At 42.2% G+C, this 288,358-nt stretch overlaps 1 non-coding gene across 1 annotated transcript; it reads left to right on the top strand.

Moving 5' to 3' along the window:
* Window positions 1-179,708: 179,708 nt before the first annotated feature.
* Window positions 179,709-179,814, top strand: LOC143839203 (U6 spliceosomal RNA). The gene has a single exon (XR_013231658.1). It is a non-coding gene; the product is annotated as a U6 spliceosomal RNA (small nuclear RNA).
* Window positions 179,815-288,358: the final 108,544 nt, after the last annotated feature.

Below are 288,358 nucleotides of genomic sequence, written 5' to 3' on the forward strand. Positions count from 1 at the left end.
GAAATCAACTATTCATTTACAAAGGAGAAAGATAACTGAATGAGAGACATAGTGTGATTCTCCATTTCAGATAATCTCTAGTCTGTAGCTAGTAGATAACCATACAACAATGAGATGAACAGTTAAAATTTATCATGTAGGCATCAAGTTGCATTTTAAATTCTAGGTAGAATAGTGAAAAGAGCGATAAAGCAAGAATGTCCCTCCCAGTCTGAACACATTGATCATGGCTGATGAATAATGAATGCATCAAAAACTTTTGCTTGCCCTCCATGTTTGTTTATGAAGATTAATAGGCCGAGTTGCTCAGTTGCTTTCACTGCAGGAGATTCCATACATCAGGGAGCTGGGATGCCTTATTAACATGCAAATATTTTGTTCACAGCTCTTCTCAACGATGCCGTGCTTGTACTACCAAGATGGAGAAGTGAATTTCTTATGGGCAGTGATAAGATTGTGAAAAACTCAGTGTTTGGATTATCAGACAATAGCACAAACTATTTATAAACTGTTGTAACGTACCTTAAAACAAATTAGTGAATCTGTGTAACCATTTTGAAAAATTGATTTTTTTAGAATGATGCTATAGTGCATTGTGTTGTTTAACCGTTAGTTTTATATGGAAGTGGTTTGAGAAGTTTTTGGTTGAGCAGTATTTTTTAAAGCACACTGAAGTCTGTGCTTACCACCCATATGTATCTTCTCACCTGTAGTAATGATGCATATTTGGAATCAGTTTTTTGGGGTTATATTTTCAAGGAGTGCAACAGAAATCACATTCCTACTTGTAACAAATTCTCAAGTGTTCTTGTTTCCTTATAGCCCTTCCTCCCAACTTTCAGTCAGATAGAAGAAACTCTCTTTCTCTAAGGGAACTGAAGTTGACATTTGAGACTAAACTGGGTGGAAATACATTTTCTAATAACAATGGCACAAAAAAAGGGAAGCTGGGGAAAATGAGGTTTTCTTTCTACTCACCACTGTTTTAAAAACAGACAAATAACTAAAGACACTTGAGCAGAGTCTGCATGACAAAGAAAGGACTCGTCACGGTTCTCTGGCTTCTCATTTCTGTATTTTGGGGAATGTGATAAAAATAAAGACTACTGACTTTTTGGTTCCTATTCCAGCAGCAGGGCAGTTTTTCTTACTATATGATTTAATTATACTGAGGATTTTAACAGGGATTGTTATTTTTATGTGAGGTTTTACTATGTAACCTGCCACAAGATGGCTTGCTGTGAAAGGCAGGAAATAAATCTAATTAATAATAATAATAATAATATAATAATAATAATAATAATAATAATAATAATAATAAAGTATATAATCAAAGCCCCCATGGACAATGATCCTCCAGGCCTTCCTTTCCTCCACCATTCCTCGGAGTCCATACAAGTTTGCACCTACTGCTTCAGTGACTCCATCCAGCCACCTCATTCTCTGTCGCCCCCTTCTTCTTTTGCCCTCAGTTGCTCCCAGCATTAGGCTCTTCTCCAGGGAGTCCTTCCTTCTCATGAGGTGGCAAAAGTATTTGAGTTTCATCTTCAGGATCTGGCCTTCTAAGGAGCAGTCAGGGCTGATCTCCTCTAGGACTGACCAGTTTGTTTGCCTTGCAGTCCAAGGGACTCGCAAGAGTCTTCTCCAGCACCAGAGTTCAATAGGAGATACCATTTTCTGTCTACTGAAAAGTCTGCTTCCCTCTCCGCCTGCATTTTGCCTTTCTCCGATACTCAAAAGGAAAGGCAATTTGTCTTCTCCTGCAATCAGTTGGTGGGGGTCTAAGTATACTCCTTTGTGTTTCTGCCCATTGACTTGAAGGAGGGCATTTAAGCTGGAATAAGACATGACATGAATATGTTGGGTATAAACATGGCCACAGCTTTATTACCTCCCCATGGGAGGGTTGGCACAGCATGGGATAGGGAGCCAGACCTAGCAGTGAGTGGACTGCACCAGCAGCCCACAGAGTCCAGAGGCGCCCTGGGGATCCTCACCATTACCAGCTAGAATAGCATATCCCCTTGCCTTCTGAAATCTGCCCTACCAGAAGCAACCTATGTGGGGGAGTCAACAGATGCCCATCTCATTTGGCTATCCCCTGGCTGCCCAGCAGGGTCAGCCATACTCATTTACATGCTGCCTCACAGGGAGGCCCAAACTCAAGGAGTCTGATCGCTCATGGGACTCCCTGCCAATAGGCTCCATCCCATGCAAACCCACAGCTGTGATGAATGATTGACTATGAAACAACCCCTTAAGACACAGAACAAGGCTGTATTCACATTAACATATGGTGGGTGGGAGGGAAGCTGCTCTCCACGGAGTCCTGGGCAAGAGGCCTGGGACCCACAGATGTGGCACTTTATATATGTGCCGTGGGTTCCGGCTTGCCTTGACACCATGCATGCTGCATACCAGCAGCATGCCCGGCCCACAGGCTGCTGGGACGGTCATGTGCGCCTCCAGCCAGCCCTCTGTGGGTGTCAGCAAGTGGCCACAGTAAGACTCAGCTGCTTTTTCTCATTGCTGGAATTGTTGATTTGTTTCATTTATTTGTTTAAATAATTTATTGGACATTTTTCCCTTGCAGCACTCAAGGTGGTTTACAATATAAATAAAACAACTATTATACAATACATAAAAGATAACAGTTTAAAATCTCAATTAGGATAGTCAGTAAATAATTAAAAAAAACCAAATTAGTCAAATGTAGTAAATATAAATATAATCCAATAAAAAGATTGTCTTCAGCTGCCTCAGTGATGATCTGACAGAAGGGCACCATGCATACCTCCCTGAAGACATTCCATAATAGTGCGGCTGCCACTGAAAAGCCCTCTCTTGTATGTCCGCCATTTGAGCTTCTTTGATTGGTGGGGCTGACAGAAGAGTCTCTGCCTGCAATCTTAATTGCCAGGCAGGAATGTTCCCAGGCAGTCCTCTATGCAATATTCATCTTCAGTTTTCTTGTATACAATCTATGCAAGAAAACTGTAACAGAAAATGGCAGAAAAATAAATATTTGGTTTGTATAATGAAGAATCAAGTCTGAACCAAGGCTTTTCAAGTTAAAGCTCTATGATCACAAAATCTGAGAGTTCCCCTAAATCGGATTGTGAAGCAGCTCATCATAAACCCTTGTTCTAACTGTATGACTACCTCTAGTCTCTGGGCGTTTTCCCCACACAGGTAAATGCCAAATGGCTGAAGTAGTTCTTGCAGAAAGCATCATTTTATGTAGAATTACTGCCTCCTCCAAGTCAGTGATCCAGTAATGTGATTTGGTGGCACCATGTGCACACAAATGCCAATCAGGCCTAATATCATCCATCACAAAGGCTAAATGGATGTGAGGCACTCAGTTGCTGAGTTGCTCTGTCACCTTGTTGTCCTTTTTCCCCACTCTGCTACCCCCTGGGAAATAACTCAAAAACAACTGGAGCAGATGGGAAGTGAAAGCTGAGTGCCATTGTATACATCATAGCACTGTTAGAAAAATGGCCTGGCCAGGCCTAGTCAGCTCAGAACTAAAAGCTGGAGGATCTGTCATTCAGATTAGTTCTAATCAGCTGTATTCATGTATAAGTTTCCTAATAGATACATTCATAGCGGGATACACCATTTTGTGTTCTTCACTATATACATGGAACAGGTATATTTCATGTTGGGGTATTTGTACTTGATTAAAACAATTTGCATAATTAACTGCCTGTATGGTTTTCATGTTGGGGTATTTGTACTTGATTAAAACAATTTGCATAATTAACTGCCTGTATGGTTTTCTTACAGCATGGCAGCAGCCATGCTGAGATCCTGTGGCATCCTGTGTATGCATAGAGGAAGCCACCCTCTGGTGGGCATGGCCCACCCTGGAGCTGTGTGTGCACACACACAACTCTGGGGTGGGTGGGTTCTGCTATGCCTCATGGCAGCAACAGCAATAGGGGAGGCTTGGGGATTCCACTGCATGATGGAGGGAGAGTGGAATGCTGCTTTACCACCATCATAGGGAGTTCATGCCCTGTTCAGCTCTGTAGCAATGCAAAGCTGAATGGGGTGTTTTGTGTTCCTACAGGGACAACGTAGATGGGGCGGGGAGCTGGGCCAAGGCCAGGCTCTTCACATGTGCATGAGCCTGGCCCAGCCAGGCCTCTGATGGCTGCTGCAGCAAGAAAGGGATTGTGGAAAAATCCATTCTCCCTTGCCGTGGGCCATCAGAGGCCCTAAAGCGAGCCAGGCTGAGAGGGGGCCCAGATGGGGCCGGCTTCTAGCATAAGAGGGATTAGCCCTGCTATCGTGCGGGCACCAGCCCACCCTTCCCTGCCTGTGCATAATCAGTCTATGTCTTCCCAAACTGTCAGGAAAATCTTTCTAATGTTAAGCCAAAAGCCCTTTTAATTTCAATCCATTTGTTCTGGAGCAACAGAAAACAAATCTCCACACTTTATATGCACAGACAAGAAAAAATGTGACTCAATAAATCCTATATGTTTCCAAAGAATTCATTTCAACTATAGCATATATTTATCTATACTATATATATCAGTAGTATATATGTTTAAATGAATGTCATTATGAAGCTGAAGCAAGAAGAAAAGTATCTTGTATTCAATACCTCTTTTCTGTTACTCAGGAGACTTTGAGCTCTGCCTGAATTTATTTTGATCATTTACAATTATCATTTACAATTATCATACAACTGAGGAAGTCCAACAAAACTAGCTATACCTGGGATACTAGTTTTGCTTTTTTTGGTGGTTACAATTAAACATACCGAACACAAAATACTTTTCTTCTTGCTTGGCTTTATGTAGACCTCCAGTTGAAATACGAGACAATATTACTCACATGATTTATTGAGCTACACATTTTTTTTCCTTGACCATGTTTGTCTGAAGTAGCGCAACAAAAATTGAGTCCAATAGCACCTTTAAGACCAACAAAGATTTATTGAAAGCATGAGCTTTCCTGTGTAGGCACACTTCCTCAGACAAAATAGAACAAGGATCATGAGAATACAGATATATATAAAAGGTAAATTAGTGGCAAATTAGTAAACTGTCATAGTATCCAAATTATGCCAAATTATGCCATATGATAACTCTTTGTTAAAACAGCTAATTAGTCCTTTTGCGTTCAGTTCACAAAAACATTGGAGAAATAAAACTGCCCATGTTAGTACTTTCCCACTTGTAAAGAGAAATAATTAAAAGAGACTAGTTGCTTGCCCCATCCTTCCTCTCCTAAGCATGGACACCCTGCAAGTGACAAGCTATGCTGGCAAGTTATCTTGTCCTGAGACCAGAGAGTTAGATTTAAAATTACATTACATATTACTAACATCACATTACAGTCACATTGTCCCAAATAAAATAAAATAAAAGGAAAAGGGGATTATAAGGAATATGGATATAAGAGTCGAGTGAGATTAAAAAACCCTGTGTCCTTATTGAGTCCAGGTTATGCCATTGTTTTGAGTGTTGTAATAACTTGCATTTCTTCAATCTCCCTTTCTAGTTTGTTCTTGAAGTTCCTTCGCAATAAAACAACTACTTTGAGGTTCCTTATTGAATGTCCTGGAAGGCTGAAGTTTTCCCCTAAAGGTTTATCAATACTGTGATTTTTAGTATCAGACATGTCCATTAATTCTTTGGCAGCAGGTTTGACCTGTTTGCCCCTTGTAGAGAACAAAGGGGCAGTGTTAGCATTTAATGGCATATATAATGTTAGAAGATGAGCAAGTGAATAAGCCTTTGATGGTGTAGGTGATGTTGTTAGGTCCAGTGATTGTATTATTGGAATGTATGCGACAGCAAAGTTGGCATCTGGGTTTGTTGCAAGTTCTAGTATCAATGCAAACAAAAAGATGCAATAGCCAAGGGTAAATTAATGTACAGCCTGCTAAAAGTATTATTTAAAAAGATGATTTATGTGCAGTTCACTATGCCATTTCAAATTGTTTTACAAGCATGGCTCCCAATTGGCCCCTTGGTCCATCCCAGAGTCGGCGGGGAGGGGGGCAGCCGGGCCAAGCTTCAGCATTTTTAATCACAGATGTGGCAGGCCTGCTCCAAACCCCGCACTGAAGCCGGAGGCACGGGGGGGCTCTGAGCCCCGCACTGAAGCTCAGGGGGCAGGCAGGGCCAGCTTTGGCATGGGGCTTGGAGCAGGCCCGCCGCATCCCAGATGTGGCGGACCTGCTCTGAGCCTTGGGTGCTCGGGGGGAGGGGCGGGCAGGAGAGGCTGGGAGGGGCTTCCCGCACCCACCCAATGCCTGCTAGCACCTGCTGTATTTCGGGTACAGTGGGCTTAACTTCTAGTATTGAATAATTCATTACTTTCTTGTAGCCTTTTCCTCTTGCTTCTCCTGTTGTGTTCCTTGGTGCTACACAGAATCTTCATCATTAATAACATTAAAAAGCTGGAAGGAATAAGATTTTGCTTTAGACTAATGCTATGCCCAAATTCACCAGCTCCTCATAGATTCAATTTTAGGTCTGTCAGAAGACCACTCCTTTGCCATACTGTCCATGCATGTGCTTTTATTAATGTATCTTGGCTCTGACTACCTGGTGATGAACATGGGAAATTCAGTTTCCATCTGCATTACAATGGACAATGTTGACTTGCAGGTGGCAATTCCCCTAGAAACGACACGAGCCCTTTTCCTTGGCAACAAAATTGGCCGCAGCCATTTATTGAACTCAAATCCCCTCCCTATGGAGGGTTTTCCCGGTGCCAGTAAGGGAGCCTGATCCCTCATCAGCCGTCCGTCTGCATGATGTGAACCATGGCGCTCAGGCTCCACAGCTCGCTCCCAGCCGGGAGGATGGGACGCCTTCTGCCGCCGAAACTCCTGGGAAGCGGCTGTAGAGGGACCAATGAGGCATCCGCCTCCATTGAAGTCCCCAGGCAGGGTGACCGCGCCCAGTTAATGGCTGGTCCACTTAATGAGACCCCCTACCTCGGGGAGTCCCGTGCACAAATGGGCTCCCCGCCTACAGGCTTCCTACCAGGCATAACCTGCCGGGCAAAGCACGACTGCGACGAGAAAAATTAAACTGCAATGAGGGCAGGATTGGGAGGGAAGCTGTTCGGGTGGCTGCCGAGCAGGGAAGAGGCAGGACCTCTCGTGTCTGGCCTATTTATGGCTGGCAGCCCCGCCCTTCCCCTCCAAGTTGCGGGTGCGGCCTTATGATGCTGCCAGGCTCGTGTTGCTCTGGATGCCCACGCAGCGTCAATGGCGGCCGTGTTGAAATCGCGGCCGCTATATGTTTTTGTGTTCGTCCAGAGTTCTTCAGGAAAAAGTAGACAAAGTATTGCAGAACAAGATGAAGGAGATTTTGGTGTGCAAATGACAATTTCAACAGCACTACTTTCTAGTACAGGAATGATATCTTTTTCTTTCTACCACCATTGTTTCCTACAGTAACAATAATTGTTTATAATTGCGAACAGGAAATTCAAGTGTGCATGGGTACATACTACATAAATAAATGACTTCACTCATTAGCTGACACCTTATACACTTTCTCTACTTAATTATTGTCAGGAAATATTTCATGCCAGGAGATGAATCAAAGCTGAAAAGATGGATATCATTTTAAATGCAATTCTGGTTGTCTCTATGGTGCTTTTTCAAAATAAATTGGGGAAGAAAATGAAACATCTACTTGTTCTTATTCATCTGGTTAAAATGTTTTTCATTCTTTAGCTTGACAGGATTAGATGTGACATTAAGTAGTTTGCACTCTAGGAAACATCAGAGTCAATGAAGTTGCCCGAGCAATCAATGACCTTTAAACTGCATCCTTAAAAGTGATAGGTAAGGAGTTTGAAATTTCAGCCTTGTTTATAGGTCCCTGACAACATTATGTTCTAATGGCCTAGATGATTCCCTAATGATGTGATCCAATTTCTGTTGAAAACAAGGATTAAAGCTCCCTTTAATCCCAAAGGTGGTACAAAGGCTCTTACTGAAAAGATTTAGCTAAGGAGTATGTCTGTTAAAGTCAATGTCCAGAATTAGTTGAATGTTGACAGTTACATACAATTGCTGATAATTCCAGGTGAATTTTTTGAATATGCAAAAACTTTTATATATATATTACTCCACTATTCAAGCATGTATCCATGACTGCCGTTACATTCAAATGATTTGCGACCTGGACTAGTTTTACCATATTTTAAACATTCACTACATTACATACTTGCTTCTGTTAATTACACGATAGCATATGGTATGATACACTTACATTGCATCATAGTTCTCCTAAACTATATGTGTGGTTCATTTTTGTTTGTCTTGTAGTATGAATGGATTGTGCAAGTCTCCTTCTCTTTAATATCCAAACTGAGTTTGTACGAGCCTCTAAACCCTGCTTTTTGGTTTATCCATGAACCACTACAAACTACTGTAAAAGTTCATGGAAGTTTATGACAGTAGGGCTGTCACAAACTTGGGTTCATGAACCATGAACAGGGCAAAATTCATGAAAAATTTGTTTTGTGGTTCAGTTCATGCCCATCCCTACTCTCTGTGCCATAACAATGTAGGCATGTATTTCATTTGGCTTTTCTATGCTTTTCAAGTGGGCATCTCTATGCATTTTAAGTTACTGAAATGGTATCATTTTAGAATCTAGAAATATTGTATTGAAATATGCAGCTTAAATCTTATCTTTTGAAATGTGCGTTTTAGAATAGTATATTAGATTAATCAGAAAAACTGTATATGAATTTGCTTGTCTAGTATGTTTTTAATTTATTATTTAAATTTATAGACTGTTCCATCAAACCAGTCATCTTGGGGTGGTTTACATCTGTTAATGGAAAATTATTAAAATACATCTGTTAATGGAAAATTATTAAAATACAGTTAAAATCAACAATTCCTTATTGGTAAATATAATAAAACCTATGAGCCAGGTCCAATTAGTTGGGCCAGTCAGTTGGAGTAGAGCTGGATGTACAATTATTGTATTTCTGATTTAGAAGACAAGTGAACAGGAATGAGAAGCAGGGGGAGCCCATCAGTGTTCATTTATATAATTGTCCGAACTGACCTTAACCATAAGCTTGGCAGAAACGCTGCATCTTGCATGCCCTATGGAAGTGTATCAGTTCTGTCAGGGCCCTGATGTTCTCTGGGAGTTCATTCCACCAGGAAGGGACCAAGGCAGATAAAGCCCTGGCCCTGGTTGAAGCTACTTGGACTTCTTTGGGGCTGGGGACTGCCAGTCAGTTTGTAGTAGTGAGCAAAACACCATCCAGGGGACATATTCAGAAACTTTAAATGTTATTTTGTCCATTTGGGAAAGCTTAAACTCACCAACACCACTTGCAGACATAAGAATGGTTTTCCGCATGCACATGATCAATAATATGATAAGCAAAAAAAAGAAAAGAAAAGAAAAGAAAAGAAAAGAAAAGAAAAGAAAAGAAAAGAAAAGAAAGAAAAAAAAATGAAAATATCCTGTTAGCAATATCTGTCAATTTTTATGAATTCTATAGAAGACATGGTATAATCAGAATCTTTCCAGTTCTGACATATCCAGAAACTACCTGGTCAGTTTTGAGTGTGCCTCTGCATCTCACCATGATGAAATTATGTCACTTTATGAACAACAGGACATTCGGTGATTAGGGCTCTCCTGGTTTTCTCCTTCCCTGTTTTTCTGACTGAAAAAGAAGCTTGGAGCCCCCTTTTTGTTACATTATGCTAACTAAATAGACATGTGCATTTGATTTTGTAAATCCTGCCTCCCAACATCTGTAAAAACCACCCTTACCAGTATTTCTCCAGTGTTTTCTATATCAATATAATCAAGGTGAGGTAAAAACCCAGGAAACATTAGGAAATACTGAATATTTCCAGCTCCATTATACCCTATGGGGCCATTAAAGTCAATGACAAATTTACTTTGAGTCTATTCAGTGGTCTTGTGGGAGTGGTATTTGAGGTAAAGAGACCAAATTTGCAGCATCGCCACTAGAGCCTTTTATCAAAATGACCCCAATTGTCAAAAAAAGAGATTGGATTAGGGGATCCAATTCTACTGGTACCAAAAGAAGGTGTCCCCATCCTCCATCATTTCCAGTAGCTAGGCATCATTGCAAGTGCAACAGAATGCCCCAGAGAACCTTTACAGTAAAAGTGAATGGGGTAGCATTTTTGCAAAGCCAGCCTAGCAGCATGACAATGCAATGCTTCTGAGCAGAACCAGTGACAAACCCAACATGACCGATTTCACATCTGAGAATCTCTGAAGTAGAAACTGAGGGGGAGGAGGCATTTCCTCAGGGACAGCAGAACCACTACAGTCTATGTGCTAGTGTTCAGCAGCAGAACCAGTGCTGCATTGTGGCAAATGCTAGCTCAACATATCTGTTGGTTTAAATTATTCCAGGCTTTCTTCTCCCTGTATTTGAACATAACAGTTGGGTGGTGAGGAGCTCCTAGCCCATCAGTTGTTTTTCATGAAGAGCAGAGCTATTCTGCTCTTCACAAAGGATCGTGTACCACTACAAATTATACATAATTAATTTCAGAGAAATTAATTATGGTCTGTTAGTTCAGCAGCTGGTTTGTGCTTTTTAGTTCATTGATAGTGGGCTCACTGCTGATGAATATATTTTCTGGCAAGTCAGTAAGTGGTGGTTCTGGTGGTGGTCCCTGGGGTGCATCATGGTTGTATAGCTGGTTAAAGAATTCTTCCCATCACTGCAGGTGTTTGGTAGTAGATCTCACAAAAGTACTGCCTTCTTTCTTATCATCATTTGTCAACATACTTTTACCACTTAGTCATTTGAAGGTCTGACATAGGGTTCTGTATTCATGCGTGGATGCAGCTTGTTTGAGGGTCTGACATAGGGTTCTGTATTCATGCCTGGATGCAGCTTCTTGCAAGTCTGCTTCAGTATTGTTCTAGTATGCTTCTCGCTTCTCTTTCATCTTCTGTCTAACCTCTTTGTTCAGTCTTTGGTAGTGCTCAAAGTCCACATGTTTCATATTTTTACATTTTTCTACGAAGTTTACACATTCATCTGAAATCTATTGTTGTGTTTGACATTTTATGGGTGGCAAGTTCTAGGATAGTTTCTGTGAGCTCCTTTTCATCTATATCAACATTACCTGATGGTTCAAGAAGTACAAATGTATTTGATAATTGTTGTCTGAGTGCAGGCTCTCTCAGGCATGCCCAATTCATTTTGGCTGGTGTATGTGTCTTGCTGCACTTTGTACCTTGGCTCATACAAGGTAGTGATCAGATCCACAGTCAGGCCCTCTCATGGCCCTGACACCTTTGAATGATGAACAGAACCTGGAATTGACCAGGATATAGTCCAGTATTGCTGAGTCCTTGGTGTAAACTGTACGGAGCTTTTATTCCAATCCCAGGTTGATTCAGTCCTTGCCATCTTCACAGAATGCAATTTCCATTTTGATTTTTGGGCAATTTAAATTTTCCTTCTGCAACAAACAGGATTGATCCAGAGTGACCCTACCTTTATTGTGCGATATCTTAGAGTGCTCTTAACCCTCAATATTTTAAGAATTGGATTGAGAAAGCAGGCTGTTTTGAATCTGGGCTCTGCTCCATGGAAGAGAACTCCTGATTGGTCAAAGTTGCTCATGTAACAAGCTTGCCTTAAAGGAGAAGCCCCTCATTTCTCTCAATTTCTGTCAGTCTTGGATTTTTTTCTTCCTCCTCTGCCTTCTTTGATCCTCTCCCCCCCTCCTGGAAAAGAAAGAAAAGGCTGTGCTTGGCTCCCCCCCCCTTCTGAGCTTCCCTAACCACGTGCAAAACACTTTTCTCTTTCAGGCCCATTATGCATGGCCGCCGAAACGGCGATTTCAGGTCACATGGAAAACGCGGAGGGGGAAGACGCGACGCATACCGGTTATACACGGGGCGGGGCGCGACGGCGGCAAAACCCAGAGTAACCGATTATGCACGCGCCGATCCGGGCGCCGCGTCTGGTTGCGCCCCGCTCACCCGGAAGCTGCGCTTTCTTCCGCGTTTCACTGACGCGGCTTTTTCGGCGGCATGCACCGAAGCTGCAGCCGGTTGCAGCCGGCTCCGTGCGTTATCTGTGATTTTAGTCGCCGCCATTCCACCCCGAATGTGCGCTAAAACCCCCGTGCATAATGGGTCTCAATGGTAAAGGGGGGGGGAGGAAGACCCGAGTTCAAATTGATCTAAATTCAACAGGATTGACAATGGAATAAACAAAGTAAGTTTGACTAATTGATTTCTTCATGTTAGTTGGTGTTTTGCAGGTTGTTGAAAGTGGCTGTTTCCAATGATAAAATTATTTGATGCAGAAAAAGACATGAGGTGCAGTCCATTGTCATTTATCTTCCCATGGCCAAATTTGCCCATTATTTCCTCCCAACCGGACCTGTCAATACCAATATTGGCATTGAAATATCCAGCCAGAACAGTCATATCTGTCTGTGGGATTGGATCTCGTGCATCTTAGAGCTGGACATAAAAGTTGTCCTTAGCTGCACCTATGCTGGTTTCAGTAGGGGCATAGGTGAACAGGAAGTGGGTCTTGACTGTACCGTTGATGGTGAGGACTGCCAGGTGATCTGATATTGGTTGGAATGCAATTACGCTCCTAGTAGCCTGTCCACCATGAAGTCAACTCCAGCTTCTCACTTTTCTCCCCTGGAGTAAAATATCATAATTGTTTCATCAATCATCAGTGTTTTGATGGTCAGCATTCCAGATTCAGTGAGGCACAGTTCAGACAATGTGGCAATTGAAATTTTGCATTTTGACAATTCCATGTTATGAATTTTCTTTTGTCCAAAATGATGTACAGTTCGTACATTCCAGGCAGCGATGCAAATTTCTAATTTTGGTGCATAAGTTTAATTTTCTGGCCAGTAGTCCACTTCTTACCAGCAACCTGGTTCCCTAATACTGGTCTTCCACAAATGCGGTAGCATTATCAATTCCATTTATTTGAATTTCCATGTGGTTTCTTGCCTAGTCTCCCTGGTTTCCCAGTTCTGGTCACCTTGGCAGAGTGACCACCGTCCTCTCTCAAAGCCGGGCATGGGACCATCCTTGATGGAGTTTCTGAAGATTGCAGCCATAGATTACTCTAAAACCCCATAATTCTCCTGTAAACCTTTGTAAACTCAATAAAAAGACCACATTCACAGTGAAAGAATAACAGAAGTAATATTTCCAAATATTGTAATTTTAACTCACATGAATCATCCTGTTGATTTCCCCCTATATTGATAGATTCCTATTTATTTTGATTTTCAGCACTTGCAGAAGTAAATTGACTACTATGAAAAAGGCATTACCTGTGTGTAAATGTAAACTACTGTAAATTGCTTCCTATCTCTGCAGCCAGTTATTTACTGCCAAACTCTATTGTACAGCAATCTTTTCTAATGTGTTATTCAATAATGTGAGAAGCAGGACTGGAAAATATAACCATATAGTATTCCACGTTCATATATTGGTATGCCCATTACTACATCTGCCTTCTGCACCTGAGCTGTTTCGTGGAGAAGGAAGAAAATGTGTGCATTTAGGCTATCTACCCATTTACTTACATGGAGGGAATTCCAAATGTCTCTTTCCTGTAGGAGCTATAATAGTAAAAAATACAGGACATCTCAGTACACAGTCCTGAATGTCTCTGAGATAGCAGCAGCATATCAATCAGTCCCTTCACCCTTTGGCATAATTTTTGTTTTGTATTTAATACAACTTCTAACAAAACAGGTGTATAATTCATATTATTTGCAACTGTCACACTAGGTGGAGGCTTTGACAAGAGACAATGATTGTGGTCCTAGAAGTAGGGGAGGCAGTGAAGGTAACTGGGGGGAACAAAGCCAAGAAGCAAGGATTATTGCAGTGAAAAGGGCCACAGTTTTATTTAAAACAATTGGAGCACAGGAATGACATGGGACATTGGGTGACCTAGCTGTTGACTAATGGCACCCAGCCTTCCCAATCCAGGTTGTTGGGGAACAACATAACATGGCAAATCTTGGGATCCTGCATCCAAGTACAGATATTGGGGTGCTGTGCGATCCTGCCCTGGTAGGAAACAATTGCATCTCTTAAAAACAAAAAGGAAATTAAAGGGCGGGGGGGGGGGGACTGCAGAAGGCCACAACTGCTAGCACAGGTCACGGTCACCAGAATTGCTCTCACTATGACCACCAACATGCCATTGAAGGGAAGGCCATCACCAGAACCACCATGGGTTGCCACAACTGAAGATCACTGCTGAAGCTGCCAAGGATAGCTGAAGAAACTGCTGAGATTCCCCACTGAAGATTCATAATCCTAGCCACTGCAGAAGATTGCAGCTAAATTCTTGAAGCACACTACTGTCTCTTCTTCCCTGATGATCCTTGAATCCATCCTCTCTCAAAGGAAGTTGGAGCTGACTAGAAGCAGGCTGACTATAAAGAGGAAAGCAAAGTCTCTGCTATCCAGTTCTACCCTGTAGGGAAGGTTTTATTGGGGTTATGTGTTTTTATTGTTTTATGATGTAAATCGCCGCAAGCCCTTTTTTGGGAGCCGCAGTCTATAAATTGATAACTGAATGAATGAATTGATGAATGAATGAATGAATGAATGAATGAATGAATGAATGAATGAATGAATGAATGAATAAATGAATGAATGAATGGGTCCTCCCCATCCAATGCCTAATTAGCTAGCCTGGGTTGCCACTAGAGCTCGTTCACCCTTATGCTCCAAAAGCTGCCCCCAGTAAGCCCAGGACAATCTCTTGCTACTTGCAACAGGCCTTGTCTTTTGTAACTAAATTGAGATACATGATTACAAATTAATAGATCCTCTTTCCCCTTGCCCAAATGGGCTATTATGAAGAACAACCTTGTCCTATGAAGAAAAGAAAGTATTACCAACAGCACCCCCTCCTTTGGTTCATTACAAAATGGTGCACATATTCCTGTTCACATACATTCCAGCATTTCAGGAGCAGTATGCTCCATGACTAAAAGCTGGTAACATAGAAAAGTGAGATAACTTTCCAATACAGAACTAAGCATTCTTAAGTCCCTTGAAGTTCATCAATGGGTTTGAACATGTTCAACCATGTTTTGGACATCCGACTTCTGGACAATTTTAATATATAATGTTATTTTAATGCATCTTTGGAGCACTCAATCTTTATTAAAGACTCAAAGTTCCACTGGCAAGGCTAAATACAATTTGACACATTTGTTAACAGCTGCTACATGATAGTGGGCATGTATATTAGCATCGCTCAGCCAAACAGTTAATGAATGAGAAAATTATCTCCCTTTTATCTGATATTGCTGCAATGGAAAGGAGATTGATTGAGAAGAATAAATATTCCTGCAAAATTTGATGTGTCTTTACTTGAATAGAAATGTGATGGAAAAGAGTGAGAAATGAAGATTTTGCTGTTGTTCTGAGAATTTGATTGTATCACAAAGGAAAAACTCATAGCATCATATTTCAATATGCCTGCTCTGCATGCTTATACTATGCAGCCAGTCATTCTAATATAAAAAGTTGCCACACCTGGGAGCAAATAAGCAATAACTACTTGATCAATCTCACTAGGTAACAGCTGCAAGAAATCAAAACTGTTGTCTGATATGCCATATTTAAATTAAAGCCTCCTGGTTGCAAGCGCTTCTGCAATCAATGAACCATTGGCTCATTTCATCAAGTATCATATGCTATTTTTGTTTGAGCCATATCTACATTTTTACAAGCTCAATTTACTTCAGATGGTCAATTACATGGTTGACAAGGTATATCTTAAAACTTGGTTCAGCCTCTGTAGGCTAGTTATTCCATCTTCAAGCTCTCAGACTACTTTTTAAAAGCTATTCTGTTTCAACATATGGATTTATATGACCAATGCTAGCTGTGTTTGATCACTAAAACAGTTGAAAATGCCTCAATCAATGTGTTGATCTGTGTGAAAAACCAGATGCAGAGTTTTGAAGGACAGATAGCTCATGGGTTCAAAGTGACTAATAACAACTGTCAAGAAAGCAGAATTCTAGAGATGTGATGGTCCATTAATTAGGTCATGGGAATGTGCAATGGAATAGTTTGTTACCACATAAGAACACAAGATCTGGATCAGATTGAAAGACCAATTAGTCCACCAACATCCTGTATCCATCATTGACTAGCCAGATGCTTCTAAGAAGCCTGTCAGCAGAGCATGAAGCCAGTTCTCATCCTTTCTATGTTAAGAATATGGTTTTCATGATAATGCATTGTGTGGTAAGATCTTGTGTTAAAGCAGATTTCTCCACCAGTGACATGAAGGATCCATAGCCCTTAAGTTTTCAGTCTCAACCCATATGAATTTGATTGACCTTTCCTCAAGCTTTTGCTCTTATCTAATGTGATAATTGTTGCTACAGATGGGCACAAACTGGCTCACAAAGTAAAGTTTGTTGCGAAATTTGGCCAGTTTGTGGTTTGTGAAGTTCATGGCAGGTCAGCATGCATGAACTTTCCATAAATATTCAAGCTATTCTTGGAAGTTCATACAGGTAGATGAATGCTACATTTCCAGACAGACTGTATGCTCTCAATCAAAACATTTGCCAAACCTCACAGCAATGGGAGCAGGGAATTCTCCAGCCATGAAAATTTCAAACTAGTCATATCAGCTTCAAAAGGTTCCCTTCTCCTTTGCCATGGTCCCTATGTTATTTTCCCATGTTCTTGCATAGATCTTGTAAAATCCCCCCCCCCAGGTTTACTGTGACTCTGTGCAATGAGAGCAGTCCTTGTAATGAAAATGTGGAGTGAACTTTGAATTGATTGTTCAGGACCCAGATAAACTGCTCTAGGACTAGAATAACAGGTCCCAGAGTGGAAAGATAGTTCCCAGGAATAGAAGTATTCTTCTGGGATTGGAATGAGAGCCCCCAAGTGTAATGATGGCCCCTGGGATTTCTCCACCGGTGACATGAAGAATCCATAGCCATAGCATAAATGGAATGGTAATCCTGAGGGATGACAGCCCCTAGGAATAGCAGAGGTGTTCTAGGGCTAGAGTGACAACTCCTGGGAGCAGCATGGAGCTTCATCACCCAACACCTACTTTATGAAACAACATCTACTTCATTACACAGCACCTACCTCATGATCGCTACAATGCGGGGTCCCTGATTTTAAGTGGTTGAGTAGGTTGGTCAGGTAGGGCTGGGGAGCCCTGTCCACCAAGCTGTCCACCAAGCTGCCATGGAATTAATTGTAGAACCCTGTTGGTATGTCTGCCTTTCTGTAGCAAAGCCTGCCAGCCTAATTCATTTTATGTTAGTGGTTGTCCCCTATCCACAGTGGCTAGATAAAGTAGCAGGCAAATTAAGATCAATTGGTCTTGACCCTGTTCAACTATTAGAACACAGTTTAAGAAAAGCAAAAAGCTTGATCCATCAACTACTTTTTGACATAGAGGTCCAGAAGGAGACTTCTTTATTACCTGGTTTTGGTTAAAATCTTAGACAAATATTGCCACAGCCCCTTATCTGGTGAACATTAATAATCCCAATAATAGATGGGCCTTTTCCAGAGCAAGGATGGACACATTTCCATCATCAGTACTATCTGGGAGGTTTCAACAACAACCTCTGCACTTCAAACTCTGTTTATGTAATAATACTGTGGAGACAACATTATATAAGCATGAAAGGGACAAACTAATAATCCCCGCTCTGTCTCACTTTAAGCCCTTTGAAAGTTATTTGGAACATGCTGAGAATCATCTTGTGACATTTCTACTAGGAGACAGGATTAATTCAGTCTCAAGTGATGTAGCAAAATATTGCTTTTTAATCTCTAGGAAAAGGAAAGTTTTAGCTTAGCCAATATTACTTGCTTGCTGTACTAATTTATGTCATCCAAGATTGCTTTTTATTTGATGATCAATTGTGTGTATATATACAAATATTTTTGCTGGTCATTGATCGCATTAATAAACTGAAACACAAAATGCCTTTTTGTAGTAACTCGCATCACTAATCACATTAATATTGATGTGGAGTAACTTTGGGGAGCTCTTGTCAGAAGTCTCTTGTCATGTCTGCCTTTTTGTCTTTCCATCACCAACCACTGTCAATGGAAAACTCTGGTTTCCACTAGTTTGTTGGGGCTGGGTGTCCACCAAGCTCTCATGGGGAACTTTAGGGAGCTCCTATTGAACCTCTGGGTATGTTTGATTACCTTTGGAGATGGGGGGCTGTGAGTATTGGTGGAATGTGAGCCTTGGTCATAGGGTTCTGTCCAGGTGAAGCTTCCTTGTGAGTTTGGTGTCACTGTCTTGTTCCTGAGCCATTCCACAAACTCCTGAAATTCCAGCTGTCTTTTCCATAAAGAGCACTGGGGAGACCATTTTTTTTGGGGGGGGGGGTCTGCAACCACAGAAATGTAATCCACCCTCAACTTGGAGAGATTGTAGAGGAGCAGGTGTCAGGGTGAGGTTCCTTGTACATTTGTTCAGGGGGTCCTTTCTTTAAACCTTTGAACCTATGTCTGACATTTCCCTCATAAACACTTTCCTGGCTTGACTTTAATGCTGCATTTGCAGTGCCACAGTTGCACTGTTTCTGCTGGGCACATTCAGTTTCTATGGAGATATTCTCTAGTTTGACCATAGTCCTTTGAAAACAATGAAGGTAGGAACATCCTCTTTGGGGGCAGTAACTTGGACCCTATAAATCCAATCCTCATCAAATTTGGAGGGCAGATAAAAGAGAGACAATCGGAGATGCTTTGTGAGTTCAGTGTCTTTAGCATGCCAGGAGGTGATCTATCATGTCACAAACTTCATAAACCAAATCAGTACGCTTGGCCCGTAGAAATTCATGATGTTCCATAGTTCACAAACCAGGTACATTACAAAATGCACATCTCTAAGTGACACACTACATTGTAATTTTTTTAATGTTTAATCAAAATGCACAAAAAAACTTTTCCTTAACGAAGGGTGAAAATCCTCATTGAATGAGAAAAATTTCCACAATAATACTTTCTACTGCAACTATAAAAACAGAATGTGTCCATTTGTTCACAGTGTCTTGCATCTGAACAAACTATCATTGTTAAGAAAAATTCTCTTCATTCCACTTTACCCGTTTTCTCCCTGAAACCCACCAATCCAGTTATTTACCTTTTAAAAGCAATTTGTAGGCTGTTTCTAATCAAGTCAATTTAATAAAAGACATTCAAAAATGGTAGGTCAATTTAATAAAAGGGCGCCTCAGGGTGTAGTGCTCTTCCCCATGCTCTGGTCGTTCCCGGCCCCAGGGAAGCACGCCTGGCCTCGACCAGGGCCAGGGCCTTTTCGGTCCTGGCCCCTACCTGGTGGAATGAGCTTCCGGGAGAGCTGCGGGCCCTGCAAGATCTTCCATCATTCCGCAGGGCCTGCAAGACGAAGCTCTTCCGCCAGGTTTACGGTTGAGGCCAAGGCTAACATCTATGCCCCCCCCGGGGACCCGGGACCTGGGATTGAGATTGGGGATTAGTACCATCAGTATCCCCTCTCCACCTGCTTGTAGTAGGAGGGGGAGGTTGATTAGCCTATCTTGCCAGGTTAGCTTGCTAACCAATAATGTTATATTGTAATTGTTGTTGAGGGATTTTAATGGATTTTATTGGGGTTTTTTAAATGTTGTAACCCGCCACGAGCCGTAAGGGAGTGGCGGGCAATAAATCGAAAGATAATAATAATAATAATAATAATAATAATAATAATAATAATAATAATAATAATAATAAAAACATCTTTATGCACCCTCTGGCCCAGCTGGTATGGAGTTTTGGGCTGGGTTGTCATCAGCACGCTGATGATTCCCAGCTCTGTCTCCTCATGGACGGCCACCTGGACTCCATCCCAGATCCATTTGCCAGATGTTTGGAAGCAGCGGCTGAATGGCTCAAGCAGAGTCACCTGAAACTCAACCCTTCCAAGATTGAGGTCCTGGGACTGGGAAGAAAGGGAACAGATCAGGATGCACGTCTCCTCACCCTATTGGGGACGCAATTTAAGATTGCGCCCAGGCTACGAATTTAGGAGTGACCATTGATGCCTCATTAACTCTAGAGGCACAGGTCAAAAGAGTACCCATCCAGGCTTTTTTCCATCTTTGCCGGGGCGAGTTTGCTGCTGTATCTCAAGGGTTTTTATATATGTAACTTGTTTTAATGTCTGTTTTAATGGCATTTATTCAGATGATTGTGACCAGCCGTGAGCCTTTAGGAAATGGCAGGCATTAAATAAGATAGATAGATGGATGGATGGATGGATGGATGGATGGATGGATGGATGGATGGATGGATGGATGGATGGATGGATGGATGGATGGATGGATGGATGGATGGATGGATAGATAGATAGATAGATAGATAGATAGATAGATAGATAGATAGATAGATAGATAGATAGATAGATAGATAGATAGATAGATAGATAGATAGATAGATAGATAGATAGATAGATAGATAGATAGATAGATAGATAGATAGATAGATAGATAGATAGATAGATAGATAAAGAGAACTCTTTTAAAAGAGAAAAAAGAATGAGGAATAATATCTTAAAAAGTGTATTCCAGAAATGAAAATGCCAGTAATAATGTTTGTAAGAAACAGTGCTTCATACTAGGGCCATAACGCTAAGTAGGTTCAGCTTTCACCTAGAACTTTTATCTGATGTAAATTTCTCCCTGCACCAGCCATTTATTCCACAGAATAAAACATACAACATATGTGTACCTGTATGTTCCCCTTTAAGCAAAACTGAGGTCTATATGTTAATGAAATCACTGATTAAGCACCATGCTTACAATCCAGTTTATTACCATATAATTCTATAGTTCTTGGAAAAGAGAATGCCAAGGAGATAAAAAATGACACTTTTATTGAAGTTTCAAAAGTAACAGCATCTTCCAAATAGCTACAGCTCACAGCAATACAAAAAGCTGAAACTGAAAATGCAGCATGGAATATAAGCAGCCTAATTAAGGGCTGAGATCCAACATCATTACCTATGGTAAGCCAAAGAGGCCAATACACTATATATACCCTTTCACTGAGTACTTCATCCTCCTACTATAGCTATTTCATTTTTTTAAATGTGAAAGATCCAAGCACATATGCCCCATCATCACATCCAATTGTACTCTTACAATTCTCTTTTATATATATCAAAGTGAATATACAGAGACAGTGCTCAAGAAACAGCGAAACATTTGTATGATATGAGAAACAGGCACATTTCATTTAGATCTATATAAAAAATGTGACCGCATAAATCACAAGAGAGTCATTACCAAATAAGTATTAGGGTGAGCAATTTCAGGGTTGGAGAAATGCCTTGTACCTTCCATGGAATTTAGACAGCACTGTCAAATTCTAGTGGGACTAAGGGAAATGACTTATGGAGCTCTGGAAAAGATTGCTATTGGGATGGGTGAATTCATTTTATCTCATTTTGAACCCAGTTGAACATCTTGTGTGTGAAATGTCAGCTCAAGCCTGAGTTATTAGAGTTTTGTTCCTCTACGGAAAAGCTTTGATAAAAAGAGCCAGGAAATAAATAAATAAAACCTAATGGAAGTGAAGTGGGGGGAAAATGAAACAAAGTTTGAAACGAAATATATCGCAGAGAAATATATGGGTGGAGAAAAGAAAATCAACAGAGGAAAGAAAGGACTGCATCTTAACTGTCAAGGAAATAGACAGTTCTTTACATGTTTATGCAACTAAACAAGTGATAATTAGTGGCTGGGACTAATTGTGGCTGCCATCGACACTGCGGAGGGTGGACAATGAAGGCAGCGGCAAGAGGGAGATGCACGGTCATGCGGTGGCTAGCCTGCCCAACCTCTCCACGCCTAAGCAGCCCAAACAGCTTTCCTCCCTCCCATTGTTTATTCAGTTAGGTTCTTGTCAACATCTGTTATAGTGTCAGTCATGTTTTAATTTTGTCACAGCTGTGGCTTAGGCATGGTAAGGAGCCTGTTGGCAGGGAGTCCAGTTTGTGTACTGGACTCCCTGGGAGTTTGGGGTCTCCTTAAAGAGACTGGCTGATATACGGGTGTGACCTACTCAGCTGGGAGGTCAGGGGCTTGCAGCCAGGTGACTGGGGGAACCAAAATGAGGTGGATGCCCATTGACCCACCTTACGGTCACTTCCAATAGAGGGATTTCATGATACAAAGGGCCCATTCTCTCAGCTGGGAATGAAGCAGGCTCCCAGGCATCAAGGGACCTTGGATTTAAGCAGCCAGATGGCTTTGTGCTGGGCCAACCCTCCGGGGGAGGTTGTAATAAAGGCTGCATCCATGTTAATGCTAAGGGAGGTATCACCTATTCATTGGTAAAATGCTAGCCTGCTAGTCAATTGCTATGATGTATGCTTAAACACCACTAACATGGATGAAATTTAAGAAACTTAAGGAGGGCAAGTGATGGAGTAGTAAATTTTGGCAATGACATTTGCATGTGACTGCAGAAAATACACTTAGAACCTTATCTATGTGGTGTTGCTTTACAATAGTAGGTTACTGGATCAGGCACTAACGCACAGTGCTGCCGCATGAGGCTTTGGTGCTTAGAAATACAGGTATGCATAATAGTTATGCTGATTATTATGGCTACAATAATTTCTGGTAGCTGGTGATGATCATAAGTGGTCTGATTTGACCATTATTCTGATCTTTCCAAATGGCGATTCTGTACATGGCTTTTCTGCCAATCATTGTACCATCTCAATGCAATGGAAGAGCTTTCTGATCCTACAACAGTACAGGTCCTGTTTGTATGAGGTATTAATTTCATTGGGGATATGCTTGCTAGGTTTATGCTATTGGTGCAAATTTGGCTCAGCCATCCTCACCATGGTTCCTCAAATTTTCTCATTCTATTCAGAATAGGAAGGAGAAAAAATCCAAAATAATATGGGCCAAAACAGCTTTGTAACAGTCAGGTCCTGTTGTTTATCACATGCTTTCTGATATCTGGGATGCAGTTCAGCAGTTAGAGTTGAATGCTTATGCAAGCGCTTCAACTTTCATTGCTGTTTCCCTCTCCTTCCATGCTCAGGAAAGTAAATCTTTTCTATTATGAAATAAAAATCAAATCAATGTTAACTTGTTCCTGGTTCTGTAAGTTTTTTTATTCATCTTAACTTTAATGAACATTATGTATACTGCAATGCTAGCCACGTGTACTGTACAATGAACTAGAAAATATTCAGCAACTTATTTTTTGTCCTTTCTGGAATCAATTACTAGTAAGTAAAGAAAACTGTTAATAATTTTCCAAAATATTGAAACAATATGGTTACCACAGACTTAAATCCAGCTACATAACAATAAGGGCAGAAGCCAATTAAGAAGGTGTGTTACACAGGATGAGAGAAATGATGTTTCCCCAGAATCTACAATAAAAAACATAGATACAAAAATGATTTACAGTTAACAGAATTTTTCAGAAAAAAATTTAGACTGTCCACTTTTCATGACAGAGTAAAAACATTCATACCCAAACCATGTTTTCCAAATCTCCTGCATTTTCTATATCATGCTACCTCTAAGGTAGCGATCCCCAACCTGTGGGCTTCGGACCACATGTGGTCTTTTGACTAATTGGAGGTGGACGCCTTCTCCCCCCCCCCGACCCTTTACTTCATTCCCCCCCCCCCGGCCCTTTACAACACACTTCGGGTGTCATTGTCTCCCATCACTCCCAGATGGGACTATCTCGTTGCAGAGAAACAAGCTCAGGGTTCCCATTGATTTGTCATTGTCATGTGTTAAAATAGTGAATATTTTCATGAGTGAAAATAAAATGTTCCTTATGTTCATTGTTGTGGCGTGTCTGTATCTTATTTTGAAGTGATGTTTAAACATTACCATAGCAATCAGAGAACGTTAGGGCAGTGGTTGAGAGTAGAGGAGTAAACTACCCCCCCCACCGGGCCTCAGTAAAAGGCATTGAGTGGTCCCCAGTGAGTGGTCCCCGGCGTTGAGTGGTCCCCGGTGATAAAAAGGTTGGGGACCACTGCTCTAAGGAACATGTGAGGTAGACTAAGCAGCTAGAGAGTGACTGGTCCAAGGTCATCCAATGTGTTTTACAACAAAGCTGGATATGAAACTAGAACTTTCCAATCTTAATCTGCACTCTAATTACCAGAACAAATTGGCTGTGGAATGTAGTAACCCACTGTTTGGGATATAGACCATTTCTGCATGGAGGGATAAAACATGAATTACTTCCTGCTTGCAAATGTGGGATGGGGAGACCCCCACCACATTTTCCTTCTGCCCTGTCGTGGCTTTTTACTTCCCGACAAGGCTGCAAGGGAAAGCAAAATGAACTTCTCCCTCTGTTCCCTGGTTTGTTGATCACAGCAAGCCACCAATCACAGGACAGCAGTTCTCCTGTGGACTGAAACTTTCTCTTCCCGTGAGCCCCAAATTATTTTTTTAAAGGCACTTCTGTGTAGCTTTGTGTTAATGCCACAATACAGATGCATTTTTAATAAAAATCAACCCTGCCACATTGCTATGGAGAAACTCCAGAACAATACAGCATCCCCCCCCCCCATTTTTGAGATACATGTTCTTTTGCATATTATTTATTTCTGTCTGGGTGGAATTCTGAGATGCTGAACTTGGTCCCTGGAGTCAAAAAGACATTTTCTGTTAATGGTTGGCTTAAAAAGAAAGTGATCAGACTCCTGTATGATTGGAAGAAGGCTGCCTAATCACGTACCTCCCCTCCCTCTTTCCCAGCTTATTTCCCACCTCCAGAAAACAGAACTGGGGCTGTGATGAGAAGGCTGGACATGGTCCCTGGAGCCCAAAAAAGACATTTTGTATTAATGTTTGGCTTAAAAACAAAGTGCTCAGAGCCCTGTATGATCAGGAAAAGGCTGCCCAATTACCCTCCCTCCCTCTTTCCAGGCTCATTTTCCACCTCCAGAAAACAGAAAAGAGGCTGTGTTTTGCCTGCCTGATCCCAAAAAGACCGTGGACACTTTGATTTTGTTTTACCTTTGACAATGTAGGTTTGCAGTCATGCTACAATGTGGACTGTACCATTTTTTTAAAAAAAAATTACTTTGAACAGGAATTGTAGAAAGGAGGGTGGATGTGAGGGCAGGTTAATGCTGCATAGACTTTTGTGCCTTTCCCCCTCCATACAGGCTTGCCTCTGGTTGCTCACTGTTTGCTCACCAATGGTACATGTGATTTAGGGTTGTAAGTCCAGTTTTGGCGATTCCCCTAATTACAATTTAAAAATAGCCAAATCTTTACCCAGCTCCTTGACAGCCTCAGGATGCAGGTGACGTCATGTGGAGGGGGCTTTAAAAGTCACCAACATTTGAAGGCTGTTCAGGGGCAGATTCCTCATACAGAAATGGTCTTAATCTTTGGACCTTCCTGTTGAATGGACCATTGGTATATATAACTCTTTTTCCTTAGGAAGCCCTGTTGATGGCAACCCAGAGTGACAACAAGGACAATTACAGTGGCTGTCTTGTCTGATAGTTAATGTTTTCATTTAAATGTTGTTCTCGGACCACAGAAATAGAAGTTCAGACCTCTACTTAGTCATGAAGTTCATCTGGGGCTGGTCACTATCTTTAGTTTAATATGCCTTGCAGAATTGTTTGAAGATAAAAATGGGAAGCAGGATGAGGTATGTTGCTATGCTGTATAAAGGGTGTTCACCTTGCAGACGGGGTGTATATTTTGAATTCTTTTCAATTAAGAAATATTGTCTCATATGATACTTTAAAGGTAAAGGTAAAGGTAAAGGTATCCCCTGTGCAAGCACCGAGTCATGTCTGACCCTTGGGGTGACGCCCTCCAGCATTTTCATGGCAGACTCAATATGGGGTGGTTTGCCAGTGCCTTCCCCAGTCATTACTGTTTACCCCCCCCCCCAGCAAGCTGGGTACTCATTTTACCGACCTCGGAAGGATGGAAGGCTGAGTCAACCTTGAGCCGGCTGCTGGGATCGAACTCCCAGCCTCATGGGCAGAGCTTTCAGACTACATGACTGCTGCCTTACCACTCTGCGCCACAAGAGGCTCTTATGATACTTTAGAAAAGAAATTTAAAACGGAATGATAAACAAAATACTATTTTATATCTTTATTCCCCCCCCCCCCCAAAAAAAATGTACCAGAACTTAGGCCATTTGCTTTTATGTATGTAGAAAACTTAATCTTAATAGCCTGGTGTTATTAGATAATGTAGTTACAGAGTTTTTGCATTCAGAGTGAGCTGGCATAGCCCTTGTTAATGACATCATGAATGGGCCTTGGTGGATTTGCAACCCAAGTCATAAAATTTTTACTGGAATCCTTTATTATTGAGGGTTTTTTCCCCTCCTTTTTTTTTTTTTTTAGTGAGACAAGCTTTCAAGTAGTAGCGATACTTTTTATTTTAACTTCTTCTTTTCAGGGATCTCTGGCAACACACAAGTGAACTACGATGGCTACTTCCGATGATATAGTACTCCAGTACAACTGTGACTGCCAATGTACAGTGCTTCAGCTGGTGAAAAGGATATCTTCCCTTGAGACATCAAGAATCCCTTTTAAATTGTGACTTTATGTCTGTTTGCCTCATATATCAAACCTGGTATATGTTAGTTCTAAGAAAGCCCCCCTTCCCAAAATAAATATCTTTTTTTTCACTGGAAAGGGGTGATTTGGTTTGATTGTAGCAGAAAGACATATGGATGCTTAAATATGGCTTGTTATCAGAAACACTTTCTATGGTGATACAGATACAAATGGGGTGGGGAGATGCATACAGTTATATACACGTTGCACCCCAGCACAGGATTAAGTGTTCTATTAATTTGAATGTCACTTAAGTATACTTATCTGTTCAATCATCTGTAACAATAGCACCTCTATATATTTTGGAAAAGGCACTAGAGGCAGTCTGCTGCCTGGGACAGTAACCAGAAGAAGAAGAAGAGTTGGTTCTTATATGCCGCTTTTCTCTGCCCAAAGGACTCTCTAAGTGGCTTACAGTTTGCTTGTTTGTTTATGTATGTATGTATGTATGTATGTATGTATGTATGTATGTATGTATGTATGTATGCATTTATTTATTTGTTTGTTTGTTTGTTTGTTTGTTTGTATTTATATACTGCCCTCCCCGAAGGCTTAGGGTGATTTACATGAAAAAAACAAAATGGCGTAAGTAACATCATTCTGGTAATGGTATGGTGGTAACAACAATAATAACATTAACATAATAACAATAACAACAATAACATTAAAGGAAGGTGAAACTGCAAGAGCCTTAGCTCAACTTGTACTGAGACCCAGGGGTTCGGTGGATTTGTTCACAGTCATGGTAGGAGGGGAAGGCTTGGGGGTCAATTGGGAGCAATTGATAGGTTGATAGGGGGTCAATTGGGAGCAATTGATAGGTTGACCTCAACCAAATGCCTGGTGGAGGAGCTCCCTTTTGCAGGCCCTGCTTTAGTTCTGTCAGGACCCTGATCTCCTCTGGGAGCTCGTTCCACCTGGTGGGGGCCAGAATGGAAAAGGCTCTGGCCCTGGTTGAGGTCAAGTGGGATTCCTTGGGGCCATGGACCACCAGGAGGTTGGAGGAGGTAGAGCGCAAGGCTCTTTGAGGGGTATAGGCGGAGAGGCGATCCCTCAGGTATACTGGGCCCAGACCGCATATGGCCTTTCCTCTCCCCACAACAGACACCCTGTGAGGTGCATGAGGCTGAGATAGCCCTGATATCAATGCTCGGTCAGAACAGCGTTATCAGCACCGTGGCCAGCCCTAGGTCACCCAGCTGGCTGTATGTGGGGGAGTGCAGAATCAAACCCGGTATACCAGATTAGAAGTCCGCACTCCTAACCACTACACCAAACTGGCTCTCAGGACATTTCTGGTGCCCAGACACTGTTTCCAGAGCAGCGGACCAATCTGGGTATGGGCCTATCCAGCCCCTGGAGCACCTGCCCCAAAACCCAGCCACAAGTTACATGCACTGCCTTGCTGCTACCACACTCTCTGCCACCCGCCGAGCTCTGCCCGTGCTGCTGCTTCACTCACCTGGCAGTGGAAGCAATGGCTGCACAGTGCCACTGGTGGCCACAAGGAGGCAGTGACGCTCGCTTCAAAGACCAGGTGGCAGCAATAGTGATGAGGAGGAGCCGATGTCTGCAAGGACCCGCTGCCAGCGCACAACAGAATGAGGTGCCAGTGCTGGCAAAGACAAGCTGCCACCGCCAGCAAGGGCAACATAGTGGATGACATGAGGGGGAGGAGGCACCAGCCTGGGCTGGTGCTGCCACCCATTAGGACCCACCAGTGGTGGCCCCAAGCAGGAAGTGGCCCCAAGCAGTCACTGCCCCCGGGGATCCTCTGCCCTCCACTGCTCTGAGCTGACAGAAGCCAGGCCCCTTCTGGCGGACCTGCACTGCCACCGCCGGCTGCAAGCTGAAAACAACAAGTTCATAACAGCAGCACAGGAACATCCCAGGACCGCGCTTCTGAGGAGCGCCAGTCCAACCCTGCCATGCACTCCCAAAGCCACCTTTGGGATGAAGGTGAGGAGGGATGCAGGAGGCTGCTCACCTCTTCACCTTACCGCTGCTGGCTCCCTCCACCTCTTCACCAAACTGAGATGTAAGGTGAAATGGGCCAGAGCCTGACTTTCCATGGGTTTAGTTCTTGGCCCCCTCCTTGGCTTCATTTTCAGAATTGGATGTTAATACAGGATTAACCATCTCTTACAGAGCTTTGTACCATGGAACATGCTGGACAACCTTGATTCCATCACACTCTCTTAACCTAACCAACCTCATAGCATTATCGTAAGGATGAAATGGAGGGCAAGAAATTATGTATGCCCCTTTGGGTCACTACTGAGTACAATGGTGGGATGTAAGTGAAAACAAATAATGCCAATGTTTACAAAGTCCTTATGATGATGATGTTATCCGTTCAGTCGTGTCCGACTCTCGGTGATTCTATAGGAAAGTTTTTGCCATATGTCTCTGTCTTTGACTGCTTCTTTTAGTTGGTTCATGGTCATCCCTGTGTCGGCTTTGGCTGTGTTGAGCCAGCGGATACTTTGGCGACCATGTTTCCTTTTGCCGCTGACCATGCCATGCATTAATGATTTTTCTAATGAGTTTGATCGCATGATGTGTCCAAAGTAAGTGAGCTTTAGCCATAATATCTTGCCTTCTAATGACATAGTTGGTTTGCTCCTCTCTAAAACTATCTTGTTGAGAACTTTGGCTGTCCATGGTATTTGCAAAATTCATCTCCAACACCATAATTCAAAAGCTTCTATTCTCCTCCTGTCTTCCTTCTTCAGGGTCCAGCTTTCACATCCATAGGTTGTTATGGGGAAGACAATGGCATTGAGTAGCCAGCACAGTGTATTAAGGCTGATATCCTTACTCTTCTATATTCGGTTCATGCTTAACATTGCGTTCTGGCCCAGTGTTATTTGCCATTTGATTTCATGGCTGCATTCACCACTTTAAGTGATCATAGACCAAGAAAGATGAAATCATCAATACATTCAATGTTCTCATTGTCAATTGTGACTCTGGTGCTACTGCCAGTAATTGTCCTTATGAATGCTGCCCAAAACACACACACACACCTCTGGCGATCAGAAATCTATATACTGGCTTCAAAATGTACACAATATTCTTAAATGAGTAAGATTTCTACCAAAATTATGATAATAATCTCCAGGATAGATATTTCAGAATGTGGTAGTGGCCATAGTAGGAATTGCAGAGTGGGAAAAAGTATTCTAATTCCATTTTGAATATAGTAAAAGCCATGGCATGTATTCTGGGAAGAGAGATGGATAAATCAAGCCTAGGGAATGGATGAATATGTTCTGCTTCATTTTTTTGGGTTCCATATGTTATCAGTGAGAATGGTTTCAATCTGCCGATTTTAGTTGCTGGTACTGATGATTCATTTGTTTCTCATTGTATACTTTTATACAATTTATATATATAATAATGCACCTGGTATTTATACATACAATGTAACCCATTTAAAGATGTAATATATGTACAATGTGTCATGCTAATCATTTGTTGCAGAAATCACATTTGCAGAAAAATGGGTGCAAGGAAACAAGGAATGGCATGAAAATGAAGCCTTGCATTTTTATTTGCACAAGGTGAAAGCAAAAACAAAAGATGGGTATTTTGAAAGAGACCAGAAAAAGGAAGGGGAATAATATGCAGAATTTATAGCAACCATAGTGAAGAAGGCTTACAGTTTGCTTGTTTGTTTATGTATGTATGTATGTATGTATGTATGTATGTATGTATGTATGTATGTATGTATGTATGTATGTATGCATTTATTTATTTGTTTGTTTGTTTGTTTGTTTGTTTGTATTTATATACTGCCCTCCCCGAAGGCTTAGGGTGATTTACATGAAAAAAACAAAATGGCGTAAGTAACATCATTCTGGTAATGGTATGGTGGTAACAACAATAATAACATTAACATAATAACAATAACAACAATAACATTAAAGGAAGGTGAAACTGCAAGAGCCTTAGCTCAACTTGTACTGAGACCCAGGGGTTCGGTGGATTTGTTCACAGTCATGGTAGGAGGGGAAGGCTTGGGGGTCAATTGGGAGCAATTGATAGGTTGATAGGGGGTCAATTGGGAGCAATTGATAGGTTGACCTCAACCAAATGCCTGGTGGAGGAGCTCCCTTTTGCAGGCCCTGCTTTAGTTCTGTCAGGACCCTGATCTCCTCTGGGAGCTCGTTCCACCTGGTGGGGGCCAGAATGGAAAAGGCTCTGGCCCTGGTTGAGGTCAAGTGGGATTCCTTGGGGCCATGGACCACCAGGAGGTTGGAGGAGGTAGAGCGCAAGGCTCTTTGAGGGGTATAGGCGGAGAGGCGATCCCTCAGGTATACTGGGCCCAGACCGCATATGGCCTTTCCTCTCCCCACAACAGACACCCTGTGAGGTGCATGAGGCTGAGATAGCCCTGATATCAATGCTCGGTCAGAACAGCGTTATCAGCACCGTGGCCAGCCCTAGGTCACCCAGCTGGCTGTATGTGGGGGAGTGCAGAATCAAACCCGGCATACCAGATTAGAAGTCCGCACTCCTAACCACTACACCAAACTGGCTCTCAGGACATTTCTGGTGCCCAGACACTGTTTCCAGAGCAGCGGACCAATCTGGGTATGGGCCTATCCAGCCCCTGGAGCACCTGCCCCAAAACCCAGCCACAAGTTACATGCACTGCCTTGCTGCTACCACACTCTCTGCCACCCGCCGAGCTCTGCCCGTGCTGCTGCTTCACTCACCTGGCAGTGGAAGCAATGGCTGCACAGTGCCACTGGTGGCCACAAGGAGGCAGTGACGCTCGCTTCAAAGACCAGGTGGCAGCAATAGTGATGAGGAGGAGCCGATGTCTGCAAGGACCCGCTGCCAGCGCACAACAGAATGAGGTGCCAGTGCTGGCAAAGACAAGCTGCCACCGCCAGCAAGGGCAACATAGTGGATGACATGAGGGGGAGGAGGCACCAGCCTGGGCTGGTGCTGCCACCCATTAGGACCCACCAGTGGTGGCCCCAAGCAGGAAGTGGCCCCAAGCAGTCACTGCCCCCGGGGATCCTCTGCCCTCCACTGCTCTGAGCTGACAGAAGCCAGGCCCCTTCTGGCGGACCTGCACTGCCACCGCCGGCTGCAAGCTGAAAACAACAAGTTCATAACAGCAGCACAGGAACATCCCAGGACCGCGCTTCTGAGGAGCGCCAGTCCAACCCTGCCATGCACTCCCAAAGCCACCTTTGGGATGAAGGTGAGGAGGGATGCAGGAGGCTGCTCACCTCTTCACCTTACCGCTGCTGGCTCCCTCCACCTCTTCACCAAACTGAGATGTAAGGTGAAATGGGCCAGAGCCTGACTTTCCATGGGTTTAGTTCTTGGCCCCCTCCTTGGCTTCATTTTCAGAATTGGATGTTAATACAGGATTAACCATCTCTTACAGAGCTTTGTACCATGGAACATGCTGGACAACCTTGATTCCATCACACTCTCTTAACCTAACCAACCTCATAGCATTATCGTAAGGATGAAATGGAGGGCAAGAAATTATGTATGCCCCTTTGGGTCACTACTGAGTACAATGGTGGGATGTAAGTGAAAACAAATAATGCCAATGTTTACAAAGTCCTTATGATGATGATGTTATCCGTTCAGTCGTGTCCGACTCTCGGTGATTCTATAGGAAAGTTTTTGCCATATGTCTCTGTCTTTGACTGCTTCTTTTAGTTGGTTCATGGTCATCCCTGTGTCGGCTTTGGCTGTGTTGAGCCAGCGGATACTTTGGCGACCATGTTTCCTTTTGCCGCTGACCATGCCATGCATTAATGATTTTTCTAATGAGTTTGATCGCATGATGTGTCCAAAGTAAGTGAGCTTTAGCCATAATATCTTGCCTTCTAATGACATAGTTGGTTTGCTCCTCTCTAAAACTATCTTGTTGAGAACTTTGGCTGTCCATGGTATTTGCAAAATTCATCTCCAACACCATAATTCAAAAGCTTCTATTCTCCTCCTGTCTTCCTTCTTCAGGGTCCAGCTTTCACATCCATAGGTTGTTATGGGGAAGACAATGGCATTGAGTAGCCAGCACAGTGTATTAAGGCTGATATCCTTACTCTTCTATATTCGGTTCATGCTTAACATTGCGTTCTGGCCCAGTGTTATTTGCCATTTGATTTCATGGCTGCATTCACCACTTTAAGTGATCATAGACCAAGAAAGATGAAATCATCAATACATTCAATGTTCTCATTGTCAATTGTGACTCTGGTGCTACTGCCAGTAATTGTCCTTATGAATGCTGCCCAAAACACACACACACACCTCTGGCGATCAGAAATCTATATACTGGCTTCAAAATGTACACAATATTCTTAAATGAGTAAGATTTCTACCAAAATTATGATAATAATCTCCAGGATAGATATTTCAGAATGTGGTAGTGGCCATAGTAGGAATTGCAGAGTGGGAAAAAGTATTCTAATTCCATTTTGAATATAGTAAAAGCCATGGCATGTATTCTGGGAAGAGAGATGGATAAATCAAGCCTAGGGAATGGATGAATATGTTCTGCTTCATTTTTTTGGGTTCCATATGTTATCAGTGAGAATGGTTTCAATCTGCCGATTTTAGTTGCTGGTACTGATGATTCATTTGTTTCTCATTGTATACTTTTATACAATTTATATATATAATAATGCACCTGGTATTTATACATACAATGTAACCCATTTAAAGATGTAATATATGTACAATGTGTCATGCTAATCATTTGTTGCAGAAATCACATTTGCAGAAAAATGGGTGCAAGGAAACAAGGAATGGCATGAAAATGAAGCCTTGCATTTTTATTTGCACAAGGTGAAAGCAAAAACAAAAGATGGGTATTTTGAAAGAGACCAGAAAAAGGAAGGGGAATAATATGCAGAATTTATAGCAACCATAGTGAAGAAGAGTCCCTAATTAGGATTGAAGATACTTCCTAACATGTAGTACAATCTTTTAGACTTAATCAGCATCAGTGTGGATTACAAAGGCAGTCTCACCACTAGCCACTGGCTGCAACACTGCAACTATGGGAGGCAGGGCCAGAAGGGGATGATATGGGCTGGCCAGCCACAGGAAGGGCCAGCTAGGGACCACCTGTCTTGCCATGCTGGGGTGGGGACAGAAGGGCCTAGCCAGGCCCTCTATTTAAAGGGACTGCCAGCTTACTTGGCCTTTCTTCCTGGTGGCTGGTGGTACTGCTCCACACCCACCCTCCCCATTAGTTGCCCCTTTAGATGGACAGACCCACCCACATGAAGGGGTTGTTGGTGTTCCTTTACTTGCTTGTGTGTTGCTGTTCTGTTATAGCTGGCGGTTTGGGCATGGGGGGAGCACTTTTGGGGGCAGTCTGAGTCTGTGCACAAGACTTGCCCAGCACAGGACCTCCTTAAGAGGATGTGTGTGACCTGCCCCACTGGGGTGGCCTGGTGGGCTCACACTTCAGGTGGCAGAGGGTTGCCATTTATAGGCTCATGCACACTGGCACCCACCATCTGCCCACTTTCAGGGTTGTTCTCAACTACCTGGAGCACATTGCACTACTTGTTGTACCCCAGCTGAAAGGGTGGGGCATTGGGAGTAAGATTCCTATTGGTCTGATGCCTGCCAGATGACAGCTCGCCCAATGCTCCACCCTGTTCCTGCTTATAATAAAGCTGTAGCCTTGTTTACGCCATTGACCATGTCCAAGTACTCTTTTCAACCTGCACATGCCCCCTGCTGTGCAATTGTGCTGGGTTTAACTGGTCTGAGGACACCCAATTAAAGCATTTTTACTTCCTTAAATAAGATTCCTCTGGAACAAAGTGGGGCTGGATCAAAATTCTAATTACAATTGTATTACAACAAGATTTTTTAAAAGTATTTCTCTTTTACTAATTATAGAAAATGCTCTCTTGTTAGAAATCTCTCTCTTTTTTGCAATCAAGTCAGAGCTGACTTAGAGTGACTCTGCAGGATTTTGAAGGCAGGAGATATTCAGTGGTTTGCCATTGCCTCATATCCCTCAATGGTCTCCCTTCCAAATACTGACGAGGACTGATCCTGCTTAGTAGCCAAGATCTTATGAGATCAGGATAGCTTGGATAGTCTCTTACCCCTGGTAGCAAAATTTCTATTTTCTAATGTTATTGTCATGACCAACAAGTTATTATTGTTATGTTATTACTGTTATCACCTGTTACCATATGTTATCTGTATCTTTTCCTGTTTCCTGTAAACCGCCCTGAGCCCTCGGAGAGGGCGGTATGTAAATAAAAAAACAAAAAAATAAAAATAAATAAATAAATAAAAATAAATAAATAAATACATACATACATACATACATAAATGTTTTAAAATTTGAATTGAATATAGTAAATTCACGTGGTACCTCCTTGCAAATCTGTAGCTCCTCCACTTCTTCAGCTAATCAAAAGAGTCACAGTAGAGGTTTCTACACTGATTCAGTGGTATGAATGTGCTAGGGAGCTATTCAATAATTGTTTATAACTGTTAATTAGTTAGAATTTACAGAGAACTTTACATGCTTAGCAAACATGAAGCATTTGTTTTTATTAGACTGGAATTGGAACATGGCTATGGAAAGGAAAAGATGTGGTTGAGTAATACAATGACTTAACTTGGACATGTCTGCTTGGCTAAATTCCTGCCCCTGAGAATAGAACTGGATTTTTTGGCAGATACTTATGCCAGGGTAGCCAATAGAAAACTTCCCTCCAGATGTTTAAAGGTTCCTATGGTAATAAGCAACTTTTACATTTAAAAAGAATTTTAATAGCCTTAGTAAATCCTATGCCCTTAACTTTCTTCCCAATAAATTTTATGCAGTCACCCAGGTGGAGGTTGAATAACTACTGAAATGCAGGGAATCCTTCCACTTACTACCATTTGTTGATTTTTAATATGATTTTGTGGTAACAATATCTTTTCAAATAATTATACAGGGCAAAATATTTTCTTCTTTGCTTTGTTGAAGGATACATTGTGTGGACTTTTTCAAAAATATTTATTGATGAGCATCAGTTTTGCACAGACAAACAGGCATCCATAACACATGCATTAGCTGACCAAATGCATGGATTGCCAAACAAGAAGAGGAAGAAGAAGAAGAAGAAGAAGAAGAAGAAGAAGAAGAAGAAGAAGAAGAAGAAGAAGAAGAAGAAGAAGAAGAAGAGTTGGTTCTTATATGCCGCTTTTCTCTACCCAATGGAGTCTCAAAGCAGATTTCAATCACCTTCCCTTTTCTCTCCCCACAACAGACACCCTGTGGGGTGGGTGAGGTTGAGAGATCCCTGATATCACTGTTCGGTCAGAACAGTTTTATCAGTGCTGTGGCGAGCCCAAGGTCACCCAGCTGGATGCATGTTGGGGAGTGCAGAATTGAACCTGTACTCCTAACCACTATACCAAACAAGATAATTTCTTTTCTATAGGCTAGCTCTGATACTGGTAGAAAATGATATGCAGGCTTCAGTGATATGTAGGTTGATGATCTCAGAACACAGACAATACCAACACTGAATGCTTGCCAGACACTCTCCAAAGCTACAGAAGAGATAGAGTTGATTATTATATGCTGCTTCTCTCTACCTGAAGGAGTCTCAAAGTGGCTTACAATCACCTTCCCTTTCCTCTCCCTACAACAGACACCCTGTGAGGCAGGGAAGGCTGAAAGAATCCTGATATTAATGCTCTGCCAGAACAGCTTTATCAATGCTGTAGCGAGCCCATGGTCACCCAGCTGACTGCATGTGCAGGAGGAGTGGGGAATCAAACCCGGCTCATCAGATGAGAAGTCCACACTCCTAACCACTACACCAAGCTGACTCTGCAGGAGCCGAAGAAGTCCAAGTGACTCAGCCAAAAGGCACAACACCTTCACCAAGATACACAAGATTTCAATGACTGGTTAACTGACAAAGAGAACAGTAACAAAGGTAAATGTTCATAATTCAGGTGTGCTTTGGGAACTGAGAATGGCTGCACTAGTGTAATGCAATGACTAAGAGCAAGACAATGAGAATTGTAGATCTTTGCCAGTGTGCAAAAACTAAGTTATGTCGGTATGTGCATATTGCACCATGTAGAAAGGGTCGAAGGGGTTTAAACTTTCACACATATACATCAGTTTTGCCTACTGAAACTTTCTTAGTACTGCAAAGCAAAGTCCACTTTAAAATTCTAATAACAGCACAGGGAGCTTGCTTTGATTGGCATATCTAGGGGCCATTCCGCACAAGGACCAATGTTGCCAATTTTTCACAGAATGCAGAAACGCTATATTAAATAGTGGAATTTCGTCATTCCGCATACATTTTTTTAGTGGAATATAGAAGTCCCAGTAGTGTTTCATTCATTCCCCACAGGTTTCCGGTCTCGCTGGAATCGCAACAAAGTAAGCAATTTTTTCTGCGCTTCTTCCCGCCCCTGGCCGTCAATCAAACGGAACAGCCAATGGGCTGTTGTGTTCATGCTCCTGAAAAGCCCTTTTCCCTTTAAGAACTGTTTTTTTTAAACCAAACAAACCCGTTGCAACAAATCTGTGTTCAATTGTTACATCGGAAAGACCTTTTTGCTGGCATAGGATCTGGTGATTAATCGTTTACACACTCCTCAAGTAGAAAAAAAAATCCCCCCCACGGGCGCGATTTGTGGCTGAAATTACAGGCAGTGCTGAACAGGGGGCTATGTTGTGCTTGGGAACTTTAAAGACACTTGCAGTAGGGAGCTTTGTTTTACTATGTTGATCACTTCTGTGGAGGGACTTTAGGCGGAGAAGCTTCGCTCATTCGTTGCTTTCACCGTTCTAGGGGGGGGGAAATGGCAAGAGTGACAACAAGCGCACTGACTGGGAAAGATCCCCTTGCAAACTGTCAGCTGCTGGCATCCTGAAAAGCAAGGGGGGGAGGTTTCTGGACTTGCTGCAGGGCGATTGACACTCCAATAGTTGGGGGGGCTGCGAAGGGGGTGGGGCACCCATCTTCTTCCTAGGGACTGCTGTCTTCAGGGACCCACCACCGCCGCCGCCGCCACCACCACCCAGCCCCGCTCTAGGGCTCCTTCTTGCCTGTCACCTCATCTGGCGAGCAGTGCTGCTCCACATGAGCTCAGCCAGAGCTGTTCTGACCACGGGTCTTTCTGCTGCTGAGGCATAAGCGCTGACTCTCGGGTGCTTGCTTCTCCGGAGGTTCGCTTCACTTCTGTGGAGGGACTTTAGCTGGAGAAGCCTCTGAGAATCCTTGCTCGTTCGTTGCTTTCCCCAGTCTAAGGGGAAAAAATGGCGATCGCTTCTCTGGAAGTTCGGGGGCAAGAGCGGGGGAGGGACTTTCTTTCTACCACTACGTTGAGAACTCACATGTCTTTCACTGATGTGTTGCAGCTTGTGCTCAGAAGTGTAGCGATTTTTTCAGGGGGAATCCACTTTTCCCGATTTCTAGAAAAGAGCTACAACAAAGCGATTTTTGTGGGAGTGTTGCAGGAGTGTTGCACATTGTGTGCGACGACATGAGGAACCTTGAATTTGTAGCGTTTACCAAAGGTAAGACTTCTGCTATATTTAAGTCATGCGGAGTGGACCTAAGAATGGGTTGAAGGACTAACTCTCTTGTTTCATCCTTTTAAAAATTTTACTGTTTTTACCAGTAACTTGTATTATAATTGTTATAAACTGCCCTAAGTCTGACTGGAGAAAATGGCCTATAAATTAAAATTATTTATAATTTATTTAGTTATTTATTGGATTTATAGGCTGTCCCTTTCTCCTGAAACAATGACAATGACAATGTGCACATGTGTAATACTGCCCTGTAGTATATAATATTATTTGAATGCATGAAATGTAACCTCACTAGCAGGCTTGAGCAGCTTGGTAATGACCAAACAGCCCCTTGAAATATCAGCTACCAGCTTGTGACTGATAACACAGAACATGAGCTAGACTGGTGTGTGTGTTTGTGTGTTGAATATCTCTTCAAAAACCAAGTTTTAGAAGCCTGGAATCTATCCAGCATCACCTCTGTTTTTTCTGAACTACGTCTCATTATATTCTCAGTCATTTTATCAAAGCAACTGGGTACTGGCCAGGATGGAGACAGTCTGTTCTGAGGGTTCCCTCAGTGAAAGATATAGTTAGGTATTACCAGAATATTAATGACATTCAACCCAGCAGTGGTTAGATTGTTGGACAAGGATCTGAAAGATCAAATCCCCACTCTGTCAAGGAAAGTCACAGGGTGACCTTAAGCCAGTCACACACTCTCAGCCTAACTTGCCTCATGGAATGGTTGTAAAATGGAGGATAGGAGAACAATGTAATCAGCTTTGAGTCTCCACAGAAGAGAAAGATGTGCTATAAGTGAAGTAAATATATTAATAAACCCCCAGAGTTACAAATAATTTCATTTGGAGGTTGGGCATATATATAAAAATTTGCTGAACAGAGGGCAGAACCCACAGGACTCCATAGGATTTTTATTTTATTTATTTATTTTCAGTTATAGGAAGATTACAAGTATGATAGAACTGTTCAGTCAAGAAGTAACCCAATTACAAAATATGATATATTTATCTGAATGTCAAAGCATTTGAATCTAACAGCAAAAAATACCCACTAAAACAACACATAATGCAGTAGATCTGAGATCAAAATCTGGAAGAAGAAATAAACACATTATCCTGAATAAAGATGCCTTTCTGAGCTGATCCATTATACCACAACTCTGCACCCTTTATAAGAATATACTGAATATATTTCAAGCTGTTGACTGAGGGTCTCCCATGGTTACTTTCTTAATTTAATATGTCAAAAAGGATTGAAACCATTGGAGTTCTGTTCCCTCTTCACCCCAGCTCTTGTTTCTAGACATTTCAGCAAACCTGAGTGGTCAACAGTGTCAAAAGCCATATATATGCTAAGCAGAACAAAATGAGATGCGTTGCCCTTGTTCATCTGCAAACATAGGTCTCCCATGAGTGTCAGTCTACCAGGGCACTGTCAGTCATGAAGTCTGGCTAAAGACAGATTGAAAGACATAGAGGGCAGATTCTGTCTGTAGAAAAATCCTTCTGTTTAACTATCCTAAAAGGAGGATAGAAAATACAGAACAATTCTGTTTATTTGCACCTAGAATCACCACTGTCACTCTCAAGTTTGTTAATGATTAGTGGCATAATTATCCTTATTCCTGTTAGCCCCCATTACTTGACCTGTAAGCCAAAATTCTTGATGGCAAATCTTTGCAACTACTGCGTAGGTATTCTCCTTTCTAGAGAAAACCCCAGGAGGCAAGCAGTGTGAAAGATACAGATAGCAGTTTCACAGTAAAGTCAAAGATTCTTCAATAGCCAGTGAACATTTAGTACTCTATTTAGAAAATGTAAGAACATTTATTTTCATGTCTTGTTCATTCTTTCTTACTAAATAATAACTTCTCTCTTTAAAATAACCTGGTGGTATTACTTAGCTGAAATTTATTCTTCACATTCAAGCTTTTAATGACTGTGAAGAATTCTTCAAGGATCTCATTACCATGAATATCATATTTAGTTCCTTCGGTTGGTGCATTGATGAACGTTGCTGAATATCCCTACTGTGTGCGAAATTCTCAACTTACTCCAGTTCCACACATTGTAATTCTGGAGCTGGCCGATGGAAAGATTTGACTAAATACCCTCTAAATATTAGTTTTCAGATTTGGCTACTAATTTTTATCATAGTATTACACAGTGGACATTCAGAAAGTATATTTCCATGTCTGGAACCAAGTTAATATGATTATTAACATCTGTAAAGGCTTTGGTGAGTGCCATATTTTATATAATTTTATTATGAGAATGAGCTTGTTTTCCAAACAGCACACTGGCCCAAGTCATGTCTTTGGGATTTTTGTGCAGCTGTTAAGGTGCGAGTAATGAAAACCTGCTTCCCCCACTGCCAGGGAGGCACAGATGCTCTGGAGTCTGCACAGGTACTTGGGGAACAGAAATAGCATTAGAACAGTTGAAAATCATATTGGCAGACAAGAAAGACGTTTTACTTCCCTGGGAAGAATTGCTGAAAGAGCAAATGCAAGCAGTTTATGAAACAAAGACACAGCAAATAGATTATATTTTTTCTACTGATTTCCTCTTTAAAATCTGCATTCTGTACCTAGTTTATACTCATGGGCTCTTGAAAGTCTAACAAAGTAATCTAGACAAGCTACAGAAAATCTTAACAAATAGACATATTTCTGGTATAATTATTGAGCAGCATATTGTACATAATTCTTGATAAATTTTGTTTAAGGACAATAGATTCAAATAGAATTTCTTAATGTGTTCTTTTCTTTTGCGTGGCTGTATTTTTGTCAAAGATTTGTTGAATGAACGAGGTCCTCAAACACATTAGATTCTATTGGTACTTCAATTGTTTCATTACCCAGCAACATCATATTTGTACATTGTACATGATCCTTTAAGATCAAGAAACATAACTGGGTGGGGAGTGCTCAGTGGAAGACCACATGCCTTTTACATAAAAAACCTAGAATGATTACAGCCAACTTTAATTTTCACAAAATCTCAGGTAGCAGTCCTGGGAAAGACCTCGACATGATATCCTGGACCAGGGGTAGTCAACCTGTGGTCCTCCAGATGTTCATGGACTACAATTCCCATGAGCCCCTGCCAGCAAATGCTGGCAGGGGCTCATGGGAATTGTAGTCCATGAACATCTGGAGGACCACAGGTTGACTACCCCTGTCCTGGACAACTGCAACTAACCAATATCAAAGCTATACACTTATATCATATAATCATATCACAGTATGAGTTAATTTATGTATCATGTAAGTCATGGATTCAGAGACTACGAATTCATCCTTTCTGATAAGGTCTATGTATGTGGTGGTATGAAGCAAGTAATACTTATTTCATTCATTCATTCATTCATTCATTCATTCACCGCCCTCCCCAGAGGCTCAGGGTGGTTTAGATAAAACGTATAAACATGGCAAGACACAGCCCAAAGAAGCCAGTGGTGAATGTTTGCCAACCAGCCCTGTGTCCCTGCCTGGCTGCCTACTTGCTGTTTTGATGGGGAGAGCCAAGAGGTGTGGGGGGGTGAAGAGGCCAGAACCAGCTCTCTGTCATGGTGCATGAGAGTGGGAGCCAACTTCCTGCCTTTCTCATGGCATAGGAGGGGGCTTGGGAACCCTAGCCTAGGGTCCCTCAAATCCTTAACAGGCTCTGATACACACAATGTTATTGCTTAGTTCTGGTGTACATACATATCATTCTACTTTCCGTCCTGAGTATAAAGTTCTTGAAAATTTTCAATTCAGCATGAATCTAATGTTAATCTAATGTTATCTCTTTCTAAAAGATAACATGAAAATACCCAACTATACAAATTGTAATCCTAAGGACTGCTCAGAATCCAACATAGTTAGTTGGTCTTACTCCCAGGAAAGAGTACCTAAAAATGGATTGTACTGCTAGAAATGTATGCTTTCAGTTCCCTGTCTAAAATAAACATAATATTCTGTAAGGCTTTATGAGTGTAGACATAGAAATACTTCCTGTTCTGGATATCTGATTGGCTGGAACAGACAGAAGACAAGTATTCAAAGTGAATGTCCTTCATAATGTTATATTAGGGAGGACCTTGTTATTTCCTTCCTGGTGTTTAAATAGATGGTAAGACAAGGCATTACTGTATCTGACAGCTTTTTGAATGCCCTGTTTTTAATCCCACTCAGAGCACATTTGCTCATTGCCTTCAGGTTTGTTCAAGCTTTTAAAATTTAATATATTTAAACAAAAAATTGATACAGGTTAATGCCTCCTAATTAACTTCGTTTAATCAGCTTATTGATTTTAATTGAAAGGTAATTTTTAATAAAGAAAAATAAATATAGTGATGCTATTAGTTAAGAACATAACAAGACAGAGAATAAGAGGTAAGAAAGAAAGAAAAATATCTTTAATGTATTCATACAATTAATAAAGCCAGATGGGAATATCTTGCTCAGATTATTGCAGCCATTCAGAGAACTAAACTGCAATCAGATATAGTTAAGTAACAGTTGTACCTGGTCCCAAATGGGGTGAAGGCCACTCGGCCTGGGGTTCCTCTTACATAACAGGTCAAGACAGGGGAAGAGATGTAAACTTTCCCAAGCCTCCATCCCTGTTGTCCCACTTACTTATATAGAAACTAAGGCAGAAATACAGAAATGGCCACTGACAGTGCAGTAGATCTTTTCTTAAAGTTACATGTATATTCATTCTATAATTAATCCTATGAAGTTTTTTTTTAAGATTCCAGATTTTTATGCAAATTTAGGATTTTCTTCAAGTTTTTAGAGAATCCATCCCATCTGCCCAAGCTCTGTTTTTGTACATCTAGGTGTAAACTGCACGGAGCTTTTATTCCAACCCCAGGTCGATTCAGTCCCTGCCCTCTACACAGAATGCGATTTCCGTTTGGATTTGGGGCGATTTAAAATTTCCTTCTGCAGCAAGAAGGATTGATCCGGAGTGACCCTACCTTTATTGTGCGATATCTTAGAGTGCTTTTAACCTTCAATATTTTTTCAAATCCGGATTGGGAAAGAAAGCTCCGTCATAGAGAACCTCTGATAGGCCACACCTGGTCATGCAAAAAGCTTGCCTTAAAGGAGAAGCCCATAATTTCTCTCAACTTCTGTCGGTCCTGGATTTTTTCTCCCTTCTCTGCCTTCTTCGATCCTCTCTGCCCCCCACCCAAGAAAAGAAAGAGGCTCCCTGCTTGGCTCCTCTCCCCCTTCAAAAAAAGAAAGAAAGAGGCTTGGCTCCCTCCCCTTCTGAACTACCCTAACCACATGCAGAAGACTTTCCTGTTTCAATGGGGGGGGGGGAGGGAAGAGGAAGATCCGAGTTCAAAGCTCAACAGGATTGATAATGGAATAAACAAAGTAAGTGCAGACTCTGCCCTAGTCTATGTCCTAGTTTAGAATTAGATATAACAAGCAGGGGTATCACAAAGACTTGCAGGGGGCATCTCTAGTTTGGTCAAGTCCGGATAAACCACTATACTAAGTATGCTAAATGACAGGGGTCTCAGCTGAATGGTGTCCCCTGTAATAATCAGAAAGCATCTTTGAAGAACAGCCCTTTGTGTTTGCCTCTTCTACTAATGAGTGTTCTCCTCTTCTACTAATGAATGTTCTCCTCTTCTACTAATGAGTGTTCTCCTCCAGGTACTCTCAGGGACTTATGTGAAAGAATATGAGAGGCTATTACAGAAATACACAGAAAGGAGAAGCAATTACAAATATAATACTCAAGACCCACTTTCTTTTACAGTCTTGCTGCTATAATCTACTTGAACTGGCAAACTCAAGCTTAGAATCTTCTGCCATTTAGGCCCAACATAAAACCCTGCTACAGGATAAAACAAAGCATACAACCCCAACAAAATTAAACTCTAGCCCCTTTGGCCGAACATATATGCCTTTTTTCCTTTTATCTCTGCAAGGGGCAGACCTAGAAGCATACTCTTTTTAAAGGAAAACTGAAAATTCAGAGAACTTGCTATATCTGCTCTAATCAGATATCATGTTGTACCACTGTTTCAATGGTATATAATAATATTTGAGTGCTAGTTTTTAAAAACCCAAAGCTTCCCTTGTGATAGGGGTAGAAATGGTTGGAAAAATGGTAATCATGTAGGCTGGATGATTCGTATTTTCCCAGCCATACAAGAGCCACCCAGACTTTAGTGCAATCTTTCCCAAAACCCAGTACCAAAGCAAATTTGAAAAAGATTGGAGAAAATCTGTGAAAACACAAACATACCACCGTGCTATAGGGAAGCAGGAAAAAAACTTGCTTCCAAAAAGCATTAAGTTCAGGACAAATAGCACATAAGGAGATCATCTACGATTGCAATGTGTCACATGCATACAAACACACAAATAGACCAAATGTGAGTTTTTTGAAGATGATTTTATTCTAGTTATTATCATTTGAGTTCATTTGAAAAATTAAAAACTAATTTATGAAAATTTTTGATCATGCCATAGTCAATTAGGGATGTAGCATATATGTGTGTTTTCTGTTCCCAAAGGGTTCAGTCAACATTATACACAGAACAAAAAAAACCCCCTGTTTATGAATATCATCACTTGGTTCCTGGGTGTAATGAAGCAACTGGGCGTATTAGTTAGTATACAGCTAAACCAACTGTGTAGTCAGTCAGATTGGCAGCAGCTTAGGCTTGTTGACAGGAGAACAATATTCAGTTAAGGAAAGACTCAATTCACCTATATAAAAATCTAAGCTTTTGTACAGAGATGACATGCAATCAAAACTAGGGTGCATTATGCATGGCAGGAAACCTCAAAAAAGTTTGCTCTAGAAGATGTTGCTTTTATTTCTACACATGGAAACATTTTTTCTGTGCAAAACCAATTGCAGTAGTTTTCATTATGCATGGAACCCCCCTTGATAGCATCGACTGAGTTTTTTCAGCACAGTATATAAAATTAGCTTTGCAATTATTTTTCTTTCATGACAGTGCTGGGAATGCCCTTTTTCATGCATACATGTTAGTGTATTTTTGGTGTCCACCCCTTTCCCACTGTGAGCCCTTTTCTGCTTGCAGTCCCTCATCCACCAATGGGAGCTCAAGGCACCTGCTGCAGATTCACTGTCTCCTCAATTTCAGCAATTACATGAACATGCGATTTGATATTAGGTTTCCCTGGCAACCAAGCCAACTGTATTGCCATGTAAATGAGGATTACTTTTGGCATGCATGGCATTTCCTGCTACAGCCTTCCATGAACACTCTTGACACTACAAAACCATAGATCCTCAGTAGAACTGTAGCACACAAGTAATTACATACAGCAGCAATCTGATCAGTGACCATGGTGGAGGGGACATTGACAGTTTATCAGGCTGGCAAAGCAGGGGGGTCTTCTCTGTACTGTCTTGCATGGGCTCAGTGGCTGTCTGAAATGCTGGATCTTTCTTTTCGTATATCATAAACAGAAAGGTGACATCCACCAAGATATATGACATGTTAGAGTGAATCTGCTGTATAGCAGTAACAACAACTTTACCTATCACTCACTAAAGCTGCAGCAAGCTGTCTTGGCAGCTTATAGGCATTTGCAGGAAGGCAACGCATTTCTTAAAGCAGATGGAAGATGTGGTAGATTTTCTTTTTTGTTTTCAAAACAAAGAAAAGATAGGAGAGACGTTATGAATTATAAACTGAATTCCTCCTGTAAAGATGACAGGAAAACATTCAGATGGGGTTTTGAGACTTCTTCATCTTTCTGACACTAATGTAATTCAGTTCAGCCTTGAAAGCTGCAAGCTTTGGCCTGGTGCCTACAGTACTGATGGGTTCCATTATGGTTATTTATGAATTCAAGGGGAGGAGGGGGGAAATCCCCATGAAAAGTTTCCATAAAATATGATCAGGATTACCTTTTGTTAATGTGGAAATATTCCTTACACCTCTTGCCTCTGTTATGGTTACCAATCAATGTAGAGAATTAGTATGAGAGGGTCCATGTGAGAACCTAGTTAGATAGTTGGATAAGGTTATGGGAAGCTCAGTCTCAGCTCCTCATGAAGTTCATTAGGCAACCTTGCAAAGTTGTTCTGAGGATAAAATAATATGCGGCCATGAGCTCTATGAAGGAAAGGCATGGTACAAATGTGCTGGTGGGTTATTTTTTTCCTTTTAAAACTGTGGCAAAAAATGGATGGAGAATATCCACTGCCTTCCAGCAAAAGATTATCTCTTAATTATTAGCCTTCATTCTATAATATCATGGCTACAGTGGCATATCTAATGCCTCATTTTCCTCCTCCAGAGTTTATGAAAATTCTGTGCCATCAGCTGCAAGTATGTCATGGATAACTTATGGTTGCAGAACTTTGCCTTCCTGCACACATTTCTATTCACTGGATGGACCATAGATAAGCATATAATTGCCATCTGTTGAATACTGCCCAATAGTGCCATCTGGAACCATACATAATGTAAAGGTAAAGATATCCCCTGTGCAAGCACCGGGTCATGTCTGACCCTTGGGGTGACGCCCTCTAGCATTTTCATGGCAGACTCAATATGGGGTGGTTTGCCAGTGCCTTCCCCAGTCATTACTGTTTACCCCCCCCCCCAGCAAGCTGGGTACTCATTTTACCGACCTCGGAAGGATGGAAGGCTGAGTCAACCTTGAGCCGGCTGCTGGAATTGAACTCCCAGCCTCATGGGCAAAGCTTTCAGACTGCATGTCTGCTGCCTTACCACTCTGCGCCACAAGAACCTAGCCTATGAATTTACGCTAATATAAATCCCCCTATTTTTACATGTAGAACACTGTCAAAAATACTTATACATTACATAGACATTCCTAACTATGTCACAACATCTTTCCCAACCCTAAACCTCCCACAAAACCTACAAACTCCCCATCCAGACCCATACGTACACATAAACTAACCCTAGCTTAAGAATTTACGCTAATATAAATCCCCCTGTTTTTACATCTGTATACCGTGTGCTCCGCGGTATAAATAAAACACTAAGGGGGGTGGGGGGGGGCTGAGTCCAGGATCAAAATCAGCCATTGGCCCCTTGGCCATGGACTGATGAGTCAGGAGGTGCATGGCCTGAGAATTTAGTCTGATATAAATCCCCCTATAATATTGTGGCTACAGTGGCCCATCTAATGCCTCATTTTCCTCCTCCAGAGATTTTAAATTTTCTGTACCATGAGCTCCAAGTATGTCATGGATAACTTCTGTTTGCAGAACCTTTGCCTCTCTACACACATTTCTATCCACTGGGCGGACCATAGATAAGCATATCATTGCCATCTGTTGAATAGTGCCCAGTGTGATCATTGATGTCAACAATGGATTTATAGTGACAGATGAAACAGATTGGGGTGAATCAGATTATATACATCTTTCATCATTACAAAGCCCTGTCTAGCTGACAATGAGCAGAACAATTCAACCAATGCTGTTTAGCTTGGATCTTCTTAATCATTAGGGTATGATGTTAAGACACTTGAGATATGGGGCTTTAAAATATCTTTCTGGCCCCACTTCAAAAAACTCCCTGGTGAAAAGTTTCTGGTTAGGTTGGTTTTGGATTTGATCCAAGCATCAGATGCTATGACTGAGCTTTCAGCACCTTTGACAATAATAATACGTAACAGACAGCTAGGAATTTATTTGGAGTACATCAAGAACTGAAATCGTGGTGAGTTGAAATGTGGATTTTGTTCATCTGAAAAGTACGTGTGGTTTCAAAAAGTGTCTGATGATGAAATGGACTAAATGTTGAACCAGCCTAGTTTCAAGCAGAACGGTTTCCATTTATTAAAATGCTAAACGTATCCATTATGTTTCATAGGGATGACAAAACTTGTAATTTATCACATAGTGATATAAGGACCTCTCAACTGTATGCAGTTATGACATTTTCTGTGCTACCTTGGAATAAGATGTGAGCATTTCATTTTATTCAGTTTCCCATGGAAGATAAATGGGACCTTAGCAAACACCTGTTTTGATCATGCCAAGGGGTTTGTTGTTGTTGTTGTTTTTCTGTTTGCTTGGTTGGAAACATGCTTAGCCGAATTAACTACTGTTGTTAGTCTGTTCAAAATGTGTCAAATTTAAGCTATGTCTAACATTTCATAAAGCTAAATATACTTTAAATTGGATGTCTCAGTTTTCACATGGGCACTGAAGAAAGCACTGCGAAGTTCTTTGAATAGATATATTTAGTTGGTATACCTGGATCAGAATGTTTTCTTTTAAGTTGTTTTTGTGACTCCTCCATGTAAGAGGAATTGATGGGCATGGTATCTTTATCTAGAAGTGTGATGTGATAAAACGCCCTACACCTCAGAATTCACATCATAGTGGCAATAATTAGATCTGCACTCTGCATAGGATCAGAGACTACTGGGAACTTTTTACAAGCTTACAGAAACACAAGGGAAAAGTGGAGTATGTCTAACATATGTCCTAACATCAGATCTATTTAGCACTATGGATATGCAAATGACTCTAGCTGGAAAAGAACAAATGATAGGGAAGTGACACCTAAACTACTGAATTTTGGAGGCAAAAGGGGAAGGAACAAATCTTTCTTTGGAGGAACAGTAAAAGAAAGATGTCCCGCAATGGATGGGCAGTACAAAGGTTAAACAACCTCTGATAATGAAGAAGAAGCTGTCTTATTTCTCTTAACTTACTTGACTCTCCTAGACATATTGCCACCTTACAGGGAGTATCTTATCCATAGGTTCTATGACAAAACTGTTTTGAGCAGTGATATCAGCACTCTCTCAGCCTCACCCACCCCACAGGGTGTCTGTTGTGGGGAGGGGAAAGGGAAGGCAACTGTAAACCACTTTGAGACTCCTTCGGGTAGAGAAAAGCGGCATATAAGAACCAATTCTTCTTCTTCTTCTTCTTCTTCTTCTTCTTCTTCTTCTTCTTCTTCTTCTTCTTCTTCTTCTTCTTGTATGTTACACTGAGAGTAAGGAGGAGAGGGACTTTGCCAGGCAGTGAACTGGGATGGTCGCAGAACTTCCAAACTCCTATGTGGGCAGATGCAAGGCTTGCAAGATTTTTTTCCCACACAAATACTTCCTAATCCTCCTAATTAACCCTATAATTAAACAATTAAGATCCCAAGTTGTAGGAACTGATCCTGAGAAGAAACCTGAGAGCTCTAATATAATTTAGGTATTGGTTTCTGAATGGAGTGCTCTAACAAAATAAGCAAATTCATATCAGAAGGATCCTTCTGTATTCCTCAGTCTTTTTACATAGATAGTGCAACAAAAAACCAATAAAACCAAAACCTAATCAATGTTTGTGATTCGGTTTTAGATATTTATGCATCTCACAAGAAAAGACAGAACAATGGTCTAATGTTGAGTGGTTAAAGCAAAGTCAGTTTGCTCTTCTGCAAATATCCCAAGAATCTAACTTCTAGAGAAGATATTTTGTTGGTTATCTATATATATAGAGAGAGAATTATTGTTACTTCACTTGATGTGCTGAACATTTGAAAGACTCCAGAATAAGCCCCACCCATCAGGAGACTTTTGAACATTTGGCATGCCAGCAAAAGTCCCTTGCCCCCATGCAGGGTGCAGAGAGAAGCCTCTCTGTGCCCCACATGGGTGGCGCCAAGGCCTTGGAGCTTTGCAGCACCTTTCCCAATGGGGAGAGACACTGCCCAACTCTTTAACACCCCCACCAGGTGCAGAGAGAAGCCTCTCTGCACCCTGCATGGTGGTGTCAGGGCCAGAGAGCTGGCCAGTGTCTTTCCCAATGGGGAGAGGTGCTGGCCACCTCCTTAAGTTCCCCACCACCACGGGCACAGAAAAAAGCTTCTTTGTCCCCACCCAAGCCCTTACCTAGTGCCCGGTACATTCTCAAATGCAAGGGGCTTTATTTCTAGTTTTGAATAAATAAAGGTTGATAATTGCCAGATTTCTAGAATCCCTTTTTAAAACAATCCCCAGGAACTACTGCCATAGTATTCTACTGAGACTGAAATATCTTTATACACAGTACTATGCAAGGAAATAGTACATGTGGAAATAACCACTCAGTATACAATATATGATGACTAGAAACAAGGTGAGACTCTATTATGTAACTGAAATGTAGACTAAAAACTAGTTTCCAGTGGACCCCCCCCCAAGAACTGTGTTTCAAGCGATAAGTCTTAATTAATACTACTTTCTAACACTTTTTTAAAAAGCATCAGACATACAGCTTCCAAATTACCACCTGAGGTGAGCGAGTCTGTTTGCAGGAGGTGAAGAAATGTAATTCACATTTGAAAGATCTCCCTTCCCTTTTTGGAGAAGAAAGTTTTTCTTTGCAACAATGTCAGAAGATAAATATTTCCCTGATAACACCCTGATAACAGATGGCACCCTGTTAACTGTGAGAAAATTCTGCTAGAGATGATATTGACTTAGCTATCACAGGGGAACAACTAAAGACATATGAATCTAGTTTAAAATAGACCAACACCTTTTTTGAAGATTTGAAGAATTCTTATTGATTTGCAGGAGGGCATTATGTGCTGGAATAAGATGCAAAACCAATGTTGGGATAAACAAGGCCACAGCCTTATTACCTCCCTATGGGAGGGTTGGCACAGCATGAGAGAGGGAGCCTGACCTAGCAGTTAGCAGATTGCACCAACAACCCACAGAGTCCAGAGACACCCTGGGAACCTGCACGATTCCCACTTGGAAGAACAGATCCCCTTGCCTACTGAAGTCCATCACTAAGGGAAGTGACCTTTGCAGGGGAGCCACCAGGTGCCAACCTGATTTGATGCCCCCAGGCCACCTGGCAAATGAGCCCCTGGCCTTCCAGCTGGGTAAGCCTTGTTCATATAGGCTCCACCTCATAGAGAGGCCTCAAACCCCAAGTAGTCTGATTGAACACTGGACTCCCTGCCACTGGCTCCATCCCATGCAAACCCACAGCTGTGACAATTATTGAACAAAACATCCACCTCAAAACCCTGAACAATGGTGTATACAACTACATAGGATGGGGGGGGGAGGGAAGCAGCTCCCATGGTGTCCTTGGTGAAGAGGGCACCAACGCACGTGGCCACTTAAATACTCGCCACAGGTCCCACCCTGCCCTTGACGCTATGTGTGCTGCATTCTGGCAGTGCACACACTACAGGGACTCTGGATAAGTCTCTGATGGGTTTTTATTATAAAGTTAGATAATATATATCAACATGTTCGAAATCAGAAAAAAAGATGCTGAAACGTTCTCAGTTGGCATTGGTATGTTAACACAGGCCCTTCTCAAGTTTGTGAGGATTTTGGAGCACAGTTCTGTAAGATCACTGGTGGCAACCTAAAAAATCTAAAGGAGCTAACGTAGTCCTAAATGGAGTTATGTTCCTCTAAGCCCAGAAAAATGTATGCATTGTGTGTCACCATTATTATTATTCCTTTTAATATATCACGTCACAGCAGTTCTGTCATAAAGGAGAGAATGGTCAATTGATTTACTCCTCTATTCAAGGCAACTTTACTGCTGATTATAAAATGCATCATACACTTCAAGCTTCCATCTTTCACAGATATATTTTCCTTAAGCGAGTGACAGCTTGAGGTATATCATAGTTGAAGTATTAGTTATCACTGTGAAAGGAGATCTCTGCCTATTTTATCCTGAGAATTCCTATTACCTTCAGCTTTACTTAGGAACTACTATACTCTTTTATCTAGATCTCAAGAGTTTTCAGTCAGAAATATTCAATACTGTGCTGTAGCCCTGTGCTAAATCCCATGTATACTTGGATAAGTTTATTTTATTTATTGATACATTCCCCTGGATATGTTTGCCAGATGTTTGGAAGCCATGGCTGGATGGTTGGAGCATAGTGACTTGAAACTCAGCCTCTCCAGGATGGAGGTCTAGTGGCTGGTCAGGAAGGAAGCAGGCCAGGAAGCATGCCTACCCACCTTGCCTGGGGTGCAGCTTAACATCACACCCTTGGCCATGAATTTGGGGGTGATCTTGGATGCCTACTTATCAATGGTGGTTCAGGTCACAGGAGTAGCCTGCATAAAATTATTCCACCTGCACCAGTTGAGGCTACTAGCACCGGACCTACGTACCTATCTATCTTTAAACCGCTCCGCGGGAGCGGTAGAAATAAAGCTGTAAGGGCCCTTGAGGTGGGCCCTGTCCAGGATGGGGAAGGGTAGCCATTGCCCCCTTCCCCCTGGATTGACAACCAGAGGGCCCAATCTCCAGGCACAAACCCTCTGGTTGTCAGTCTGCCACCAAGGGGCCAATCGGCCCCTTGGCCCTTTGCGCCTGCCGACCCACCCCCTCACATTGCCCGCCGCCATTACCCTGCAGGCAAGCAAGGTAGGCGGCGGTCAGGGTGGCCCTCCCAGCTTCAGCCAGGCAAAGGGACAGCCTGGCCACGGTGCAGCCGCAGCCAGGCTGTCCCTTTTTCGCGCTGGAAGCTCCGGACCCAGCTTCGAGCCTGCTGGGCCTGTCAGCCTTCTTGCGCTCCACTGCTGCCTTCTCCCCAACCCTCCACATGCCCATTTTTAAAAATGGGCTTTGTCTCTAGTCTATTTATTTTTTAATTTATATACCGCTACTCTCAAAGACTCATGGCGGTTTACAATAGGACCGTTTATGCACTGGAGGTTTCATGCTGGGTTGCAGGCTGGAGTTTTAGTCGTGGCAGGTGGCCCCACCTCTTCCTGCACCCACAGGGGAGAGCATTTGGCCCAGTGCACCTCATCTGCCCCCTATTTGTGTTCCTGCACGAGAGCTGGGGCAGTAAAGTGCCCAGTGCATAAACGGGCTAGAAGAAGAAAACAACCCAACCCATAAAATCCCCAATATATAAAAAGATGGCTATTCATCAGAGTTAACTCCCCATCTCCCCTCCCCTGTCCAGCTACAGTCAGGAGCTCTTTTCATTAGGAGCTACAGTCCTGATTTCACCAATTCTGACTAATTCTAGGGGATCCACAGGTGGTAACTCTGGGACCACAGCCCGGCATCAACCATATGCCTAGTGGAAGAGCTCTGTCTTGCAAGCCCTGTGGAAAGCTGATAACTCTGTCAGGGCCCTTAGCTCTTCCAAGAGCTTATTCCACCAGGCTGGTCAAGACCAGGTGAATGTACTACAGGCCCAGGACAACCAACAGGTTCATACCCACAGAGTGGAGTGCCCTGTGGGGGGCATAGGCAGACAAGCAGACCCACAGATACGCAGGGGCCAAGCCATGTATAGCCTTAAAGGTTAAAACCAGTACTTAAATTGATCCAGAAACAGACTATTAACCAGTGAAGATGACATAATACCGGCTGAATTACCTTATGCCCCCTGCAGTGCCCTTTGCTCTGCAGGTACTAATCTGCTGGAAGTCCCCGTCCCTAGGGAGGTTTGCCTGGCTGCAACCAGCACCAGATCCTTTTTGGTCTTGGCCCCAACCTGGTGGAATGAAATCCTGGGAGATCTAAGTGCCCTAACAGAGTGATCACAGTTCTGCAGGGCCTGCAAGACAGAGCTCTTCCACCAAATCTTGGGTTAAGACCAAAGCAGGTAAAGATCAAGGGCCCCTCCTCAAGAGATGCCAGAATATTGGGCATTCTTCTATACCCCAAGATGGGTTGTTGTCTGGGCTAATTCTGCATGAGGAAGGTTTGTTATCATTGCTAGCCATGCTAGGTTGTTTTCCTTGAGAGGGGGGGTATTGGGGTTTTTTGGAATATTTTGTTACCCACTATGAGCCATTTGCAGGAGTGGCAGGCTAGAAATTAAATGATGATGATGATGATGATGATGATGATGATATACCACCCTTCCCTGAGGGCTCAGGGTGGTTTACAACCATATGACATATATTTCATAAAAACATAAATATATCACTCAATTAAATTATTTCAATTGTTAAAATTATTAAAATCAACATCACAGTGATCTTAGAATTACAGAAACACTGAGTTGGAAGAGGGCATACAGGCCATATAGTCCAACCCCTTGCTCAATCTTCCTTGAAGCCAAGGAGCATGCCACACTTCCTTAAATGGAAAGGGAATAAAGTGCCAAGCCAGGCTGTTTGTATGACAGCAGATGTAACAAATGAGTGTAGGAAAGCCATCTTATCTGTGCTTACTCAGAAGTAAGTCCTATTGTGGTTTACATAACTATCAATTATAGGGAAAGCATTAGAATTGCATTTCCAGTTTCATCTGTAGATTAGTTTTAATGTAACTGAATGAACTGGATTACTGTAGCCTATTGTCAAATCCGCAAAAAAAGGAGAAAATATTCTGACCCGCAACAAAAAGCCTATCTCTCTCACAGTCTTTTCATTGGTTTTATTTCTGTTTCTACAAGACAGGCAGCATTTTCCTGATAAGGGTACAAAGAGAATAAAGAGTTTCTTATTTGAAAGGGGAGAAGAGGCTCTGGATTTTCTTGGTTGACTGCTATGTGTAGCTGCTAGAACTACATACAATTGTGAGTTATTCCAGTCCTGAAGAACATGAGGTGAGATTTTGCCTTCCTTTCTCCTGCTGCTGTCTGCCCTGCTGTGCCAAATTTCTCATTCCAGTCTGTACCCTCTAGCTTGTGTGCTACGCTTCAAACATCCCTCATCGGAGTAAATCTTCAAGGTCATAAACCTAGTGCTTGCCTGAGCAGATGCCTTATACAACTTGTGTTGGCAAATTCCCTAGTCTTGACAGTCTGGGTCCTCATGTTTCTGCTCTTCCGGCTAAGTGGCTACAGAACCAAATTCCCAAATATTGTTGTCAGTTTTGCTGTTTGGAAATATTTGCATTAACTCTCCCACACACTTTAATATCAAACATTGGCAATTTTCATTGCTTTAAAAAGGGGGATCCACCATTTATTTTATCTGTCCTAATTTTATCATTATGGCTGTCATAGGGGAATACTGTCATCCCACTGTTTTTGTCCAAATGGAATGGAAAATCATGAAAGCACGAAGAAGATAATGAAATAGAATAATGAAAATAAAACAAAAATCAAAGAAACAACAAAATGATAAGAAAAAAATAATAATCCAACAATCCTTTTTGGAATTAACAAAAATTAAACATACTAAACAAATTCTCATGCATACGTGTATAGAAAATAGGTAGGATAATATTGTCTAAATAAATTACGTATAGATTTTGAGTTTGGTGCTGAATGGGGTAGTCTTTGGGTTCACATTGCATGGATAAGTGAAAATTATTGGGAACATTACTAAAATATAGCTGCCAACATACTTCCTTAACATTATTTTGCTCCCTTATAAATTTGGGAAACAGCCTCCTGGGAGGAGACTGTCCAGGGCCCTGTCCATCCAGGTCCACCCTGATTGGCCCTCCCCCTCCAGCTCCCACCCTCCCTCCTTGCCTGCTAGAAGCATTGTGGCTGCGGCCTCCATTGTTGCCCACAAGGAGAGACGTAGCAACAAGGTTTTGCTGCCTACAGGTACGCCCCTGCTGGGAGAGAGCCGGGGGGGGGGAGTTTGCAGCCTCCCTACAGGCCACGAAGCCCTGTCGCCACCAGCGGGGTGGGGATTTCCACTCCCTTTAGCCCGCTTTGCGGACCAAAGTGAGCTACGGCCACCCTCTCGTGCCTGCCACCTCTTTCAATGCCCATTTAAAAAAATGGGCTTTGATACTAGTATTTTCCATATTTTTGCAATCTTTTCTAGCTTACATAATGAATTATAAAATTAAACACAGCTTTAATCAAGGAAACTTACCAGGGGTTTCCATAACTGCTGTAGAAACTCATGCCCATTTTACAGTTTGTGCTGGTACTCATGCAGCTGTTTTGGCCCTTGAAAACACTTAGACCGTTTATGCACTGGGAATGTCACTGCCCCAGCTTCCATGCAGAAACAGAAATCGGGGGTGGATGAGGTGCACCAGGCGAAATGCTCCCCCGTGTGGGTGCAGGAAGAGGTGGGGCAACCTGCCACAACTAAAACTCCAGCCTGCAGCCCAGCATGAAACCTCCAGTGCATAAATGGTCTTAAGACTGTATGAGTCTGTGTGTGGGAGAGCTCTGCACCACAAGCCCACAGTGGTTCAGGACTTCAGGGCAGTTAAAAATGGATGTAAAATAGTGATAATGAATTGGTGCTGGCAACAATTTTGTCTTCATTTTTAACTAGGCTCAACAAGAGGATGAGGGTCAATCTCTGTATCCATAGAGAGGAGCCTCCCCAGCTTCTCTTCCCATCTGTGTGAAGCAAAATAACCATCCTTCCACAGCATGCAAAGGAAAAGTAAGCATGCACATATTTTCTTGGTTTGCTAATTCCATGTTGGGAAATTCCTGGAGATTCCTGGAGATTTGGGGGATGAGGGAAGGTGGGGAGGAACATTAATCATATACCATAGAATATGGTAAGAGCCTCTTGTGGCGCAGAGTGGTAAGGCAGCGACATGCTGTCTGAATCTGTCTGCCCATGAGGTTGGGAGTTCAATCCCAGCAGCCGGCTCAAGGTTGACTCAGCCTTCCATCCTTCCGAGGTCGGTAAAATGAGTACCCAGCTTGCTGGGGGGTAAACGGTAATGACTGGGGAAGGCACTGGCAAACCACCCCGTATTGAGTCTGCCATGAAAACGCTAGAGGGCGTCACCCCAAGGGTCAGACATGACTCGGTGCTTGCACAGGGGATACCTTTACCTTATAGAATATGGTATATTCTATACCATAGAATATCCTCTGAAGTAGCCATTTTCTCCATGGAAGTGATCTCTATATTCTACTGGTTACTTGTAATCCTGCAAGACCATCAAAAGGAGAAAGCTCTGCCAATTATAAATATCCCTTTGCTGAGTATCTTTGTTCATCCATCCACTGTTGGTAAACATGGTATTAGCAGGCTACCATTGGGGCTACATGAGATTTGGTTTTTAGATCTTCTCATAATGGGAATCACTTTAATCTGGTTCAAGTTGTTCATGGGTTGTGATGTTATAAATAGAACTGGTCTTGTGACTGGTTAGGCCGGTAGTCCATAAAGGCTCTGGTGACCTTCAGTGTATGTTCTGGTGCACACCTGATTCTTTTCCAGAATATTGCTTCCCCAGTTCTGGCTTTTCTCCTTTTCATTTGAATCATTGCATTTTCTCAAGTGAGACACTTAAAACTGAATCTACTTTGGTTGTATTGACCATTTTATACCTGCACCCCCTAATGAAGTATAAGAAGCTAGTAAATTGGTTAAGCTGACTGACAAAACCATCACATTTGGATAAGCTAATTCAAAATTGCCACATTTCAAAATATATGTATGTGTAGTAAATATTAGAACACACTCATTGTAAGTGTAAGTAAAAGAAAGAAAAACTATTGCTATGGTGTAATGTAGCAAGAAGAGCCTCTTGTGGTGCAGAGTGGTAAGGTAGCAGACATGCATCTGAAAGCTCTGCCCATGAGGCTGGGAGTTCAATCCCAGCAGCCAGCTCAAGGTTGACTCAGCCTTCCATCCTTCCGAGGTTGGTAAAATGAATACCCAGCTTGCTGGGGGGTAAACGGTAATGACTGGGGAAGGCACTGGCAAACCACCCCGTATTGAGTCTGCCATGAAAACGCTAGAGGGCGTCACCCCAAGGATCAGACATGACCTAGTGCTTGCACAGGGGATACCTTTACCTTTACCTTTAATGTAGCAAGATAATTAAAAATCTACAATATGGTTGCTACATGATAGCTGCTCTGTGAACCAATCACTTCCATAAAACTTCTTAAGCAACTTCAGAAGAAGATTTCTCAAAAGTTGAAAGTGATCTGCTTGGATGTTCATTTTCTTCTGTGGTTCCCAAATTGCTGAATGTCAAAGGCATTTGAAGGATCTGCACAAATGGAACATATTTACATGTAAATAAATCATTTACATGTGTGTGAAATAGTTCTCTAATGAAGAAAATTCAAGGAACAACCACCACAGAAATGGGGAGGAATAGACAAGTACCCCTGAAGCACTGTAACATAAATAGAAAGCTTTATAGCTATTGATTGATAGCTGATCACACAGAGATGTTCTTCCTTTGTGTGGTATTTTTAAGTGGCCACTCATATGCCTTATTGTCATAGGTGTCAAACAATGTAACAGTGAACCTAGTACTGGTAAAATCACAATTTGAAGACCACTCAGAGTCCTCTATTCTATAACCACAGGATTCTAGAAGGGCTTTATCAAAATTATATGTGTGTATGGGTGGGGAGGGTTTATAGCAAAAAGTGACAAGGAAGACAGATTTTTTTCTAAGACTTTTCTAGTAGTGAAAAAACCCTATTTTCTGCAGAACTGTGACAACCACCCTTTCCTTGGCTAGAAAAGAAAAGGAATTAGTTGTAAAAGACGCAATCAGGAACAATACATATAACATCATCCTTCCTGTAAGAGAGCACTTCAACCTTCTAGGACTTTCAATGGGTGACCTCAAACTAGGTTTTTTTATTAGAAAAGAACTTCAAGAACAGTCTGGAAAAGGAAATTGCTGAGATATGAGAACACTCAAAACAATGGAATCCCTGGAACTCAACAAGGATATTGATTTCTTATCTAACTACATTTGCTAACCTTGTTCAGCCCTTAAATCTGCATTCCTAACATCTTCATTATGCAGTGTACTGATTTATTGCTCATCCTCTGCCTATACATGTAGACTGACAATTCATATTTCATTATTTCTGAGGAAGTGTGCATGCACCCAAAAAGCTTACACTGTGCATAAAGCTTTTTTGGACTTAAAGGTGTCACTGGACTCAAACTTTGTTCTGCTGCTTCCGACCAACATGGGTATTAACATGAATCTATAATCCTTCCTTTTTAATCCCATGTGGGAGAATTATCTTCTTTAGTATTATATTCTATAATGCATCTCTTATGGCCACTTTATTAAACATGTTCCTGTAGAGCTATGTGAGCTGTGAAAGGCTCAGTGAAAGACATGAAATGAATTCTGATATCATCTGTGCAATGTGTCTGTGGAACATTTTTACATTACTATTCAAGCAAAGATGTAAAAATGTATCATGATAAAATTATCAAACAAAAACTAGTAGAACTTTGTCTAGGGGCTATTATGCATGTACTGGTTTTCACTGCAGCCAGTTTGCAGACTCTTTTAAATCGTCCTTTAAAAAATGTTTTTAAAACATTCCTGTTTATTCATGTGCTCTGATATTGCATTAAGTTTTCTTGGCATCAATTATGCATTTGAAACAGGTAAAACTTCCTCCATTGTGATGCAATGTCACCTGACCACCACTCTGACAAATGCTGCCAGCAGGGCCTCTTGAGAATTGTAGTTCATGGACCTAGAGAGCCAGTTTGGTGTAGTGGTTAGGAGTTCCGACTTCTAATCTGGCATGCCAGGTTCGATTCTGCGCTCCCCCACATGCAACCAGCTGGGTGACCTTGGGCTCGCCACGGCACTGATAAAACTGTTCTGACCGAGCAGGAATATCAGGGCTCTCTCAGCCTCACCCACCCCACAGGGTGTCTGTTGTGGGGAGAGGAATAGGAAGGCGACTGTAAGCCGCTTTGAGCCTCCTTCGGGTAGGGAAAAGCGGCATATAAGAACCAACTCTTCTTCTTCTTCTTCTAGAGATTTCAACAAGAAATTTCCATTAGGACACACAGACTTTTTAATGCCCAAATTTCCACCTTTCTCCCCTCTGAGGTATGCTGTTCCGAAGAAGAAGAAGAAGAAGAAGAAGAAGAAGAAGAAGAAGAAGAAGAAGAAGAAGAAGAAGAGTTGGTTCTTATAAGCCACTTTTCTCTACCTGAAGGAGTCTCAAAGCGGCTTATATTCACCTTTCCTTTTCTCTCCCCACAACAGAAACCCTGTGAGGTAGGTAAGGCTAAGAGAGCCCTGATATTACTGTTCAGTCAGAACAGCTTTATCAGTGCTTTGGCAAGCCCAGAGTCACCCAGTTGCATGTAGGGGAGCATGGAATCAAACCCAGTTTACCAGATTAGAAGTCTGCATTCCTAACCACTACATCAAGCTGGTATAGAGAGCAGGCAGGATGGACCACAGCAGACCACAGGTTCATATGTCCCCATCATGACATCCCCTCCCCTTTGAAATTTTTTTAGTGACTGGCAAGCCCAAAATGGGAGCCTCCACCAATAATGTAAAGCAGCTCTTCTTCCTCATTTTCCAGCCAGATGGAATCAACATATCAGAGAGCTGCTGAGCCCACACAAAGTAGCACAGGAAAAACCCTTCCACTTTGCCAGCCTGATAAACTGTCAAAACCTCCCCCCCTCCCCACCAGGGTCACTGATCAGAGGCAAACTGCCACTGTACATAATTACTTGTGTGTGCTACTTTTCTACAGAGAAGCTAGTTTTGTAGTTAAGGGAAGGCTGTAGCAGGATATGCCATATGTACCAGAAGTAATCTCCATTTACATGACAATGCAGTTGTCTTGGTTGCCAGGAAGACACAGAACAAAGCTGCATGTTCACGTGATCGCTGATACTGAGGAGGTGGAGAATCAGCAGCAGGCACTTCGTGCTCCCATTGGTGGATTAGGGACTGTGAGGAGAAAAGGGGCTTACAGGGGAAGAGACCAAAAATAGACTAACATTTATGCATGAAAAAAGAGCAATTCCCAGCACTGTAGCAAAAGAAAAGTTGTTGCAAAGCTAGTTTTAGATACTACGCTGGAAAAAATGCAGTCAATGCTATTGGGAGGGGGTGGCATGCAGATTCAAAAATATTATAGCGGGTTTTACAAAGCAAAAAGAGTGCCATGTGCAGAAATAAAAACAACATCTTGTTGGGCACACTTTTTCTGAGGTTTCTTGTCATGCATAATACTTTTAAGCTGCTTAGAAAAATAGATAATGGAGCTATACTATATTTTTCAAGATTCTGACCTAGATATGGGGGTGGGGAAGTCACAAATTAAAGGTGTGAAATAAGATGCTGAACTAGTTGAACCACTGGTCTGATCCAGCAGATCACTGTGTGTGTGTGTGTGTGTTTAATTGTGTTGCAGTTATTATGCAACAATGTTATTATTAAATTATTATTAGTTATTATTAAGTTAAGCTCGGCCTTCCTTATGGTCCAACTTTCACAGCCATACATTGCAACTGGGAATACCATAGCCTTGACTAAACGCACTTGGCAGGGTGATGTCTCTGCTTTTTAGGATGCTGTCTAGATTTGCCATAGCTTTCCCCCCCAGGAGCAAGCGTCTTTTAATTTCTTTGCTGCAGTCCCCATCTGCAGTGATCTTGGAGCCCAGGAAAATAAAATCTGTCACTATCTCCATTTCTTCCCCATCTATTTGCCAGGAATTCAGAGGGCCAGATGCCATGATCTTTGTTTTCTTGATGTTGAGTTTCAAGCCAACTTTTGCACTCTCCTCCTTCACCCACATCAACAGGTTCTTTAATTCCTCTTCATTTTCTGCCATTAGAGTGGTATTATCTGATTCATCATTAAGATCATTAAGATCATTAATGATTCATCATTAAGATCCATGAATTCAGGCCAGTTAGCCATAATATTTAATCAAATATTTTACAAATACATAATTTTACAACAAGCACAACTGTATGGGTGTGTACCATGTAAAATTTTGTTATAATTCAAGATCTGGAATGTGGGGAGAAATGTTTGCCATGATTGGTGATTTTGGGATGGTTTCAGATGTCAAATTCATTTTTTTCCTGCTTCTAGATTTGTAGGACTATTATATTTTCAATGGGGAACGAATTTTAGAGTCTGGGCCACTGTTTGGAAAGATAATGACACCAGATGAGATTTTGGAAGCTAAGCAGAGCCGACCCTGGCTAGTATCTGGATGGGAGGCCTTGAAGGATTTGGGCATTAGTTTGTCCAAGAAACACTAAAGATCATGAGGCAGGAAATGGCAAACTATGCCTAAACATCCTTTACGTGGCTGCCAGAGAATCCTTGCTTGACTGCCAGAGGCCATGTGGAAAATAGTCACGTATTCTACCGCTGGTACGATAGATTATCAGCTTCTTGATTGCTATGTTTCACTTAAAAGTGCTAACAGTTTTACAAAAAACCTGTTTTGTCCTTCCTCACCACATCTCCAAATTTTTCTTGAAACACAGGAAATATTAGAGAAGAATACCTGACTCCACTCACATTTCCTGCTCTTCCATTGTGTGTATGTGTGTGTGTGTGTGTGGGGGGAGGTGTTCATAGGTTTATTTATTCATTTCTTTATATATTTATATATTATGCCACTCAGAGCAGCTCAGGCCATTGAACAACAGTTTGAATTTACATTGACAGTAAAAAGCAAAATTAAATGAATAATAAAACAATATCTACAAAACTTTAAAAACTGTAAATTAAAAACAGCTGTCAGCACCAGCAATTAATTATTTGCAAAGATGGCAAATGTGTTAACATAGATGTCAAACAGGAGGTAAGAGTCAACTGCAAATTCAACCTCTAATGTCTGCCTTAGGCAATACCAAGATTGCAATGTGCTTAGGAGACCTCTCTCCATCTTCCAGGCTGTTGTGCTATAATTGCCATGGAAAGGGCTCATGGGAACCCTTTGTTTTAAAATTCCTATACCAAATTACCATTTCTCTGCCTTTGACTTTAAAAGGTGCCTCTCTGGTTACTTCTAAATCCTCTTAGCCAGAGATAGCTCTATCCTGTGACTCATAACATGGTTTCTACAAAATAGTTTGCATTTGTTTTGCCCTCGAAAGACACCATACTTTCTCACCTGTTTTCACCAATGGAAATTATTTCATGTGTAACTCTCAGGCAACTTCCTTTTTGAATCACAGATTCAGTAAGTCTCAAATATTTCTATTTCTTTCTTTCTTTCCTTTTGAGCAGCAAGAGTCCAATATGGGATCATAACAGGCCTGTTCTTGGTGTAGCAGCATGGACTTCTAAACTGGTGAGCCAGGTTTGATTCCACGCTACTCCACATGCAGCCAGCTGAGTGACCTGGGATTGCCACAGCACTGATAGATCTGTTCTGACTGAGCAGTAATAACAGGGCTTTCTCAGTCTCGCCTACCTCACAGGGTATCCTTTGTGGAGAGAGTAAAGGAAAGGTGAATGTAATTTGCTTTGAGACTCCTTCGGGTAGAGAAAAGCAGCATATAAGAACCAACTCTTCATCATCATCATTCTTCACATTTTCTCTATATTTAAATTCAGCATGAAAGTCTTATAAGCTAAGTTAATAATCTTTCTGTGATTATTTTTTTCTTAATACAATGTTTTGGAACAGGCTTTTAAAGTATTGGGTTACTCTTGAGGCTTCAGTAAAAAGGACTCTTGATCATCATAAAATTCGAAAGGGCAGAAATATCTCTTAGTGCCATTGTTCCAAATTGTTTAATTAGGGTCAGTCCTTCACCTGATATAAATAAATGTCTTGAAATAAAAGTGTCAGAAGATAACACACACATCTTTGTATAATAGCATTCTGTAGTTCCACATCAGCAAATGTTATGACTAAATAGGGAAATTCCCTTATGTAGTCCTCATTCACAATACTCCATTCCCCTTCTAACTCCTAAGTAGATAATTCCCAGTTTAGAGACTGAAAATTACAAATGTGATGCCTTGTTAGATAGATCTCAAATTCTGTTAAATATGTCTGCATCGTGGTTCAAACTATTTAAAAATGATCAAGACATCCCAAGACATCCCAGCTCAGTGGCTAAAGATTGAAAGGCGGCCAGACATTCACCACACTCTGGTGTGTACAGGGGGCTGATGAATAAAAAGTCATATAGAAAAAGGTTATTATTAGAGCTATGCATCCTTTCCTTTTTCTATGGCCATGCATGAAATGGAGCAATGCATTGGCATGGCCTTTTCCACGTGCTAGCACCCTTAGAAATGGCACCCCAATAAACAGAAATCATTGCGATGAACAGGCAGCATTTATTTATTTATTTATTTATTTATTTATTCGTTCGTTCGTTCGTTCGTTCATTCGTTCATTCATTCATTCATTCATTCATTCATTCATTCATTCATTCATTCATTTATTTATTTATTTATACACCGCCCTCCCTGAAGGCAGATTGGATGTTGCATTTTGCCATTAGTGACTCCCTCCCACAAGCCCGAACAATTGCTACTGCATGGTCTAATGATGCATACTTCACTGAGCATAGCTCGGGAGCTATTGCATCAGCGATCAATGAGCCTTTGGGGTAAGATAGATGTTGAATCTGTTAGTATTGCCCTGGGAGTTTCTTCGGGACCACCTCGAGTGGTGACCCCCCCTTGTTGGGAACTTGAGTATTATTGTAAGGACCTGCCTTCCTCTTCACTGCGCACTCCTTACCCATCCTTTCTGCCAGTGCTGCCAATTTCAAATTGCTGGAAAATGTCACCACCCTTGGGCCAGTGAAGGGTTTATGGAAACCTTTTGTAAATCCAGCAGCCAAATAAGCTGCTGGCTTTCTATCTGGGTAGTGATCTACTAGCTGTGCCAAAATCCCCACTTGCAGCAGTGTTAACACTAATGATAACAACTCAATGGGGACTTCAGTTGGTCTTCTGGCTGTTGATGGTTCCCTACCACCTTCATTTTTTGAGGAGGGCTATCCCCCCTGAAAGGGCACCTGGCCACTCGATGGCTTGTCACATTCCTGCTTAGAATATGCTCCAATGCAGGTCTCATAGCAGTGTTCATATCAGCTCCTACAGGACCGTTTATGCACTGGAGGTTTCATGCTGGAGTGCAGGCTGGATTTTTAGTCATAGCAGGTTGCTCCACCTCTCCCTGTACCCACACAGGGGAGCATTTGGCCTGGTGCACCTCATCCACCCCCGATTTTTGCTCCTGTACGAGAGCTGGGGCAGTGAAGTTCCCAGTGCATAAACGGTCCAGCAGAGGCACTATCCCCTGTTGAATTCCCAGCATGCACTCTACCATTTCTATGGGCCCCCAGCTTTCTCCACTCTTGCTTGTTCTTTCGCACATAGGGCCCCACCTTCATGATCCAATCATTGTGGTCTTTTAAGTCCCACCACACTTGGCTATTTTTTGAGTGTTCCATGTAAGAGATTAACAGTGTAATCCTAAACAGACCAATTGAAGGCAAGAGAGTAAAGATGTAACTAAGTTTAGAAACATTCTCTAGGGCTGATAACTTCCTAGGTAGTACCTGGAGAACTGATTTCCAGATTGTAGAGATCAATTTCTATGGAGAAAATTTCTGTTTTGGAAGATGAATGCTGTGGCATTATACACTGATAAAGTTCCTCCACTGACCAAACCATGCCCTCTGCAGGCTCCACACTCAAATCTCCAAGAATTTCCCAACTGAGAGCTGGCAATCCTAAATTGGGAATTAGGATTGCCAGTGAAAATGTATTAGAACATCCACCCAATGAAAACATATTAGAACTCAATTAGTAACACTTACTATTGGATGATGCTTATTTATGCTGAAGACTGCAACTCCAGCTGAAAGTAACTGTTTCACCAAAGTTAAAATATCAGCAGAATACTAGTGATGTTGTGCTAAATAGAGTGTCAGTAGATGATTTTTTGTCAGTAGATGATTTTTTTCAAGCACTTAAATTTTTTCCATCCTACCTCTAAAAAAATAGTTCTTGAGGTGACTTACAACTAGGTCAACATGTGAATATCAATAAAAATCACAGAAATTTATAATTAAAGTAAGCATTGAAAATAAGAATATTGTCATGAACCCCAATTCATGCCATCTAAGTTTCGTTTCTCACCAGCCTGGTGGATCCAAGGCCATAAACCTGTAAATCTGTCTGTAGGCTCCAAGCCTCCCTTTCTTTTCCCTGCAGGAGTTTTCCGCTGTTGATGTATCAATCTCACTATAAATGTCCTTGTGGAGACAGCTCAGTCTCAACAACATGGTAACAACTTAGATTAGATTCCTGACCATCTGCCATCTTGTGAACCTACTCACCTTTGCTGCTCTTTCGCTCTCCCGCCAAAATACCTTTGTACCCCTCCCTTATGAACAGGGCTCTATATCTGGCCTGGGTTGCCCATTGTTCCTTGTTATTATCAAGATCTTTGCTTAGGAAGATCTTGGCTTGCTTTAGCTTTTAATAAAGCTCTCTTTGGATTTTCAACTGCCTGTTGGATCTTGGATGTGTCTTTATCACAGACTCTGCAGGCTTGGCTCAGCCTGGTTCCTGACAAATATAAAACAGCAAAATTTGCATTAGAAATGGTAAGACTAGAAATGCATCAGCTTTTCATTTTCAAGAGAAAGTGCTGTAAAACCAATTCCTTAGGTGTGAGAATAAAATGAAGGGGGGAAAAGGGTTCCATGAAAACCTACAAAGACAAGGAAAGAAAAATCACCAACAAAGTATTGGGGAATTTTGTTTCTTTAGCCTGGCTTTTAAACTTAGGAAATTCTCAGCTGGGAGAATAGTTGATGGGAAAGAATTTTATCATTGCAAAGCCCCAACTGAGAGGTCCCTGCTTTTGATTACAGCCCGTGTTGCTTCAGAAAAATAATGGAAGAAGAGCAGATCTGAATAATGGAGGAAGAGCAGAGCTGATGCCCTTTGAACTGGACCTGAAAGCAAAGAGTCAATCAATGCAAGTTGCCCTAAAATGAGAAACTATCACTTGAAGCACAAGTATCAGAAATCTCAGTGCTCTGTATTGTGCCAATTAAACTTTGGAACGATCTTCAAAACATTTTACAATAATCTAGTGTGATCGTGAGCAGGCTGCTGCCATGTTGCCAGTCAAAGGGGTTATGGAGCTGTATACAATGATGATCTGCAGAGCTGAATCCCAAATCACCCCCAAAAGGTTGATTCAAAATGGATGTTATGTTATTGTTATTGTTTTATGGAGATAGAATCTGCCAATTTCAAAATTTTCCATTTGGGTCTATTGTTAAAGACACAGGAGCATTACATTCGGAACTTTAATTAATGCCATGATCCTAAAACTATTTACAAACTGAAGTATAACTTTAGCTATGTGGCGGGCTGTTTAATGCAAAATATTAAACAGGCCATTCACAGCTCTCTATTTACTCCTTTATTCTTTTTCTTTCCTTGAATGTATACACATTTGGGTAGTGACAATATACAAAATTGCACTAAAGAAATAGCATATAAGTACATCATTTTGCCGCACTTTATGCAATTAAATAGAAAAGTACATCTGCAAAAACATTAAATCCATAGTTATTCCAGGCATACGCAACAACTCTGCTCTGAAAACTGTTTTAAATAGTACCATATCCCCCCAGGTATGATACTAATTGCACGCTGTTGTGGCTGGTGGGATGTTTCATTTTATTCAAAATAACAAATTCTGAAATGAAATCAGTAGTCAGTATATGCAAAATGTATTAGCAAATCATACTGTTGTAGAAATTGATCTTGGTGCGTGCTATTTTGCCAAATGGGATGAATGGGATGAAAACCATGTTTAAGTGTTTTTTGATAACTTTGTAACAAACATACTATTGTGCATGTATTTTCAGGGTGAGTGCCTCTTATATACTCTGCAGTTTCTTTGTAAAAAAAAAACATTGTGGACTGCTGTTTTTCTCTGGGGCATGTGAAAAATGAATTAACATGAAAAGATCAAAGTAAGGAGGCAAACTGACTAGAGGATATCCCCCTTCTTCTTTACATGTTATAACCCTTCCCCCCTACCTACAGTAACATATTATTTGTTTCCAACAATACATTGTTTTTAACATTGTTTTATTATCTTAATATTTTTATGTAGCAATACTTTTGTATTTTTTCACTACACATATCAATTAACTTTTATAATTGATTGCAGTTTCTATTGATGCATTATTTATATGGGTCAATCAACCAAATAAACATATTGTACTGTACTGACTAGAGGATAAACTTTTTGGCCACTGCAGAAGTGTTGTGGCACAACAATAATTTTTGATGAAATTATTAATCAAATTAATGAGTTAACTCTGAAATTTGCTGCCAGCTAAAGTGATTACAGCCATTATTTGAACCAGCTTTAAAGGTGTTACACAAATTTCATGGCTCACTCAATACATGATGTCTAAGGAGTACTTCCATGAACAAAGGAAGTATATATTTGAATTCCAGATGCTGTATTGATTAGAAGTTTCTGAAAGTATCTGCCCTACCTCTATTGGAAATGTACTAGCAGACTGCAGAAGGACAATTTAGCAGAGCAAGAAGAGGTTAATGAACTTACCAAGTAGCCACAAATGGGTTGAAGAATTTAGCTACTTGTTTGCTACTGGTAAACAAGGTATAAGAAAAACATGCAGATGTTTAAACACACCTACCTCTTGTTACTACTGTGCAAAAATGAGAACACAAACCAATAGGTTTACTTACTTATATAAAATACCTTTAATTATCATAGGAACACTTTTGCCTCCTCTGCAAGGGTTTTTTAAATAGCTGAATCCCCATTGAAATATCTAGTTCTTTTCTTACAGTGATTAGTGACATTGACTAATATATCATTTGGATTATCTTATACACATTTATAAATTTACTTTTTTTAGCAGGGAATAATGATAATTGAATTTAGAATTGTACCCTTGAAAATGGCTTCTTTTATGTGCACTGATCCATTTCCTTTAAATAGCAGCAAAATAATATAGCTTAAAGCTCTCCACATTGGCTTTAGCCGTCTCTACAGGTTTATTTCTAGTTCTGTGTGGAAAACAGAAAACTCTTTCATATGGGTCATTGCCTTTTCTAGAATATCACTTTTATCAACAGATGATTTATGTGTTTGCATTGGGGGTCATTCAAATATCTCTTTTCTTGAGAAGAAATACAAACAATTTGAACCCTGGAAATGTAAATGTCTTTGTTCAGGGTTTTTTTTTTTTGCTTCATTTAGGGTCTGGTCATGCTGAGCACTTTAGTAGCAGTTTCTTAATTCACACAGCATGAGGGGGGTTTAATATATTCAGGAAGATGGCATTTCAGCTCTTTAATATTCTGTTCATGACTATCTTGTGGTTCATTTCATAAAGTTGAGCCAACCTCACTTGAAAATATAGATTTGAGAATTGAGAAACCTGTTCAATTGATTTGCACATCTTCCTACCATAATTTAATTCCCCGCTTGACTATTATACTTTTAGAAAATAGCCTTTTCCTAGTCATTATATTTCAGGCACACAAGTGAACATATAGAATCACTATTACAATTGCAATGCTGGAAATCATTGGGCTATTCAAAGCCAATGGCCCCAATCTGGATGGAATTCACTCATTTGAAAGTATAAAACTTTCCAATTGTGTTAATTACAAGGTGGTTTCGCTTTCAAGTGGCTCACATCAAGTGACAATATTGTTTTATCAGAACAGGTCAAAATGTATCCGCACAACAATTTTGGTCTCCCATGTTACAAATCTCCCCAAGAGAAAATGGTATCTTAGAGGCCACCCATAATCTGCTGGTCTGTTTGGTCTGACAGGTTTGGGTTGGGCTGGGCCATCCAGGGCCGCACATATTAAAAAAAAAAAACTCAATCCCTGGATTTAATAGTAAAGCCATCTGATGGTTTCAAATGTTCTATAATATTTTAGTATTTCTTTTTGGTTTTTAGTGCTCTACTGCAATTCTTAATTTGACTTGCAATTGTTGTGTTATGATAAGATTTAAAAAGAAAAGTTTTGGGGGTGAATGTTTATGTTTTGCATTTAATGAGGCAATGTCTTCTGATCAGTGTTCAAATCTGGTATTGACTAAGCAGCTTGGAATATAGGTTTTTAAATATGTTATAAATAGCAAATGAAGAAAGCCACTGAAATCACATAGCAGATTAGTGTTAATGCATTCATCTGTTTTATATTTCTACTTTCTATATCAATATATTCAGGAAATGTTCTTCCTGCTTTTGATGTCTATCTGTTGCAATGCAGGACCCTTGAGTCCTCTGAATCTACAAGTAAACAGTAGTAGTCATAAAATGAAGTATAAATAACTTAACATTTATTGTTCTTAAGGCCAATGGTTTGTTTTGCCCATTGTGAGCTTGTAAGATCTGTTATTCTATTAAGCCTGGGATGCAATAGTGGATAAAGTAGAATTGAAAATAAATAGTATGTTTTCATGGGTAAATCTACAATGTTTATGGAATAGTTGAATTCTAAGCATTTTACGAGACACTGGAAACAGAAAATAATGGGGTGTTTATCCACAGTTAGCCAAACAAATAAGGTTTAGAAACATTTGCCATGTGTAGAGTAGATACTTGGTTACTTACAGCTTATGAGACTTTGGGGAAGCTTTGGATGTACACTGAATGCACTATAAAATGTGTTTTCAGTTGCATTTCTGAGAATTGACTTTGAAAAAGCTTTCTTTGGATGCAGAGTTTCTTGGAGAAAGAAGGGTCTGGATATGCCAGTTTAAACAAGCCATGTAATATTCTAAGCCGTTTCTAAGGTTTTTTGTTTTGTTTTGTTTTTTAAAGAGTTTGAGAGTGGAGTTTGACAAAAAAATAAATCTTTCTGTCAAGAACAACGGGAAACAGAGGAGAGAACCAGGTGGCTCGTAGTGAGAAGCAGGTGTCAAATTATCCATAGAGTTGAACTGTCTATGAATAATTCAGAAGAAACCTTCTTTGGCAGATGCCCAAACTTCCAACTATCTGCTTTCTCTGGATTGTGCATTTTCAATAGATAGCCCATACTGGCTGAAATATGTTCTTATGTATAAGAAGCCTTATTCTGTGCTCATGTTGAAATAGATTGGTCTGGAAGTTGATGAGTTCATCATGGCAAGCAAATCAGATACCAAGAGCTCAGATCAAGATCAGGGAGCTTAAAATGGAGTAGGGGTTGCTGCCTTATGTCCCATATTTCTTGACTACTTCCATCCAACAAAAGGGAAGAAAAAGAGTTGGTTCTTATATGCCGCTTTTCACTATCTGAAGCAGTCTCAAAGTGGCTTATGTTTGCCTTCCCTTTCCTATCTCTACAACAGACACTGTGTAGGGTAGGTGAGGCTGAGAGAGCCCTGATATTACTGCTCAGTCAGAACCGCTTTATCAGTACTGAGAGTAGAGGCTAAGAGTGCTCTCATAAGCAGAGGTGTGTGTAATGTGCCAACAAGTCACAGCAGCCTTTCATGACTCTCTAGTTAAGAGACTGACAAGGGCAGTTTGCCATTACTTTCCTCTTTATAGTGACTCCCACCCAAATACTAACCCACTTAGCACCTGATATCTGATGAGATTAGGCTAGTTTGAGCTATCAATGGCTAACTCTGTTTTAGATTGTACTGTAAATTTCTCAGTTGTGTTTGGACCCATCAACAGTTGAGAATTCCCTCTTTCTTGGGCAGCTACCATTCTGAGATTTTTAGAGGGAGGAGAATAGCAACCAGAGAGGTTATCATAATATCCAAACTCAGTTCCAATTGAGGTTTCCCTTCTACAGCTTCTGTTCTAGCCGCCATTACAACCAGAGGGAGGGAAGGTAACGGAGAAGTGTTCTGTTCTGCTTGAAACCAGCAAAGCTGACACTCTGCATCCTAAATAACATTTGTATCAAATCATTTGTATACTTCAGAGAGATCAATTTTTCATAGAAATGTTGGATAAGACTATAATAAACCAAACTTCTGTTTACTTTTTGGAAGCATCTCAAGGTACAAGTCTGGGCATAATATTTCTTGGTCATTGCCCTGATTTCCACTTCATATGTGTGTGTGTGTTTGTTAACCTGTGTTTATCTTCATAAATCAGGACCAAAAGCCAGGTAACAACCAGAGACATGGACTATATTAATATCATAGCTATATTAATATCACATTAGATAACCAGTATAAAAGTAGTATCAGAATCCAGAAAGTGCTGGATTCTGAGGACCACCTGTGTAAATGGCTCACTTCAGCTCTCTTGGGTATGCTTGACAGTGGCTTTCTTGTTAAGCTTTTCTCTGCTAGCAGGGGGCTGACACATGTGGGAATCATGCAGAGTTATGAAATCCTCAGAATTCTTCATGAAAGGATGAAGTATTAGAAAATGACATGGAAAGATATAAGTATCTCATGTAGTCACACTGATACTTGCCCAGTGCTTTTTTCATTAATGCTTGTCAACATGCTTTTCATATGTATTTAAATAAACCTTATTTAGGTATAATGTTTTGGAATTAACACTATTTAGCAAAGTATTTGTGACACAGCATATATGAAGCAATAATGAGTATGAAGGGCACCTAGAAATAAACCAATACTGAGCACTTCTACAGAACAAAGGAATTAAACAATTAACAGTCAGCACAACTGTCAATGTAGCGTTTCATCTAGACTGGCAAGAAAAACTGGCTATTTCTAGTTGATGCCTATATTTAGTTAATAATAACAACTTTATTTCTATAGCCCTCCATTCCTGTTAGACTCAGGTCCGGTAACAATGATGCATATTAAGTAATTAAATGTTTTAAATTAAAATATATTAAAGAAATTGCATTATTAAATTATATTTTTGAACCACCTTCTTAAAAACCATTTCTTTGGGGGGGGGGCTGATGTTCTTGTGGCTGGTGCATGGCTGTTTTGTGAGGAGAGAGCCCAGCATTTTCTTAGTGTTAATTTCACAACATCAGCCATAGACCTGGAGTAACAGCAGAAGTCCTGGGTCATGGTATCCCAGAAGACGTGTTCAGATGGTTTCCCACAACCCCATCCCAGAATCAGAAAATGAGAGCAATAATTCATTGTAGAATCCTGGTCAAAGCCCATTGCAGCCATAGGGCAGCTGGGCCTGATTACTTCCCAGACTATTTAAGCCAGGGGTAGTCACTGCGGCCCTCCATATGTCCATGGACTACAATTCCCATGAGAATCAGTTTGACTACCCCTGATTTAAGCCAAGACTTGAGAAAGCTACCTTGCTGTATCAACCAGTCCACTAGGTACAAGTCTAAGTGGCAGTTCCTTGTCATCAGTTCCAGCTCTTGGCTGCCAGCACCTCTCAGCACTCCTAAGCCTTGCTGTCTAGACCTGAGTGCTCTACTTCAGAGGAGACCCGACTAGCCTGGCCTTGCCTGCAGAGCACAGGATACATATTAAATGGGCAGCAATATAAGATTATGTTGTATATTTTGTGACAGCATAGGAGGTATATGATGGCAGCTTGTATAATATGGCAATTTTTGTGTTACTAGACCACAGTTTGGTCATATGCTATAATCTTGTGTGTGTGAGAGAGAAAGAGAGAAGTTTCATTGTTTTTTTCTATCCAAAGATTTCTTATGTCTTTTCCTGATACTGAGCCAAGTATAAACATATCCAGCATTAACATTTCAGTCCATTAGTTATTACATGCAGATAACTTTGCTGCCTGGAATCTTCATGTAATTGCTTAGAGAGGGAATCATCATCCACATATAGACAGGCTCCAGTGAAGCTGAAGGGAATTTCCAGGTGTTCTAGAGATCTCTATTTATATGAGAATGCTTGAATCTTTGGATGGGTCTATCAATAGATCACTTGTGCATACACTTATGCATAAGCAACACATGCAGAAGGAAGAATGAAATTGTATCTACAATCCCAATGGTATGTTCAGTTTAACATAAAAGTGATACATGTAGGCTTAATCTCAGCAACAGGAACATGGCTTTTTGAAGGTTCCTCATTAGGGTGACAAATATCATATGCATAAAACTTAGGTGTTTAGCTACACCTGTAGAGATAGATTCCTAATGCAGGCTGCATTGTCTTCCTTGGCGATGTCCAGTTGGGACAAACATATAAGACAAGTCTGAAGTTGAACCATGGCTGGACTGAGCCAGACCACTGAAGATTTCTGGAGCTTACAGGAGACAACAGAGAGGCCTGTCAAAGAGGCATGGCACTTCTGGTGATATGACAGGGAGGCTTGGTCAGCTGAAATCACTTTCATGTGCCTCAAAGCCTGAAAAAAAATTCAGGGGTGCCTCTATGGTCAAAAAGTTGAACAAGCAGTCCCAATATGATAAGGGGTGACTTTTTGATCAACACTCAGCACAAAGGCCTAGACTGTTGCTTGTCACTTGGCTGAGATCACTGCCTGCTGTCACCCAGGGCTAATTCCCACCTTCCTGATGGAATTGGGCCCAGTCCAGTGCAGTCCTAGGCAGGGCCCATCTCAGACCCTCAGTTGTTCTACAGTTCCCTATATTGCTGCTGGATGCAATGAGGTGTAAGTTGGCACTGGGCCATCTGGAAGAAGAAAATCTGGACTGCCCCCAGTCATGGCACTGCTCTCACCCGCATCCCACCCCCAGCAATTCCAGCATAATGAACACACACCCCCATTCACCGACTCAATCCATGCACAGCATGCCTCCATTTGCCAAATGAAAGTGCTCTGTGCAGCCTTGGGTTGGGGAGGAGGCTTGTGGTGCTGGGGCTCACCTGCACTGGGCCTCCAGGTTGGCAGAGGAGGCATGTGGTTCTGATGCTCACCTGCAAAGTGCCTTTGGGTTAGCAGCATTAAATATTGTTATGTGTGGCAGGACTCTGCTCAATAGATTGGCATACTGTCCACAACAACCAGTGGGATCCCTCAATAGTCTATGATTATGCCAAAGCCAGACACTGTTAAAGTCTGCTAAGACCCAGAAGGGCCAGAATTTATCTTCTCTCCTAGCTTGCTCTTAGCCACAAGTTCAGCATGATAGCTGCAGCTTGAGTCATGACTTGCCTTCCTCTCTTCCCTCCACCCACCCCATTGTATTGCTGATCAAGTGGCTGGCAGAGCCATGTTTGCATAGAGGCTTCTAGGGAATCCCTTTTTGTCTATCACCTCTTACTCTAAGCCCATCTGCCAGGGGAAATTGCTTTCCCCACCTCCATAGCTAGACCCATTGAGACATGATGGTTCTCTTTGTTCAGACCCATTAATATCCATCTCCTGTCCTAGAAAGGCCATTTCCCAATTTCTCACCTATGAAAAATTCCATAATGTACTCACCTGATTCTCATCACGTCCACAGCATGACCTCCTCTCCCAAAAACATATATAAACTCTGGCTTTTCCACACCAAACCTTGCTTCTGAATTGGATCCATTCAGAATACCCTATGCACTTGTCATGTTGCTCTCTGATCTCTACCTTCAGGACTGGTAAATATACAGATTGTGATCCCTTTTCCCCTTTATTTTCCTACCCGCTTGACTGTTAGTATGCCAGATGTACGTTTGTCTATTTCTTTTTATTATTTTCTTTCCAATAAAGCTTACTTGTTATTTTACTATAACTACATGTTGTCTGCCTTGAGTTCTACAGGGTACAGTCACCTCCTAAACACTGGCAAATAATCCTTAACACTATGCTACCAAATCTCTCGCAATTCCCCACTGCTCATAGACATGTGTCTTAGAAATTTATGATTACAGAAATAAACAAGCACTTGAATTTTGGAATTGATTTATTTGAGCTTTTATAGACATACAGACTGTGGGATTCCTTATTTCAATTTTAATTGTCAGAGGAATCGACAGTTCTGCTATATTGGACATGTGCATGCATTTCGGGTACCAGAACCCTTGGATTCAGTTTTTTTCCAGTTTGGGCTGGGGGTGGGGCCAATTCCATTATACTGGAATCACATTGTTACATGATTCCAGCCTTTAAAAAAGACTGAATTATTTCAGCTTTGGAAAGTGGGGTGGGAGGGGGGGTGCTTAATGTAACAAAATGCCACTGGAAGATGATTGGTAGTTTTTACCACATGACAATGATTGACATGTAAATGGGATGTTTTGACTTTCTGTCCCTTGGTTCTCCTATGCATATATAATTCCTGGGGGCAAACGGCGGAGGGTGTGGCAAGGGCTTCCTGTATGTTAGTGGGAAGTATCAGGGCAACTATCTCTGGGTCAAAAATCAGGGGGCAGCGAGGCATAATATCCTCAATGCGATAGATGTCATGGTGTATTCAATTTTGGGTAGAAGAAAGAAAAATGCAGGGAAGAAGCCCTACTGTGGAACATCTAGTTCAAACTCACCTAAATCAAAAGGAATCATGTCCACAGTTAAAACAGGATAAGTGTTAATTGCAGGAATATTTTTCAGTATTCTTGATCCACATTTGAGGATAAAGAATGCTTGTTATGTATTAGAAGTTTTAAGCCTATTGTATCATCACACTTTTTTCATTGTTGTTCACTTTCAAATATATACCCTTACTTGGGGGGTCTCCCAGGGAGCAATGCTTTCCCTGATGATGTCCAACAGCTATATATGTCCCCTTGCTCAATTAATCCAGAGTTTCTGGATGGGGTGCCATGAATGTGCCAATGACACACAGCTGTACCTGTTAATGAACAACCATCCATCTACACCCCCAAGGCCTGGGAGTGATGGTAGATTGGTTCAAGTGGAGTTGGCTGAAGTTGAATTCAGTTAAGTTGGCCGTGTAGCCATGCTCTAGAGGAGGCACTGCAACGGCCAGCTGTGGATGTTAAGAAGTGTGAACTATGTTCTCTTTAAGTTAATAGCAGTAAACATTGATTTAGTCTGACAAGGTCAATTTAATTTTAAATTCTGCTCCAAGATTTACTGTAAAGCAGGCAACAAAACCACTGACTCAGGACCAACTGTAGAAGCTTCTAAAAGTTCTTACCTTGTCCAGAATCAACCAACTTCTTTTTTTGATTATCTAATTTTTCTTCCTTACCACCACTTGGCAGAGAACTGTTGGTAATTGTGCTGATATTGAGAAAGACATACTTGGTATACAAGTATGATGACATAGAGTATCAGCATAGCAGTCAGTATACTGTAGTATATCTGTATTTTACAAGAAAACGCTCAAGGTGTGCCATTAGAGTTTATTATCATTCATAAACTTCCTCTGTATATAGTCACAACTGTTCAGATGTCTTTCCCTTTGACAATATTGAAGCCTGAAGAAATTATTGATGACGACTTCTGTCTGAACTCATTTTTACTAGGGAGAGTGTTGTAGCATTTTTTCAAGTGTTTGAAATAACAGGAAATATAAAAAACTGAACATCAAAGTGTACAGAGAGAAACTTTGTTCAGAGGTATTTTGTACTTTGTATGAACTTTTTAAAAATGTTGTGTTTTATGACTCAGTGCTCTAAATTTTATACGGTTTCATTAATATATGATATTTCTAGTGTAGAACTTTCTGTGCCCTGGTCTGAATTTAAACCAGGGCACTTTTTTATTCATTGTTTGAAAGTCAGATTTGAATATTGTCAGGGTTCGAGGGGTCCGCTCCTCTTCTTTGCTCTGCCACGGTGTCGGTAGACGGGAAGGCAGGTCGGAATAGCACTTGAGGCAGATAGTCGACGTCTCAGAATGGAGTCCACCGGGAAACCCGGGCTGAAACTCCTGGGCTCGTGATAGTTTCTTGCACTATCCCGAACCCCACCTCCTCACTGACGCCGACCTCTCCCATTAAGTAGCTTTCCTCCCTCGCATCCCCCGCCCACCAAACCCTTAAAGGAGAAGCTCCGGCGTCTTGCATCCATCGTTTCAATCTTGGGCGGCTCCTTGCCCGGCCAAGACCGCTCCTCACTCCTCTCCGGTCCTCCAAGTGTAAACACTGTTCCTCGTTGGGGATTCCCCCCGGCGAGGACTCCCCTAGACCCGGCTCTGCAGGGTTGGATAAAGGTCCAGGTGATATGCCTCTCATTGGTGGGTCCTCAGGTAGGAGCGGCAAAGTCGGAGAAACCCCGACAAATATCAATTTGTGGTCACTGAGTGTTCATTAGGATATACAATGCCTACACAAAAGATGTATCCATTGCTTTAAAACTGGAGATCAATCTGCCCCATCTGCTCTTCAAATAAAGTATGAATTGGCCAGCTGAATAGTGGCTGTCCAATGGGAAGGCACAGGGAAGGGGCTGTATATTCAAGTTTCATCATTTCCTGACCTTACTGTGCATAAGGAAAAATGGATGGGGACTGGCACCTTTCAGTACATTAAATTAGTAGGGACTGGCACCTTTCAGCATCATTAAAGAATGAAAGAGACCTGTCTTGGTAGTATTATGTGCAAAAAGGATCTACGGGTCTTAGACCATACACTGAACAAAAATCAGCCGTGATTCAGCTAAAAAGGCAAATGGGATTTTGGGCTGTATCAAAATGAGTATGGTACCCAGATCAAACGATGTGATGGTACAACTTTACTCTGCTCTGGTTAGACCTCACAGAGAGTACTGTGTTCACTTATGGGCATCACAATTGAAGAAGGATGTAAACAAACTAGAGCATGTCTAGAGAAGGGCCATGGAAATGGTGAGGGGTTTGGAGACCAAGATATATGACAAAAAGTTGAGGGAGCTTTGTCCGTTTAGCCTGGAGAGAAGACGACTAAGAGGTGATATGATGGCCATCTTCAAGTACTTGAAGGGCTGTCACAGAGGATGAAGCAGAGTTGTTTTCTGTTTCTGTTGGAACCAATTGGTTCTGTTCAGAACCAATGGGATGAAATTTATTCAAAATAATTTTTGGCTAAACATCTAGAAGAAGTTAGAGCACTTCCTCAGTGGAACAGGCTTCCTCAAGAGGTAGTAGGTTCTCCTTCTTTTGAGGTTTTACACAAAAGCTAGGTAGCCATCTGACAGAAATGCTAATTCTGTGAATTTAGGAAGATTGTAAGTGGGTGGATAGATGAGATTGTGTAAGTGCTTGACTCTTGTGGCCATTTCCTGCATTCTGCAGGAGACTGGACTAGATGACACTGAAGGTCCTTTCCAACTCTATGATTCTGCAGAGCAGAATCAGCCAATATTTTAAAATTCTCAAGATGAATGTTTGGTTTTTGTATAAGCTCAGGAATTCCACAAGAATTCCAATAGTAATGTTCTGAACATTGCTATTCTTTTGTGAATCTTCATAGAATATTGTTATCTTAGAAATATTATATGATCCAAAATCCTTTTACATTTCCCCTTCAAGGTAAATAAGAAATCAGATACTGTGAAATACAAAACAATATAATGTGCATCCTTGAACTGTAGTGCATGTTTCTGTTTAACAGCGTAATGTAATAAAGTCTTTGGAGATACAACCAAGTTGTTTTAATGGTTTTTATACCCCACTTTCCATTAAATGAAGGAGTCATAAAGTGGCTTGCAATAATCTTTCCTTCCTCTCCCCACAACAGATACTATGTGAGGTGGGTGGGTGGGGCTTAGAGAGCTCTGAGAACTGTGATTAGCCGAAGGTTATCCATCTGACTGCATGAGATGTGGGAAATCAAACCTGGTTCTCCAGATTAGAGACCACTGCTCTTAACCACTATACCTTACTGTTCATATATTTCCCCCCATATGAAAGAATAATATGAATATCACTCCATAGAAAATAATAAATCCAGGGAAGTTTACAGCTTGCTTCAATTAAAGTTCTGACAAGGTTAGTATCAAAGGCTTCATCAAGCACTTACAAAATGTGGGGAGGAAGGAATGAGATAAAATTAACACACTGGTGTAAACCCAGAGGGGAAATTTATCACTGCTTGCTAGATTTAAGCAATGTATTTCCCCATAAAAACCCCTTAAAGAGGTGCGGGACTTATTTTTCTTTTGAAAGCAATTATTCCAATGTGCATGTACATTATGTTGCATATAAACCACCAATAAACAGCAATAATAATGATCCTTTAAAGTGTCCCCTGTGCACTGTGATGTATTTAATGAGAGCCTGCACAGTAAATCTACAAAGCTTAACAATCAGTACATAACATATCTGCAGGGCCTGATCTGTCTTATGCTATTCAGCACACTCAAAGAAGTTAAAGAGGTTATGACAGTAAAAGAAAGATTATGAAATGGACTGCTTTATACAGCTACCTGCAGTGTAATAGCACTGCAGATAGAAGCAGAAAGCAAAATGCAAAATATGTAGTGCGTAAGTTAATGGAAAAGGCATTTGGAACTATGAAACTTTAATATACTGTACAATTAGCATTAGATAATGAAGGCAGTTGCACCAGAATTTGTGACTTCTGAAAGTTATTGTGCCTTGATAAGTACAGAACAGTTGGATTGGAGAGCTGTTCTTGAAAAAATAAACATGTAGGGTCTGATTAATTATTTGCTCACAATGGACAGTATCCTACTTTAGGCTGGTCAGAGACATTCTTCAACTGTTGGAGGAAGAGCTGCTTATGCTGGAGGAAGTCTTCAGACAACTTGGTAGAATGGTAGAATATAGGCCTATAACATTTTATTCCCTTCTCCCAAATAACGTTAGCATGTACACACATCTGCATGTACCAATAGTCATTATCCTGATCTGATATTAGGCTGCTGCAATGTTACTTTATTTGTGTTTCTCACTTCTGTGTAAATGGATCCCAAAATGGTATGGTAGGTACAAGTATGTATGGTCTAGGACAGGGGTAGTCAACCTGTGGTCTGCCAGATGTTCATGGACTACAATTCCCATGAGCCCCTGCCAGCAAACATTGGCAGGGGCTCATGGGAATTGTAGTCCATGAACATCTGGAGAACCACAGGTTGACTATCCCTGGTCTAGGCTACTGTGCAGAAAATAATGGGTTAGATGTGGAATTGAATACCTGAATCTAATCTACCCAATATTAAGTCACCATCTTGGAATGGTTTGCAGAGAAAAATAGGCAGTTTTCAGTCCTGATTTTTCAAATGGCTCACCTACATAATAAATTATTAGAATAATAATTTTATGCTAGCAAGTGGTTAGTCCAGTGTGGCTCCTAGGAGGACGGGTCAACAGCATGAGAGGGGGGGACAGTGTATGGGAAAAGCCTATTTATAGCTTCCTTAAGTCATAAATTGGGCAATTAACAGCCCCAGTCAATCTACTCTTCTACCTCAGCTGAATTAAGAAGAGGCTGAAAGCGCAACATACCTGAATTCGTAAGTACAAAATATTAATTCAGAGAATTGGTTATTTACTGAGGTATTTGAATGCATCTAAGTGAATTCAACTGTATCTTTTAATATAATTAGACTACTTTTTCACAGCTGTCACTCATGTACTACTGCCTTTGATTTTAAAAGACACATAATTCAGCAGAGAAATCAGTTGGATATTTTGAGGTAACACTTACTACTTAGGTATATCTCCATGCTTTCAATGTTTGCCAATGAACCTAGCTATTTTTGCAGTTAACTGCTGTTATCAATTCTTGAATAAATTATCGTCTGTCTGTCTGTCTGTCTGTCTGTCTGTCTGTCTGTCTGTCTGTCTGTCTGTCTCCAAATCATTTCAAGGGGGTTCCTTACTGTATAGGTGCAAAGAGAGACAAATAGTAATTCTCTTGTTTACAAGAGTTTAATCATCTGAATCCCAAAAAGTGGATTAACCATCCTAAAAAGCGCAATCCAACCAGCAGGCAACCAGTAGAAAGGAGTTATGGAGGGCGAAATGCGCTATAGGCTGCTCAGCTTTCTCCCACCCTCACTCCCCCCCTCCCCCTCCATTTCTTGCTCAGGAGGCAGGGTGAGAGGGGAGCTCCTTCTCCAAGAGGGTGTGTGTGTGTGTGAGGGTGGGGGTGTGTGTGCATGTGACCCACCCATGATTAATTTGCCCAGATTGCTGGGGGGGGGGGTATCTGGGAGCTCACCAGGAGCCTTTTTTTAAAAAAACAAGATTTATTAAAGCATCATTTATAACAAAGATGAAAATACATGCAGATTAGAAGCATGCAACTGGCATCCGACAGATGTAATTCTGTGTGCATTTTTCCTGCATTCAACTTCAAAATTTTGTGCCGAACTTCATGCTTCTTGAAAAATATGGTTTCAAGGCGTTAGATAACACTGTATGGTAAGATAAAGGGGTGCGAAGACAACACGTGCATTTTCAGCCATTGTCTCAGAGGCATAGTAGCTACCAGTGATGTCATAATGGATGTTAAAAGTTGGCACGGTATTGAGGTGAGTCATTTCGACAGTTAGCAAGATGCCTGCCCATCAACCGATTCATCACCATATACCAGGTAACCAGTTTTATGGTGCCCTTGTGGACATGGGAGCAGCCGCAACAGCGAGTGCTGTAGAAGTGGCTCCGGCTCTGCTTGAACATCATCATGGTGCCAACAATGGCGCTTCCTCCTTTTTCCTCGCAATGGCCGTTCCTTCAGAGTGGCTTGGGAAAGGGCCTCTGACTCACAAAAAGGCCATTGGGAGCCTTTTGGCCATTTTAAATGATGGGCCATCATTTAAATGATGGACCTCCTTCGCCATGTCCTCCACTGGCTGGCTGTGTTCAGGGTTTTTTCGGCTTTACATAATTCAGCAATGAATTTTCATAGAATTGAATACACATTGCTATGTGTAAGTCTCAAGTAAAAAGAAAAAGGTGTGTGAGATCAATAAACCACCAATTGGTTGGCCTCATTGATTGACAGGCCAAGGAGTGGTGTGTAAAATAGTGTCTCACTCTCTCATTTGCTGTTTGCTCAGCATGTGTGAAGGGGAAGATGCAGCAGGAAAGCTTTGAAGTGTGGAGGGGAGGAATAGTGTGATTTAATATCACATGGGCAAAAATGGGCAAAAAATGGGCAAAAATGGGCAAATGAGAACAAGATTCAGTTTAATAAAGATGAGTGTAAAGTTCTGCATCTGGGTCAGAAAAATGAAAAGCATGCCTACTGGATGGGGGATACGCTTCTAGGTAACACTGTGGTCCATTATGCATGGCCGCCGAAATGGCGATTTCAGGTCACATGGCAAACGTGGAGGGGGAAGACGCGACGCACTCCGGTTATGCACGGGGTGGGGCGTGACGGCGGCAAAACCCAGAGTAACCGATTATGCACTTGGCAATCCGGGCGCTGCTTCTGGTTGCGCCCCGGTCACCCGGAAGCTGCGCTTTCTTCTGCATTTCGCGAACGCAGCTTTTCGGCGGCATGCACCAAAGCTGTGGCCGGTTGTAGCTGGCACCGTGCGTTATCGGTGATTTTAGTCGCCGCCATTCCACCCTGAATGTGCGTTAAAACCCCCGTGCATAATGGGTCTGTGTGAACAAGACCTTGGGGTACTTGTGGATTGTAAACTAAACATGAACAGGCAGTGTGATGCAGTGGTAAAAAAGGCAAATACCATTTTGGACTGTATCAACAGGGGCATCACATCAAAATCACAAGATGTCATAGTCCCATTGTATACGGCACTGGTCAGACCACACCTGGAGTACTGTGTGCAGTTCTGGAGGCCTCACTTCAAGAAGGACGTAGATAAAATTGAAAGGGTACAGAGGAGAGCGACAAAGATGATCTGGTGCCAAGGGACCAAGCCCTATGAAGATAGGTTGAGGGACTTGGAAATGTTCAGCCTGGAGAAAAGGAGGTTGAGAGGGGACATGATAGCCCTCTTCAAGTATTTGAAAGGTTTTCACTTGGAGGAGGGCAGGATGCTGTTCCCATTGGCTGCAGAAGAAAGGACATGCAGTGATGGGTTTAAACTACAAGTACAACGATATAGGCTAGATATCAGGAAAACTTTTTTCACAATCAGAGTAGTTCAGCAGTGGAATAGGCTGCCTAAGGACGTGGTGAGCTCCCCCTCACTGGCAGTCTTCAAGCAAAGGTTGGATACACACTTTTCTTGGATGCTTTAGGATGCTTTGGGCTGATCCTGCGTTGAGCAGGGTGTTGGACTAGATGGCCTGTATGGCCCCTTCCAACTCTATGATTCTATGATTCTAAGATTCTATCACATGTCTCAGGCATCTTGCCATTTTGACCACTGGGCTGAAATGCCCAAAATCTCCACTATCACTGATCTGAATCTAAAAACAAACAAACAAACCTAAGGTTATACTGAACTATCATTTAATCTGTTTTGATAAGCAGCATGGAGAAAAAGAGGAAGGAAATGTTGACATAGATGGATGTACATAGAGATGTTTTTCTAGTTACAATAAATACAGTGATCATTCAATGCTATTCTTATGGCTGGCATTTTATTTTAAAAAATAGGCAGCTCTAGGTGTCAAAATAGTTTTTGACATATCAAGTGGCAATTCAGAAGTTTAGATCATCTTACCATGACACCCCTCTAGATATATATCTCTTCTAAAATTAGGTTTCTGACAACACTGCTGCATCTATCATCCCAACATGCTTATAAATGATAAAAAGTGAATCCCTGTGATAAGAAGTAAAGTAATAATCAAATTCATGGGACATCACTGAAAGGGAATGTTGATACCATAGTATAGAGGTGAGACAAGCTGGAACAGCTGTTTTAATACTATAACTCAGAGATATGTCTAACCATTTCCACTGTAAGATCCTAGTCACTGACTCATGCTGAACTTATTTCAGGTACATGCCTTGGAAGCCATCTCCTCCTAAGGTAATGGCTTCACATATTCCATGGCAGTGAACCTGGTTTGCTAAAAATCTTTGCATGATATACTTTTTGGAAAATATTTATATGTTGCCTGGCCTCGACCAGGGCCAGGGCTTTTTCAGCCCTGGCTCCTACCTGATGGAATGAGCTCCCGGAAGAGATGAGGGCCCTGTCAGAGCCCTCTGGGTTCTGCAGGGCCTGCAGGATGGATCTCTTCCACCAGGCTATTGGTTGAGGCTGGGCAGATCGCTGGGCAAAGTCGATCATGCCCCCCCCCACCCTTGTGGCATCCATTCCCCTAGGGCCTACTATTGCCCAACACAACTTCAGATTGACACTTCCAAGAACAATGGTGTGAAACATATGGGTCTAGTTAGGGAGTGTTTTTGCCAGCCTTCTTGTTATTTAACTTGCTATTTAAATTGGGATATTGGATTTTATATTTATTATCATTGAGAGGGTATTCTTGCTATCTAATGTTTTTATCTTGTTGTAAACCTCCATGAGCAGTTGGTCTGGGAGTAGGCGGTATATAAATGTAATACACATAAATATAAACAAATATTAAGTGGATATCTAAAGCATGGTGTTAGGGCCATATCAGAAAATGTCATGTGTGATGTATCTCTTCCTAGATTGCAAAAAGCAAGCAAACAAACAAAAGGTAACCCTAAACTGGCTTTCTCAGAATTCTACTCAGATCTATTCAATGGCAATTGCTTCCAGAAAAAATGTTATTTCTTTATTTAGAAAGTTTATATGCTACTTCTCCAGGGTTCCTACTGAATTTTAGGATTGCACTGCAGATTAAGCTAAAATTGCCTCATTAAGTTCTCTCTCTTCTTTCTTCTCTCTTCTCTCTCTCTCTCTCTCTCTCTCTGTGAGAGAGGGGGGGACTTTTAGAACACAGAACCTTTTTTATAACTAAGGAACAGTATTTTCCTGCAACGGTTCATACCTGTTTTCTGGAATAAATTTTCTATGGGCAATGCCTATTGTTAGGGTTAAACTAGCAAACAAAATACATAAACTTACTCATATTCCACAAATACAACTCAATAATGGCTTTTTACTTATATTTGTTACACCTTGTTAATTTCCAGTTAACAACAAGGTAAAGATCCAATCATCTCTTCCCTTTTACTGTTAAATGTCCAATCCAGTTTTAAACAAACACTTAATATTCTCATACAAAATAAGACTTTCAGTTTGTTAACCCATTTGCTTTTGACTTGCATGGTGAGAGGTTCGGTCTTAAAGAAGACTCTTAACAACAGTAGGTGGCATAATATAAGGCCACAACTTTATTAACTAAATTCCTTGCCAGGACTGTTGGCATGGCAGGTTTTCAGGAGCCCCCTAAAGCAGTCAGCCAACTGCTGTTACCCCATTCTATAGCAGCTTCCAGGCACTGCTCCAGTTCCCAGCAGCAAACGTGGGTCCCCTTGCTGCAATAGTCCCTGTCTGGGAAAGTGCCCATCCGGGATGCCAGAGAGGGCGCACACATCCTCTGGCACCATCCTCGGCCACCCAGCCTCTGTGAAAGTCCGTGCCTTCCCCATCGGGCAGATACCTGTTCACAGTTCACTGCATCCTTATGGAGGTCCCTATTTGGGGAGTTGGTCCACAAGACCAACTCCCCTCAACAGGCTTCAATGCCTGCCATCCTGCCACTAGGTCCTCTGACCTCATTCCCACCAACACCCCTGCTATCCAGCCATTTATTCCATACTGCCCGGACCCCATGGAGCCAGATGTCTTGCCTGCAGTCAGAGAGGTGGACCCCATCTGGCCTATACAGGTCCCCCAACTCTGGGACAATATTTGGGTGACTAATTACAAGGCCCCCTTCTCACTCGGACCATCCTGGCCACCGCTTTGTCTATTTTTCTGACTGCCAAGTTCACTTTATTGCTGTTCATCACTGCCTGCCACACCCGGTGCTCAACTATATTGGACCAAATATTCATCGTCCCAAGCAGCCTATACCCCAGCTGGACCAGGTCAGCAGTGATCAGATTGATTAATTGGATGCCTTTAGTCTCAGGGAGATCATTGTACCCACGGGCATTTCCACCAATGGTGAAAAAAGAAACATTCCCTATTCCATAGTGCAACAATATAGCAGATATATTGTCAATCTCAGCTAGCCTACTCAGTGGCAAATGCCAGTGATTAATCATTGTAACTATATTTTCCTTCAAAGTTAAGTTTATGAGAAATGTTGAACTCTTCCTGAATATAAAGCTCCATGCTTCAGAACTAATTTGATAGCGTATATTCTTTTGCCATATATTTTATTTTCAATATTGTGCATCAGTTGATATCCACCATGCACATGACACCAAATTCTTATTTCTGCATATTAATAATGCTTCAAATGTTATCAGTTTTCTCAGTATTTTCATGTTTTTCATTTGTGCCTATGTCTATAATAAATCTTTAATCAGTAAAAACTGGAAAGGAGAAACTTTTTACCTCCTATTACAGAGATATCTTCATGGAAAACTATCTTACTGTTACAAATTAGCACATAGTAATTAGCACATCTCAAAATCTCTCATGCCTGAAAATTATTGGATTCAATACCAGGTTTAAACTACTGTTATTTTCAATTACCAAAGGGAGATTTAGGTGGATTCCATTTATAGATCAACTCTACAATTGTGCACCAATAATGTACATACCAAACATAATATTTTATCTCATCATTGTCACTTTTTTGTCATTAAGTCACAGCTGACTAATGGCAGTTTTCAAGGCAAGAGAAGTTTGGAGGTGGTTTGCTATTTCCTGCCTCTGCACAGCAAACGTAGACTGCCTTGGTGCTCTCCCATCCAAGTGCTAAACAGGGGTGACCCGGCCTAACTTCTGAGATCTAATGAGATAATTAGTTCTTAGCCAGATCCATACATCTAAAGTGATTCTTATGAAGTGCTGTTTACTGCAGATTATGGGAAAGTCGCCATCTGAAAGGAACCACTGCTTGGTGTGGTAGGAGTTGTCAGTCTTGACTGCACTGATTACCCATTTGGGAGCTGGTTTGAAGCTCAGAGTTCTCTAAAAAGATAATCTTACAGGACTGAACGGACTAATTACATGATCAGTAGCCCTAGCAACACTGACTACAGTGCTCGTGTCTCTCTTTGTCTCTTTTTCAAAACATTTGCTTACAGATTAATAATTTTTCTTTTGTCTCTTCACTGCTTTCTACTCCATTTTCAGTCATTATTGACTAAATCAATTCAGAACTGCACAATTATGTCACTAGAAATTAATTTAAAACTTACACATTTTGCAGTCAATATTTGTCCTTTATATTCACAACTGGGGAGCTCTTTTGCTCAAAAATCCATCTGTCCATATCAAACAATCAATTTCATTTCCAAGTAAACAAATTCAATTTGTATTTAAAATGAGTCTATGAGTTTACATAGTAATTCTTTTAATTAGTATAGGAAAGCAAAGCTCTAAGGAAATCCAGATTTTAAAAAATCAGAGAGTACTCACAAATTGCCTCTTTAAAACTGATTATTTATGACTGGGAAAAAACCAGGACAGTGCTTGCATGGTAGTGGGACTAATCCCTGCTTATGAATGATGTTGCCACCAGCATGCCCCCCCCCCAGCCTTGGTCCACTTTGGTCCGCAGCAAGGGAATTCTGATTTTTTCAGCCCCCCTTTCCTCCCACAGGGGCCATAGGTGCCCATGGTTAGCCAGGCCTGTGTACACAAGGAAAAGCTGGGTCTTCCAGGACCAGCTCCTCCCCACCTATGGCATGTGAGCAGGGACAAAAAATACCCCAGTTGGCTCCACAGTACTTTTTCTTTCTTTCTAGGGAGGCAGGATTGCATGCCAAGTAAAAACCCCTCCACCCCTCCACCCCTCCCCCTGAATGGCAGAGCCTTTCCACCCCAGCTGCATCCATGGGGACACAGTAATCTGGGGCAGACAGGGTCTGCCATGGTGAAAGGTCCCCTGTGGGCATACAAGAACCAGTGGAGTGGTGGCCTGGTGCAGTGGCCATTATGCATAATAGGTCTCTGTGTGCCTTTTTTAGTCTGCAGGAAAGGTCTTAATGAGTAAAATGTCAGGTGGTCAGTGAGGGATTTTCCACACAGCGGAGAATCTTGTATGACAAGTTCTTACAATGTGACATAGTGTTCAAACCAAATAAGAAGCTTCATAACTAGTGGACAATGAATAATTAATTGCTCTGTGGAGGTAATTTTAAGTCCATGTGTGTAGAAGGAATCAATTTACTTTGTGTACAAATATAAAAGTTATGTTGGCCTGGGGTGGATTCTTATATGAATCCTTCAGAGATGGGGGGGGCAGTTTTGGTATGGGATGGAGCCTGTTTTGAGGTGGCTGGCTGTGAGCAGGGCTGACCCAGTGGGGGAAGGCAAAGAAGTTTGCATGTGGCTTGGGTTGGGTCCAGAGGAAGTCTACCCCTATCTTTGGCACTCCAAGTGGGTACACCTCCCATGGATGTAACCCAGTGGCAAGGGGACCTAGGGACACAGGGGTAGAACCAGGTGGCTCTCAAAGTGCCACTTTGGCCAGGGTTCCTGTGGTCTGCTGATCACATACGCAGGCTCCCTCTCCCATGCTACTACAACACTCTGATATGTTAATAAAACTGTGGCCTTGTTTAAGCCAACCAAATGAGTGAGTGTCATACTTAGCCCAACATGCCCTCCTACAAGTCAAAAAGTTTCATCAAAATCCTTTTGGGGAGATTGATGTTAAAGAACTGAAAGCCTGCTCACATGAGAAAATAAAATCAGAGTGGTGGTCCATTCAGGGCCGGTTTATCCATGTAGCACATCAAGTCAAGCCAAGTAGCCTTTATTGACATTTTAAAAAGAGAAGAGTAACATGATATACAATCAGTGAAAGTGCTACATAATTCAGAAATGAAGGCATATAACTAATACTTGTCAGATCAAATCATTATAGCATCATGAAGAAACTTGGCTACAATTTCTGTTATTTCTTGATCTGCATTATCAGGAAGAAAAAGAACTTTAAGATAATTGGGAAATTCTGCTAAATGTATTAGTTTAGTGTCAGTTTATTTGTAGAGACATCTGTGCCAGTACTCTGCTTGATTTGCATAAGGTAGCATTTTATCTGGTAAGGAGAGCCATGTTTCCCAGGTTGTTTTGTCTTAGAATCATTGCATAATAAATAATAGTCTGCTTTGATGTAAACCATGCTTATTTGCATAACTGGTGTGAACTGGCAAAGTCATGCCTTAGTACTGCCTATTTGGTGATGTCATCCTGATGTATTCATCTATCATTTTACGCTGCATATAGGTGGAGTTCAGAATGGTATAAAAATAATGTAATGGCTTTAGAAAGTGCTTTTAGCAATGCCTACCTGCTATGTTAATGCCTACAATGGACTTGTCTAATAAACAACTTTGGATTAATATTTCATGAATCTTTCCTGCCTATTCTCTTGCCCCTGGATGTGCAAAATGGGTGCCATGACAGTTTTAATGTTGTATTTGAATTGCACTATATTTTTTGAATTCAGTTGTAATGTACATGATGGAATGTTGGGAACTGCCCTGAGCTGGTAGCGGTGGCAAATAAATCACATAATAAAATTTAATAAATACAAATACAGTAGATAGGAATGACTTGCTAGTGATAGCTGAACAATATCTGGGCTGAGTTTGCTTCTCCTCTGTTTGCGAGTATTTAGCCTGAATGCAGCCAGATGCATGAACCTTCTAGCACAAGTCAAAGAGTCTGACAGCCTGAAGCCTGAGAATGCGCTGGATCAGTAGGTCTACGACCAATCCAGGATCTCTTTTATTGCAATCTTGGTTAATTTAATTTATGTATTTTTTGTAAACTGAGTGGGTCCCCTTGCAGAGAAAAATGAGATCAGATATGTCCTAAAAATGAAATAGGCAAATAGATATCTACAGCTTAAGTTCTCATAAGCTTGAATGCAAGACCTTTCTAAAAGCCACAACATCTGGAACTTTGGCAGGCTGTGACATGGAAAGCAACCGGCCCTCTTTTTGCTTATGTTGGCATGGAAGGACTGGCTTGAGGATCACTGTACAGTGGGAAAGGCTAAAATTAACTGCCCAGCTGGAAGTCCTACTCTTCTGCTTTGATAGTTCTGTCACTATTAAAAATTTGTACAAGTTTATATACCAAAGTGGGAGCGGGAAATCCTGCTCTAATATGATTTCTTCCACATGTAAGACCCTATTCTGGTACAGAGAAGCTTGTCCAAACACATTGGAGTTAAAGTTTAAGAAACTTTTAAAGGACATCCCAGTTTGGCTTACCTTTTGACAAATTATCAGTCTGGAACCAAATATATTCTATGCTATGGTGCATAAAAAATTCTACCAAAATAGGCCCTTAGTGATGACAGGTTTACAGCACAGCTGAAAACATAAATGGTTCTGGTATGAAAATAAAATACAGAAACAAAGAAGTATGACCTGACAATTTGAAGAAACAAAAGATTATAGACTTAGTCTGAAGCATTTTTCTCATAGTCCAACAACAGACAAACTCAAACCTATACATTGTGCTCCTTTGTGCATGGTCACTTAAGTCCTATGAACATGACGCTGTGAGTACTAAGTAATATACAGAGAGAGGAAATATACCGAGAAAGAGGCCACGCATGCTGATACACTTTCCAGTAGTGCTAGAGCCCACTGATCCTCACCTCCACATGCACCAGTTTGGGCACAGTGTCTACATGTGTATAAACTGCACATAGGATTTTTCCCTATCATTGAGAACATTTTAAAATCTGCATATCAAATGTGTGACAAATCTTATTTATGCCACAACTCACTTTAGGGGGTTTTTCTTTCAACCTTAACCATCTCAAATTTGCAAAATAAGCAAAATAATACTGGCCTAGCTTTCATGATTAGAAAAAAAATGCTTAAATCCCTTTGAAGAAGAAGAAGAGTTGGTTCTTATATGCCGCTTTTCCCTACCCGAAGGAGGCTCAAAGCGGCTTACAGTCGCCTTCCCATTCCTCTCCCCACAACAGACACCCTGTGGGGTGGGTGAGGCTGAGAGAGCCCTGATATCACTGCTCGGTCAGAACAGTTTTATCAGTGCCGTGGCTAGCCCAAGGTCACCCAGCTGGCTGCATGTGGGGGAGTGGGGAATCGAACCCGGCATGCCAGATTAGAAGTCCGCACTCCTAACCACTACACCAAACTGGCTTCACAGGGGTATTGTGACACTGAAATAGGAAGGGAGAGAAAGGAACTATGTACACTTGGCTCCAGAGAGAAAGGCCTGGATAGTAATCAAATAAATGTGCCTAGTACCTGATGCTTAATAAAGGATAACTGTCATCATTATATTCCCCATGGAACTTTGATAGGGAGGTGAGCAGTGGGATGCCACAGGGCTTGGTACTCTGTACTGTACTTTTCAACATTTGTATCAATGATCCGGATGAGAGGATGGAGGGACTCATCGCCAAATTGGGAGGAGTAGTCAACACCCCAAAAGACAGAGATAGAGATTAACAACATCTGAGCATGCTGGAAAAGTGGGCAAATGAATGACATCCAGTACAATCAGAAGTGCAGAGTTCTGCATCTGGGTCATACAAATGAGAATACTGTATGGGGGATACACCTCTGTATAGCAGTATGTGTGAATGAGATATTGGGATACTTGTGGACTGTGAACTAAATATGAGCAGAAAGTGTGATGAGGTGATAAAAATGACAAGATGTGGCTGTATCAATAGAGGCATCACATCAAAATCACAAGATGTCAGAGTACCACTATATACTGCACTAGTCAGACTCCACCTAGATTTCTGTGTGCAGTTCTAGAGGCCTCACTTAAAAAAGGATGCAGACAAAATTGAGAGGGTTCAGAGAAGCGTAAAGAGGATGATCAGGGGCCTGGTGACCAAGCCCTATGAGGAATGTCTGAAGGACTTGGGAATGTTCAACCTGGAGAAGAGGATGTTGAGACGGGACATGATTGCTTTCTTTAAGTTTTTTAAAGTTTGTCATTTAGAGGAGGGGTAGGTAAAGGCTCCTGTTGGCAGCAGAGGATAGGTCCCACAGTAATGGGTTTAAACTATGTATAGAATGATACCAGCTGGATATCAGGAAAAAACATTTCACAGAGTAGGTCAGCAGTGGAATCGACTGCCTAAGGAGGTATTGAGCTTCCCTTCACTGGCAGTCTGTGAGCACCAGCTAGACAAATACTTATCATTGATGCTTTAGGCTGATCTTGCATTCTGCACCGGGTTGGACTGTATGGCCCTTTCCAACTCTATGATTCTGTTATTCTAACCTATTGGTAGAGAATAGTCTAATGGCTAGGGTACCTGAGTAGGACTCTTCAAATTCTTACTCTGGGATGATTTTGCTGGTAATTGTTCAATCTAATCTGCCTCATAGACATGTCATGAGAATTAAAACAGGAAGGAAAGAGAATATCTTTAGCATTTCATATGAAGGGTAGTATAGAAATGACATTTAAATAAAAATAGCCTCTGAAATGAAAAATGTCCCTTGAAACCTGTTCATACTTGTTCCTAAATTTGGCAGGATTTAATCATCAAATGCAAAAAAATATGTCACTCGATGGAGTTCATGGGCTTTAGTATTTTTTTTGGAATAATGGATAAATCCTAAAAAGAAATCGATACCGCTGCTGGATTTGTTTCTTTAGTTTTGAATCTTGTAATTGGGTTTCTTTCTTTATGTTCAATATCTATTATACTTTTTAATAACACAACATAAATTCTGACCTTGTTTGTCACTCCATTGTTTTTAAGTACTGAAATAAACATAGCAAAGAATCAAATCTCTCTCTCTCTCTCTCTCTCTCTCTCACACACACACACACACACACACACACACACACAAAGAGTGAGAGAAAAAGAGATTTGATTAGACACCTTTGATGATTACACAGTGTATTGGGAGCATACAACTCTTGGTGACCAGGAGTAAACAAAGGCAAGTACTCTGGTAGGATTGTACAGCAGTGTAACTCATGCACATCTCTAACTGGGATGAGCTGAGTGGCCCTATGGTCTTGCCTTGTAGCATTGCAGGAGAAGTTTGGATTGGCTTAATCCTGGACCAAGTTAACATTCCACTCCACCCTGGCTGTTTCATACATACCTGTTTGATTTCTCCACATTTGATCACCTACTGTCTTATTTAAGATTTCTTTTCCCTGGATTATGTACCTCCCATTTAATTAATTTCAAATTTTCTCTCACTCATTGTGGTGAAGTGGAATTTTTTAAAGACTTGTGCTGGTTTATGACTGTAATCAAGATTTTACTTTCATTTGATTACTGGCAGGTTAGTGTGAGTATTGGATCTATTGAATCCTTTGTGCCTTAGATAACAAAACATTTCTATCAGTGCAACTGTATCTAGAACAGACATTCACTCATGGAAGTTATTTCTGGAGGCTGTCCCCTTGTTCTGTTCTTGAGGTCCATTGTACCCCAGGGTGGTATTTCAGGTATTTCAGTCTAAGATGCAACGGGAAGAGAAAACTGTAGATTTGTATACTTTATTCAAGACCAGTCCAAAAAAGCCCATGTATTTTGGACTTCACCATTACATGTAGTATCTCTCTGTAACACTAAAACTGGAATAATTCACCAACTAAAATAAGACACATCACATACTTTCCATATAAATAGCAGAAATAGAACATACAGGTGTTATATAAAAACATTTGATCCAACTACTTTAAAATTTTACTAATTAAATTGCAAATTCAAAACTAATCAAAAGGGGTCAGAACTTCAGGACAAATATTCCAAGCTATTGAAATGTATTTAGCAGTAGCCTATATGACCTTTCAGTTATTGCCTATAAGAATATTTATAAGGTGATAGTCTGCAGAATGAATAAAAGAATGTAGCAGGACATGGCTAGAATACACACTCTTGACTTGGCATAAAACTTGCAAATTAATTTTAAAAATGGGTGATAATTCTAGAACTGGGCTCCGCATAAGGATTGTCTCTGCTTCTGAGGAATCCTTGCAAAGTTTGCCAGTGATAATAGCCTGTGGTAAATTTGAACTGTGGGATGGACTAAGTGTATGCTAAAAGGAAAAGTAGGTGAAGGCATCCATCACTGATGCTACAGGTGAGAGAAGACAAGCATGCATTAGAACATAACCAGAGATATGTTATATAACCAGAGCCCAAGGAGAAATTTGAGGGTTTTCCTACGATTTTGAATGGGATCTATAGAGAACCATAGAACTTCTGATATCAGCAATTGATTAATGAACACTCACAAATAACCGTGATATATTATTTGTGTCCATGAAATATGTCTGAGACTATTAATAATCACAACCAAACAAAACTGGAGCTATCATATTAAGTTTACCAGATTCTTTTTGAAGATCAATATAACATTACAGTCTTCATCAAAATTGTACTTTTGGTCTTTTTTCTTTTCAAAAATATGGCCTTTTTCCTGTTTTGATTTCTTGCATTAATTTTTACTCTGTTACAACTTAAATGAGGCTGTGTGCAGCTGGGTTCTTTTTTAACTTCATTATAGCAAAACGTTACCATAATTGTTTCAAAATAATTAATTGAATGGTGGCAGTATGCCCAATAAAAATTAGCATGACATCCCACAGCTGCCATACAATATTTCAAAGGCTGTTCATGGCTGATATTCCTATTTATACTGCCATTGGTCATATTGTGCATCCTGATCCCAGACAAATAAACCTTCTGTGTTCCTATACAGCTGCATTAAAAGCTGAGAAATAATAATGTAAAAAAAGTTATTAATTGCAATTGGAAGTGGAAAATATCAGATTTTGTTTTGGAAAGAAAAACTTACATGACAACATGCTCAGAAAATCAATGAACTCTATTGGTATTCATGTTTTATGAAGAAGGTCTAAGAGGTAGCAATGAATGTTGCCTGGAAATAATTTACTGTGATCCCCACATATACTTGTATCTAATTCATTATATAATTTTTCTCAAAAAATTTAAAAAGCTATGCTCCCAAAAATTTAAACGCTATGCTCCAGGAAAACTAAGATCATGGCCCTCTGAATTCCTGGCAAATAGATGGGGGAGAAATGGAGGTAGTGACAGATTTTATTTTCCTGGGCTCCAAGATCACTGCAGATGGAGACTGCAGCAAAGAAATTAAAAGATGCTTGCTCCTGGGGAGGAAAGCTATGGCAAATCTAGACAGCATTCTAAAAAGCAGAGACATCATCCTGCCAACAAAAGTGCATATAGTCAAGGATGTGGTCTTCCCAGCTGCAATGTATGGCTGTGAAAAGTTGGACCATAAGGAATGCTGAGCGTCAAAGAATTGAGGCTTTTGAGCTCTGGTGCTGGAGAAGACTCTTGTGAGTCCCTTGAACTGCAAGGCAAACAAACCAGTCAGTCTTAGAGGAGATCAGCCCTGCCTGCTCCTTAGAAGGCCAGATCCTGAAGATGAAACTCAAATACTTTGTCCACCTCATGAGAAGGAAGGACTCCCTGGAGAAGAGCCTAATGCTGGGAGTGATTGAGGGCAAAAGAAGAAGGGGACGACAGAGAATGAGGTGGCTGGATGGACTCACTGAAGTAGTCGGTGCAAACTTAAATGTCCAGGGGGTTGCGATGGGTCGGACATGACTTCGCACCTAACAACAACAACAACAAATGCTCCATATATTCCCAAGATAACTTTTATTGTTTTTGAACATTATGCAGTAAAAAGTAGGGAAATAAGGTATAGTAAAATTCATACAGGACATTTTGAAGAATATACAAGGAGACCAGAGCATATTAAGCAGATGGAACTACAGTGGCAAAAACATGCTCCAGAATGCTCCACCCTGGTGAAATGAGTTCCCGGAAGAGCTGAGGGCCCTGCTGGAATTACCAGCTTTCCGCAGGGCCTGCAAGGGCCTCTTCTCCCAGGCATATGGTTGAGGCCAGGGCAGAAGCCCGGGATCCATCTCTGGACTCCCCAGGATCCATCAGTTCAGTTCCCTCTCTCATGGTATCGATGGTACAGCCTCTGACTGAACAACGTGGGGTTGGAGGGGTTAGAATGCCATCGTTGTTGTTACTGTAAATGGATATAGGAATTGTGGTGATTTTATTGTGTTTTTAATGTTTGACTGTGAACCGCAGTGAGACCTTCTGGGGAATGGCGGTATACGTCCAAAAATAAATAAGATAAATAAAATAAATAAATAACTCTACTGAAGGTAATATTATAGAAACAGGTGTCATGCTTTTGGTCACCGAAATTTCCCTGACTAAGGATTATTATGTTTCTTCTTATGAGCTAGTTTACACTTTCTATAGCATATTATAGCATATCCCTGAGCTGTGCAATGGGGCATACATTTTCATATAAAGTCCAGTGTATGTTTAGCCTCATTTTATATTCCCGAAATGGACTTTCTAAACAGCTCCCACAAATAACCAAATAAAATATTCCCTTCATAATAATGAGTCTGCACATCGTTATTTCAAAATGGATTTTTCAGAAACTGCAGGAGAAGACTGAAAAGGTTAGACGGAGTTTCATTTGGTTCAAACTATTTGTCAGTTCCTTGAATGCCAATTAGCATTCTTCCCATTCCTTCTCACTGAGTGTAATCATACCAGTTGAAACACTGATTGCAACCGACAGGAGAATCCTACTTTCCCTGTGCCATAGTAAACTCAGCAGCATGATTATTCTATATAACCCTGATTATAATGTGTCATAAGTAGAGCAAGTGAGGGTTCAAGCAAGCACCATGACAATATTGCCGAAGCACAACTGTCTTTTTATTTTTGGGACACTTTAGCCTCTATGCTGAAAACAAAGGCCTAGATCACCCTTCTCTAGTATTCCTTTAGAAACAAAAGACTACTTCCAGGCCATTGGGTGGCAACAAACATGAAATATGTATTTTCAAAGTTCAGCTTTATTGTGAATTATCTGCAGGTCAATGAATTTGTCCTGGGAAAACAAATTTGGCAGGTTTAAGACAACTTCTACTATTTTAATTGCGTTGCTTCTCTGTGCATGAAAAAATACTAGAACAAGCAGGGTACAGATAATGGTGCATGGGGGCCTCTCATTCATCCTCAGCATTCCATTCAATTTCTCCCTCTTTCCCCCTGTCAACTCCTGATACATATCCCCTCTACTCACACTGGTTTTTAAGAAATGGATTGGTTTAACATGCTGCTACGCACCCTATCAGAAAGAATAATGATTATTGCTATAAATTTTAATGGAGTCTTGGGCTTTTTGGCATGTTTTTCCCCATTACTTCTGGCACTATACTACTTCACTTTAGCCCCTGATTTACAAACAATTTCCGGTGCTTTTGTTTTTCAGCCATTTCCCTATTTCTTTTGAGACTACTTTTATCACAATATTTTTTTGGAAGCTGATTTTGAATCTGCTTTTAATGTGTAATGTTTCTATTGTTTGTTCCATACATTGTAATGTTTCTATTGTTTGTTCCATACATTGTAACCCAGTTTTTTTGTCCCATATATTGTAACCCACTGGTGCAAAATGCAGCTGCTAGGGTCCTCACAGGTACACCATGGACCGTTTATGCACTGGAGGTTTCATGCTAGGCTGCAGCCTGGAGTTTTAGTCATGGCAGGTAGCCCCACATGAGGGCGCATTTGGCTTGATGCAACTCATCTTCCCGCAATTTGTGCTTCTGCAAGGGAGCTGGGGCAGTGAAGTTACCAGTGCGTAAATGGTCATGGAGGGCCCACATCCAGCCTGTGCTGAGGCAGCTGCATTGGTAGCCAGTTGTCTTCCGGATCAGCTTCAAGGTTTTGTTTTTTACCTTTAAGGCCATTCGCAGTCTGGGCCTAGCATATCTGAGGGACCACCTTTTGCACTATGCCCCCCACAGAGCCAGTTTGATGTAGTGATTATGAGTGTGGACTTCTAATCTGGTGAGCCGGGTTCGATTCAGCACTCCCCCACATACAGCCAGCTGGATGACCTTGGCCTCACCACGGTGCTGATAAAGCTGTTCTATCCGAGCAGTGATATCAGGGCTCTCTCTTTTTGCCCCTCTGGATTGGCAGGTTTTTAGGTCCAGGAAGAGTTTTTTGTGCCACAGCATCTTGTTTTATAGGTTTGCTGATTAGGACATTTTGTATCAAAATTATCACTAGTTGATGAGAAAAAAAGTCTATCAAGCAGAGTTCAAGATCAGACTCTAATGCTAGAATGGATTTTTAAACATAGTGGTGTCAGCAATGAGAACATGTGGAACAGAGTGAATTTAATTTTTCTTGAGCAATTGCAAAGGACAAAAGCATATTGTTCCTTCACGATTCAGCTCTGTAGGGATCTTCTTAACTGTAACCATACAAAAGAAAAGAACAACAGTGTCAATAACATTCTCAGTCCTACCAATGTCTTTGTGAACTAGAAATCTAAGGAGAAATAAATATTTGGTTTGGGTGATGCCTTTCATTATCTGAAGGTGAAACACAAATACTGTCATTTAAATGAAAGCTCAATTTGCAGACTGAGTGGACTGCACAATTAGATGGAAATAAATCCATTTGCATTTCTGAAAGCAATCCTCAGAGGTGCTGCAAGTGACCTCCTTCCATCTCTTCTGCTGCCTCCAGTCATCTTTCCCTCCCTCATGAGGCCCCTTTATTGCCTTTCACTTCAGTTGATCATGAGAGGATTAATACTGCTTGTGAAACCCTATCACAGCAAGAGGATTTAATCCTTTTTAAAGTGAGTTTTCTGCTGCTGAATCCCACACGTCTCAGTTATGCTTGCAATGTGAGTTACATTTTAAAAGGGCTTTTTAAAAAAAGTGCATGGGAAAGTTCTTTTCATCTACTAATAAATGTGGTGGACACAATTTTTATAGATTTATATTAAGTTCCCTTGTTCCTTTTCAGTTTTTTTTTGTGATAAAATATTAGCTTTCACATCCTCATTACTGAAAGTAAAATAAAGCAGCTACTAGGCAGGCTCTGTTTAGGTTTTTTATCTGAACACATTAAGACTGTTTATGCATGGCAGCAGCTGTGCCGGGCCATAACCAGTTCTTAGCAGTCAGTAAGCATGCTGTGCCACATCCTGAGAATCCATGGGGTTAGGAATCCCCATCACATGTGGACTGCCCTGATGCTGTGCATGTGTATGCACACTGCCAGGGCTGGAAGGGTCCACTGTGGCATGCAGCACCGGTGGCAGCAGGGGGCAGCAGGGAGCATGGGGGCCCCATTATGGGGGTGGGAACATGCTCCATTGGGCACTGCTTTGAGCCTCCTTCGGATAGAGAAAAGTGGCATATAAGAACCAACTCTTCTTTTTCTTCATGCACAAGTGGAGATTAGCCCTGCTGCCTTGCCACCGCCAGCCCAGCTTTCCCACTCCATGCATAATCGATCTAAGAGTGACAAAGCTGATTCTGGGATAAATCCATAGAACCTGCATGTTGTAACAATACTGTATTTTGGTCATGGTCAGCATCAGGTGTTAGTGGGTACCGCAGGGTGGTAAGGCAGCAGAAATGCTGTCTGAAGCTGTCTGCCCATGAGGCTGGGAGTTCAATCCCAGCAGCCAGCTCAAGGTTGACTCAGCCTTCCATCCTTCCGAGGTCGGTAAAATGAGTACCCAGCTTCCTTGCTGGGGGTAAACAGTAATAACTGGGGAAGGCACTGGCAAACCACCCCGTATTGAGTCTGCCATGAAAACGCTAGAGGGTGTCACCCCAAGGGTCAGACATGACCCAGTGCTTGCACAGGGGATACCTTTAACAAAGCAAGCATAAATGCCTCTCATCATAGATTTGACATTGTCCCATTGCAACTTTTAACAGGAGTTTGTCAAATTAGATTTTCCCTTGGTACGAGGGGTCTGTTGCAAAATGGCAATAATGAGAGTGATAGCCATCATGTGCTGCTGAGTGACGATAATTGTAGCTTATATAAACAAATTCACAGTAACTCTTGAGACATTCTGTTCTTACTGTATATATGGAGAAATGAATGTAAATCTTTATTATGATGCAGCTTGTGTCTGCCTCATGCTGTACAAACAATACAGGAAGAATGCGCAGCATAAATAGGCCAAATTAAATACAATAAGTGCATATGGAAGGCTGTACAATAAAGTGTATTGTAACACTGTACAATAAAGTATACTGAATTATATTTAAAATGATCTCAAAAATTTGATAGAAATAAATCTTCTAACTCTTCTCAGTCACATTTGATTGTAGATTGATTATTAATTTAATGTACAGTATGACAAATACAATGTTTCTGAACTTGTTTCATTCCATTTAGTCAGATACTGAAATATTAACAAATATAGTTTCACAACATTTATCAAGTAGTAATGCTAAAAATGATAAATACATATGTCACATATGTTTCTCTAGATCTAAGCCTTATACAACATTCTCAATTTCAATACTGTGAAAAGAATGAACATCAAAAACCCTATCCAAGATGGAGTCATTATCCAAGATCCAAAAAAGTCAAATAAAATGAAAAGTATTAATATTTGTCATACAGAGCTTCTGTAATGATCATACACAGACTACAAAGCTCTGCAAGCTGGTAACTCCCGTGCTATATACAGTTGTGAAGGATGTGTGCTGGACAACCCATACCAACTAATATTCTCTTTAATTCATGCTTCAAGTCATGGAAGACATTTTTTTTTCTTCTAAAGCAAACTGATTCCTCCAACATTAGTATCAATAAGGAAGCCATGATCTTTCAATACTGGTGTAACACAGTTCACTATTATTATTGGTGTTGCTTTTTATAAGGTTTAGAAACTGCCCCTCTCTAATAGGCTCTGGATAGAGTTAAATACTTCAAAATTGTTGATAAATATAAGCTCTGATAATAAATTAATAACTGTAAAAACCTTAAAACTATATTAAATGTCCCCTCCATCCTGTCTTGCCTTTTCCCCACCTACACAGTCCTGACCCTGTGACACTACAGCTGGTCCCTAATGGTTCAGAGGACTGTGGTAAGCTGGCTCCTGGCCCAGACTGTAACAGCTTGCTTTCTGGCATTCATTGAGTCTTTCTCTTTCCTGGAGGCCTGGTAGGGTTTTCCAGGTCTGGGTTGGGAAATACCTGGATATTTTGTGAGTGGAGCCAGGAGTGGGCAGGATTTGGGGCAGGGAGTAGAATATAATACTATGGACCCTCTAAATCAGGGGTAGTCAAACTGCGGCCCTCCAGATGTCCACGGACTACAATTCCCAGGAGCCCCTGCCAGTGAATGCTGGCAGGGGCTCCTGGGAATTGTAGTCCATGGACATCTGGAGGGCCGCAGTTTGACTTGTTGTTGTTATGTGCGAAGTCGTGTCCGACCCATCGCGACCCCATGGACAATGATCCTCCAGGCCTTCCTGTCCTCTACCATTCCCCGGAGTCCATTTAAGTTTGCACCTACTGCTTCAGTGACTCCATCCATCCACCTCATTCTCTGTCGTCCCCTTCTTCTTTTGCCCTCGATCCCTCCCAGCATTAGGCTCTTCTCCAGGGAGTCCTTCCTTCTCATGAGGTGGCCAAAATATTTGAGTTTCATCTTCAGGATCTGGCCTTCTAAAGAGCAGTCAGGGCTGATCTCCTCTAGGACTGACCGGTTTGTTCGCCTTGCAGTCCAAGGGACTCGCAAGAGTCTTCTCCAGCACCAGAGTTCAAAAGCCTCAATTCTTTGACGCTCGGCCTTCCTTATGGTCCAACTTTCGCAGCCATACATTGCGACTGGGAATACCATAGCCTTGACTAAACGCACTTTTGTTGGCAGGGTGATGTCTCTGCTTTTTAGGATGCTGTCTAGATTTGCCATAGCTTTCCTCCCCAGGAGCAAGCGTCTTTTAATTTCTTTGCTGCAGTCCCCATCTGCAGTGATCTTGGAGCCCAGGAAAATAAAATCTGTCACTATCTCCATTTTTTCCCCTTCTATTTGCCAGGAATTGAGAGGGCCGGATGCCATGATCTTTGTTTTCTTGATGTTGAGTTTCAAGCCAACTTTGGCACTCTCCTCCTTCACCCGCATCAACAGGCTCTTTAGTTCCTCTTCACTTTCTGCCATTAGAGTGGTATCATCTGCATATCTGAGGTTGTTGATATTTCTCCCTGCAATCTTGATCCCAATTTGTGACTCCTCTAATCCCGCATTTCTCATGATGTGCTCTGCATACAAGTTAAATAGGCAAGGCGACAGTATACAGCCTTGCCGAACTCCTTTCTCAATTTTGAACCAGTCAGTGATTCCATGTTCAGTTCTCACTGTTGCTTCTTGACCTGCATATAAATTTCTCAAGAGACAAATAAGATGCTCTGGTATTCCCATCTCTTTAAGAACTTGCCACAATTTGTTGTGCTCCACACAATCAAAGGCTTTAGCATAGTCAATGAAGCAGAAGTAGACGTTCTTCTGGTACTCCCTAGCTTTCTCCATGATCCAGCGTATGTTGGCAATTTGATCTCTAGTTCCTCTGCCTCTTCGAAATCCTGCCTGTACTTCTGGAAGTTCTCGGTCCACATATTGCTGGAGCCTAGCTTGTAGGATTTTGAGCATAACTTTGCTAGCGTGAGAAATTAGTGCGATGGTGCGGTAGTTTGAACATTCTTTGGCATTGCCCTTCTTTGGGATTGGAATGTAAACTGACCTTTTCCAATCCTGTGGCCATTGTTGAGTTTTCCAAATTTGCTGGCATATTGAGTGTAGTACTTTTACTGCATCGTCCTTTAAGATTTTGAATAGTTCAACTGGAATGCTGTCACTACCACTAGCTTTATTGTTGCTCAGACTTCCTAAGGCCCATTTGACTTCACATTCCAGGATGTCTGGCTCCAGGTCAGTAACTACCCCATTGTGGTCATCAGGGATGTTAAGCTCGCTCTTGTATAGTTCTTCTGTATAATTTTGCCACCTTTGTTTGATCTCTTCTGCTTCTGTGAGGTCCCTACCATTTTGGTCCCTTATCATACCCATCTTTGCATGAAACGTTCTCTTCATATCTCCAATTTTCTTGAAAAGATCTCTGGTCCTCCCCATTCTATTGTTTTCTTCTATTTGTTTGCACTGTTCATTTAAGTTTGACTACCCCTGCTCTAAATCTCTCTAGGTGAACTGATCCTTTTAGTCTGGAGAGTATGTATGTATGTATGTATGTATGTATGTATGCATGCATGTATGTATGTATGTATGTATGAATTTAGTCACTAACGGACTGGCTTGTGGTGATTTATAAAAATAAAACAATAAAATACAATTAAACATTACTGTAAAACTACAATAACCCATTTTAGCAGCAACAGTGAATCCCTCAGGAACTATTCCCACCCCAATAAACACCCTCCTGCCAGTACCCATGCCTTGAGGAACATGGTTGACATATCTCCCTGAAGGAAGGAATCCAAGATCTTCCTTGCCCTGGCCTCAACCATTGCCTGGTGGAAGAGCTCCATCTTGCAGGTCCTGTGGAACTGTGTCAGCTCCAACATGGCCCTCAGCTCTTCTGGATGCTCATTTCAGTAGGTGGCAGCCAGGACTGAAAAGGCTCTGGCCCTAGTTGAGGTCAGGCACACTTCTTGCAGGCCAAGGATCACTAACTTATTAGTTCCCACAGAGCGAAGTGCTCTGTGTGTGGGACATTAGGAGATAGATGATCCCTCAGATATGCCAGCCCCCAACTGCAAATGGCTTTGCAGATCAATACCAAGATCTCGAACTTGATCCAGAACACCACCAGTGACTAGTGCAGCTGTTTCAACACTGGCTGAATATGGGTCATCCAAGATGTTCCCAAGATGTTCTCACAGCTGCATTTTGTACCAGTTGTAACTTCCAGGTCAGGGACAAGGGTAGGTCCACATATTGTGAGTTACAGTAATCTAACCTGGAGGTGACCATCACATGGATCACTGTGGCCAGGTGTTCTGGGGACAGATATGGTGCTAGTGGCCTCACGGCTCAGATGGAAGAATGCCAATTAGGCTAGGCTAGGCTAGGCAGAGCCTCTTGTGGCGCAGAGTGGTAAGGCAGCAGTCATGCAGTCTGAAAGCTCTGCCCATGAGGCTGGGAGTTCAATCCCAGCAGCCGGCTCAAGGTTGACTCAGCCTTCCATCCTTCTGAGGTTGGTAAAATGAGTACCCAGCTTGCTGGGGGGTAAATGGTAATGACTGGGGAAGGCACTGGCAAACCACCCCGTATTGAGTCTGCCATGAAAACGCTAGATGGCGTCACCCCAAACGTCAGACATGACGCAGTGCTTGCACAGGGGATACCTTTAGCTTTACCTTTACCTTTGACCTGCACCTCTATTATCCCCCAAATTCCTGGCCAAGGCTGAGATCTCTAATTGCACCCCATCCAGGCAGGGGAGATGCACTTCCTAATCTGACCCTTTCCTACCCAGTCACAAGACCTTGGTCTTAGAATGGTTGAATTTCAGATGACTCTGCTTGAGTTATACCAGCACTGCTTTCAAACAACTGACAATTTTGGGGGGGCAGGGGGAATCAAGCTGGCAATCCACCAGAAGATAGAGCTGGATGTCATTCGCATAGTCATTCGCATCTAAAAGCCTTAGATCATCTGGGCCACAGGGCTCATATACATGTTAAACAATGTAAGGGAAAGTATTTCCAGGAGATACCCAGATCCCACCTGGGGACATGCAAGCCTAGGGCCTGGAACTTTCTGTGATGCAGAGTATGATTGGTTTCCATCTGACCCCTTTGGGGAAGGCCGTCTAGGCTTGTTCTCTGGATGTGTGTGTATATGTGGAGAAGGCCAATTTGGGTGTAACTTACTCTGGACAATGTAGACCTGAAAAGGAGGAAATTGCCCACAGATCCCATAAATGATGGTGTTCATTTAGCTTTGAAAGTCTACCCATTATCATTTTATAAATGTCCTCAGCATTGCTTTAGAAGTTATTTCAATTGTAATTTCTCCATGACAATTTAAAGGGGTGATGAAATGGTTTGCTGGGTTGCTGCCATGATGACTTTACCAAGAGATAATGGTGCTGAAGCTTATCATCATGGGGAACAATTTATGAGCTTCTGCAGTTTGCATTGTTAAGCTTCATTGTGAGGAAAACATCATGGCCCTGAACATTCCTCTCTGATTCAAACTGAAATCTAAGCGGAAAAGCCCTTTCTTTCAGGTACTTATGGAACACAGCAGTGGGAACTTATCAGCATCAAATATTCTAGAAAATACAGGTCATTTCCACACAAAGGGTCAAAACATGAGTGGCTTCCTGATGGCAAACGTGGGTAAATCTTGCATTTGCAGCTCTCCTCATGAGGGTACCCCTCCTGCGTTTTCCTTCTGCCCAATTGAGGCTTTTTGCTTCCTGATGAGGCTGCAAGGGAAAACAAGCCAAACTTTCCCCTCAGCTCATTGGCTTGTCAATTATAGAAAGCCACCAATCACAACACAGCAGTTCTCTCATGGAGTGAAACTTACTCCCCCCCCCCAGCCCTGAAATTAATTTTTAAAGGAATTCCCACATTTCTATGCAGAACGAGGTCTTATCCCTGGTTGCTCACTTGTTGCTCTCTGGTGGTTCACACAGTTTAGGGTGGTAAATCCAGATGCTTAGATTCCCAAAATCATGATTTAAAAATGGCCAAATAGTGACCCAGCTACTGGACAGCCTCAGGGTGTTGGTGACGTCATGCTGAGTGAGCTGTATATGCTGCCAACATGCGAAGGCTGTCCAGGAACATTTTCCTCATGTGGAAATGGTCATAGTATTCCCAAGATGGGGTAGCATGGAAATGAAAGATGTTGGGGCTCCTGTCACGTAGGTTGCTGTAGCTTCAGTGTTCATGTGGTCATTTTTGCTTTGCATTAATCTCATGCCTACTGGCTGAGCATGCTTCTAACTTTGTCTCAGAGAATCAAATAATCACAGCAGCTGCCTTAAATGGTTCATAGAACTGTGCTGTTAGAATATTTAACAGAAAAGTGAACTCCAAACATAGAATCATAGAGCTGGAATGGGACTCATCTAGCCCAACCCTTGCACAATGCTGGAAATTCAAAACTACCCCAACCTTACTCCTGCAATGATCCTCTATGCCCAGAGGAAAGGGGGGAAAACCTCCAGGATCCCTGGGCCAATATGGCCTAGAAGAGAGTGACTTCCTAACCCCAGAGTGGTGATTATGTAAGGAAGGGCCACAAGATCTGACCACTGACTCATCCCTTCTTGCCCTCCATCTCATGATCTGCAAGGTTTTTATGACAAATTGAAGTATTTCCTTCTGAAATATAATAAGCAGCTAAAGAGAAAACTTGGAAAAACCAATACAATATATTCATTACTCAATGTCAAATGATACAGATTGCCAGGGCATTGTCAGTTGTGTGAAAATTACTTATGCATCTTCATAAACTAAACTAAAGTCATGTCACATGACTCATCAGTTGCTGGAACACTGTGCTGAGTTCTAGCAGTGACAAAACCTATTGATGGTATCGTGGGAATTTCAATACAGACTGATTTTCATTATTTTGCCATAAGCAGATGAGATAGATATAGTACTGATGTGATCAAAGGTTAGTAAACACTAAATACACCTTCTGCCATGCCAGCTGGAATGGGCTGAATATTTCCCAAAGAAAGCCATGCCTGATGAGATAAAGTAAATTGATTCCACAATCACATTGTTGTGAAAACACAAACATCTACACAATAAATACCCCCCCAATATAATTGTTAATGGAACAGATCTAAACATCAAATGGAAAGAAAGAAAGAAAGAAAGAAAGAAAGAAAGAAAGAAAGAAAGAAAGAAAGAAAGAAAGAAAGAAAGAAAGAAAGAAAGAAAGAAAGAAAGAAAGAAAGAAAGAACCTTTGAAGTCTATTACTGGGATGAGAAAATAGACACAAGAGAGAATCTGAAGGGCATAATATAATTCCATTTTCTCAGTAGGGGACTAACAGAAATTTGGTTGATAATCACTGCAGGAAAAAGTTTTAACTCAACCATCACTATAAAAAGGTAAATGAGTACAGCTATTCAATAAAGAGGAAGAAAAATTCAGTCTGATATTTGGAGGAGGACAATGAAAACAGAAATATTCTCATATGACTTTGGACCAAATCATTATTTACAAAATGCATTTGAAATATGTTACAGTATTCTTGACCATCCTAAACATGAAGTATACACTGCAAATCTGTGCAACGTGTACAGTGCAACAGTTACACCCTTCTATCCCCCAATTCAAAAAATATTTACACCGATCTAACCCCCAGTGAATTTATAGTTAAATTTACTTAGAATTGCACTGGTAGAGCCAATAGAGCTAATTAGCAGCATGACCTCATCTGGGTATACATAAATCCAGAGAGTGTGGCCATGGATAGATGACAGATCGTTCTACAAACTTAATAAAAGCCACAGATTTGCAGAAAAAATTCAAATCCCAACAACAGCTGGGACTTAAAACCCTCCAAAATGATAGAAACAACACCTGTACCATTAACCAAAAATTATTGCCTTAAACAGTTTCTGTCAGTAAAAGGAAGGGGAAAGGACTTTTTCTGGGGCTGTTTGGGTCTTTGGGGAAGGAATTATCAGGGCAGAAATTACTAATTTAACTAGCTGCCACATGACTTGTATGATTTACCAAGGCCAACAGCAGCCATCTCACAAGAGCCACAAAGAGGGAAAGAGGAAATTGGGGGGGGGGATAGGGGAAGGGGAAGTGTGTGCAAAGTACTTTCAAGCAATGGCTGACATGGTGACCCCAGCAAGAAAAAATAATATTTGTATCAGAATTGAACACAGTGGATTAATACAGTATTACTCATCAATCTTCATATAACCTGGAGCTAGAAAGCTACAATGGTTTTCTAGAATATTACTTTTCTCTATAAACTGTCATTGAGATCTATTGTGGGGTAGTGGTTAGAACACTGGTCTAGGACCTAGGAGGAACCACATTCATATTCCTGCCCACTGAGAAAAGTAATGGATGATCTTGGGACAATCATTGTATGTTTGTCCATCATGGAGGAGGAAGAGCTATGAACAAATTGGAGAAAGAGTGGTATAAAGTAATTTAATTATATTTGGTGGAATTCACAGTGCATCATGCAAAACACAAGAATGTTGATGTCCTTGTGGTGATATTTCTCATTTCTCTTCTAGAATGCCATACTAGAACGTGTAATAGAATACTACACAGCTTCTCCTGGGCATGTGAGAATACTAATGGAGTGGTGAGGCTGAAAAGTTCCTTCACATACAGAGAAGGCTTTTATGCAGCCAGTCCATATATTTTGTTTTCTTATTGTATATAAAATTTTGTTATCCTAAAAGTTATTTTGTTTGAATTTATATCTAATATAATGTCAATATATAATTTGAGCACTATCCAGCTTATTAAGTCATATATGGATGACATGGAGACATGGATGTAAAGAAGGAAAACATCAGAGAGTGCAGGATCAGTTGCAATGAAAAGTAGCTTCATACTGGAAAGACTGACGTACTAGAATGTGTCCCTGACAGAAAGGGAGCAAGTACAATTGCCAATGATATTGTTTGGGAACTTCAGAGAGCCAAAACCAGGAAGCCCAACCTCAAACCAGAGAGACAGAAAGGGAGAGAGAAGCCAATAATTAAGTATCTCATGAGTCCTATTCAGAGTTGAAGAGCTGGCAAGACTCTGTGTTTAGACAGACTATAGACAATCTCAAGGACAGTATGTTCATCACTGAAGTAGATTAATGTATGATTCTGATGAGATGTTACCATTATATTGCAGTAGATGTCAATTTTCCCCAGTAGCAATGCCCACTTTAACCACTTGCCAAAAATACATTTATAGGAAGCCCATCATCAAACTAAATTACATGCTTATCTTATTGAAAAGCAGCTTCAGGGCTACTCTGTTCAGTTAGACTGACACAAAATTAAATAAAAACTGTATTACAGTCTATAGCATATTTCCATAAATTAAAGCTTCAGTAGTTCATATGTTCTTTAAAAAAAAGTGATCCTGGCTGAAAATACACTTGTAAGGGTAGCCAATTCTGCTTTAAAAAGCACTATTTTCTGATCCAGGGCTAATGGTAGTAAATAAATCTAGGTTATATTATTTATAGTAGCTTGACAAAACAGCATATTCCTAAAAAGAGTACAAGAGCACAAGCATTAAAAACATGCAGCCTGTGCTGGTTACATTCAGCAGAGATCTTCTTTTTTGTTCTGGAGCTTCATCTGAAACACAGTAATGTATTTTGGCTGGCAGCTCTTAATATTCATCATAAGTGTAAAGATCAACATTAATGTCCTGAATTCTCTTCAGGCTTCAATATATAATTTGAGTGATAGAAAATTCCCCTCCCTCTCTGAGGAGTGCCTTATCATAATGACAGTCAGCTTAGGTTAAAGCAGGCTTTCTCAACCAGGGTTGCTTCATGGCCCTGAAAGGGTTTCCTGAATGGGTGGGAGTTAAATTAATTTTCAATATATAAACATTATCAAGTGATATGACCATATATGGTCATATTGACATGTACCCCCCCCCCAAAAAAAATGGCCAGTGATGAGTCTGGAGGGGATGGGAAGGGCCCTGGGTAGGCATGTACACAGCCATGCTCCCCAACCATATTCTGCATGATCACACCACTTCTGGGATATCTTGAAGCCTGAAGAATGTTTCAGGGGGTCTCAAAGCTAAACAAATTGAGACAGGCTGGCTTAGGGACTACATCTTCCCTTGAAAACTTCAGTGTGTCTAAGCATTGTTCTACACCCCCCCCCCCGAGGGGCAAGTTTGTTGCCCCTTTGCAAGGTTGGGATGCAACTATGTTTATGTGTGTGGCCTGGATCCTGTGTGTCAGAATCTGGCTCTTTGCTTATTCTCATAGATTGTGAACTCCCAACAACAAACAGCTTGGCGTCTGTTCAAGTTGTATGATACAAAGTCCAACAAGTCTGGAATTAGCCCACATCTGATTGTGAGAGTGGAATACTATTTACATAATTTTTTGTCCCTGATATCTCTACTATGGGGACCCAAATCAGCTTATATCATTTTCCTTTGCTTCATTTTATCCCTCAACAACCCTATGATATAGGTTTGGCTGACTGTGACTGACCCAAGGTCACCCAGTGAGCTTCTATGGTTCAATAAGGATTTGAACCTGGGTGTCCAAAATCTTAGATAGAAACTGCAATCACTACCTTACACTTGTTTGTTCAGCTGCTGGATACCTCTTTCTGACCAGAGAGTGGTGACTGTTTATGTTAATTTGCTCTACAAAAGAGCTATCTGATATTCAGCATGTGTAGTGGTTAAGAGAGGCATAGTTTAATCTAGAGAATTGGGTTTGATCCCCTCCTCCTCCATATGAAGCCTGCTAGGTGACCTTAGGACCATTCACAGTTCTCTCACTCCTTCAACGCCATGTTCCTCACAAGGTGCCTGTTGTGGGGAGGGGAAGTGAATACAATTGCAAAATTTAAGGTAGAGAAAAGCAGATTATAAAAACATTTTCCTTCTTGTTGTTGATGTTTTTCTCCCATAGCAAAAATTCCTTCCAATATGGAACATTAACTTCTTAGAGAGAGGTCTTGCTAGAACATTTATTCTGGCAGAACATTTGACTTTATAAATACTCACCTGTATTTTGCAGTTATGCCATTAAACAAAAGATGTAACATTGCTCATCTATGCGTTTTCTGTAAAAGAATCAGCATGAGGCATTTTCAGATCTTGACTTAATTGCCGTCCCCCAAATACTAACAAATAAAAAAAACACAAAGAATTATTAATATCATTCCCCTTCCCCACTCTGATTGCTCAGTATGTCAAAGGCTTTACAGTGCTCATCCATTATTTGTAAGAATGGACAAGGTAATGTATAGTGTTGTATGTCATGGACAGATTCTATGTTGGCAAGATACATTTACCATTTTCCAGTCAAAATATCTATGGGTTTCATGTGGAATTGCTTCCAACTGATATTGTCCGTAGCCTTGCTCATATGTTACAGTGAATGTGGTAGATCTTACATATACATCTCTTTATAAGAAAGAACCAATGTGCATCCACTTTCTAATTGAAAGCAGGTTCCAGTGCCTGGTTAGATATGGGTGTACTGGATGACTTTAGTCAAACCTGATTCAAGTATAGGCATGCATTTAAAAAACCCTAGACATATAATTAGCTTTTCTATATCAGATCCTTTAACTCCTGGCCAGAGGTTATGATCAGTAATGCTATTAGAGAATATCTGCTTTCATTCCAACCTTTTAATGAATGCAAAACTATTTTATTCTTAACATAGGCTAAATCCACAAAATATTATAACATCCATCCATCATAACCATTACTATATAGATATAATTAAAGGAGAACAGTTATATGAGTCTATAAGAGTTTCTTACCCCAAAAGTAAGTAAGCCACAGGCAAGGATCCCCTTCTGAGAAGCTCTTAACCAGTACAACTTTCCCTTATTGTAGAATTTTAAAATCATTTTCTAACAATAGCTAACTGTCTCATTCGATAAGAGTGCACACATTTATTTATTTTATTTATTATTAAATGTCTAGAGTCTAGACCACCCTTTTTGGCACAACCGTCTCAGAGCAGTTTACAGCATCATTAAAGTCCAGAAACAATTACAATAATTAAACAATGAAAATGCATTAAAGAGGTAATTGATCAGCAATTGGTGATATCCCCATGATTCTTGTCTGTGGGGGAGGCAGTAAGAGCTATTGTATTGTAGCGGGGGAGGCCCGTTATTCTTCATATGTTTGTTTGTCTGAACTGGCCTCAACCATAAGCCTGGTGGAAGAACTCGATCTTGCAGACCTTATGGAACTTTGTTAGTACTGTTAGGCCCCTGATGTTCTTGGGGAGCTTGTTCCAGGCAGGAGCCAGGACCTAAAAAGCTCTAGCCCAGATCAAGGTCAGTCAGACCTCTTTTGGTTCAGGAATTACCTGGCAATTTGTTGTTGCATAGCAGAGTGCTCTCTAGGTCATATATTCAGATAGGCAATCTCTTAGATACACAGGGCCCAGACTGTGTATGGTCTTAAAAGTAAGAACTAAAACCTTGAAGCGAACTCAGAATTCTGCTAGGAGCCAATACAGCTGCTGCAATACTGCTCTTATGTGGGCCCTCCATGGTTTTCTAGTAAGGACCTGTGCAGCAGCTTTTTGGACCAGTTGTAATTTCCAGGGTAGGCCCATGTACAGTGAGTTACATGGTCTTGAGGTGACCATCACATGGATCACTGATACCAGGTATTCAGGAGCCAGATAGAATGATAGTATCTTGGCATGGTGGAGATGGAAAAAAGCACCTACCCTCAAGCCACTCCACCACTGCCTCAAAAAACCCAGCCAATGGGTTTGGAGGGGTATCTGGTCAGCCATCCATCAAGAGATAGAGTTGGGTGTCATCTACATATTGGTAGCACCCAATCCCATAACTCCACATCAGTCTGGCAAGTGGGTGCAAGAAGATGTTAAACAATGTCAGGGAGAGAACCACCTCTGCAGGACTCTGAACTGGAGTTGGCAGAGGCCCAATTGCAACCCTTTGACCTCAACTCTTGAGAAAGTAGGCAACCCACTTATGGGCTTCATGCATTGATGAAGCAGCAAGCAAGAAGATCTAATAATATGATCAGTGCTGACCCACCTTGATCCAGCTGTCTCCAGAGGTCATCTGTCAGGGTGCCCAGTGCCTTCTCCGCCCTGTAGCCTGGGCAGAAGCTTGTCTGGATTGGGTCAGAGATCAAAGTTTCTTCCAGGTACGCTAGCAGCTGGTTCATTGTTAGCATATCTTGACTAACTCATGATCTTATAACTCCCAACACCATACAAGCTTTTATTTACCCAATGTTTTCCTAGAATATAAAAAAATAGTTCATTCTTGCTTCTTTTTTATCTTATCTGCTTTAGGATGCTTAGGGCTAATCCTGCGTTGAGCAGGGGGTTGGACTAGATGGCCTGTATGGCCCCTTCCAACTCTAGGATTCTAGGATTCTATGATTCTATGATTCTAATTAAGTACATTTAAAAATAATAATCTCATATGCTTCTCAGATATAGGTCCTTAACCAATACTCCCATCTTTTCTTCATTCCTTTTATGCAATTCTCAGTTATGCAATTATCAGACATTCTGTTAAACAAAAGAGATGTCTAATATTCAGCATGTGCCTTAACAAATTGTATCTATTGATAGGAGGTTATACAGCTTCCAATCTATACAAGGCTACATAATTTTGCCAATCTCCTTTTTACTATGCTTCAAACTATTCTGGGCTTCTAAACTCCCTTTGTAGCAGGCTTCCTGGAAAAGCCAAGTTTGTTCTGTCTATGCATGCCACAACATCCTCTATGATCATTTTGATCAAATCCAGCTACTATGACATGGGATTTGTATTTTCTTTTCAGCTGCACATACATTGAATTTAACATGAGAAGTAACCAATGGTTTTTTTTAACGAAGTGTACAAGGTATACAGATATTATGTACATTAACTGTAACTTGTGAATGGAGCTAATATGTTATAGTAACTATCATGTTGGACTCAGACTAATACATTTATTTAGATTATTTATCACCTGCCTTTCTCACTGGGACTCAAGGCCAATTACAAAGAGTAAATCAATACATTCAACATGATGGGACAGCCAATAAACAGTGGTATTGAACAATGGTTCAAATATCCACTCATCTTAAACAGTTCCGCAGGGCCTGCAAAAAGGAGCTCCTCCGCCAGACATTTGGTTGAGACCAGACACAACCAACAGCGAATGAAGGGCCCCCGCTCCCCCCTCTCCCCCCTTCCTCCCAGAACTCCACCAGAGCGCTCTGGACCTGTTGTGGTATTGCACTGTTCCATCGTTATATTATTTTATTATATTGTTATACTGTTACATTATTCTGTTATATGGTTACAACCACTGTTATTAATTACTGTATGTTTTAACGAAGACTGTTTCATGTATCGTTGACTAGTTTTAATGTAAACTGCCCTGAGCCTTCGGGGAGGGCAGTATATAAATCTAAATAAATAAATAAAAATAAAATAAAATCTATGAAGCTCAATAAGCAGATTTTGGATCAGTCACTCTCTCAGCTCACACAGATGTTGTGAGCAAAAAATGGAGAAGAACTTCCCCATTAACTGTCTTGAGCTCCTTATACGGAGGGAGACAAATACATGATAGACAACTCTGGATAGGATCAGCATCTATATATGTCTATGGTTAAAACTGTACTTTGGAGTATTTTAAGGGGAACGTAGAAGCAGCTATAAGCAGGTATAACAGTCTCCAGAGTTATATTAAATATAAAAGAAGAATATTATAAATCATTTAAAATGTCAAAGTTGATGCCAAAACAGTTCATCACCAAACTCTTTCCTGAATAGGAGAACTACCACATAATATATCTCATTTAAATGAACCTGAGGATCAAAAGTGGTGTCCTGAAGTACATTACAAGATGATCTTTTTGATGATCTTTTTGATGTGTGACACTTGAGTTAAATGGACTCTGGGGAATGGTAGAGGACAGGAAGGCCTGGAGGATCATTGTCCATGGGGTCGCGATGGGTCGGACACGACTTCGCACCTAACAACAACAACAAAGGACTTGAGGGGGGCATCTCAGAGGTGTTTGTGATGGTTTACACTGTCATCCCCTCACTCATTTTATTTTCACAGCAATTCTCTGTGGTACTGAGTTGCGTGGATGAAAGAAGATACTGTTAGAAGATGCAAGAAATATAGTGTGTATGATTCAACATCATATGAAAAATATCCTACAGAGGAGTTGTATAGTTAACTTAGGAACTTCCTGGTATTTTTCAAATAATCCCCTCATGTGTCCTGTTCCTTTCACACTTCTTACCTGATTGTATTCAGAAGAACAACAGTTAGATAGTTAGGACTATCAGTTTCCTCTCTTCTGTACACAGTTGTTTCTCATCTCAATAAAGTCATCTATTCTTTAAGCACCTGTCCTTTGCATATTTAAACTTTGTCAACAGATATGAACCCAGATCTTCCACATCCTTCTCACCACTTTAAGCATTTAAAATATATTTGTTTCTTTAAGATATATAGAATCATAGAATCATAGAATCATAGAGTTGGAAGGGGCCACACAGGCCATCTAATCCAACCCCCTGCTCAATGCAGGATCAGCCCTAAGCATCCTAAAGCATCCAAGAAAAGTGTTTATCCAACCTTTGCTTGAATATACCACATTCTCATTAAAAACCAAACCAATCAAACCAAGAGGCAGTTGCAACAATAAAAAATATTATGTAAATAAATTATGCAAATGAAGGAGAGGAGAATCTTTAATGGAGATGATAATAAGATACAAAGATTCTTTGTGTTTTCTCCCTCCCCTTCTGCAGGTTGCCCATGGTAGAATGAGTGGGAGAGGCCTGGTAATCATTTATTGTAAACTTTGTCAGCATTGTCCACTGACTATGTGAGTGCTCTGGCTATCTTCCTGTCTACTCAGATACTGGAGTTTGTATTTGTATACCCCCCTCTAAATAAGAATGGACAAAGGCGCTTTATGCATGTATAAAATATGCACATAGGAACATTCTTTTTCAACAACACTAGAGCTTGGAATCTTTTCCAGCCATAATACAGCTTGGAATCAATACCGTTGTCCAGTAATTCCATTGTGCTTTTTTAGTTAACTTATTGAAAGGCCCCATTAAATTGAACCTTATTATACTTAAGCACCCAACAGAGTGAAAAACAAAGTTCAACTCCATTAGGATGTTCATGGGGGACATTACTTTTTATTTTAAGATTCATGATATGATAACCCCTCTGAGAAGAAAGAGACTGCTTTAAAACAATCTGGGGGATAGAAGTGATGGTGGCATACTGGAATTCACAGTGGCGGCATTTAAATGGGAAATCACATTCTCTCTTCCTGAGGAAATCAAATGACAACCTTGATCTTTAACGAGGTAGTCAAAGCTTGTGTATTTCATAAATATTCAATTTCATCCTCCTGAGATCAGTAAACGGGCTTCGAGCTGTTTGCCTTAGGCACCAATTTGAAATAGGCATTGGTTAGTAGTAATTGAAAGTCATTCCTACCTGATAGCTTCTGTGTATTGTCTGCTTGTTATAAAGCACCTATATGCATATTTTCTGATCACAAATTAGGACACAATGGGAAATAGGTGACCTTCCCTGTGACCAGGTTATATTGACTAGAAGGAGGGCCTATGGGCCACACAAGACGCGAATCAGACTTGGCGTTAACAGGACCACAGCTTTTATTTTGATACACAAATGCACCATCCACCTGGAGGGTTGGCATGAGGAAAAAACCCACCCCCCACAACCATACGGCTGCTCAGTGTTTTGGCTCTGGAGGTGCCCTGGGATCCATCACCTTCCAGCCAGGAGGGCAGATCACTTGCCCCCAGAGACCTCACAGGGAGGCAGGCATGGATGACTGACAAACACCCATCTAATTTGTCCATCCCACCTGTCTGGCTCCAGGCCGTGCCTGTTTGCAAGCCGGTCTCTTATTGAGACCCCCCCCCCCATCCTGAGGGCTGCTGTGCACAGACTGAGGCCCTGAGGGTGGGTGGGGAGCTGTTCCTTCAGCGTGCAGCAGCAGAATGGTGGGGCCTTGACACTTGATGCCTTATAAGGGCGCTTAGGCCTTGCTCCCGACATTCCGTCGAGCATCCCCACACCACCACATGGGAGAGCGGGCCCATGTAAGCTGCGCTTGTTTGCGGCCCACCCTCTACATCGTCAAAACACAATCCAATACTATTATAATGTTCCAGGACATAAACTTAAAACTCAGCAGCCTAAATGATGCAAATAAAATGATCTGTGGGCTAGAAGGAAGCCATAAACATTTAAAAGACAGGTAAAAACTTGGGTAAAAGGGATAAAATTATCCCTGAGCCTCCGGGGAGGGCGGTATAGAAGTATGATAAATAAATAAAATTAGCCTGGTGTCTAAAATAAAGTAAGGTAGGTATCAGGAGGGGGTTTGGGGGAGGGCATAATTCCAGAGGCCATCCCTGTCATTTCTGTAGATGAAGGCTGGGACCGATTATGCAAGGGTAGGGGAAATGCTGGGCTGGCAGTGACAGGGCAGTGGGGCTAATCCCCAATTATGCACAACGTCACTGCCATCCTGGCTGCCTCCCAGCCCTGGCTCAAATCAGGGCCTCAGATGATCCGTGGTAAGGGAATACAGATACTTCCACATTCCCTGTGTTGCTGTGGTCACCATCCGTGGCCCTGCTGGTGACCCTGTAGGAACTCCAAACATCCCAGTCAGCTTCACAGCACTGCGGAACCAAATAGGGCAGTTTCCCACATCCACAATGGTGGGTTAACAGCATGCTGCTCTTCGGGCCATTGTGTTGTGGGGCCCTCATTCCCCCCACATATCCCTGTTGCTGCTGTGTGGCGCTATAGGCTCTTTGGGCTCTGGTGTTGTGTGTGCACAAAAACAATGTTGGGGCAGTCCACATGCACTGGAGTATTCTCAGGAAATGGCGGGGCATGCTATCCCACTGTATGGAACCAGCAGCAGCCCGATGCAGCCACTGTCATGCATAATCGGTTATAGAGAGGCGGGCTTCAGAACAAGATCTTAACTGGCCACCTGAACAATACTTCTGAAGGAGGTCTCAAGACATTTAGGGTTAAATAGGTTAGAACCAGCCCTTTAACACTGGAAACAAACATGCAGCCAATGCAGATCTTGCAGCACGGGGTGATGAGATTCCTGTATACATTCCTTATATCCAAACTATGACAAAAACCTGGCTATCACATTTTAGACCAATGGAAGTTTCCAGTTTTTGAAGATAGCCACACACATGATAGTAATCCTATTTGGATTTGATAACAGCATGGATTGCCATGGTCAGTCATAGTTTTCTTGGAAATACCATAATTGGTATATCAGCTGAAGTTGGTAAAAAGTGATACATGCCACTGAGGAAACTTGAGCCTCCAACTGCAGGTCAGGTTCCAGAAATACTATGAACAGAAATATGTATTGGGGTGTGTGTGTGTGTGTGTGGTTTTTAACATTCAATTCTTGGTAACAGTTTCTATACTGGTATTATGGATTAGTCAGATTCCCAATACTGTTTTGGGATTTAGATGTATTTTTCCTCCTATGTTTTGTTTTTGAAAGTCCACTGTTCTCTATAGGAGACTCTTTTTGAGAGCTGGAGTGGCAGTTTTTTGAAGCCAATGGTACCAACAAGCCCAACGGAACCAATATCAAACTAGACCTTCCCAGAAGGCTGAATGGCAATGTGGTATGCCCACCACCAACAGCAATGTCAAACTGGAGAATCCAAGCCAAACTAATTTAAGCAAGAGAAAATGTTGCATGCCAAACAGAATCCAGGGCCAATGTGGTAAACTCTTAACAATCAATAATGAACCAGAGAATCTAACTGTTGTGACTGGGCAGATTATTCTAGTAATTCCCTTAAAGTCTGGGGTGCCTCCTTCTTCCCTCCCTCATGTTGACTGGGAATCCTGTCAAACTGAAGAAAAATGAGCGGAAAGAATTAGAATGTTGGCCCCAAGTATTACTTAATATTCCCAACTATTCCTGAATATATTCAGTATTCTAGAAAACCCAAAAGTCATTCAGGATACCATATATCTGAAATGGGTTTGTTTGTTTGTTTTTTGGATATATATCTTTTCAGATCAGATATATCCAAATGTACATCCCTAGCTATGAAGCTGATCAGAGGGACTGCAACACCCCCTGGGACAGACTGGCTCTTCAGTCCTCAAACAGCTGTCTCATTGACCAACAGTACCTCAGTCTTGTCTAGATTGAGGATCAGTTTCTTGGCTCTTATTCCCTCCCATTACCTTCTCCAGGCACCTATTGAGGCCTTTCATGGATCTGTGTGTGAACATCTGTATATATATAATTCAATGAATGTTTCCTTTTCCGTCAAATGCAAGTGTTTTGAGAATTGTAAGCACTAACTTCCTTCACCAGTATAGTTTTGCTGCTTTTTGATTGCTAATTAAGGTGTTTAATTAACATGAACAAACTGCACAGCATGCTGGTCATGGTGTAAGGCACACACAAAACCTGTGCTGCAAGATGACACATATTTAATGCAATACAAGATGGCTTACACCATCTGTTGTTATTGTCTCTGACCACATCAGAGCTAGGTATTCTGAACTACTGTTGTTTAGTAGAATTTTTTCCCCTCCATAAAGCTTTAAAGAAATATATGCCTGGATTCAGACTCTTGAGACTGTTTCCAGAAAAGCTCAACTACCATTGTAAGATCAAAAATAATGCTCCACAGGAGATTCTGGCAACAATACTCAAAGTTTTTAATAAGGATGGTCCTTGTTCCCTTCTGTGGGGCTCTCATTAGCACTAATGTTCTGAAGATCAGGCTGTTTGGCAGCAGGGACAAAATTGAACACTCATTAAACTAATTGGTTTCAAACTAATTTGAACATAATCCTGTACTGATTGCAGGCACAGTAGAATCTTGACGTTTCATAACAATGAAAAGTGTAGGTGTTTATTAACTCACCACAAGAGTGATCCACATTGTTGTATCTATTTTCTTGCATTTTGCAGCTGTCAAAATGGCATAGACATTAGCTGCTCACAATTTCCTACCATTTTTGCTGGTCAGCTGTCACAATGTTAAAAGTCAGCAGTGAAATCAGCTGCCTAAGAAGGTGGTGAGCTCTCCCTTGGTGGCAGTTTTCAAGCAGTAGCTGGACAGATACTTATCATGGATGCTTTTGGCTGATCCTACACTGAGTGGATGGTTGGAATCATAGAGTTGGAAGAGACCATACAGACCATCTAGTCCAATCACCTGCTTAACGCAGGATCAGCCTAAAGCATTCTTGATAAATATCTGCCGAGTCGCTGCTTGAAGACTGCCAGTTAGGGAGACCTCATCACCCCCATAGGTAGCCAATTCCACTGCTGAATTTCTCTGATTCCCCTCCCCCTATTACTGCAGCTTTTATCTTCTGCTGTCAGAGGATTCTCTGCCCTCCTCTGACAACCTTTCAAATTATGTCACCTCTTTTCTTCTCCAGGCTGATAATTCCTAAGTTCTTCAACCTTTCCTCATAGGACTTGGTCCCCTGGCCCTGGATCATCCTCCTCACTCTATTCTGGACCCTCTCATTTTTTTTCACCTCCTTTTTGAAGTGGAGGCTCCAGAACTGCACACAGTACTCCAGGTGCAGCTAGTCCAGAGTTTTGGGCTGGGTTATCACCAATATGCGGATGACACCCAGCTATATCTCCTGATGGACGGCCAGACTCCCCCTGGATACATTTGCCAGTTTTTTGGAAGCAGTGGCTGGATGGCTCAGACAGAGTCATCTGAAATTCAACCCTTCCAAGACGGAGGTCCTGTGGCTGGGTAGAAAGGGGCAAGATCAGGAAGCGTTTCTCCCAAGCCGTACAATTGACAGCAGTACCTGTTGCCAAGAATTTGAGAGTGATCTTTGATGCCTCCCTTTCAATGGAGGCTTAGATCACAAAAGTAATCCAAACAGCGTTTTTTTGCCAAGCACAGCTACTAGCACCCTACCTGCCTCCAGAACACTTGGCCACTGTGATCCATGCAATGGCCACTTCCAGATTAGACTTCTGTAACTCGCTCTATGCGGGCCTACCCTTGTCTTTGATCTGGGTATTGCATCTGACTGACCCTCCCATTTTGTGTTTCTGGGAATGCTGTGTCTTGTGTGTAGTGTCATCTAGGGATGTGAGGGTGATACAAGATAAGGTCAGAGGTCTTTATACTCTATACAGGTTTGGAAGGAATAGAAGTATATTTTGCAAAAAACAACAACAACAGCAGAGTATATGAATGAAGGAACATAAACATAAATTGTGTGCCCTTCAACACCTCAAATCACTGTTAGGCATTTTGTTTTGCTTTTTTCTCAAGAAAGGCTCAGTAGGTAGATTTTAGAAGAAAAAACATTGAAATGAATACAGCTGTTGGAGGATTTACGTACATTTTTCAAGGTTTAATATCTTTTGCCATTTTTACTATCCAAAATCCCAGGGAAATGATAGAATGCAATAAACAGCTATCATTGTGCATACATGTGCCTTCTTCACAAGACAAATTTTAACAGCCTTTAGAATCACAACATTTTCCCTTTTTTATCTGTAATTTTACAGGAAGAATTCTTTGCATGAAGAGCTGAATGTGTATGTATGGGGTGAAAATGGATTCTGTATAGGGTCATGAGCAATTTCATGGCTAATACAGCAGGCTAACATACTGTTTTTGACAGCTGCAGTCACCTGTAAACAGAATGCCATCTCTGTTTTCTTGTCCATTGGCCACCCCAAATAGCTTTGCAGCTGGGCAGAATCTGTGGTGGTAGAATTTCATTTCCTTGGCTTGCAGGGGTTTTCTGCACCTACCCAGTAGGAGAAACTACTCTAACATCATGAATGATCAGGACAAGTAATTAAATGATATGTGTGTGTGTTTGTGTCTGGGGAGAACTATTCCTTTCAAATGAAAACGTGCATACATGAATGAACATGGACAGCATGGACTTATACAAAGACTTATACAAAATGTTTTTTAAATTGTACATTGTTTAAAATGACTAGCTGGTTGTTTATTTATGAGATGTGGTGCAATGGCAGATCTGTGGGTAGACGGGGAAAGGTAGAACTCTCAGTAAGAGTTGAGCTGAGGCTCTTACAATTTCTATTTTATGTATCATTGTTATTATCATGTTAAATTATTATTGTTATAATATTACTGCTGTTACTGTTACCTGTTACCATGTGTTAATTGTATCCTCCCTGTTTTCTGTAAACCGCCCTGAGCCCTCGGGGAGGGCGGTATATAAATATAATAAATAAATAATAAATAAATAATAAATAAATAAATAAATCAGGCTATGTGTGAAAACTCATGCAAAGAACTGTACTATTATACTGTACAATTCTAATATGTGAAGAATAGCATGACAAACAGGCTCAAACCATTTAAACAGCCAAACTGACTGGCAAAAAAGCCGCACTCTGTGACCAGTGAATAGACCACAAGCCAAGACAGCATGCACCCCTAGTTTTGCATTTCATTCCCTTAAGAATGGAGATGTTTTCTGTTGTCTGCCTGGCATCTGGGAGACAGACTGTCTTTGATGTTTCCCACTGAAGCAAATGTAGGCATTACCAAACACAGCAAGGACCCCCCAACCACATAATGCAGTGATATTAAAGAACCAGAACAATTTCTTTTAATGGAGAAAATAATACAATTTTAAATAACATTGTATTGCATTTCACTGTTGTCTAACTTCATCATGTCTGATTACAAGTAGCTAAAAGGCCAACCATTCACACTAAGGTGAGTATTTGTGTTTGTGTGTGCATGAAGACCAGGTGTGAGAAGAGAGGCACCATGCAGAAGATAAGTTTAGATTCTGACACAGAAATCTACGAAGCTACTTTTCATTGTCTCGGGCAGGAAGACATTGCTAGAACGAAGCCCTCAGGATTCACCAGCAAACGCCATTCCAACAGAACTGGTTCCCTGCCAATACTCTTTTTCATAGCCCAGCTGCAGGATGTTTAGATAATCTTGAGCCAAACTCTGAGTCTAGTGATTCTCAGATGGAGCATAAGGGGTCTTCTTCCAGCTGGCATCATGTAGAGGCCCCCGTGCTGGCCCCATAATGGGAGAATGGGAAGGAGGTGCAAAGCCTGAAAGCCACTGGGGGGTTATTTTTCATTTAAGCCTTAATGATTATAACATGCTTCACTGCACTGATATTGAGCTATTTTCCCTTGTTCTACTTGCTTATGGTACCATTATTTGTGATTCACTACTACATAAGTTAAAAATTTATCCATTAGAAAGGTGAAAAGGCTGATAGTTGTACAAATATGAATACTCTTTTGCAATCTAAAAACAAGAAAAGAACCCCGACCTTACCACTCATTTACTGCAGAACTACAATCCTTTGCCTGTTCAGTTTCTTTGTCAACAGCAATATATTTGGACACAATCCATTAGGGGATTTTTTATGCTTCAAGTTTCAAATGTATGGAATTTTCTGACAAACACATCTCTGAAGATGGATGCACTTGAGTTCAACATTTTAATGATACTTACTCAAAAATTCATTATCTTCTTTCATTCCATTCATCTATCCATCCATCCATTAATTCATTGAATTTATATCTTGACACACACCTTAAAAACTTCAGGGCAGCTAAAATCTGCAAACAATCGAACCAGTTTAAAAAAAAACAGCACAATAATAGTTGTGCAGATAAACTCATAGCACACCAAATGCTCATGAAAATTGTAAGGACTACTCTATTTAAAAAACAACAACAAATATTTTAGTTGGCTCATTGTACCTTTCTAGAGATGGATTCCAGAGCCAGCTTGGTGTAGTGTTTAAGAGCAGCAACTTCTAATAAGGTGACCGGGGTTTGATTCCCCACTCTTCCACATGCAGCCTGCTGGGTGACCTTGGGCTACTCAAAGTCCTATTAGTACTGTTCTCACAGAGCAGTCCTGTCAGAGCTCTCTCTGCCCTACCCACCTCTCAGGGTATCTGTTGTGGGAAGAAGAAAAGAAGGCAATTGAAAACCATTTTGAGAACCATTCTGGTAATGAAAATTGGGGCATAAAAACTAACTCTTCATCATCTTCTTTTTTCTTCTTCATATCACCACTAAAACTATTGGGGCTCTTGTGCCAGTCAACCCATCATAACGCAGTGCTGGCACCCATACCAGAAATAATCTGATGATATAAGCACATGGGGAAGTTCATATTATCTTTGAAGAAAGGGTTAATATGCATCGATATGAAGGCAATTCACCATTTCTACATCCACCATAACATCTACCCATCTGGTAGCCGATTACCTATGGATTCTAGGTACCCATTTAGGGCTTCCATTATCTCATGTAATTCCAATGAAAAGGTTAAAAAACAGCTGAGTATTCTGCTGCCAACTGAATGCAAATTTATGGAAACTCAAAAGAGAATACTGTGTTAAGGTTGAAAGCCTCTGGAACCCTTGGCAGTTAGCACATATCCTATATGATGGAGAAACAGCACTATGTTCTGTGATCTTTCCAACAAATGAGAATGAAACAAGAAGTCAGTTCTTCCAGTTCATTACTATCTCTGGTGGCTCAGAATTATACAATGGTTAAAGGCATAGGAAGCTGGTGGATAGTACCCTTTGCCTTTTGCACAATATCTTTTTCTCTTTTTGTGTAAATAAGAAAAGTATAAGACTGAAATTTAAATAATACACCATCATTATTCTGTCATTAACAAGAGTTGCAAGGGGATAGAGAAGTTCATTGCCGTGGGACAGCTTTAACTTTCAAAAATAGGCAGGATTTTGCTTAAGGATTTCCTTATGTTGTCCTCTATTCTAAGCAATCCCTTCGGGCTTCTATGTGAAATCAAATGCATTTCCCACTCTGTTCATATGTAGGTTCTGGAGGAACAATCTGGCCCACAATTGGGAATACAAGGGAGGGGAAATTTGGCAGACAAGAGCCTGTTTCACAGATTGAAAGCTTTTCATTCCATATTAACTGATCCACCCCACCACCGAAACCTAAATATTCTTCATATAGAAAAAAAACTTTTTTCCCTGCAAAGCAAATAATTCTTTGTGCTGAGTTGTGTTATTAATTATGAATAAGTTGCCTGCAGCAACTTTTGGTATGCCAGGTCTGAGACCAAGTTCATGGAGCAGAGAGGAAAGGGACATGAGTAATTGCTCTTCCCTGACCCACACATACACATTGGAGACAGCGTTTTCACAAGAGATACATAAATAGCTGAAGGTCATTAAATGTATCTTCCCTCTTGTACAAACCCTAGACATTTGCCTGGATCCCTCCCAAAGTTACTCCTGAAGACCAAGAAATCCTCAGGAGCAGACTGGGATATAGCAAGAGTGGTAGCTACTGAAATCATCCACAAGCCAACTTTGCACTAATTGCTCCGAGCATGGGATGAACATTGACATAAGTGGGCAATATCTGCTATTCCCCTATTCTTCTTCCATACTCTACCCCTTCTGTTCTCCTGTAGATCATATAGAACAGGGATTCCCAACTAGGGTTCTGGGGAGCCCAAAGGTTATGCAAGAGCCTTTCCCAGAAGTTCATATGGCCACTGACATGACTAGATCTCACTGGAACTTACTTCCCCTGTTGCTCTACAAGCCTATTCTCTTTCTCTGATGGAAATGGTAAATGATTGATTGTTTGATGGACCAACTCCCATATCTTACTTCCATGCCCACTTCTCTGAAGGGGTATGTCACCTTTTCTGGGTTCCTCAAAGCCTAAATATATTTCAAGGTTCCTCCACAGTCAAAAAGTTGAAAAGGATGGTGTGGGGTCACAAGAGGCTCTGATGTGGGGTCTAGCAAGCTGCAGAAGTATAGGGGAGATTTCCATTCTGCCAACTCCTCCTGTACATAGAATCAAAGCCACTTTTAACTATTTGTGCTGCACAATGATGCTGCAATTACTTGCATTATGCACATCCACACATTTGTATTTGTTCTTTGACAACTTATAATGACTGTGTCATCATTTTCCACTGCAAGCAACATTCCACTCCCAAGGAAAGAGCATCAGTGGTGTCTCTGTGTGGGTGGGGAAATCCTTAACAAGTAGCTAAAGACTGCAACCAGACCAGGAGAGGGTGTACTTAGAGAATAATTAGAGATTAATATTACAATTTTAAAGGGCCTTTTAGTGAGGTGTATGTTCACCATAGTCAGAGGCTCATTGTGCTAAAAGCTTCTAGATATTCTCAATATCGCATGTGAAGCTGGCAATAGAAAGAGCTCCTTGAGTTCCCAGTTTAGAGGTATGGTTATTCTGCCATCACACTTCCTTATCTATATGTTTGGGAAGTGTCCTGGAGACAAGGCACACCTGCCATGATAATTCTTGAAATATTGTTCCAGATGTTTTCTGGGCACAGTGATACAATAGACTTGTGAATTAAGGAACTTGCATGTTCAAGAATAAAAAAATAAGGCTGAAAAAGAATAATCTAAAATAGCTTTAACAAAGATAGATACTCTTGTTGATTGCTGTTAAGAACCAAGATTACAAAGTGAAGTGGGGAGAGAGAAAAAGATGCTTAATATATGCTGCATATACTGTATATATGCTGTAACATGCAGCATGTCTGACTGACTTCTCATTAACATCCCTTAGATGCAGATGAGAAGCAAGACAGCTTTGAGGGCATTTCTGCACATCGCTAAAATAGTGTTATGCCAGCTAAGTGGTGTACCGCTAGAGATTATCGTGCCTCCAGCCATTCTTCAACTTCTTGCTGTCTCGCTGCAGTCTGCCGCCTTTTCACATTTCTTGCACTCCACATGCCTGCTTAAAATGGCCAAAGAGAACAATGTGCTTTAAAGGTGACTTCTGCCTGTCAATCAAGCCAGGCAGCCCATCCCCTTCCTCCATTGACTAAAATGGGAATGTCAGCTTTTCTGCCTTTTCAGGGGCCTGGAGGACTGGGTGGGTTGAGTTACAGCCTCCAAAACCTCAGGGTAGCTCTGGGAGGCTCTTCCCTGACTCCCAACTGAATTTCAAAAGGATTGGTTCACAGGGTCAGTTTCCAGGGGCTTCCAAATAGGTGCCCCCGTCCCTCCATTCTATCCTAGGGAGGGAAGGAGCACCCACTTTGGGAACCTCTAGAACCCGACCCTTGGACCAATACTTTTGAAATTTGGAGGGGAGTCAGGAAAGAACCCCCCAGAGGTAACCTGAAGATATGGAGGCTGTACCTCAACCCCCCACTCCTCCAGGACCCTGGAAAGGCAGAAAAGCTGAAATTCCCATTTTAGTCAATGGCACCATTGACTTATATGGGAGCTGAAGCTGCTGAATTGGGCCCTTGCACAAGCCTGGGTGGGGGGGGGGATTTAGAGAGGCATGCTTTGTGTTTAAACTGTGGGGATTTTTTTTTTTTTTTTGCTTTGCGTGCACGATTGAATGCCTATTCATTGCTCCAGGCAGTTTGCTTAAAAAAAAACATTCCCAAGAAAAGGGAGAGGGAGGTGGGTGCAAAGGTGGGAACTGGAGGAAGAGATAGCACTACTTTGGCTTTGCATATTTCCTTGGTGTGTGGTCTGCTGGTTGGTCTCCTCTAGCTTGCACTTTTTAGCTTGGGGAATCCATTTTATGTGATTCCCCAGCTAGCGGTTTAAAATCGAGGAGCATTTCACTATATAACATGTGGAAAAGCCCTGAATTCTCTATTCCCTTCACTGCCTTGCTCATAAAACATTAGACTTCACATGGAAACAATTTTATATCATCATTTCCATGTCTTTATGCTTTACTTGAAAAAATTATATACTCTATTTCTCCCCTACATGTACCACCAAGGAAAAGAGGGATGGTATCTTACATTTACATTCAAGTTAGAATTATGTACAGTCATTTTTTTAAAAAAAATACCTCTTTTATAGAATACTTTTTTAAAAAGAGGGATCATCTTACATTTGTGGTCATTTTTCTTTTGGGTAGATATGATATCCTGTTCTCCCTGTATGCATTTATTTATCTATGGCAGCTTGACCAGCATCATCTTGCACAGGCAGTGATCTTCTACAATGGAGATGGATGATAAAAAGCCTAACACCAAAAATGACACTTGAAGTCCAGGCAAAAGCAAATAAAAAGTTCAAAACATCAGAGGGAAATAGAGTTCAGGAGCCCATGGGGACCATTTTAGACAAAGATCATAATGATCCAAGTTTCTAAAAAATAAACACACGGGAAAGCCATAATGAGGATCTTGTTACTTTCACTTTGACCTATTCGTAAATCAGCTCAACCTTATGCCAAAGACCTTAACAGGTTAATACTCTTGAGGACCTTTGAATAAAATATGCACACACATAAAGTAAATGGGAGAGCAGCCTTGGTCAGTTGGGTGTTGGTAAGCAGAGCATCAGTTTTCTGAGTATTTAGAACAGTGCTCTTAGAGATGAGTGATAGCAGCTGGTAAATCTGGGTAATTTTTTATGCATGAATGCTGGCCATAAATTTAGGTCACTGTTTATAGCCCTGCAAAATATAATTAGGGAAAAAGTTTAAGTCAAAATGTAATTATTTTAAAAAGAAGAGAATTGTCCAAGCTGTATTTCCTTCAGCACCTGTCAACTTTCCTCAAATGCTAGTTTACAAATTGCTCTGCAATCTTTTAAAATGCCAGCAGCCATGGACTGTTTTGATCCATCTTTTCAATTATGTGCTGCCCAGAATGCAAATATAGTCTTTTCCTGCCATTTTGTTGTCAGATCAAGGGGATCATTTTGCCACTTCCCTGCATAAGAAACACTCACTGGGGAAACAGTGGACATGATGTCTAATGAGATAGCTGTACATTGATGCTTTTGTGATTCTCCTCTACCCACCTGGGTGTAAACTGCACGGAGCTTTTATTCCAACCCCAGATCGATTCAGTCCCTGCCCTCTACACAGAATTCGATTTCAGTTTGGATTTGGGGCTATTTTAATTTTCCTTCTGCAGCAAGAAGGATTGATCCGGAGTGACCCTACCTTTATTGTGGGATATCTCTGCTGCTAATCCTGAATATATTCAGAAAATCGCATTGTTTTGAATCTGGGCTCTCCTCTGTGGTAGAGGACCCGTGATTGGCGGTCATGTGACAAGCCTGCCTCAAAGGAGAAGCCCCTAATTTCTCTCAATTTCTGTCGGCCTTGGGGGTTTTTTGTGCCTTCTTCGTCCTCCCCCTTCAAGAAAAGAAAGGATTTTTTCCCTCCCTCCTCTGACTTCTTGGATCCCCTCCCCCACTTCAAGAAAACAAAGAAAGAGTCTCCATTTGCCTCCCCCCCCTCTTCTGAGCCTCCCTAACCACATGCAGAAGACTTTCCTGTTTCAATGGGGAATGGGGGAAGAGGAAGACCAGAGTTCAAAGCGATCTGAATTCAACAGGATTGGCAATGGAATAAAAAAAGTAAGTGCAGACTCTGCCCTGGTAAGAACTTGTCTTCCTGATTCTGCCCCACCCGTCAGGGGAAAACTGGCCATTGAAGATGTGTTTTCTCTTCTGCTCTGCTCCACCTCTAGCTGCTCACTTTGAAAAGGAGCTGCAACCCAATACTGCCTTTCATTTAGGGAGAACTAGCCTTTGAATTTGAGTTTTTCTATAGCTTCTGCATCGCTCCTTAATGCTGCCTTTCAAACAAACAAACTTAAAAACTGATTCTGTTTTGTTTATTAATCATTGGTTATTTTAATATTTGTGTGTATAATAAAATATTTTATATTTGGTCAGTGACTTGAATTTCATATCTGTTCTACTCTATATTTCTGGTAAGGCCTTGGGAGGAGAAGTGTGTCTCGTGGCTTAAGCATCAACACCCTCTCAGGGCAGCTGTCCCACCCGAGTGCCTCCTCCACCAGCCGACTTGCATGTCTGTCCAACAGCCAGCCAATAGCCTTCCGTCCCCAACCCCTGATCACTCCCTCCTCCTTCCACTTCCCTCTGAGGCTTGGAGGCTGCAGATCCCTGCTGCGTGAGAGTTGACCCTGCTGGTGAATTCCCTAACAGCTGCCTGCAGCCTTTCCAGGTCCTAGGGGGAGGGGAAGGCTATCTGCAGAGTTCTTCCATGTGACCCCCCTACTCTAGCACCTGTTGTATTCCTGAATGCAATGGGATTGGCCCCGAGTACCACATAAAGGTGGTATATGAAATTAATGAATAAATAAAAACAATTCTTCAGGGTTTTTCAAGATCAGTACAACTAAGGAACAGTCTTAAACTCCTCAATATAATCTCGGTTTCAGATTGAAGGGGGTAGTGTTGTGTTCTGACTTTAAAGAGGAACTTAACATAGAGTAGCAGTTGCTCTGTCAGATTTCCACATCAGAGAGCACCTCCAAAGGCATAAGCTCTTCCTACTCAAGAAGCCAAACATGGGTCAGCATCATTTAGAAAACCGAGAGGTAACCGTAGCAACTTTATTCTTCTTACTATGACTTTAGAGGCTGAAATTGACTTTCTTGGCCACAGGATGCAAAGGTGAGAGGAGAAAATGGGTGAACAAAAATTTGTCATCTTCAGAAGGAACTCATTATGCTCTGAATCCAAACAAGAGAATAGACACTCTTACATTTCACCAGTTCTTAAGATGTAAAGTTATAATAAGACACACACACGCACACTAATAGAAACAGAATTGCTGTTTGGAAACTGAGAGAATGGGACACTGCAGGGAAATGTAGGAGACTGCTTTGAAGAAGAAATTACCAGATACTTGTCTTTGGGAATGTGGACTAGAAACATGATTAGGTATCAAAAACCTGCACTGAACAAGAAATGTGTGGGACTTACGGGGAGGAAAATGAGGTTGTGCAATTGACTGCACCAGACTGCAGATGGATGTTAACACAGTGATCCACTATGTTAACAAGTTTCTGTAAGTAGAAATCCAGCATAACAAAGTAAAAGGTTAGAAACCCCTGCTTCTTTTCCATTTGCTTTGTGTTCTTATGGAAGGTTTGAGGCAGCAACCCACTGTGTGCAGTCTGTTGTGGGGAACACCATTCATTCCTACTGCCTCTTTCGCACACGTGAGCCAGGTCACTACAGTGGGAGGAGGCTGACTGTGGATTTACAGAGGCATCTGGTGGCCTACTGTGGGATCAGAGTACTGAACTACTAAAGGTATTGTAATTCAGAAGCTCTTCAGTTATTAAGGGCTGAATCTGTCTGGAACTATCAGTGCCATCCTACACAGCTCTACACAGAATCTGATTAATGCATGCTTACTGGGGTTTATTCCCAGGAAAGCTGGGATTAGGGATATGTAAATGCCTGCCAATTTTGCTGATTGCAAAGAGGGAGCAAATGTTTTGATGATGTGTTTGTCAATCCCTTTGCAGCTATTTTTCAGAATGCTTCTCTGTATCCCTTCCTAACTTTGCTATGTAGCGTTAATGCTTTTTTTTTGTGCATGAATGTTCTTACACAGTTCAGTTGAGTTCATCTACCCCCTTCATCTTTGTTGCACAATGACTCCACTCAGCAGGTAATAGTTTAAATAGAGAATTATAAAAATCAGTCATAAATAGCTGCTGCATTTTAATGAAGTCCAACCCTTTGGAGTTCGTCTAAAGTGGCCTCTAGTGACACTAAATATCTGCTGAGTGGTTTCAGTCAGCAGCCTGTTTGACAACATGTAGTTTTGCAAAAATTCTGGTGCCAACTTGGTTCAGCTGATATTCACAGCTGTTAAGTACAAGGCAAACAGGATGGGTGGTCAGCCCACATATGAATGACACCTTTGAACACAGTAAGATCAACTTAAGATCAACATGAGAGAGAGTTATTGACCCACATGCTGAACGGAGGGGAAGGTTTGATATTTTTTATTGTTCACCATCCTGTTTACATTGTTATAAGTTTATATCGTTATATTTTTGTTTTAAGGGGTATTGTTAGGGAATTTTATTGTGCTTTTGTTGATTTCTGAAAACCGCCGCAAGACAGTCATGAGCAGCAATATACAAATATAATTATAAATAAATAAATAACTGTCAAACACGTTCATGGCAAAATCTGTGGCATCCTGGTTTAGAATTGCACTGAAAGAGCTAAAATATCTAGCAAAAGTTAAGCCTTTACCTTACTGAGTGAAAACGTGTTGTTATCGTACTTCTAAATCATGTAGCAAAGGTAGAACAAATAGATATTTTTGTTTGGATATGTATACCCTGGTTTTCTCTTCAACTGGGAATCTAAAGCCAGCTTGATGTAGAAAGGTGGTTAAGAGAGGCAACCTCAAATTGGGTTTGATTCCCCATTCTTTCACACGCAACCAGCTGGGTGTCCTTGGGCCAGTCACACATTTATCTCAGAGCTCTCTCAGCCCCACTTACCCCACAGGGTGTCTGTTGTCCAGAGAGGAAGGGTAGGTAATTGCAATCCACATTGATTCGCCTTTTGGGGGGTACCAAAAACCAATTCTTCTTCGTGAGAGCCATCGTGGTATAATGATTAAAGAGAAGTGGCTTCTAAGCTGGAGAGCGAGGTTTGATTCCCTACTCCTTCACATGCAACCAACTGGGTGGCTTTCAGCTAGTCACAATACAGTTAGAGCTGTGTCACACATAAGTTCTGTTAGAGCTCTCTCAGCACCATCTACCTCACAGGTTGTCTGTTGTGGGGAAAGGTAGGGAAGGCAATTGCTGTTTTGGGTAGTGAAAACTGGGGTATAAAAAAAGCCAACTCTTCTAATCTGGAAAATCAGGTTTGATTTCTCACTCCTCCACATGCAGCCAGCTGGGTGGCCTTGGGCTAATCACAGTTCTGCTAGAGATGTCCTGACAGAACAGTTCTCTCAGAGCTCTCTCATACCCACCAACTTCGCAAGGTGTCTGTTGTTCAGAGAGAAAAGGAAATATGTTTGTAAGTTGCTTTTGGACTTCTTTGGGTAGTGAAGAGCAGGGTATTAAAATAACAGCTCTTCCTATTTTTTCTTCTTGCAGCGTAGTTCTCTCTTCCATTTTATCTGCACGACAAGTCCATGAAGCATACTAGGTATATTGAGTTGAAAATGATCAGGCCAACACTGTTACCAAAAGATTTAAGTCCTTCCTATCTTTATACAACTGTGATTATAACACATAAAAAAATATGTTCCCTATATCTATATATGGAAGATTGCTACATAGTTCAGTAACCTCTGGTTTGAAAGATGTACAAATTTATTTATTTGAAGTCTACTACAGCTTTCAAATACTTTTATGTATAAAACACTTGAGACTTCATACCAAAGCTTCATGAGTAAATCATGTTTTGAAACTTGAGTAATGACTCCAATGAGGATTGAGAACATGAATCAAGATTGAAGAGGAAGTAGACTGTGAGCTATTAGACAGTATATTGCTATTGAATAGATAAGGATATCAGGAACTTCAAATGTCTGCATCAGCAATTTAGGAGATGTGAGCCAGTGACCTCAGAGAAAGGAGGCAAGGTTGTTTAAAATGTGAATCTATTCTTAGTTGAGCCTCAGAACAATAACTGCTCTTGTATAGAGATACTTCCATCATGGTAATACAAAGAAATATGGGGTATAAAGATCCCTTGCTGTTAATGATGATATTATAATCCTATTACTAGGGCATAAAGCCTTCTATGATTGCATTTACAAATAATTTCGGGCTTTGCTATTTTATTTAATTTATTTATTTTTGTTTCAATTGAATAAGGAAAGGTGGGATATAATATTTAGATGAATAAATGCATAAATAGCATTACTCCTTCCCCTCCCCAATGCATCAAATAACAATGCGCAGAAGCCCTAGCATTTTGAGATCCCAATGGGAGCAAGCACAGTTTCACTTTGCCACAGCCATGGGGAACAATACAGCATCTATATCCATTACCCCCATGACATAGTGGTGCCAATCCATTTGATGTTTTATTTGGCATGGCAGAGCAAAAGTCCCTCTTCCTTGTCATCCACTAGCTTGAACCTCTGTGTACAGGCTGCTTGTTCTCAGAAGACATGATAGCTTCCATTTGGCTGCTCAGCTGCAAAGTGATCATAATGTACTGCTGGGTTCCTGAATTGCTCAAGAAAGATGATGGGGGCCTTATTCATTTACCAAAGATTATGAAATTAGAAGGGAATGTGGGATTATTATCATGTGTTGGGTTCAGCTCAAATTGTTACTAGACAAGGTGACCACCCTCCTGGAGTGTCTGAAGCCCCACACAAAAAGCAGCCTTGGAGGTCCCTAGAATTGATGAGCTACTACAGCCATTTTGTGCCCCATTTCACCACACTGACCAGCCCATTAATGGATTGCTTATGTAAAACCAAACCCAATCTGATCAAGAGAACCCCCAATCTGATCCAGAGAATCCAAAGAGTCTTACAAGTGGGTTGGTGCTGTGAAACCCCAACTTTGCTAAGCTCTTTGTTCTCCATACAGTTGGTTCTGGCACTGGACACAGGTCTACCTTTTCCAGATGCACAATGGGGAGAAGCATCTGGTAGACTTCAAAAGTCAGAAACTGCACCCTACTGAAATCCACTATGCCACCATTGAGAGAGAAGCCCTGGCTGTGAAATGGGCCAGTGGGACGTTGCATTATTACCTCATCAACAATCACTTTGAGTTGGCAGTGGATCATACCTTATTGGTCTGGATACAAACAATGGAAGAACACAGCCCTGGCAGGAGCCTCTTGAAACCTCAGTGGGAAGAGGTGGGAGAAATTCCTCATAATTGGGGGGGGGGAATAAGAAAAGCCATATAAGGAAGTTCAAGATCAGATGCAGGCAGAGAGGAATGGAGGTGGACAACCAACAAGAAGGGATGCATGACAGACAGGAAAAGAGAGGTGGTAAGATTTGTGGGAACGGAGCAGCCAAGGGCAGCCAGAGAGATGGCTTCCACAGTCCTCCTGGAGCCAGAGGGACTAAGTAAGGAGAAGGATTCCATGGAAGAAATCCTGTCATTCTCTCTCCCCCCCCCCTTACTTATCTGGAGAATAGTCTAAAGAAGTTCCACTCCAGGGACGGACCCAGACAAGCCACTCTTCACCTGGGGCAAAGGGAAGGCTTGGCAGCTTTTTATCATAAGTTCAGTCTGCATATATTGATGATGAACAGGAAAGATATCACCAATGGTTGCTCTGAAAACTCAGTGTGTTGCTTCTAACTACTGGAACAAAGAACTAAGGCCAAAAATCCTTTGAGCATTTATTCTAAAACCAGCCACAGATCATTGTTCATCAGGTTTGGTTTTGAGAGAAAGGCCCTTGACTTAACCCATCTGTTCTGCTTTGAGGAACAGGTACAAGTTTCCAGACTCTTATTTTTGTTCTGGATTTTAGAATGGGTTTGTACGAGCATGAAAACTTTGATGTTGGATTTTGTTGCCATCCCTGTTGCTTTCTCTTCATTTCCAGTATTCTCTCAAAGCACTTATGTTTTGTATTAATTTAATGTTTTGTATTTGGTTGTTCCCTGTCTGTAGTCCTCTGACAACCTTCTTAGTTGCAGCTCTGTTTCTGTTCTTTCCTCATCACTAAAACAATCATGTTTTGGGAAATAAGGGAAAAATACCTTGATGGTTAGTATGGTATTTAACACAGAAAAGATTTTCTCCCATATATTTGTGTAGCTTATAGTTATTTAGCCAAAATGTAGTCATTGTTTAAAGATTGAAATATTTATTGTGTGCCAGATTGTTTGCTGGTAGGAAATAGACAAAGCTGCATGGAAACCATTGAGATTTCTTTAAGTTGTCATAAATAATATGAACAGGCACCCGGCCAGTTTACACCATGGAATATCTAGCTCATTATTTCAATTGAATCATGGCCTGCTATAAAACAGTTTGTTCTCCAGAAAGTGTTATTGACCTTTGCCTCTACTTTATGAAATGATTTCTAAAGCACACAGCTGCTGAGATCCTTTAAAGGAAAGTAAACCGTTTTTATAACCTAGAGTCACATTAAACTCATTTTTGAAAAATAAATCTCACACTCGAGTCAGTATGGCTAGAGTTTATTTATCCAAATGAACTATGAAAGCAAGGTGCTAATTGCATGTACATCTATTTTGAGAGGAGGGCTGTACAGCAATTGAACCTTCTTCCACCTACTGTTGGGAAAGATCATTTGATCTGAGATCTCATCCAGTCCCTTATAAGATAATTTTGCTTTGATTTATTTCAAACAAAACCCTCTGAAATAAATCAACAATGAATCATCAGTTCTTTGTCACAGCCACCTTCTTGTTTCTCAACTGTCCTACTGCACCAAGCTTTGCCAAGCACCAGAGAAGACTGGTTGTTTTAAGAAAACATTTTTTCCTATGCTGCTTTTTACCTGGAGTTCATAGTGCAGTAGTTAGCTGCTACCCAAAAGGGAACCCCCTCCTCTTTGCTCCTGGCTGTCTGGTGTACCAGAAGTTTTAGTTGTGTTACAGAGAAATGGGGTGGTATGGACCTTCTCCTCCCCTCACTGTATGCATCTGCCAGCCTGTCCTGTGCTGTCCTTCAGCACTGATTCCCTCTGTGTAACAAGACAAAGCAGTCCATAGCAAATATGGGTAGGATTAATAGACAGTCAGTTCTCTGCAAGGTTTATATCATTTCACCATTTCTAAGTCCACATTTTTTTTACATTATAGCAGTGACTGAAGGAAGAAAAGGCCATCTGCACCATGGGAATTGTAATATTCGCACAGTGAAACCTTCAGAGATGTCAGGTCATTCAAAAGATGTGATTGCATATACTGTGTCCACCCTGATGTCCCCATGGTGTTGTGTGGTGCACTCATTTGCAGGTCTAAATTGAGACAAACCTAAAAACCTTGACATGAATCCAAGTTTTAAAAACAGATGACACATTTCTTCTCTTGTTGAAAATAATACCAGAGATCAGTTTCCTGTTTTCATAAATGAGCACAAGTCATTGATATTGCTAGTGTGGGTGGAGGAAGGCAGACAATTTGTACTATGTTTTCTCTGTTATCTTGATCACTGCTCCATCGGTGGGGGCAAAGGGAATGAGGACCTCCGGTTCCACCATCCTGAAATTACTTTGAAAGAGATGTTTCACTTAAAGCTGCTGAAAACTGTGACTGCTTTTCTGGAGGTAGGAAAGAAAGGAGTGCCCCCTGTTGGCCAACAAGAAAGGCTTTGCTGAAAATCATGGGATCTCTGTGTAAATAGCCATATAGGAAGAGAGTCTGTGGTAGGGAGGAGAAATGAGGGAAACATTGTGGATAACTTGGTTTGGATCCAGTACTGCCATCCCATGTGCGTTGCCCTGTGGAAGACACAGAACCTAGAGTATGTTCAAACACACCCTCAATAGAAGAGCATCAAGTTGAATATTACAATGTGCCATTAAAAACAAGCTATTGACAAAGCTGCATTTAGGTGAGCTGATTGTTTCCTGCATACACTCAACAAGGTTTTATAAACTCTAACCAGATTGCTGATGATTAAAGCATAAAGCTTAGGGGACAGATGTTATCTATGCATATCCGTCCATTCATCTTGGCCCATAATAACTGTGAGCCATATTAAATAAAAACCACTCTCTCCTACACTGTGGAAATTGGCACACGGCAGAGCCTCAGACCCACCCACACACTCAAATCAAATTGTGGGGCTTTGCATAAGCGTCTGCAATGGAGAAACCAGATGGCACTTTCATTGGATCTGGCCTGGAGATGTTATCTTTATTAGATTTGTAGCAATTGCACTGTTATTATTTCATAAATTCTGTAGCTAACGAAAGAAGCTTTCTTGTCTGTAGTTTCCAATTATTTAAGAATCCACACACTCTACAGCAATAATCTGTCTTCATCAAGAGGAGACCCCACACTGACCTCTCTTTGAAGTTGCCCAAACAGAAAGATTAAAATCAATGGGAAAAAGTCTTGAAATTATGTTGATGTCTGCTAAATGGTCAGATCTCTTGGTTATTCCCTATGAAAGGCAAATTTCTGTACAATTGATTTTCTTCCAGTCAATATTTATGCAGGGATGAATCTTAATGTCTGTGTAACTTCAGTACACCTTATAAAGGAAGAATGAAGATTTTTTTATAACATGCATGGTTAAAAATGTTATTTTTCTGTTTACCATTTTGAATTAATTCTCAAATTTGATTGTTATTCTTATAAATAGTTGTTCTCTTGTTATTACTATTACCATTCTCTTACTTATATTTGATATAAAAACTGAGTTTGATGTATCGTTCCTTTATGTTTCATATGAACCGCCCTGAGCTTCAGGGGAGGGTGGTATGAAAATGTAAATAAATAAATAAATAAATAAATACCTGTGTGCATACAAGCTGTCTCATGGAAATTTTGTGGTACAAATGTTCTAAATTAAATACCTGGATTTCAGTGTAATGAGCAGCATAATCTTGAAACCAAATTCATCAGTAAACTGTGTTGTTGTCAAAGGAACCATTCACATAAATTTAGTTTATAATGGTAATTATGATTAAAATAGAAACTGAAGAGAAGTATTGGCACAAATCAGTGGCTTATAGATATACCGAAAGGAGCTATGAACATCTTCTTATGGCCAGGACCAGAGTGAGCCCCTTTTTAATCCTTATTCTGTCCACTTGGCAAACATGCTTACATGTGATAAAGCGTCATTCCTTAAGATTTAAGATGTAACTATGTGTTACATCATCAATAACGAAATATGATTATTTAGTGTTTACTTATTGCTTTTGCCAATGCTTTTATCTTATGATTTTTTTAATTAAAGGAAAAAAGGGAAGGAAGGAGAGTGCTGGAAAATTTTTAAAGGTTGTTTATTACTACTTAGAAAAAGAATGTAAATAGGTCCATAAACAGTGAATGTTTATATAATATTAAGTATATAAAATCGGCAGTAATACTTATGGCAGGCTTTAATTGGTAGAAAACATCTGGAAGATGAACAAATGGAAAAGAAAATTGGGTAGAAAAATGTTTTCTTTGTTGTTTTGTATATTTGTAAAATGTAGTTTTTAGTAATCCAATTGTTCATTTTTCTGGATACCTTGTCATAGTTTTCTGTTTGCATGTATTCCTATTATTCAGTGATACCCAATGTGGCTGCCACTATGATTACAGTGTTGAATTACAACTGAGGAACCATGCCCACTTGTGGAACTTGTAAGAATCCCACACCTTCTTCCATCTGAGATTTCTTTGCTTAGTGTGGTTTCTTTCTTTCTTTCTTTCTTTCTTTCTTTCTTTCTTTCTTTCTTTCTTTCTTTCTTTCTTTCTTTCTTTCTTTCTTTCTTTCTTTCTTTCTTTCTTTCATGCCACCTTCCTCTGAGGCATTTACATAAAACAAGGAACAATACAGATAACTGAGTAGTTGGACAGTAATAATACAGTGATAACAAAAGAACAATATAATAGAGTAGTAGAACATTGGTGAGAACCTTCAATCAACTATAACATGGCCCCAAGAGTTGGACAAATCGGTGTTGTTTTCCATGGGAGAAAGGCACAGGGGGCAATGGGAAGTGGTTGGTTCAGGTTGACCTCAACCAAATGCCTGGTGGAGGAGCTCACTTTTGTAGGCCCTGAGGAACTTTTCAAGTTGGACTTGGTTGTTTTAATAGGCAATCCATTGCAACAATAGGGTTGGAATACCCTCCAGCTTTGGAAACACCAATAGGGACCCTCCAAAGCTTGGCAGGCACTGCTGGCTGCCAATTATAGATCTCCTTAGAAGAATGGTGAGACAGAAACATAATATATAGATATCACTCTGTAAGATGCCATGCTCTAGCTTTAAATAAGAAAACCAGAAATTTGAATAGGGCTCACTTCATGTCTGCAACATTTATTCTTAACTAGTAATCAAGCCCGCTGCACTTTAAATACAGCGGGTGCTAGCAGCTGTGCTACCGTCCCTGGGGCGCCTGTGACCGTTCCCGGCCTCCACCCCTGCCGCAGCTGCGGGCGGCCATGTGTGAGGCTGGGAGGCTTCTCCACCACCGCCGCAGTGTCCTGGGGTGTGGGTGCTCTGTTGGCTACCTGTATTCCTCGTTGAGAGTGAGGAAATGTTGGTGGGCGGCTTGCGGCGGGTCCAAAGGGCGTGTGGCGACATGCCCCAGCGGCGGAGGCAGGCTCGGGATGAGGAGAGAGGTTGGGGGCTGGTGGCTCCTTGTCGCTGGCAGCCGCCGCCACATCTTGCTGCCGCTGCCGCTGGAGCGTGTTGCAGCTGTGGGGTTTTGCTGCAGCCTCTTGGCTCAGGTGGTTGCCACGGGTGCCTCTCGCCGCCGTTGGCTGCCATGTGTCTTGCCGGCGAGGCAGCAAATGCCGGCGGGCGGCTTGCGGTAGGGCCGAAATGTGTGTTGCCGTGTGTCCCAGTGGCGGAGGTGGCCTGGGTGGAGAGTGGGGGCCAGTGGTTCCCCGCCACCGCCAGCAAGACTGTTGGGTGGCCGCCGCTGTCTGTCTCCACAGCCTGTTGGTGGCACGTCTTAGGGGCACCGCGGTCTGCCAGCTCTGTGGGCCGCTGCTCGTCTTCACGGCGAGTCAGCAAATGGCGGTGGCAGGCCAAATGCGGCGGACGTTGGAGGGGGAAGCAAGGGACCAATCGGGAGCCATGCTGAGCAGACTGACAATCGGACTGACAATCGGAGGGGCCAACTGGCACCCTTCCTCATCCTGGACAGGGCCCTCCTTTGGAGCCTTTACTCTTTTATTTTATCCACTCCACAGGAGCGGTTAAAGATTATTCACCTAGATCATGTCCTTCTTATGACTTCCATTTCTCTGTCCCAAATTATTTTAGAACTTCTTAAATTGACTTTGCTAAATGCACAGCCCACTCTATTGGCAGATTGAGAAAGCCCCCATTTTGGGGGCATTTATATGATGCTCCTTTAGGGAAGATGGGTACATTTGGACAATATTTGGACAATATTTGCTTTTTACTTCGCTATAAGATAATCGCCCCCTTATCTGATAGATCTTCTAATATTACCCATGTTGTTACTGAAAAAAAATTGTTGCTTAAGTGTAGAATCTTGAAGATGATGTTTAGTAGAGGAGGGAACATTACTCTAGATCAGCGGTCTGCAACCTTTTCTGGGTTGTGGACCGGTGGGGGGGAGGGCAATCTGGGCCCCGCACATGCGCCACAGCCCCCATGTAAATGTGGACCTGCCACGCATGCACGTTTGTGCTCCTGGTGGGGCCGCAAACATGCATGCGTGGCAGGTCCACGCATGCAAGCATCTGTAAAACTGCCACACGTGCACGTTTGTGGCCCCACTGGCATGCCAGCGGCCACGCTTCCCTCTCCCTCCCGCAGAAAGAAGCTTGCTGGGCCGCAAGCTAATCGGCCACTTTGGCGGCTGATTTGTTTATGGTCTGGCGAGTTTCTCGCTGCAGGGGGGGGGAGCCGCGACCCGGTGCCAAGGCCTTCTTATTGCAAATCAGCTGTCTGGGTGGGGGACTTGGTAGGAAAGAGAATGAGTGATGCTTAGGCTATGGCAATGTTGTGATATCAGTTCTGGTGTACACCTGGCAGCGTTCTGGTATTTGGGCAAAAAGTCTATGGTTGAAGCCATTTTTACCATATTTTTTTGTCTAAATACCGGAGTATCATGCCATATCATGACATGATAACATCTCTTTCAGTACATGCTGGAAGTGATGTAGTCACATCACCAACAACATTGCTTGGGACTGCCCCCTACTCCTGGCAAGTCCCGCACACACCCAATCCCTGGCTGGTTGCCAGGAGGAACCTAGCAATCTTAGTACCTGGTCCAAAGATGACTAATCCCAAGCACTTAAGTGACGCCAGAATCATACTGGCAACCAATGTAGCTGACAAAATGTTAAATTAGAGGTCAAACTGGTAGCTGCTGTATCATCAGTACACAAACAACTGCTGTGGATAAACTCATGCACCCCCTAGAGCGACCTAAGAAAGATCATGGAACCATATTTAGAAAACCTTTTATATTATAGGGGTTTCCTGTGTGCTGAGAAGAAGAAGAGAAGAAGAGTTGGTTCTTATATGCTGCTTTTCTCTACCCAAAGGAGTCTCAAAGCAGCTTACAGTCACCTTCCCTTTCCTCTCCCCACAACAGACACACTGTGAGGGAGGTGAGGCTGAGAGAGCCCTGATATTGGTCCCAACAGCTTTATCAGTGCCATGGCGAGCCCAAGGTCACCCAGCTGGCTGTATGTGTGGGAGTGCAGAATCTAACCCGGCATTCCAGATTAGAAGTCCGCACTCCTAACCACTACACCAAACTGGCTGTCTCATTTCTGTTTACTGATTAGCTAGTGGCTTTCTTTATAGTGCCCATTTAACCCCTGTTCTGTTCCTAGAATATAACTTACTGGCATGGCAAATGCTGGCATTAATTACTGGGTTACATGAAAATGATGTAGACGTTGTGGTGGGTATCAGACAGGACCTTTGCTGCTGCATTTTGACCCAGAAGTTTCCAGTACTTTTTAAAAGGGAGCCCCACATAAAGCACATCAGGGTTTTTACCAGGAGCATGTGTGGCTGTGGTTAGATCAGCTTAAGTTTTTGAAGTGCAGAAAGTTAGAGCATACAAAAAATACTACAGTAATGTCTTCTATTATTATAATAGTATATTCAGCCAAAGCCCTCACTAGAAGGAGGCATTCCAGGAGATAAACATTTGAAATATAAGAGTTGGTTTCCTTCCTGACAGATACATTAATGCTCATAATTTGGTTCTGAAATGTTTACATGAACCTACTTATAAATACCTATCTCTATATAAAATCATTATAAGAAAAAAATGGAAAAAGAAAGTATCAAAAAGTAATATTTGCTGCCTGTAAAAATAGGCATCTCACAATGAAAGGCCACCCAAGTGACTTGCAGTGCTCTCTAGTGAGATTCCAGACAGGCACACCCACACGTCTGCTTCTGTACTATGTTTTGTAGGTACTGAGCTTTGCATGGCTACAAGCCATAGTGATTTTCTGGGCATTAATGGAAATAATCTGAATTGGCTTTGGTGTAAATGAACACCAAATCTGGCTTATTTAATGTATGTTCCAGAAGATTATTCAATCTCATTAAAGCTTATTGTAAAATTAAAGACTTTAAAAGATTTCACTGGAGTTCCTCTTTTTACAATAACATTGGTCCAGATAGGTGAGAAGCCAGAGCCAAAGCTTTGCAGAATTTAATTTGCAGATAAATCTCACTTTTAACAACAATTTCAGCCCTTTAATAAACACACATGCAGCTTTCATGATGTTAATGGAAACCACACTTGTTTCTCAGAAGGCTATATTTCCCCCCTCCCATCAAAATATTGTATGATCAATGCACATTAAATGCCTTAGTGCAACCAGAAGAACTAATTGTAGGGGGAAAAATCCCTCTGGGGCATCTTTTGAACTTCTGGGACTTCTTATAAGGACCATTTTAGAAATAATTATGAGTCTAAAAAAAATCATACCTGCAACGGAGTTCTTCCTATTGTCCGGAATCTCTTTGTTTAGTTAGCAAAATCATTCTTTGTATTTTTCTTTTAACTCTTCTACCATCAATTTCACAGAGGTTTTGCTGAGATATGTAAACCCAACAAGAGAAAAAAAATCTGTCCAAATACATTGAATTTAATAATAAAACTTTTGGGAGGTATGGATATTCTTATACATTTCCAATTATTGTTACATATTATACTAATAACGATATTTTGTGATTTATTGCCACTGACGAAAGAACTGAAAACAGAAAAAACATCTAGACACTGTTTTGGCTGAGTCCAGGTAGAAATTATAGTAGAGAGATAACAGAGACTCTTATATTTTGAATATTATTTGATTAAGCTAATAGACTTCCCTAACCTGTGGAATGCATTCCACTTAGGCTTTACTTAATTTTAAATAGCCCCCAAGCATCCTATAGGGATTTGACTCTCTTGTTTTTCCCTTTCATTTTCCTTATTACTATTCCCCCCATTTTTGTAAAGGTCTTTTGAAATCAAACGGTACAGTTTTAGACAGTAGGGGTAACTTTCCATTGACCTGAATGCTGAACTTTATAGGATTATGGTTACTGTTCCCAATTGGTATAACAATATCAATATCACTCACCAGGTCTTCAGACCCACTCAGAACCAAGTCTAAGGCCCCTTCCACTCTGGTTGACTCTGTGACCAACTGTTCCAGTGCATAGTCATTCATGATGTCTATAAATCTCATTTCTCCTGCATGATCTGAAGAAATGTTTACCCAGTAAACGTTAGCTGAAGTCTCATAGTATAATGACATTATCTGCTTTAGTCACTTACAGTATTCCCTTTTTCATTTCAAGATCACCCTCAAAGGACTTGTCAGATGGGTGATAGTCACAGAAAGGCTCAGTATATAAATTGAATGAATAAATAAGTAAACTTTAGGCCCCATTATTTCCACCCATATCGCTTCTGTTGAATTAATTATCCTAACATTTTCTCACTTATTGGATTCTATGCTCTCTTAGATGGACCATAATACCTCTGCCTACCCCTCCTTCCCTATCCTGCCTATAGATCTTATACCAGGAATGACTGAATTCCATAGTTTTCCCCAATTCTAACATGTTTCTGAGATATCTGCTACACCTAAATTGTCACTGAACACAAAGAACTCCAATTCCCCCTTCTAGGCTCAGAGGCTCAGCTTTAGCAAACAGACTCTTATAATGTGTTTCCCTCTTGAGTAACCCTCACCTCCCTCTGCTCCTTAGTCACCATTCATGTCCCTCAGTCACCATCCTACTCTTATTCCCAAATTCTATTATGTTCCTATCAATATTATCATTAGTATTTATACTATCATCCCTTTGGGCTGACTTGTCCCAACCTGGAGTCTCCCCAACTCCTGCCAGCTTCCTTCCAAGGATTAACTTAAAGAGTGCTCCATCACCATTTGATATTAATCACCAGCAGCCTGATTTCCTTTTGGTTTAAGTGAAGCCTGTTCTTACTGTTAATGTATTTGAACATTACACTCCGGTATCATGCAAACTGCTGCTCATTGTATCTTACAAGTCTGCTTCTGATAAATTATCATTAATGTACATTTTAATAAATGGTTTATTAAAAGGCATGAGCAGGTCAGTAGTTTATTCACAGCTTTGCTTTATAAAGTTATTAGAATATATTGCTTATGATAACAACTATTAATCATTGAAATCCCATTTAGAAGTTGAATTTTAATATGACATGTCATCAAATTGGCCTTTTGAGACACTGAAATCTTAATGGTTTATGTGATTACTTGACCACACTGAGTGACAAATTTCAAAGTGTGTAGAACTCCGTGCAAAACTCCAAGGTGGCTCAGCAGGCTTTAATAAGATTGATGGGAGGTAAGCATGTTGTTGATTGCAGCTAATGGCAGTAATAATTTCCTTCTTAAATAAAACAGTGAAGGTATAACAAGAAAGAGCATGAAATAACAGAGACAGATTCACAGTAGAATACTTTTCAGAGATATTCCATTTTGGGTTAATTAAAACGATGGGCTTAGACTGCATTTTGAACTGTGGATCTTGAAGATGAGACCATTGATATTCATTTCTTAAATTGGCCCAAAATATCTTCCAGGCACGAGTTACCTGCCTGGTACTTGCTGGAGACAGGGACTTGCTGGAGACAGGAACTGTTGCAGCAAGATCACTTCTGGAGGGATAAGGTGAGGTCAGAGGTTCAAGGAACTAAAGGGTATGGGAATATCTGAGCCAAGTAAATAAAATTTGGGCTGAGCATTTGCCCTTCCTATTTGTAAGTCCTTTAAACCCTGGGCTTGACCAAAACCTGGCACAAGTTTTGGTGTGAACCAAAGAGGTTCCTAGGGAGTAGCTGGTCCTGGATAAGCCGTTCCAGCACCAGCCTGGAATGTTCATATGGTTCATCATATGTTCTAAATTTGACTTGTGATCTGTTGGGGGTGTATATTTTTGTTTACATTTCTGTTATTTATTGTTTAAGTTCAGGGGTTGTCGTTCAATTTACTTGATTTAAAAATGTATTTATTTTTTGTTATAAACTGCTTTTAATTATTTGAGTATTTTAGTTAATTAGGGTTGCCAGGTACCTCCTGGCAACTGGTGGAGGATGGAGGGACTTACTGGGAGCATCAGGGAGACCCAGCTGAAGTGACTGTATTACTGCCCATGGGACCCAGTACTGCCACCATTGCATATGGGATGTTGGGGTGAAGCTCTAGTATTTGGGTAAAAAAAATCTATGTTAAATTTGGTTTCTACCTTAGAGTTTTTGCCCAAACTCCAAAGTGTCACTCCAATATCCCAAATGTGATGACATCACTTCTGGGTCACAAAGACACATCAGTTCATGTTCAATGGGTCTCCCTCTTTTGTGGGTAATTTCCCCCCTTTCAGCCAGCTTGGTGTAGTGGTTAGGAGTGTGGACTTCTAATCTGGCATGCCAGGTTCGATTCTGCGCTCCCCCACATGCAGCCAGCTGGGTGACCTTGGGCTCGCCACGGCACTGATAAAACTGTTCTGACTGAGCAGGGATATCAGGGCTCTCTCAGCCTCACCCACCCCACAGGGTGTCTGTTGTGGGGGGAGGAATGGGAAGGTGACTGTAAACCGCTTTGAGCCTCCTTCGGGTAGGGAAAAGCGGCATATAAGAACCAACTCTTCTTCTTCTTCTTCTTCTGAGCAGCAGCAAGGAGGGGGGGCTGACAACAGGGGACCCCTGCCTCCACTGAGGGAGGTGGTCTTGTAGCCTTATAGTCAACCTTGAACATTATTCTGTATATGACTGTTGACACAATGGTGAAATATAAAAATAACCATTCAAAGGAGAAAGTAGGCTTTGTTCATTTCAGCCTAGGATAAAACCATCATCTTCTTGGAGATGGTGCTCAATCTGGCCAGCTATTCTATTGGTGAAAAAGGAGGAAGGAGTCCACTTTGACCATAAAAAGGTTATGCTCACACTCATTGGACATGCATGGACAGAAGCAAGAAATGCAACTGAGCAAGATCATGTGAAAAAGCTGGCTATATCCAACTTGATTCTGCTTCTAATTGGGGGGGGGGGGGTCTAGGCAAACACCACAACATGCATAGGTTAGCTTTTTTGTTAGCAATAGTTAGATAGTAGGTGGGAGGGTGAGGTGGGGGATAGTTAATATTGTTAGCAAGTTAGGGTTGCCTATTTCAGAGTAGTTAGTTAGGGTTGCCTAGTTCAGAGTAGTTAGTTAGGGTTGCCTAGTTCAGAGTAGTTAAAATGCTGGGGGCAGAGGACTGAGATGGCTGGAGTGTACCTAGGGCTGGATAGGTATGGAGAAGGGGCATCTGATAGGCTAGGGGTGTAGGGAAATCTCTGGAGCCTAATTTGAGTCTCTAAGATTCCAGGAGGGATTGAGTCTGAAAGCTCTGCTCTGGAATCAATTCCTCGCCTCTGTGTGTGCACAGTTTAACTGTTGTTCTTCTCTCTCTGCCTCTCTCCTGTGGTAATGGCTTTTATATTGTTGTGAAGTTAACTTAACTTAATTCAGCTTCAGCTTTCTTAATCTAAATATGTGTGCCAGGGTGGAGCTGACACTGATACTGTGTAACACCAGATCAATTAACACCAAGACCTCAAGTCTCCAGAAGTACTTCATGGAACACGGGGTCAACATGGTATGTGTGACTAAGAGCTCAGCAAGAGAAGGTAAGAATACTGCCTTGAAAGATCTGGCTCTGCCTGGGTTCTTGATCCTTCATCAGTCTTGGGCCTCTGGTGGATGGGGGATGGTTGCAATCCAGGATGCTTTTACCTATAGGACTGTCCCAGCACTGTTGATCTCAGGGGTGGAATGTGTTGGTCTAGGACAGGATTTGGTTGAGAATGAAGCCATCTAGTTGTCATACTGTCTTCCCAATGCACTACCAGCTGCCATGATGGTCTGGACTTTGCAGTTCCCCAAGCTTCTGGTTTTGGGATACAGCAGAGTTGCAGTCTACAGAACTTGACTTGGACCTGTTGTCAACTGGGGTTCTTGTAATTTGTTGCTGGTCCCACCCACCAAGCTGGCCTTACCCTTGACTTGATGTTCACTGCTGGGGTAGAGGTGGATCTGATGGTCGGGAATGCTGTCCCATGGTCAGACCATCATGCCCTGAAGGCCTGGATTTGAGCCCCACCTCTTTCCTGTTTGGGCAAAGGACATATTTTAGCCTGCCCACAGAGACTTATGGATCTGGATGGATTCCTGAATGCAGGACTTTGCATTCTGTAGGTACAAACAGGTTGAAGATTCCCTTGCCTTCATGAAGTTCACCTGGCCTCAACCAGGTCCAAGGTTTCTTCAGGTCTAGCCCTTACCTGGTGGAGTGAGCTCCTGGAAGAGCTGTGGGCCCTGACAGAACTCCTTCAGTTCTGCAAGACCTGCAAGACAGAGTTCTTTCAGCAGGCTTTTGGCTTAGGCCAGGATATGAGAGATCTGGCCCCTTCTCTGTTGCTGTCTAGTAGCCTATCTGTATTGCATCTTCTCAGGCACACATGGCAACAGTTTCATAGCTTGGTGTGTGTGTGTGGGGGGGGGAGTTGGAGGGAGGGTTTTTTAATATGATCTTTTTGCTTTTTACTGCTTTTACGGTTTTAAATTATGTAAGCTGCCGCAGGCTAGCTGGTCTAGGAGCGATGGCATAGAAATCAAATAAATAATAACAATAATAAATACATGCAACATATATATGATAAATAATGCTACATATTAAACAAGAAAAGATGCTGCACAGCAGCTGAAAAGGCACATATTATGTACTTGCAGAGCACTGAGCCCATAATGCTATCAATTCTGAAAGCAGATCATATATTTATACATAGGAATGACTGTCAGAGTTTGCCATCTGTTCTGCAAGTGTTTACTTTGTACACAGCCAAATGTGCATAGTTTCTGCAGTCTACAAGGATCTCTGGATTAAAGTCTTCGGCTTCAGAGTTCTTAAAGCAGTGAGTAGGCAGGGGGAGGAGGGACTGCTTAAGCAGTATGCCCTATTCCTACTTGTTACTGTCCTTTGGTCGCAGGATGTCCCTTCTAACTTTTATTGATAAACAAAACGGATGGCCAACACAGAAAAATTATTTTATTCCAGTTGATTTCTGCAAGAAGATCTTAAAATAAACCAGGCTGCTCCAGCTTTCTCTTATCTGCTGACTCATTTCTGACTTGGGAGCATACTCTGCCAAGTGGTGTATCCTTGTTTATTTCTAGTACTGTTCAGACATTATGATTTTGGCAATCCAGCTATGCTTAAGGGAAGATAGTGCTATTTTGTCCTTCCAATATATGTGATTATCATGTTGACTAGCAGGATAGCACCTGGCCAATGAAGATGCAACACCAATTTTATTTGGCAAATATAAGGCCACAGCTTTATTTGTAATTCCCTCCTGCAATTGAGGTTGGCCTCAACTATGGGAAATGAGCTACTTCTCCATTGCAGCCATCCAGCTGCTACTCACCTGGGCTCTAGATACTATAGAGATCTATCTCCTCCCAGCTGGGAGAGCAAATCCCTGTCTCTGGAGGCCTCACCATGAGGAGGCTAAGGAACATGAGAGCTGATGGGTGCCCACCTCAATCAACCCATCCTTGCCTGGTGTGCCCAGCAGGGTGAGCCACACTGACTTCATGCCAGACTTTAATAGACCCCTCTGCAAGCTGGATCCCCAACTAAGCTCATTCCCATGCCATTTAACTGCAGCTGTGACAAACAGAAAAAGAAAACACAACAGGGAGGCAACTGTTCTGGCATCAGGGACACAGTATAGAGGCCAACGCACCTCACATGGTGCCTTATAAAGGCACTCATGCCCCATCCACTGCTGAACAATATGCATGCTCCCCTGAGCACGCATGCTGCTGGGCTCGCTTATTGTTGCCTCTTCCAGCTGGTTGGGCTCTCTGCTGCATCAACTGCAGCCACTCCGATCTCCAGCTGCTCTTTATATAAGTAGGGCAACAGATGCATTTGTCAGTTTGGGCACATACTAAGAATGGCCACGAGTCAGCGGCGGCCGTGGTTTCCACGGCGAGGGGGTGGGGTAAAAGGACGCAAAGGCGTCTGCCCGCTAGGGGTCAGGACCCGCCGGCCAGCGCGTCCCGATGACGGTGCAAGGGGTGGGCCTCAGGCGCTGTATTTAAGCACCATGATGTGGGGAACTCACCCCTTTGCCTCTGAGAGAGCTGGAGGACAGTCACCCACCCTCCCGCCCAGATGTCGGAGTTTTTTGTCACAACTGCGGAGTAGGGGCACGAGGTGGAGTAGTTTGGCCAGGGACCAGTTTGCGTACTGGAGCCTGGGGTTGGGGGTTTCAATAAGAGACCGGCTAACACTGAGTGCGGCCTTACATGGCTGGGAAGGTCAGGGGCTCGGGGCCAGAGGTAGAGATGGTTGTATGCAGTGGATGCCTGACAACCATTAACCAGACTCCTCCCAGGGGAGGGCATTCAAGGGGCAAGGGAGCCTTCTTCCCGGCTGGGAAGAAGGAGGACCCAGGGTGCCCTTTGAGACCAGGTTAGCAGCTGGATGGCTGCATGGGGATCACTCCTCACCTCGTGCCAAGCCAACCCCTAAGTTTTGGGGCAGTTAATAAAGTTGTGGCCTTTTTGATGCCAAGGAAAGGTGTTGCGTCTTTATTGGCCGCTTACCACACTGCCAGGCAATCAGAAACCCAGGTTTTTGAAAGTATGCACATGCCTAACCTTAAATAAGTATATTACTTCATTCACACAAAATGGCATGTGTGTAGTGGTTAGGAATGCAGACTTCTGATCTGGCGAGCTGGGTTCAATTCTGCACTCCCCCACAGCAGCCAGCTGGGTGACCTTGGGCTCGCCACCGCACTGATAAAGCTGTTCTGATTGAGCAGTGATATCAGGGCTCTCTCAGCCTCACCCACCTCACAGGGTGTCTGTTGTGGGGAAAGGAAAGGGAAGGTGATTGTAAGCCACTTTGAGCATCCTCCGGGTAGAGAAAAGTGGCATATAAGAACCAACACTTCTTCTTCTAGGGACATGTCCTACTCTGCCATTACACAAGGTCAGCGAGTCCAAATCATAATGACTGAACAGGGCCTTAGTTACACTTGGGAATAATGAAACGTTCAGCATCTTAATTTGGAAGATTCTGAATTATAATGTTTGATACTACTTTTAAAGCCAAACAGCATACCTGATTAGGGAACATAACCAAAAGAATATTACCTGCTTATTCTACAATGAAATCTGGATGCCTCCCCCTCCCCATTTCCTATGGATTTGAACTGGCAGCTCTATTTCTGTTGCAGTCTCTTAACCTCAAAGTAAAAGTATGTTGGTTCAATGACAGTTAAATTTGTGCACATATTTTGAAAGGGCACTTTGTATTACCATCAAATTTTACGTATGTTTCAGAGGAAGTGAGGCTCATGGACCGATTATACATGGGGCAGGAAATCCGGGATGGCAGCAGCAGGGCAGGCCTGATTGTGCATGACACTGCTGCCATCCTAACCCTGGCCCAACACAGCCCTGGAAGACCTGCGGCAAGGGAACACAGAATTTTCCATGTTCCCTGGGATGCCGTGGGTGCCAGCAGGGGCAGGTTCAGGCCAGCACCATGCATAATCAGCAGAGTCAGGCATTTTGCCCTGTCCCGTCTCCCAAACTACAGTGTCCCCGCAGGGACACCGCATGCCCCTGTCAGCTCCATGGAGTTGCAGAGCTGGCTGGGGAGTCCCCCCATCCCCACCTAGGTGGGAAAGCGGCATGCAGTGGGGGCCCCATGCCCCTCTCCCCTTGCAGATGCCACTTCCAGGCAGTGTGCCGGGCTTTCCAGCTCTGGTATTTTGTGTGTGCGTTATGCTGGGGCAGCCCGCATACTCTGGGGGATTCCCTCCCCCTGATGTTGCTGCTGCCGTGCATAATGGGTCATGGTGATCAATGAGACCTACTCAGAAGTAGGAGGTCTGGAGGCTTTTAATTGACCAAGGGACCAAGCCCTATGAAGATAGGTTGAGGGACTTGGGAATGTTCAGCCTGGAGAAAAAGAGGTTGAGAGGGGACATGATAGTCCTCTTTAAGTATTTGAAAGGTTGTCACTTGGACGAGGGCAGGATGCTGTTCCCATTGGCTGCAGAGGAAAGGACATGCAGTAATGGGTTTAAACTTCAAGTACAACGATATAGGCTAGATATCAGGAAAAAATTTTCACAGTCAGAGTAGTTCAGCAGTGGAATAGGCTGCCTAAGGAGGTGGTGAACTCCCCCTCACTGGCAGTCTTCAAGCAAGGGTTGGATACACACTTTTCTTGGATGCTTTAGGATGCTTTGGGCTGATCCTGCATTGAGCAGGGGGTTGGACTAGATGGCCTGTATGGGAGGATCATTGTCCATGGGGTCGCGATGGATCGGACATGACTTCGCACCTAACAACAACAAATGGCCCCTTCCAACTCTATGATTCTATAATTCTATGACTAAAATTCTAGAGAATTGATTGTGAGCCCTTGGAGATATCAGGACCTGACCGATGATTTAAAATTATATTAACTGACATGCTTTTTAAAAAGTAGCCCAATTAGATGTTACAAAAATTGCTAAGGTGACTGGAACAAACTAAAAAAGGTGAGATTCTCATTAATTAATTAATTAATTTACAAAATTGACATCCCACCTTTTTAACTTTAGAAGGTTTGCCAAGATTCTTCTAAATTCAGTCTTAAAATTTAGTTGCTGATTATGTTTAAAAGCTAGCTGTTGCCATTAGAGTGTCAAATACAGCATGCCTGTTGCTCTGGCAACTGAATAATATGGAGACAGACTAGTGTTAAGATGGAGTATTAAGACAGCATTAAGTAATATGGACACAGACTAGTACAAGACTGGGCGGATAGGGCACGTCAAATAGTGGAAATTATGCTGTCTGAATTCACACCAGCAGTAGATAGGATGGTGAATCTATTTCAGCAAGATCCCAATTCAGACTGTAACCCAGAGATTCCGTGTTTGACTGCTTCCCCGTGGGAAAATAAAAACTTCTATACAGAAGGGTTAGTCAGAGAGAAGAGGCTTAGTCCTCTCCTTTAAATGCTAGATTTGCATGTACAAGGATTTTTCTTTTGTACGGAGGAGATCCCAGACATGTGAAACCCTTCATGCAATGTGAAGAAATACAGCCTAGACCACACAATTGTTGCTTTGGAGAAAGAAGCCAAAATATAAGAGAAGATCTAGACACTGGATAAGGTCGATATGTCTATAAATTATCACCCAGCTATACACAGCACACTGGTTTCCACCCTTGGGTTTATGTACGGATCACCAGGCTGAAACAGTGTTAACAAAAAACAGCTTAAGTGCTTTCATTGGCCTGTCTTCACTGGAAAGCACCAGCACATTCTGATTGTGATTATGAATGGTGGATTGTTTTATTTACTTCTGATTTCACATTAGACAAGAACAGTGAAATGTGAGGTGTGCCACTGGTCACTGCACAACAGCTATTTTGCACCGATATATGTTTTTGTTGCATATGGCATGATGTTCAGATTTGCTGTCCACGGGGACTTTGTCATCCAAATGCAACAAGCTTAGTTGCCAAATCCTTTACTAACTAGAGGTGGCCAGAGGGAATGTAGATCTCCATTTGATAAGCACTGTAGTGTTAATGGCAACAAAGCTTGTTGTTATCATCTGGAACTATTCCAGCTGGGATTAAACTGCATAAGGAACAAAGGGCTCATTTGAAATGCAGATGTAACATTTTTTGTGGCACTGTGTCTGCAGACAGAGCTGATCTGCTTTGCAGTGTGTCTCATAGCAATGTGCAGTGTCTAAGTACTCACTTATATCAGTCACCTGCTATGTCAGAACTGAGAGGTCAGATCTTGGGAGAGGCTTGGAAACAGCTTCATTTCTCCTATGCCCGCTGACTACCATTCAAAGCAAAAATCAAAAGAAAGAATATAACAAATAACTGGCATCCTTTACATGCTTGGCTCCCCAAGAACACTTCCAAGAACCTCAAAAGTATGCTTTCACTTATGTCGTTGAGTAATTCTTGATGAATGTCTTTATAAAATTCTCCAAAATAACACAATCAAACCTTGATGAGGATCCCAGCTGTAAATTGGATTATATCAGAAGTCAAATAATACTCAGTCAACTCTCTTCATTCTGTTATTCCTGAATCATGCAGCTATATGACATTTCAGTGTTGGCTAGGGACAGAAAGTATGATTACTATTTCTTTTTAATTAAATACAGCAATAATCTGTTGGGGAAAATTTTTGTAACCCAAAATATACTGAAATGGCTAGAGTAGGAGATAGTTTTGCATCCTGATTCTTCATCTGTATTATTGTGACAGTTTTCTGGGTAAGAACACAGTGCAAAGAATGCTTCATGATCTTTCATTCATCTGGCCTAAGTGCTAATATCATTGCATCAGAAAGTGTGTTTGGTAGACCCCAAGGGGAAGATCCCTTTCGTTAAATAAATGGCACTTGTCTCAAAAAAGGGCAACCACCCCTTTCCTGCCATAGGATCCTCTGCTCCTGTTCCTCTCTAATCATGTCCAGTAGACATTATTTTAATTATTACATAGAGCCATACTCAAATCACTTATCCCATTTTTGGTGTTGATTTTGCAGTCTCAGAAGGCCCAAAGGTGGTTTTATGGGAATTGCTTATTGTTGCTATGCTATGCTTTATGTTCTATTTTGTTTTATGACTGAAAGCTGCTTACATCAGGCATGCCAAAAAAAAGCATTTTAACTAATATGAACAGTACTAATAGAAAATCTCATGATGACAATGCATTTGACTCATGTAACAAATTGTCATTGGCTAGAGTACAGACACAAATGTGGAGGAGGCTGGCACAGAGATGGAGAAGCAAGCTTTGGACCCTGAACCATCCACCTCAGAGTTTACCATAGCACCTGAGTTCTTTCCCCTATTGACTTCTCAAGACCCACAAAACTGAGAGTGACTCCAGCACTATCAGAGTACTCATTGTCATAACCAGGCACAACATCTTTAAGGACTAGCAGTCTGCTCTGCTCCTAGAGTGGCAGGGCTTGCATCTCGAGCTCCTTGTCAAAGTATGCAAGGTCCTCAGTTTTTGCTGAACATCTGCAGTATAGTACCATTGGCTACAGTGCCCAATACCTTGACTCCTGAACTTCAGCCTCAAGCTGGATAGTAAACACAAAGAAACAAAGAAAATAACCTTGCCCTCACACAAAATTTGTGCTCTTTTCCATCTAGCAATCGGATATGCACACACTGGGCATGATCTAGAGTGCAGTGAAAAGACTCAGCACCTTCTTCAGTTGACAACAATGCTGAAGATGCTTGCTTGTGTGCTCATGAAGCATGCTAACTTTAGGGGGTCAATATACAAACTGCCAGTGCCTATTGCAGTGAATCTCAGAACTATCTTCTAATAAAGTGACCAGATTGTCCCACTTTTGGAGGGACATCTGGGGGTACCTGGCAAATTGTACTTATGTTGAAATTTAAAATATATATATTGCAATACTATTTTTGCATTCTATGCATTCTATGCAACTTTTTGTTGCTCCATATTGACCAAATTTTTAATCAAGAATCCCCCCTCCCCAGGTCAATGGTGTCCCGCTTTACCAATGTTAAAAATCTGGTCACCTTATCTTCTAAGTACGTACTTAATATCCCCAAGTGAATCACAGGCTGAAATGGGATTTCAGTTGACATTCCCCAGATCCAGTGTCAGCCCCATGAATTAACAGTACCAGATTAGCTCTTTCAGCAGCTCATGGAAATGACTACCTCAAGACTCAAACATTCTTCTGTGCATATGGTTTCTATGTCATTCCATGACTTTGGTTTACAAAGGACCTACCACAGAGAGTCTCTAGGAATAACTAGATCTCCCATGATGCTCACAGAAAGGACTGAAAATAAAAATGAGGTGATGGAATGTTGGGAGAGACATCACTATGCGGTGGACACACTAGCCGCCAACCCTCATGTGTGGGGAAAAGAAGCTGTCATCTGTGGTAGGAGCAGCTGCAAAGCAGCTGTTCTCATTTGCCTGCCACCACCAGGAACACGGTTACATTGAAACTAGTTTCCATCTGCCAAGAGAAGCTTCTCCATGAAAAATCTATTCTTGGGATTTTCAGGAGCAGAGTGACATAAAGCTCTACCCAATAATAAAATTTTGCACATATTGATGTTTGAAAGAATTCAGACAGATGGCATTTACATATACAACATTAACCACCCTGACGGTACTGATGAGAAATATTGTCAACCTACTATGGATGCTTTCTACCCTCCTTTTTTTTTTTTTGTAAAGCTTCTGTGTTTGTTTAAAGCAGAGCAAAGTCTCAATAGATTTCAGGTGGAACAGATTTTGGTGAATGATCTAAGCAAAAAAAAAAAAGCTATGCTTGATGAAGGACTTTGTGGCCAAATAAATCTACGCATTTGTGAGATGACTGCCAGACTCATAATTGCTTTTCCTGTGAATGTTTCATGTTCATGGCAGGCCCTGCAGTCCTGAATAAAATATCAGTTTAGTTTCAGAACAAACCAAGCCTGAAATCTCCCTAGAAGCTAAAATGGTTAAACTTAAGTCTATTGTAGTTTGGTCACATTTTGAGAAGACAAGAGGAACCAGAAGTCAACAATGCTAGGGAACATTGAAGGTAGAAAAAGAGGAAAACCCAACATGAGATGGAAGCCATAGCCCACAGGTTGCAAGACCTGAGCAATGTTGCTAATGATAGGGCATTTTGCAGAACATTAATTCACTGGGTTGCCAAATGTCAGAAGTGACTTTATGATATTTAACAAACACACATAGAATATTGTGAGCAATTGTATGGAATGGAGATCCAGGATGTAATTCTTTGTAAAAAGATAGGGGAAAGGAATAAACAATGGCCTAAGATGCACAGTCTCAGGACCACTCCTCTGTATGCTAGACTAGATGCAAAATGGGAAAAAAGTAAATGATAGAATTAAAAGAAAAGAACAGATAAATGAAAATCAGGAAAAAAGATCCCTACCTAACTTCAAGTGTACTGGGAACAACAGATACATTAATGAAGAAGAAATAGATTGTTTTGTCGATTTCAGTTCTGTTAAGATTGCCTTGTCCATTCACTATTTTTCTTCTTGTCATTCTGAATGTTTTGGAATGGTAGCAATTGTTGCAATGGATCTACACAAAACCAGGGGCTGATTAATAGCCAGTCTCAACCTCCAACCTAACAATCCCCATTTCTAATAGACCGTGGCTAGGAATGTTTACTTTACTCAAAAGAAAGACTGGAGTTCAGTGGGAATTTCTCCTCTATAAATATGCATTTGCTTCCAGCCTAAGTTCATAAATATTGGCTAATTTCAAAGAACAGAGTATATGCACTTTCTTTTACATGTAAAAATTTGTGTCAGCTGTTCAGATGTGTTGAACTTAATTGCCCTTTAAAAATTAGTATCCATTAATAATTCATGTGGAAACAACACATTCAATGTAGAATAACAATAAAAAATTGTATAGCCAAAACAAAATAATTTGCTCCATTTGGACCTCCCCTAAAGCATTCTTTTCTAATTAATTGCATACTGCTTGTGTGAACTGCATATTTTAGTCTTCTAGTGAAATATTTTCTGTTTATTTGTACAGACTCCAGATTATTTTATATAGATTGAAATAGTTACTGTTAGAACATTTAACATATAAACAGCTTGTGCTGCTGGATATATGTTCCAGTATGTCAAGGGATCTTTATATCTACAATTTCCCAAAATGTCAAACTGCCCTCATAAAAATGAGCATGCCCTTGTTCATCCTTATGAACATTTATTTAGTTGCAATATTTTATTCTGCCTTTCTCCAACTAAACGACAACTCAAGAAAAGAGCAGAAATTCCTTTATGTAGCTTCTGTCTGGTTGATAGAACAAATTGGGGGCCTTTGAGGAATTAAAAGGGAAGAAAATAAACAATGGGTAAACTTTTACTGACCCATACTTCTTATACAAGAAAACTGTTAGGGTCTCTGCGTTTTGTTCTGCCCCCCCCCCCCCCGACTGATTTATAACTAGTCTTAACATCCTGTGAGTAGTAGGCATACTTTGTATTAAGAAGGTTTTTTGTTTGTTTTAAATTTATGAAGGAAAGTTTTTCTGCATACCCCTCTCAGTTATGAAAAAATCACTACCATGTCTATGGACAGTTCTACTCTATTGTCCTCATGAAAGGCATTTAACCTATTAGAGGGAACAAGTAGGAATTCATGAGAAGAGATGATGAGAGGAGAGAACATCCTGTTACCCACTCACCACTGGTACCCTACTTTCTGATCCCTCCCTTCTCTTTTTGCTCTACCTCCTTTTCCTACTGCCTCTGCCTACCTTGTTAGCTTGTCAAGAAGTGAAATTGCTCTCAGACTTAACACTATCATACTCATCCAGGTAAACCTGATCCCATGAGATCTTGGAAGCTAAGCATGGCCAACTGGCTAGTATTTGGATGGGAGACCTCCAAGGATTTCAGTGGTAGTTTCTCCAAGGAACAATAGGAGTCATGACACAGAGGCAGGCAATGACAAACATCCTCTGAATATCCTTTGCCTGGCTGCCAAGTAATTCTTGGATATCCTGACAACATTACACATGCTATACAATAAATAAATAATAGTACTCACTTGTAACATGATTCCTGCCTTCTTGGCTTGCCAACCCCATGATGATAGTTCCTCCCTTGGCCCCACAAGGGTCCCCATCATCCCTACTTCCATTCTCCATTTGCTCACATTCCTACCTCTCTTTGCTTGCCTGATTTGTTGAGCAGCAGAAATGCTTCTTTCAGCTTCCCTGCTGCTTCATCCCTCCCAAAGGGTGGGTTTCTCTATACATGGCCTCTTTTTGCATTCCACATTCTGGGCCTTGTCCAGAATTAGATATGATTGTGATGTGTACTATGAAAAATTATTGCCTTTCAAAACCTGGAAGCAAGCAATGTTAAAGGTGATAAAAGAAATCACTCTGTGTGTTGTGAGGTAAGAATGATTTAAAACACCCATTCATTTGAAATCAAGCTGTTCTTACAGGTAAGTGAAAGGAGACCTCAGTCCATCTAAATAGTTAAAATAGTCACAGCTTTTCAAACACCCTAAAAGTCTACATGACAAATGTGGTCAAAATATATGACATTACAATCCTTTGCAAAGAACAAAGGTACCAGGGGCTATAGAAATATGTATATTAGTTGAGGGCAAAATGGACTGACATTTTAGCTTAGCTATTCAATTGAAATTTCCAACAGAAATGTGTGGGTAGTACCCACTGTTCCTGTGAAAATGTTCGACCATTATAAGGTCAATTAAGTAATTACTAATATTATAATATGAGCCTCTTGTGGCGCAGAGTGGTAAGGTAGCCATCTGAAAGCTTTGCCCATGAGGCTGGGAGTTCAATCCCAGCAGCCGGCTCAAGGTTGACTCAGCCTACCATCCTTCCGAGGTCGGTAAAATGAGGACCCAGCTTGCTGGGGGGTAAACGGTCGTGACTGGGGAAGGCACTGGCAAACCACCCCGTATTGAGTCTGCCATGAAAACGCTGGAGGGTGTCACCCCAAGGGTCAGACATGACTCGGTGCTTGCACAGGGGATACCTTTACCTTTACCTTAATATTATAATGCTCATTTGCACATTCAGAGCCAAAAATCCCTCAGCTCTTTCATTTCCAACCTTCTGTTACCTTTGGAACACAGGCTCACATTAGGGTTAGATGGTGGTGTTTGGAAAGCATATATACAGGATGGTAGATATCATAATTTCTGAACCACAGAGGGTCATGGAATTAAGCTTCAGGTTTAATACCATAAATTGGTCTGCCTTGTGTGAAATAAGGTCAGCTTTAAAACCCCATGGCCATAGGCCACAGGATAATGGAAAGCTTGGAGAAAAATAAATCTATTTCTCATGGGTGATTAGTATTTTCCACAACAAATATTAGATTTCTCAGAGTACATTTCCACATGGACCAAGCCTGTATATGCATGGTATATACATATACTCCTGTTCATACAACATGTCAGCTATACATACCATAGTAGTACATGCTCCAGTTGGGCATACTCAAAATGTAGGTTTGCCAGCTCAGGGTTGGGAACCTGGAGATTCAGAGAATGGAAACAGATGAGGGCATTGTTTGGGGAAGGGAGGGACTTCAATGGGGCATAATGCCATACAGTTCACCTTACAGCCACCGCCTGGAGGTTGGCAATGCTATGGTGGGCATGATTTGGATATCTTTAAAAAGGTGATAGAATGAAAAAGGAAGCAGGTTAGAGCCTTCCATAAGATATTATATATTTTGTTTTAATTATGTAAAGACTTTATATGGGTTGATGATAATATGCCAAGATAGTTTCACCTGAGGTTTACTTCTAGCTGTATTGTGCTGTTTTTTCTGTTGGATTTTATAATTTTAATTGTTAACCACCTTAGGTAGCCCTGTGAGGCAGAAAAGCAGCATCACAGAAAATGAAGTAAGCACTAGTTGTCCCTAAGCATGTCTTCAGATGGATGATGAACAGGATGGACTTCCCTGGGATGGTTTCCTTCCCTGATGCAACTCTTGAGGTTGCATCCACCTGTTTTTTGTTTTTTTTTTAAACCCTCAAATTCAAGGAATCCAACATGAGGGAATGAGGTGAGAGACACAATTCAGTTCTTTCCTACTGCACGTTCTTCTCCCCCTTCCCAATTTTATTCTCACAGCAACCTCTGGAGGTAATCTACTGAGAGTATGTGATTAGACCAAGATAAAGGGTTGAAACTGGGTGTCTCAGGTTATATACTGTAACCACTACAGCTTGCAGACTGTCTAGTTTGTGTTCACCCTGGCAAACCCCACTGGGTTCAATTAGTTTAATTTAGTTCAATTAGTTCAATTAGTCTATTGGGTTCAGTTAGTTTATTTAACTGTGTTCAGCTTCAGAAAGGATCTATATCATTGCTTATTTTGATGGGATGATGATTTTGAGGGCAGGCAACACCAGGCATCCACATGATTTCCCCTTTAGGACAGATCCACCCTGGCTCCAGACTTGACCAGTGTTCTGACTTGCTTGCTTCTCACTGCATGTGCAGCCCTTTGTGCAGAGAGGTACCCAGATTCATCCCTATTCCCTGATGTGCTGCAAGGCTGCAACCAGGTTCAAAAGATGCTGCTGAGCACCAAGGGCACTCTTTCACAGATCACCCAGCCCTTCATCATGCAGATGTCTCAAGGTACTTGCCAATTGACCCTACCTGTCCAGAGCAATCCACCCTGTTCTGGCCACACAAGGGAGTTAGCCTATCCTAACATCCCTTGTCCTACCTATTGACTATTACATCACCCAGGTAAATATCAGACCCATCGCCATAAAGGTGGACCTTTCAAAGGATAGGAGCTAAAATCTTCTCTCATTTCCAACACAATCCTTCTTATGGCCATATATGGCATTATGCCAAACTTTCTCAAAAGCCAGAGATTGAAACCACCCCTCCAACAAAAACCAGCAAAGAGTACTCAGACAATTTTACCTCTGTCGCTACTCTCTTGGTCTCAGCTGCCCTACAAACCAGATGCCCCAGGGCCACAGAGCCTCCTACTGCATTTTTGTCCCTTCTGGGATGACATAGTCAGGGAGGGGCCATGCCTGGATGGCTTGACTCTTACCCAGCCATACAGGCTTGCCCCAACTTAGGCCCCATTGCCATCCAGGGCAAAAAAGGAAGTATTTGGGATTCACAAGGAGAAGCTGAAATGCAGATTTATTTTTACACTTCCCCAGCCAAGATGCTTTACCACAGGACTGTCCCATAGTAATTGGAGAATTAAAAAATGCAGACTGGATGATGCATAGCTTCTTGGCATCCCATTGTTTAGCAGAAGAGTTGATTTTTATATCTCACTTTTCACTACTCAAAGGGGTCTCAAAGTGGCTTATAATTGCCTTCTCTTCCTCTCCCCCTAATAGATATTCTGTGTGGTAGGTGGGGCTGAGAGACCTCCAAAAGGAATGCTCTTCATGAACAGCTCTAATAGAATTGAAACTAGCCCAAGGTCACTCACTGGCTGCAGATTAGAGGATCCACCTGTTCTCCAGATTAGAGGTCAGCACCCTTAACCACTAAACCAAACTGATCCACACATCTCATGGAGAAATCCTCAAATTCTTTAAAAATGGGGCCTGGAAAGGCTCCACTTCTGTTTTTCTTTCCTTAACTTATCCATAATGGCATGTTCCCAGCTTTTAACTTATTTAAAATTCCATACACTCTAGGCTTGTGGAAAGCCCTTATAGAGTATTCTAAAAAGTAAGATATTTTGAAGTAAATCCTGCCAACAAATAACCAGCACCTAGACTACCTAGGGGTAGTTCTCTAGCAAAAGCTTAAGGGCATTACACTTAACTGATCTGGGATCCTTTCACAGGCCCTCCCCCAGAACCATCATCTCGGTCAGCTTCTGGCCTTTGGAGCCCAGTCCTCTGCTATACCAGTGATATGGATGGCCCCCAGAAACATTTGCTAGTTGTTTGGAAGTAGTGTCTGGATGGCTTAGGCAGAGTCACCTGAAACTCAACCCTTCCAAGAGAGAGGTACTGTGGCTGTATAGAAGAGGGCAGGATCAGGAAGCACACCTCCCCTGCCTGGATGGGGTCCAGCTGATGACTGTGCCTGCGGACAGGAATTTGGGAGTGATCTTTGATGCCTCCTTGTCTATGGAGGCTCAGATCATGATGGTAGCCCAAACAGTGTTTTACCATCTTTGCCAAAGTAGGCTACTAGCACCCTACCTGTCCCCTGAACACTTGGCCACAGTGATCCATGCAACGGTCACTTCCAGATTAGACTTCTGTAACTTGCTCTATGCAGACCTTCCCTTGCCTTTGACCCTGAAATTACAGTTTGTGCAAAATGTGGTTCCTAGGGTCCTCATGAGATCATCTTGGAGAATCCACATCCAGCCTATGCTGAGGCAGCTGCATTGGTTACCGATTGGGTTCCAGATCAGGTTCAAGGGTTTGGTTCTTACCTTTAAGGCCATACTCATCCTGGACCATGCTTATCTGGAGGACTGCTTGTCTCATTATGCCCTCCGTAGGACTCTTCATTTTGCGGGTATGAATCTGCTGGTGGTCCCTGGCCTCCAGGAGGCTCGACTGATCTCAACCAGGGCCAGGGCCTTTTCGGTCCTAGCCCCAACCTGGTGGGAATGAGCTCCCAGAAGAGGTGAGAGTCCTGATGGAGCTGTCATTGTTCTGCAGGGCCTGTAAGATGGAGCTCTTCCACCAGGCATTTGGTTGAGACCAGGCCAGGAAGATCGGTTCCCTCCCTATATAGGCCCTGTGGAGTCACTGCCTTTGATATCTGGGCATAGTCTCTCTTGAGGAGGGTGGTGGCTATTGGGGATGGACTGGGAAGGGGATGGGTTTTTAGATTGCTTTCCTGCCATCTTGGTTATTAATATTGTTGACGGGTCATGTTGTATTTTTATTGCCATAATATTGTATTTTATTCTTTTACTGTAAACCACCATGAGCCAGAGTGTTTTCAGGGGTGGTGGGAATAAATTGAAATATAAACAGACAGACAGACAAACAGATAAACCTCTTCCTATATTGAAGCAGCCCAGCCTTCAAGAAAAAACCCCTTACCACTGTACTATCAATGACAATGTAGCTATTATTACACTGAACCAACCCTAATGCACAGCTGGCACTCGACTGGCAAATCTCAGAAAGGCTGCTATGCCTGATAGCAGGGGCATTCTCAAGCACACTTATTTCTAGACCACACTCACAACAATGGGCAAACCAGCTGAAGAGACAAGCTTCACAAACACAAGTCCCCCCCCCCCCCAGCCACAATGAGGATGAAAGTGAGAGGGAGCAGCAGGGCAAAATGGGCAGATACCCTCATCTGACTGGCTGCCCTGTTTGTCCCAACCAATGGAGCATTGTGCTTCATTTGAAGCAAATGATCCACACTGTAACTTGTACATCTCACTTTGGGAGTAGTTTATTCATTTTGAAAGTGTTCTCCCAATGCAGATATGTCTTTTCATGACTCAAGCAGGTTATGTTAAAGTAACAGCTTAAAAATATTTTAAGTGGGCTATAGGGATTATATGTTTCATGAGAATTACAGTTGTTGATGGTCTGCAATGAACAAGGAGAGTAACACTATAAAATAAATGAAACAGGTTATACTATTACCTAGAAGCAGGGGGAAATGCTGCACTGTCAGAGTATTCCTAATAACACTCTTGGGAGTAAGCCCCACTGAACAGACATGGGTAGGATTCTTAGTAGACCTGGAAACATAAATGCACTTAATGTGAGCTGCAAGTTTGTTTGGTCACCTTCATTTTGCATGCAAGGTGGTTTCCCCAGGGAGGGCTTTCTGTGCACAGCTGGCCAGATCCACTGCAGGGATTACTGCCACGAATCACCACACATGGGTCACCAGGGCAATGTGAGCAAACCTGGCTATCTAGTAGGAGTTCCTGTGCAGTTTTAATGGCATGTCTATTTGGCAAACAACCCTTACACTGAGAAGTGCTCTGCAAGTCCATTCTGATACCACAAGCAGTTTGGGATTTGGGATCTTTTTAAAAAATCGCTGGTGCACCTACCACTGGCCAGCCAGCTGGGAGGGTACCGGTGTACTTCTGGATTTGATGTTTCTGCAGTTCTTTCCCATCCTAGCGGTGGTCTACATCTGGCGGGAGCAGTTTGCGAATTGCAAGGTCCTGTTCTGGTGTGACAACCAGATGGCTGTCTGGGTCATGAAGAAGCAAACGTCATGCTCTGAAAGCTGAAGAAGTGGGAAAGAGATGAAAGAGCCGCAGAGTTGAGAGATTTAAAATGAATAGATGTAGAAAGCTGAACAGGACCCAGCAAGGAAACAAAAGTTGATGAAGGGGGTATGGTGAAGGAAAAAAATGAGCAAATGCAGAATAAGTTAAATGGACAATTGTCTTAAAACAGGAGAAGGATGTTTGCAGGGGAATGGGATCCATGCCAGGAAAAAAGGAATTACATGATAGTCTAATGGGCATTAAGGTTCAGTAATATGATAGATCCAACCATTCACTTTGAAACATCTATATTTATGCTATCTTGTAGACACCATCTGGTTTGCTCATGACTGCTTTTAAAACCAGCCCAATTTCAGCTTTTCCCCCAAATACTGTTAGAGGGAAAGATATAGACATCACAGTAAGTAAAATAGCTGCAATTTGAAATCCACTGCGGAACAGTATTTATCAATGTTGCTCAAGTAATTGACAATGGTCACAATGTACCTCCATCCGAAAATGAATGGACACAAATGAGATAATTTATGTCATATACTGCTACATAAGTCTGCTGCATATTTGCAGATTCCGAGTTTTGGTGTATAAACATGCGATAATTCTCTGTCCACATAGTTTTTACCAAACAATCTGGAAAAAGATCAGTTACAGCTGTTATACCAAGAACTGAAGAATTTCACAGATGACAAACAAATTCAAGTAGCATTTTATGTTTCATATCTGTTTCTTATTATGCTAGTAACTTCCTGACAGATTATCATAGTTTTATCTTTCCATGGAATTGTAATATCATAGTCACATGTTTCATATACCCAAGGAAACACCAAAATTTATTTTTAACAAGATTCAGTTGATGATTCTCATGACCAACTTGTTTTCCCCTCACATTTCAGCCTAATGTGTTGACATGTTCTGCCCAGCCAAATCAATCATACAATCCCCCATGTGCAAAGGGTACTTCATCAAACTGTCTTACTAATCCAAAGTCAACATTCTATCCATCCACATTAAGAGCTTAGAATGAGAGTAATTTTTTCAAGTACTTGCCGATAATCTTCTCTCATGTATATTCAATAATATAGATTTGGAACCTGAGAATTCTCTTCCATTTAAGATGACAATAGAACAGAATGAGAATACTTTGGATAGGGGCCATGTTTTAAACCTCTTAGTTTGGAGACTGAAATGCTTTACTATACCTTTGACCTACTATATCTACATGTCTATATCTATTTATTTGTCTGTCTATCTCATAACTGACAGAAACGCCATAAAAGTTTAATATGACAGACTCATAACCTCATGTCTAATATATTCTTTATATTTCTCCCTTCCATCTATTATTCATGTTTTAGTTTATGTCAGTGAAAATCCTCTGGTTATGTTCTCTTTTCTTCAAACAATCTTTTGAATCAGGAATGGTATTCTTCCAATCATAGTACCAGGCAAACTGCATTTTCATATATTTTGATGACGGCTTGCATGACCATCGAGTGCTCTATGAAAACCAGTAAGTCAGTAACAGGAGTGATGGCTTTTGTAGGCTCCGTATGGACAGTTTATATAGTTGCTGAGAAGTGTCCGTGATTCCTTTGTGACAGCAGGAATTAGGATTGTGTTTTCTATTATGTGCAAAAAAATGGTATATTTACATGAAATGAACATATCCACTTTTCCCCCGACTCATCCAAACAGCTCACAAAAAGGTGACTGGAGAACTGAATGGGTTGATTTGGTAGGTGCATAAGCATCTCTAATTACAAGTGGAAGGAATTGTTTTTGATATATTTTGTGCCCATAGTCATCTTTGGAAGGATTTTTTTTAAACCTAGTGAAAATGATTTTAATTTGTTGAAGCATCTTTCTCCTCTAATTATACCTTTCATTTTCTATCCGGTAAGCAAAATGGCACAAGCAGTACTCCAATTTGCTATTTATAGGGCAAATTCTTAAAGTATTAGTTCCACAACAGTGACTGATTTAGATTAGAGCAATATTCAAGACAGATGTGATGATAGCTGTCTACTGCATAAATGTGAGGGGGGCAGAAATATGCCCCAGGTCCTATTAGTGTCATAGCTGAAACTCAGGGCATAAATTAGTCTGTTTTCTGACTATCAGATTTCTTGATAATAGATACAGGGGCTTTATGGAGCTTTTGAAGTGTACATGGGAAGTGAATTGAGAGAAGTTTTTAATATCCAAAACTTGTTTCTGTAATGTACTGACCTGTCACAGGACCTGTCACTCAGAGGACATGTGGAGAGAGCTGGGGCAACCTCTGTGCATCTTCTGGAGGTAGGTAGCTGCAGGAGGCCCAGAAACGGTTCCCCTGCTCACACCCTGGGATTCAGGGTGCCCAGAAAAAGCCTTTGCCTTGGGAATGTTTACTCATATGTAAGTCATGTGAGGTTTACAAATTGCAGTTTGAGAAGGGAGGAATGATTTTGAGGTAGCCATCACAAGCAATTGCAGCAGGGAAAATAATGCTGATGTTGGTGGAACTGGGAAGATGTAGACTTTCCCTTTCCATATGGATACCACCTTGGTCTTGCTGCAATCTTTCCAAGACCATCACAACAAAGAAAATTTGAAACTAATGACATGGAGGATGGGGAAACTGTAGAGGGGGCAAAGCAGCACCATGAAGCCATGGGGACATGTGGAGAGGGGAGACATTATTTCCCAATAGGAACTTCCCAGTAGAAGAAGAGTTGGATTTTATACCCTGCTTTTCACTGCTCAAAGTAGTTTTCCTCTCCCCTTCCTCTCCCCACAACAGACACCCTATGGGGTAGGTGAGGCTGAGAGAGCTCTGAGAGAACCTGCTATGTAAAAGCAGTTTCTAAAAGAACTGTGACTAGCCCATGGTCATCCAGCACATGGATAAGCAGGGAATCAACTCTAGCTCACTACATTAGAACCAAATGGGTAGCCGTGTTGGTCTGAAGTAGCACAATAAAATCAGATTCCAGTAGTACCTTTATGACCAACAAAGGAATGAGCTTTCAAGTGCAAACACTCTTCGTCAGACTATGAACTCCTTACATATCAAGGCATGAGCTTTCGAGTGCAAGCACTCTTTGTAAGACTATGAACTCCTTACATATCATGTAAGGAGTTCATAGTCTGAGGAAGAGTGCTTGCACTCAAAAAGCTCATGCCCTGAAGAAATCTTTGTTGGTCTTAAAGGTGCTACTGGACTCTGATTTGATTGTACATTAGAACCACTACACCAAGCTGTACAAATTGCCATGGCCTTAGGAGATGTAGCTAGAGCACAGGGGGAAGAAGCTGTTACACGAGGATGGTGTCTTTTTTGACTTGCTCATTGACTGTTATGGGATTCTTTTCCTTTAAATTTGGAACTTTTGGCAAATGGCTTCTCAAAGCAATCCAAGTAGGGAGATACTCAGGTATTTCCTACATGGAGAGGTGATTGTGTGGTTAATAAAGCCTGCAATTTCAGAAGAAAGGAACATTTTTGACTTCTGTGTTCTTGTGTGTGTGTGTGTGTGTGTGGTACCACACAGACCCTGTCCCAAGCAGCTCTTTCCTCCAGGGCAACTGATATCTGCAGTCTGGAGAAGAGCTTTCATTCTGGGGGTTCTCCAGGTCCCATCTGGAGGCTGGCATCCCAGAACACTGGCAGGGATGCCAGCCTCCAGCTGGGATCCACTTCTGGGGTTCCTTGAAGCCTGAATAATATTTCAAGGGTTTCCCAATGGTAAAAAAAAGTTGAGAAAAGCTTACACAGAGGCAGTAATTGAGAAACCCACTGTAAATTCTTTGCCAACCAATATTTTCATGTTTGTTTGAAACATACAACTGTTTTTTATTTCCTTTGATATTGAACAGAACTGAAGAATGTACAGGCTGAAAGGTTTTCAGTTCTTCAAGCAAGTTTTGATATCAATTAAATATTTTCATGGAAGGAAGAAACTGTGATATGTTTATGAATTATTTGATTTGTATTGTTATTAGCAATTACTGCCACTTAGCATTTTGCTTTGTTTCCCACCTGGAGCCTGGCATCCTTCCACATGATCTAAAGCTGGAGAGTCCCACCTCCCAAATAGTCCTTTTCGCCAGGGAAACTGATCTTTGCAGCCTGGAAATGACCTCCAATACTACCAAATTTCCAGGTCCCCACTGCAGATTCACATCCCACAACCTTTCAGGGTCACAGTGCCACAGAGTTCCCCCCTCCCAAGCAACCCATTAATTTACAGGAGCCTGGAGATGAGTTGTCATTGCAGAGTCACCCCTCTAAAACAGTCATTTTCCCCTGGGGAGCTGATCTCTATAATCTGCTGATGACCTCAAATTCCAGGAGATTTCCAGGCTGCACCTGGAGGTTGGTGACTCCTGGGTTAAGAATCTTCCTTGAGGTTTCGAGACAGGACCTCAAGGGTCTGGGGGGGCAGGAGAAGGAGTAAAGGCTGCCCACCAACCCCTTGGGACTCAGTTTGGCCTCTGCATTCTGTCTGTCTGTCTTTCCTTCCATCTCCCTCCCATGATTTACACTTTTGCCATGTAGTCAACCCCCAGGAATGCGACAGTGCAGGTGTGCATCCTAGCACATGTTGTTTTCCTAGGTGCAAAAGGCTTTGCCTCTAGTCATGGAGATAACAATAAGGATCCAAAATGAGTAAGAAGCAAGAATGTTAACTGCAGGGCAACCTGCAGAGTATCAATCAGCAAGAAACTGCTGTGGGCCTGAAATGATATATGGACAAAATAACCTATGCTAAATGAGGGATGAAACACTGATGCCAAATGAAAAGGCTTTCTACTGTATCTTCCAAAAGCCATGCACTGGCAATTCGTATTCAGATATTGTTGCACTCCATATTTCAAGTAACTAGGAGGAATGGCTTGAAATTAAGGGAGGATTTTGACCATGTTCAATAGCTAAAAATAGCTAAAAATAAAAGAATTTCAAAACAGGGATAGTTGAGAAGTCTCTGTGGCAAAACTTTTCTCCAGGGAACACACATGTTAGATTTTCTTATTTTACATTTCTGTATAATGTTTGGCTCTTTGGATAATACTAGTACTAACCTATTGCTATGTAAAACATGACTTAGACTTTGATTTTGTAGCAATGCTAGTTTTTAGGTCTTATGGTGATTTCTGGTATAACATGGAGCAAAATAGTCACCTTGACAACATATGTCAATCTCCAGTTTTGTGATTCCCACTTTTTGACACCAGAATAATAGAACCAGAATGGCAGAGAGTAGTTAGAAAGTATGTGGTATCACAGACATTGGCAAAAGGGCCAGCTACAGGCCAATAAGCCAAGAAAAGAAAAAGAATGAAAGGAAAGACTGGGGGACAGTTAGGACAGCAATAACTACATATATCCTCTTGAAGGCCTGGTCCATACATTTGGGGGAAGAAGTAGCAATGGAGTGGCAGAGCATTGAAGTAGTAGTAGAGTGGACTGTAGAATGGACACTTCAGATGGCAGGAAGTAGTTCATAGACAAACACAGTTTGGAATAATATACTGTATTGTGGTAAAACCAGAAGACATGCCTTTGGTGCTGAGCAGCATCTTTCTGATCTTAGTAGTAGCTTTGCATTGCATCAGGGAAGGGGGCTGAAGATTAGCACTTCTCAGCACATTATGTACAGACCAGGGGCAAAGCCCATTGTATCCAAGAATACAACGGGCGCTAGAGCTTGACAGTGTGAAGAGGAAGGGGAGGAATTGTCCAGTCTGTAAGGGCATGGGGTTGAATGTGTATGTTGTGTGGGAGGTTGTGGTGGCAAATGAGGGCATGGGTGTGGAGATATGGGTGTCAAGAACCTGTGGTTTAGACTGTTCATTGAGTGTGGGAGAGGACTAACCCTTGGGAATTGTGGCATACTGGTTACAGATGAGCTTTCTAGAGCCATGTCTTCAGATATGTACAGGGAAAATCATACTGGAGACTTTTCTTAGGGGGAGATTACCTGGCAACCAATTCCTCCCAGTTCTTGTCATTTCCCTTCTTGTGTGAATTAGACCACAGACAGCGAAATGTCCCCCTGCCCTAATACATATGGGATAGTCACAGTACATAGGTGTCCACCCTATTCATTCTGTCTCCATTTTTTCACTGTTGATAAAATGTTATATGCCCACATGCTTCTTTCATGGTTGCTCCTTAGAAGAACTGGATTTTTGTACCCTGTTGTTTACTACCCAAAGGAGTCTCAAAGAGGTTTACAAACACCTTTTCCCCTTTGTCTTCCCACAATCTACCTGTTAGGGATGTGGGGCTGTGAGAGGTCTGAGAGAACTAGGAATGGGCTGCATTTACCCAGCAGGCCTCAGGTGTTTCAAAGCATTTTCCGATCATCTTCCTTTCCTCTCCCCGTAGCAAACTCCCCATGAGGGAGCTGGGGTAGAGAGCCTCACATGGAAGATGGAAACCCTAAGAGGAAGTCTCTCTGTGGACAGCAATCATGACCTTAGTAAGGTTTTTTATTTGTCAGACCAAGGTTAAAAAAGTCAAGTCAGTTCCCATGTCTCTCCAGCCATTTACTTGTTCACTATATACAGTTTCAGGCTGTAAATATTCTTTATTTAGATCTTCCTGCACTGTCCAGAGTCACAGGACTGATGCTAGTCTGTCTGTCTGCACCCCAGAATACAAACAGTCACCGGTAAGGGCTGGCCATAGCCAACAGCTCATAGCTCCCAACTGCAGGCAAATATGGCTCCCTTGAAAGCTGGAATCTGAGGCATTGTACGATTTTGAAGTCCCACCTCCAAAACTCCAGGAACGTTTCCAACCCAGGGGGTAGCCAACCTCCATGTGGGGCCTGGAAAGCTCCTGGAATTACAACTCATCTGTAGAGTATAAAGATCAGCTCCCACACAGGTAGAAAGAGCTACTTTGGACAGGGTTGTGGTAGAGAAGAAACACTGAAGGCCTCCCACACAGGTTGTTGTTGAATTGAAAAACTTGAGGCCTACTGCACAGGATTGTTGTGCAGATGCAACAGGAGACAAAAGAACCTCCACAACAGCATCCAGTTTTGTCTAGAAAATAATGCTGTCCAATGGCCACAAATCTGCAGAGAGTTACAAAGAACTAATACACATGGCCCGGCCAGAGCTGTATTTTAAGTGAAAGGGGCTTTTCTGTGGCCTCCCTGTCAGCCAACTGTTTGGTAGAAGGGGAAAGTCCCCCCCCTCAAAAGGAAGGCCCACACCCATGCCCTCAGATTCCCCTGCATTGCTCTCAGAAACACCTCCCTCCCCTCAGTCAGGGGCTATCAGAGGCTCCTTCCCAGCAGGCCTGAAGTGAGGGGGAGGGAGAGCACTCACCAGCCTCCTCCCAGCTCTGTCAGTGTTCTGAGGCAAAGTGAAGGAAGTTACAGTTGGACACAACAGTTAGGACAGCCTTGGGGCGAAAAGGGCTGCCGCAGCCTGTCCAAGCCTCTGTTTTCATTCCCCTTGGCAGCCCTACTGACCTCCTCTCCCTGTGGTGGCCAGGGGCAGATTGGCAGCAATGTCTCCAAATTGCCCCTGGCAGGGCTGGTTGGGCGGGCCTTGTCAGAACTTTGGCCCTGTCAAAACTTTGGCTTCACGTCGTCCGACTGGCTGGAACTTTGATCTGTCCTGGTGAGGGCCCAATCGGAAGGCGCTTTGCGCCTTCTAATTGGGCCCTCACTCGGACCAGCCCCACCCACTCTCTGCCCACTTAGGCCTTAGCCTTTTATGTTAATACAGTGTCAGCTGTAGAAAGATGAGGATAAATAAAGTGGGCAAAAGTCAGTGACTGAGTGTGAAGCCAGGGTGGACTTACTAAATAAAAGGAAGCCATATAAGCACAGCCTATATAAACATGAACCAATCAGACAAGAGGAAAATCTATTTTGTTGAACTCTGGTGTTGGAAAAGGCTTCTGTGGGTCCACGGATAGCAAAAGTCACAAACAAGATAATATTACAGTGCATAAAGCCTGATCCATCTCTGGTAGGCAAAATCCCAAAACTCCAGCTCGCTTATGTTGGCCATATCATGCAATCCAACTCAATGGAGAAAACAATTATGCTAGGACTGATCAGTGGGAAACCAAGCTGACAAAGAATACAGTTATTAGATATGATCAAAATGGACACTGACCAGACCATTACACAACTAAAAGAAGTGGTGCAAGATTGGAAATTGTGGTGACAGTTGAGCCATAGGATTGCAAAAAATCGAACTTGACTGAATGGCTAACATCATCATCATCATCTAAACATATTTAATAGTGATAACATAAATTTGCTATTTTTAAAATAAACTAGTTATACTCATGCTGTTGTTTTGTGTTCTTTTGGAGGGTTGAGCAAATAATCATACAATAAACGCATGCCCAGATAGCTATCAATGCACTCAACAAGAACTTGCTATCTTTCATATCAATTACAATTATTTCTTTATTTCTGACTTGCAACATCATGATCTATTTAAACTATACTTCAGCATTAGGCCCAAATGCACAACTCCAAGATTCTTAAGTAATATTGATGTTATTAGCTGGGACTGATAAAAAGAAGAGCTGTTCTCCCCCACACACAGTTTTTACAACTCCAAGGAGTCTCATCTGCCTACTTTTCCTCTCCCCACAACAGACAACCTGTAAGATAGGTGAGACTGAGAGATCTCTGAGAGAACTGTGACTGGCCCAAGGACATCCAGCATGTGGATCTCTCAACGAGATCTGAACACAATGGAAAAATGGGCAAATGAGAACAAGATGCAATTTAATAAAGAAAAATGTAAAGTTCTGCATCTGGGTCAGAAAAATGAAAAGCATGCCTACTGGGTGGGAGATACGCTTCTAGGTAACACTGTGTGTGAACGAGACCTTGGGGTACTTGTGGACTGTAAACTAAACATGAGCAGGCAGCGTGATGCAGCGGTAAAAAAGACAAATGCCATTTTGGGCGGTATCAACAGGGGCATCACATCAAAATCACAAGATGTCATAGTCCCATTGTATACGGCACTGGTCAGACCACACCTGGAGTACTGTGTGCAGTTCTGGAGGCCTCACTTCAAGAAGGACGTCGATAAAATTGAAAGGGTACAGAGGAGAGCGACGAAGATGATCTGGGGCCAAGGAACCAAGCCCTATGAAGATAGGTTGAGGGACTTGGGAATGTTCAGCCTGGAGAAAAGGTTTAGAGGGGACATGATAGCCCTCTTTAAGTATTTGAAAGGTTGTCACTTGGAGGAGGGCAGGATGCTGTTTCTGTTGGCTGCAGAGGAGAGGACACGCAGTAATGGGTTTAAACTTCAAGTACAACGATATAGGCTAGATATCAGGAAAAAAATTTTCACAGTCAGAGTAGTTCAGCAGTGGAATAGGCTGCCTAAGGAGGTGGTGAGCTCCCCCTCACTGGCAGTCTTCAAGCAAAAGTTGGATACACACTTTTCTTGGATGCTTTAGGATGCTTAGGGCTGATCCTGCGTTGAGCAGGGGGTTGGACTAGATGGCCTGTATGGCCCCTTCCAACTCTATGATTCTATGATTCATGTGGAGGAGTGGGGAATCATAACTGGTTCTCCAGATTAGAGGCCCCCACTCCTAATCACAACAAGAAGCTGATATGTCCTGTAACACTTTGTATTCCTCGAAGGTGATAATGAGGATTTATGTCTGGAATTGTTTAAGGACACTGGAGTTGTGACTTTTCCTGGAATGTTAAAGATCCCTATATTCTGAGGCTGAGTCTTTAAAGACCAGTGAACCTAGGTTTAAGATCCCAGTGTGAACCATGATATCTCTCTGTTACTTTGTTTAAAAGATATTATGCTCTAAATGTTATTATATGAAAAAATGGCAGGATGCTAATAAAAACCTAAAGTATGATAATTAATTAAGATGAAGGTGAAAATCACTTCATTAAAATAAGATGGTTTGGAAGAAAGGGAATAATTTGTAAAATATGCTTTTGTTTTGTTTTTAAAAAAACCTTTCATGGCATACGGTTTCATTTAAATGCATATACTTCAAATATACCTACCATCTGTTGTATTTATTCTTGTCTTCAAAAACAAAATGAACTGGAAGACATAGCTATAGTTATTATAAAATACTGGCAATAGCTAATAGACTGAAACCATTAAAAAGTCAAAAACTAACACACACCTTCTTTTAGTGTGTGTGTCAGTTAAGTAACAGGAATGCACAGCAAATGCTGGAAGTTTTTGAAGGAGGCAGCTGGAGACAATGGTGTTTGGGAAGGATGTGACATCACTTCCAGTTGACATTCTAAGAATATCCCCTACTCTCTATGGTAAAGAGCATAGAGACATGGCGAAATTCTTAGAACCATACAAGGGAGGCCATTGTTAAGACTATTTTTTCTCACACTCCTCAGCTTCTCTAGGATGGGGGGATTGGGACCAAGGGCAAGTCTATACTCCTGAAATCACACTTCATCCCAAGATGACAGAGATCTGTTTCCCTGAGGGAGATGGCTGCTTTGGAGGGTAGATTATATGTCATTGCCCCCATTGAAGTCCCTCCCAAAGCTCACCCTTTAATTTTCAAGAATTTTCACATTCAGAGTTGGCAACCCTCCTTCTGGCTTGTTCCTGACTGTGGTTCTTGTGTAGATTTTCCAGTCCCTTCCTTTCCCCTGTTGGGCAGTACAGTCCCTAGTCTCAAATTTTCCCTTTATGCACCCAAAGGTTATTGGAATACGCAAGATTTGTAGTGTGCATGATTCAAAAGGATATGCAGAATATCTATAGGGGGCACTGGAGGAAATGTGTATTCAGCTTTGTTCGATTACGAACCTCCTGATATTTTTCAAACAGTCTCGTCTCGTGTCCTGATTGGCTCAATAAGACTAAATGAATTCTGAACGGTGAGTTAGAACTCTTCTGCTTCTATACAAAGTGAGTTTCTCTTCACTTGACAACGCATTCCTTGCCGTGACGAGGGGGCGAGCTAGCCTATTGCAGAGGCATGACGATGTTGTTGGTTTCTCTTCACAATAAAACTATTTTATTTTTTCAAGTATCCTGGTACTTAACACTCTGTTCATATTTAAACTCGGCAAACACAGGGGAGGTGCTATGACACAGTGATGGAGCATTTTCTTGGCATGCAGAAGATCCCAGCTTCAGTCCCTGACATCTTCCATTAAAAAGACGTGGCAGTGGTTGCAAGACCTCTGCCTTGGAGACCCTGGAGATTGCTGCCAGTCTGATTAGAGTAGACCATACTGCTTTTGATGCCATTTTGTATATAAGAGATGTTTCTAGTCAGCAATTGCACACATACAGGTTTTCAAAATGCTAGCTACCTAGACAATCAATTTCTGCTTGACTCAGCCACAAATGGCATTCTGTTCCATCAATATAGCAAAACTGTCTATTTAAAGTGCATTTTTATCCCACATGTCTTCCAAGGAACTCACATTTTATATTCTCTCCTGCACTATGAAATAAGTTAGGCTGATAATCTATTTTAAGGTCACCCAGTGAGTTTTTATGACAGAGTGAGGATTGGAACCCAAGCATCCCAGATCTTAATCCACACTCTAACTCCTCTACCATGCTGGCTGTACTGGATTTCTTATCCCAGTTCTGCAATCCATTTTTGAGACTCCAGCCCACAAGGATAGTTAGCTTAAAAAATGATGCATACCCTACCCAATTGATCCTCAATGGGTAATAGGACCCCAATAGGAAGTGAGCACTCCCCCACTAAGGGCCACTTGCTGGTCTTCCCTGCCCTTGTCCTTCTCCTCCCTGCCAGAAAAAGAGTCAGTCCACTCTGCTGACTCACTTCACCAACAGTAAGATGGGCCAGAAAGCAGGGTGGGGTGGGAGAAGGAGAGCAAGGATGCTCACCAGCCCCATGCAGCCCCCTTCCTCCCTCCTACCCAGCCGCCCAAATCCAGGGGGTGAGGTGGGAGAAGGACAGCAGGCCTGCTCACCAGCCCTTTGGCAGCAAGTGCAGCCAGTGCAAAACCCTCCCTCCTGCCTGCCCAACTGAGACAGAGGTGGAAGAGTGTCAGCCTGCTTGCTAACCCTGTGATGGTGAGTGCAGCCTCTGCACTTCCTCAGGCTTCCTGCTAACCAGGGTGCAGGAGAAGGAGGGTCATGCCTACTCCAGGCTCCAGGGCCACCCTATGTTTGCCACTAGCACCCATTGCATTCCCACATGTAAAGGGCTTTCCCTCTAGTAAATCTAACTTTTAAATTTTAACTTTACTAATATACAATATATTTTCACCGAGCCAGCTCTAGTATTACATCCTAGAGCTTCCATTAAATGCTTGCCAAATGGGCTTGCAAACATCTACTCACTTTTGGATTGTGTTTCCTTTTCCTTTTGTAAATTTTAACAAGAACAGGACCTTTACTGCTCTAAGGCTGCAGAATGATGTCCCCAATAAAGTCTGAAGCTGTACAGTTCATATGACTTTTTGGGAGAATTAAAATGTTACAAAAGGTCCATGGCTTCTTAGTGGATATTGTGTCTCTGTATTGCTGTTACTGCTGGTTCTGGCTGGTTCTTTTGTGTTCATTGCTTATTATTTTCTCTCTTTTTCTGTGCCAGTGATTACTTTTTTGTGTTATTCTGTTGGAAGTCATCTTGAACTACAAAGAAATGGGAAAGACGTTTTAAATCTATTTAAATATATGATTATAGTAAGTAATTAAAAATAAATCATGTAACTTGAACCAACGTATTAATTATTGCAATATTGAAGATCCATTTGGGTATACGGGAATATACTTGGAGATTGTTCCTGGCCTCTGCTCTACTTATTTCTCATAACCATGGGTCTCCTTATAAAACTTAGTAATAGAGGAAAACCATGCATCATTAACTTGTGGAACTCATTGTCACAATATATAGTAATGGCCAATCACCCTGACTTTCAAATACACATTTTTAAAACTCTAATTAGGATGGTCCCTATTTAAATTATTTTTAAAAACCCAATATATTTTTAATATCTTGCTTGGCAGAAGATACACAGACAGCATATCTACTCTAGCACATAAAAGAGAAAAATATGTACCATATACTCATTTCATATGGACAAACCAGTAAAAAACTATGACAATATGATGGAATATTCTTTTTTCTGTATCTTACATGCATAGATTAACAATCAATACAATGAATGGAGAAATCGTTACCCAAAGGAAAAAGGCAGCGTGTTGGATCTATCAAATATAATTACAATAAATTGAGGAATGGAATTAAAGGAGTCCCCATAAGACATAGCTATCCATCTAAATTGTTCTGTGCAACATGGATAGTCTCTTTTGAAATGACAATAGAAATGAGGCAATAAATCCAATCTGATTACTCAGATGTAGTACAGAAATTTCATTGTGAGGAAGACAGCATTAACATGGATAAGATCCTATTGCGAGCATTTAACTGTAGCCAGCATGAAGTTGAAACATGGTTTTGAAAAACCTGCTGGTTAAGAATTATGGTTATTTTTAGTGATAATTAACTTAATGACTACACACTATATCAAGCTAATAAACAGTCCCCAAACATCCTGTTCCTAGGCAATTCACTTAAGGGCCCAGTTAAGGAAGCAGAGTATATTAAAGAAAATAAATGTATGATTTAATCCAATTGCTAAACACTTCTTCTTCTGAAAAGAACAGAACACATTCTCCCCAACTGTTATGCTGTGTCTTCCTTCAGAGGCTCGCATGTGGGAGAGAGTCTGTATGTTTATTCACAGGTCTTTAAAAAATGGAATAGTGCTTCTTCTGCCCCTCCCCAAGTTTGTGTAGGAAACAGACTTTGTAGCATGGCTCAGAGAACACTGTTATCAGAAATGCATACACACGTGTCCTGTGATACATGTATATTCAGCAATGGGGATTGAACTTAGTGAGAGGTTGGTAGCGTAGCGAAAATGGACCATTTGCCAATGTACACGAGGTGATTATACCCTTAAGAATTCAAGACAGACAACAGGTAGTTATAATAAGATAATAACAATCTTCATTGGAAAGGAAATAAAAAAAGAAATAGACAAACATATATATAGTACACTAGCAATCTTATGGATAGGAAAATAAAGTTGGGAAAAAGGGTTGTAAGTATATTTACCAGTCTTGAAGAGCAGTGAGGCAGAGATATGACACAACCAGCCAGTGGTGTGAAGTGTGTTCTGAATAGGTCCCCTCAGATGCACACTTTGGGCTTGGCAAAGCCACTGTTTATATATGTTTTTGGGAGAGGGGGTATGTGACTGATGCCAGGTGAACTTAGGATGGCATTTTTCATGGGGCAGGATATTAGAAAACTGTCTCATCTTGGTCAGGAGATTTTAATAGGTAACCCATCTTGTCTAGTTATGTCTAGATGTTTGGGAAGTAATTTCCCTTGGCAGATAGGCACAAGGTGGATTATAGATGAGAGACTGAGAATCTTGCCCAGGAAGCTATTAGGCAAACAGAACTCTGCTGGACCCCTTGCTCAGCATATACAATGGGGTAGGGGAGTCTGTGAGAGGTGAACTGGTCATATCTTGCATTGAAGCCCTATGTCAAACCTGTGGCAGGGAAGATGGAGCCTGGTTGCGGCAGAGTTTAATAGTGCTTGGCTTGGCATAAACCTAGACTATACTAGCCAATAGGATAGCACATATACTAAAATTGGAATAATACAGAGAAGATCAGCATGGCCCCTGGCATAAACCTAGACTATAGATTAGTGGTGCTGGTTGTTCATAACAGCATACCAACCCATAGGGCACTATATTTAACTGGAGCTATATTTAACAACAGAGTCCTATATTTAGCCACTTTTGAGTAGCCTTTAAGAAGATGGTTATATAAAAAGTTGGTAGCCACAACTGCAGACACTTGGTAACCCCCTACCCTCTGGTAGAATGGGCTACAGCTGGTTGCCTTTTGAAGGTGGCCAAGTAAGAATATTTTAACTTCATGAATCATATAGTCCTTCATTCAAGATCTCTCCACACTCTCTATTTCTGTGGGGTAGAGTTACTATACCTTTTGTTGTGTCAGTGCCACTTTGGTCTCAGTTGATAGTTGTAATGCAGGAAGAGCAGTTCATCTCAAAGAATTGTCTATGACCACCATGCGGTATCAATTAAAAGGTGGAGAAGTTATTCAGACCAGGAGCTCAGGGGTTCTTGAGTTGCAGGGACTGGGACCTCAAGAGATGTCAAGATCCTTGACCCAAACACTTGGCTTAGGGAAAAAGAATCAGGAACACCCCACTCAGAAACTGAGACAGTTTGGCAAGGAGTGTAAATGGCTCTTAACACTGCCCACGTGTTTGAAATGAGGTTGGAATCATCCAGATATCTCAGAATGCTTATTCAGAGCAACTTGACTCTGCATCCTACTTAGAAGAAGAAGAGTTAGTTCTTATATGCAGCTTTTCTCTACCAGAAGGAATCTCAAAGTGGCATAAAACTGCCTTCTCTTTCCTCTACCCACAACAGACACCCTGTGAGATGGGTGAGGCTGAGAGAGCCCTGATATCACTGTTCGGTCAGAACAGCTTTATCAGCACCGTGGCCAGCCCTAGGTCACCCAGCAGGTTGCATGTGGGAGAATGCAGAATCGAACCTGGTTTATCAGATTAGAAGTCTGCACTCCTAACCACTACACCAAACTGGCAGTCACCCAGACTATATTAGTCATATGGTTAATTAATTTGTTCATTGCAGATATGTTGTATTTAATACAGCTGTGGTCCATTTTACCTTCAAAATTTGTGTCAGCTTTCTTTATTCCATGTCCATTCATACCTTTGCCTTTCCTTTTCCTCTGCTTCTAAATACTTTCTTCTGGAATCCATCCTGTCCACAAATATTGTCATTAGACAACAGTGGTTTGTTGCTTGGGAGTGGTGGACTTTTGGGGCATAGCCTTTTGGGAAATGAAGCATGAGGCTCCTTTTGGACAGGGTTGGACCTAGTACGTGATCCAACCAATAATGAGCCATACATAAACCTATATAAACTTATTCTTTCTGAAGTCCAAAGGCTTTGCTGCTGCAGCTGATCCAGCCAAATTATCTGTGGGATTAAACCCGTCACCTTCAAGGTTTATCAGAAATTGGGGGGGGGGCATTACTTGAAACTTGGGGTTATTTAAAGGAAAGGAAAGAGCAGAAGCTCTGCAATTTTGGTGCAATTTGTTCATTATGAAATAAGTAAGCTGAATATCAGAATTCTGCCCTGCCTTGGGGAGGGGGGACCCTGGATTTGAATACAGTATTTTGGGGGGTCGGGGTCTCTCTGATATCTGGATTAAAAATACTGATTTTTTTTTAGGTGCACATTTTTACTTAGATAGAGGTATGTGTCCAGTTCTTGAAAATATCGATGTTACTTCCACTTGTTCTGGCAGAAAAGCTTAGGCATCAGTGAGAAATTCCTTCATAGTGAAAAGGCTAATTAGATATTGGACAAGGAAGACTCTGTGTTCCTCTCTGAGGAACTGTCAAATGGAATCTCTAAGAATGAAGTTCAGTGTAAATCTATGGAAGTGTCTGCAATGAAGAGATATTACTTGAGGTCTTTCAGGTCTTGATATTTCTGTAAGGAACAGGAAGAGAACATTGGCTTTATCATCCTGTGTTTTGTTTGATTCCAACTCCAAATACTCCAACTTCCAAATCTGAGGTGGTGTATTTTGTAAAACCATACTTTATCTCTTGTTACAGTGATGGAAGTTCTACATGTATGCTTTTCCTTTGGCAAGAGGAATTAAGATAAGTGACTTTAAGACTGACTTAGAAATTTGAATTGCTATTTGGTAGTTAGTTCCTTTAAACTTTAAAATGATAGGACAGCTTGAAACAGATGAGTGGCAGGGAGGAGGCTGCTCCATGCTGCTCAGCTGTTTTTTTTTTGGGGGGGGGGCTTTCTTCTAGCCCTGTTGAAAGGAACCTGCACAAATAGGTTCAGTTCATAAGTGGGCCTCCCAGTTTGATTTGGTTCAGGATTAAGTTCATGCAAAGCCATGTTTTCCTTCTAATATAGCTAATAAAAACCTGGATAGTTCCTGTGTGGATGATTAATACTGCATAATGGGGCTACCCACAACCAAGGTAAGGGTAACTATATGCTCAAGCGACTTGCCAGTAATACAAATAACTATATCAGTAAATTTATTTATTTATTATTAAATTTATATACTGCCCCTCCCAAAAGCCAGCTTGAGGCAGTTAACAAAGTAAATTACATAAAGTTCAAACTATAAAACAATTAATACAATTAATTAACAATGAAACAAGATAAATAAATTAGACCCCCATCCAAATGTTGATATGTTCCAGAAAGATTTAGAGAATTTGTATCTGGCAGTTAAAGGGTAAAAAGAGGAGGAGGAAGAGAAATTGGTCTGCTGAACCCCCTGAATGCCTAGAGGATTATGGTAAAACTAGGGGTAAAGCCTGTTGTATCCAAGAATACAACGGGCGCTATAGTTTGGCAGTGGGAAGAGGAAGGGGAGGAGTTGTCCAGTCTGTAAGGGCATGGGGTTGAATGTGTGTGTTGTGTGGGAGGTTGTGGTGGCAAATGAGGGCATGGGTTTGGAGATATGTGTGTCAAGAAAATGTGGTTTGGAATGTTCGTTGAGTGTGGAAGAGGACTGACCTTTGGGAATTGTGGCATAGGGTTACAGATGAGCTTTCCAGAGCCATGTCTTCAGATATGTGAAGGGAAAATCAGACTGGAGATTCTTCTTAGGGGAAGATTACATGGCAACCAATTCCTCCCAGTTCTGTGTCATTTCCCTTCTTGTGTGAATTAGGCCACAAACACCAAAATGCCCCTCTGCCCTAATACACATGGGGTAGTCACAGTACATAGGTGTCCACCCTGTTCCTTCTTCTCCATTTTATCACTGTTGATAAAATGTTATGTGCCCACATGCTTCTTTCATGGTTGCTCCTTAGAAGAACGGATTTTTGTACCCTGTTGTTTACTACCCAAAGGAGTCTCAAAGTGGTTTACAAACACCTTTTCCATTCGTCTCCCCACAATAGTCAACCTGTATGGTATGTGGGGCTGTGAGAGGTCTGAGAGAACTGGGAAAGGGCCTCAGTGACCCAGCATGCCTCAGGTGTCTCAAAGCATTCTCCAATCATATTCCCTTCCTCTCCCTATAGCAGACTCCCCATGAGGGAGGTGGGGTAGAGCCTCACATGGAAGCTGGCAACCCTAAGAGGAAGACTCTCTGGGCACAGCAGTCTTGACCTTAGTAAGGTTTTTTTATACTGTTTTTTTTATTTGCCAGGCCAGGATTGGAAAAAGTCAAGTCAGTTCCCATGTCTCTCCAGCCATTTACTTGTTCACTATTTACAGTTTCAGGTTGTAAATATTTATTTAGTTCTTCCTGCACTTTCCAGACTCACAGGGCTGATGCTGGTCTGCCTGTCTGCACCCCAGAATACAAACGGTTGCTGGTAAGGGCTGGCCATAGCTCATAGCCCAGGAGGGACGCACCTGCACCACTCCCTCCCAACTGCAGGCAAAAATGGCTCCTTTGAAAGCTGGACTCTGAGGCATTGTATGATTTTGAAGTCCCACCTCCAAACTTCCAGGAATATTTCCATCCCAGGGGTAGCCAACCTCCATGTGGGGTCTGGAGAGCTCTTGGTATTGCAGCTCACCTGCAGAGTATAAAGATCAGCTCCCCAGGCAGAAAGGGCTACTTTGGACAGGGTTGGTGGAGAAGAAACATTTAAGGCCTCCCACATAGGTTGTTGTTGAATTGAAAGACTTGAGGCCTACTGCACAGGGTTGTTGTGCAGATGAAACAGGAGACAAAAGTACCAGTTTCGTCTGCAGAATAACGCTGTGCAGTGGCCCCAAATCTGCAGAGAGTTGCAAAGAATAAAGACACATGGCTTGGTTGTGTCTAACCCTCGGCCAGAGCAGTATTTTAAGTGAGAAGGGGCTTTTCTGAGGCCTCCCTGTCAGCTAACTGTTTGGCAGAAAGGGAATGTTCCCCACCCTCATAAGGAATGCCCTCAGGCTCCTCTGTGTTGCTCTTGGAAACGCCTCCCTTCCCTCAGTCAGGGGAAATGCTCCTTTGCAGCAGGCCTGAAGAGGGGGAGGGGGAGGGAGCGCACTCACCAGCCTCCTGCCAGCACTTACAGGGTTCTGAAGCAAAGTTACATTTGGACATGACAGTTAGGACAACCTTGGAGTGAAAAGGGCTGGCACAGCCTGTCCAAGCCTCCGTTCTCATCCCCCTTGGCAGCCCTACTGACCTCCTCCTTTGCGCCTTCCAATTAGCCCTTCCACTTGTCAGTCCAGGGCCATTCCGGGATTTTTGATCCCAGACTCAGTCCACCTCAACACCCCTTATTGCTTTATTAAGAGGGACAGATTATCAAAATTATTCCTTTCCCATGGTTCTTTATGTACTCCAGGCTTGTTCATTTCTGTTTCTGATGATTCAGTGATGGACAAACTGGATTCCAAAATGGCATGAGGATCTCCAGCAAGGTGGGCAGGGGTGCTCTTGTTTCACATCATGCACCTTTTCAAGCCACAGGGAATGTGGGTGGCTCCAGCACTTTGTGCAGTAGGAACAAGAACACCTCAGTCTGCTCACTGAGGACCCTCACAACATTTAACAATCCTTTTTATATGGCTGCAGCATCCATGAGTCAGACCTCAGGAACCCATCACATCTAGTTTGGCCCTGACAGACCATACAGTTTTTATTAGTCTGTATTCATGGTTTCATTAGCAAAGGGTCTCTCCCATTGAACCTATTAACCTAAAATTCATTATACGTGTCATTTTCAAACCACTTAATATACAATGATCCATATCAATGTTATTAAGGGGTTTAAAGCCCTGACCTGGATAGCTCAGGATAGCTCAATTTCATAATATTGTGAAAGTTAAGCAAGGTCAGCCCTGGTTAGTATTTGGATGGAAGGTCTCTAAAGATAGGTTTGTGATGAGGAGGAAGGCAATGGCTAACCACTTCAAGACATCTCTTGCCTTCATAACCTTACAGGGTTGACATAAGTGGGCTGTGACTTGATGGCCCTTTGTACCAAGGGATCCTGTTGAGGATGGTAAATGAGAATGTTCATATTATTTTTATTAGTCTTTAGTCCTTTTTAATCATAAGGTTGGATCCAGTGCAACACTTCTGTTTGTGCTAGAGCGTCTGCACATGCAGAACCACACACAAACACACATGACAGGTAGCTGCTTGCACGAACCACACACAAACATACATGACAGGTAGCTGCTTGCATGAAGTAAAAAATATTATATTTTCCACTGCAGTTCTCGTTGCACAAAATATTGTACAGCCAACTTCTGGGCACTATAACATATAGGGAGAAAGAATTGCTCTATGTCTGTTTAGGTTTTGGCTTGATAATCACTGTCGCCAAGCCATCACAAATCCACATACTGAAAGTCCACTAATGGGACTGCACCCTCCCTCCACATTTCTCAATAAAACCAATTGTTATTTTGTGTGCACAGAGCAACCTACAGACTATCTACACATGTGCAACATCACTACAAACCTAAAGTTCTTGTTCATGTGAAATAAATCTATACCCACAAGGAAAATCCATGTGCTACCATATTCATTTGAACTGGTGACAACATGTATCAGGAATATGATGCTCCTGGTGATGTGCATAAAGAAAGGCCTTTATTCAGTGTTTCATGTGATTTTATTTTCTTTACAATATTTTGTGGAGTTTGTTAGATGTTGGATGAATAAATCCATTATTACATCCAGTCCAAGTTCTGAAAATGGTTTCTTCCATATGACTTTAGTTAATGTATTCATTACTATAATGGCTTAGAAAGGCAGACATAATTACAGTATTCACTTCTCACCTTTTTACAGGTTACTAGATAAGGCTAAAATGATTAACTTTGAAAGCTAACCTTTAAATAGGTCCATAGGTGTTGATACAGCATTTCATTAGGGCTAATTCAGCATGGTGCAGAATCTTTGCTCTTCCTTTGTAAGGCATTTAAAAAAAAATTCCATCCAAAGTTTAGAACTTTTGGTTTTAGTTGGCTCCTTGTATTTAATAAGCATTTCCTCAAACAAATGGAATTTTTTTGTCCTAGTGTGCTCTGTCAAATGGCAGACAAAAAGGATTTTGCACTGTTTAATTCTGATGCTTCCAGAGATATTTTTAATTTAATCTAATGGCGCCCAGCAAATCACCATCTAAAAATGAATGAGAAAATGACATTTAATGCCACTAATAGCTAACAAGGACTGGGCAGCAATTATTCAAACATTCTAATTAAGTCACAGCGAAGCCTAATGTATTGCTTTACACTTCATTATCTTTGTACCACAGAAATTAACCAAATATGAGTTATTAGAATTATTAGCAATCAGAGACTATAAGTCACCAGAATTCATCAAGGATGTTTATAGCAAAATTGATATAGAGATTGCATCATTATAAAATAGTAATTGACTTGCAGGAGGGCATCTTGAGCTTAAGGAAGAAATGCACACATTTCCATTTGCTTAAAACAAGGCCACAGCTTTATTATTACTCCTCAGGAGTGCTGGCACAGGATGGGAGAGGGCGTCTGACTTGCAGTTGGCTGACAACAAGAACTGACAACAAGAACTCGGACCCCAGCAGCACCCTGGAGCCCACCCGGTTCCCCTGCTGGAAACACAGGACTCCTTGCTGCTGGGATCCCACCCAAGGGAAGTATCCAGCGGTGCCCTTGGAACCACCCCACTGGGAACATGGGTTCACTTTCTGCTGGATTCCCACTGGAAGGAAGTGACCACCTGGGGTGCCAAGAGGTAGCATACACTTCCCTTGGCACCACCCCAGGCCACCTGGCACTGTGAACTTTGGGGTGCCAAGGAGAGGTGTTCACCTCCTTCATGGTCCCAGCCTTGGCTACATGGCACTGTAAGCCCATGCCTCCTCTGACAAGATGGCCTTGCTCACAGACCTTAGACCTGCCACCTTGTATTGTAATATGTGATATGATTAGGGCTTGTGTGAAATAGATGGCTGGATTAGATGGAATATTGGTCTTTTCTAGCTATGTGGCTCCTACGTTCTCCCATGTGACAGAGGAGAAAACTAGTTGTGCAACGTAGAGCATGTTTCTCAAACTCAGAGCAATTCTCTTGTTGAGTCATTCTCTAGACTTTAGCTGTTTTTTTCTATTGTCTAAAGCAATGGTCCCCAACCTTATTCAGGCTGGGGACGGGGGGGGGGAGAGGCTCAGGGACCGGGGAGGAGGGGGAGGCATGCCGGCACCCGTAAACCAGCAGGTGCACCTCCCTCCCGACCTGAAGCGGCGCTCACTGCACCAGGAGCATGCTGCAGAGGGGGAGGCACCGGTGCTGGTCTGCCGGCATACACAAACACTCAGGCGCAGAACTACCATCCACAAATGCCCGCTGGCCCACTGGTGCCCACGCCCCTCCCCCGCAGCAGGCGCTTGCTGCGCCGGGAGGTGGCCGATCGCTCCGGCACAGCAAGTGCGCACCATGGGGGGAGGGAGGGAGGCATGCCTGCTGGCACAATGGTGCCAGTGCCTACCTCCCTCCCCGCCACGGCCTGGTACCGAGGATTCCGTGGCTCGGTACCAGGCCCTGGCCCAGTAGTTGGGGAGCATCAGTCTAAAGCACAGTCATGCTGAGAAACATGCAAGCATTTCTAGGTTTCTTAAAGTAGAAAGCTGCTGTTTTGAAGAGCTGGGGTTTTTTGCAACCCATGTTTGACTACCTGAAGGTATCTCAAAGCAGTTTACAATTACCTTACCTTTCTCGCCACACAACAGGCACCCTATGAGGTAGGTGAGGCTGAGAGAGCTCTACTGGCCCTAGGTCACGCAGCTGGCTGCATGTGGAGGATGGGTAGGGAATCAAACCCAGTTCTTCAGATTAGATGCTGTTTCTCTTAACCACTACACCAAGCTGGTCCTCTGGTACCAAGTTAGCACAACGTTAGTACAGGATCAGGCTGATACTCTGAAAAGAAGAGTGTCTTATTGCATTGTATCTTTTATGGCAAGCAATTGATAGCAAGGAGACAGGCTTATTGAAGATCACCCATTTGTTACAGTAGGCCCTTTGGCAACATACCCCAGAGAGCAAGCAGAGCCAGAAGTTGAGATAAGACCCCAGTAAGGTCTGTTCTGTTCTTCTCATCTTTCCCAGACACCTGCAACACACAGCCAAATGAAGAGAGCCTTTCTGTCTGACACATGTGCTTGTGTTCTTACTTGTGCTATCTGCTATTTCACATGATCTTGCTGCCCATGCACATCAAACAGTAAGAATTAATTAGTTGTCTTATTTTTCTTACTATGATTCAACTAATGATCCAGTATATGAGACAAATGCCACAGTGCTTGTATGGCTAAATATGTACCTTGAATATAGATTGAAGAAATATTTTTTAAAAAATAATTAAACAGCTTTAATTAAAAAGCAAACTAACTGTAGTCATTTTTCTAACAGGCTGATATGGATTAGTAGCTACTATATTATTATTTTTAGCTATAAATAACCCTACTGCAATCACAGAGTTACATCTGATTTATCTCTAAGGATGAAACTGGTAGAACTACAGCAATCACCTACCTAGCAATAAAGTTCTACATGTGGATTTTTCATCATTCAATTCTACTCTGTGGCAGTAACTAAGCAAACAGCAGCCACAACTAATATACCATCTGATTGCTGGCAGGAGAAGCAGTCTGAATCAATCTTTCTGCAAGGAGAAATCTCCCCCAAACATGTCTAGAATGGGATAATTATATAACTCTAGCTCCAAGGGAATATCAGCTTTCAGAAGAACCCTTGAATGGTGTTCTGGCCACTAACAACCTATTTTTCTCATATATAATCAACCTTCAAATTTTATATACAGTGAATCATGCTTGGCTACCAAAATACTAACTACATAGCTGTTGCCACTGAGCTGTAAAGTAATATTCCAAGGACTACTAATCAATGGCTTACTAAGAAGCCTCTTATGATGACAGAACTACTCTTGCAGCCTACTTTGCATGTCTTGTGTGACACACTGCAGTCTGTAAGACAAGTTTCTTGGCTGTTATACCAATATCCTATAATAATGTGTGGGGCTTCACATCCCCACTCTGCTGTGAAAGCTTGATGAGTGACTGTGGACCAATCACAAGAAGCCTAATATCAAAAGAATCATAGTATCATAGAGTTGGAAGGGGCCATGCAGGCCATCTAGTCAAACTGCCTACTCAATGCAGGATCAATGATAAGTATTTGTCCAGCTGCTACTTGAAAACTCACAGTGAGAGCAAACTTACCACCTCCTTAGGCAGCCAATTCCACTGCTGAACCAACCCAACTGTGATTTTCCCCCGTGATATCTAGTCAGTACCATTCTACACATTGTTTAAACTCATTACGTTGGGTCCTATCCTCTGCTGCCAACAAGAATTGCTCCCTACCCTCCTCCAAGTGAAAATCTTCCAAACACTTAAAGCCAGCTATCATGTCCCTTCTTGACTTCCTCTTCTCCTAGCTGAACATTCCCAAGTCTCTCAGCCTGTCCTCATACAATTTGGACCCTAGGCCCTGGATCATCATTGTTGCTCTCCTCTGAACCCTCTCAATGTTGCCCATATCATTTTTGAAGTGATGCCTGACCAGATGCGTTCTGACCAATGCAGTATACAGTGGGGCTATGACATCTTGTGATTTTGATGTGATGCCTCTGTTGATACAGGCCAAGATTGCATTTTCCTTCTCTATCTTTTCATATTTACCTTAAAGTCCACAAGTAACCCACTATCTCATTCATGTACACTGCTACACAAAACTGTATTTCCCATTCAGTATGCAAGCACTTACCCTTATCGAATTATATCTTGTTCTCATTTGCTCACTTTTCCAGCATGTTCTTATCTTGTTGACTTTATCTCTGTATTCTGAGGTGTTTGCTTACTTCTCCCAATTTGGTGTCATCTGTAGTTTTAGCAAGTGGTCCCTCCACATCCTCATGCAGATAATTGATTTTAAGTTGAAATGTACTAGACCCATTATCTAGTCCCGTGGCATACCGTTGCTCATCTCCCAGCCACTCGATGAAATATCATTGACAACTACTCTTCGGGTGCAGTTTTCTAATGTTCCCTTTCAACCTAACCATTTGAAAATCCAGTCTGCACTCTTCCAGTTGACCCATCAGAACATCATGAAGAACCTTGTCAAAAGCCTTACTGAAATCCAGGTAAACAACCTCAACTGGGTTTTCACATCTACTAAGTTAAGGTGATCTCCAGACAAATCCCCAGGCAAAAAGCTACAGGCCAAGAGTCCTTTGGCAAGAGCAAAAGGCTCATGTCTCTGGCGAGGAAGAGTCTTTAAGCTCATGGGGTTAGAGCCCAGCACAAGTTACTACTTGTAATCCCTCTGCTACACTCCACTCCCAGCACACACTTCCCAATCATCCATAGTACTTAACAGAAACCACTCTCTAGCAGGCTACAAAGCACCCACTCACCCACAAATACTGTTCTCTTTCTCTCTTTCTCTCTCTCACACACACACACACACACAGAGAGAGAGAGAGAGAGAGACATCTCAGGAAGAAAGAAGAAAGGGAAATCCTCACCTTGCCAACAACATTCAATGTGATCCTTGACTTCTCCCCAACTGCTCAACTCTGCTTACAGGGTCACAGCCCAGCACAAGGCAGGACTTGCAATCCCTTAAGATTGTTGTGAGGATAAAATAGAGGAAAAGTGAATGTTGTAAACTGATTTAGGTCCCCTCTGGGGAGAAATGAGGGATACAAATTAAATAAAATTTAAATAATACTGATGATGATGATGATAATGAGGTTCATGGGTGGAGTCCAAAGTTACAATTCTTTATGTATTCTACAGCTCACTGGACAAATTTTATTTCTCTTGCTAGGGTGCGGGGATGGGTGGGTGGGAATGGAACTAAATAGAAAGTGTTGCATAAAAGACTGCATAAGAATTGTGATTGAACTCTGAATATTGAGTTTTATAGCTTCTCATACAAATACATGTAAAGCAGCATTGGTATCTTTTCTTCTTCCACACATGATTCTTTGGCTACAATCCACTGAACTTTAAATAGCACTATTCTAACAAAAATCAAGCCAAAGTGTATGTGTGTGTATGATGATGATGATGATTGTTTTCCAGATGGACATGTGTGGCACATACCTAGAGTATTACTCTGATTGTCATACATTTTAGTAGAGGTTCTGTAATAGTATGTAGCCGTTTGTCTGGGGAAAGTGATGGCTTCTGAGGCTTATGTTCAAACATATAAACGTCTGTAATGGCTAATCTACCATCTGCTTTTCCCAGTCAATCAGAAACCTCAGGTGTATCTGGGAAGCCAGGCCAACTGTAGTTACAAATCAGTAACAAGCTTCCCTTGAGGTCCTGTGCTTACAGTTGCAATCTTCATTTTCATGTGTCAGTGATATGTCTGCTGTAGTATCCCATAAACTCATGAGGTATGTGGTTATTTCACTCTGGCAATACATGCCATCAATTTTAAAAGGATACGAATACATACTCTACTGTGGCTTGCCTGGCATTGGAAAGGTTAGTTCTGGCAAGAACTCATTACTTGAACAAAATTGCATGCAGAATGTTTGGGTCCACAGTCCACCCAAATATATCACCTGAGAATAAAAGCAAGGGATTTATATGAAGCTTCTAACCTGTTACTCAGATTAAATTACCTGACTGTCACCATGAAGAAGAACTAGAGCTGATGTATTTATATGGAGGAAGAAATCGACAAATAGGGAAGAGTCAAAGACTAAAATCCGCGGGGGGGGGGGCTAATCTTGCCCCACAAGGTCTCTTAACATGATTTCAGCTTCTATGCTCAGCCTGCTATCTGTGTTGTTGTAACACAACCATCTGAGTAATAAACGACATTTATATCTCTTCCGCTCTAAATGTAAAAAGATATTAATGTACAACTAAACCCTTTACATCAATAATTGCTAATAATAAAAGTGCAGAGGAATGTGAAACATTTTTGCAGTATCAGATTTTTAGAAAGTATTCCAGACCCTGAGAGCCGATATTAATTATTTATTTATTTATTTATTTATTTATTTATTTTATTTATATATGTCGGGAACCCGCTTGCTAACTGAAAAAACAGGGTGCCCCTTTGAAGAAAACGTCACGCCAGGCCTGGTGAACGATACAACAGGAACAAGCTTTATTTCAGCAACGTGGAGTCCGCTGGTATGGAGTAAGAGCTTCCACCGAACTCCAGGTGGAAGCTCCCTTTTATACAAAACCCACCTCCTTAGGCTGTATTGCCCCACCCAGTACTTGCGGAGGGAACATGCTGATACAATCATGACTCATGCACATATGCGAGGTTTTCCGGGGTTCCTGATGGCCCATTTTCCTGGAACAAAGGGCCATCTCCGGGCCCTTGTCAAAAGGTGGAGGGGGACATTGAGGTTCTTTAGCGGCCATTGCCACCTCAACGATCGGGTGGGGCGCCCAGCTGCCGGCTTGCCTATGATCACCATGCCCTACCTCCGTGATCGCGGGCGCCTCTGATGGCGGGGTTCGGTCCCGTTCCCAAGCCACCAAGGACCGAACCACGACATTCTGCCCCCCCAAAGGTCCATTCTCCAACCCCCCGGGACGGCCAGGATACCGCTTGTGGAAACGTTCAGTGAGTCGGGGCGCAAGGACGTCCGCTGCCCAGACCCATTCCCGGTCCCCCAAAGCGAAGTCCTTCCATTCCACGAGGTACTGCAACTTCCCCCTGTGGAGTCTAGAGTCCAGGATATCCGCCACCTCGTGGTGCTCCCCCCCCGGCAGGACCTCGGGCGCTGGCGGGGAAAACACGGGGTGCCAAACGTCACCGTCCGGAGTTTTTTTTAGAAGGCTCACGTGAAAGACGGGATGGATGTGCCGGAGGTTCTTGGGGAGCTTGAGCTTGACCGAAACTTCGTTGATCGGGGCCAAGACCTCGAAAGGCCCCAAAAACCGAGGGCCTAGCTTCTTGCTGGGCAAATTCAACCGTAGGTTCCGGGTGGAAAGGTAAACTCGATCCCCCGGTCGGATCTCCTCAGCTGGTCGTCTCTTCCGGTCGGCGTCCTCTTTCTGCGCTGCCTTGACTTTGTGGAGCTGCTCCTGCAGCGACTTCCAGCAGCTCCCGGCACGCTTCCCCCACTCGCGAAGGTCGGCCGATTCCCGGGCGGGGACCTCTCCAAGCTCCGGGAAGTGTCTCAGGTCTGTCCCGTAGACGACGGCAAAAGGCGACATCTCCGTGCTGCTGTGGTCTGCGTTGTTGTACGCGAACTCGGCCAGGGGGAGCAGGGGCACCCAGGTGTCTTGATGATAGGAACCGAAACACCGCAAGTACTGCTCCAGTACTTGATTAACCCGCTCGGTCTGCCCGTCCGTCTGGGGGTGGTAAGCGGAGCTCAGCCCTTGCTCGATGTCTAACAGGCGCAGGAAAGCTTGCCAAAACCGGGACACGAATTGTGAGCCCCGATCGGAAATCACCTTGTCCGGCAGCCCGTGCAGTCGGAACACGTGATCCAGGAACATCCGAGCCAACTGTGAAGCACTGGGGACACTGGCGCAAGGAATGAAATGGGCCTGTTTGGAAAATAGATCTACCACCACCCAGATCACCGTTTTCCCCTTGCTGGGAGGCAAGTCTGTTATAAAGTCCATGGAGATCACTGACCACGGCCGGGTCGGGACCTCGAGCGGGTGTAGCAGACCTTTCGGCTTGCCAACCCCCGGCTTGCAGGTCAGGCAGACAGGACAACCACTGACGTAAGCTTTTGTGTCCCGCCGCAGACTGGGCCACCAAAACCGCCGCCGGGCCAACTTCCAGGATTTTACGAAACCGAAGTGCCCGGCGGTCTTAGCATCGTGGCAGAGGCTGAGGGCTTCCCGTCGTAGCCCTTCCGGGACGTAGACAGCCTCCCCCCTCCGCCAGAGACCGGAGTCCAAAATCAAAGAGTCCCGGAGCTCAGCCAGCTCCTCGTCTGTCCCGTAGGCTGCCACTAGGCGGTCTCGGAGCGGGGCGGTCGCCGGGTCGGGCTCCCATTCCTCCCTGGCCCGACGCCTAGTGACGACCCCCCGTCCCAGCTGCTCCTCACCAAACACGGACCTGGTGCAGGGAGCGTACCCCTCCCCGTAATGCGGCAGACGGGAGAGGGCGTCCGCGAGGAAATTCTCTTTGCCGGGGATGTGACCAAGCTTGAAATTGTACCGCGAAAAGAACTCCGCCCACCTCATCTGCTTGGCGTTCAGGGATCGCGGTTGCCGGAGCGCCTCCAGATTCTTGTGATCTGTCCAGACCTCGAATGGCTCCTCTGTTTCCTCCAGCCAATGCCGCCATTCGGTGAGGGCGAACTTAATCGCAAACGCCTCCTTCTCCCAGGTAGACCAGTTCCGCTCCGTTTCGGCGAATTTTCGTGAGAGGTAGGCCGCCGGCCTCAGCTGTCCCGCCTTGTCTCGCTGCAGGAGAACCGCCCCGGCTGCTGCGTCGCTGGCGTCGACTTGTACCACCATCGGCTGGGTTGGGTCGACGTGCAGTAGCGTGGGCTCAGACGCGAAAGCTTGCTTGAGGGCCAGGAACGCTGCCTCCGATTTCTCATTCCAGCCGAGCGCTGCGCTGGGCCGCGTGGCGCGAGGACCTCTCCCCTTGGTACCTAGCAAGTCCGTGAGGGGAGCCACTACGGAGGAGTATCTGGGGATGAAGCCTCTAAAAAAGTTAGCAAACCCCAGGAAGCTTTGTAGCTGTTTCCGGGTGCGGGGCCTTTCCCAGGCCAGCACCGCCTGCACCTTCTCGGGGTCCATAGCTATGCCCTGGGCTGAGATGCGGTAGCCCAAATAGTCCAGGGAGGGACGGTGGAATTCGCACTTAGCCAGCTTCACGTATAGGTGGTTTGCCAGCAGGCGCTTTAACACCTCCCTCACCAGGGTCACGTGCTCTTGGGGATCTTGGCTGTAGATCAGGACGTCATCCAAATAAACCACCACCCCCTGAAACAGAAGGTCCTGCAACACCTCATTAATTAGACTCATGAAAACCCCAGGTGCCCCGCTTAAACCGAACGGCATCACTTTAAATTCGAATTGTCCCAATTGACAGTTAAACGCTGTTTTCCACTCATCCCCCTCCCGGATGCGTACCCGGTAGTACGCCTCCCTTAGGTCCAGCTTAGTGAACAGAGTCCCTTTGCCCAGCCGGGCCAGCAAATCCGGGATCAGCGGGAGGGGGTAAGCGTTCCCCGCTGCGATGGCGTTGAGGCCCCGGTAGTCCTGGCACAGCCGTCGGGACCCATCCTTTTTCCGGACGAACAAGACTGGAGCTCCCATGGGACTGGAAGCGGGCCGGATGAAACCTCGGGCCAGATTTTTACCCAAAAACTCCCGGAGGTCCTTGAGCTCACCCTCACTCATCTTGTAGATGCGCCCTTTGGGTAGTACCGCCCCCTCTGGGATGTTGATAGCGCAGTCCGTGCGGCGGTGTGGGGGTAGCTCGTCCGCTTCCCGCTCGCTGAAAACGGCTGCGAGGTCTCGGTACTCTGGCGGGACCTCGGGCTCTGGTTTCTCCTGCTGCGCCGCCGCCGCTCCCCTGGGACGCGCCGCCGTCCTCTTGTGGCTGGAATTCTCGTGGGGGACCCGATGCCGTGCACCCACCGTCAAGTCGAACTTCAGGGTCCCCGCCCGCCAGTCCACCACGGGGTTGTGTTCCTTCAGCCAATCCAGGCCCAACACCGCCCGATATCCCGCTACGGGGACCTGGATCAGCCACCGCAGCTCTTGGTGGTCCCCTATGTGGATGGCGATAGGACCCACCTCCTCCCCGAAAGGTCCCCCCTGAATCGGGCTACCGTCCATCTGGACGAAAACCAGGGGAACCTTCCGAATGCGCTTCGGTAGCCCCAAAGCCCGGGCTATCTGGGGGTGGACCATGCTGTGGTCGCATCCAGAGTCCAAAAGAGCCTCCCCCACCCAACTTAGTCCGTTCTCCGGATTCCGGAGCTCTAAAATTACCACGTTCGGAGGTCGCGCCTCATGCTGTAGGGGTTTTCCCTCGCACCGCGGGACCTGCTGCCCGGCGCCGTCTACAGCAGGTCCTGGCCGTTTCCCGTCGCCTGGGCGCTTCCCGGTTCGTTGCGGAGGTCCTCCGCCCGGCGTGCCTGCTGGGGGCGTGTCGCACCTCCCCCCTGGGAGAGCCCGCGGTCCTCCCCCCCTTGCCGTTGGCACGCTGCTGCGAAATGTCCTGACCCCCCGCATTTCAGGCACAGACCTTCCCGGCGTCTCCTTTCCCGCTCGGGGTTCGGGGGTCGTTTGGGGCGAGAGTTGTCGGGGCCCGGTCTCGGCGCCTCGGCTGACCCGCCTTTGGCCTCCCGGGGGGGTGCGGCGGCCCAACCCAGGCTGGCTTCCAGCTTGGCGACCACAAAACACCACCCCTCCAGTGTAGACAGATCTTCTTCCGTCCCCTTGATCACGGCCCATTCCCTGAGCTTCGGGTTAAGGCCCTCCCGGAAGTACTCGATTTGGGTCTCCTCGTTCCAGGAGAACACCTTGCCTACTTCCCTCCGGAAAATGTCTATATAGTCCATAACCCCCCTAGTACCCTGTCGAAGACCCTTGATCCGACTCTTTGCCTTGTCCTCAGCCTGGGGGTCCTGGAATCGTCGGCGGAGCGCGACCACGAAGTCCTGCAGGTCCCGAGTTGCCGGGTCGCCGCGCTCGGCCAACCCTAGGTACCACTGACCCGCCTTGCCCTGGAGACACGAGGCCACCCCCCAGACCAAGTCCTCGGAGTCCTCATACCGGTCTCCATACCTCCGGGCATGCATCAGCGCGTGGAGGAGGAACTGCGGGAGTTCGTCCGGCGTCCCGTCGAAACGCGCCTTAAGCTCTGGGGGGGAACGTTTTGGAGAGTAGTCCGACCCCCTCCGGATCCGGGATTCTCGGCGTCCGCCGTCTCGTCCTGCTCCGCTCCACCGGCTACCAACTTGCCAAACGACGCCGTGCCGCTCCCTGCCTTGCACGTCGCTCCTGCGTTGGTCCGGCTCTCGCCGCCCCGTCGGCTCACCCGCTCCCCCGAGATCCTCTGCTATCTCGCCTCTCCGCTGGCCGTCTCGCCTACTCGGGACTGAAAACTGCTCCGGGTCGGGGTCCGGGGCCCGCTCACCAGTACCGGGCTCGTCCTCGTCGCTGGAGACGTCCTCACTCGACGCGATCCCCTCCGCCGTTGTATTACCAGTCCCCCCGGGCCCGGCCCGAGCTTGCTCACGGGCTTCGGCTGCCTGCAAGCGCCTGGCCAAGTCCGCCATGGCCCGCCGCAGGTCCTCTAGGGATTCCTCAGGTCCTACCGGGCGAAGCGCCTGCCTCAGCTGGGTGTCCCAGGTTGGGGCCAACCCCCCAGACCTCGGCGCGCTCCCCGCCGTGCTTGGGAAACCCATGGCCCGGCGCCTTCCCTTGGCCGCCGCTGCCGAGGGTCTCGGGGTCCCGGACAGCTGCTCCTGGCCCCCCGATTTTCGGAGGAAATCTCCCGGGGACATTAAACTCATGTTCCCGGGGTTCGTGGGGGTCGAGACCGCCCCGTTGCTTGAAAACGCCATCTCTGGATCCGTCCCGATAAGCGCTCGGATGCGATGCCGACCCTGGAGTTCGGTGGGAAGCTCTTACGATGTCGGGAACCCGCTTGCTAACTGAAAAAACAGGGTGCCCCTTTGAAGAAAACGTCACGCCAGGCCTGGTGAACGATACAACAGGAACAAGCTTTATTTCAGCAACGTGGAGTCCGCTGGTATGGAGTAAGAGCTTCCACCGAACTCCAGGTGGAAGCTCCCTTTTATACAAAACCCACCTCCTTAGGCTGTATTGCCCCACCCAGTACTTGCGGAGGGAACATGCTGATACAATCATGACTCATGCACATATGCGAGGTTTTCCGGGGTTCCTGATGGCCCATTTTCCTGGAACAAAGGGCCATCTCCGGGCCCTTGTCAAAAGGTGGAGGGGGACATTGAGGTTCTTTAGCGGCCATTGCCACCTCAACGATCGGGTGGGGCGCCCAGCTGCCGGCTTGCCTATGATCACCATGCCCTACCTCCGTGATCGCGGGCGCCTCTGATGGCGGGGTTCGGTCCCGTTCCCAAGCCACCAAGGACCGAACCACGACAATATACCGCCCTTCCCAGGGACTCAGGGCAGTTTACATAATAACATAAGAACAATACATGGAACAGTCTATAAAACATTTAAGTAACCGTGCAATAATAATTGATAATTGTAAACATATAACATTATAATAGTATAACCAATAAACAATACAACAGTGCAACATACAAACAGGTCCAGAGTGTATAGGTGGTGTTCTGAGGGGGGGGGGACAGGGGGGAGCAGGGGCCCTTTGGTCGCTGTTGGTTATATCTCGTCTCAACCAAATGCCTGACAGAAGAGCTCCTCCTTGCAGGCCCTGCGGAACTGTTTAAGCTCCGTCAGGGCCCTGATCTCCTCCGGGAGCTCGTTCCACCAGGTGGGGGCCAGAACAGAGAATGTTATAGTTAAATGTTATAGTTAAAATAATGTTATAGTTAAAAATACTGGGCTAGGATCTAAGAGATACAGGTTCAAATTCCCAGCCTATCCTGAAGTCCATTTACAGTGCAATCCTAAACAAACAAACAAACCCTCCCCCCACCCTTTCCTAGGAATAATACCCACTGAATATACATAAGCATAGAATCATAGAATCATAGAATCATAGAATCATAGAATCATAGAGTTGGAAGGGGCCATACAGGCCATCTAGTCCAACCCCCTGCTCAACGCAGGATTAGCCCTAAGCATCCTAAAGCATCCAAGAAAAGTGTGTATCCAACCTTTGCTTGAAGACTTCCAGTGAGGGGGAGCTCACCACCTCCTTAGGCAGCCTATTCCACTGCTGAACTACTCTGACTGTGAAAAACTTTTTCCTGATATCTAGCCTATATCGTTGTACTTGAAGTTTAAACACATTACTGCGTGTCCTCTCCTCTGCAGCCAGCAGAAACAGCATCCTGCCCTCCTCCAAGTGACAACCTTTCAAATACTTAAAGAGGGCTATCATGTCCCCTCTCAACCTCCTTTTCTCCAGGCTGAACATTCCCAAGTCCCTCAACCTATCTTCATAGGGCTTGGTCCCTTGGCCCCAGATCATCTTCGTCACTCTCCTCTGTACCCTTTCAATTTTATCTACGTCCTTCTTGAAGTGAGGCCTCCAGAACTGCACACAGTACTCCAGGTGTGGTCTGACCAGTGCCGTATACAATGGGACTATGACATCTTGTGATTTTGATGTGATGCCTCTGTTGATACAGCCCAAAATGGCATTTGCCTTTTTTACCGCTGCATCACACTGCCTGCTCATGTTTAGTTTACAATCCACAAGTACCCCAAGGTCTCGTTCACACACAGTGCTACCTAGAAGCGTATCCCCCATCCAGTAGGCATGCTTTTCATTTTTCTGACCCAGATGCAGAACTTTACACTTATCTTTATTAAATTGCATCTTGTTCTCATTTGCCCATTTTTCCATTGTGTTCAGATCTCGTTGAACTCTGTCTCTATCTTCCGGAGTATTTGCCAGTCCTCCCAATTTGGTGTCATCTGCAAACTTGATGAGTAGTCCCTCCACCCCCTCATCTAGATCATTAATAAATATGTTAAAAAGTACCGGGCCGAGCACCGAACCCTGAGGTACCCCGCTACTCACCTCTCTCCAGTCTGATGAAACACCATTGACAACAACTCTTTGAGTGCGGTTCTCTAACCAATTCCCTATCCACCTAACTATCTGAAAATCCAGATTGCAGTCCTTCAACCTATCCATCAGAACATCATGGGGAACCTTGTCAAAAGCTTTACTAAAATCCAAGTAAATGACATCAACCGAATTTCCCCGATCCAGCAAACCTGTTACTTGGTCTAAAAAGGAAACTAGGTTGGTCTGGCAGGACCTGTTGGAGACAAATCCATGCTGACTTCCTTGGATCACCAAATTGTCCTCCAGATGTTTGCAGATCGCTCCCTTTAATATCTGCTCCATTATCTTCCCCACAACAGAGGTCAGACTCACTGGTCTGTAGTTTCCCGGGTCATCCTTCCTCCCTTTTTTGAAGATCGGAATAACGTTTGCTCTTTTCCAGTCCTCCGGGACATCTCCAGTCCTTAAAGAGGTTCCGAAGATGATGGACAAGGGCTGTGCAAGTTCTCTGGAAAGTTCTTTGAGTACTCTCGGGTGCATTTCATCTGGACCAGGGGATTTGAACTCATCCAGTGCAGCTAAATGCCTCTCGACAACCTCTCTATCCATGTTAACCTGCCACCCAGACACTATCCTTTGGCTACAGCCATCTCTAGATGTGCCTAAACACTTTGACCTGTGGGAAAAAACTGATGTAAAATAGGCACTAAGCCTTTCTGCTTTCTCTGCATCTTTCGTTAGAGTTTGTCCATCTGCACCCAACAGTGGGCCTATTGCCTCCTTGACTTTACGTTTGCTCCTCACATAACTGAAAAATCTTTTCTTGTTGCAATGGGCTTCCCTGGCCAATCTTAACTCACTCTCAGCTTTGGCCTTTCTGATGATTGATCTACAGTGCCTAATAACCTGTAGGTACTCTTCTTTAGAGCTCTGTCCTTCCCTCCATTTCCTGAACATTTTCCTTTTCTTTCTTAGTTCCTCTTGAAGTTCTCTGTTCATCCAAATAGGCTTCTTAGAGCTCCTGCAGTGTTTTCGTCTTTCTGGAATAGTCATTGATTGAGCATGCAATAGCTCTTGTTTGAGTAGCGCCCACCCTTCACATGCTCCCTTCCCTTCCAGCATTCTCGTCCATGGTATGACACTCATCATGTCTCTGAGTTTATTAAAGTTTGCCCTACGAAAATCCAACATCCGCGTCTGGCTACAAGCTTCCTTGGCTCCCCATCTCAAAAGGAATTCTATGAGGACATGGTCACTTCCCCCTAGGGTCCCCACCTCCTTCACCTCATCCACCAACTCTTGCCTGTTGGTCAGTATTAAGTCCAGTATGGCTGAACCTCTTGTGGGTTCATCTACCATTTGATAAATGAAATTGTCAGCCAGGCAGGTCAGAAACTTGCATGACTGAGGACGCTTCGCAGAGTTAGTTTCCCAGCACACATCTGGGAAATTGAAGTCACCCATGATGACAAGGTCCTGCCGTTTGGATATTTTCTCAAGCTGCTCACAAAGTGAAGCATCCACATCTTCTCGTTGGTCAGGCGGTCGGTAGCAGACACCAACCACCACACTGTTTGTTTTCCCCTCGCTTATTTTCACCCAGATGCTTTCCACTGTAGATATGCTCTCCTTCACTAGAATTTCCTGACAGGTAAGCCCTTTCCTCACATACAGTGCCACTCCTCCACCTCTTCGATCTATTCTGTTTTTTCTGAACAGTTCATAAGCAGGATTCTGAATAGGCAGTTTAGAATGGTACTCTAGATCAGTGGTCCCCAACCCCCAGGCCGGAGACCGGGACCGGTTCGTGGATCAGTCGGTACCGGCCACAGCTCCTCCTCTTCCTCCTCCCTGGCTGCTGCCTCGGGGGCTGCCCTGCCACACTGCTGCTGGCTCACCTTTGGTGCTCTCCGGCAGCTGCCATGGCTGGGGCTCCCTCTCGGCATGGCACTGTGCATCTGCTGCTGGCGTGCCCCCCAGTGGGCAGCGGGAAGTCAGGGGTGCCGGCAGGAAAGCAAGTGGAGCAGAGGCTCAGGTGCCAACATCCCTCGGCAAAAGACTACACCCCCCGGGCCTCAATAAAGAGCGTTGACCGGTCCTTGATGATAAAAAGGTTGGGGACCACTGCCCTAGACTTGGGGAAAATCTAACCTCACTTTGTCATTGTAAGGATAAAATGGAGAAGAGAATAAATTATGTCCACTGAGTTTCTTGGAATTATGGGATTAAATTGTACCCATGGCTACATGTTCTGGTTCCAAATTAACTGATATGCACAAGCATAACTGACAGGATGCTCAGACCACAAGTTCCAGAAGGATACCATTTGAGTCTACTGCAGAAAAATAACAAAGAGTCTTTGGCACCCAGAAGACTAATGATTTTATTGTGGAATAATCATTCATGAGTCAGAGCTCACTTCATCAAAGTGAGAACAAGCTTCCTAGAATCTCCCAAATAAAACTGCCTGTTTCATTTGTTTTCCCTTAGTGTTCATTTCTTATAAATGGAATATATACAGTACACTAGATTTCGACTGATGAATTTCAAGATACCAGCTATAATCTAGAAACTGCCCATCAACTTGAACAGAGCTCAGAATTCGTTCTGTAGTATCTAATGTGGTTCTGTGTCCTATCTAGGGTCTGGTAATTATTTTCATACAGATCAATGAAAGGATACATTGTTCTTTTAATTATTCTTGGAACAACATTTCTAATCTTTAAATTAGAGCTCATTCAGTTTCCTCTGTAAATACAATAGCTGCAATTTACGATAGCAACTCAATTTTTCCACGTATAAAATTTATATAATTGAACATGCAATAATTTCTTGTATGGAAGGACATTTAAGAATGTTTTTTTTAATGAATAGATAGCCAGGTCTTTAATATTAGAGTATTTTTGCCTGTACATTTCACATTTTGTTGTTTTCTTTTGATTATCTGATGTCACACACTCAATTAGATAATTCCACACATATATGAATATATATGTCATTGTTTTTATATTATGTTAACAGTGTCAATGCTTCTATTTGAAAGATGTTAGTCTTCTTAAATATAGTAAGGCTATTAAATGAACAAGGGTGACTTGTCCATAGAGTGATGTACAATGTTCATTTTTATGATTGTTATGTGAAAACAACCTCGAGTCAACCTCGAGCCAGCTGCTGGGATTGAACTCCCAGCCTCATGGTCAGAGCTTCAGACAGCATGTTGGCTGCCTTACCGCCACCTAAAATATTTTTGAATAGCAGTTTGACTGTTGGCCACATTTGATTTGGTTGCACAGGAGTTGTTGGCCTACTGCCTTGTCAGAACCAGGATTAGGGGGACTATGCTGCAATGGCTGATCTCTTTTCTCCGGAACAGGACAGAGGGTTGCTGTGGGGGGTGAGTTATCAGACCCTCTTGGGTTCCCACAGGAAGTGATTCTCTCCCCCTATTTATCTGCGGAACCACTTATCTCCTTATGCCCCCTGTGGGACACTTTGCTCTGTGGGTATGAATTTGCTGGTTGTCCCGGACCCCCAGGCCATTCACCTGGCCTTTACTAGGGCCAGGACTTTTTCAGCCCTGGCCCCAACCTGGTGAAATGAGCTCCCTGAAGAGCTATGGGCACTGTTGGATTTGTCAGCTTTCCGCAGGGCCTGTAAGACAGAGCTCTTCCACCAGGCATATGGTTGACGCGATGGTGGGTCCCAGAGTTACCATCAGTTGATCCCTTAACATTGGTTAAATCAGGACCCTTGCTCCCAATGAGAGTGATCTCTTGGCTCCCAGTTGGACAGAGGGAATGGGTGGGGTTTAGAACTCTATATTGCCACCTTTTAATGTTCAATGTGTTTAATATTTAATATTTAAGGAGTTTTTAGGGGGTTGGACTTGTTTTTATTGTTTTATTGTGAACCACCATGAGTTTGAATGGAGAGCAGTGGTATATTTATTTGTAAGTAAGTAAGTAAGTAAGTAAGTAAGTAAGTAAATAATAAATAAATAAATAAATAATAAAGCCTGTTGTATGAAAACAACAATGGGCTCTAGGTCCCCTGCACTCCCTTTCAATACACTACCCCAGCCTGCAAATGTAGGTAGGAAGTATTGAAAGTGACCGCAGACAACTTAACAGTTGATCATGGCAGCTGGGGGGTGGGTCTCTTTAAACAGTCTTAACCACTACATCACACTGGCTTTACTGGTCATTATAAACTAAGTTGTGTCTCCCCTCTCTTGTTAATGTGACATTAGCCAAATATTAGTTAAGGTTGCAATGGTGGGATTGCATGTACAGTCATATCACATATTTGAGTGAGCATCTGTATAGCTACAACATGTGTACAACTGCACAATAGGTTCTATGCAGATATTCACCCTAACACCAGGATATCAGGAAAGAGGACTGTGTGTAGTCTTTCTTCCCTACTTTCTCCATTCATTCAAGTAACATGGTTACAGTACTAATTGACTTCTGGGCAAGGACTGTAATTCTTTTATTATGCACGCTATGTATAAAAGGTAGTCATGTACATACAAAAGGTATGTACAAAAGGTAGTCATGATTAAGATTGTCTGTCAATGGCTAGAGCAAAGGCTGGAATGAGCTCCCAGAGGTCATTAGGGCCCTACTGGAGCTAAAACAATTTTGCAGGGCCTGCAAAAAGGAGCTCTTCCACCTGGCATTCAGCCAAGACAAGTGAACAAGCCACTAACCACCAACCAGAAGCCCCATAATCTGCACTAATAGAAAACGGGACCACAGTGCAGGGAGATCAAACTGTTGTTTGTTATTGAATACTCTTGTTATATCACACAGTTTGCTGTTGTTATTAAGTACTGTTGTGATATTATACTGTTTGATACAAGTTTCACTGTTAAATGAGTTTTATATTGAATGTTCATAGTACTGTAGTGCATACAAGCTTTATAATGTAAATTGCTCTAAGCCGAAAGGGAGGGCGGTATATAAATATAATAAATATATAAATAAATAATTTGTCAAAACTGGGAGAGCATTCAGCATAGAGAGACAACAGGAAAGTTGTAAGGTGCTGTTCTGCAAAGAAATTGTTTAAAAATATTAATATACTAGTAATTAAGCCCGCTGTATGCCGAATACAGCGGGCGCTAGAAACTGACCTTGGGGACCGCCGTCAGTCTGCTGTCTGCTGGGGACCGGCTCGGGCCGCGCCCGCGGGCCGCGCCCGCGAGTCGCGCCCGGGCCGCGCCCGCGAGTCGCGCCCGGGCCGCGCCCGCGAGTCGCGCCCGGGCCGCGCCCGCGCGCCGCGCCCGGGCCGCGCCCGCGCGCCCGGGCCGCGCCCGCGCGCCGCGCCCGGGCCGCGCCCGCGAGCCGCGCCCGGGCCGCGCCCGCGAGCCGCGCCCGGGCCGCGCCCGCGAGCCGCGCCCGCACATCGGGCCGCTTGCTGGCAGGGCCGCTGGTGGACTGTTTCTTCCTGGAACCTTGTTGGCCGGGAGCGGCTGCGAGGACGGCGGAGACCATTGTAAGTTGGGGGCGAGGGGGTGGTGCGCGGGGGCTGCGGCCTGCGTGGGTTCCCTCGGGCGTCAGGCCAGGAGCAACTGCAAGCCGCGCTGCGCGCGGCTCGCAGTTGCTGGGGCTGGGAATCAGAGGGAGCAATCGGCAGGCGCTTCGCGCCTGCCGATTGTTCCCTCCGATTGTCTGTCATGAGGAAGGGTCCAATCCGGACCCTTCCTCATCCCGGACACATCCCGCCCCAGAACGCCTTACTCTTTTATTTAGTCCGTGGCGCCCGTGGCGCCACGGGCGGTGTTCAGATATTTAAATATATATAGACATGATAATTGTATAAACTGGAGGGTGCCCCTGAAGAACTGACTAGAAAATGTACATAAAATAATTCACTGTATAAATGTATATCATCTCAAACAGAAATGTAAGTCTACTATACCAAATAAAACATACACTAAAAAGCAGCTAGCCTAGCAACTGTGCACATTCAATGGAAAAATCTCAGACAGATAGGATTACAATACGCATAATTATAGTAAGTACATTCTGAACCAAGAAAGGTCTTCCAAAGGCTATGTGTACTGTGGCTCTAAAAGCTTAAGCACTTGGGCTCTTTCAGTGAAATCTAGAGATAAAATAGCTGAAAATCTAAAGTGGAATGAAAAGGAAAACAAGAGAGGTGAGGAGCAGTGAATTTGGTGGACTAGTCTGTGGGAAAACCATGTGGTAACCAAGCAACCAGGCTTAAAAATATATGGAAGCCCGTGAATTGCCTTTCAGGAAGGGTGAAATAGGAGATGTCGTTCTCCATTATATTCTTGGCAGGGGAATTTTTCACAGTTGTAGTGTCTGATGCATTGTCTTAGCTGGATGGTAAACAAAGGGAAGATTGCAGCGGGCCACAGAAGAGGTACCAAGGCTCGTTATGTGTATATTGTACTCTTAGCTGAAGCAGCATTGTAGCTCTAACATATGCCTAGAATGATGTGATGATAGTCTATACAGCACCCACAGGTGAACATCTAAACACATGAACATGGGGAATGGCTTTAAAATACTTGGGTCAAACTGCAACATCCTCTCTGCATGCTAAACTTAGCCATTATTGCCAGAAATCTATAAAATGGCTTATTCCAAAAAAAAAGATATTGCTATTGCCATACAAATATAAGGCAGACAGAGGTCAGAGAAAAAAATCGTCCTTAACTATTTTTTTAAAGATCAACTATTTTAAAAATGTCAGGAATTAAATGGAATAAAATGTGTATGTTTAACAGGGTAAGAACTTCCACAATATGTTTTTGCCCATGCATCCTGGAAAGAAGGAACAAGACACACCATACAGATTAACCTAGATGGTTTAATAAAATTGACCTGCAGAAATGTATTACACGTCTACTTAACCCTTCATCCATCTCCTTCTCTGCTAATTTTAAAGACATCCCCTTAAAGGCTGCCAGCATACAGGCCAGCTCAAAGCTTGAGTGATTAAATGCTGTGGTACCTTGCCTTTCATTTCCTGCTTACAAGAAGTTTTCGGAGGTGATGAGCTGCTCCCCCACCATGTTGTACAGTGGCTGGAGTTCAGCTGTCACTGCCTAGCTTCAGAGAAAACTGCTTTCCAAATCGCAAATCTTAACAGACATTTGGGTAAATCTTCTTCATCCTCATGGCTCTCAGGAAATGTACTTACCTAGTTTAAAGGAAATACTCTGTTCATGTCAGCCTAGTTAAGTTTCACCAGTACTGTATTTGGGTCTCTTTAACTGTAAACTATCCTATAACTGACAGCATGGAGCCTGTGGAAAAAAGAACTCCACCTTGTCCAATATGATGGAAACTCAAAACAATTCTTAAAGACAACCAGCTAATTCTATATGCAGCTGTCATAAATATTAGGTCTCCATGCCTCTCTTATGGGCTACAACACATGAGGTATCCAATGGCCAATATATTACTCCAGCATGCCTCATCCTACATTACTTCTAAGGGAGACGGCTGCTATTTAGGGTGGGCAGATTTTTTTTTAAAGCAGACATTATTTAGGTCCACTAAATAAATGTATATATTATCTGTTTTTGTCTTTGGTTTTGTAGTACAAGATCAAGTGACTCATAATGTCTTCCTGCAATGGGAGGCAGGTGCAACATGCATTCTGGTCTGGAACACATTATTTTCTGTCCAATCCTATTTGCCTTTTCCTATCCTCTTAATTCATGAAGATACCAGAATGTTAGAGATTGAAAGCTGGTAATTCTACCTGGCCTTAAAACAAGGTAGCTTGTAAGTACAAATGTACTTACACATAAACAGCAGAAGAGTCTGCTGCTATTTCTCTGATCAGAGATTAACATTGTAGTGGTTAGAGTCCTGAACTAGCCCTGAGGAAACCTAGGTTCAAGTTCTTACTTATCTTGACATTTATTGGGTGATCTCAGGTTAATTATTCTCTCTCAGCCTAACAAATTTACAGGGATAAAAAGGAGGAGGGGAGACCGTATACAGACCTCCCTAGGAAAAATGTACTAAATAAAATAAAGTGTAACTTTTAAAGAAGTGACACATTATTCAGCTACATTATGATTCCATCCTCACAGTTGAAGGGACAAATGTGCATATCCATGACTCAAACACAGATCCACCATGATGCCCCCCCCCATGCCACTCAGTTGCCTGCATGCTCATTACTGTTTCATCCTCCCTCTCCACTTCTGCATGCTCGAGAATAGCCTACCCCTCAAAGTACGCCTCCAGTGGGCAGGGGAATAGAGTGGAATGCATCTTCCCAGTTCAAGAGGGACAACACCCCCCTTATCTCTGGCCACTGATTATAGAGCGCTTTGTTCACCTTCCCCAGGATGAGGCTGAAAAAGCTCAAACAAGTGGGTGAGCAGTTGTGAACAATGTTAAAATAGCTGCATTTGACAGTGAAGGCCACTGTGAGGCCTCTTGGTATGTTGCATCTGTCTTCACCCAAATATTTGGCCAGAAAGTGGTTATTCCTTTACCAGAAATATTTCAGCAAAGAATAAACAGATTTAGCTCTTTGTACGATTCAATGCTTTTTTGTACTACTCAATCCTACAACGTGGTTTGAATGCTTAGTCCCTTGAACTTTTCTTAAGATTTTTAAAAGTTTTTAATAAGAAGTGACACATTTGTTGAAATTGTCTGAGTTTGGGTACAATAGACCCAAGAAGAAAAATACTGGATTTTTTAAAACCTAGCTTGATCCTGGGAATGGCTTGGGTTTTCTTGCAGCCTGGTTTAAACTGCACTGCAGCAGAAGTGAGCTCCAGGATCTGCATGCCAAGGGGAGATCCTAGAACAGCTTCCCTTGCAGCATGATTTAAACCACACTGCAGAAGGAGCCAGACTCAGGATCGGCCTCACATCTGGGTGCCACAGGGAGATAGCTCCCCAAGGCACACCAATTGTAGCTGGTACAGTTTCTCCTGCAGAGCAGTTTAAAGCTGGCTGCAGAAGAATCCAGGTCCTGGATCTGTGTCACAGTGACCGTTTATGCACTGGGAACTTCACTACCCCACCCCCCTGTCAGGAGTACAGATCGGGGGAGGATGAGGTGTACTGGGCCAAATACTCCCCCATGTGGGTGCAGGAAGAGGTGGGGCAACCTGCCACAACTAAAACTCCAGTCTGCAGCCCTGCATGAAACCTCCAGTGCATAAACAGTCCGTGAGATCACAACCCAAGGCATGCAGATCCTGGGTGGGATGGCTTCTCCTGCAGTCCAGTTTAAATTGCACTGAAAAATGAGTCAGGCCCAGGATCTATTTGCTTTGAGGAGCTTGCTCCTTGAGGCACAAAGATCCTAGCTTAAATGGCTTCTTCTTTAAACAGGGATGCACAGGAAGCCAGCCCCATCCAAGCCAATGGGAACAGTTTGCTCCCCCAGCACAGCCAGTCTTGATTCTCAGGATGTCTTTTGCAGTCCCTTTATACTTTAACGAAACTGCCATAGAAGCCTAACAAACAGCTGATAGGTGGAAGCAATCTACTTCTGCCTCTCCTTTGTTTTTGGATTTAACAGAAATTCCCTAATATTTCCAGTACATCCCCCCTTTGTTTCCCTGAGAAAGCCTGGATATATCTGGGATAAAAAGGTAAAGGTATCCCCTGTGAAAGCCCCGAGTCATGTCTGACCCTTGGGGTGATGCCCTCTAGCGTTTTCATGGCAGACTCAATAGGGGGTGATTTGCCAGTTCCTTCCACAAAAAATTACAAAAAATTAATAAGACGTATCTGCTAAGAGATCCAGGAGACTAAACAGAACCGCACTCTTTCCATCCATCTTCTGGAGTAAGTCATCTGCCAAGACAACCAAGGCTGTTTCAGTCTCTTAAACATACCTAAACCCGGACTGGAAGGGGTTTAAACAATTTGCTTCATCCATGAAAGCGTGGAGTTGTCCAGCCACCATCCATTCAATCACCTTGTCCAGAATGAAACATTTGAGACTGATAGATAATTACTGAGATCTTCTGGGTCAAAGGTAGGCATTTTAAAGGGGATGCTTCATGGCCTGTTTCAAGGCTGTGGTGACTACCCTGTAAGGAAAAACCTACCTTTCAAATGCAGTCATCAAGCCCCCACCCCCCACCACCAAGATTTATGTAACTAGGAGGCATCATACAAACTGGGAATAGGCCTTAAACTTCCAAGTATCCTGTCCAACTGAATAAACTAAAGAGTGCTCCAAAAATAGGACAAGGAGGGTTACTGGTACCATCTGACCCTGTCACTATTAATGTGGAGTCCAAGTTGGAATTGATATCAGGGCTCTCTCAGCCTCACTCACCTCACAGGGTGTCTGTTGTGGGGAGAGGAAAGGGAAGGCGACTGTAAGCCGCTTTGAGCCTCCTTCGGGTAGAGAAAAGTGGCATACAAGAACCAACTCTTCTTCTTCTTCTTCTTCTTCTTCTTCTTCTTCTTCTTCTTCTTCTTCTTCTTCTTCTTCTTCTTCTTCTTCTTCTTCTTCTATAATAGACATGATCTATCCAAATTTCTAAGACCCACTTTTGGCTAGATCATTATATTTTAATGGATTTTAGCCAGTCTTTTGGATTTGTATTGTTCTGAAACTCTTAATTTTTAACACCTTGGAAGATACAAACACTTGGCAGGCCCAGTCAGTTCAAAATAATATATTTAGGCATTCTCCCCTGGCAGAACTGAGTGGAGGCAGTCTTGGGAATGTGGAAGGGGAAGTTCATACAGGGTGTGGATCTGCATATGCCCACAGGTAATTGCCAGAATGGTGTGTGCAATTTAAGACACAAGGGGAAGACAGTTAACAGTGAAAACCTATCAGTTCATCATATATATAATATTACATGTTCTAATTAACTTTCCGTTTGAATCAAATAAAAATAGCCTTGGCCTTATTTAGAGCAAATATTTTCTTCCCAAAAACCACAGACCCTGGACATCTTTTGAGAATTCCTTCATCTTCTGCACTCAATCAGCTTCTCATAAATGTGTGGAATTGAACATATGGGTCTGTAATTCCAGAGAGAGGGGGGGGGAGAGAAACAGATATTCAAGTCAGAAATTATCAAGGGGCTGAATAGTCAAAAGGCATATATTGCATCTTCTTTAAGTGATAGTGAAATTTTTCCAAGCTTCTTCATATGATCTGAAATACAGCCCCTATAAAAATGATGGCAATAAACCTGTTATCTTTGGAAGAAAGTTTAAATGACTCTTGGTTCCTATTACCAAGTAATCCCATGTGTAAAGTCAGAAAGATTTGGAGCTATTAGATACAAACATTATAAAGATTTTGTTATAGTGTTTCTACACTGATTGTGTCATACCATGATCTAAGTAATAAAACATCATAGAATATGAAACAAAGACTCATAAAACACACTTGGCGGACAAAACAATGTGGATAGTGGAGTGGCTCCATCTCCTACACATGTAATGATATGCAGGAGGTCAATGTTCCTCATAGAGGCTTACCTGTGCACTTTGTAAAATGCTTCATATATGTTTCACATGTGGTGAGATAGTGCAGATGGTCTTTGTTTAATGCACAAACTACAACACAACTTTGTGTAGAAGATGTGGATGCTGTCCTCCTTGAGTAGCTTGACTATCCAGGCATCAGGACATTATAATTATGGGGGTCTTCAATTTCCTTGATGTCTGCTTGGAAACAAACTCTAATAAGCCCGGCTGTATACTGCATTGGTCAGAACATACCTGGAGTACTGTGTGCTGTTTTGGAGGCCTCACTTCAAAAATGATGTGGACAAAATTGAGAGGGTTCAGAGGGCAGTGATGAGGATGATCTGTGGCCTGTGAACCAAGCCCTATGAAGAAAGGCTGAGAGACTTGGGAATGCTTTTAGTCTGGAGAAGAAGAGGTTGAGAGGGGACATAGTTGCTGTCTTTAAATATTTGAAAGGTTGTCCCTTGAGGGAGGGCAGGGAGCAGTTCCTGCTGGCAGCAGAGGACAGGACCCGCAATCATGGGTTTAAACTATCGCTAGAATGGTACCAGCTGGTTTCTCAGTGGAACAGGCTTCCTCAGGAGGTGGTGTGTTCTCCATCTTTGGAAATTTTTAAACAGAGGCTAGATAGCCATCTGACAGAGAGGCTGATTCTGTGAAGGCAAAGGGGTGGCAGGTTATAGTAGATGAGCGATTGGGATGTGAGTGTCCTACATAGTGCAGGGGGTTAGACTAGATGACCCATGAGATCCCTTCCAACTCTATTATTCTATGATTCTATTATCAGGAAAAAGAAATTCACGGTCAGAGAAGTCCAACTGTGAAATCAACTGCCTAAGGAGGTGGTGAATTCCCCTCACTGGAAGTCTTCAAACATTGGCTGGTCAGTTACTTATCAAGGATGCTTTAGGCTGATCCTGCATTGAGAAGGGGATTGGACTATATGGCCTGTGTGGCCCCTTCAAACTCTTTGATGCTAAGGGCCATTCCGCACCTGAAAAATATAGTGAAAGGATTACCTTTTGCGGAGATCATATTTTTTGTGTTTTTAACAATGTCATCAACATCCAACATTCCAGCAGCAAACCAGTAGCTACATCCTCCATTTTAAAGTGCTAGTTGGGGAATCGCATAAAGTGGATTCCCTAAAATATGTAACACGAGCAGAGGAGAGGCAGAGCAACCCGCAAGCCACATGACAAGGAAATGTGTGGAGCTGAATTAGGGCCTTTTCGCACGGGGATCTTTGTTGCAAATTGTTTGCGGAATGAAAAATCGCCATTTAAAATAGTGGAATTCGTCGTTTTGCACACCTGGCTTTGTAGTGGAATCAGTTGCGTTTTTTAGCGTTTCCCACAGGCTTCCGGTCTCGGCAGAAATCGCTAGAAAGGAAGCGCTATTGCCAAGCTCGTCCCGCCCCTGGCCGTCAAGCAGCCAATGGGCAGCCGTTAGCATGCTCCCAAACAGCCGCTTTCCCTTTAAGAAAGGTTTTTTTAAAAAAAAACAGACCCATAGCAACGAATCTGTGTAGATTCGTTGCTACGGAGAGACCCATCCAGCTGCCTAATGTGAGCTGTCGTTTGATTGTATGATCGTTTGCACGCTGCCTCGAGTGATAAAAAAAAATCCCCCCCCCCTTCTCACGGGCTCGATTTTCAGCTGAATTTATGTGTAAAAAATAAAGGGACTTTATTTCAGCAAACGGGCTTTTAAGTGGTTTGTGCTTAGTGACTAAAGGTGAAGGAATGAAGCCAGGGAAGCCTCTAAACATAAAGAGGCTCGCCGGTGCGTTTATCCCCGCTCGCTCCGAGAAAAAAAAATGGCGATCGCTTCGCCGGAAGTTTGGAGGAGAGAGCCAGGGGGAGGGACTTTGAAGAACCAGCAACAATGGTAACGCACAGGTCTTTAGCGCTAGTGTTGCAGATTGGTTGCAGGAGTGTATCGCTATCCGGAGGGTGAATCCACTTTTCTGGATTCCCCTGAAAGCGCTAAAACGAAGCGCTTATTGCTGATCGGTTTCAGGAGTGTTGCAGATTGTCTACGACGTCGTGGGTAATGCCAAATTAGTAGCGTTTTCAATTAGCAATCATTGTGCTATTTTTAAGCCGTGGGAAATGGCCCTTAGCATTATCTCTGCCTCCATTGCCTGCCCTCGCATCCTCCTCCCTCTCCATTCTCCTGGGGACGATTTTTTTTTGAAGCAAACTGCCTGGAGCAACAAATAGGCATTAAATCATACAAGCAAAGCAAAAAAAAATTTTTTTAATCCCCCCCAATTAAAACAGAAAGCATGCCTCTCTAAAGCCCCCCCCCCCCCCAAAAAAATCGGGAATGAAATTACTTTTTAAAAGCTTCAAAGCTCATGATTCCAAAAGGGGTGGCATTAAAAAAAAAAGCACTATGCTTCAAAAGAGAAGTTTTACTTTAAAAAACATTATCTGGCATTGCAGGTCATTTAGCTGGCGTAACGCTATTTTTTCAAATGTGCAGAAATTCCCTAACATTTTTATTTAGTTATTTACACTCCATGTTCCTCCCCTCTGAAGACCCACATTAACTTAAAAGACTCTCACCTTCTCCATTGTATCCTCCCAACAACAACCCTGTGAGGTAGATCAAGCAAGGAGAGCAACTGGACAAAGGTCACCCAGCAATCTTCCATGGCAGAGTGGCAAATATCAGGTTTGGTCATGGGCAGCTAGTACTTACAGCTAGCTCATATTTTCCTTCCCTAGTGTTGCTGTGGGTATTTTAAAACTGCTGCTCTGGAAATTTCCTCTCCAGTGGTTTTGAACATTAGGGAAGCCTATCAAAGCTCCATATAGATTATGTGTGCAATGCCTCACTTTTCATGTCAACATGTGTGTAGGGTAACCAAGCAATGTTCTCTTCCTCCAGATTGGTAGGCTTTAGAGTTCAGTGATCTTTTCCCAACTCAGGAGTCGTCTCACCGATGACTGCCGGTCAAAGGTGTAGGGTTTAAACTGGACATCCCCATTGATTCTGAATATAGAGAGACTGGGGATGTATAATGGAACCAATGAAAGAATTATGAGCAGCATTTGAACCATGTGCCAACATTATCTGTATCACTATCAATTATATTCTAAGCTAAGAGGAAGAATTCCTTCTCTGAGCCCTGATTAAGCCTAGCATCAATAGCCTCAGTATCTGTCTTAGAACTGATAATAGTTCTGATTCTTAGTTCACTTGTTTGCCAGGAAATGCTTATTTTCCAACCAGTAGTTTTACCTCCTAGAGACAGGATAACAGCTTTCCCTTAATGCAGTCAGGAAATCTTGCTTGAGCAAATTCTGTCTCCAAATAAACACAAACTTTTATTAAGCAAGCAACGGGAGCCTGTGTGCTTTGAATAATTTCTGCTTCCAGAATCCTGTTAAACCCCTCTTCTAGCATAACTGGAAAGAACTGACTTTACTAGCACAAGCGGAAATTATTGACTTGTCAACCAAGCTGGGAGGTAACAGGCCTTTAATATAATTGAATGCCTAGTAAAATTATATAAATTCAAATCTACACTGTTTCCATGAGCCAATTAATTTTATTGTTGGATTTTTTAAGTGTTTGATTTCTAGTGCAAAACAGACTGGATTGTATTCATTTCCGCTATACAGGGTAGATTTGCTTTTGCTTTTTAAATCACACCATATATGTGCTATGACATGCCCAGTAGGCCATAATCACTTTGCAAGTTCTGCGCTCTGTCAAAGTGTAAGAAGTCGATGTGATTTGCAGATTTATCCTGGATATTCCCTGCTCTGTTCACAGGCATGTATGCCAAACAGCCTAGAGGCAGCAGGAAATGGACAAACTGCTGATGATAGTTGTCATAATGTGCCAGTCCCTTGAGTGTGATTCACATACCGTCATTCCCACTTGGCAGCTCAGTGTGGTGTGAGCAGCTGAGTTTTGATGCAGAGCCATTTTCATATAATGTTTGTTGTTTCCTGTTAAGTCATGTTAAGCTCATGATAGTTTTCTGATGGGCGCAAGGAATGTGGCTATATATTTACAGCAAGAATGAGAGCTATGCAGGCTGGATGGCACACTTACAAATTGCTAGCAGTAAAGAACATGGTGTCAGTAAAGAACATGTGGTCCTGGCAATAAGATCTTTTCATCAGCCAATTTTAAGGGCATGTTTTCTTTCTCAAGACGAACAAGAAGAGAGCAGATTTGACACTTTGTACCCAAAATAACCGGTATTTAATGGCTATTTCAAAGCAACAGATTCTGTAGCTTAATGACCAACATTGACCGACTGTGAAGAGTTCTAGGAAAATCTTTACCAATTGAATGAAAGGGCAACAATATAGTAAATGAATTCAATATAGGTAAGGGAAAGGGAATGGGTATTGAAACAAAGAGCTCCAAATTTAAGTATATGCTAATAGGGTCTGAACTTCTTGAATATATAGTGACAGCCATAAGGATAGACTGCTTTAGGCAGCTTCATGGAGAATAGATCTATCAGTGGTTACTAGGAAGTTTGCCTAAAGGGAAACATTGCATCCAGTGTAAGGAGCCAATATCAGAGGAAGGCTGCAGCCTTGTAAGACTAGAGAGGCCTGAACCAACAAGAAGCCATTTTTTTTTCTAAAAACCATTTTATTTAAAAGTAGGTCTGCCCAAGAAGCAAGTAATTTTTTTTCATTTATAGGACAAAAATCACTGGCAAGAAATACTGGCTGACCTCCCAGAATGAGTGGACCCAGATGGGCCCCAAAGTTCACGGCTTTTGCAAATAAACCACTCTGAGCTATGCAAGACAGTAATGTATTGGGTGGGATAGAAACTGAAATAATGAGAATTATTGTTTTGCAAATATATATTCTAATATACCTTGAGATTTTAACAAGCACCTTGAGAAGATGGACAGAGGAAAATAGGGAATGCCATTATCATCTATACAATATAATTATCTACTTCTGATGATGTTCTGAATGTTCCAAAGCCTTCAGGCAGAACCCCATCCATGCCAGGAAGCGTTGGGACATTCAAGAATCACGCCGCCTACCATTTATTTATTTTTTATTTATTTCTTCAATTTATTGATCGCCGTTCCCAAAGGCTCGTGGCGGTTTACAAAATCTAGCTAAAAACCTGTTAAAACTTATTAAAACGTCAGCTAAAATGGACTATCACAGTTTGTACAATCAATTGTACCGACAGTGTCTCTTGAAAAAAAATCTTCCAACAAGGATTCTTGTACCTTATGTGAAACATAACCACATAAGGGGAGGGGGCTGGTGCCGCACACATACACATACATGGAGAAAGATTCCTTTCCCCCCACTCCTCCCTTGTCTCTCCCCCTTACCATTCACTTCCCTGATGTCCTTCTTGGTCCCTCTTCTGAGCACTGCTGGTGGTGGGTCTTGCTGCTCACCAGGCCTACCCCACTCCATAGAGGGTGGAACCAGCCTGGGAAGTGTGGTGCCACCAGCCGTAGCACTCTGAGGCCCAGCCCTGGGCCTTGGATCTCTGCTGGCAGCAGCCACATGTCTCACTACTTCCCAGGCCTACCCTGCTCCACAGAGGGCTTCTTGTTCAAGGTTTATCACATCCAAGCACAGAATGTGGAACATCATCCTATAAACTCTGTTTATTACATTACACAAAACATACACACACACACACACACACACACACAAAGCTGCCTTAAACTGAATCAGATCCATGTTCCATCACAGTCAATATTGTCTACTCAGACCGGCAGCAGCTATCCAGGGTCTTGTCTTAGAAAGAGTTGTTTTATACCACATCTTACCTAATTCTTTTATCTGGAGATGCTAGGGATTGAACCTGGGGCCTTCTCCGTGTCAAGCAGATGCTCTGCCACTGAGCCACAGCCCATACATCTGATTCACATCAGTGTTAGTTTTTCTATGCCAGCTGTATGCATATACCATTTTCCACCTGTCTTCCAGTAACTGAAATAGTTACAGAACAAAATTTGAGTCCAATGGCACCTTTAAGACCAACAGGGCATTATACAAGATGTGAGCTTTTCTGTGCATGCAAACTTTCTCAGACAATAAAATAACCACCAGAATAAAACTTTATTGGTCTTAAAGGTCCCATTGGACTCAATTTTTGTTCTGTTATTTCAGACAAACACGGCTACCCACCTGAATTAATTTGAAATAATTACATTCCAGGTCAGAAGAAGTCAAGAGGTCTGAGTCCAAATCCTTGTTCCACTGGAAGGGAAGTAGTATCACAGACTTTAAATAGCCCACTGATGTGTCTGGTGACTGGCTGGGCATTTCAACTTGTTATGTCTATATTTGTGTACTATGTAAAGGATCAAATAATGGGTCCATTCCCTGGGGTAGGAACTAGTCCTTCTTTGTAGTGCTAGGCCAGAAATATTATTGAAACATTGAAGAGCATTTCTGTGAACAATTTTGACACACAGATTTGGGAGCATTTTGGACTGCATCTGAAAAGGGGAGGCAAGAAAGTCACACTTATTATAGTTTTGGATCCAAATCAGGATCTTGATGCAAATATATACACAATCACATCATATATTTTGTTTATGCAGATGAACAACAAAGCATTGTTTAAGCCCAGATTTAGTATGAGAATTCTCTTAGTTAAACCAGTATTAATAAGCAGTTGAATATAGTTCAGACCAAAACAAATGTAGAACAATAGTCAGATGGAAAAATTAGGGTCACAACAGGGAGTTCCTGCATTGTGCAGGGGGTTGGACTAGATGGTGGTATCTTCCAATTCTATAAAAAGGAAAATTGGTTTGTGCCTAGATGAATGGATGAAGAGAAGCAGGGACCATATTAGCTGTCTTATGCTCTTTGGAATAAAGTAAGCATAATAGGATTTACTTCTGAATATGCATGAATTGAATTGAGCTATATCTTTTTTTAATTATGTATTTCAAGACAAGAATAAGGAAACAGAAAGTGAAATTTATCCAGGACTTTCTGCAAAGATGAAAATATTTTTGTCACAGCAACGGTAGGAAAGTATGCCCCAGTTCTTTTTTGTCTTCTTTTTTTCCTTCTTTTTGTCAATTTGTGTCAAAACTCTGATATATTAGAACAATTTATGAGGCTAAATTTATCTTAGTGGCACAAGATAATGGCACTGTAATTAAAGTCTCTTCAGCAGTTTTATTTTCAGGAGTAGGTAACTCAAGGCAGTAATTCAACAAGACAGAATTTGGTAATAAAGAAAAAGGGTGGGGGGACATCAGCTATCCTTGTTTATCCTATGGAATCTGTTTTTCATACATGAAAGGTTCTTCCATACAACTGTTTCAATTGTACAATGTCACATTTTTCTTCCAAAGTAATAAGATTTGGGAATTTACTGGATGAACAAGAACAGAATGTATAGAGAAATTACAGAGGAAATCATGTTTGAATCTCCAATTTGGGAAGTGTGTTGTGACTCTGAAATAAGATAAAAAAGACAGAAGTTCAATGATTAATGTTTTGTGAATTATTAGTGCTATGGAGTGATTATTGTGGACTGTGTGATAAAGTGGCTACTACAGACTTGAATCTGTGACACTCCAGTTCTGGGTTCTAGACATTGAGTGGCATCCGGTGGTAGTCTGGGGGTTGTGGTAACATGGTGAATGCCATCTTCTCAGTGGTGTTACATCAATTCAAAAGAAAACCCAGAGTTGCCAGGAACATTATTGTAATGTGTAGAGTTTCTGGTGATTCTTAGAGAGGCATGGCTTCATTTCTGGATTTCCAAGAACTGACATAACACTGGCAACAAATGTTGACTGTGGGAAATATCTCATTTATAAGCCTTACTCAGCCATGAAACTCATTGGCTCAGGCCACTCACTTTGTTTCAGCCTTACCTCCATCACAGGAATGTTATGAAGATGGGGTAGGTTTCCAGCAAATCACATTTTGAGGTTACACATCACATAGCCTGACCTTGCTCGCACCATCAGAACTACAAATTGTTGTTTGAAGTCTTGTTCTCTTACTATACGTGCTTTTAATGGAAATTATGATTTACTATAGGGAATTGCAGAGTCAAAGAGAATATGGAAGGAATACATGAGCCCAAGACCGACTCCAGTTTTGTTCAGGTAGCATTTGTAGTGGAATACCTCATATTAACAGCTGTTATAAATTATCCAGATATCTTTACAATATCAGCTATAGCTACAGCATTTTCATCTAATCAAAATGACAGATGAGGAACCTTGAATAGGGAAGGAGAACAGAGGAATCAAGATTGTCTATATTTGAATTTTTTCCCCTACTAAATATTTTTTTGGGGGGAAAACAGTAAGTTTGGCTATTTTACAAAATAGTTAAAATTTTATGCATCTCTTTAATACTTTTTAGGGAAGTTAGTATTCACTGTCATTTCAATTTGTCGTAAGACTTCTAAGCTGACAGAAATGTGAATTCCTATAACTAAGGATGCCAGTTCCCAGGAGGGACCTGGGGATTACCTGGTTTTACACCTCATCTCCAGGCAACAGAGATCAGGTCTCTTCGATAAAACGGCTGCTTTGGAGAATGGACTCTATAGCATTATACTCCATCCCTCAACCCAAATCCTGCCCACTTCCAGTTCCACCCCCAAAGTCTCCAATTATTTCACAACACAAGCTGGCAACCTTAGTAAAAAAACCTACCATTTCCAAGGTGTTGCATCTTCATAGCCTACTTTTTATTTACATGACTTTAATTAAAGAATTAAAAAGGATAGTGAATCTAAAAGTCCCTTTACAAAATGTGACTTAGACTAGAGGACAGATAACCAAATATTTCTAAACTGTAGAATCCCTTCCTGTCCTGAAACTTGAAGCACTTTCCAATATGACTGTAAGACCTTATATCAGCTATTGGGATTAGCTATTTTAACAAATAACATACATTTACAAATATCAGTGGACCATTCTGAGATCATTGTTTAAAAGTCTGCCATCATAAGAATAAGGTTTATTTTCATGTATCAAAGTTTGTAAACCAAAAATGTTTGCAATTGCTTTCCTCTACATAGCAGCCTTAGTCTTCATTGGTGGTCTCCGATCCCAGTACCAGCCCTCCTTAACTACTTTGCCGGCTAGCTGCAGACACTTTCCCAGTTGTAGAAAGAAGTAATTAGGATGCTAGTTGCTAGTCTCTGCTATTACTCACTAAGACCATTTGTGAATGGCTGCCACCATTCCGTTGCAGTGGGGTGGGATGTCCCACCATTTCCCGCGTACACACAGGGGAGGGGATCCCCTGGATTATGCCATCTGCTTCACCATAATGGACGAGCACGCACAACGTGGGGCCAAAACGCCGGGTGCACTCCACTGTGGTGGCAGAGGGGAGGAGCATGGGTGCAGGGGGCATGGGGTTCCCTTTGATCACTGGCAGGGGAGTGGCATGCCACCCTCCCACCACAGAGGCAAGAGAAGTCCCTGCAGGGATACTGTAGATTGGAGGAGGAGGCCTGGCTCCTCTGATTATGCATGAGGATGGCCTGACCTAGCCCTCGCCAGTGCACACGGCAGTTCCGGGAATGCAGAAGAAACCATGTTCCCTTACCGCGGACCTTCCGAAGGCCTGGGTTGGGCCAGGGCTCGGTGGCGCCTGGGATGGTGGCAGTGTTGGGCATAATTGGGTATTTGCCCCGAAGCCCTGTCGCCGCCAGCTCAGGCTGTCCGCCCCATGCATAATTACTCTAATTTTGACATTTTTATGTTCCCTTTGTTTTTGTGAATGACAACTGAACCCAAAAAACAGATTTTGTTATTCCAGCAAGGAACTATCTAACCAACATCATGCTGCTTATTTGTTGTGATGCTGTTTACAAATTTACTACTAATTTAATCTCTCCATATACCTGTACTCTTATCATTTTTGTTCCTTTGTCTGAGGAAGTGTGTATGCACATGAAAGCTCATACCTTAAATAAAACTTTGTTGATCTTAAAGGTGCCCTCGGACACACATTGTGTTTTGCTACTTCAGACCTATACAGCTATCCACCTGAATCTATCTTTAAAAGGCAGTGTGTACTTAACAGTACTTAACACAGAAGCAGAAGAGATCAAACAAAGGTGGCAAAATTATACAGAAGAACTATACAAGAGCAAGCTTAACATCCCTGATGACCACAATGGGGTAGTTACTGACCTGGAGCCAGACATCCTGGAATGTGAAGTCAAATGGGCCTTAGGAAGTCTGAGCAACAATAAAGCTAGTGGTAGTGACAGCATTCCAGTTGAACTATTCAAAATCTTAAAGGACGATGCAGTAAAAGTGCTACACTCAATATGCCAGCAAATTTGGAAAACTCAACAATGGCCACAGGATTGGAAAAGGTCAGTTTACATTCCAATCCCAAAGAAGGGCAATGCCAAAGAATGTTCAAACTACCGCACCATCGCACTAATTTCTCATGCTAGCAAAGTTATGCTCAAAATCCTACAAGCTAGGCTCCAGCAATATGTGGACCGAGAACTTCCAGAAGTACAGGCAGGATTTCGAAGAGGCAGAGGAACTAGAGATCAAATTGCCAACATACGCTGGATCATGGAGAAAGCTAGGGAGTTCCAGAAGAACGTCTACTTCTGCTTCATTGACTATGCTAAAGCCTTTGATTGTGTGGAGCACAACAAATTGTGGCAAGTTCTTAAAGAGATGGGAATACCAGAGCATCTTATTTGTCTCTTGAGAAATTTATATGCAGGTCAAGAAGCAACAGTGAGAACTGAACATGGAATCACTGACTGGTTCAAAATTGAGAAAGGAGTTCGGCAAGGCTGTATACTGTCGCCTTGCCTATTTAACTTGTATGCAGAGCACATCATGAGAAATGCGGGATTAGAGGAGTCACAAATTGGGATCAAGATTGCAGGGAGAAATATCAACAACCTCAGATATGCAGATGATACCACTCTAATGGCAGAAAGTGAAGAGGAACTAAAGAGCCTGTTGATGCGGGTGAAGGAGGAGAGTGCCAAAGTTGGCTTGAAACTCAACATCAAGAAAACAAAGATCATGGCATCCGGCCCTCTCAATTCCTGGCAAATAGAAGGGGAAGAAATGGAGATAGTGACAGATTTTATTTTCCTGGGCTCCAAGATCACTGTAGATGGGGACTGCAGCAAAGAAATTAAAAGACGCTTGCTCCTGGGGAGGAAAGCTATGGCAAATCTAGACAGCATCCTAAAAAGCAGAGACATCACCCTGCCAACAAAAGTGCGTTTAGTCAAGGCTATGGTCTTCCCAGTTGCAATGTATGGCTGCGAAAGTTGGACCATAAGGAAGGCCGAGCGTCAAAGAATTGAGGCTTTTGAACTCTGGTGCTGGAGAAGACTCTTGCGAGTCCCTTGGACTGCAAGGCGAACAAACCAGTCAGTCCTAGAGGAGATCAGCCCTGACTGCTCTTTAGAAGGCCAGATCCTGAAGATGAAACTCAAATATTTTGGCCACCTCATGAGAAGGAAGGACTCCCTGGAGAAGAGCCTAATGCTGGGAGAGATCGAGGGCAAAAGAAGAAGGGGACGACAGAGAATGAGGTGGATGGATAGAGTCACTGAAGCAGTCGGGGCAAACTTAAATGGACTCCGGGGAATGGTAGAGGACAGGAAGGCCTGGAGGATCATTGTCCATGGGGTCGCGATGGGTCGGACACGACTTCGCACATAACAACAACAAACTTAACAGTGGGGGAAATCTATTTCAGCTCACAGATCTCAGAAGAGAATATTTGGGATATTTAAATCCAGTAATTATTATACTACATACAACATAAGGTCAAATAGGTCAGAAGAGGCCTATTGTTCAGTGAATATGAATAATTGATGCAAAGCAATCATTTGGGAATGCTTAGTAGAAAATTACTTTAGGCTTGTATGAGTGACATACAAACACACAATTTATTAATGAAGATGATGCCCACTCAGTCAATGTAGGAAAATCTCATGAACTATTGATTATATAATATTTTAATTGTGTTCACTCTAAATTATTTAGAAGTGTACAATAAACAACACTGAACTTTTAAAGGCTGTGCTAGCTGTGTTCCCAGCATGAAGCCAACAAAATTAGGTAGTGGATGGGGCTTAGTAGCCACATATCCCACCAAACACAGAGGGCTAGTCCCAATTTATCATCCTTGCTCCTTTCTTTTTCTCCACATTGCCACCGTAGGTACTCTTCTGCTTCACTCTCCTGCTGTCTGCACTCCTGCCAGAAGTCAAGATGGTAATCCTCCACCCATCTTCACTTCCCCAGGCCTCTTTAGACCTAGCACAGCAAGCCAAACATGCTCTATAGGACTTTCCCAATACTTGTACCATTTCTTGCTCTCATGAAAGTTTGGCTGTGAACTAAAGTGGTGGCCTAAACCTAGCAAGACTATGGAATCTCATGAGAGTTTGGGGTAATTTATGGAGTATTATTCAAAATTAGTATGAATTCATAAAAAGTGGGGGGAAATGAAGTTAACAATCTCAGGGAGAAATTGGGTAAATAAGAATTATAAGAATCCCTACTCTAGAGTAATGAGGAAAGGAAAGTAGCTGCTTTAGGTGGTGGAAGTGGAGGAGTGGGAAAGGTAGCTCTGGCCTCAGATGCTCATTTGCTGAATTGGAATCAAGTAGCAATGAAAAGACAGCCTCGTTTAGATGAGGACAGTTGCATGACAGGAAAGATATTTTTCTCTACCCACTTCTGTTTTTTTCCAACTGAAGAAATCTTGCTGAGGTACTATTTGTCAGCTGAGGAACATACAGGTTCTGAGAGGGGATTAAACCGTCTCCTTTTCATATATCAGGCTCAATTTAGATAATCTCGCATACACTGTCTAGTGGTCAATATAAATTTAATCTGCCTTGAAATCTGTATAACAGTCATGACTTCTGTTAGACTACGCTTAGATTAGTGCGGGTACCTGGCCTCTCACCACAGAATTCCTAGGTTGTATTTAAACTGGCTTAAATTTGCACTGAATACATTATACTAAATTGGGTAGACATTAAAAATTGTAGAAAAAGGTTAAGATTAAAAAGTTGTCAAACCATCCTGCAAATATCAAGAGATTTTTTTTACATTCCCCAAACCATTTAAAGAAATGCTAACACAGGAAATTCAGGAAAATAATACAAAGAATGTTTGCAGATGATCTAACTTAAGTCAATAAACTATGGAAGTATTGACTAGCAGGGTGGCAGTTCTGGCAATGAAGACATTATTCACCATTTTTGGCATAAATATGGCTACAGCCATTTATTCTTATGCCACCCTCCAAAGGGTTGGCCCTGAACGGTAGGGAGCCTGATCCCTCAGCCATCTGGCTGTTTTACCCAAGGGTCATAGGACACCTTATGGCCCACTCAATCCCAGCTGGGAGAGCAGGTCTTGAGCATTTGGAATCCCTCACCGGGAAGCAACCCTACTGGGGTCCACCAAGTATTCACCTCACTTTGGTGCCCTGTAGGTCGCTTGGCTATGAGCCCCTGGCCACCCAGCTAGGTAGGCCATGCCTGTATAATTGCCAGTCTCTTTAAGGAGACCGCCAATCACCAGGGAGTCCAGCATGCAGACTGGCCTCCTAGCCCACTGGCTCCAACAGTGCTTAAGCTGAGTGCACCAAATAACTGGACTCAACAAGAACGTGTAACCAAAAAACCCCTCTGAACATGAGTGGGAGGGAGGGAAGCAATTAGGCTGCTGGGTGTGCACAAGGCTGAGGTGGACACATGTGGTGAAAATAAAGGAACCCATGCCCCTGCCTCCTATGCATGCCACGTGGTAAGATGCGGCCACTAATTATCTCTTTTTAAATTTGCTGTTTGTTAATTTGGTGAAAAGCCCCACAAACCCTTAATATAGGCATAAGATAAGTCTCTTCCCATCCCCCTTTTTCTTTAAAAACCCAGAACAATGAGAAAAGCCATTTCCAAACTTGATTTAGTATTTAATATATTCACAAATACAATGGATCTGTTTGACTTGCAGGAGGGCATTATGTACTGGAAAAAGTCGCAACACCAATGTTAGGATAAACAAGGCCACAGCTTTATTACCTTCCCATGGGAGGGCTGGCACAGCATGGGAGAGGGAGCCTGGCCTAGCAGTCAGCAGATTGCACAGAGTCCAGAGGTGCCCTGGGGACCCACATGCTCCCTAGCCAGGAGAGCAGATCCCCTTGCCTACTGAAGACCTCCACTAAGGGAAGCAACCTATGTGGGGGAGCCCCCAGGTGCCAACTTGATTTGAATACCCCCAGGCCACCTGGCAAATGAGACCCTGGCCTTCCAGCTGTGTAAGCCACACTCATATATGCACTGCCTCATAAGGAGGCCCTGAACCCCAGGGTGTCCAATTGCATACTTGATACTACTAGGCAAAATCCCTTCCCTATTTTTTTTTCTTTATGTCTCTCCAGCTATGCTGTCCAAAAAGACCAAGAATCAGAAAGAGCTGAGCTGGGCCAGCCAGTTAACAGCTCCCAAAATGAGCTCCTCAGTGGCTCAGCTAGTAGTTGCAGTGCTCCCAAGTACATAGGATTGTGATAGACATTCAGGACCAATAATCTATACCTCTTAGCTAGAAGCACGCATACATCAATCTGGGTGGGTGTTCAACTCCAGTGTGGACAGGTACTGTAGCTGTGTACCTCACCAAGTGAATGGAGCAACTAGAATCCCTTGTGCTAACTCTGAAAGTCCTTCTCTTTAGATGGAGTCAGCCAAAGAGAATTTGCTCCTCCGCATGAAGGGGTTTTATGATCTCTATGTTATTCTATGCGTCAAAGAAGCCTTTCCTGAAATCTCCTAAATGATGCCTTCTAGGATCTTAAGGACCCAAAATTCAAAGTAAAATGCCTTTCTTTATACAAGTTATTCTGTTACAGATAATTGTTCAATCTCTTCCATCTTTTTGATTCTATACATGGAGAACATTATGGATCTGCTATAGTGATGTGTAGATTTATCTCACATTTACTGTGCAGGTGAATACTCTCGCCACAAAAACATGAACCACACTTTTTTGGCATTAAACAGGCCACAACTTTAATGAACCATTGAGTGTTGAACCAGCATTGGGATACCCGAACCACCCATCTTGTTGCCCTCCGGCCACAAGGAAGCCAACAGGGCAGGAGGGTGGGCAACTGCGTTGCTGGCGAGGCGGGAAAGAGGCCAAAGCTTCTCGGCCCCTTTCCAAATAAGGGCAAAGCAGAGGAGGCTGGGAAGAGCAAACTCACCTCCTTCCCTTCCAGACTCCTCCTGCTGCACGCCCACCAGCTGGCCCTAAGCATTCTGGGACCTGTAGTCCCAAATCAGCGATTTTCGGGTGTTGGCTTCCCCGCAGCAGCAAAAACGCTTGGGGTAAATCCCGATCGCCCATTCTGTTTGTTGTGCCTTATTATCTTGTTTATTATACTGCCTCAATATTTTCTATTTTCTTTCTTTTGCCATGATCTAGAGCCTTGTCACAGTGGAGAGTGAGGTTCCCAAAGAATGATTTAAAAAAGAGAAGAAGACATGTCAACTAACCTAGACAAGCCCACAGAGGAACAGCAATCCATTGAAATTATATACAAAGATGAACACACTTGTATTCTGAATCAGATAATTACAAACTTTCAACATTACTACTGTGATGTGCCCCAATTACGCCAGCCATTCTATAGATTATAACCTCTCCAGTACAGTGATTTACCTGTTTTTTTTTAAGATCTTTTAAAAACTACCCGTTAACAAATCAGTATTCAACTTTTTTTTTAAAATCTCTTTTGCTGCAAACTGCAGGTCCAAAAATACTCTTGTTCCCATAATTGTTCCTGACAGAGGCTATAAAGAGAGAGAGAGAGAGAGAGAGAGAGAGAGAGAGAGAGAGAGAGAGAGAGAGAGAGAGAGAGAGAATGATTTCTCTTGTAATCGGAATTTAACCAGTTTCACCCTTTCAGGAAAAGAGAATCATTTTGAGTGTGGTCAGGCAAAGAATGAAGAGACAGCACGAAAGAGTAATGTTCATTCTTGCTTGGCACAGTAAATTTGATGGAAGTGAGCCATTTCATTTTGTAGTTGTTTCTTTCATTTTATACGAGCATGGATGGACTCCATCTGTACCCAAATTTTGCAAGACTTTCACAGAAGTAATTTAAATACTCTCAACTTTAATAAAAAGCACTTGGCTCACTGCAGTGTTGACTTTGATGCTGGCACTTTGCTTATGATGAATGTTGGGAGCATAATAAGTGTTCTATAGTTGTTGTAAAGTGGAAGGTATGAGAATGCTTCAAAAAGCCTTGCCAAAGTGGGTGCCTCAAGTTTGTCTAACAGTAGTGTGAGGCTCCCATTTTAATTGATTAGCAGGGTGGCAGTTCTGCCAATGAAGACAAGACTCGCTTTGGCATTAATATGGCTGCAGCTATTTATTATTATTGTTGGTGTTAGGTGCGAAGTCGTGTCCGACCCATCACGACCCCATATTATTATGCAACCCTCCAAAGGGTTGGCCCAGCATGGAAAGCAGCCTGATCCCTCAACCATCTGGCTGCTTAACCTGAGGGTTTTTGGATGCCCTGAGATCCGCTTCATCCCAGCCGGAAGAGCAGGTCCTCTGGGCCCAGAACCCCTCGCCAGGGAAGTGAACATATTGGGGCACACCAAGTGTCCACCTCACTTTGGTATGCCTAGGTCACTTGGCTATGAGCTCCTAGCCTCCTCAATGGGTAAGCCATGCTCGTATGTCTGCTCGTTAAGGAGACTCCCAACCCCCAGGAAGTCCAGTATGCAAACTGCACTCCCTGCAAACAGGTTCCCACCATGTCTAAACCACAATTGTGACAAATACACAGTAAATAACCTTTAACATTTATAGTAACACAAAACCCAAAAAACACTGGGTGGGATGGAGGGAAGCTGTTCCGACTGCAGAAGTTCAAAAAGAGAGCAAAGTGGACAAACGTGTGCCTTTATTGGTAACCACATTTCACCTCCTATAAACGCCGCTGAGCCATGTGCATCCCTGCGGTGCCCGCTCCTTGCTGTCTTCCTGACCACCCTGTATCATCAAAGGCAGCCACGGTGAGTCTCGGATGCTAATTATTGGTTATCTGGTTATTTTCTGTTGCAGAATTTCAATGTGTTACACATCTGGGAATGAGGACAAGGGCTACAGTGTTCTACCAGGAGCTCTGATTTGCCCTACTTTAGATTTAAACTACCCAATTATTAATTTATAGTTAATATTAATTAATATTAATTTATAACACAATCTTTTCTTTTTATATAATATGAAAATGTCTGATTAATAAGAATCAGTATGCAAGATGAAGGCCCTGTCAGCTGCAGAATTCCAACTAAAGAAAAATCAAGCTGATGAGAAGAATTTAATAAATCTTCCTGTTTTTTTAAATTATTGTTGTTGTTTTAGATCCTAGAGGCTGACAACCAACCAAAATGAGTCCCGGTTATAAACAGCTCATTTTTAAGGGTGAAGTCTTCCTCAGGGGCTGAATTACAAAGTATATAAACAATAAGCACTCTTCCATATTTTGGCTAATAAACAAATTGTTCATATAAAGCTATTTTCTCTCATTATTAAACATACCTTAAGTAAAAAGTTTCAGCAGTACTCATGCATTTTTTCTTTTTCTCTCTACAAATGAAATATCTACAAAATGTAATGTGAATATTATTATATCTTCAATCATTTAAAAATTTAATCAAAACAGTTATCCAAAAAGTATAAAAGTAATGTATCATACCTTAACATTATCAAGATGACCCAAAGGTTCTTAATCTTTACATTCTCAGTTTGGGATACTTCTGTAGTTTGATTCCCCAGAATCTGCAATAAAACCCTCGATGCACCCGTCACAGATCATTTTTTGGGACAACAACACATACTAGAACAATTGAGATTTTGCAGTTTGGAACAACTGAAAGATGAGAGCATATCTAGAAGTGATATTCCACACAGATTATTATGAAAGCAGACTCAACTGATTTTTAATTTAGATAGTCTGGCCCCTCATTGACTTAATAGCTCTTGGGACTTACTGTGTTTCCATTAAGTTCATTTTGTATATATGGTAGATTTGAGATTTCTGGTCACTTTAAGTAATTTGTTAGATGTAATTGTTGGGTAAATTTATTAGTATTCAGAGTGCTACTTAGGGGGATCAGGCTACAGAAGGGCTGCCATATAGAGGATGGAGCAGTATTGTTTTCTGTTGCCCCAGAGGGTCAAACCAGAACCAGTGAGCTGAAATTAATTCAAAAGCATTTTCAGCTAAACATCTTGAAGAAGTCCCTGACCATTAGAGCTGTTCCTCAGTAGAAAAGGCTTCCTTGGGAAGAGGTGGGTTCTCCTTTGGAAGTTTTTAAGCAGAGGCTAGATGGAAATGATGATTCTGTGTACTTAGGCAGACTGTTAGTGGGTGGGCAGAAGAGATTGTGCCAGTGCTTGGCTCTTGTGGCCCTTTCTTGCATGCCTGGGGAAATGCTGATCACCACTTTGGGAACGGGAGGTGAATTTCTTCCAGGCCAGACTGGCCAAGAATTCTGATTCTGGGGGGCATCATCTGGGCATGGAATTGGGGTCACGATGGGTGGGCAAGTAGTTGTGAATTTCCTACATTCTGCAGGGAGTTGGATTAAGTGACCCTGGAGGTTCCTTCCAACTCTATGATTCTATGATTTGCAGTGCTCTTAGTTACTGAAGCCAAGAAGCAATTTACAGCCACAATTTGTCAGGACAAGATAGTAGAAATGAAAGGAACTTTATGTTTGGAGAACATACGGCATTATTCCCTGCAGAATCAAGCAATAAAACAACTATAGTGATGTCCATAATAAACTTTCAGTTGAACAACTTAAAGAAAAAAGAAAAATCAAAGAGTTGTGATACAATTGGTAGAATTGTTTACACCAAATAAAATCAATACAGGATTTTGGCTCTGTTAAAGCACAGAGATAGAAGCACTAAAAATGTCAAATGCAGTTAATTTGAAAGTAACTCTTAATGATGATGGCAAATTTCTTTCCACATTACATATGTTCTAACCATAAGGAATCGTTTTGGAAAGAAATTCAACTGAATTCAAGGGAATATTTTCATGTTAGATGAAATGGGCAAAGAAGAGGAAACAAAAGGAGTTTAAAGAGCCCTAAGACTGCTTCTATAAAATCCTTCCTGGGAATAGATCCCACTTGAATAAACATGCACATTGTAAATTATACAAATAATTCACCACAGGATTGGCAGCACTTTGCCCATGTGCTATTTTGATGCCACCCTATTTAGCAGGCATTGAAGCTGTTTGCTGCCAGTTGGTCATACTGGGTGACTGGCTCACATATAATCATCTCATTTGAAAATGGTGACCTGATTGTTGAACACAAAAACTTTGGAAGTGGGGATTGTGAATCACTCAATTAGCCCAGTTTCTCCATCTTCTGTCTGCTCTACCACCTAAGCTTCTCTCTCAAGTCCAGCAGGGTGAAACACAGGAAAGGACAGAAGAGACATGCTTTTATTCACTGTAGGCCAAGTTCACAGTTTGGTGTAAATGGAAAAGTGATTTGCTTCTCCCACTCTCCATGCAAAACAGAGAGCTGCTTGGCAAACAAAATGTGAGATAAATCAGCAGGTGTTCGAGCATCCCTTGCTAGTATACTATTGACTACTTCCTTTTAGAAATGAGAATATTTCTAATGAATGATGAAAATGTAATTCTGGGTATCATAGCATCAAGATTACTAGTATCCAGTTACTTGGAAGAATAAAAGAACACAAATTGCATTCAAAATACTGCAAGATAAGAAGAGAGGAGGGCACAGTTTTCCTAATAGTAAGCTATATTATCACACTGCAGTTTTAACATGGATAACAGATTAGCTTAAAGAGCCACAGAAAAGAATTTTAAATTTGAAGAAATGGGTTCAGTTCAAAACCTAGATTTAAAAAATCAGAAATTGGACAACATCAGATGTGGAGAAACAGCTTTCTTAAGATATGGGGAAAATATAAAGAAAGAATTAGTCTAAAAGTCTTTCCACTAAAAATTGTTGTTGAAAGGACAACAAGAAATAAGATTACTGATCTTTTATATATTAAAAATTTGGTTGTCAAAGAGAGGAAAATGAAAAACTGGGAGTGGATACAGCACGAAGATAAAGGAGCAGACTGGCTAGCCTACATGCAGTGGACATCCAAGGTGTAAGAGCTAAAAGATTCTTGAGGAATTTTGAGAAAGCAAACTGAATTTGAAAAGAAGATAATGCAAGACCAACTGCAACCTTTGAGTAGAATTTATAAACTTTTGCTTAAATATGAAACTGAGATGGAAGAAGTGAAAACTTGCATGACAAAGTAGATGCAAATTCTTGGTTTTACTATTACAACAGAAGAATGGGAATATTTATGGTGTAAAAATGTAAAATGGACAAAGTGTCAAGCATTGCATAGAAATTAGTTTAAGATGTTTTATAGATGGTATTTGAACTGATGGAAAATGTGGGGAATGTCAGGATGGGTCATTTTTCCACATGTGGTGGAATTGTAAACAAATAAAGTTTTGGATAAAAGTACATGACAAATTGCAAACTATGCTTAAATGTAAATCTGCATTAGATTCAAAACAATATCTTAAGTATTGTACCCACAGGTGTACCCAAAACAGGGTGCAGAATTCTTCTTTCATGCAACAACAGCAATAAGATTAATCATCGCTCCAGCTAGAAGCAACAGCAAACTCCCCACATGGACTCATGGAGCACAAAATTCAGAGAACTAGTTAAGCTAACAGACCTGGTCAACCACAGACAGCTGGAAGATTTCCAAAAACCCTGGAATGAATATCTAAAATATTTGTAAAACTCTTTATTTCTGTAACCTTTCTGTAAGTTTTCTAAATAACTGGTAAAATAATTTTTTTTAAAATTACTAGTATCCAGGTTTTGTATTCAGACTCATTAGGAGTATGTGGTGGTGACAGCATTCCAGTTGAACTATTCAAAATCTTAAAAGACGATGCAGTAAAAGTGCCAACAATATGCCAGCAAATTTGGAAAACTCAACAATGGCCACAGAATTGGAAAAGGTCAGTTTACATTCCAATCCCAAAGAAGGGCATTGCCAAAGAATGTTTAAACTACCGCACCATTGCACTCATTTCTCATGCTAGCAAAGTTATGCTCAAATTCCTGTCAGCTAGGCTCCAGTAATATGTGGACCGAGAACTTCCAGAAGTACAGGCAGGATTTCGAAGAGGCAGAGGAACTAGAGGGCAAATTGCCAACATACGCTGGATCATGGAGAAAACTAGGGAGTTCCAGAAGAATGTCTACTTCTGCTTCATTGACTATGCTAAAGCCTTTGGTTGTGTGGAGCACAACAAATTGTGGCAAGTTCTTAAAGAGATGGGAATACCAGAGCATCTTATTTGTCTCTTGAGAAACCTATATGCAGATCAAGAAGCAACAGTGAGAACTGGGCATGGAATCACAGATTGGTTCAAAATTGAGAAAGCAGTTCGGCAAGGCTGTATACTGTTGCCTTGCCTATTTAACTTGTATGCAGAGCACATCATGAGAAATGCGGGATTAGAGGAGTCACAAATTGGGATCAAGATTGCAGGGAGAAATATCAACAACCTCAGATATGCAGATGATACCACTCTAATGGCAGAAAGTGAAGAGGAACTAAAGAGCCTGTTGATGCAGGTGAAGGAGGAAAGTGCAAAAGTTGGCTTGAAACTCAACATCAAGAAAACAAAGATCATGGCATCCGGCCCTCTCAATTCCTGGCAAATAGATGGGGAAGAAATGGAGATAGTGACAGATTTTATTTTCCTGGGCTCCAAGATCACTGCAGATGGGGACTGCAACAAAGAAATTAAAAGACGCTTGCTCCTGGGGAGGAAAGCTATGGCAAATCTAGACAGCATCCTAAAAAGCAGGGACATCACCCTGCCAACAAAAGTGTGTTTAGTCAAGGCTATGGTATTCCCAGTTGCAATGTATGGCTGTGAAAGTTGGACCGTGAGGAAGGCTGAGCGTCAAAGAATTGAGGCTTTTGAACTCTGATGCTGGGGAAGACTCTTGCGAGTCCCTTGGACTGCAAGGCGAACAAACCGGTCAGTCCTAGAGGAGATCAGCTTGGACTGCTCCTTAGAAGGCCAGATCCTGAAGATGAAACTTAAATACTTTGGCCACATGAGAAGGAAGGACTCCCTAGAGAAGAGCCTAATGCTGGGAGCGATTGAGGGCAAAAGAAGAAGGGGACGACAGAGAATGAGGTGGCTGGATGGAGTCACTGAAGCAGTGGGTGTGAACTCCGGGGAATGGTAGAAGACAGGTAGGCTGGGAGGATCATTGTCCATGGGGTCGCGATGGGTCGGACATGACTTCTCACCTAACAACAAGAACAAGGAGTATGTGATTTCTGCAGCATTCATAAATTATTATATATTTTCATATGAAATAAAACAGTCCTTTTCTAGTGTAGAAGAAATAATGCTGTTTTCTCATATCCATTCTTGAACATAATTGACCTGTCTTCTGTGGTAAAATGTATGAATTCAACATTATATTACAATCAAATTACATATAGATTGACGTGAAAATATACAGTAAAATCGAGATTTTTCAATAAATAAGTGGAGGTCTGCATTTCATAAAGGAATTCTTTGTGGTTCCAGTCCATCAGCAATTTCAACATTATCCAACTAAAGGCTGCATCATGCATTATGTTTCTTAAGATTGCTGGACCGGGAAGCTCATGGGGCGCTGGCTCCAACAGAAATTTGATATTTTTTTTTAAAGAGTGACCAGCCAAGATCTAAATATATATACTGAGAACTGCATGAAAGTTCTTATATAGTTTGAGGCTTGACATTAGGAAAAATTGATAATTTATAAGTGGTCTATAATCAATCAGTATCCTCCACTGCTGGACAGCCCAGCTCTCAGTTTCCAGGGCAGAGTCTGCACTTACTTTGTTTATTCCATTGTCAATCCTGTTGAATTCAGATCGATTTGAACTTGGGTCTTCCTCTCCCCCCCCTGCATTGAAACAGGAAAGTGTTCTGTATGTAGTTAGGGTAGTTCAGAAGGAGGGGGTGGGGAAGCCAAGCCTCTTTCTTTCTTTTCTTGAATGGGGGGGGAGAGGAGCCAAGCAGGGAGCCTCTTTCTTTTCTTGGAGAGGGGGGAGAGAGGATCGAAGAAGGCAGAGGAGGGAGAAAAAAATCCAAGACTGACAGAAGTTGAGAGAAATTAGGGGCTTCTCCTTTAAGGCAAACTTGTCACATGAGCAGTTTTGGCCAATCAGGGGTTCTCTACCACGGAGCAAATCCCAGATTCAAAACAGCTTGCTTTCTCAATTCGATTCTTAAAATATTGAGCATTAAAAGCACTCTAAAATATCACACAATAAAGTTAGAGTCACTGTGGATCAATCCTTCTTGCTGCAGAAGGAAAATTTTAATCGCCCAAAATCAAAACGGAAATCGCATTCTGTGTAGACGGCAGGGACTGGGATTGGAATAAAAGCTCCATGCAGTTTACACCCAGGTTTCCTTGGCTCTGACAGAGACTGTGTTTGCGTTATCTTCATGTATGCAGGCACCACACTTGCTTTGAGGAGGGATCTGAACACCCAATGTAAAATTTTCTGAAAACCTGGGGTTTGAAGAACTGCTTTTTAATTTTTATTTATAATTGAATTTATAGCCTGCCGCTCTCGGAAACCAGATTGCTGCGAGTCACATAAATAATCCAAACAATAAAAATACAATAAAACCCATTTAAAACCCCAATACTACAATCCATAAATCCCAACAGATGGCAAAAAACCATAGCCCTCCTTAACAGAAAGGCCCTTATGAGGGTGGCATAGGGGGGAACCAAAATGGTCAGCCACCAAGATGGACAGGTGCCATGATGGTCAGCCGCCCAGAAGGTTGGTGCTAATGCAGAGGGGGACCCATACTATCTGCTCTAGCACTGGGCCTCACCATAAACCTGGCAGAAGAGCTCCATTTTTCAGGGCCTACAGAAGGCAGCGAAAGTTGGACCATAAGGAAGGCCGAGCGTCAAAGAATTGAGGCTTTTGAACTCTGGTGCTATAGAAGACTCTTGCGAGTCCCTTGGACTGCAAGGCGAACAAACCGGTCAGTCCTAGAGGAGATCAACCCTGACTGCTCTTTAGAAGGCCAGATCCTGAAGATGAAACTCAAATACTTTGGCCACCTCATGAGAAGGAAGGACTCCCTGGAGAAGAGCCTAATGCTTGGATCGATCGAGGGCAAAAGAAGAAGGGGACGACAGAGAATGAGGTGGCTGGATGGAGTCACCGAAGCAGTAGGTGCAAACGTAAATGGACTCCGGGGAATGGTAGAGGACAGGAAGGCCTGGAGGATCATTGTCCATGGGGTCGCGATGGGTCGGACACGACTTCGCACATAACAACAACAACAACAGAAGGCAGAGCTCCTCCGGGAGCTCATTCTACAAGATAAAGGCCAGGATCCCAGATCACACAGTTAAGTAGCCACAAATGCGTCCACATCAGACTATTAAAATATGAGAGAGAGAGAGAGAGAGAGAGAGAGAGAGAGAGAGAGAGAACATGATCACTTGAAGCCAGTTACATATTTTAATTTATTACATTCAAAATGAAATTATTTTTGTATTACATCACTTAAGAGGATGATAAATAAACATCAATCAGCATAATCTTTTCTATACAATTTTCTCTTCAGATATGACTTTCTTTAGGTAAACAAGATGTTATATAGGCAGTGCTACAAATGGATTGATTGGTTAGATTACCAAGGGGATAGGAAAATATGTCCCGCTCCTTTAACCAAGATTTAATGTGTGAAAATGGACAGTGGAACATGAAATCAAATAATATTGGTTATTGCTGATTAAACTGACAGTAAGAAGGAAGCTAGAAGGCCAGATTAAAAGTTTACAAAAAATTAACAAAGAAGGGAGGGAAAAAACATTTTATTTTATTTTTAATTCAAACCAGAAATCAAAAGTTCCTACCTAGAGTTCTCCTATCTAGAGATTGCACTGTGATGGACTTTCCTGTTCCTCGTGTTCTCCATGAAAAACTGCAGAGCAGCAGGAAAACAAGTTCCAAGTTCTGAACAGCTGAAGCTCAAAGGCAAAGGAAGGGGAAGCCAAGATCCACAATTTTAAGGAAGGACATTTCCCAAGGACAGAACTATTTCCCAAATTGCAATTCACCCAAGCATTACCCAAAGCCTTCACTGGCTGCTACCGGATATCTTCAGATCTGCATTCTTAAACTCAACCCCTTGCCTTTCTTCACAACCTGAAATCTTAGTGATCTGTGTACTCAATGTGGTATTCTTTTCAGTATGCACATATGGCACAGACTTTTGCCCTCACAGTAACCTTTCTTGGCCACCTCTAGACTTCTAATTATTCATATAGCCAGTACTGTTAGAATATATCACCAAAGTTACCTTTCTCTCTTTCAAAAAAAGTTGAAACCATAAGGGAACAGACAATCATTGCGCATGTCACTTTTATTTTCAATTCTTTATTTTGATCCTTTCTAATTGCACTGTAACATGATAAAATTGAAAGATTAAAAGGCTAGCTCAGGATACTTGGGGAGGGCGTGGGCAGGTGGAAATGTATCAGTGGAGGCATGGCAGAACATGACGAGCAACACACTGACATTTACTGTATGAGCACGATTGCTCTTGGCTGCAGCCTGTTTCTTGAGCTGGGGCAGGTTGTCCCACCCCTTCTTGTCCCTACACTGGGGAGCACTAGGCCCAGTGCACCTCATCCATACCAGTTTTGTGCGCTTGCAATGGAACCAGGATGGTGAAGTGCCACTGCACTACAGGGCAGCATGGGACTGTTTTGTTTTGTTTTGTTAATTTTAAGAATGTGGTTTTGCAGTCCACTCTAATATCATGGTCTTGAAATTAAAAAATGCCCCAGGTGGCTTCATAGTGCTGCACAGTACCATGGATCCTCCTGTGGCATTTTTTGTCCCTTCTGAGATTCCATCTGACTCTTGCACTGTCGCATGGACCTGCCCCAACATAACTCCATTGCCTTCCAGGGCAAACACCACAGGGCAATGGAGGGCCTGAGTCAGGCCATGCCTGGGATGGCCCTGGCCTGGCTTCGATGTCAAGTGAAACCGGGAATTTGCCCTGTCATTGGACAAGTGGTCAGGTGAGGCAAATTCCTGGTGAAAACAATCACTGAGAAACAAATCTGAATACTGGGAATTCCTCATTGAAAACCTTTGAATTGAGATCCACAAAATAAATACATTTGCCACAAAGGAATATTTGGAAACCATGGGATAAGGGAGAGTGGAACTCAAATCTATTCCTAGGTAGCTGGATTTTTGTGTGGAAATCATTATTTACTTTGGAGTTTCAGGAATGCCTACATGGAGGTTAACAGTAGTGCAGAAATGATAGGTGAGACCTATTATTCAAGAATCTTTTCTAGGAGCAGTCAGCGGCCAATTTTTGTTGTATGTACAAGGGACAGGATAGAACTCTTACCAGTTCACTGTTATTGTAATTTTCTAGTGGGCATGAACTGGCACAGGTTGTCTTAAGCTATTATTGGCAGAAGACCCAATTCAGACTATCCAAAACATACAATGGAGCTAACTTGTGGATAAAATCCATGTCTGATTTGAATGTTTGTTTATACGGATAGCTTTGGATTGGTCTCTCTAACTGATATAGACCATTTCCTTTTTTGTGTATATCGTATAACATAGGATATAGTTCTCATATTAGATATTATCTATGTGCTGATGATATCCATCTTTAAATGAAACTTAAGAGAATCTGAATACCACCTTCTAAGAATCATGCTAGATGTGGCTATTTTTAAAGAGTTGGATCTGGGAACCTGCAGCCACACAGCAACTTCAAGGGATGGCTTTTAAAAAATAAAGAAGAGCCCATTTGGTCTTTGCATGCCACAGCAGGGGTGTGAGTTAAAGGCAATGAACTGGTACAAGTGCTACCCTACCTCTGACACACACAACCAAACAAATATATTAGTCTTTGCTACTGTGACCTTAAGGCTTGACTAAAAAGGTAAAGGTATCCCCTGTGCAAGCACCGAGTCATGTCTGACCCTTGGGGTGACGCCCTCTAGCGTTTTCATGGCAGACTCAATACGGGGTGGTTTGCCAGTGCCTTCCCCAGTCATTACCGTTTACCCCCAGCAAGCTGGGTACTCATTTTACCGACCTCAGAAGGATGGAAGGCTGAGTCAACCTTGAGCCGGCTGCTGGGATTGAACTCCCAGCCTCATGGGCAAAGCTTTCAGACGGCTGCCTTACCACTCTGCGCCACAAGAGGCTCTTTAAGGCTTGACTACTGCCATGCATTCTCCATGATGTCAGCTTAAAGAAACTCCGAAATCTCCATTCATTAACAATTGTGATTTCCAGTTGACAGTGCGGTATTTTATGGGTCATTGATTACTTAGTCTGTTGGGAAGTACGTAATTGTGCTTTGGAGGCAAGTTGATTTTCTTTTTCCATTGTTTTATTGTTCTTTATGCTTGGATGTCATCTTATACATGTCGCCCTGATTCTCACTTCTCGGGAAGGGGAGGATATTTTTAGTAACTGAATAAACTCCGTGCCAACAACCCTTCTAGTCATACACAAAAATACTTTTGGCCCTTGCCAACTCCTTTCTAATAGTTACCTAGCCATGTTTAAAGAAAGAAGGCTTTAACATGAGGTAAACAGGCTTTGTACTGACTGACTCCAGGAACGTTAGGCATGAAATCTGCTTCTGGTTAGCACTTCTTGGAGTTTTTCACTTTTACCACAAGAATGAAATGTCAAACTTCATTCACAAACAGAACTTGTTAAATCAGAGCTATTTGCTTAAAAGAGTAGAATTCCCAATGATATGTGCATTGATGTGTAGAAAACTGTGTAATGTTTCATATCTTGACTGGTCATAAGGATTTTTAAAAATTAAATAAAAGAGACAACGTTGGATCCAGAGCAGGAACCAGGCAATTATCACACAAGAGATAAATTATTTCTTCCCCTGCCTGCTCCAGACTCCCAGGGTCAGAAATGGGGTCAGAACTTTCATTGGATTCAAATGACTATGGGACCTATAAGACCTGCAAGATGGAAATGCCCATTGGACCAGTGGTCCGGAACTTTTGTTAGGCTGCGGACCGCTGTGCCGCGGTGCGGGGAGAGGGCGACCCGGGGCCCCGCACATGCGCAGCAGCCCTGGCGCAAACGCGCATGCGTGGACTTGCCGTGCGTGCGTGTTTGCGCCCCCGGCTCCCTCTCCCCGCCCCTCCAGGCTGCAAGGAAATCGGCCTCCGAAGCGGCCGATTAGCTTGTGGCCCGGCAAGCTTCTCTTCCTGCCCCCTCCCAAAGCAAGAGGCTTGCCGGGCCGCAAGCTGATCGGCCGCTTCGGTGGCCAATTTGCTCGCAGCCTGGCGAGCTTCTCGCTGTGGGGGGGGGGCAGGAAGAGAAGCTTGCTGGGCCACAAGCTAATTGGCCGCGGGAAGAGGGAGCTGCGGCCCAGCACCAAGGCCTTCGCTGCCCGGCACCAGGCTGCTTCCCGGGGGTTGGGGACCACTGCATTGGACCAAAGATCCAAGCTATTACAATTTTTGTGTCTGAACTACAGAGATGTGTAATTATATAATCAAAGTTATTTAAAAGGGTATGGTGGATTTTTTGTCATCCAGCATCCAAATTACCAGACTATTCTCCTAACACTTATTCTTTGACCATCTTGCTTTTGCATTTAAACTGATTTTAAATAACTTAAGCGAGCAGCCTCTAAAGCAGGGGTGGCCAAACTGTGGCTCTCCAGATGGATCTCCAATTCATGGGAATTGTAGCCCACAGACATCTGGAAAGCCAGTTTGGCCACTCTGACTCTAATGTAACAAATGCTGTTCCTATCATAATCTTCATCATCAAAATATTTGGTGGTGTATGGCTTTTTCCAAATGCATCCTTGACTGGATGGCTTAAAAGATCATCCTGCAAGCATTATACATATTTTTTCTGCATTTGAAAAATCCTGTAGATTTAATGAGAAGCTTCTTAACCATTGTCTCCTTGCCTTTGGAGCTTTAGACTTCCTTTAGAGTTGTGTCACTCCTCAGTTTCATGCTTAATCAAGTTCAGCTAAAATAACAATATAGAAGAGATTAATTTATTGTTACCTCACAGGAGTCGGAAAGAGCCTCCTGGCAATGTATTTGTTATCTCTTGTAAGAAAATATTCATGTAATAACATGTTGATTGAATTTCACAAATGTCACTGACTAACCCTATCCTTGGGATTCATGGCCTCTTTTCAAGACATAACAGAATTTATGTTCACGGCCGTCCAGTGATTCAACTATACAGTTCTCATAATCATCAGATGATGGATACTAAAATATTTGCATATTTGCAGAATCAAATCTGAGAGCACTCATTTCCATAATGCTTATTTCCAAACAGAATCACATGCTTTATTTAATTTATATTTTACCAGTAATGACCAATGGCCTTGTAAATCCACCTAGAGACAAATGGAATTTTAAAGGAACAAAAATGACAAACCTACGGTAAAATGAAGCTAGGATATAAAATAATAATATTTTGTTGTTTAGAAAGGTTTATATAATTTGTCTCACTGTTATTGCCAGCCAATCTAGATTAGGGATGGACAACAGGGGGGAAAATGGTACTTTTCTATTCAAGTTTTCCTAATATGGTAAAAAAGAGCCTCTTGTGGTGCAGAGTGGTAAGGCAGCCGTCTGAAACCTTTGCCCATGAGGCTGGGAGTTCAATCCCAGCAGCCGGCTCAAGGTTGACTCAGCCTTCCATCCTTCCGAGGTTGGTAAAATGAGTACCCAGCTTGCTGGGGGGTAAACGGAAATGACTGGGGAAGGCACTGGCAAACCACCCCGTATTGAGTCTGCCATGAAAACGCTAGAGGGCGTCACCCCAAGGGTCAGACATGACTCGGTGCTTGCACAGGGGATACCTTTACCATTACCTTTAATATGGTAAAACTTTAATAATCCAAATCACTGATTCAGCAAATTGATTTGAGTTTGTCTGATTCAGGAAACTTGAATGGATTCAGCAGGATCAGATACCTGCTGACCCTGCTGCAGAGAAAAGCTTCTCCAAGGATCTGTTGTTTGGTGGTTCAGAAGGCATTAATTAGGCCTTCCTCAATGGTCAGCAGATATTGGGAGATACCTTGAGTTCCTAAACACACACACATACCTCCTAAGCCAATGCAGGGAGAGAAGCCTCACCCTGGATCAGATGGCTGTTGACCAGGAAGCAGCCACCACCATCCCACACAGCCTGACAACCATTACCTGCCACTATAAGGCTTCCTTTGACTAGACCTCCCCAAACCTAGGAGCCAAAGGCCACATATATATAATTTAAAAGGAAAACTTGAAAAACAACCACTGAGGAAAACTCAATTGAAAACGGTTAAATCTGGAGGCCGTTCAAAAAAAAATGGTTGTGCTTATATACATATATAAAAAAGAAGAGATAAGAAATGTTTATTTGTATTCATTGTGAAATTGTTTAAAATAGCCCGGGATAGGTTCTGTTTTCTGTTGCAATAATTTTGAACCGTCCCCCTTTTTTTTTCGTGGTGTACTATAAGGCTTCCAACAGCCCTTAGAATCATTTGGAAGGGTTATGATTTCAGGGATGTGTAGAATCTGCCCTCTTCTTGGAAGAGGGGGAAGCAAAAGGGAGGGTTTAAACGGTGGATGGCCACTTAAACTGAACAGCTGATTGGCAGCCCAGTTACAGGATTCAGTTTAAATGACTAGCAGTCATTTTAGGGCTTTCTTTTGCTCTCCATCTTCCAAAGGGAGAAAAACAAAAGGAGCATGGGATCCGTTTGAAGCTATTCTAACTGTCACATTTGCTTCCCTTCCCTTGGAAGAACCTTTAAACTGAACAGCTGATTGGCAGGCCAAACAGGCTGCTCTATTTAAATGGCTGGTCGAATCAGTCAAATTGCCCAAATCAAGTTGGACGCATCCAATTTGGCCCATTTAAACTGATAGGGTTTGCAATTCATCTTGGATAACCCCCCTAAAACCAAATCAGCATTGATTCAAGTTTTGGGGGGCATATCTGAGTTGAATGGCATATCCATAATTGGACTGTAATATTTTTAGCAGTAGAGCCTCTTGTGGCGCAGAGTGGTAAGGCAGCAGACATGCAGTCTAAAAGCTCTGCCCATGAGGCTGGGAGTTCAATCCCAGCAGCCGGCTCAAGGTTGACTCAGCCTTCCATCCTTCCAAGATCGGTAAAATGAGTACCCAGCTTGCTGGGGGGTAAACGGTAATAACTGGGGAAGGCACTGGCAAACCACCCCGTATTGAGTTTGCCATAAAAATGCTAGAGGGCGTCACCTCAAGGGTCAGACATGACCCAGTGCTTGCACAGGGGATACCTTTATCTTTACCTTTATTTTTAGCAGTATCCTAGTGTGGGACTGATAGAATAAAGTAAAGTGCAGATTCAATTTCTATATATCCCTGAAGTCAGATCACTGTATCCGTTGGAAGTTGTAGAGTCTCCTCCAAACAGGGCTGGTAAGCAAACCGGGCTGGTTCACTCCCAGATGTTTCCACATCAGGAGGCATTCTGGAAGGGATTTTATGTTTCCAAGCAGCAACTTGCATAGATGAATCTGCCTTATACTGGTTCTGAGTAGTCAAGGTCACTATTGCCTACTTTGACTGGCTGCAACTTTCCACAGTCTAATATAGATGTCTTTATATCACCTACCTCCTGATCTCTTATAAATGGAGGTGCCTTGAATTGAATCTGGAATCTCCTATAAAGTTAATGCTCTGTCATTGAGAGATAATCCCTCCCCATTACCATCAACTCCATCAATGTCTAATGGAAGTTTGGACTAAGGAGTTATTCAGGGCTATCACTACCCATCATCCTCATCTGTCTAATAGAAAGGATCTGGTTCCATGGTTTACCATGGAGATAGGTCAACTGTAGTTGCTGCTTTCATTTTGTTATATTAAATATGGATATAATATTGTAACTTGCTTTGTATCTTTGTTAGAAGGAAGATGGGTTAAAATAATTTAAATAAGGTGATATATTTGAGCAAGCTGTTGTCTCAGACTGATCAAAATGAGTTGTGTACAAATAAGAGAGAAAAATGGGGAAAATCTGAATTGCATATTGTCTCACAGCTAGAAATGCCCTCAAAATATACCTTTACGTAACTTGCATAAACTACTCTCTCTCATTTTGTTACAATTGGTAAGTATAAGGAATTATGAAGCAAAATGTCTTATTTTTCATCTGTATGTCAACTATCAAGTAATGTATCTTGCTCAGCTGGTTTGAATTTTAATTATGCTGCCAATTATCAGATTAGACTATCTCATTATTATTTTTTTAATCCTGCAATCTTATAAAATTGGAAAAGTAAGTCCTTGAAAATACAGAGGTGCTTACACCCTCCATTCTGTCCTCTTTGATAAGCTTATCTGATTAATAAATGCAATGTTAACGCCATAGTGGAAATGGAAAAAAAAACTTTCAATTTTCTAATTTTGATTCAACACATGGGGTCTCAAATGGGCCCTATTTGAAATTCAAGCAGGGGACTAACTACAATATACAAAACTTACAGTATTTACGGGCGTATAAGACTACTTTCCCCCCCTGAAAAACATGCCTCCAAGTGGGGGGTCGTCCTATACGGCGGGTGCACTTCAGTTGGGATAGACATAGCTGCCCATAGTGGCCCATAGTACTGCAATTTAATGTAACAAACTCTATATTTTGAGTGGAAATGTAGGGGTGTCGTCTTACACGCCCAGTCGTCTTATACGTTGGCAAATACGGTACATATATATTTTCTCTCAGCTTTCAAAAAGTATTGTTTATTCCATCTTTTTATTTTAAATTCTTCACTGTCTTTTGAAACAAAAAAGTATCCTACATTTTCTGTTGTATTATTTTTTCAATGCAAATTTCTTGGCAAAAGAGAAATGATTCCAGCATTCATGCACAAAACACAAGCTCTAGAAGCACAGAGAAATCTGCAATTGTGATGACTATTCTAATGATATGCTATGCCATGGATTGTTTCAGAGGAAACAGTTTTTTGTTTTTCTTAATGAGGTTCACAATTGCACCAAAGTTTGGAATTTTACAAATTAGATGAGGCCACCTCTCTTACATATGATACTTCAGTGGCAATGCCTAGGGATGTCACTGGTGTCATGCTTGTTCTACTGTTCATATGAGAGCCAATCAACAGGCACTTTCAGTCCAGTCATGAAAGACTGTTATACCTGCTCAATAGATGGATTTGTACTGGGCTTTCTGAAAGCTTCCCATGCATCAAACACTGCTGACCCAGACAGATCAACAGCCATTCATATCACTAAAGACTACTTAGACAAACACCAAATGGCAGCATTTGTTTGGGAAACATTATGTTCTTATTTATTTAATTGACTAGTGACTGATTTAACTGTCTAAGCATTCTTCCCCATGGCACCAGAGGGCCTTTTCTTGACTCAGAAACTGATAATGCTTCAATATGCACTAATGTTCTACTGATCTATTGTCAGAAACAAAAAGTGGCTGAGACTTACCGTGGCCGCTCATTGACGCCTGTGGAGGGTTGGCTGGAGGCGGACACGACTGCCCCAGCAGCCTGTGGACCAGGCAAGCTGCCAGCATGCAATGTGCATGGTGTCAGAGCGAGCCAGGACTCACGGCACCTATAAAAGTGCAGGTCCTCGACTTTTTGCCCAGGACGCCATGGAGAGCAGCTTCCCTCCCACCCATCCTATGCTAATGTGAATACAGCATTATTCTGTGTCTCGAGGGGTCATTTCACAGTCAATAATTCATCACAGCTGTGGGTTTGCATGGGATGGAGCCTGTTGCCAGGGAGTTCCATGGGCTCACTGAGGTTCAGGAACCTCAGACTCACTGAGGTTTGGGAGGCTCCTATGAGGCTGAACGTAAATGAGCATGGCTGACACTGCCAGGTGGCCAGGCAAATGAGTTGGGCATCCATTGGCTCCCCCACATAGGCCAATTCTTTTAGGGCAGATTTCATACGGCAAGTGGATCTGCTATTCTAGCTGGGAATTGTGCAGGTCCCTAGGGCATCTCTGGACTCTGCGGGTTTTTAATGCAGTTTGCTGACTGCTAGGTCAGTCTCCCTCTCCCGTGCTTTGCCAACTCTCCCGTGGGGAGGTAATAAAGCAGTGGCCATGTTTATACCCTACAATGTTGTGTTGAGTCTTATTCCAGCTTAAATTCCCTCCTGCAAGTCAACTAGCTACTCTGAATAACTGATTTTTATTTTTATTTGTTTAAAAGTCTGGAGGCTTCTTGTTTCAGATTAAGGTGGCATGCTTTTTACCTTATATCTCTGCAACATACAAGCTTAACACATGAAAGCTGGGAATTTAGAAAACCTGGTAGTTCATCATGCCTATGTATCGCTGGAACATTAGTGCACATTGGCAAAACAACAATTCCCTGTCTTCACAAAAGGCCTGTGTGTGTAGTAACTTATTTAAATAATTGCCTGATCAGTGAAGCTGCAAGGGAGGGGCAGTAGAGCTCCATTGAACCATGCAAGAAGGCACATTTGGAAAATGTTGATTGTGCTCTACTGTACTGTTAGGAAAAATTACAGTAAGTAATCTAATGAAAAACGGCAAATAGATGAGTGAACACTGGAGCAAGCCATCAAAAACAGGCTTCGTGTTCACATGTGGCCAGCAGGACATGTACTGAACTTGCTGGTGTTCAACCATCCCTGTCAGTGAGCAATATCATTCATTTGCAGGTGGTCACTATGAAAAAAACAGGTTTGTGCATCACTACTCTGAAATGTGCAGTTTCCATGCGTGTGTATAATAGAGAGGGCTTTATTTAGAATGAGGTAGGCTGGAACCACTTTTGGGGTAGAGCATAACATTGTATGGAATGCAGATTTATCTCCAAATCCAAATCAGATGTAAAACTGACTGGGTGGTCTTAATAATTCCTAATTTCCTACTTAGCCCAATTGACCTCATTCAGTTATAGTTAGGTGACATTAAGAAAGTATTTTGTAGATTGAGAGGAGCGTAATGTGTTAATGGACATTTGCTTCAAAAGACCTACCTCTGTCCTTTGAATGTACCAGACTTTCCTCCTCCGTGGCAATACTCTTGATCAAATGAAGTGGACTAAACTGAGTCTCCATACTATTTTTTCATTCTGTTTTTTCAACTAATCACTTAAGGGAGTTTTAAATTAGTTGCAACATGCTGTACCAATGCAGTACAAAGAAGATTTAATGGCAGCCAGGATATGGCCCTAATTATTCTTCGGGTGATAAAAATTTATCAAGATAGGCACTATGTGTATGTTGTAACATAATACAAGGGATTTATGTAATTTGTGGTTAAAATAACACCTGGTGTCAGGCTGTTGTAAAGTACGTTTTGGGCGGGGGGGGGGGGGGAATGTCTGTAAAAATGGGCTATTTCCCTCCATTTAAACACAGCAGGAGTGGTCAGCTCTGCTTTCTGTCATACAAATTAATTTTATATAGAAATTAGTGAGGGGAAAAGCTTTTAAAACGGAACCAACCAGTTTTTCTCGACACAAGAGTTTGGGTTAGGTTTTAAATTGTTGCATACATCAAGGTGTTCATGACAACTACCAGCTTTTATGTGTCTGCACGAGAACTCACAGCGCACTTGCTGCAGTGGGGTTGATGGAAGTTCAGTCCGACGTACGTGTTTAAAAGCAAAGGAGAGCATTCCAGACTGTAAATGTGAAAAACAGCAGAGCATACCATGTGCTGCAGATGATTTTAACAAATGGAATCATTTTTTCCACCTTGTTTGAGAATGTACAGATGTGAACTTCTCAGACCTGGGGGGAAGTGGAATTAATGAGTGCCCAGGAATATTCCCCAATAAATGGACACACACACATATTCACAAGCACCTATACACATCTTGAGTTGAAAGGGGGAAAAGCCCTTTAAGTATGTTATGCACATCAAGGAGAACTAGGGAAACCCCCACTTAGGGAGCAAGCTGTATTAGGCTGAAGACTGAAATACAATTACTTGGAAGTAAGCTCCTCCTAAACCAGTGAGTTGTTTCCAAGTCAATGTTTTCTGAATCAGGGAATAAGTCTATAAAGCTGGCCCAGTCTTCAACTTGGAATGATGTGAATTGGGGTAAGGTAAATGAAAAAAGGGGGAAATAAACATAGAGGTCCTCATGAAGAGCAGGAGGAGTTCTTGAAGAGGATGTATGGAATGATATCACTGATATAGAAACAGAAATAAACTGAATTTGACAATGGCAAACAGGAAGTGTTGTGAGATTTCTATGTGTAATAAGTCATCATAGGCATAAAACCTGGGCCAAAAAGGAGGGGGGGAAGAGCTTAAGGAGCCTCTTTCAACTATAGTGATTCCTCCACTGGAGAAATGTTCTCAAGGCTGGAGGAAAACTACTTGGAGAATGTTTGATCCACCTCAGTATGAACAGCCTGTCCCTATTTTATCCTATAGAGGAAAAACCTGTTGTGGCCAGGAATACAATGGGTGCTTGGACATACACTGTGCAACTGTGACCTTTCTGGCCCTCCTCCCCCCATTCCCTGCTCAGTCTTGAGATCCAGTGTAGTGATGTGGTTAAAGAGTAGCAGACTTCAATCTCCAGAGCTGGGTTTCATCCCTGACTCCACCTCCATATGCAGCCAGCTGGGTTGCCAACTTCCAGGTGGAAGCCTACAAACCTTGAAGAAGATGAGAGAAAGACAGGATGAAGGTGAGACAAAGAAAGAAGGGGGAGGGAAGGGAGGATAGGAAGGACCAGGGTGGGTGGGGAAGGCCATAGGGCTTAGTCCAGCCAGATGTTCAACAAGCAGAGAGCTCTGACCAGCAAGAGGGAATGGAGATGCAGACAAACTAGGGCTTAGATTCCAAAGTTGTTGCAGGAGCTCCTCATTCCTCTGTCCAGCCCCCAGCTGCAGCTCCCTTTCTTGTCAGCACACCTGGCTCACCTGAGCCAATTAAGCACCAGCTATGTGCTGGAAGAGAGATTCAGTCTAAAAGGCACCACACCATGTTAGCAAGACTGTTGCTGATTGCAGAAGACTGTAAGTCAGCCTACATTAACTTGAGGCTGGGAGGCCTAGGTTGCAGAATTGTTCCTTTTGTTGATGTAATTGGATTGCCTGAACAAACCCTTGCTGAACTAAGACATTTATTGCATTCTGCCTTCCTGGCAACACATCTATGTTGCCATCCATCAAAGAGCTAAAACCTGAGTCCAAACAGGAGACAAAGGAAGCAGCTGGCTTCCCTCCTTTGTCTGAGGGAGATGGAGGGCAGGATGGGGCAATCTACCAGTACCAGGACTCTCAGAGAGGCCAGCTCCTCTTCTACCCGGCAAGCAGCAGGAAGATGAGCCCTCATTGGTAGAGTCCTCTCTGTGTGTTCACAGCACACCCCTAGGGAGGTCCAATCAGGTAGGGATTGAGTTGTCTGTATGCAATTTGAACTTATTTACCCTCATTGGCAGAGTGCTCTCTCCCTATTAGCAGCACATCAACAGGGGAGGGTCAATCAGTGTGCATGGGGATCCCTCCCCACCTGCTCAACCCTCTTCACAAATGGCCCAGAAGGGAGGTAGAAGAAGGAGACAGAGGCAAATTCATGCTTTGAAGCACTCTGATGGGGCTTCCTCCCTTGAAAGCATTTCAAAGATTTCAGGGAAAGTGTTCCTGTCCCTCCCCTTCCCTCTCAACAGCAGCCTCCCTGCAAGTCCCTGTATGTATGGGGGGGGGGCGAATCCTCTTGGGGAATCTGCCGTGTTGGAGAGGGTTGCCAGCTTCTGCTTGGGGAATCCCTGGAGACTCTTGCCCCCTCCCCTTTCCTGGGAGGCTTTGGGTGGGATGTGCTAAGCCCTGTTTACATAGGAGAGGACTAAGGAAGGCCCCTGTGTATCCTTCCAGGCACATTTAGGCATGGCTGGGGGGGATGAGACTCCAGCGTCCTGAGGACCAACGCCACTGGGAGCTGCATGCAGAAGGAAGAAGACAATGAGGGAGGGGACTAAAGCAGAGAGCATTCCTCAACTTTCAAGTCTTAAGGGGGGGGGCTAGAGACTTGTGGGGCTATTTGAGCCATGTAAAGGGATTTGTGTGCGCATTTGACTGGGGTGGCTGGCAAGAACGGATCTGCGTGCTGGGACATTTGGTGGCTCTTGTGCATGTAGGGGTAATGGTAGATGGGAATCTTAAAGAATTAATTCTAAATGGCATTGCACCCCACTGCTTCGCCAAGCTCCATCCCCAAATCTCAGGAATTTCCCAGCCTAGATCTGGTGAGGGAGTTGTCGGAAGGGTTCCTCGATCCAAGTTGGAAATTCCTGAAGATCTGAGAACTGACCTCTGTCATTTGGAGGTGAGCTGTAATTCCAAGGTGTCCCCAGGTCCCACCTGGAGCTTGGCATCCCTAACTGAGAGTTACTACACTTGGATCCAGTGCAAAGACTGTACACAGCCTATACAAGGATTCATTTCCTCCCAGGTTTCCCCTTGCTCTGGCAGCCATTTCTAACCCTGGGAAAATATATTTTCAGGTCCTGCTAGGTTTGTAACCCCCCTGGTGTTGCCTGGAGATCTCCCAAAGACACCTTCAAATTACATAGATCATTTTCCCTGAGAATTGCTGCTCTGCATGATAGGCTTTATGACAGCTGAGATGAATGCGTCCTGGTTTTGTTCAGGCAAGGTTTGCTATTTAGCATACTGCAAACACACAAAAATGAAACTAATTTCCTATAGAACAGGCATTTGATTAATGATGCTACATAAACTGGGGCTTCCCCATCACAGGAAGTGGGGTTGTTAGACCCTTTCCTGTGTCACCAGATTTGACATATATATTAGCCTCCTCCCCCCCACACCTACATTTGACTTACACATTGTCAGCAATGCCAACCTCCAGGGGGACCTGAGAATCTCAAAGAAGTACAAACTGATCTCCTTTGCATCATGGGCAGAACAATACCTGCACTCTGGGCAGAACATAAGAGAAGCCATGTTGGGTCAGGCCAGTGGCTCATCCAGTCAAGCACTCTCCTTTGTGTCACAAACTGGCCAGGGGCCACCAGGAGGCTACCTAGCAGGACCAGAACTCCTTTCCCATTGGTTGGCTTTGGGTACAGGGAGTCTGGGGACTTGTAGTTTATGCAGCCTTCCCTGTGTGGCACAAGGGGTCCTGATGGCCCTTGGCATTTGGCAGCTGTATGACACATAATGGTATACTGGATGGGCTACTGACCTGACTCAACATGGCATCTTTTTTCTTTTATGACTGGGGCAGTGATGCTGTATTTCTTGGTGCTTGGGGGGCAACAGAGGGAGGGTTTTTGGAGTTCTGGCCCTTTTGGTAGACCTCTTGATGAACCCTGGGATTTGGTGATCTGTGGTGTGACACAGAGGGCTGGACTGATCCATCATGGCCTCTCTCATGTTTTTATGGCTATCTGGCTGCCCATCTGGTGAATATTCCGAATCAGGAGTAGTTCTGACTTCTGCAATGCTACACTGCAGGGAGGTGAGGAGAAAGAAGTTGTGGTGGGACTTGAGGCTTCTGGTGGAGGGAGGATGTCTTATTCTGCCCAGTGAAGTCTGGCCCCATCACTCAGTCTTTGGCTACAGCCTCTAAAATCCACCTCAGGCATCTTTTCCTTGAAGAAGAGCAAACAGCCAGCCAGCCCAGAGTGCAGGTATTGTTCTGTTCATGAAACAAAGGTGATCAGTTTGTACTTCTTTGAGATTACCAGGCTCCCCCTGGAGGCTAGCTTCTCTAGCAATGCATGAAAGTCAAACGTAGGTGGGGGTGGAATGGGTCTAATAGGCATGTCCATTCTGGTGACACAGGAAGAGGCCTGGTAACACCACTTTCTGTGATGTGGGAGTAGTCTGGTGATGTCACATTCGGTGGGATTGTCTGGGTGATGTCACTCCCGGTGACATATGACTAGACCACATATGACTACATATGATTAGACCACATATGACTAGACTAGACCGGTCACCAGCTGACCACTTTCAGGTATGCTCAAAGCCTGAAGATTATTTAGGGAGTCCTCCATGGTCAAAAGGTTGAAAAACATTGGTTTACACATTTCCAACTGAAAAACTTCACCGGTTACATTCTATATTGTGAACTATGTCATAGTAAAAATAATTATAATATGGTATATTTTTTCCATATGTGCATATGGGCTGTGTCACTTTGTCAAAAGGCATTGAAGCTTATGATAGCAATATAATCCATCATTTACCACATGGCTTGGACTGGAAATGCAAGCAAAATGTTGCACATAAAACTGATTTTTGAATTTAATAGACAAAGATAATTTCACTGGTTTTTGTTCTTACTATATTTTCATTAATATGCTACCCTACCTCATTTTGAGTTGATTTCCTGATAGGTAACTCAAAGTCATTATATTAACTGGCAGGCGGTTGTTGATGAAGAAAAGTAATAACATCTATACTAGTAAACTGCATTAAAATTAAACTCTCTTTGTCTCATTCTGGCAGTAGAAGTACTATTACAGACTGCAAGAAATATTAAAGAACTGAAAAGGAAAATAGAAGCTTTATTCTATTTCCTTGCCTAAAATTAATTTCCTATCTACTAGTTTCTTACTTATTTTGGTCCTCAACCTGCTGCTAACCACAATTGTATCATTCCTGGAAACTCTACTAATTCTCTAAGCATGAATCAACATTGGAAAGAAAGATTATACAGAAATTCCATAATTTTCAAGTGGAGACACCCCCTCATTGAAAGGGGTATTTCATCTTACATCTATTGGAAGCAATCTGGCAAAAACTAGGGATCTGGATAGAGAAAAGGGAAGCAGCATTCACACAAAGTATTACTTCAGTTAAGCAAATATGGTCTTAAAGGTAAAGGTATCCCCTGTGCAAGCACCGAGTCATGCCTGACTCTTGGGGTGACGCCCTCTAGCGTTTTCATGGCAGACTCAATACGGGGTGGTTTGCCAGTGCCTTCCCCAGTCATTACCGTTTACTCCCCAGCAAGCTGGGTACTCATTTTACCGACCTCGGATGGATGGAAGGCTGAGTCAACCTTGAGCCGGCTGCTGGGATCGAACTCACAGCCTCATGGGCAGACAGCTTCAGACAGCATTTCTGCTGCCTTACCACTCTGTGCCACAAGAGGCTCTTAATATGCTCTTAGCAGCCTTTAAGCCCTGATTGTTGACTGTTCTTCAACAAAAACAATGATGAAGATAGACTGAGTGAAATTGCTGGTTGATAATCCATCTGGAATCTTGCCACTGTTTCATTAGACCTCAGTCAGAACTTTAGCGACTCAAGTCACCGGGCCATTCCGCATTCGTCCAAAATAGCACAATGGTTACTAATTGAAATCGCTACAGTTTTGCCATTATGCACAACGTCGTTGACAATCTGCAACACTCCTGAAACCGATCTGCAAAAAGCGCTTCATTGTAGCACTTTCAGGGAAATCCCAAAAAGTGGATTCACCCTCCAGAAAGCGCTACACTCCTGCAACCAATCTGCAACACTAGCGGAAAAGTTCTGTGCGTTACCATTGTTGCGGTTTCTGCAAAGTCCCTCCCCCTGGCTCTCTCCTCTGATCCTCTGTTGTGGTTTCCACCTTGTAGAATGTGCTGAATGCCTGTAATTTCACCCAGAATGTGTGAAACAGAAATTTTTAGTAAGGCCTCAGGAAGAGGCATCATTGTTGGCATCATTTTTTAATTCTATAATCTAGTTCTACTGGAACTAGGAGAGAAGTCAGCACAGATTTGTCTCTAACAGGTCCTGCCAGACCAACCTGGTTTCCTTCTTTAACCGAGTAATGGACTTATTAGATTGTGAGAACTCAGTGGAAGTAAGGATCTGAAAAGGTTCCCCATGATATTCTGATGGGTAAACTGGAGGATTGTAGACTGGATTTTTGGATGGTTAGGTGAACAGGGAACTGGTTAGAAAACTGCACCCAAAGAGTGGTTGTCAATGGTATCTTATCAGAGTGGAGGGAGGTGACTAGTGGAGTGCGACAGGATTCGATACTGGGTCCAGTACTTTTCAACATCTTTAAACAGCCCCGCAGCGCGGAGCGCTGCGGACTGAATAAAGGAGTAAGGGCTGTGTTGGAGGAGTTAGGGCGGGCCCTGTCCGGGATAAAAACTCGGAGTGGCCAATCAGGACCTGCGAAGCAGCTCCTGATTGGCTCCTCTGAGTGTCCATCCCGGGCCAAGCAGCCAATGGGGAGCCGCGCTTTGCGCGGTTCCCCATTGGCTGCTTCACCCACCCAGGGAATCTGGCCAGCTGCTCCAGACAGCCACGGGTGAGGGGTGGGCCGCTCCGCCTTCTCCCGGCCTCCGGAGCGGCCTCGCCACGTCGTAGATGGGGTGAGGCCGCTCCGGCGGCCGGGAGAAGGCTCGAGAGAGCCACGAGTGGGGGGTGGGCCGCGCCGCCTTCTCCCGGCCGCCGGAGCGGCCTCGCCGCGTTGTAGATGTGGCGAGGCTGCTCCGCCGGCCGGGAGAAGGCTCGAGAGAGCCACGGGTGGGGGGTGGGCCACACCGCCTTCTCCCAGGCCATCTAGCGCCCATTTAATTTGCATGTGAAATGGGCTTTAAATCTAGTTTTTATCAATGATCTGGATGAGGGGGTAGAAGGGTTCCTCATTAAATTTGTAGATGACACAAAATTGAAAGGAATAGCTAACACCCAAGAACATAGAGATAGAGTTCAACAAGATCTGAGCTGGAAAAGAGGGCAAATGAGAACAAGATGCAATTTAATAAAGATAAATGTAAAGTTCTGCATCTGGGTCAGAAAAATGAAAAGCATGCCTACAGGATGGAAGATATGCTTCTGGGGAGCATTGTATGTGAACATGATCTTGGCATACTTGTGGGCTGTAAGCTAAATATGAGCAGATGGTGTGATGTAGTGGTAAAGAAGGCAAATGCAGTCATGGGGTATATCAACAGAGGCATCACATCAAAATCACAAGATGTCATAGTTACATATCACATTGGAGTACTATGTGCAGTTCTGGAGACCTCACTTCAAAGAGGGCATGGACAAAATTGAGAGGGTTCAGGGGAAAGCAAGAAGAATGATCCAGGACTTGGGGACCAAGCCCTATGAGGAAAGGCTGAGGAATGTTTAGCCTGGAGAAGAAGAGATTGAAAAGGGACAGGACTGCTGTCTTTAAGTTTTTGAAAGGTTGTCACTTTGAAGAGGGCAGGGAAATGTTCGTGTTGGCAAGAGAGGAAAGGACAGGAAATAATGGGTTTAAACTACATGGAGAACAATATTGGTTAGGTATCCAGGGAAAAATTTCAGTCAGAGTAGGTCAGCAGTGGAATCAACTACTTAAAGAGGTGGTGAGCTCCCCCTCACTGATGGCTTTCAAGCAGTGGTTGAACAAATACTTATTCTGGATGCTTTAGGCTGATTCTGCATTGAGTTGGGTGTTGTACCCTTCCAATTCTGTGTTTCTATGTTTTGTAAACATTATCACAAACTCTATTTCATTGCCTTTCATTGCCTATTTACATTTAGATACAATCAACACACATTTGAGGAATACACACTTCATGCATCTTTTAAGCAGATTGTGCTTCATGGAAAGTTATTGCTATCATAAATCCACTAGTTGTTAAGATACTATAAAACTCTATTTTTCTTATTTGTATGATGGGGCAAAATTGAGGGAAATCTACTTTTGACTTCACATTGCAATAACATTACCACTCCTTTCACCTAGCTAGTTGCTTACTGACCTTGTTCTTCACATGGAAAGATCAGTTGGTAGGTGATGTGACAGACCTGTACCTAAAACACTTTTATATCATTACACATCTGATGACGAATATTCTGTTAAACATAACCATATACCACAATATGAATTAAACTTTCTTTCTGAGGTGCTACAAGGCACTTAGTTGTTTTGGCTGCAACAAGCAGCATGATTATCATTGGAATTTCTTATTAAACGTAACAAGAATAGTTGAAGTGTTGCTATGAAATCAGCATTAAATTTACTTGTAACAAGCCTGGAACTATTTCAAAGAGAAATGTCACAGCCTGAGATACATGCTGAAGGGGAAATAACTGACAGCTATTCTATTACTTCTGTTTTTAATCAGGATTCCCCAGAAATGCTTGCTGTGTGTAATGACTTAATGCTAGAATAGTGATCCATAGTGACTCACCAGAGAAATGGGTAATAACAGGCTGCTCTAGATTGTTTAGAAAGCTTTTGTGTGCCAGCTTGACAACTGGTCAGATACAGAGTGCAAAATAGTGCTAGCTGTGGCTCAACATTTAGTTGGGTTTGGAAATGCATTACACCTCAGGAGAGCAGACACTGTGTGGGCAACTGTAAAATAACACTTTAGCACAAAGATGTTTCTGAACTCACTGTTGCAGTTGTACAATATAAAAAGCTATCTAAAAATGAACCTTGGACTCAATCAAATGGTGATGACATAATTACAGGGCATGCAATCACGCCCTTAATCAATACAAAAATCTCACCAGGCCTCTAATGCGTGCAAGCAATTAACTGTTATAGATGGAGTGGCATTTTATATGAGTTCCATGACCATTAAAAAAAAACAAGTTATTTTTCTTCTACAGGTTACATTCCCTGGCTTTAACTTTCCAGGGGAAAGACAGATGGAGGAGGCAACAGGGTTTTTTGACACCTCCAGATATTGTCCTGCAAAAAAATACAGTGTTATCCTAGGAGTTGAAGTCAATGGGATAGAAGACCCTGTTAAGATTGAATTTAGTCACCCCAAAATGTTTTTCCTTTTTTGCCTGCTGGGGAACAGCAGCCCAGAGATGGTGATTTTCTGTGATAAATTACAGTTGTTGTTTTTTTAAACACTCCCACTGCTGGTTTTCACCTGGAAATTATAGTGCTGGTAGTGTTTTATTGTAAACGAAAGGGGGGTGTAGCCTGTTTAAGTTAACTTGCAGGCAGGCAGTTAGGCTATTGATGACACACACTCCATCCAACTAAATTGGCAAACAGGCCACATGAGTTGGCAACAAGGAGATAGGAGCCTAAAATTTTTCCTTGGGTCAGCCTACCCTCAAGCTGCTCAAATGGCACCCTGGGTATCCTGTCTTAGACCCTTGCTGGACCGTGTCCATTTGAGCATACTTCACCAAAGGTAGCAGGAATGCTTCAGGAGGCGTGGACCTCAATCTGCCCATTCCAGCCTACCTGCCTCGGAGTGTTTTCAACCTTACCCATCCGGGTTGACCACACTCATTGCTGTTGCCTCTTTCTGAGCCCCCCCCCAATCAAGGGAGTCCCATCACTCTCCCTCTGCTCTATTCCCAACATTTTTAGGCTCCTTTCCCTGGTCCCCTGCCAGCTGTGACAATTTAGAACATACTCAATATCCATCAACTGTAAACAAGCAATAACTAGCAAAACCAACATCTTGATTAAAGGGTGGAAGGGTGGGAAGCTGCCTGCTGGCTGGCCGATGGAAAAGAGGCTGCTCCATAGCACTTTGTGCCTTATAAGCGCCATGTACTCGCTCCTCCCCCCACCCTTAGCGTGGCAGCTCCATGCCATGCATGGCTCAGCCCTCCCAGGATTATGCTCCTCATGGCGCACCATCCCTTCCACCCTGCCCTGATGCCTCTTTCATGGCAGCTGCGGTAAGTCACGGCCACGCTTTATCATGGAATTATATACAACACATAGTTCTGTCCTGTGTTTTTTCACAAAAAATATTCTAAACACTTTCATCAGAGCAAATTTGGAGTCCAATAACACTTTTAAGACCAACAAAGTTTTATTCGAGGTATGTCATGCACGCACACACTACTTCAGATACAATGAGTGTCACATGAAATACCTCGAATAAAACTTTGTTGGTCTTAAAGTTGCTACTGGACTCCAAATGTATTCTGCTGCTTCAGACCAACAGAGCTACCCACTTGAATCAGAAATACCTAATTTGGCAAGCAGAATAATGCATTAAAACCTCAATCTTCATACTTTTATTTAACTTCCTAATTTCCCCCTATATTTTATATTTGTAGTTTTGTAGAATGTATACTCTTCTGTAGACTGTGGATGTTCAATGGAATAGCTGCATGGAACACAAATAATTAATATGTATTCCCTTGACTGCATGACATTAAAAACTGGCCTCAACTAAACAGGCTAGGTGATAAATTGTGACCCTACCTTTCTGAAGTCATAAAAATGAAATTACTCAGGAGGCTAAAAGATAGGCACAGAAAATTACTTGTGAGGGTTCAAGCCTCCCATAACTTGCCATTTTGTAAACTATATAAAACTGCAGCTTGAGATGAAATTGTATATGTCAGACCTAACCCATCATAGCTAGCATGAAGCACCTGTAAGATTAAGACTACAGCCCTAAGTATACATACTAAGAATAATTCCTCTATTTCTCATTAGTCCTTAGCTAGACACATGCTCTCTCTCACTCTCACACACATACACGCATCCTACATTGCACATTCTTCTTCTTCAAGCCATTAGACTGCTCTGAGAGACCTGTATAAATCTCTCATATAAAGATCAACATATAGAAGAAGAAGAAGAAGAGTTGGTTCTTATATGCCACTTTTCCCTACCCGAAGGAGGCTCAAAGCGGCTTACAGTTGCCTTCCCATTCCTCTCCCCACAACAGACACCCTGTCGGGTGGGTGAGGCTGAGAGAGCCCTGATATCACTGCTCGGTCAAAACAGTTTTATCAGTGCCGTGTCGAGCCCAAGGTCACCCATCTGGCTGCATGTGGGGGAGCGCAGAATTGAACCTGGCATGCCAGATTAGAAGTCCACACTCCTAACCACTACACCAAACTGGCTCTCAGTTTGTGAGGGACTGTAGTTTAGTAGTAGACTGTCTACTTAACAGAGGTTTAATCCCTTAGGGTTGTGCATTGCAAAATACTCAAGCAGCAAATGTACATGGAAATTACTATTACCATGATATTCTGATAACACCAATCCAGGATTCTTAGGCATTACAAAAAATGCTTACTGTCAGATATCTTGTGTTTTTTGTTTGTTTGCTTGCTCAACTGTGTGACAGACTGTCAAGGGTTAACATCCTGACAGTCTGAAAACCTTTGAGGCTTTCAGTTGTTTCCAATTGTTCAATTCCAATTGTTTCCAATAACAATTGGAAACTGACAACTGAAGAAGAGACAGTTTATACTGACTGTTGACTGGGCAGTAACTTTGAAATCTAAGCCATGGTTTGTCTTCGGTTCTACTCCCACCTGCTAATTAGAGATCTCTGTCTGTTGAACATCTGTCTGGGCTAAGCCCCCCACAGCCTTATTTGTCCAGCCTTTCCTTTGGGAGACATGAGAGGTGGGAAAGAGGCAGAACCGCTGCAATCTGCCCTACCCACCCTGACCTTTGGGAGATGTGGGGGTGGGTGGGAATGAGTCAGCCCCCCCCCCATCACCTTCCCTGCTCAGCCTGCCTTTTGGGAGATAGAGTGGGTGGGAAGGAGGCAGCCCATCTGTGATCGCCTTCCACGAGCAGCCTGGCCTTTAGGAGATGTGGGACTGGGTGAGAAAGAGGCAGCCTCCCTGTAGCCTCCCCCCCCCCCCAGCTTAGCCTTTGTGAGATGTGGAGGAGGGACAGGAAAAAGTCAGCCCCCTACAGCAGTCCCCTAGCCCAGCCTCTGTGAGATGTGGAGATGGGTGGGAAGGTGGCAGCCCCCCCCCCACAGCTTTCCCTGCCTGGCTTGGCCAATGGGAGATGTGGGGGGGGGGTGGAAAGAAAACAGTCTTCCCTGAGCAGCCTGGCCCTTGGGACATGTGTGGGAATAAGGCTACATTTTTTCTATTAGCTCAGAAATCAAGAAAACTGATAATATAGAACAAAGTTTGAGTCCAGTGGCACCATTCAGACCAACAATATTTTATTCAGACCCAATAATATATTATTTCCAAAATAATATATTATTGGGTACAAGCTTTCATGTACATGCACACTTCATCAGATACTGATACTATAGCTATGTACTAAATAAGTGCAGGATTGCATTTTATATTTCCAGATATCAACCAGGCACTTTTTGTATGACTATGTGAAGCTGCCCTGGATAACTATTAGCCATTATGGGAGTGGCAGTGCATGAGATCTACTGTCTCCTCCATACTGGCTGTCACCATGTTATAAGAACAGAGACCATTAATCCATTTCCATTTTCAGACAGCTTTGGCACAAGGAAACTGACCACTGGATTTTACACGGTTTGCATTAACATGTAGTAAAACTACACATAGTCAGAGGAACATATGTCCATATAAGCATTTATATGCATGTTGTCATCACACACGCTTGCTAAAGTCACAGCCTGTGTGATTATAATGTCTGAAAATACTATTTACTCTAAATGGTCACAGCTTTCCAAGGTTTTAGGAAAGAACCTCTCACCTGAAATCCATTCACTGAGATGCAAGGGATTGGATGTAAGGCAGGTGTTTTACTGCATAGCCAAAGTCCCATACTTTTGAGTGAGTGTATAAGTTCAGACTACAGATTTAACATTTATTTTGTTTTATTCTATTCATTTATACTCTGCCTTTCTCCCCAAAAGGGACTCAAAACAGTATACATCATTCTCCTCTTCCCCATTTTATCATCACTATGACTGATTAAGCATGGCAGCAGCTGCATGGGTCCACTGACGATTTGTTGTGGCAGAGCAGTGTGCTCCATCATTTCTTGTGTTCTCATGGGGGGCACATTTCAGTGGCAAAGCTGGTCTATGCTTTCTGCATCCTATGGGGGACATGTTTTGGCGACAAGGAAGCTCTGCTACTGAAATGCATCGCCCCAGGAAACACAGCAGTGGTGGAAAGGTTCCACCATGTGGGTTGGTTGTGGTGGTCGTGGGAAGATGGGATTTCATGGGAACAGAATACCATCTTCCAGCAAACTAGCCAAAAAAAAAAACCAAGGTCTCCCAAATACTGGTACAGCACTCTTAATCTAACTCTAACCCTAACCACACAGGCTCCTGTCTAACAGCAAAGAGTGTAGTCAATCATTTCAGAACACAGCTAAGAATGCCCATGTTGCTTTAATTCATAAATAAGGTGGGTTCAAGCTGTTGGTTCTAAAGAAAGCTTAGGGGGGGAAACCAACTCAGGAAATAAGTTCAGGAATGTCCCGTGATGTGTCACCTCAAGCCCTTGTTATTAAGGGAAGGGGGGGAATATGGGTCCGAGAGTTTTCACTTGTTTCCACTGTCCCTGTCATAAATAAATATCGTGATACACCATAAGCATATCCACAAGTTCATGTTAATCACAAATCATGTAAAGGTTAATGGCATCTATGCTGGCACAATGTACTGGAATCTTTTTCTCAAAGCCCTGCCAGACAATAAAACTCGTAATCCATAATCATGGCTCAGAAACCCTTACATACTTTTATAGCGAAAATCCTTTACCTTTATGTGCTCTGCATATAACTCTGGGTGAAATTTCCAAAATGCTTATGTGTTTTCTAAAATGAACAGTTAAAGTCCTTTTTTTTTTTTTTTTTTTTTTAGGGAGGGCTATTTCTTTTCAAATGTCACATTTCAGACTCCTGCTATTTGCCATTGTCTCGGAGCTCATTGAGCTATATTTCTCACAATCTTAGTAATTTATGGTATATTAGCACTTACTTTGGGGTACAGATACAATCAGAAAAAGTTTGACGTTGAAAAGAAAAAGTTACAGAAAATTCTTCCACCGCCACTGAATTCTTAGAATGCAATTATATCATCTGCAGTACTTAAAAATGTACTGATCTCTTGGAGTGCCTCTGTACAGAGTACAGGCATTAAAATACTTAAATTGGCACATACCACAGCTGGCTATCCACTGAAAACAGCACGAGAGGCTTGAGGATCATAACCACAACAAGAACAAAGTAAATGATTCAAGAATTTGGCTGGCAATTTTCTCAGTGGTACCACAAACTATAAATATGCCTGCTCATACAGACTGATGGCTGATAACAAGTCTCATTAGACTTCCACCTAGTCAGAGATTCAAACATCTTCATTCTTACATCTTTTCATTCCTTTCATTTTTTAACCCTGCTGCAGACATCTTGATGGCAGCAGAAGGTCTAGTATAAAAGTTGGGATTCACGTCCACTTCTGATATATTTACATGTCTCAAGATAACCCACAGCGCAATAATCCTGAGGTTAATTCTCTGAATGCTTATTTGTTTATATCCTTTATTTAAAACACTACACTGTTTTTTCCATCTAATTCCATCTAATTCAGGGTCTCTAAGGAACTCCAATGTGAACAGTGTAAACTAACCAGAGCTACTAGAAATATTTCGCAACAGTCATTTAAAAAAATGGAACAACACGAAAAGCCATTTTTAATAGGAGAATTAGAAGCCAGACAGAACTTATATGGATCTCTTGCTGGCTCAGGCAACTCAGCATTTTTTTTATTTTATTAATCAGTTTAATTAAAGGATTCATTAGTCACCTTTCTTCTATATGGAACTCAAGGCAGCTTACAGTATACATAAAATATTCAAAAAATGTAAAATAGAGAATATACAAAATATAATTTAAAAGCCCTAAAATTTAAAATCACAATTAAGGACTGCAACTAAATTTTTGAAATCCTAAACAGACCCATCTTCAGCTGTTTCCTCAGGTTCTCCTCAACCGAGAAGTCCAGGTGCACCTTCCTGGGGAGGTCATTGAGAGGAGGTCACAAAATAGATCCATCAGTTCTGAATTCAACTACATAGTTTTGTTTCATGAAGAAGATCAGGAACGAGCATCTGCAAATCTGCTTTTTTACAACAAATTACATCCCAAGATGGAGAAGATTTATTACTAATATTTTGATATAGAAATGTCAGATGATCTTCTGAACTGCTTTTCAAGTAATGGACACTCAGTATCACATAAAGCACTAAGTCTGCTAAAACCACCACCACTAGCACCCGGTGCATTTGTTTACAGTCACACACACACACACAGAGGAAGATTTAATACTTCTTTTTCATTGCAATTAAACTTAAAGTCAGTAAGACAGTGTGTGTGTGAACAGTGTATCTATGCATACACACATGTATATATACAGATATTTTTAATACGGGTTTCATTGCCATTGAGACAAATGTGTTAGAAATTGCCTCACAAGCATGGAGGTATTTATAAGTGAAATGGTATGGAAGATGGAACATATTTTGTGGCTGTCCTTGGATTTTTCCCCTTCAACTAAACTACGCCTTCCATACATTATGTCAGTTTTACTGTCATGGAAACATAAATTCCCCATTGTAATCATTCCTGCTGTAAAACACAGCTGTCTAACAAATGTATTCTGGAGCCATTTCCCTTAAGCATCTGTTAAACCTCAACTCTGAGCTCCTAGTGTATACAAAAGAGAAGTCACTCTCCATAGAATACATCAATCAGGGAAGGTTGAGATGAAATTAAAGAGTTTAGCTCTCCTTGGCTCCCTTTGTGTCTAATTTAGGCCTCTACGACCCATTGCCATCATTGTTGTGTTTGTGCCACCTGGTTCTGATTATTAAGAAAAGCAGCCTTGCACGCAGAACATACAACAATAAACTATCACTGGAGGACTTTGCCCCCTGGGGGATATAAATACACACATAATAGAAATAAGGTAACCTTAACTGGAAATCTCCTAGTGCACAAGCATAACTTTTCAAAGAATGTTACAATGAGACTTAGAATCAACTGGCAAATGGAAGACATTCTAAGATTCAAGTTTTTCATTCTTTCAAGGAGAGAGCTGAAGTGAATTTGGACTCACTCCAAGCATTAAATACTAGATTGTTGTTTTCAGCATAGCCAGTACTTGCCACTGCCATCCAAACTTACACAAGCAATTTATGAAAGACTTTGTATGTTTGGAAATAGGGTGGACATTGCTGCAAGTTTACTCCACCTCTCCATGTCTTGTTCAGAAGATATTTGGGAAGGGGTATTTGCCATCCCATAAAACTAAGCCAACACCAAAATCAGAGGGGGCAGCAGACTTTTCCATTGTAATGTATACAATAAATACAACAAAAGCCAAATGCCAGGAAGCATCCTTTTAAAAGCAGCATTCTTGTAGTGCGCAGATAATGCAAACTGCTGTTCCCCTTCCTTTCATTTCAAGCATTACATGCTTCTTTGAGAGCTACAAATTCTACAGAAGTTTATCATTTATCCCGGTGTCTCTAATTACCCACCAGAATATAAATCAGCAGTTAGAGATATTTTCTGAGTTGCTGGGTGAAAAATCCTTCCCCAAATCAATAAAAAGAAATCTCTCTCCTAGATGTCATGGGAAAAAATTAATTTTGTGCCATTGTAAAACTGAAAGTTTTTAGGTTTCCCTGTATTGTGACCTTGCTGTTTTCTGACCTGGTTTTTAATGTGCAATGTAAGATTAAAGGTCATTTGTGGAAGGAATATAAATGCAGCTAATGGATAGATTTAATTCAATGTGTTAGGAATTAAGGTTGTGTTATATTCATACAACCTACATAAACTGATCCAAAATCTTTTTTTTTTAATTTGTAATTTTTAAAGTAAAAAGTCTTGTGCAGAAAAGAATAAAAGCCCTTAATATACCAAATAACATAAATTAATTAATTCTACATCAGACTTGTTTAAATGGGTGATAAACATTTTCTACTTAAAACAAAAAAAATTACAAATAGAAATCTATTGAACGTTAAACAATTTATAACAGTTCAAGCCACCATCTCTGCAAAACCTTGTAACCATTATTTCTCAGTCTCCTGATTAGTGAGTAAATAAATTACAATGGGTTTAATCTTTGACTCAAAAGACCTTTATTCTGAAAGATTCTGATCAGCCATATACAATTAAGAAGTGCAACCTTAGTCTGCTCTTCCAGTTTAATTATGTCCAATAATTTATGAATAGAGACCATCTTTGCTCAAATAATGATTGTGCTCATCAATTACCACTTCCTAATTGCTAAATTAGTTTTCAATAGATGCTAAAATAGTATATTTTGAACAAACACAACTAAAATCTTAACATTCCTTTTTAATAATCTGCCCTATCCAAACAAGCAAATTGCAAACAACGGCCTATTCCGCACCAGCGCACCAGTGCCACTCTGGGCTGCCGGTGGTACATTGATGCAGAGCTGCAGGCTCTGTAGTGTGCTGTGTCCCCATGGGGACACATTCCAGTGCCAGATCATCTCCGGTGCTGAAATGTGTCTCCCTGAGAAATACAGGGGCAGCAGGAAGGTTCCGCCATGCAGGAGGGTGCAGCGGGAGGGTGTTAATTTGCTGAAAGATAGGATTGGGTTCCACATGATCCTACATTCCTGCAACATTTTAAAAAGCCCTGGTCTACCTTGCAGCACCAGGAAGCATCGTGAAGGTGTCCTGGGCATCCCCCCCCCCTGCAAGCATCCGTTGGGTGGGGATGAACCAGGCCTGGAAGGCCCAGCTCTTTCTGTCCTGACAGGCCTGTTGTGGGACAAATCCCATTGGCCTCTGCAGTGCCGAAAGGGAACATGGAAGAATATGGGTTCCCTTAGCACAGGGCTTCTGGGGCCTGATACAGACCACTCCCGGGAGAGCAACAGACTGGTGGCAATGTTGTGCAGACACAGGGATTAGCCCCAAGTCCATATTGATGCCTCCTTGGCCTTTTCCACCCATACAGAATTGGCCAACCAGAGCTAAATTCTGTTAAAATTCTGCCCACCAGCAATTTGAGAGGGACGGGAAGGTGGAGGAAACTTAATTTAGGACCGTGCACATTCCTGAAGCATATTTATATAGAGTTTTCTACACAGTGGCCAGCTATATATAGAATATATACTATATTAGCTGAAAAGGCCACTGTATGTTGTATGCTAATTTGCTCCTCACCTTCTGCCAATATGCATGGACTGGTAACTTCCATCTCAATGCATCTAAAGAAGTTTGAATGTACACCAAAGCTTATATCTTGAATATAACTTTGCTTTTCTAAAAGTGCCACTGGACTTGAATTTTGTTCTGATCATTCTTCACAAAGGCTTGTGGTTTAATGGTTTGAAAAGTCAGAGACTTCTGGTTTCAATATGCCTGTTTTAAGTAATGACCCCCACAATTTGGGGTAAGTCGGTAACCCCTGCTTGCAGCTGGTGATACCTGAGTTCAGCCAGGGGGCACTTGTTCATCCTGGACCTGAACATGTTCCATTTGTCGATGTCAAAAAATACCTAATCTAAATAATACTACTTCTGACTTTTAGTAAGGAACAGAATCTGCCACATTATTTGTACACTAACAAGAAAGCCCATTGCAAGGAGGAATGCAAGGGGTACTAGAATCCAGGGGACACACAGGCCCATTATGCACGGCCGCCGAAACGGCGATTTCGGGTCACATGGAAAACGCGGAGGGGGAAGACGCGACGCATACCGGTTATACACGGGGCGGGGTGCGACGGCGGCAAAACCCAGAGTAACCGATTATGCACGCGCCGATCCGGGTGCCACTTCTGGTTGCGCCCCGCTCACCCGGAAGCTGCGCTTTCTTCCGCGTTTCACTGACGCGGCTTTTTCGGCGGCATGCACCGAAGCTGCAGCTGGTTGCAGCCGGCTCCGTGCGTTATCCGTGATTTTAGTCGCCGCCATTCCACCCCGAATGTGCGCTAAAACCCCCGTGCATAATGGGTCACAAAGGTGCAGATCTCTGGGTGTCTCTCTCTCCCTCTCCCTCTCGCTGCATGTCTCCGTGTGCCTCGCAGCAGGAGGCATAGCAGGTAATTAGGACTGGTTTGTAGGAGGGAAGGAGGGCTGGTGTGCATTTGGGGGCAGCTCTCTCTGTCTCTCTCTCCCTCTCTCGCAGCAGGAGTAGCTCTCTCAGCAGCTTGGAGCAGCTCTCTCTGTGTCTCTCTCTGCCTCCCTTGCAGCAGGAGTGATAGGAGGGAATGAGGGTTTGTGGGCGGTCTGGCAGGCCTCTTTGTGTCTCTCTCTGTCTCTGGCACATCTGAGAGGAATGTGGCTAGTGTCCAGGGAGGGGGGGGAGCTGTAGGGGCAGGGCAAATCAGGGTGCAGCCAGCGTTGCAGGCTGAAACCTGATTGGCCCTATTCCAACTCAGACAGCTGGACACGTTCCACCCCCCAGGCTGTTTCACAAATATATAGAGGAACCATGGATAAGGATAGGATTGTGGGAGCTGCAGGTCAATTCTGCTTTCAGTTTCAGTTTCCCACTACAGCCTACAGCTTTTATTTTCTTAGGTTAGCAAGCAGTATTGGAAGGACACATGGGCAGTCTAGAGAAGGGGGATGAATCAACAGGTATGTACTTGACACATTAAGATGATATCCAGAGAGAAAGAAAGTAAATTACTTCTGATATCTAGAATTTTGGAAGCAGCAAAAATGTCAATGTGCTCTTTTAAAAATGAATAATCTGATTTGATTTAATTAGGTGTATTAGAGTGGAAAGCTTATGTACACTATGACTGCTGTGGGACAAGTCCCATTGGCCCCTCTAGTACATTTGCTCAGTTGACATCTTCCCTTAGCCTTTGATGTGTAATTAATTAATATTCAGTACTTGTAACCAAAGGGTTTAAATTGCAAGGCAAAGCCATACAGAAATAGTTCTTAAAGCCACTTTTCCAAAATACTGTACATCCACTAAACTTCTAAAGCCAATCACAACACACATTCTAAGACACAAGCACATCTATGGACTTCTTTGTATAGGGAACCACAATCACCAGCTGTATAAGACAACAACCCACGACCCTTGAAGCAGACCCTGTTAATTGTACTTATAAAGGTCTATGAAACTACATACATTTTTATCTGCTCTTTTAAGAAATTGCCTAGGTCCTCACTAGCGGCTAAACTATACAATATCTTTGGTGACAGGAAGCATTCAGTACATGGGCATCCTTTCAAAGGGACAAACAACACTTCCAGGGCTGTTTCACCTTGGGAAAACGGCCTGGGAAAATAGCCTCCCAAGTACCACAGCCTCAATCTGAATTGGGCTCTGTGGTACTTGTGGGATTGAGTTTGTTGCAGGGAATGCCAATTGGGTGAGGGAGACTGCAATTGATCATGTAGTTCTTAGTTAAACATATACATGTCTCACGCGTCCAAATTATTCAACCACTTCAAAAATGCTTGCTGTATTGCAAGATGAACCCATCTCAAAATTAACCTGGTCTCACAGTAAACCTGCCAAGCTTTCCAAACTTTGTCCAGGAGTTAACACTCCTGTTATATGAGCATGCCATATGAATGTTAAATTACACTGTGTAATTTAACATTCACATGGCATGCTCATATATTCGATCTCTCTGCAGCTAACAGGTGCCCCACCCCACCCTGATGGCAGAAAAGTTCCCAGCTGCAGCTACAGTGTTCCCACAGCAGGCAAAATATCCAGATGAAAGTGCAGCACAATTACCTCTACTCCCAGCAGCTATCAGGAGTTTTTTCTTGCCAGTAGTGTTACCCCAGATGAGAGCCAGATGAAAGTGCCAGAACTCCCTCTGATGCTGGATTTTATACAGTTACAATGTCACATCTCAGTTTAAATCATTTTTCCAACTGCCCACTTTTCACACAAACACTTATCAGTCACTGATAAGATCTTCCAGTTAGCTCCAGGCAGATAATATTTCAACAGCATATTCCTTCCCTGCTCAAGATTAATTGACTCAAGTTTGGTAGATAGTAACCTAAGACAACAGAATCTTCCTCAAACTATATAGACCATCCTGATAACTGAGTCCCAAGTGCAAGAAAATACACTCAAGCCTTTCTCAAACCAGCCTAAAGTTCCACTTAATTGCTCCACTTAAATCATCTTGTTCTCCATCTAAATGTAATCCCGAGCATCATAGAATTTCCAAATCCCATTAACTGGGTTCCTCAAGCCCCTTCATTCTTTGCCCAGGCCTCCTCCGTCAATTTTGAAGATGACATATTTGTCAGGTATTTGCTCTTTCACTTAATCACTGCATCAGTCATCTTGTACTACCAACTTCATAGATGATTTTGCTTTCAGATTCAGTGGCAGCCAATAGCATGTGCTAAATTCCTTGGTTCAAGTCAGTAACATAGTTATTCAAAACTGTTCCACATCTCCCAAACCTATGCAAGCTTCATTCAGAAGTATTGCCCATGAAATGTGAGATGATCAGAATTCATAACTGTACTGGGAAACTCCCGTGCTGAGTTGGCTTTTAAGGTGCATTATTTGGAGGCATACAAGTATGAGATAATAGAAAGCAAAGATGAGATCAGTCATTTTGAGGAACAAAATCTTCCTTCTATTTTTTCATCTATACTCCAAAGATTTAAGGATTGATAACATCCTTAATTCAAATAAGACAGATGGTTCTCTATTGCTCCCTATGTATGTATGTATGTATGTATGTATGTATGTATGTATGTATGTATGTATGTATGTATGTACGTATTTATTTATTTATTAAACTTTTATACCGTCATTCCCTTAGGCTCACGTCGGTTTACAAGATAAAAACTGCAATAAAACCCATAGTTAAAACCATTAAAACCAATCCACAATATCAACGTTATTAACATTAGGCAACAGGCGAGCACTAAGTAACCCCACTAAACCCCCCCCCCCCAAACCGCCCCACATTAGCTGACGGACATCAGGTTGTTAATACTATAATACTGTAATATGGAAATGAGGCAAACAGATAATTCAGATGAACCCAGGGAGCCCAGATCTAATATCGGGACCGCCCACCCTGGCCTCAACCATATGCCTGGTGGAAGAGCTCCGTATTGCAGGCCCTGCAGGAAGCTGATAACTCCGGCAGGGCCCTTAGCTCTTCTGGGAGCTCATTCCACCAGGTTGGGGCCAGAGCCAAAAAAGCCCTGGCCCGGGTCAAGGCCAGGCAAACATCCCGAGGGCCTGGAACCACCCGTAGGTTTGCACCCGCAGAATGAAGGGCCCTGCGGGGGGCATAAGCAACTAAGCGGTCCCATAGGTAGGCAGGACCCAGGCCACGTGTAGCCTTAAAGGTTAAAACCAAAACCTTGAACTTGATCCGGAAACAAATGTAGATCCTTTATTATTCATGGCATAGATTTGATATATGATAGATTAAGAGAGAGAGAGAGAGAGAGAGAGAGAGAGAGAGAGAGAGAGAGAGAGAGAGAGAGAGAGAGAGAGAAGAGAGAGAGAGAGAGAGAATAAACAACTTTCCAAACAAGTGAGGCAAACAAGAGATTTTGAATTTGCCTCTGAGATTTCAGGACTAGTCATAACTTGCATGATTTTGGGTTGGATGTATATTTCAAAATACAATAGACAATCCTGAGAAGAACAACAAAGTTATTCCTGGCCAGAAGAAAGAGAAAAATGCAGACTGTTCCAGCAGGGACAATGGAAGATTAATGTGTGGCAAAGACTTACCACAGCTGCCGGTTGATGCTGTGGATGGCTGGCTGGACCAACCCTCCCGTGGGGAGGTAATAAAAGCTATGGCCTTGTTCATCCGAACATTCATGTGTCACGTCTTATTCCATCCCCAAATGCCCTCCTGTGAATCAACTATATTGGTGTTTAAGTGAATGCACAAATGTAGGACTCATTTTTGTTCTTAAAGGATGTGTGAGTCTAAGTCAATTAAGAAAGGCAAACTATTTAGGAAGGTACACCACTGGATAGGTTTAAGGTTCAGCCTACATGGCTGATAGGGAGACGAAAGTATGAAGAAGCAGATAATAAGCATGAGATAATAAATACAAAATAAGTTTGTACCCCTAGGTACAAACAAGAAACAACATTTAGGGTTACAACCATACCTCCAACTAGCTTTCCAGATTTGCTGCCCAAAGACTAATCTCTGGTGCTAAGTCAAGTAGTGATGTTCTCTGACTCCTAATTCTGAAGTGGTTTTAATAATTTGACAGATAAGACAGTATTAGCTTGAGGAAATGGGAATGGGCTATATATATGAATGAGCCTTCCAGCGAGTTTGGTTTCTCCCATCAAGGCCTGTATGGGAGGAACTTCACTTAATTCTAGTTCTCTGTCCGTAGGCTGTAGTTTCAAGTGTGTGTGAAGCAATGAAGAAGACTGCTACTGAAGCTGCCCGAGTCTCCTGTGTGCTAACTGGAAATTTATTCCTAGACACAAGTCTCCAGAGGATATTACAGATGGGGCTTCTTATACACTGTTCACTCGGTGTTGCATATTCCAACCATCCATATTCCAATCAGCCTATGACTAAAGGATGCCAAAAGGAGATCCTTTCCCAGTGATCAAACCTGGGGTCTGGGCACAAGCAAGAAACCAAGAGGATGAGTGTTAGTTTTCTGTGCCTTAGTGTGGGGATTAAGCCAATAAATATATTATTGAAGGAATCAGTGTAATTCAAAAAGAAATGCATCTGTTCTTTAGTGTCTGATTATAAGGAAGCATAGAGGAAGATGGGAAAGCCCTGTGGAAAGGTGCTTCAACACAAGAAGTTTTATTGGACGAGACACACAGGTAGAAGCAAAGTATTTCCCAATATTCCAAAGCGTTACTGTTCCTGCAATCAGATTAAGCCAGAAAACTGGAGAAGTTCTAGCACAAATCATCCGTGATTATGTAGAATGGCAGCCCTGATCAAAACAATGGTCAATATCACTGGGAAAACACTGAGCACTGAAACACCAACAGTGGATGATGTGGTATGATAGGAATATTTGCTAAGTATTCTGATTGGTTGGAATGCCTGTCATGCACCTACCTATCTGCTGAGTTGCTTGTTTTTTTTTTTTTTCAGCCATCCTGGAAAATGTAAAGTCCATAGAACTGCAGACATCATGGTTCTATCATAAGGTGACCAGATTTTAACATTGGGAAAGCTGGACATCATTGACCGGGGGGGGGGGGGTCCTGTTTAACAATTTGTTCTATATGGAGCAACAAAAAGTTTCATAGAACACACAGAACGCAAAATTAGTATTGTAATATATATATTTTAAATTTCAACATAAGTACAGTTTGCCAGGTGCCCCCAGATGTCCCTCCAAAAGTGGTACAATCTGGTCACGTTATTCTATCAGCAGAAGACAGCAGATCTAGGACAGTTTATTTGTAATGGAAAATCAGTGGGGTTCTTTTTTAAAGATTAACAAAGCAATATGAATGGAATGTGGTTTGAATGATTGGTTACATTCCAAATGTTCAGTCCTGCTCAGTGACCTTAATCTGTCTTAATTAGTACATGGCAGTTAGTGGCTGTGGTGTAGAGACTGGTTTCACTTTGGGGTGGAGGGTGTTTTTTGCTTGTCTCTTGACTGCCTGAGGGTGGAGACCTTGGAATGAAAGGCCACTGCCAATAGAAAATCATTGGGGGCCAAGATTAGAACTCTAATTACCTATCCTTATTTTAGCAAACCAAATTAGTGGGTGATGGAACTCAGATTCACTAACCTGCATAAAAACTGCAAATTTAATGAGCTGTAAAAAGCCTAATTGAAATGCCTCTTAAAGCAGAAATTAACCACTCTCTATAAATTTCAAACTCCTTTTTTATTCCCATGAATGGTGATGAAATAGCACTGAAACTTCAAACTGAATGAATAAGAGGAGGTAATATGATGGTGTCGTATTATGTTGATTGCAACTCTTCAGCAGGCTAAAATGCCCACATCATACAAGAGACTAGATTTGCTATGCTATCTTCCTAATGTGATTTAGCATTAATTATTCAGATTTGTGTATTAAGCTTTGGCATTGCCTGCCTGTTGCAAAGGACTGAGAAGTGCATAGTTCTTTAAAAAATAAAGACCTAATCAAAGTTAAAGGTGTCTAACAGTGCAATCCTAAAAACAGTTTCCTGGGAGTAAACCCCATTGTAGAAAACTGAGTAGTCCAAGATTTTTCTCTTAGTCTTATAGTGGGTGATTTATTTGAAGAGAGATATTGGAAATTAGGTAGTATTTCTCCAACTTAAAATTAGGAAAATAAAGGATTCCAAGAACCCCAGAAGAAGGGGGAAGGGGAAGTGGCAGGGAGAGGTTAATTGGAAACATCAGGTCACATTGCAAATAATCTTCAAGGTTCATATTTTAGACTTCTCCCATTGTCATTATTAATACTATTCTTGAACAAAAGGCTTGGAGGCTGCAAACCACAAACCCTTCCTGATGGTTATTTATTTTACAAGCAGAGACTTTGATTTAACACTGAAGCACATATTAATTTCAGGCAAATTGCTAACTTAAACATAACATCTAAGATTGGAAAAGTCTGAGTTGATTAAATCCTATAAAGAAACACAACCGTTTTGGACAACCTATCAAGTCTCAGATCTCCTTACTTATGGGTTCCCTAATGTAATATAGCAATTCTGCTGTAGCAACTCTTAGGACTTCTTGGAAAATTTTTCCACATTTGTATACAGAAGGGGTAAAACTACCACTGTGAGAAAATATAATAAAGGTACATTGACAAATAAAAATGTATTCTGGAAATGTGGAATGATGGAAATCCACTATGGGTACATATAGTTGCATATGCAATCTGCTCCTTAACTCAGTTTTACCACTAGAATGAGTCTGATTTTTAACAGTTCTTACATCTAGAAAAACTTGTATTTATTTATTCCTCCCACTGAATAAGAATGATGACTTGATCCATTTTGAAAGCTTTAACATCACATCTGCATAAACATGATAGTGCTCTTAAGGATTTATATGCATTTTAGAAGAAGAAGAAGAAGAAGAAGAAGAAGAAGAAGAAGAAGAAGAAGAAGAAGAAGAAGAAGAAGAAGAAGAAGAAGAAGAAGAAGAAGAATTTTACTTGGTGCACCTTATACTTATGATGAGAGCTATGCCAGGGATCCCTAATCATCTCACATTCAAACATTGTCATGGACTCACTTAAAAAAAAAACTTTTGGTCACCTGACATGTCTGTGGGTAGAGCAATGGTCTCAAGGCCTTTTTGCCCCCTTTTCAGACACTATGGGTCCTTGAATCATAGAATCTTAGAGTTGGAAGGGGCCACACAGGCCATCTAGTCCAATCCCCTGCTCAACGCAGGATCAGCCCAGAGCATCCTAAAGCATCCAAGAAAAGTGTGTATCCAACCTTTGTTTGAAGACTGCCAGTGAGGGGTAGCACACCACCTCCTTAAGCAGCCTATTCCACTGCTAATCATGTGATCAATCATGTGATCAAGAACACACAAAAGACAGAAAATTCAATAAAGTGTCACAGGTTCAATCTAGAGAGGGGCGGATTCTAAATAAAGATTTGGATATTCAATCAGTAGGGATAACATTTTAAATTATCCCTAATCATTCAAAAACTAGTCATTTGGGCTAGGCAATTTCCCCTGGAGCTTGGACAATAAGATAAAGCTAGGTGTAAACTGCACGGATCTTTTATTCCAACCCCAGATCAATTCAGTCCCTGCCCTCTACACAGAATGCGATTTCCATTTGGATTTTGGGCGATTTAAATTTTCCTTTGCAGCAAGAAGGATTGATCCGGAGTGACCCTACCTTTATTGTGCGATATCTCAGAGTGCTTTTAAGCCTGAATATCCAGCTTGGGAAAGAAAGCTCCGGATTGGGAAAGAAAGCTCCGTGATAGAGAACCTCTGATAGGCTACACCTGGTCATGTGACATGCTTGTCTTAAAGGAGAAGCCCCTAATTTCTCTCAACTTCTGTCAGTCCTGGATTTTTCCTCCCTTCTCTGCCTTTTTTGATCCTCTCCCCCTCCCCTCCAAGAAAAGAAAGAGGCTCCCTGCCTGGTTCCTCTCCCCCCCTCCCTTCAAGAAAAGAAAGAAAGAGGCTTGGCTCCCCTCCACCTTCTGAGCTTCCCTAACCACATGCAGAAGACTTTCCTGTTTCAATGGTGAAGGGGGGGGGGGGAGAGGAAGACCCGAGTTCAAAGCAATCTGGATCCAACAGGATTGACAATGGAATAAAGAAAGTAAGTACAGACTCTGTCCTAGTTTAAGGGTCAGAAAAACTCACATTTTAAATGGCATCATGCACACTATGAAAATAAGGTTAGGTTACTATTATATTTTACTCACCGAAAGCTGGGTAAATCTGGGGACCATTTCACCCTAGTCACTCATTAACTTTATGGTAGTTTTCTTGCAACATACCCTATAATCTTGCAAAATAAATGTGTTTTTAAATCAGCAATTAGGCTGTGGCTGGTATTTCATGACTAAATGGGAATTTATGATGTTCCATATTATTTTCAACCTACAAGCCAGAGGAGCAAACACTGACCCAGCAGGGCTTCGTTTGTGAAACAATTTTTTTTAGAAGGTAAGTGAATGTTAGCTAGCAGATTCCCTAGCAAAATTGAAACTGATACTTATGTACCTTTATTCCCTTCCTAGATCCAAAGGCGGTAGGTACTATGAAGGTAATGCTTTGTATATACAGTTCTGGCAACTTTCAGGGTTTTCTTTAAAAAAGAAATCCCTTATGGTAGGAAGCTGACTTGCTTACCAATATTTTGAAATAAAACAATATCGACAGACAGACTAATATCAGAGTTAAATTCTTCAAAGGGTTGTGGTTTTAGGTATCCTGGCTGCAAGATTAACCATTTCAATCACTGAGATGGCTTCTGAAGTATGAAAAGAAACTCCTAAAACTGGACTAGCAGACCAGCCAGGCTTGATTAACAACCATATAATTCCTACCAAGATTCTACATTGAATCGTTCAAAATTGTTCCAACTATCTTGGGATACATTCCAAAACCGATCTTTAATTTAGGTTATGATAACAATTACTAATGTCATATAGCCTCTTATATGAAGAGTTTTAACTAACTTCAATGCCAATCAAGTCAAGGGAAATTTCACTACAAAAGCCTAATAGAGCCATGATTTCCCCCATAAAGTTACAATCCAAGAAAGCAGGTAACAGCTCAGTCTTCCAAGCTGGGCTAATAATTTTATTATATAAAAGAAGCCTTTGTAACTTCTATAAAACTGTTTTTGAAACCTGAAGAATGACCAAAATCAGAGAATTCAAAGGGGATTTAGGTAGCTTTTAAAACTCAGGAAGGTTTTGTTGTTGTTGTGATATTGGTTCTGATCAACTGAGAGCACAGCAGCTGAGCTGGGGAATAGAGCTGGAAACCCATGCTTGGGGTTCTAATTAAAGAACAAGTACCAATAAAACAGTCCCTAAAGCAAAATGACTTGTTATTCTTTTCCCATTTGTTCACCAATACAAGGATCAGTACAAATCAACAGCCTCAAACAATTCAACTAGTAATAAAATTATACAATTCTTCATTAAAGTATGTACAGTTTAAATCAACATATTAATCTGATAAAAATTAAGATCAAGCACCACAAAGATCCAGTTCAAGGTAGATTCATAACTTTGTCATGATGTTTTCGTGTCACTGAGATAAATTTTACTAGTATTTCTGTGGTTGTTCTGTCATTCCTTGAAGGAAGATTTAAAAGAGGACAGTGGAACAAATGGGGGAAAGAGTCAATAAAATGTGCTGTCATATTAACTCAGTGTACAGTGTACAAGAAACACATGCAATTGATTTTGAAATCTGGGTTCTGCAGGGACATAATCTCTGCTCCTAAGAAATTCTCCTAAACTTGCCTATTAACTCTGCTAAATATAGTGCATTAGAATGAGCTATCGAGAACAGCCTATGGTACACCAAAATCATAAAATAAAAATAAAGATTATTTCCTCCTCACTTCCTGTGTCTGGTGGCTATCATTTCCTAAGACCAATGGGGGAGCAAAATAATTTCTGCCACTATTTGATCATGTCACGTGCTTCATAAGAAATTATGTAAACAAGTTCAGGAGAACAGGAGAGTAGCAGTTAACTATGATCATCAATAGCTAAATATGTACTGTGGCTATTTAAATACATTGTTTTTTTTGTCATGGAGGCTTTAAAGGTAACTGTAGCTAGAGTGTAGGCTCAAAACATCTCATGCTAAAAAGCAGTATTGCTCTGTCACGTATACAGTTGGTTTCATTTTGTTCGTTGTGACCTTCTTAAGAACCTCTGGCTTTTGGGGAACTTTTGGGAACAGAATGCTGTTATCATATCCAGCAGAGCATTTCCCATGTGGTCATCTAAGTGCCTTATACTCTGATCCTGGTCACTGGTATGGTTCAGTGTGTAAAAAAACTCTTTAGGCCTTAAAAAATTGCTCTAGGAACATCTTAAAAACTCTGTGGGTAGGTGCAGACTTAAGTGGGTGCTGATAGATGAAGCAAGAAGTGGGAATTTAGCCTACGGTACTGAGTTCCAGCAATAATTAAAAGAGTATTTGATTTGTTTACACACATTCTCTTTGTTTCAAAGGATTTGAAAAAATGCCTCTAGAGGCCTCCAAAGCAGCTAGAAGAAATAATTGGAAGGAAAAGCAGCTACAAAATATAGGGATGCCAGAGGGTGAAAATATGGGGATACAGGATGTGAGCTGATGTCCAATAGATAATTATGCAAGCCTCTGTCAAAGTTGTAAAGTTTGGGGTAGAAATAGCCATTCGATTCCAGTGAAACTAAAGCAGAATATTTTGGCAATGGAAAGTCATTAGTTTAGCTATATTGGAAACTGACCAGCACACAAATTCGGAGTAGTGAAATGCAGAAATGTTTTCCTTTCAACAGTTCAAGGGGCAAAAAGTCTTGTTCTTTTTTAGACTAAATACATTTGAGGGGTATTGTATGAATCATTTTATCTGATTTTCAAAGGAATTGTGTACTGTGGATATTTAAATACATTGTTTTCTTTTCATGGAGGCTTTAGAAATAACTACAGCTAGAATGTAGGCTCAAGACATCTGATGCTAAAAAGCAAAATGTGAATGTCACAGTTTCATTGCTGAAACCATTTGCTGCTGTCTTAATATAAAGAGCGACAAAATGCAAATGATTTCATAGTTCTGACTGTAGATCTTTAATCTATAATCAAAGCACAAGAGATAAGTGCAATGTGAATAAATGTAATATGAATGAGTCCTTAGAGAGACAGTATAAAATAAATACAAACATATATAAATAAACACAATGAATCCTGAGATCTATGAGTAGAGCAGGGCCATTTCACACAAGGGAATTTCAGTGAAATCCTTACCAGATGCAGACGCTTTAAAATCATGGATTCAGACAACTCCATCAACCTCCCGTCCCCTACCAGCGTCAGTTCCACTACATTTGCCAATTTGTGGCGGAAGCAGGGTAATTGGGAAAACTGCATTCCCCTGGTCAAAATCCTGACAGATGTTGCAATCACCCGCCAAATTAAAGTGAGGAAGTGTCATTAGTACTCATAATGCCACAAAGATGTCCCTCTCCTGATCCCACCCTCATGGCTTCCGGGGACAGGACACGGGTGTTTTTTTGTTTGTTTTTTTTAATGGAGAATGTCGTAGCAATGCATACTTACTGCTGGGTGCCCTGGAGGGGGTCAAGCTGATTGCCGCCTTTGCCCACCTGCCCAGCTTCCCCGTCTTTGACCTGGGCTACTTTGTGGTCTCCCTCCTCTACCTCAAGTACAAGAAAGGTCAGTCAGCCGCCCCTGACTGGAGGGGAGCTGAAGGGGCCAGGCGCCAAGCCACACCGACAGACCAACGGATGCCCCTTCCGTCCCTCCCTCCCTCCCTCCCTCCCTCCCTCTATTTAGTAAAAATACGAATTTTACTAATTACATACATCAAGCAAGCTTGGTATAGTAGTTAAGAGTGGCAGCTTCTAATCTGGTGAAGTGGGTTTGATTCCCCACCCTTCTACATGGAGCCAGCTGGGTGACCTTGGACTAGTCACAGTCCTGATAGAACTGTTCACACAGAGTAGTTCTGTTGTGGGAAAAGGAAGGGAAGGCCACTTTGGGTAGTGAAAAGCATGAAATAAAAGCCAACTCTTCTTGTTCTAAATAAGGTGACCAGATTTTAATATTGGTAAAGCGGGACACCATTGACCAGGGGGGTTCTTGATTAAAAATTTGGTCTATATGGAGCAACAAAAAGTTTCATAGAACGCATAGAACACAAAAATAGTATTGTAATATATATATATATTTAATTTCAACATAAGTACAATTTGCCAGGTACCCTCAGATGTCCCTCCAAAAGTGGGACAATCTGCTCACCTTAATTCTAAAGAAACAACCATATTAACCTATCACACATAAACCCCTTAGTCAAAATATTAAGCCTTCATCAGAGAGCCCACTGAATAAAACCATTTAGAATTCCTCCAAAATGCTGCAATGGACATGCCTTCAAAAGGATGTTCCAAAGTGTTGGAACAATGATGGCATTGAAGATACCTTTAGGAGGAACAGCTGAGTCTAATAGAGCTGGCTTGTGGATTAATGTAGGAATTCTGCATAGGATATTGCCAATACCAATCATGTATATTTAATGCTTGCCTGAGGCACCTGCCCATTGACTACTAGAGACAGCAGCATCAGATTTAACTAATTTATTTCAATAATTATGTAGTTCTACATCCTATCATTAAATATGTTGACATATTTAAATGAGCAGGCTGTGCCAGGCAGCCTTGCTGGCAGACCCACCCTGGCTCCAAACACAGCCTGCATCTTCTACTGTCTTTCTCATCAGTTGCACACATTGTGCCAAGAGGTGCCCAGCCCCAGCCCCTCCCCCTGATGTGGCACATGGCGGCTACCAGGTTCAGCCTCAAAGCCACTCCTGGTCAGCTGTACCACTTGCACACAGCCAGTGATACACTGTTCAAGACACATTGTCCTTTGCTGATGCCTTAGGGTGGCAGTTGATCATCCCTACTTATCGTGATCAGTTCACCCTCTCCCTGACAAACTAGACTATTTAACGACCCCTAACCTTAAAATCACAAAGCAGATGAACCAGCTAATCCTGTGATGTTAAAGGAAGGGTGGGGGAGTAAGCAGCCAGGAGCACAGTTTGCCTGAAGGAAGTGAAGCCAGAATCTGTGGCAGCATCACACTACCACCACACAACCACTGGTGCAGTGGTTAGGAGTGTGGACTTCTAATCTGGCGAGCCGGGTTCAATTCTGTACTCTCTCACATGCAGCCAACTGGGTGACCTTGGGCTCGCCACAGTGCAGATAAAGCTGTTCTGATCGAACAGTGATATCAGGGCTCTCTCAGCCTCACCCACCTCACAGGGTGTATGTTGTGAGGAAAGGAAAGGGAAGGCAACTTTAAGCTACTATGAGCCTCCTTCAGGTAGAGAAAAGTGGCATATAAGAACCAACTCTTTTTCTCCTTCTTCATTGGCATTTTCTAATGTGGATCCATGAATCAAGGCAAGCTGGAGGTGGTTAAACAAGAAATGACAAGACTGAAAATCGACATTTTAGGAATCAGTGAACTAAAATGGACAGGAATGGGGGAATTTAATTCAGATGACCATCAGGTATACTACTAAGAATCTCGCAGAAGAAATGGAGTAGCCTTCATAATCAATAAGAGAATAGGAAAAGCAGTCTTGGGATACAATCCCCAAAATGACAGAATTATCTCAGTTCGAATCCAAGGAAAACCATTCAACATCACAGTAATCCAGGTCTATGCCCCAACCACTGCTGCTGAATAGGATGAAGTTGATCAGTTCTATGAAGCCCTACAACACCTTCTAGAAGCAACGCCAAAAAATGATGTGCCTATCATCATGGGGGATTGGAGTGCTAAAGTAGGAAACCAAAAGATAACCGGGATAACAGGCAAGTTTGGCCTTGGAGTACAAAATGAAGCAGGTCACAGGCTGGTAGAATCTTGTCAAGAGAATACAATGGTCATAGCAAACACTCTTTTCCAACAACCCAAGAGACGACGCTACACGTGGACATCACCAAACGGTCAACACAGAAATCAGATTGACTATGTGCTCTGCAGCCAAAGATGGAGAAGTTCTATACAGTCAATAAAAACAAGACCAGGAACTGTGGTTCAGATCATCAGCTTCTTGTTGCAAAATTTAGGCTTAAATTGAAGAAAGTAGGGGAAAGCACTAGGCCACTCAGGTATGAACTAAATCATATCGCCAACGAATATACAGTAGAGGTGACAAAGAGATTTAAGGAATTAGATCTGATAGACAGAGTACCTGAAGAACTATGGACGGAGGTTCGCAACATTGTAAAAGAGGTAGCAACTAAAACCATCCCAAAGAAAAAGAAATGCAAGAAATCAAAATGGCTGTCTGAAGAAGCTTTACAAATAGCTAAGGAGAGAAGGGAAGTGAAAGGCAAGGGAGAAAGAGAAAGATACACCCAATTGAATGCAGAATTCCAGAGAAAAGCTAGAAGAGATAAGAATGCCTTCTTAAATGAACAGTGCAAACAAACAGAAGAAAACAATAGAATGGGGAGGACCAGAGATCTTTTCAAGAAAATTGGAGACATGAAGAGAACGTTTCATGCAAAGATGGGTATGATAAGGGAACAAAATGGTAGGGACCTCACAGAAGCAGAAGAGATTTAAAAAGGTAGCAAAATTATACAGAAGAACTATACAAGAGCGAGCTTAACATCCCTGATGACCACAATGGGGTAGTTACTGACCTGGAGCCAGACATCCTGCAATGTGAAGTCAAATGGGCCATAGGAAGTCTGAGCACCAATAAAGCTAGTGGTGGTGACAGCATTCCAGTTGAACTATTCAAAATCTTAAAAGACGATGCAGTAAAAGTGCTACACTCAATATGCCAGCAAATTTGGAAAACTCAACAATGGCCACAGGATTGGAAAAGGTCAGTTTACATTCCAGTCCCAAAGAAGGGCAATGCCAAAGAATGTTCAAACTACTGCACCATTGCACTCATTTCTCATGCTAGCAAAGTTGTGCTCAAAATCCTACAAGCTAGGTTCCAGCAATATGTGGACCGAGAACTTCCAGAAGTACAGGCAGGATTTCGAAGAGGCAGAGGAACTAGAGATCAAATTGCCAGCATACACTGGATCATGGAGAAAGCTAGGGAGCTCCAGAAGAACATCTACTTCTGCTTCATTGACTATGCTAAAGCCTTTGATTGTGTGAAGCACAACAAATTGTGGCAAGTTCTTAAAGAGATGGGAATACCAGAGCATCTTATTTGTCTCTTGAGAAATTTATATGCAGGTCAAGAAGCAACAGTGAGAAATGAACATGGAATCACTGATTGGTTCAAAATTGAGAATGGAATTCGGCAAGGCTGTATACTGTCACCTTGCCTATTTAACTTGTATGCGGAGCACATCATGAGAAAGGTGGGATCAGAGGAGTCACAAATTGGGATCAAGATTGCAGGGAGAAATATCCACAACCTCAGATATGCAGATGATACCACTCTAATGGCAGAAAGTGAAGAGGAATTAAAGAGCCTGTTGATGCGGGTAAAGGAGGAGAGTGCAAAAGTTGGCTTGAAACTCAACATCAAGAAAACAAAGATCATGGCATCTGGCCCTCTCAATTCCTGGCAAATAGATGGGGAAGAAATGGAGATAGTGACAGATTTTATTTTCCTGGGCTCCAAGATCACTGCAGATGGGGACTGCAGCAAAGAAATTAAAAGACGCTTGCTCCTGGGGAGGAAAGCTATGGCAAATCTAGACAGCATCCTAAAAAGCAGAGACATCACCCTGCCAACAAAAGTGCATATAGTCAAAGCTATGGCATTCCCAGTTGCAATATATGGCTGCGAAAGTTGGACCATAAGGAAGGCCGAGCGTCAAAGAATTGAGGCTTTTGTACTCTGGTGCTGGAGAAGACTCTTGCGAGTCCCTTGGACTGCAAGGTGAACAAACTGGTCAGTCCTAGAGGAGATCAGCCCTGACTGCTCCTTAGAAGGCCAGATCCTGAAGATGAAACTCAAATACTTTGGCCACCTCAAGAGAAGGAAGGACTCCCTGGAGAAGAGCCTAATGCTGGGAGCGATCGAGGGCAAAAGAAGAAGGGGACGACAGAGAATGAGGTGGCTGGATGGAGTCACTGAAGCAGTAGGTGCAAACTTAAATGGACTCCGGGGAATGGTAGAGGACAGGAAGGCCTGGAGGATCATTGTCCATGGGGTCGCAATGGGTCGGAAACGACTTCGCACCTAACAACAACAACAACAACAATGTGGCTACCCCATTAAAGCTTGTGCATTCCTTGTCTCCAAGGAGTGCAAAAACAAAGAAGCCTGACATTAATGCCATGAATAACACTTCTGACAAGATTAATGACCTAAAAATGCAGCATATATAAATAAGCCACTTTAAAAATAAACTCTGTTTTTACATCACTAATCCAGGTATATATCACAACACCTTGGTTATAACATGAAGCAATTTGGTTCTGGCAGTCTGAGACAACTGAAAGAGAAGTTTAGGAAGTCTCAGAGGGAAACCCTGGGGAAATTGTGGGCACAAACAATTGGTGGGTATCATGCACAATGCATTTGTTAAGTGTAACTCTCTGTTCTACATTAGGACTGCTTGAAATGTTCTTCTCCCACCACAAAGAAACATTAATCTGATGTGCAGGGCAGTCACATTTTCACTGAACAATTGTGTTTCAGCAGTGTGATGCTTCTGAAAACCATTATAGTGCCACTATAAATACAGTGTAGAATTCTTCCATTTAAATTGGCCCTGCATTTGCAAGCCCTGGAAGCGGTTCACTTTCTCCATGGAAACCTGGTCCATAGTTTACTAATCAGAGCCCTCTCCAGCTTCCATAATGGCATTATCAATTCACGTTTAAAAATTAGATATTTTCAAACCCTATGAACAGAAATATCAGCTATTTTTTTGCCAGAAAACAAGTAAGATTTGATGGTTATCTTCAGAAATCCAAAAATGGCAGTGAACCCAATCAGCCTCAAGATCCCCCTCACCACCAAAAACATATATTTGTTAGTACTATAATCCCACCCTTGCAGAGTCTCTTGAAATATTTTACAGTGTCTCAAAATATTTCAGTGACACTAAAATATTTTTAGTGTCTCAAAGATAATGGACAAATATTTTTACATTGCTATATTTGAAGATCAATGATATATTGTATAGACTGTCTCAGCTTCATTAGTCAGACACTCTGAAAGTAACTAGTCTAGAAAATTCTCCAGAGAGTGTATTTTACATCTTGAATGTGACACGTAACCTTGTAAATAGTGCCCCGGATCTTTACTGCATGGGAGGCTCTGTGCCAGGATGCTTCATGGTGTTTGAGCTGGGACATTTCTCTGTTCTCGCAGGGGGGAAGGTTTGGCTCAGTTCAACACGTCCGCCTCAGATTTGTGCTCCGACACATGAGCTGAGGTGGTAAGATTCCACTGTGTTGCAGGGTGGCTGTTGTTTAAGAATGTGTTATTACAAAACCATGTTCTTAAACAACAACAAAAATGCCCCAGGTGGCTCTTAGGACCAGTGGGGCTCAGGAGAAGGTTGGAGCCCTGGGGTTCCACCCTACCCAGCCACTTTGTTTAAATAAATAAATCATTGCCTTGTGCACAAGACAAAGATGAGGAGATGACTTTGGGAAGCAACACAGCCCGCTTGTCAGAGCCAGGAAGAGCAAGAACAAGTATGTGTGTCATGTTACAGAGTGGACAGGCAAGCACAGCCACCATCCAGCTTCCCCATCAGTTGTGATAGCTGTGAAAGCTGAAGGAGGCAGAGCTCCCCAGACCAGTTGCCTTTTTCCTTGCAAAAAACAAAACAAACAAACAAAACCAAAGGACTCAACTTTGTGAAGTTTTGTCCATTCTGGGATGCTGTACTTGCAACCACAGGTGGGGAGGAGCTAGGCCCAGACAGCTTGACTCTTTCCTTCTGGACAGCTCTGGCCCAACATAGATCCCATTGCCACCAGGGGCATAAATGGAGCACTGATTTATCCATGTTCCCTTGCCCCAGGGTAACTGAGGGCCTGATTTGGGCCAGGTCTGGGATGGCCCAGGCTGGTGTCGATGTCATGCAGAAATGGGAATTTGCCCAGCTACCATATGAACAGTGAGTCAGGGTAAATTCCCAATGTGGAAAAGGTCCCAATGATCCTTTCTGTACCAAGAGAGTAAAGGTAACAGTTTGAAGGGAGGGGAGATAAATTTTTGAGGAAAATTTGTCAAAACAAAAAACCCTGAAAAGTTAACAATATACTGGGAATTAGGGAAAGGGCCCTGTCAAAGAGGAAATATGCAGGAGAAGGAACAGCAAAGGAAACAGCAGTGAGTCTTCAGCCTGGCCTTCATATAGTTTCCAATCTCCAGCATCTAGCCAATGATGTACTAAAAGTCTGAAGAACTGATGAGATCAAGGTAAAGATCACAAGGCAGCTGAGCCTGGATACAGGGGCTTTTTCCTTGGACTCAGTGCCCTCCTGTTATAATCTTTCAACAGTATGTCATACACACAATGCTTTTAATGGGATAAAATAAGTTAGGAGGAAGGGGAACAGAAATAGAATTGTCATAATACACCAGACATTTTAGATATGAAAACTGTAGAGAAAAAAATAGCCATATTAAAAGTGACATTAGCATCTTTATCACTCAGTAAAAATTGGCAGACCAGGTCTTTTTGATGAGTTCTCCAATTAGGTGTAAGAGATATGACATGCTTTTGCTGGACCATATAAAAGGGCAATCAAGTAAGATATGTTGAATAGTGTCGAATAAAACCCACCTTCCCTTTAGCCATGTGAACTATTTATTTCTGTTTAGTTTTCTGCATCAATTCTCTCAAAAAGGATCTTTTTAATCATCAGAAAGGCCAAAGCTGAGAGTGAGCTAAGATTGGCCAGGGAAGCCCATTGTAACAAGAAAAGATTTTTCAGTTACGTGAGGAGCAAACGTAAAGTAAAGGAGGCAATAGGCCCGCTGTTGGGTGCGGATGGACAAACTCTAACGAAAGATGCAGAGAAAGCAGAAAGGCTTAGTGCCTATTTTGCATCTGTTTTTTCCCACAGGTCAAAGTGTTTAGGCACATCTAGAGATGGCTGTAGCCAAAGGATAGTGTCTGGGTGGCAGGTTAACATGGATAGAGAGGTTGTCGAGAGGCATTTAGCTGCACTGGATGAGTTCAAATCCCCTGGTCCAGATGAAATGCACCCGAGAGTACTCAAAGAACTTTCCAGAGAACTTGCACAGCCCTTGTCCATCATCTTCGGAACCTCTTTAAGGACTGGAGATGTCCCGGAGGACTGGAAAAGAGCAAACGTTATTCCGATCTTCAAAAAAGGGTGGAAGGATGACCCGGGAAACTACAGACCAGTGAGTCTGACCTCTGTTGTGGGGAAGATAATGGAGCAGATATTAAAGGGAGCGATCTGCAAACATCTGGAGGACAATTTGGTGATCCAAGGAAGTCAGCATGGATTTGTCTCCAACAGGTCCTGCCAGACCAACCTAGTTTCCTTTTTTGACCAAGTAACAGGTTTGCTGGATCGGGGAAATTCGGTTGATGTCATTTACTTGGATTTTAGTAAAGCTTTTGATAAGGTTCCCCATGATGTTCTGATGGATAAGTTGAAGGACTGCAATCTGGATTTTCAGATCGTTAGGTGGATAGGGAATTGGTTAGAGAACCGCACTCAAAGAGTTGTTGTCAATGGTGTTTCATCAGACTGGAGAGAGGTGAGTAGCGGGGTACCTCAGGGTTCGGTGCTCGGCCCGGTACTTTTTAACATATTTATTAATGATCTAGATGAGGGGGTGGAGGGACTACTCATCAAGTTTGCAGATGACACCAAATTGGGAGGACTGGCCAATACTCCGGAAGATAGAGACAGAGTTCAACGAGATCTGAACACAATGGAAAAATGGGCAAATGAGAACAAGATGCAATTTAATAAAGATAAGTGTAAAGTTCTGCATCTGGGTCAGAAAAATGAAAAGCATGCCTACTGGATGGGGGATACGCTTCTAGGTAGCACTGTGTGTGAACGATACCTTGGGGTACTTGTGGATTGTAAACTAAACATGAGCAGGCAGTGTGATGCAGTGGTAAAAAAGGCAAATGCCATTTTGGGCTGTATCAACAGAGGCATCACATCAAAATCACAAGATGTCATAGTCCCATTGTATACGGCACTGGTCAGACCACACCTGGAGTACTGTGTGCAGTTCTGGAGGCCTCACTTCAAGAAGGACATCGATAAAATTGAAAGGGTACAGAGGAGAGCGACGAAGATGATCTGGGGCCAAGGGACCAAGCCCTATGAAGATAGGTTGAGGGACTTGGGAATGTTCAGCCTGGAGAAAAGGAGGTTGAGAGGGGACATGATAGCCCTCTTTAAGTATTTGAAAGGTTGTCACTTGGAGGAGGGCAGGATGCTGTTTCTGCTGGCTGCAGAGGAAAGGACACGCAGTAATGGGTTTAAACTTCAAGTACAACGATATAGGCTAGATATCAGGAAAAAGTTTTTCACAGTCAGAGTAGTTCAGCAGTGGAATAGGCTGCCTAAGGAGGTGGTGAGCGCCCCCTCACTGGAAGTCTTCAAGCAAAGGTTGGATACACACTTTTCTTGGATGCTTTAGGATGCTTAGGGCTAATCCTGCGTTGAGCAGGGGGTTGGACTAGATGGCCTGTATGGCCCCTTCCAACTCTATGATTCTATGATTCTATGATCTATTAGGGACTGAGTCTGTCCATTTCATGTTATGAAACTTGCCGTTGAGGCATCATTAGTGTTTCACACTGCTTTCTCTTCCTCTTCCTCTCACATCCATTAATTTCTCCCTGTGATTTCATAATATGTAAGATAATGTGCAAATGCAAATTATGATCCACCCCCAATGAAGTGAATTACAAAGCATGATTTCCCTGGCAAAACTTTACTGGTATCTCATGAGAGTCACAGAGCCTTACATTAATAAATTATCTTATTATGCAAAAAAATTAAAAATGGAAAAAAATACTGTAAATTTGATCACAAGATGATTAAGTCAGGTGTTATATCAATTCCTAACCTGTAGCTTGCATGGTTTTTGTAAGTAGAGAAGTATTACATTTTTGAAGATAAATGCCAAACAGCTGTTAGAAAAAAACATGTTTTACTTTTCTGTGACCTTTGTATATCAGCCAAACATATTTACATGAAGTTGTATACTAAATATACAATACCTCATTTCTCTTCCAGGGAAATAACGTACAAAATGCCTTGTTAAGCAAAAAATCTGTATCCATTATCCTTATTCAATATGATCTCAAAGGAATGTTTATCTTAAAAAAAAACAAAACAGGTTGCATTCATTTAATGGCTTGATATGGGGAAGCAGCTCTCAAGATAGACTTCAGCAGCAAACATATAGCCATTTGCAGTGTGTGTCCTGTTGTACATTAGAAAAGTGCCAACAAAATGTATACATTTGGTTATATTTTCTTTTCATTTCTCTCCCAAAATATCAGTTGTTTTTGTTTTTATTTTGCATTAGTTTATTTTAACTTGTGTTCTCTGTGCTGCTCATTGAGATGGGGAATGAAGTTTGAAGGGATTGTACCCTCCCATCCAAGGAATCTTTCCTGACAAACTCAGTAGATAGGATTTAAAAGTTTTATAGACAATTGAAATTATCGCTTACAGAGCAGCCAGAGGTTAGGCTCCTAAAACAGGCAGCATGCTAAGGCAAGCACAAGGATGCATTGTGGCACCTCAAGGCAAGTAGGCAGAGCTATTGAGTAATCATGGAGTCTTGTTGCCTAGCAAGCAGGTTGGGCAGGGACAGACACTGGAATCTAAGCATGTCAGGGAGGCTGGCAGAGCTACCATCCCTGCCTTGACCTCTTCCACAGGCCCCTGAATCTTCCTCACTGTTTGCACAAGGAGTGTTGAAAATCAATTTAGCCATGTACGCACTTAAATAAGTGACATACAAAGAAAGACACATATTTAAACCGCCCG

The sequence above is a fragment of the Paroedura picta genome, chromosome 5 (assembly GCF_049243985.1).
Source record: "Paroedura picta isolate Pp20150507F chromosome 5, Ppicta_v3.0, whole genome shotgun sequence".
NCBI lineage: Eukaryota > Metazoa > Chordata > Lepidosauria > Squamata > Gekkonidae > Paroedura > Paroedura picta.